The sequence below is a fragment of the Salvelinus fontinalis genome, chromosome 32 (assembly GCF_029448725.1).
Source record: "Salvelinus fontinalis isolate EN_2023a chromosome 32, ASM2944872v1, whole genome shotgun sequence".
Lineage (NCBI taxonomy): Eukaryota > Metazoa > Chordata > Actinopteri > Salmoniformes > Salmonidae > Salvelinus > Salvelinus fontinalis.
In genome coordinates, this window is record NC_074696.1 from 37820328 (window position 1) to 38078638 (window position 258311).

The 258311-nt window shown below is 43.3% G+C and overlaps 6 protein-coding genes and 1 pseudogene across 16 annotated transcripts; all 7 read left to right on the plus strand.

Annotated features, from left to right (window-relative positions):
- The first annotated feature begins 6273 nt into the window (after nt 1–6273).
- LOC129831258 (protein capicua homolog) lies at nt 6274–42382 on the plus strand. 3 transcript variants are annotated; one of them, XM_055894464.1, is made up of 21 exons: nt 6274–6465; nt 9144–9322; nt 10103–14041; nt 21080–21211; nt 21717–21885; nt 23939–24038; nt 24324–24506; nt 26174–26306; nt 26863–27038; nt 27348–27486; nt 28416–28498; nt 28781–29678; nt 30040–30179; nt 30348–30508; nt 31899–32461; nt 33665–33888; nt 34067–34212; nt 37700–37851; nt 39000–39143; nt 39487–39612; nt 39780–42382. In XM_055894464.1, the coding sequence occupies exons 3-21, from the start codon at nt 10312–10314 to the stop codon at nt 40064–40066; spliced, it is 7686 nt and encodes a 2561-aa protein (XP_055750439.1). In that variant the 5' UTR covers nt 6274–6465; nt 9144–9322; nt 10103–10311; the 3' UTR covers nt 40067–42382. The 3 variants fall into 3 exon arrangements, with proteins under 3 accessions (XP_055750439.1, XP_055750438.1, XP_055750440.1); XM_055894463.1 differs by lacking the exon at nt 9144–9322; XM_055894465.1 differs by lacking the exon at nt 9144–9322 and having other exon boundaries at nt 6275–6465; nt 28781–29240.
- Nucleotides 42383–46732: 4350 nt separating this feature from the next.
- LOC129831259 (glycogen synthase kinase-3 beta-like) lies at nt 46733–68953 on the plus strand. Its single transcript, XM_055894466.1, has 10 exons — nt 46733–47150; nt 59398–59585; nt 60072–60155; nt 60352–60462; nt 60689–60819; nt 63805–64009; nt 64422–64517; nt 64642–64828; nt 65131–65202; nt 65651–68953. Exons 1-10 carry the CDS (start codon nt 46976–46978, stop codon nt 65716–65718), a joined length of 1317 nt encoding a protein of 438 aa, XP_055750441.1. The 5' UTR covers nt 46733–46975; the 3' UTR covers nt 65719–68953.
- An 11160-nt stretch (nt 68954–80113) lies between these two features.
- LOC129831260 (zinc finger protein 572-like) lies at nt 80114–98150 on the plus strand. Of its 4 annotated transcripts, none has more exons than XM_055894468.1 (7): nt 80114–80399; nt 84141–84289; nt 85037–85667; nt 85874–86390; nt 88325–88440; nt 91223–91611; nt 97278–98150. In XM_055894468.1, exons 2-7 carry the CDS (start codon nt 84149–84151, stop codon nt 97806–97808), a joined length of 2325 nt encoding a protein of 774 aa, XP_055750443.1. In that variant the 5' UTR covers nt 80114–80399; nt 84141–84148; the 3' UTR covers nt 97809–98150. The 4 variants fall into 4 exon arrangements, with proteins under 4 accessions (XP_055750443.1, XP_055750445.1, XP_055750444.1 ...); XM_055894470.1 differs by having other exon boundaries at nt 88325–88422; XM_055894469.1 differs by having other exon boundaries at nt 84147–84289.
- Nucleotides 98151–102279: 4129 nt separating this feature from the next.
- LOC129831261 (glutamate receptor ionotropic, kainate 5-like) lies at nt 102280–178477 on the plus strand. 6 transcript variants are annotated; one of them, XM_055894472.1, is made up of 21 exons: nt 102280–103175; nt 105760–106107; nt 150303–150464; nt 151353–151517; nt 152918–153015; nt 154533–154698; nt 156187–156365; nt 157823–157876; nt 158695–158856; nt 161061–161213; nt 162797–162901; nt 163133–163240; nt 163938–164141; nt 166104–166217; nt 168074–168183; nt 168475–168648; nt 170008–170173; nt 170480–170705; nt 172197–172325; nt 174891–175057; nt 175715–178477. In XM_055894472.1, the coding sequence occupies exons 3-21, from the start codon at nt 150356–150358 to the stop codon at nt 176360–176362; spliced, it is 3237 nt and encodes a 1078-aa protein (XP_055750447.1). In that variant the 5' UTR covers nt 102280–103175; nt 105760–106107; nt 150303–150355; the 3' UTR covers nt 176363–178477. The 6 variants fall into 6 exon arrangements, with proteins under 6 accessions (XP_055750447.1, XP_055750448.1, XP_055750449.1 ...); XM_055894473.1 differs by having other exon boundaries at nt 150306–150464; XM_055894474.1 differs by having other exon boundaries at nt 105760–106090; nt 150306–150464.
- A 3080-nt stretch (nt 178478–181557) lies between these two features.
- Nucleotides 181558–206257, plus strand: LOC129831262 (carcinoembryonic antigen-related cell adhesion molecule 1-like). Its single transcript, XM_055894479.1, has 9 exons — nt 181558–181836; nt 182108–182446; nt 187383–187667; nt 188299–188565; nt 190288–190566; nt 190806–191060; nt 191271–191391; nt 202714–202754; nt 203330–206257. Exons 1-8 carry the CDS (start codon nt 181788–181790, stop codon nt 202730–202732), a joined length of 1614 nt encoding a protein of 537 aa, XP_055750454.1. The 5' UTR covers nt 181558–181787; the 3' UTR covers nt 202733–202754; nt 203330–206257.
- Nucleotides 206258–222893: 16636 nt separating this feature from the next.
- Nucleotides 222894–238238, plus strand: LOC129830598 (C-type lectin domain family 4 member M-like; annotated as a pseudogene).
- Nucleotides 238239–252203: 13965 nt separating this feature from the next.
- On the plus strand, nt 252204–255223 carry LOC129831263 (guanine nucleotide-binding protein G(I)/G(S)/G(T) subunit beta-3-like). Its single transcript, XM_055894480.1, has 7 exons — nt 252204–252301; nt 252695–252840; nt 253089–253152; nt 253463–253619; nt 253842–254110; nt 254426–254642; nt 255084–255223. Exons 1-7 carry the CDS (start codon nt 252245–252247, stop codon nt 255188–255190), a joined length of 1017 nt encoding a protein of 338 aa, XP_055750455.1. The 5' UTR covers nt 252204–252244; the 3' UTR covers nt 255191–255223.
- The last annotated feature ends 3088 nt before the right edge of the window (nt 255224–258311 follow it).

Here is a 258311-nt window from a genome sequence, read left to right on the forward strand (position 1 = left end):
CAGAGCCGTCCAGCCAGGACCAGCCAGAGCCGTCCAGCCAGGACCAGCCAGAGCCGTCCAGCCAGAGCCGTCCAGCCAGGATCCGCCAGAGCCGTCCAGCCAGGATCCGCCAGAGCCAGCCAGCCAGGATCCGCCAGAGCCAGCCAGCCAGGATCCGCCAGAGCCAGCCAGCCAGGATCCGCCCCTCAGTCCGGTGCTGCCCCTCATTCTGGTGCTGCCCCTTAATCTAATGGGGGTTATATGGAGGGTGGTCATTGGGAGGAGGCCAAGGAAGCGGGGTTTGACTATGGTGGGGTGGGGACCACGACCAGTGCCGCCACCGTGGACAGACGCCCACCCAGACCCTCCCCTAGACTTTATGCTGGTGCGCCCGGAGTTCGCACCTTAACCCCCCCCTTATGTCACGTTCCTGACATGTTTTTCCTTTTTCTTGTATTTATTTAGTTGGTCAGGGCGTGAGTTGGGGTGGGTTGTCTATGTGTTATTTTCTATGTTGGGATGTTTGTGTTCGGCCGGGTATGATTCTCAATCAGAGACAGCTGTCAATCGTTGTCCCTGATTTAGAATCATACTTAGGCAGCCTGGGTTTCACGTGTGTTTTGTGGGTGTTTGTATCTCGTGTCTGTATTCGTGCCACACGGGACTGTTTTCGGTTTGGTCACGTTTGTTGTTTTTGTATGTGTAAGTGTTCAGTTTTACGCTCATTAAATAATGACTACTTTCCACTCTGGCTGTTATTACTATCTGACAGATAACTAAAGGCTAGAGCTGACCTGGCTGTGGTAGCTACTAGCTAGCGTAGCTTATTCATTCACCTCAATCGAGAGGGGATGAAGCATTAGCTAACGTCCCATGTCAGTTACAATACTAGCTCAGCACTGCGAATAAACACTTGTTTCGTTTTTGCCAGCTACATCAGTCAACTAAAGATTAGACCGTTTCTGTTCTGCTACCTTTTACAACTCGGTGAAAGAGTGCAACACGAACACACTGAACCATGCTGGTCTCCCGTGCTGGTCCAGCCAGTCTTCCAGAAGCTTTGCCTTCACACAGCCTGTCAGCCCGCTCTGTGGTGTCAGCGCAGTCCTAAATCCAGTCGGATAAACACTCCAAACAGCCTACCCGACCTATCGGCAGCGGCTGTATGGTCCTAAAGCGCACCGCTGTCCTGTTTTGTATCACATTCCAATGCTAAAACTGGGGGGGACAAAAATGCAATTTCAGAATGTGCCCCCCCCATCCCCAGTGAGAGTTGCGCCCCTGCGTAGACGTATCTCTTCTTTCCTCTGACTGTCACCTCTCATTACAGCGGGGGGCTGGGGGTTGCTTCCCACAAAGGTTGATTGACAGGGCGCTTTAAGCCACCCACTGGGAGGGTTTGTTGCCTGGCCCTGGGGCGAGGGCTGAGGTCAACGTCTTGAGAAGAGATGGAGGCTGGGCCCCAAAGAACAGGGCTAATTATCCTTCATTGTGTGTGTCGCCGTAGTACCGACTCTTTTATACTCTCACTAACTCAACACAGAGAATGTTGTGTGTCAGCTAGTGGGGATAGCAAATACATTAATGTTGCTTTTGTGCAAACAAATATTTGAATTGTGAAAATTTGATTTATTTGACAGAACTTCTCTGTGATTGAGGGAACTACAATGAACATAAATATAAACGCAACATTTAAAGTGTTGTTCCCATGTTTCATGAGCTGAAAAAAAAGAACCCAGAAATGTTCCATACGCACAAAAAGCTTATTTTTCTCACATTTTGTGCACAAATTTGTTTACATCCCTGTTAGTGAACATTTCTCCTTCTCCAAGATAATACGCCTGACAGATGTGGCATATCAAGAAGCTGATTAAACAGCATGAGCATTACACAGGTGCACCTTGTGCTGGGGATGATAAAAGGCCACTCTAAAATCTGCAGTTTTGTCACACAACACAATGCCACAGATGTCTCAAGTTTTGAGGGAGCATGCAATTGGCATGCAGACTGCAGGAATGTCCACTAGAACTGTTGCCAGAGAATTTAATGTTTGTTTCTCTACCATAATCTACCAATGTTGTTTTAGATCATTTGGCAGTACGTCCTACTGGCCTCAGAACCGTAGACCACGTGTAACCACGCCAGCCCAGGCCCTCCACATCTGGCTTCTTCACCTGCGGGATGGTCTGAGATGAGACACCCGGACAGCTGATGAAACTGTGGGTTTTCACAACCAAAGAATGTCTCCACAAACTGTCAGAAACCGTCTCAGGGAAAGCTCAACTGCGTGCTCGTCGTCCTCACCAGGGTCCTGACCTGACTGCAGTTCGGCATCGAAACCGGCTTTAGTGGGCAAATGCTCACCTTCGATGGCCACTGGCACGCTGGAGAAGTGTGCTCTTCACAGATGAATCCTGGTTTCAACTGTACTGGGCAGATGGAAGAGTGTATGGTGTTGTGTGGGTTAGCGGTTTGCTGATGTCAATGTTGTGAACAGAGTTCCCCATGGTGGCGGTGGGGTTATGTTATGGGCAGGCATAAGCTACAGCCCATGAACACAATTGCATGCACAGAGATACCATGACGAGATCCCGAGGCCCATTGTCGTGTCATTCATCTGCAGCCATCACCTCATGTTTCAGCATAATAATGCACGGGCCCATGTCGCAAGGATCTGTACACAATTCCTGGAAGCTGAAAATGTCCCAATTCTTCCATGGCCTGCATACTCACCAGACATGTCACCCATTGAGCAAGTTTGGGATGCTCTGGATTGACGTGTACGACAGCGTGTTCCAGTTCCCGCCAATATCCAGCAACTTCACACAGTCATTGAAGAGGAGGGACAACATCCCACAGACGACAATCAACAAGTCAAATGTATTTATATAGCCCTTCTTACATCAGCTGTGCTGTACAGAAACCCAGCCGAAAACCCAAAACAGCAAGCAATGCAGGTGTAGAAGCACAGTGGCTAGGAAAAACTCCCTAGAAAGGCCAAAACCTAGGAAGAAACCTAGAGGGGAACCAGGCTGATTAACTCTATGCGAAGGAGATGTCTCGCTTCATGAAGCAAACGATGGTCCCACCAGATACTGACTGGTTTTCCGATCCACACCCCAAGCTTTTTTTGTGACCACCAGATGCATATCTGCATTCTCAGTCATGTGAAATCCATAGATTAGGGCCTAATTTATTTATTTAAATGAACTGATTTCCTTATAACTGTAACTCAGTAAAATCTTTGAGATTGTTGCATGTTGCATTTACATTTTTGTTTAGTTTTATTTCAGAACATTTATAAAACAATAGTTTTATTTTCAAAAACGTCAACACAATTAGTAACTACATAATGTAAACTACAGAATGTATTGATAAGTAGTAGAAACAAATAGTTATTCATAGGTTATTACAGTGCATTTAACATTTTGTAGTAAATATGCAACTTCATGTGCTGTAAAACAATCTACCAATAGAACTTTTGGCATTGTCTGCTTCATGCAGGTTAATAGGCTTCAGATGGTATCCATCTATAGAACTCCAGCCTATTGCATTATGGGTTACATAGTGTACATTTGTTCTTGCCTTTGTTTACATTGGTTGACATCACATATTGTTCTCTGCTATTTTCGAAGCTACCTCCATTATAATAATTTTCTGAACATTAAGTGCCTGGTTACATGGACCCAAGGTAAGCCAACTATTGGAGTACAAAGCATGTTCAATGTACTGTTTCCAGTTAAAGTCATTTTAATCCAGGGTCCCTGCAACCAATTAAAGACAGACTGCATCAGGCCCCTTTTGTAAACAGGAACTCAGCAGAAACTCAAAGCCCAAGAGTTACTTTGTGTGTGTGTTTGTGCGAGAATATGTGTGTGTGTGTGTGTTTAGGGAGAGAGATTGGCCTGGACAGCATGTGAGCCAGATCTCTGTAATTGGGATTCATTACCAATGTGTCATGAATGGGTGAGCTGTTTTTCTAGCCTGGTTAGACTCACCATTTGAACTCTGCTCATAGTAACAGCGTTGCATGTTAGTGCATGTTTACTGTATGGTATCTCTCTTCCCTGTCCGTGCAGATAACCTCAGTGAGGCAGGGTCACAGAGGGATTAAACTTTCCCACAAAGCCTTGCGTTTATGTAATGTGGATATAGGATTTCTGCTATCCTACATGAAGTATTTGTCATGCTCCTAAAAGGGCTCTGAGATTAAAACAGGATTGCAGGATTAGGTGTAATGGGTTATGATGCCGTTATAATGCATTGTAAGACTTGTCATGAGCACGTATAGCCCCCTTGTGATGTCTTATAATCATCCCATAATGATTTTGACTAAATACTAGCCATTTTGAATTAGTTGAAATGTTGATAGAGATATGAAATAATATACTCCTTATTGTAAGACATGAAAAATACTTTATACCGAGTTAAAAACCATTAGGTCACAGGTAGGCCAAAAAGAGCATGAAGGACATCAACCACCCGAGCCACGACCTGTTCACCCCTCTATCATCCAGAAGAAGACGTCAGTACAGGTGCATCAAAGCTGGGACCAAGAGACTGAAAAACAGCTTCTATCTCAAGGCCATCAAACTAGCCATTACTAGCCGGCTACCACCCAGTTACTCAACCCTGCACCTTAGTGGCTGCTGCCCTGTGTACATAGACATGGAATCACTGGTCACATTATGGTCACTTTAATAATGTTTACATACTGCTTTAGTCATTTCATATGTATATACTGTATTCTACTGTATTTTAGTCAATGCCAATCTGACATTTCTCGTCCTAATATTTATGTATTTCTTAATTCCAATGACTAAATATGTGTATGTGACTAATAACATTTGATTTTATTATACCTGCAGGCTTTAAATAAAATGTTACCGGATTATTCAACAAGCCCTTTCAAAAACGAGAAATTCTGTATGGTGTTTGCATCTCTCAAACGTTCTATGTCTATATCATTGGTTTACGAAATCATTTCCCTAAGTTACTTCTCTCATATTCTGTTGTCTTAGATTTCTGATGATGCATCGATGGGGTGAATGAATGCAGACTGCTGAGAGACTGCAGTGCTCTACCCAACAGGCTTGCATATCTGTGTGTGTGTCTGCATGCGTGTGTGTGTGTTTACTTCCACACACAAAGGTTCCGTAACGCCCTAGCATGTTATAACTACATGGTACATGCATGACAAACACACTACAATGCCACAGAAAGCAGAACTATAGTTGTTGACCAAGACCAGTCCGCTCACCATTTGTACATGCAGGCTGACAATGCAGTGTGGTGCACTGCTACAAACCAATCCATACAAACAGGATACATGTCAACATTGTGAAATGTTTAACTGAGGATTGCCTATAGAGGAATATATATGGGTAAATCCCTTAGGAACAGTAATCCTTAGGTTTAGTCAAATTTACTCTGGACCCTTCCTGTTTGGCTCAGCTGATGGCAACAAGCATGATGACCTCATCACAGTACTTGGTCATTGGCCTAGAGACCCTCTATCATTTGGCCAATCGTAGATTGATTTGGTGACGTTACTTTAAAGTCTATCAGGTTTGATAGGGAGGCGGGACAAAGCGCGGACTGACGTCAACGATAGTCTATATAGCGCAGTGGTTGGCTAGACTGGCTAATATACAGGGGAAGAAAGAAATATCAAAATTATACAACAACAAAAATAACAATAGATACAAAATTGTATATTCAAAATAAATAACAGAAATGGGCATTCATAATGTCTAGGTTTTCTATGTTACTTGGTTAAGCGCATCGATCAGCGCAAATAAACAGCTCTAAACTTTTTCTATCCCATTAACTTTCCCCTCCCCATTTAGTTGCTGGTTGAACTTCATTTGCCTCCTCTTTTATACTCGCCATGTACAGGTTAAACTACAGGTTAAATATAATTTTGCAGCAGATGTCCTTAGATTAACACAACTGCAAAAGCGAGCGTTTTAGAACATCAAATCCTAAATTACCATTTTTATAGGACTATTACCTTCGCTGTCAGTGCCGCTGCATGCGTTTGTAGATTGGTGAGGAGTTATTTTTCTTCCATTCGACCGCCTACTCCCTGTCAGCAGACCTCCCCTAAGGAGCTATTGGATGCCGCAGCCCTGTCCTAAACAGCTGTTAGTCTTTTCCAACAGCACGATTCGACTAAACACGGTGTCAATCAAATGTAGACACTGCCATGTAGCTCCTTGGATTCATGAAATCTACTGGCTACTGTACTCAAATGTGTCCTCTGATTGGCTACATGGACTAGTTGTCAAGGCTTTGGGCTTCATTCACCATTTTGCGACTGTAGTGTAGAATGTACCGAACAGTAGTTTTACCTCCTTTAAGTTGCTTTACAGACGAAAGATAATATGACAGTCCGTTAATTGTCAACCCTGGATTTCCGACTTTTGGCCAACTATCAATTTTGTTACTGACTCGATAAATATCTGCATTGAAAATAATTTTGTGGTGAGTAAAACCTACAAATCTTTCTTCTGCAGCACTGCAGTAGCCTGTATTGCTTTATCGAGATGCTAGGTTGTAGACGTTGTCTACAATAAGCACCCTTTGTAACTACTAATGAAATATAATTTACCTAGTTTATAATACACTGCGGAGAGAAGCAAAGAGAGGATTGGATGCCACACTTCATTGAAAAGGGAGCGGTACGGGTGGATTGTCAGCCTAAAACTTTTCTCCCAGAAAATATTCAACGCCATAACTGCCATTATAAGAGTTAGACTTCCTAGAAGTGTTTTTCTTCCGTTGCGATTGAAGGCGAAACATTGAAGTCATCTGAATCACCAACATAGAGTTTTTAGCATTATTATCCCTCCATGGGCTACTATTCGTCATACAAAATGTATATTTCCATCTGTCCTTCGTCTGGGCTTGTGGGCCTCGTTTCTACGTTGTGTCCACAAATATTACTTTTTATTGTAACTTAATTTACAATGTTGCAGTTTGCACTCGTCGGGAAATGTGTTACTAAGTTGCATCCAGTATCGTCAACATTTTACAGTAATTGTCACACGAATGAATTTACAACATAATTACTTTGGTTTCTGTCGCGCGATGTAATTACATATTGTTTGATTTAAGTAAGCCTACTTACTGTCTGTTTGTAACACCCCATTATAATTTGTTCCACAACACCATATATCAGAATAATGGGCCTTTACATTTTTTATTTCACGTGTAAATGTTGCAAGAAGATTTTTCTAAGCGGCCTTGTGTTGTTTGGCCTGCGTCACTGGACTTCACGGCCCTGTTGTGTAGTAAACTGATAGTAATCGCAAAGCACTATGACCAATAAGAGTGCTTCACACATATACAGCACGGTACTATTCAGTAAAACTAACAGTGACCACATTCTTGCAATCGTTTGCATTTTACCGTACTTCAGTTTAGGGTTGTAGTTTTTTATATTTTCTATATCTACATTCAGCCTAAGTCTACTTTAAGTACGTGACATTTGTACATTCGCCGGTAGTTGCACTATAGGTCTATATTATCCACCAGTTATCATAGTTTTATAGTTATATATTTATACATCGACGCTGTCGAAGCGTAAATTCATCCCATTGGGCACACACTGCTTGAATTAACGTTGCTTTCTTGTCATTTCAATGAAATTATGTTGAACCCAACGTGGAATAGACGTTGAATTGACGTCTGTGCACAATGGGATGTTATGCTAATATGGATTTTCATAATGCTCTAATAGGACATTACAACAAGTTCTCCAATGGTGACAAATGGCAATGCTAGGTTTATACAGCGTTGATATGGCAACATTTATTGAACATTGAATCAACACAAGATTGAACATGAGTGCAATATTGACAAATGGATAAGGCTCATACATTTAGAATGGAAATGTCGATGTGCCTTCTCTCGAAGTTGTTATCATTATGACACACCCACATACTTGCTGGCGTGCATAATGCACTATTGAGTAAACAATGTGCACACCTCCAGCTTGAAAAAGGGAAGGCAAATTATTTTACGATGACAGTAATTTGAATGCAATCTCAAGTCTCCTGAATATAATTTGCATGACACAGATCCTGGGTTGTAACTGTGTGTATTATCAAACAGCAGTTTACATGTTGTGTGTTCACAACAATACAGGTCTGTAGTTTCTTATTACAAGTAGAGTTCTGTAGAGCTGAACGTATTAAATGACTTGACGTACATGACATTGGAACAACCTAATATTCAATAAATATCATCATTTGTCCCAGACATGTTGTATATGTCTCAAACATACCATGACATGGAGCATGTCATGGTATGTCATGGCATGTGAATCCAATGTGATTGAAGCACAACTCATACTCTGCAAAATAATTTGGTCTAGACTTTGATGTTTGTATTTGGTCATGCTCTATAAGATGATTAGGCTTTTTGTTGAATCACTTTGTGGTGTTGTCTGAAACTGAGGCCGATGGGAACTGTGTACTGGGGAAAAAGAAAGAAAGATAGCCCTACAACACTTGACGCTGCCTGTTTCAATGGAAAACCCAAAGCAAAACGGTTGGTTCTCAGATAGTTTCTTTAATCCACGTAGGTCAGCATTCAACAACATGGATGTTTTCCCTGGCTGTGAAAAATGCCTCTAAATGAGTGGTTGGTATGAAATCTAAGGAGAACGAGAGGGCTAAAGAGACAGGGTAATAAAGTAGCAGGAAGTTAGGTAATGGTCCATGACAGGAAGTGTGGATTGTAGGGGCGGATTGGTTCGGCTACGAAATAGATAAAGGTCACCACCCAGAACGAGTGAGAGAGAGGGGAAAAGAACGCCTGAGTAAGAGAGAGAGAATGAGAGAACTGCGAGTGAACAAGAAGGAATTCCCCCACCTCCACTGCCTTAGCCAAGAAACCAGCGCGCGTGTGTGTGTGGGTGTAGACTTGTCTGGACGAGCACTTCCAAATGTGCCTGCCACTATTCTGCTATGCTATATTGTTATATTACTTCACACGTTATATAAGATTGCTTCATTATGCTTTACTTTGTATTCACACAGTGTTAGGTGTTAATTATAAGTAATATAGGCTACATTATGGAATGTACGCATTGTACACTGAGTATACAAAACAATAGGAACACCTTAATATTGAGTTGCACCCCCTTTTGCCCTCAGAACTGCCTCAATTCATCAGGGCATGGACTCTACAAAGTGTCAAAAGCGTTCCACCGGGATGCTGGCCCATGTTGACTCCAATAATTCCCACAGTTGGCTGGATGTCCTTTGGGCGGTGGACCATTCTTGATACACAAGGGAAACCCAGCAGCGTTGCAGTTCGTTACACACTCAAACCGGTGCGCCTGGCATGTACTACCATACCCTGTTCAAAGGCACTTATATTTTTTGTCTTGCCTGTTCACCCTCTGAATGGCACACATACACATCATTGTTTAAATTGTCTCAATGCTTTAAAATCATCCTTTAACCTGTCTGCTCCCCTTAATATACACAGATTATTTCTTTCTTTCTTTTATTTAACCTTTATTCAAATAGGCAAGTCAGTGAAGAACAAATTCTTATTTTACAATGATGGCCTACCCCGGCCAAACCCTCCTCTAACCTGGACAATGCAGGGCCAATTGTGCGCCGCTCTATGGGACTCCCAATGACGACCGGTTGTGATAGAGCCCGGGATCTAGCCAGGGTCTGTAGTGATGCCTCTAGCACTGAGATGCAGCGCCTTAGACCGCTGCGCCACTCGGGAGATCTGATTGAAGTGGATTTAACAAGTGACTTCCCTTAAGGGATCATAGCTTTCACCTGGATTCACCTGGTCAGTCTATGTCATGGAAAGAGCAGGTGTTCCTAATGTTTTGTAATAAAATAGTAATACCCATTACTTCTTGTGTTGGGGGATATATCATTCAATAATTCATGTATTACCAAGGACAAAAAATACATGGTTTTATAGAATAGGCCTATATTTGATTTCTTTTTTTTTTTTAAATGGGAATTTTACTTTGACAGCCACTTCACCCCACCTCAGCCATTGTCCGGTGAATGGGCTTTTATAATGTCACAATGCATTTACCACATGAATAATCCAGTCCTCTTTATGTTCTGCTGTGTTTCAGGGTCTGGAATAAGGTGGAAAGAGCTGGAGACACAGAAAGAGGAAAGGGCGGGATGAGAAAGAGAGGAGCTGGAAGAGCAGGGAAATAGAGGGAGGAGAGAGAGAGGGGTTGGAAGAGCAGGGAAATAGAGGAAGGGGAGAGAGGAACTGAGAATCTGGTCTCTGGAAAAATAAGCCACTATAAATCGTAAAGGAAACGCCAATGCAGAGATGAAGCCAATTAAAAAGCAAGGAAGGCGCTCGCCCCCGTCGACCCGGGCCAAAGGTGGGAAGAGACGGGGGGCGGTGGACAGTGGGGAGAAAAGAGACTCAGACGAGAACAGAGACCGGTCCCCCAAAAGTCAGACCTCACCCCAAACCTCATCTCACTCAGAGTCTTCTCAGGAAGAGTCGGTGACACTTACGGCTAGGGCTACGCCAGAGAGGGAGGTCCACAGAGAGGGGCCCCGGCTCCCAGAGACAGCGGCCGCAGCAGCAGGGTCCCTCCCTGGGAAGTCAGAGGACTCCCGCCCGGAGAGTGTCAAGTCGCTGAGCGCCCACAGCACAGACAGCAGCAGCAGTGCTGCCAGTGCTGCCAACAGCCCCAACCCCTCGTCCAACCGCAAGACGGCCACCTTCAAGGCCCGCGTCCCCAAGAAGAAGTACACCTCTGAGCACTGTGCTGCTGCAGCTGCTGCCGCCAACAACCACAGATACCATGGCAACCCCGGCACGCCCCCACTGAACAGCAGTAGTGCTCACTGTGACAGTAACACCGGTAGTCAGTCGTCGGGCTTATCTTCGGGGCCCGGGTCGACGGCAAGTGAGGGCGGTTCGCTTACTGACATCAACAGTCAGACCAGGAGACCAGTGGAGGACTACATTACCACTATAGCTCCACCACAGGACAGGGATAACACACCTGGACCCCTTCCCACAGGGGACAGAGTCAGGAGAGGCCCAGAGGGAGGCAGAGAAATCTCCCCCAGCCCTGTCCGCTGCTCCTCTACAGACACAGCCAGCGAACACGACCCTGACGTGAGCGAGCCACGCCGCGCCAACTTTCCCCACACCAACCCCAACACCGAAGCACACACACTGGACCTGGTGCAACGTAGCACCCCACGCACTCCGACCCCACAGAGCTTGTCGGACGCGCTAGCCGACGCCCTGGCCAAAGGTCTAAAGAACCAGCGGGTGCTAGCCAGGCAGGCTAGAAGGAGGACTGGAAATGGGGAAGAGGAGAACGGAAGGGGAGGGGGGAGGGAGAGCATGGACTCAGTGTTCCGAGCGGGCGTGGTGCGGCGGGTGAGCGGCGAGCACGGCAGCCTGGAGGTGCAGCTGAACGGTGAGAAGGAGCTGTACCGCTACCCGTTCCGCGAGGGCCCCCAGGGGCCCGTGGACATCATCATGGACGCCCCGCCGCCTGGCTCCCAGGCCGTGCCCATCGGCACCCCTGTGTGCGTGCCCTTCGGAGGCAACGAGGACGGCGGCACCACAGAGGCCCAGCGCCAGTGGTACCGAGAGGGCCTGGTCACCCAGGTGGACTCCCACCCGGCTGTGTCCTACCCCTATAGAGTGTTGTTAGAGGACAGAGCGCCCCCAGGGGATGAGGAGGGGGATGGCAGGGTGGGCACTCCGACCGCTGTGTGGGTGTCCCGTCAGAGCCTCCGCCTGCTGGTGCCTCCATGGGACCTGGACCTGGGACCCTCTGGAGGGGGGCGAGAGGATGCTGCCGCCGAGAGGGGGAGAGAGAGGGAGAGAGAGGACAGGGACGAAATAGAAGTGGAGCAGGAGCTGTGTTTCCTCAGCCATGGGATGGGGCTCAGCGCAGCTGTGGCTGGGTCCGTGTTGGGGAGGCTTTCATACCCTGGAACGGCCCCCGCCTCCTCATCTTCCTCCACTGTCAGCTCCCCCGTCACCCCCGCCTCGGTGCTGAGTCTGGTGGCCGGAAGAGACTGGGAGCGAGAGAAGGACCTGGTGGAGAGAGAGCGGGAGCTCCAGAGGAAACAAGAGAGAGATAACCGAGAGAGGGCCAAGCAGCATCACCACTTCATGCCCCTGACCCCCGAGGAGGACATAGAGGTGTCCCACTTCAGCATGGTGCCCATGGGGGTGGCGGGGGGGGCGGCCAAGGCCCTGGCGGTGTCCCAGCACAGGCACATACTCTCCAAGCCGCCCCCGGGCTACCTCAGCCCCCACCTGTCCGTGGTCCGGGGCCTCGGAGGCACCCCGCTGGTGGGCCCCCACTTGTCCCTCAACCCCCACCCCCCTGCCTCCCCCACGGTGCTAATGGGCCTGGAGTCGGGAGCCCTGGCAGCGGGGGCGGCCGTCATCGCCACCCCTCAGCTCCCTCCTCTGCTCTCCTCGTCCTCCCGCGGCTCCCTGGATAAGCCACCCTCGTCAAACGCCAACTCCCACGGTGCATCTGGAGGGGGTGGAGGTTCGGGTTCGGCGTCCTCGTCGCGCTCCCGCACCCCTCTCACGGCGGCCCAGCAGAAGTACAAGAAGGGCGACGTGGTGTGTACCCCCACGGGCATCCGCAAGAAGTTCAACGGCAAGCAGTGGAGGAGGCTGTGCTCCAGAGAGGGCTGCTCTAAGGAGTCCCAGAGAAGAGGCTACTGCTCGCGTCATCTCTCCATGAGAACTAAAGAGATGGAGGCCAGCGGAGGGGGCAGAGACCGTGGCGGGGCCAGCAGTACGGGCACCCTAACCCCGTCAGACCTGAGGCTGGGCGGCGGCCGGACCAGTTCGGAGTTCGACTGGGACAACACGTCGCGAGACAGCAGCGAAGCGAGCAGTAGGGGAGGGGATTCACGCCCTCGCATGGTCCTGCCCTCGTTCCTGCCCCAGGACCTATCACACTTCGACTTTGATGAGTGCGAGGCGGCCACCATGCTGGTGTCTCTGGGCAGCTCCCGCTCAGGCACCCCCTCCTTCTCTCCCATCTCCAACCAGTCGCCCTTTTCGCCCACACCGTCGCCCTCGCCATCCCCGCTCCTCAGCTTCCGCCCGGCCACCTTCAGCCCCATCACGGCCCCGCCTTCTCTCACCCCTCGCCGCCACCGCCATCTGAGCGGGACTAAGATGAGCACGCCGGGCTCGGAGCGCGAGCGCCACCTATCGGGCATCGTACCCACCTTCCAGACCAACCTCACCTTCACCGTGCCCATGAGCCCCAGCAAGCGGAAACTGGATGCCCTTCCTCCGCCCCTGCCCCTCCCCGATCAGCAGCTAGGGGAGACTGTAGGCCTCCGGCCAGCCGCCTTCAGGGTGCTCTCCCCTCAGAGCCAGCCCACCACCCCCTCCTCGCTCTCCTTCCCCCGGCCCCGGAGCGCCACCAGCCGCCCCCCGTCATCCGCCGCCTCCACCCCTCCGCCCATGCTGGTGTCCCCCACCCCTCCCTCCCCACTGCCCCAGGACCCGAGCCCCCGCCGCATTGTGCCCCTGCGAGACTCCCCCGTCATCGTGAGGAACCCCGACGTCCCCCTGGCCAAGTTTACCGAGGGCCCCTTAGGGAGGAGGGGAGGAGGGGGCTGCTCCTCCAGAGATCACAGCCAGCCCCTGCACCTTGCCACCGGCCTCCAAGCACCCGTGCCCATCAACGGAGCCGATACCAATGGAGCGGTCCTCATGCGAAACCCCGCCTCCACCCTGGTCCTTGTAACCTCCTCCCAGTCCCTGACCCCAGCCGTCACCGGACGCCCTGTCCACTCCAGCCCAGCCCTCAGTGGTGGCTCTGCCTCCATGTCCTCTACTGGCTCCGCCCTCTCCAGCTCTGGATCAGGCGGTAGGGAGTGGGAGAGGAAGTCCGGAGGGCATCAGGACGCCATTGGAGGGACACTGCCCCAGCCGGTAGCCTGCCACCCCTCGCCCACTGCCCTGCTGCCCCTCATCCTACCAGCCGAGTCCCCTCAACCTGCACCCCGCAAGGACATCATCATGGGACGGCCCGGGACAGGTAACACCACAATCATTATACCACGACTAAGGGCTGTGTCCATGCACTTTTATCGTGCGAAAGAACAGCCCTTATCCGTGGTATATTAGCCATATATCACACCCACTCGTGCCTTATTGCTTAAGTATAAGACTTAGTATATAGGGGTTAGTATAAAGGGGTTAGTATATATAGGGGTTAGTATTAGAGGTCGACCAATTATGATTTTTCAACGCCAATACCGATTTATTGAAGGACCAAAAAAAGCCGATACCGATTAATCGGACCATTTTTTTTTGAATTACAACAATACTGAATGAACAATGAACACTTTTATTTTATCTTAATATAATACATAAATAAAATCAATTTTGTCTCAAATAAATAATGAAACATGTTCCAATTTGGTTTAAATAATGCAAAAACACAGTGTTGGAGAAGAAAGTAAAAGTGCAATATGAGCCATGTAAAAAAGCTAACGTTTAAGTTCCTTACTCAGAACATGAGAACATATGAAAGCTGGTGGTTCCTTTTAACATGAGTCTTCAATATTCCCAGTTAAGAAGTTTTAGGTTGTAGTTATTATAGGAATTATGACGCGTCCACTATTTCTCTCTATACCGTTTGTATTTCATATACCTTTGACTATTGGATGTTCTTATAGGCACTATAGTATTGCTATCCTAATCTCGGGAGTTGATAGGCTTGAAGTCATAAACAGAGCTGTGCCTCAAGCATTGCTAAGAGCTGCTGGCAAACGCAGTAAAGTGCTGTTTGAATGAATGCTTACGAGCCTGCTGCTGCCTACCACCGCTCAGTCAGACTGCTCTATCAAATATCTAATCATAGACTTAATTATAATATAATAAACCCACGGAAATACAATCCTTAGGTCATTCATATGGTCAAATCCGGAAACTATCATTTCGAAAACAAAACGTTTATTCTTTCAGTGAAATACGGAACCGTTCTGTATTTTATCGAACGGGTGGCATCCATAAGTCTAAATATTGCTGTTACATTGCACAACTTTCAATGTTATGTCATAATTATGTAGAATTCTGGCAAATTAAATACAATCTTTGTTCGGAAGAAATGGTCTTCACACCGTTCGCAACGAGCCAGGCGGCCCAAACTGCTGCATATACCCTGACTCTGCTTGCACTGAACGCAAGAGAAGTGACACAATTTCCCTAGTTAATATTGCCTGCTAACATGAATTTCTATTACCTAAATATGCAGGTTTAAAAATATATACTTGTGTATTGATTTTAAGAAAGGCATTGATGTTTATGGTTAGGTACATTTGTGCAACGATTGTGCTTTTTTCGCAAATGCGCTTTTGTTAAATCATCACCCGTTTGGTAAAGTTGAAGTAGGCTGTGATTTGAAGATAAATTAACAGGCACCGCATTAACAGGCACCGCTAGTTAACCAAGTAATATCATCAACCATGTGTAGTTAACAAGTGATTATGTTAAGATTGATTGTTTTTTATAAGATAAGTTTACCTTGGCTCCTTGCAGCCACAAGGTCCTTTTGATACTGCACTCGCGTAACAGGTGGTCAGCCTGCCACGCAGCCTCCTCGTGGTTTGCAATGTAATCGGCCATAATCGGCATCCAAAAAAGGCAGATTACCAATTGTTATGGAAACTTGAAATCGGCCCCAATTAATCGGCCATGCCAATCGACCTCTAGTTAGTATATAGGGGTGTATAGGGGTCAGTATATAAGGGTGTATAGGGGTCAGCATTTAGGGGTTAGCATAAATGTGTTAGTATATAGGGGTGTATAGGGGTTAGTATAAAAGGGTTAGTATATAGGGGTTAGTATATAGGGGCGTATAGGGGTTAGTATATAGGGGTGTATAGGGGTTAGTATATAGGGGTGTATAGGGGTTAGTATATAGAGGTGTATAGGGGTTAGTATATAGAGGTGTATAGGGGTTAGTATATAGAGGTGTATAGGGGTTAGTGTATAGAGGTGTATAGGGGTTAGTACATAGGGGTGTATAGGGGTTAGTATATAGAGGTTAGTATATAGAGGTGTATAGGGGTTAGTATAAAGGGGTTAGTATATAGAGGTGTATAGGAGTTAGTATATAGAGGTGTATAGGGGTTAGTATATTTTATTTATTTATTTATTTCACCTTTATTTAACCAGGTAGGCAAGTTGAGAACACGTTCTCATTTACAATTGCGACCTGGCCAAGATAAAGCAAAGCAGTTCAACACATACAACAACACAGAGTTACACATGGAGTAAAACAAACATACAGTCAATAATACAGTAGAAAAATAAGTCTATATACAATGTGAGCAAATGAGGTGAGATAAGGGAGGTAAAGGCAAAAAAAAGGCTATGGTGGCGAAGTAAATCACTGGAATGGTTGATTTGCAGTGGAAGAATGTGCAAAGTAGAGATAGAAATAATGGGGTGCAAAGGAGCAAAATAAATAAATAAATACAGTAGGGAAAGAGGTAGTTGTTTGGGCTAAATTATAGATTGGCTATGTACAGGAAGGAGAGTTGTATGGCATTGAAGCTCGCCTGGAGGGTTGTTAACACAGTGTCCAAAGAAGGGCCAGAAGTATACAGAATGGTGTCGTCTGTGTAGAGGTGGATCAGAGACTCACCAGCAGCAAGAGCGACATCATTGATGTATACAGAGAAGAGAGTCGGTCCAAGAATTGAACCCTGTGGCACCCCCATAGAGACTGCCAGAGGCCCGGACAACAGACCCTCCGATTTGACACACTGAACTCTATCAGAGAAGTAGTTGGTGAACCAGGCGAGGCAATCATTTGAGAAACCAAGGCTGTCGAGTTTGCCGATGTAGGGGTTAGTATATAGAGGTGTATAGGGGTTAGTATAAAGGGGTTAGTATATAGAGGTGTATAGGGGTTAGTATATAGAGGTGTATAGGGGTTAGTATATAGAGGTTAGTATATAGAGGTGTATAGGGGTTAGTATACAGGGGTGTATAGGGGTTAGTATATAGAGGTGTATAGGGGTTAGTATATAGAGGTGTATAGGGGTTAGTATACAGTGGTGTATAGGGGTTAGTATATAGAGGTGTATAGAGGTTAGGGCTATATAGACGTCATAGTAACATACATCAGTAATAAGGGAAATAGGGAGAGTTATTATTGGAGGGATACGACACCATTCTTCTCTGAGAAATTCCATCATTTGGTGTTTTGTTGATGGTGGTGGAAAACGCCGTCTCAGACGCCGCTCCAGAATCTCCTCTGAGTGTTCCATTGGGTTGAGATGTGGTGACTGAGACGGCCATGGCATATGGTTTTCATGCTCATCAAACCATTCAGTGACCATTCATGCCCTGTGCATGGGGGCCTTGTAATCCTGGAAGAGTCCACTCCCGTCAGGGTAGAAATGATTCACCACAGGTTGAATGTGATCACTCAGAATGGCTGTGTATTTATTGCCGTTTACTTTGCCCTCTAAGGGGTTGTGTGGATCTAAACCATGCCAGGAAACTGCACCCACACATCGTAACAGAGCCGCCAAGAACCCTCATTTACTCAAGTGTTTCCTTTATTTTGGCAGTTACCTATGTGTAAAAATGAGTGACTTCAGTGACAAGAAATGTACACTTGTACTTTTGCAACATGGCCGCAAGAATGCATTATGTAGTAGGCAGCTAAATATAATGTTGGTCTGGTATGTCTTTCAGAATGTGTGTGGTGTGTGGTTTGGTGTAGGGGAGGGGGCGGGGGGGTGTCAACGAGTGTGTGATACAGGGTGTTGGTCTGTGTGCTTCAGTTTCAGTTAAACTTTCAAAAGGAATGTGTCTAGACATGCAAGGCTGCTGACAAATGCACACACAGTCACACACACACACACACACACACACACACACACACACACACACACACACACACACACACACACACACACACACACACACACACACACACACACACACAGGAACACACACACACACACAGGAACACACACAGACACACACACACACACACACACACACTAACACACACACACACACACAGTCACACACACACAGCGCTCAATATAGCAGACAATACACAACCTCAGGCAGAGCACCAAGGGCAAGTCCAGTATTTTTTTTTTATCCCACTGAACTGAAAGGAGTAATCATATTGCAGTGTTGTCATGGATACTTTGTCTCTCCATAGAATTAGTGCAGTTAAACTTAGAACTCTCTCTGCTTGTTGGATCGTGCTTCTCTCTGCTTTTCTATCACTTATTCTCTATGGGGGCGAATCCTAACTTCCACTTCAAATTTTCACTTCGTCCTATTGAAGTCAATGGGAGATTAAGTGAACATGTAGAATAAATGGAAGTTAGGATTCGCCCCTATGCTTCTGCTCCTAACTTTCTTCTAGAATCTAAAACCCCATAGACACCAGTTAGTATTTTCAATGTAACACTCTCTCAATGTAACATTCTCTAGACCAGTAGTCTCGACGTGTGTGTATGAAATGACATGCTCCCCCCCATGACCCTCCCGCGTGTCATGAGATTATCTGAGGAGGGCTTGCAAGTTAACCACTTCAAACACTTCTGAGAAGAAAACCCTCTCTCTTGTAAACACAACTCATTCATCCTTCCTCGTGTACAGTATCTCACCTGACCAACATCGAATCAAATGGAATGTTATTTGTCACATGCTTCATAAACAACAGGTGTGGACTAACGGTGAAATGTTTACTTACGGGTCCTTCCCAACAATGCAGAAAGAAAGAAAATAGAGAAATAATAGAAAAGTAAAACACGTAGTAATTAGCAGTAATAAATACTCAATGAGCAAGCGATAACTTGGTTTTATACAGTGGGTTTTATTTTATTTTAATTTACCTTTATTTAACTAGGCAAGTCAGTTAAGAACAAATTCTTATTTACAATGACGACCTACCAAAAGGCTAAAGGCCTCCTGCAGGGACGGGGAATGGAATAGAAAATATAGAAATATAGGATAAACACACATCACGACACGAGAGACAACACAACACTACATAAAAAGAGACCTAAGACGACAACATAGCAAGGCAGCTACACATGACAAATCAAATCAAATCAAATGTTATTTGTCACATACACATGGTTAGCAGATGTTAATGCGAGTGTAGCGAAATGCTTGTGCTTCTAGTTCTGACAATGCATTAATAACCCACCAGTAATCTAACCTAACAATTCCACAACTACTACCTTATACACACAAGTGTAAAGGGATAAAGAATATGTACATAAAGATATATGAGTGATGGTACAGAACGGCATAGGCAAGAGGCAGTAGATGCTATAGAGTACAGTATATACATATGAGATGAGTAATATAGGGTATGTAAACATAAAGTGGCATAGTTTAAAGTGGCTAGTGATACATGTATTACATAGAGATGGCAAGATGCAGTAGATGATATAGAGTACAGTATATACATATACATATGAGATGAGTAATGTAGGGTATGTAAACATAAAATTAAGTGGCATTGTTTAAAGTGGCTAGTGGTACATTTTTACATAATTTCCATCAATTCCCATTATTAAAGTGGCTGGAGTTGAGTCAGTATGACAACACAGCATGGTAGCAACACAACATAACAACAACATGGTAGCAACACAACATCGTAGCAGCATAAAACGTGGTACAAACATTATTGGGCACAGACAACAGCACACAGGGCAAGAAGGTAGAGACAACAATACATCATGCAAAGCAGCCACAACTGTCAGTAAGAGTGTCCATGACTGAGCCTTTGAATGAAGAGATGGGGATAAAACTGTCCAGTTTGAGTGTTTGCTGCAGCTCGTTCCAGTCGCTAGCTGCAGCGAACTGAAAAGAGGAGCGACCCAGGGATGTGTGTGCTTTGTGGACATTTAACTAGGGACCAGTACCTAGTCGATGTGCAGGGGTACGAGGTAATTGAGGTAGATACTGTATGTACATAGGACTAGGAATAAAGTGACAGATAATAATAGCAGCAACAGCATATGTGATGAGTCAGAAAAGTTTGTCCAAAAAAGTATGTTAATGCAGATAGTCCAGGTAGCTATTTGGTTAACTTTTTAACCAACTATTTAGCAGTCTTATGGCTTGGGGGTAGAAGCTCTTCGGGGTCCTGTTGGTTCCAGACTTGGTGCATTGGTACCGCTTGCCATGCAGTAGCAGAGAGAACAGTCTATGACTTGGGTGGCTGGAGTCTTTGATCATTTTCAGGGCCTTCCTCTGACACCACCTGGTATAGAGGTCCTTGATGGCAGGGAGCTCGGCCCCAGCGATGTACTGGGACGTACGCACTACCCTCTGTAGCACCTTGTGGTCGGATGCCAAGCAGTTGCCATACCAAGCGGTGATGCAGCCAGTCAAGATGCTCTCAATGGTGCAGCTGTAGAACATTTTGAGAATCTGATGGCCCGTACCAAATCTTTTCAGCCTCCTGAGGGGGAAGAGGCGTTGTCGTGCCATATTCAGGACTGTGTTGGTGTGTGTGGTGGACCATGGTAGATCCTTAGTGATGTGGACACTCAGGGGTCACTTGAAAATGTCAGGGGAACAATCTCAATGTGACTCAAAAATCGTAAAAGAAGTTGCAATGTGTGAGACCCCATATATACAGTATATGTTGTTCTTGACCAACTAGGTTGTCACTGTGAAATATAATTTGTTCTCTATGTACTTGGAGAAATATCTGAATCAATTGAAGCATATTATATAGTAACCAAGACCTATGTTCCTTTTCCAATAAGACCATGTATGTTAGTATTCCATTTGACTGTATGACCGTTAACCAGTGTGGATTCCAACATGGTGGGTCACTTCCCAATGGGGCTGAGATGGACATGACTAAAGACTGGGCTCTAACAGGAAATATTTTGTTTTTCTTAAGGGTCACAAGAGAATTCAAATGGCGGGGAATTCGGTGTGGACACGCCGTCATGGCGCAAAGACAATTTGGGAACCACTTCAGTTAACCCTCACTTTTTGAGATTTTTTTTGAAATCACCAGCTATTCATAATATTTTCCTTCCGAATCCGCCTTTTCCTCCCACAGTATGGACCAATGTGGAGCCCCGGTCAGTGCCAGTGTTTCCTTGGCATTCATTGGTCCCTTTCTTGGAGCCCAGCCAGTCGAGTGCGGCTGCCCAGCCCACTGATGGCCAACAGCTTGTCAATCAGAGCAACGGTGAGGATTTGATCAACACTCATGTGTTGAAATAAATAGGCCTATTCTGATCAGGTTGCATACACAACTCATTTGTGTTGTACTTACTTATATTGTGAAGATAGTTATGGGGAAAAGTGTACAGTATACCGTATTGCATCGTTCACTATTTGCTGCATCACTTCATTCATAAATAACTGAACTAAAATAAGTACAAATAACAGTACAAATTAAAAGAAAAATGATGTTGGTGACATTCAACCTGCCTGTTTTTACATTGAGATTTAATTACATGGTTTACATTGAGTTTGTTATCGAGTCCAAGAATCATCATTTCTCTATGAAACCATTTTAGCTACTTAATGTAAGGGATAATCAACAAGGGGCTATGCGTTCTCTGTAAATAATGCATGGTGCGGAAGGTAGGTGCCACGACACAGAGCAGAGTGATAATTACCAACCAGTCATAGATGAGGCATAAAAACCAACCAGGATCCACCAGCTAACTCCCCTCTCTCTTGGTCAGAGCCTCGTTGTGGGGTGGCCCTAGTGAGTGACGGACGGGTGGGCCCACCAGATGCAGGACGAGGGTCTCCATCCCGCCCACCGCCCTCCTCCAATGACAACAACCCCCAAGCTGAAAGAGCAGAAAGAGGCGGAGCCGACAGCGAGACGGAGAGCGATGCAGATGACCCGTACGTTTTTTTTCTAGGTTGTTTAATGGTTGTTCGAAAGTGTGTCATCTGTTGTATTGCAGGTGACACACTACAAGTGGGATGTAAAAGGAAATAATGTTGTCTGTAATATTTGAAAGCCCCTCTAGGGCTTTCTACAATAGTCTTTCACAAAGGCTTGCGTTGCTGTAGGAACCAGGAAAGACCGGTGCTCTTTCAATTGTAGCTTCATTGATTGTTGAATACATTTTGTTTGATGGAGAGACCTACATAGAGCAAATGTTATAGCTGTGTTTGTATACAGTTGAATGTACCACTTTAAACCCCCAAATGGGCTTAGAAATTAAATGATGAAGAAGGATAAAGCTTTTTGCCCCACTCAACAGTTCTTAATCGAGGTATGTTACTACGGGCATATTCTCTTGAAGAAATAGCTATTAGCACATCATTGAAAAAGATTGGAAAATCTGCCCTTTTTTCTGGTTCTACACATTAACACATTATTATGTTTTTCTGATTGGCAGGCCATATTCACATTACGTTTCTGATTGGCAGGCCATATTCACATTACATTTCTGATTGGCAGGCCATATTCACATTACATTTCTGATTGGCAGGCCATATTCACATTACATTTCTGATTGGCAGGCCATATTCACATTACGTTTCTGATTGGCAGGCCATATTCACATCAAGTTTCTGATTGGCAGGCCATATTCACATTACGTTTCTGATTGGCAGGCCATATTCACATCAAGTTTCTGATTGGCAGGCCATATTCACATTACGTTTCTGATTGGCAGGCCATATTCACATTACATTTCTGATTGGCAGGCCATATTCACATTACGTTTCTGATTGGCAGGCCATATTCACATTACGTTTCTGATTGGCAGGCCATATTCACATTACGTTTCTGATTGGCAGGCCATATTCACATTACGTTTCTGATTGGCAGGCCATATTCACATTACGTTTCTGATTGTCAGGCCATATTCACATTACGTTTCTGATTGGCAGGCCATATTCACATCAAGTTTCTGATTGGCAGGCCATATTCACATTACGTTTCTGATTGGCAGGCCATATTCACATTAAGTTTCTGATTGTCAGGCCATATTCACATTACGTTTCTGATTGGCAGGCCATATTCACATCAAGTTTCTGATTGGCAGGCCATATTCACATTACGTTTCTGATTGGCAGGCCATATTCACATTACGTTTCTGATTGGCAGGCCATATTCACATTACGTTTCTGATTGGCAGGCCATATTCACATCAAGTTTCTGATTGGCAGGCCATATTCACATCAAGTTTCTGATTGTCAGGCCATATTCACATTACGTTTCTGATTGGCAGGCCATATTCACATTACGTTTCTGATTGTCAGGCCATATTCACATTATGTTTCTGATTGGCAGGCCATATTCACATCAAGTTTCTGATTGGCAGGCCATATTCACATTACGTTTCTGATTGGCAGGCCATATTCACATCAAGTTTCTGATTGGCAGGCCATATTCACATTATGTTTCTGATTGGCAGGCCATATTCACATCAAGTTTCTGATTGGCAGGCCATATTCACATTACGTTTCTGATTGGCAGGCCATATTCACATTACGTTTCTGATTGTCAGGCCATATTCACATTACGTTTCTGATTGGCAGGCCATATTCACATCAAGTTTCTGATTGGCAGGCCATATTCACATTACGTTTCTGATTGGCAGGCCATATTCACATTACGTTTCTGATTGGCAGGCCATATTCACATTATGTTTCTGATTGGCAGGCCATATTCACATTACATTTCTGATTGGCAGGCCATATTCACATTACATTTCTGATTGGCAGGCCATATTCACATTACGTTTCTGATTGGCAGGCCATATTCACATCAAGTTTCTGATTGTCAGTCCATATTCACATTACGTTTCTGATTGGCAGGCCATATTCACATCAAGTTTCTGATTGGCAGGCCATATTCACATTAAGGTTCTGATTGGCAGGCCATATTCACATTGAGTTTCTGATTGGCAGGCCATATTCACATTATGTTTCTGATTGGCAGGTTCTTTCCGGGTGTAGCAAATGATAATGACCCGTCTACAGGCACTATGAAGAGGCGGACTCAGTCCCTCAGTGCTCTTCCAAAAGATGGAGACAGAAAGGTGAGCTCTCTGCTTGACTGTCTCTGGATTTTATTTTATTAGCTGTGTCTCTCAGTCCAATATCTCACACTCACATACAGTATGTGTCCCTCTCTCTGTGTGCCATTAGCTCAAACTTGAAATTGCCGTTATCTACAGATCAAGGATAGGATTACATGACCCCCAATGTCAATCTTACCATTAGGGGGATAAAGAATATCTAACCCTGGTTAGGGCCAAATTCGAACTACTCCTTGTGGCTCATGGCTTCCATGCACCCTCTTTACCTCTCTCTCTCTGTCTTAGAGGGAAAAGGACCACATTCGGCGTCCAATGAACGCGTTCATGATCTTTAGCAAGCGTCACCGGGCGCTGGTGCACCAGAGGCACCCCAACCAGGACAACCGCACGGTCAGCAAGATCCTGGGCGAGTGGTGGTACGCCCTGGGGCCACAAGAGAAGCAGAAGTACCACGACCTCGCCTTCCAGGTACATACCAATGATGTACAGTGCAGTCAGAAAGTATTCAGACCCCTTGACTTTTTCCACATTTTGTTACGTTACAGCCTTATTCAAAAAGATATATATCCTCATCAACACACAATACCCCATAATGACGAAGCAAAAACTGGTTTTTAGACATTTTTACAAATGTATTACAAATAAAAACGGATATATCACATTTACGTAAGTATTCAGACCCTTTACTCTGTACTTTGTTGAAGCACCTCTGGAAGCAATTACAGCCTTGAGTCTTCTTTGGTATGACGCTACAAGCTTGGCACACCTGTATTTGGGGAGTTTCTCCCATTCCTCTATGCAGATCCTCTCAAGCTCTGTCAGGTTGGATGGGGAGTGTCACTGTACAGCTATTTTCAGGTCTCTCCAGAGATGTTCGATCTGGTTCAAGTCCGGTCTCTGGCTGGGCCACTCAAGGACATTCAGAGACTTGTCCCAAAGCCACTCCTGCGTTGTCTTGGCTGTGTGCTTAATGGAAGTCACTGTGTTCCTGGGGACCTTCAATGCTGCTGAAATGTTTTGGTACCCTTCCCCAGATCTGTTCTTCGACACAATCCTGTCTCAGAGCTCTACGGACAATTCCTTCGACCTCATGGTTAGTTTTTTTCTCTGACATGCAATGTCAACTGTGGGACCTATTATAGACAGGTGTGTGCCTTTCCAAATCATGTCCAATCAATTGAATTTACCACAGATGGACTCCAATCAAGTTGTAGAAACATCTCAAGGATGATCAAAGGAAACAGGATGCACCTGAGCTCAATTTCGAGTCTTGTAGCAAAGGGTTGGAATTCTTATAAGTTATTTTTTATAAATTTGCAAACATTTCTAAAAACCTGTTTTCACTTTGTCGTTGTGGGGTATTGCTGAGGATTTTAATTTATTGAATACATTTTTGAACAAGGCTATAACATAACAAAATGTGGAAAAAGTCAAGGGGTCTGAATACTTTCCAAAGGCACTGTATATAAACCCTGGATGACCGACAGGGTATTGAAGCCAATGCACAGTCATCTTGGTTTCTCCTCCAGTGTAAAAAAGATTTTGTAAGCTATAGAAATTCATTTATTAATGTCTACATTCATTTTTTGCATGATTATTCTATTACAGACACCCTAATGCATACTTTTAAATTTTAGCTAAATATAAAAATGTAATTAAAAATATATATAAAAACATTTTCCTTCAAGTATTTTTTTAAGAGAGTTCTAATGTTACTGTCCCCACTACAGAAAAAAAATACTTAAATACATGTAGTTTTGTTCTTGAAACATTTATTTGAAATGCTGTATAATTCCATTCATTCCTGTGGAGGACTATTCCTACTGGGGGAGTGCCAATATGGCCGACCGGTGGCTTCAAAGCCTCTCAATGGCCAATACATAGCATCAGCAATCCAGGGTTTATACACATCATTGGTACATAGACCATACAGCACAAACAGATCTGGGACCAGGCAATAATGATTATGTTAATATCAAAAGATTGTGTTGTTTATTGTGCCTTTCAATATACCCAAGGACTCTGAACCGGAGAATAGGATATTCGGGTTTTTTTCTGTCCTTCCTTCTATCCTTTTCATGTTATGACTCCTTTTGACTGACTCCATTCTCCCTCCCTCCATTCCTCCCTCCCAGGTGAAGGAGGCTCACTTCAGGGCCCACCCAGACTGGAAGTGGTGCAACAAGGACAGGAGGAAGTCTATCTCTGAGGGCCGAGGGACCCTAGGGGCCAAAGAGGCACGCGAGAGGAGCATGTCGGAGAGCGCAGGTCAGAGTGTGTGTGTGTGTGTGTGTGTGTGTGTGTGTGTGTGTGTGTGTGTGTGTGTGTGTGTGTGTGTGTGTGTGTGTGTGTGTGTGTGTGTGTGTGTGTGTGTGTGTGTGTCTTTTCACCATAGGTGTGTTTGCATCTGTGTATGTTTATTTATCATCTTAAGGTCTTACACTTTACTTACAGGAACATGTACATCATAGTGAGAGGACTGTAATGAAAAGTGTTACCTACTTATTGGTATGTGTCTGTACTCCACTCCTCTGAGGGTGCGTGTGGGTGGGTTTGTTTTTCCCTGTGCTTGTACAAGCTATTTTGAATCATCTTGGTTGTGTGTAATTGTATGAGTGCGTTTACTATTTTTAAATGTCTTGCATGCAATATACGCAATTGGCCTGTTTCCCGGACACTGGACGAAATGGCAAACTCAATTGAGAATCTCCATTGAAAGTGCTTTTTAGTCCAGCACTACGCTTAATGTGTGTCTGGGAAACCAGCCTTGTTTAATGTGTATATGGTTTTACTAAGACTCTTTCTCCCCCCTCCTCCTCCATAGAGCCCGAGTCAGTGTCACAGGGCATGGAGGTGAAGGGTACGGCAGGCCCGGACTGGCCTGGGGGCTCTGAGCATCATGTGGGGGACTACAGTGGCCAGCTCCCTCGCCCCCGTGCCTTCTCCCAGAGTGCAGTACACAGCCTGGAGCGGAGGGAGCGGACCAGAGATGTGGAGAAGGTACAGGACTGATATAGTTAGTGGCATCCCTTTTTCTTCCGTTCTACCTGTTTTGTGCGCCATTTTCCACTGCTTATCCTTTTTTTTTCTTTTCTTTTTTTTTTTCTTTTTTTCCCCATCATTCTTCTCTCTCTGTTTAGCAATAGTTCCACAGTAACAGACTGCGTAACAGTATATCTCAAAGCACTTAGCATAGTAAGAAGGGAACTCACCCATTTTTACTTCCAATGTATGGCGCCCACACCCAGGTGATGCACGGCGGCCAATGGAGCCGTGGAGCTAACTTCTGGCTCTGCATTTCTCACCCAGTTGTGTCGAGAAGGGACCGGCTCGTTCCGCAGCCGCCCCCCTACTCTCTCCCTGGCACAGTGTGGGGCCAGCGAGGACGTGACCAGCGACGAGGAGCGCATGGTTATCTGTGAGGAAGAGGGGGACGATGATGTCATGGGTGAGGTCACAGTCATATTTAGGGGGTGTTGCTAAATTAACTCTGGAGTGCCAGAGTGTGCTCAGAGTGCGCTCTGGGCGTTCGTAAATTCAGAGCGTTTCGCTCTCGGAGCGTTCAGAGTGCACACTGGCCGACGAGTAGCGATGATCTGAGCATTCTGAACTCACAACGGCAGTCAAGCACCCACGCTAACTGGCTAACGTTGGCTAGCTTGCTAGCTACTTCCAGACACAAATGAGAGAACACCTCACTCTGTCCATTTTACTCTAGAGGGTTGGTGACTGTAACTGTGCTGCTCGCAACAATTGAATTACGACGTTTACTGACACCGTTCATATTCAGCGGGTGTTGCGCATTCGTAAGTTCATCAGTTATTCTGTACTCTGGCACACTAGGATGAGAGTGCTCTGAAATCGGAGTAGATAGCCAGAGTGAATTTACAAACGCACCCTTAGTGTGGCTACCATAGAATTAGGAATTAGAATTTTTTTTTAAAGAAATGCTGGAAATACATCACCTATGCCTCTACTGCCATTCATTCCAATTAGACTGGTTTGGATTTCTCCCTGACCAAAATGGCTGCCATTATCATCCCTTTCTGGAACTTTGAGGGTTAATGACATAGCTCCTCTAGTAATTTAATAGGATCTCTATGATGTCCACTGTCGCATTCATAGAAAAAGAATAGATGACCTATTCTGTTTCTATCGTTTTAATACTGTTCCTGCTCTATGGCTCCTCAATGTCTTGCACATGTAGTCTGTAGTGTTTTACGACAGGAATTATCTCACAGATGACTTATTTCCCCCTAGCTGGGATGTTGGTTGTCTGTCTTGTATTCGTCCATTTTTAATGGCACGTTCCCTATTGTTTCATTACTGTCTTTACTGTCCTATCATGTCTGATTGGACCTTTTGCTTTATGTCCAGAGGATTCGTGCCCTGAAGGATCCATAGACCTCAAGTGTAAAGAGAGAGTGACTGACAGTGACGAGGATGAGCCGGATGGACAGGTATTCTACACGTTTAGCCGTATAGCCTCTTTAGCCTTTTGGACTGTAGGTGCTATTAACTAGGTACAATTTAGATTTCATGAGTAATGGAGCTGCCAAATGAAGTAGCATTGTCCTACTGAATATTAACAGATATCTAGTAGATTCGATTCCTACTGTTTCTTTTCACCCGTGCTAAGGTGGTGTGAGTCTGATCCAGTTTAAATTCTACGTTGGTGCACTAAGATAGTTAATTCAGGAGGAACCTTAGTTAACATTTCTCTTTGATCTCTCCCCCTCCAGCAAGCCTTCCAGCCAGTGGTCCGTTCCTCTCTCCCCTCCTCCACCAACACCTCCCACGCCGACTCTCACTCCGACTCTACCAAGGGGGACATAAGGGGCAGCGCCGGAGAGAGCTCTGAGAGGAAGCGAAAACGAGGGATGGAGGGAGGAGAAGAGGGAAGTGGAGAATCCAAAAGAGGAAGGGGTGGAGGGGGGAACGTTCCCTCTAATTCCATCCCTGGATCGGCGCCCAACACCTCGGCCCCTGCTCTGGGTTATGGACTCACCCAGGTGCTCGGTGCAGTCCGGATGGCCCCCACCATGGTGACCAACATGGTATGCCCCATCACCAGCATGCCCATCCCCATCGCCAGCAAGCCAATGGAAGGCTCCATTGCCCTCAGTGCACTGCCTGGGGAGGAGAAAGCCACGCTTCTGATTGGAGGACCGGGAGCAGGAGGCGGGCCTTTCACAGCAGGGGGTGGGTACCTGTCCTCTCCAAATCCCGTGAGTGTGGGGCCGGGGGGGCTGCAGGTCACCAGTCTAGTGCTGGGAGGTGCTTTCCCCAACCAGTCTATACAGCTTATAGCCCCGCCTCAGTCTCTCTTAAGCTCCACCCACAGCACCCTACCACTCCCCCTCCCCCTGCTGCAGCCCCAGTTCCTTCCTGCCAGTTCTCTCACCCGCCCTGGCAGTGCCAAGCCTGGCCTCACCCAGGTGCAGTACATCCTGCCCACCCTGTCATCTGTCAGCGCCAACCCCAAGACCCCCTCCCCCCAACTAACCCAGCAGCCAACCGGCGTCCGCACGCTGCCCTCCACTCCGCCCACACATGTCTCCCTGGCCAATGGAATACATTCGGGGGCAGGAGTGGAAATAAGATATGCCACAGTGGGAGGGGTCAGCCCTGGAGAAAGAGGTGAGAGAGAGGAGAGATTGGCCGACAGGGATGGAAAAGGGGAGGACCTATGGAAAAGGGGAGGGTACTTTGTTATATACAAAGGGGATATGTTTACGACCATCCAAAATTCATAAGTCTAAGTTTTATTTTTTGAGGGGGTGAGTTAGTTGAATGCTCCTTCAAGCCCAGAATAAGTGTAACCCTCTGTTTAGTCTAACACTTTAATGTTACCTGTCAGTGAGAGATTCATCACCTTATGGTTGTCATTAGTTATCATGCCAACACAGTCTTACCTAAACCAACATCTCTCACTTTCTCTCTCGCTCTCTTGCTCTTGCTCTCGCTCTCTCTCTCACTCTCTGTCTCACACACACACCAGTCCAAGCCCAGTCTCCAGTCTTGCAGAGCAAGATGTTGGTTCCCATGGCAACAGTGAGAACCGGCTCTACTCCTCCTCAGCCCAGCTCCCTGGTGGCTCCTCCCCTTCCTGTGCAAAATGGTGCTCTACCAGGAAGCAAGGTAGCGATTATGACACACAAGCATTACATACAATATAACAGCAACTTTCCGAAAAAAATGTGTTGTTACTGCGGGAGTAATGACACACAACCCATGCTCCATGCAGCGGATGCATGGGGACCACTAGCCTCTTGGCTGACCTGTTGATGTGTGTGTTATCCTGCACAGATTATCCAGATCGCCCCCATGCCGAGGGTCCAGACAAATGTCCACTCTGCTGGAGCAGTGCATCCTGGGAGTTCCTTCCCTGTATCCATGGCAACAGCCACTGTGATGACTCCTGGCATCACACCCCCTCAGACCGTGTTGCTAACCTCGCCTCCAACAAGGTACTCACTTTAACCTACGAGAAACGTCTGATTATCCAGTATATATACTGAACAAAAATATACATAAGCGCAACATGTAAAGTGTTGGTCCCATGTTTCATGAGCTGTAATAAAAGATTCAATACATTTTCCATATGCACAAAAAGCTTATTTCTCTCACTTTTTGTGCACAAATTTGTTAACATCCCTGTTAGTGAGCATTTCTCTTTTGCCAAGATAATCGATCCAGCTGACAGGTGTGGCAAATCAAGAAGCTGATTAAACAGCATGCTCATTACACAGGTGCACCTTGTGCCGGGGACAATTAAAGGCCACTCTAAAATGTGCAGCTTTGTCACACAACACAATGCCACAGATGTCTCAAGTTTTGAGGGAGCATTCAGTCGGCATGCTGACTGCAGGAATGTTCACCAGAGCTGTTTCCAGAGATTTTAGTGTTCCTTTCTCTACCATAACCCGCCTCCAACGACGTTTTAGAGAATTTGGCTGTACGTCCAACCGGCCTCACAACCGCAGACCACGTGTATGGCGTCGTGTGGGTGAGTGGTTTGCTGATGGCAAAATTGTGAAGAGTTCCCAATGGTGGCAGTGGGGTTATGTTATGGACAGACATAAGCTACGGACAACGAACACAGTTTCATTTTATAGATGGCAATTTGAATGCACAGCGATACCGTGACGAGATCCTGAGGCCCATTGTTGTGCCATTCATCCGCCGCCATCACCTCATATTTCGCATGATAATGCACGGTCCCATTTCGCAAGGATCTGGGCACAATTCCTGGAAGCTGAAAATGTCCCAATTCTTCCATGGCCTGCATACTGAGAAGACAGCTCACCCATTGAGTATGTTTGGTATGCTCTGGATCCACGTAGAACACAGCGTGTTCCAGTTCCTTCCAGTATCCAGCAACTTCTCACAGCCATTGAAGAGGAGTGGCACAACATTCCACAGGCCACCGTCAACAGCATAATCAACTCTATGCAAAGGAGATGTGTTGCACTGCATGAGGCAAATGGTGGTCACACCAGATACTGACTGGTTTTCTGATCCATGTCCCTACCTTTTTTTTTACGTATCTGTGACCAACAGATGCATATCTGCATTCCCAGTAATGTGAAATCCACAGATCAGGGCGTAATGAATTTATTTCAATTGACTGATTTCTTCAAATGAACTGTAACTCAGTCAAATCTTTGAAATTGTTGCATGTTACGTTTATATTTTTGTTCAGTGTGTATGTCCCACTATTACTTTCACGTGGTTTTAATGACAAGAGAACCTCTGCAGACTTTGAGTTTATTGTGGCTGTGCCTTTGTCAATTGACCTTCATCAGAACAATGTGTACATAGCTGACCCTCCTGCATTTTGGTTCTCCTTTACTCTAGGATCACTTATGTCCAATCAGGCACCGGAGTGGTCTCCACGGCAACAGTCCAGGCCCCTCCCTCTTCAGGCCCCGCCTACCTGCCATCGTCCCTGACGACGCTGGGCTTCACCGCCATCGCCCCGGCCGGCCACGCCCTTGTGCACCCTCTCGTAGCGGGCCAACCACCCTGGCTAGCCCCAGCCCTTTCCCCTGGAGCCCCGGGGACCGGACGTCAACTCCTCACCACCATTTACCCGGCCCAGAACGTCACCCTGGCGCCAGATGTGGTTACCATAACCTCCGTGCCCCCCAATTTGGCTCAAGAAGTGTCCGGCCAATCATCACACTTGGCTGTCGGCGTCCAGGGTTCAAAGGACGTGACCCGGTCACATGAAGAGGGAATGCCACACCTGACTGCAGAGATGGAGCACAAGCCAAAGGTCGAGGGCCAGGCCCAAAGGAAGACCAAGACACAGACAAAGAAAGAGAGCATAAAGAAAGAAAAGATGACAGAGGATGTCGAGGCACATAGCAAACCCGGTGCTAACTCAATGGGTACGTCCAACAGCAACACACCAACAGGTACGTCAAAACTGTAGTCCGCCTGCCCTCACTCTCACTCTGTGCCCTTTCACCTCCTCTCTCACCTCCATCTCTCCTCTCCTCACCTCTCTGCTTATGACCTCTTCTGCTATAGTTGCCTCTTTTCTAACTAGCTGTGCTACTATATACACTATATATACAAAAGTATGTGGACACCCCTTCAAAATAGTGGATTTGGCTATTTCTGCCCTGCTAGAGTTGTCCCTGTCATCTGTAAATGCAGTTATTGTGAAGTGGAAATGTCTAGGAGCAACAACGGCTCAGCCGCGAAGTGATAGGCCACACAAGCTCACAGAACGTGTTGCACATAAAAATCTGAGTTTCAAACTGCCTCTGGAAGCAACGTAAGCACAAGAACTGTTTGTTGGGAGCTTCATGAAATGGGTTTCCATGGCTGAGCAGCCGCACACAAGCATAAGATCATCATGCGCAATGCTATGCGTCAGCTTGAGTGGTGTATAGCTCGCTGCCATTGAACTCTGGAGCAGTGGAAATGCGTTCTCTGGAGTGATGAATCACACTTCACCATCTGTCAGTCCGACGGACGAATCTGGGTTTGGCGGATGCCAGGAGAACGCTACTTGCCCCAATGCATAGTGCCAACTGTAAAGTTTGGTGGAAGAGGAATAATGGTCTGGGGCTGTTTTTCATGGTTCAGGTTAGGCCCCTTAGTTCCAGTGAAGGGAAATCTTAATACTACAGTATACAATGACATTCTAGATGATTCTGTGCTTCCAATTTAGTGGCAATCGTTTGGGGAAGGCCCTTTCCTGTTTCAGCATGATAATGCCCCCGTGTACAAAGAGAGGTCCACACAGAAATGGTTTGTCGAGATCGGTGTGGAAGAACTTGATTGGCCTGCACAGAGCCCTGACCTCAACCCCATCGAACACATTTGGAATGAATTGCGACGCCCACTGCGAGCCAGGCCTAATCACCCAACATCAGTGCCCGACCTCACTAATGCTCTTGTGGCTGAATGAAAGCAAGTCCCCGCAGCAATGTTCCAAAACTAGTGGAACCCTTCCCAGAGGAGTGGAGGCTGTTATAGCAGCAAAGCAGGAACCAACTCCATATTAATGCTCATGATTATGGAATGAGATGTTCAACTAGCTGGTGCTTTTGGTCATGTAGTGTAATTTTACTAGGAATCATGAGCCACTATCGTGTCTTTTCCTGCAGGGAGTGAAGAAAATGGTGGTCAAGCCAGCCACGTGAAAGAAGAGAACACGGACGATGCCAGAGATTATGCCAAAGAGAAACAGACAGACGTGGATGGAGAGAGGGAGAGGGGGATAAAGATGGAATGTGGGACACCTGAACCAGAGAGGTCCAGGGAGACAGATGATTGGCCCCATGAGGGCCACAACAAAGGGGACAGTGGCAACGGGGGCCACAGCAAAGGGGTAAGAGATGACTATAGATATTGCAAAAGCAATGCAATTAATTTGTTAATCGTCCTGCAAACGATTATTGCGACGCAAACAATTATCGCAAACACTGATCAAGGACGAGGCTGCTGGTATGGTTACTGATCCTTCCTTATTTTATTCTCTCTCTCTCTCTCTCTCTCTCTCTCTCCAGGCTGGACCGAGGGAACCTCCCCACCCTCCCACAGGACAGGACACTCCTCCGCCTGCCCCACAGACTGACAGGGACGCGCCCCCCTCAGCCAAGAAAACCAAATTCCGCCCTCCGCCACTCAGAAAGCCCTCCGACTTCATTGACAAGTGAGTGGCAGGGATTGGGGGAGGGGGCAATGGGAGGAAATTAAAATGTCACCATAGTTGACAGTAAACATGTATTGACAGTTGACAGTTATGACCAATTGGAGAAGATTTTGTAGCCAGGGAATTAGTTGGTTGGAGCTTGTTGCTTACATCAGTAATGTTGAGGGTTCGATCCAGACCCTGCGCCAGGATAAAGTGACTAAAGGGGCAGTTGTTATCGGCGAGAGGGCTACATTTCTGGGGGGGGGTTCTTGCATTGGAATTGTATTGAATTCGGTTTATATCACGCCACACCACAATAAACATAACGTTCACATGCAGAGACTCCGAGATCATTGAGTGCTTTTGAAGTGACAGGTTGGAAATCTACCCTCTCTCTGCTGCGCTGTATCAGCGTAAAATAGGGGCTTTCTAGTAGTCGTAAGGGCAAATATTCAGGAGGCAGGCAGGTAGAGGTGCAAATGAGTGTTGGATTTATTTACACAGCGCTGGTGTTTGAAAGATGGCAGTGGTATTTACAAATATATATACAAAGTTCAAAATAATCTCATCAGGCAAAACCTGTCTTAACCAATAATGCATTAGTGGGGTCTACCAGGCTCAAATACAACCTCCCGTTGAGTTAACCAAACATTAACTAACTAGAACATCCCAAAATGGGCACTTAAATACATTTGGCCAGTCCTATTCTCAGCACGCAGGCCAGGTATGTCCACCACAGGTCAAGTTGTAGAAACATCTTAAGGATGATCAATGGAAACAGGATGCATCTGAGCTCAATTTCAAGTCTCATTGCAAAGGTTCTGAATACTTATGTACGGTAAATAAGGTATATCTGTTTAAAAATGTTAAATACATTTGCAAACATTACTAAAAACCTGTTTTCGCTTCATCATTATGGGGGTATTGTGTGTAGATTGATGAGGACAGAACGTAATTTAATCCATTTTAGAATAAGGCTGTAATGTAACAAAATGTTGAAAAAGTCAAGAGTCTGAATACTTTCAGAATGCGCTGTATGCACGTTCACACGACATTAAACATGACGGAGAAACCAGACTTACGCTCTCCAAAACAAAGACAATGAAGAAATTGACAGGTAAATGCAATTAAATAAACCAAAAGTTCTTTATCACAAGTGTTGCGTAGTTTGTGAGCTCTCCAAACAACGTTTCCTTTTGGAGAATAAGAATGCTATGAATATATATTATATTGAATGAATTATCAACATTTCCGTAACCAAACATTCTAAATTAATGGGGGAATATGTAGACATTAATAGTAACTTCACTGATGAATATACAATGAGTGTACAAAACATTAAGAACACCTGCTCTTTTTGTGACATAGACTGACCAGGTGAAAGCTATGATCCCTTATTGATGTCACTTGTTAAATCCATGTGAATCAGTGTAGATGAAGGGGAGGAGGCTGGGTAAAGAAAGATTTTTAAGCCTTGAGACAATTGAGGCATGGATTGTGTATGTGTGCCATTCAGAGAGTGAACGGACAAGACAAACAATATAAGTTCCTTTGAACAAGGTATTTAAGTGCCTTTGAACGAGGTATGGTAGTAGGTGCCTGGCGCAACCCTGCTGGGTTTTTCACGCTCAACTGTCTCCCGTGTGTATCAATGGTTCACCACCCAAAGGACATCCAGCCAACTTGACACAACTGTGGGAAGCATTGGAGTCAACACGGGCCAGCATCCCCGTGGAAAGCTTTCGACACCTTGTATAGTCCATGCCCAGCCAAATTGAGGCTGCCCTGAGGGAGAAAGGAGTGGTGCAGCTCAATATCAGGAAGGTCTTCCTAAAATGTTGTACACTCTTGTGCATATTTCACAGGGCATTGATAAACATTGACACAATAAAACAAATAGTGGGGCAGAATTGGCGCGAGTCAGTGTGCAATAGTGGAGAGGGAAGTGGCTATAGCACCTCTTCGCCACACACCCCTCTCCTTAATCTGGTCTCAACATATTTAATGATGCTGGAGACACGTTCCTCATTCATAAGCAGTAACCTCATAAACATTGTCAGGACGTAACACTGGTCATTCTCCCTGCAACTGAAATCATTACCGTTCAGTATTTCTGTCAACCCACATTAAAGGCACACACTACCCAAACTAATGGACATGTGACAGCAAGGCAGAATGGCACATTCCAAACGAGCACTGGGTACATGATGCGTATTGACCAACATGTCGTGTCCATTTGGTGAATGTAGATTGGCAGAGCAAATAAAGGAACATCACAGCACAGCCATGAACTAGATGCCCAGGACCTAAACACTGTCCATGAACCTTTTGGCTAATCAGGGGCTTTGTTGAAGCAGTTAAGGAAGCATCCTCTCCCGACACGATGAACAGTGGACCCTGGGGTTGTCTCCAGAGCCCCCAGCAGTGATGCAACTTCCATGCCACACCCAGGAACATTTTGCGATGCAGTCATTTTTTTCTCCAAGCCCGGAGAATGGGTCAGAGAACTCCCTGTCCTCTCCGGGCTCTGGAGAGAGCTCGTCATAATCAATTCAGTGTCAGTCAGTGTCGGGATGAAAACCTCACACACCCCAATCATGGGAGACATTTCGGCATTCAATATGGCACCTGACCGGTAAACTTGACCCCGCCTTTTATAAATCAAAATCAAATATTACAGGCGGAGGCGTATCACGTTGTTCACTTAGCCTACAACAGAAATGAGAAGCGTTTTTTTCACTCTTTTTATGGAAACCCAGAGGAGTCACACCTAACCGTCTCAGTGGCTTTATATAGCCCCGCTACATACACCGTGGCGCGCTCTGTCCATTGTGCTGATGTAACAGTATAATTTTAAACCGTCCCCTCGCCCCGGGCGCGAACCAGGGACCCTCTGCACACATCAGCAACGGTTGCCCACGAAGCATCGTTACCCATCGCTCCACAAAGGCCGCGGCCCATGCAGAGCAAGGGGAAACCCTACTTAAGTCTCAGAGCAAGTGACGTAACTGATTGAAATGCTAGTAGCGCGTACCCGCTAACTAGCTAGCCATTTCACATCCGTTACACTCACCCCCCTTTCAACCTCCTCCTTTTCCGCAGCAACCAGTGATCCGGGTCAACAGCATCAATGTAACAGTATAACTTTACGTCGCCCCCTCGCCCCGACACGGGCGCGAACCAGGGAACCTCTGCACACATCAACAACGGTTGCCCACGAAGCAGCGTTACCCATCGCTCCACAAAGGCCGCGGCCCTTGCAGAGCAAGGGAAAACCCTACTTAAGTCTCAGAGCAAGTGACGTAACTGATTGAAATGCTAGTAGCGCGTACCCGCTAACTAGCTAGCCATTTCACATCCGTTACACTGATACCATTCAGAAAAACTGTGGAGGCACACCTTTGAAGTGAGGGGGCTAAGCCCTTTTTAGCTCCCTCGTGGAGTCGGGTACGGTTCGATCCCAACATGGGCCTCATAAAATCTAACTCTATTTCAACTGTACCAGGGTCCTGTCGGGGTCCTATTTTGAGGAGCGCTTTGCCGAGCTGCCAGAGTTCAGACCAGAAGAGGTGCTGCCCTCTCCCACCCTCCAGAGTCTGGCCACTTCTCCCCGAGCCATACTGGGCAGCTACCGGAAGAAAAGAAGGAACTCCACAGGTGAGAGAGAGACAGAGAGATAGCATTAAAAATGAAAAATGTGTTTACAAATTTAGCCTGTCCGCTATACAAATTGAATCTCTAACAATTTTGAAATTTGACTTGGACAATAGAGAGTGCAGCCTCTTCCACATTCATACAGAAATACATAGAATCAATTGAGAATAACACCCCGTCATACACCACCCTCCCCACCCACACAAAAAAAGTTAATAAGGCAAGGCTGTTCCACCTAGTCGCAGATACCCATAGACTTCCAGTCATTGCGCTAACGCTAACGAAAATGGTTTCCACGAGTTCATCTGACTCTGGGGAAGTAGATAAAGGGCCTCATTGCCAAAATTCCCAAAGTATCCCTTTAAGGCCTACAGGCCAGCTCCAGTCCGTCATTGCCATCTCCCACGTCTGCCTCGGGGACAAGTGAATATTTATATCTGTTCAGCCTGCATATAGGCACCATATAACGCCTCGTAGATGGCATCAGCTGGAACTCTGTTCGGTGCATGTGTGGGGTCCGATATGACCTTTCTGGCCTGTCTGATGATGGTCTCCTGGAAAATATCCTGGAGAGAGGAGGGAAGTGTCATACCAATAATCTTCCCTGCTGTCTTGGTCAGTCTCAAGATTTGGGATTGGAGGTTTAAGTTTAAGCCATATCTTGAAACAAGCATGACTAGGGAGAGATTTGTCCAACATATTCAAAAGAAATTGTAATATGAATCTAGCACAGCCACTCAAATGAATTTGAACGGATTTCTTTCCTCCGTCAAGACCAGAAATACATGATAATATTATTCCATGTTCTATTGGATTCTGGAGTTAAAAACGCCTTCTCTTCATTCTATATCTGCCTCCTCTTTCTTCACTCACTCACCACCACCACCTCCTTTTCCTCTGTATCTTCTTCCTCCCCTCTTTCTCTGTCTTCCTCCCCCTCCCCTTCTTCTGTATCATCCTCTCCCCTTCTCATCCTCTTCCTCTCCTTCTCTTTCTCTCCCCTTCTCTTCCCTTTCTTCTCTTTCTCTTCCTCTCCCCTTTTCTTCTTCTCTTCCTCTCCTCCCCTTCTCTTCCTCCTCCTCTTCTCCAATCCTCTTCTGTTCCTCCTCCTCTCCTCTTCCTCCTCTACTTCTCTTCCTCCTCCCCTTCAGACCTGGACTCGTCTGCAGAGGACCCCAGCTCTCCCAGGAGGAAGACTGCAGCTCGTAGCCGTCTCTCCAGCTGCAGCTCGGAGCCCAACACACCCAAGAGCGACGTCAAGTGTGAGGGGGACATCTTCACCTTTGACAGAGCTGGTAAATAGTGTGGAGTGTACGACAGTCTGTCATAGGTTATGTTTTGTGTCCTAAATGGCACCCTATTCCCTACATAGTGCACTACTTTTGGTAGACCCCAATAGCTTTTTCCTTAGTTACTCCCTTCCTCCTTGCATTCTTTTCTCACTCATTACTTTCGATTTTTTCGTTACCTCCTCTTTTCTCCATTCTTCCATTCTCTCACTTCTGTCAATCACCCTTCTCTCCTCTCACTCCCTCTTCATGTTACTCACTCCTCTCATCTCTCACTTCTCTCAATCACCATCTTTTCCCCGCTCTTCTCTCCTCTCATCTCTCTCGCATCTCATGTATCCCTCTCTAGTTGCTGAGTCTGAGGATGTCTTGGGGGAGATGGACAGAGTGCCGTACTCCTCTCTCCGGAGGACTCTGGACCAGCGCAGGGCTCTCGTCATGCAGCTCTTCCAGGAACACGGGTTCTTCCCTTCAGGTAGCCAACAGGCACCATCTGCTTCTCTCATTGACTAATGTAGCAGAATTGTTTACTCTCATTGGTCACTTTGTATACTGGCTTTGCGGTTGAGCAAGACCAGATTACAACCAACTAGTCTATTTTCTTCAGAGGGCTCATCTGCTTTCTCTCCTCTCCTCCTCTAGCCCAGGCCACTGCAGCCTTCCAGGCGCGCTACTCAGACACCTTTCCCTCCAAGGGGTGTCTGCAGCTGAAGATCAGGGAAGTGAGGCAGAAAATCATGCAGACAGCCACACCTGGAACCCCTGGAATCTCTGAGCCCGGTGGGTCAACAACAGGGGTCCCGGGGTCAACAGACTCCACCTCCGCTGCCAACGGCTCCTCAAATACTAACACTCGAGATGGTACAGGGACGGAGCCCGGAGAAAGAGGGAGGAGTCCCGAGGAGCCCAGGAGTTTGGGTAAATTGTAGGAATGGAAAGAAAGAGGGATGGAAAGAAGGAGAAAAACAAGAGAATGGAGTAGATGGAGAGAAAGTGACAAAAGAGAGAGAGAGTGTTGTTGTGACCCACTGCATGTCCTTGTACATGTAGTAACAGGACTTCAGTATCTCGTCGGCACAGTTCTGTACTGGCCGTACTCTCAGCACATTTGTAGTTTGTAGTTTGATACAGAACATTCTGTGGTACACACAATTCTTTCTGTCTCTCTCGCACATACACACACACCCCACCAACGCAGACTGTTACTCTTGGGTGGCAGTCACAAGCACTGTCACACGAAAGATGACCATACACAACGGCACGTTGTAACAATTTGTGCGGATGCAGTTTGCCATTGACTTGACTTCCCTCCCTCCACTCCTCAGCACAGTGGTTGGGATGTATCCAAATGTAACCTCCACTGAAATTCCACAGCCCCTCTATGCTGCAACAACAGACAGCACTGAAATGGACTCACACACAGTCTATCAGTCTACTCAACATTCGCCTGACCAAGCCATTGGCCTGCACAGTTTTTAGCGATTGTAGAAAGTGAGTCAAGCATGGATACCATTGGCTCCCGATAAAGGGAGGCGAGACTCAGTGTGACAATTGACCCAATCCCTGGCCCAATCAGTTATCACTGTCACAGACAGACTGAGTTCCTATTGGCTGGAGAGGATGTTGTATATTGGGGTTCCCCCCCTTGTGGACGCCATTATGAGATATGAAATATGTAAAGATTGAAGGGTGATGCGTGACAAAGCAACAAACTCAACAATGGTTGGCTGTAACAGAGCACAGAGAAAGGCTGAACGAGACAATGGTCCATTCATTGGTCAACTCGAGTGGAGGCTGCGGATTCCACCAAGGACACCGGAAGCAGATGATGTGACATGGCTCACTTGGCTACCAAGTGGCATCACAAGCAAAAGTAGATATTGAATCAACTTCTAGGAGTCACCCAGTGGATATGTTGTTTTATCTTGTATTGTTGCAGTGGAAATAACACGTTTTATGTGGCCTGTTTTCTCTCGTGGCTCTTATTGGTGTTTCTCCAGCATAAACTTATATAAAAGGGGTTTTGAAACAGCCCACGCGAGCCCTCTTCTAAATTTTACTTTGGGCCATTTCCCCTCTCCCATGACTTCTCAGTAGACACATAGAGGAGGGGGAAGGCAGTTTGTTTTTAAGCGTTGAAATCAGGTGTTTGCACAACGTGTGGTCTTGTGACTGCAACTTAAATCAGGAAAGTATTGTTTTTAGAGATTGTTTCGTAGAAATGACCTTGTTGTTATCAATCCCCCCTCTTCCATTTCTATCCCCTTTCCTTCCCCCCTTGCTTACTCTCCCTGCCCCTCTATCCAAGTGTTGTTAGAAAGTGCCCTTAAGCACTGGTCCAGGGTCAGTTCTGTTATGTAGCTCAGGATGGCTCTGGTTAGTTTAGTTCAGGGAAAGCAGATCCTAGACCAGCCCTGCAGGGCATTCTCTGGAGCCCTCTCTCTTCCCTCTCTGCCACTTTATTTTTCCCTTATTAAATGGTGCAATATGATATTTGGAATGGGTGGGTTATGTGGGTCTGTGCCATAGATATTTACAGTACAGTCAGAAGACCCATTCTAATAACAATGGCATAAGAAGAATGATCTGAGATTACTATATTTGAAGAGATAGAGCGTAGCTAACTAACTAAAGTCAAAGAAATTCAAATAGCACTTTTTGCCTCTTCACTTGTTTTGGGAAGAGTTGGGGTAGTTATGGATATACCTTTATTTCTCTGTATACAGTTGGATGTGTGAAAATATATATATTTCCATATGTGCATATAGATGATGTGTGTGTTTGCGCACATGCATGTATGGAATCAGCCACACCCAGATTCCTTCACATACAATACAATAAGACATTATCAATCTTATGTTCTTCACGTATTCTAGAGGCAGTATTTTTACAGTCGCAAGGACTATTATATGACATCTTGATTTGTTATATTAAAGAGATAGTCCAAGATCAAAGACATAGAATTTGTCAAAGATTTGTTGAATCTTGCAAAGGTGAGGCCTGAAATAATTCCATGAACATGCATGTGCGCACGCAACAAACAGACATACATACACACACACACATGTATGCGTGTACACTGTATGATTGTGCTTCAAATAAACTGTCCTTACCTTGGAGAAGGAATTTTAGAATGAGAGAGATGAGTGTTAGCTCATAAACAGGCATGTTGACCATGTGCAATATTTCTAAACAAAACACACAAAAAAACTAAATATTGAAAATATTAAAGACATAACACAATATCCTTTGTCTTTGTTCTGAGTCAGATTAGTGAATGTGAGTGTGCTGGTATAATGGAATCCATCTCTGTACAACTGACCCAAGATTCCAACGGAATAACCCCTGTAAGGTCTGTAATAACAAAGAACTACTTTATGCTATGTGGATGTAGACACCCCCATGTTTTGCCTAAAGTTGTGAGCCCGTACTGATAATTGAAAGGATGACTAGAAGAGAATCTGAATTCAGTGAACGTCAACCAGTGACTCCCCAACACAGTCGACTGGTTGCTTCCACAAAGTGAAATCACCAGTATTTTGAGATTCCCTTTGCCCTTTGTTAATTGATTTTCCATACACAAGTAGACATCTCACACCTGTGCCATCAGTCATAGGCGGAAATCCCAGGGGGGACGGGGGGGACACGACCCCCCCATCTTTGGAAAAATATGATTTGTCCCCCCCAATATATCACTGTAAACATAACTATGTAATTTCAATAATATTAATAATACGCATTGAAAGCATTTGTGCTGATTATAGACACTTAATACCGCATTTAAATTTCAAAAGATTGCGACCCCCCCCGCCCTTTGCCTCACAATGGTTTGATCCACTGCCAGTTCTTTAGCTGGCAAGGTAATAGAGAGTTCGTATCTACTGTCCGAAAGGGTCATGTACGTAACTGACGTGAGGTTAATCCAATCAATCCATAGCAGGTCCATAGCAATGTTATTTATTTATTTTTATGTTGGCAGGGTTCACACACTAGGGGAATTTGCAGAGCTAGCGCGCAAACTAAAGCAAACATTAACTATCAAGCTAGCTAGTACCTATTCCATTTATGTGGCGTCGTCAAAGATGGAATCTTTGCTATCGTCAGTTTATTCCAAGATCAGCATGCAGCTGTAGTGCTTCGACGTCCCTGTAATAAGGTTAGCAATAAACTGAAGTCCAAACTGAACAGAACAGAACTACACTCTCTTCTACTATTGTCTTAAATATATATAATGGTCTCGTTGCAAAAGATAAATTGTCGCTAGTGAACTTTTTTTATTTTATTTTATTTCACCTTTATTTAACCAGGTAGCAAAGATTATAGCAAACACACAGAAACGGAATTGGTGCTCGCTAGCTTTACAAATTCAGCTATTGTTGGAAGCCAGCCAATATGAAACAAACTATTTAAATTACAAAAGGTTGCAGCATGTGTTGTGTAAATGTGTGTGTGTGCAGCTAGGCCAGCCAGCCAGCCAGGTAGAAAAATGGCAGAAAAAAGTAAGAAGACGGACATCAGAGTATTTGTCAGTACACCAAAACGCATAGTAAGAACTCTAGTATCCTAATATCTCAAAGACTAGTTGATAAAATGTTCATAAGAAAGAAGTGAAATGCTAATGGAAATGTTTCACAATGATGTCATTAGGCAGAGCAGGCAACAGATGGCACACAGACAGCAGAGTTGGGGACAGATTGGCAGACAGGGAGTCTCAGGTAAGTTTGTTGAGTCTTTGTTTGGCAACATTATGAAAGGTTCTCAATTTTTTTGACTTGTAAAATAGGGACATAATTGGAAAATGCCATGGATACCCCCACTCTCAACTTAAACTGGTGACTAAACTAAGATTTGTTTACGGCAATGGTATTGCTGTTGTGATTAATTGTGTAGTTTTGGGTACCGGTAGTTAGGAGTACGGCAAACACCTTATTTATTTTCTAGGAGACAGACTGAGTCAGTTAGGGTGGTGAAAGGGAAAGAGCCAGGGAGAGAGACTTCAGAGGACAGTGTCACAGCCACGGCAGGACCAAGTGTCACCCTTGTTGCCAGCAGCACCAGTATAGGGGACAGTGGCACAGCATTGTCCAGTTACCACAGTGATGGCACAAAACCATATCAGCCACACCCACAATTTATAGAACCGCAAACTCTTGCCAACAGATGTTGACGTTTCAAGAGAGATGGTTTCGCGATTTCCCCTGGCTACATTATAATCCATCAATAAAAGGAGTGTTGTGTTTTCACTGTAGCCAAGGGTTTTCAAGCCAGCCATCTTTTGGCCAAAGAGCTGATGCTGCCTTCATTAGTGCAGGATTTAGGAACTGGAGAAAAGGCATTGAAAAATTCACAGCACATCAAAATTGCCAAACCCACCGCCACTTTGTAATTGTAACAGCACACCAGCTAAATCCAATCAGTGTCCAGTTATGTCCAGCGCGTGGGGTAAACAGCAGGATGACGCAAGGCATTGCTTGATGAAAATTGTTAGTTCGGTGCGGCATGTAGTAAGACAGGGACAAGCCTTTAGAGGCCACACGGATGACAGTGGGAATTTATACCAGATTTTGAAACTTAGGGCAGAAGAGGATGATCCCATTTTACTGAAGTGGTTAACAGAGCGTACCACAATGTACACAGGCCCCAAAGCACAGAATGAAATTCTGAACATCATGGCCAATAGTCATTCGAGGCATTGCAGCTGAGATTAGGTCTCTTCCGATTGTACAATTTTCATTAATTGTTGATGGTACTCAAGATGTCTCTGGTGCTGAACAGGAGAATGTCTGTCTGCGTTATGTTGACCATGACCTTGTCCCTCACAAGGAGTTTATTGGGCTATACAGGGTGTCGGAGACAACAGGCGAGGGAATTGCGAAAGTGCCAACTGATGTGTTGTTGAGGAAACCCGCAAACATATGCTCGGTTCTTTTGTTCAGTAGTGTGTATAGCAGTGGTTCTCAACCTTTTTGGGGTACTGGAACCCCTGCATATTTTGAGGCAAGGCAGGCAAGGTCCTCAGGGACCTCCACCCCCTCTATATTATATGTAAACTTACTGGAAACCTTGTGGTACTGACTACATTCATTACACTTTTTTATTTCACGGACTCCTTGCAATTAGTCCATGGACCCCTGTTTGAGAACCCATGGTGTAATTGATAGTTGTTCTTTTGTTTAGTAGTTTTCAGTACACTTACAAATGATTTATTTCATGTTATTTTATTTAAAATTGCATACTTTGTGCGACATACTTGTCCATAGCTGCTGTTTGAAGAGTTGAGACACTGACTGAAGGATATTTTGGTTGATTTATTTGGGTTTTTCATTGAAGTAGTTATTTTGCTTTTAGAACTGTACTTATTTTAAGCTTTTTGTTCTTGCAAAGATATTGTAATAGACTCAGGCCAGGTGGACATATTTAATGACTATATAAATGTATCAGAAAAAGTCAAATTAAAAGGTCAATTCAATACGGAGACCAACTTTGTGATGGTTCTCAATGGAGATTCTTTTAGATGTGATCACACCATGTTCATTGTATTTATGAAAACTACACCCATACAGTGTACAGTACCATTGTCACCTACTGACCTTTCTTGATATTGCTGGTTGTAAGTACGAATACCTGCATACATACTGGACTGGTAAGGAGCACTGCTATAACTATTATTAGTAGTAGAATTATAATGATTTAAACATTTGAACAAGTTGGGAAAACCATTCAGTTAACTACTGTACCTATCAATTATCCAGTTGTAGGAATTATGGTTCCTCAATATACATTTAACAACGTATGCTATGTGTTACAGCACTACTTTTGGTGTCCCCCTCAGGAATTGCTCTTGAGAAAATTTAATGTAATTGTCCCCTCCAAGGTTGATCTCAGATTTTCGCCCCTGCCATCAGTCATCTTAAAGTGGGATTACCTGGAATTACAATGTCAAGATCCTTCCTGACATGGCAGGTGGCGATATGAACTCATAATCTCACGATCGTTAATCCAAATCTACAGTTGGTGTACCAGACCATTCAGGTACCTGGGTGACACTTTTTGTATCATCCATTAATTGACATCAGGCACTACATTTGAGTCACTTGCCACCTCTGACAACATTGTTGTGAATTGTGTGCATTCCTCGGGAACCAGACACCCGGGTTCGAGGCCCGGTCAGGAACTGCCCTGGATTTGCTACAATGGTGTCAGAAGTGGGAGACAACTGCTGTGAGGCCACCAGAGGCATGTGAAGGGGCTTGAAAGAAAGTTTAAGGATTATTTGTAGGTGTGTGCTATACCAAACCCTTGGGACGTCCCTACATCATTAAAATGGTTACAGTTAGGTAAGGGTTAAGGTTAGGTTATGAGTTTGGGTCAGGGTGCGGACATCCCAAGGATTCCAGATTGCACTCGCCATTATTTTTATGTGGAATTCTTACTTTTTCTCTCCTCTAATCTAAAACATTATTGGATTTGTAGTTTTCATGTCTGTTCTCCCTTTTGGGTACAAATCATTATTACAGTCACGGTAGAAATCCCAGACGGAGCGCCACCTATGGTGAAACGCAACGTTATTTTAGCAGTGTAGTTCTATAGGCATTTTCAAAGACACGGGAAGCAGCAGCCACGTCGAACTTCATTTCCCAGGAGGAAATGTAATCTGTCAGTTTTATACGATCTACGAGCTCAGACAGGCAGTGCAAGGGAGGACTCGTCTGAACGGTGTCAATTCTGTCTGTCTTTCAATGATTATTGCATTTGCAGTCAAAACAGGCAACATTTAAACTCACTTGGCTATAAATTGTGAATCCCTAGCCCCCCGCCCGCTACCCTTGCACAGAGATATGAGCGGCAGCGGGCGGCCCAGAACTAGCTCGTTTGCTGAGCCACAAGGTGTTCCCGGAGCCACTGCAGCATCCACTGGATCAGCCGCTGCCGTGGGGAGCAGCACAGGAAAGACCGGGGTCCCGCAGGCCTCGGGGAGCAGTTCGTCTGGATGCTCGAATTTAAAGCTGTCCAGTAGGTTTATTATGTATTTTATGAAAAAGACTGTCTTGGATGATTAAAAGACACGCATTGCAGTCCAGTGTCCAATGTTGTAGCTAGTGTGGGCAGTTGTGCACGATTTCCACGGCGAACATTGTTGTAACGTTAGTTTGAAAAAGCACGTTAGTTAACTAGCTAGTTAGTTAACTAACTGCCTCGAGTAGCTATCGTTGGCTAAACGGCTAACGTGTCAGTTAGCAAACTAGTTAACTTGCTAACCAACGCCAAAAATCAAGACATTTCGCGTTAGTTAGCTAACCTTATTTAGCTTTTTTTAACTAGGCAGTTGTCTAGGTTAGTTATATTAGCATGTTAGCTAGTAAATGACATCGAGGTACCGTAACTAGCTAGTTAGCTAAATATAAAGAAAGCATAAGCAACGCAAACAACCTTAACTACGTGTGCTAAGACATGCTAGCTAACTTGTAACCAGTAGCTAGAGCAGATAACGTTAGCTAGCTAGCGTCTAATATAGGTTTTAGGTGACTAACGTTAGTTACCAGCTAGTTTACAAGGGGATTCGATCTAGTTTCGCTAGTTAGCTATTAAGCTACTGTAACTATGCTAACGTTACTTACACACCGTTTGTACATGTTACCAAGCAAACGAGTTAGCGATAGTTAAAGATAAATAGTTGTTTGAACTAGCTAACGCGTTAACTGGCACAACAAACTACAGGCTAGCGTTAGCTGTCAGTTGGTACTATACGCTAAGGCTAGGTAGCCTAATTTATTTGTTCATAACGGTTGACTAAGCTACTTGTAGCCAGATAACTAGCTTTGCGTTTCCAGCACAGATTTATGTTAAGAACACCCTTATCTATTGTTCAAATTAAGTCAATAGTGGATACTTATCTATCCAGTAGCCCAGACAAGCAACCAGCCTTGAAAGAGCCCTCTATACATTGACCGTTAATTAACAGGTGATAAAGAACTTGTTATAAAGTGACGAAACATGTAACCGAGCCAGCTGTATAATATGTTAGCTAGCTAATAATTCTCAAAGTGGACTAGTAGATGACAAGCTGAAATACTTGCTTACATAGCACATCAACATATTCCATGCATAGTTTGCAAATGTTTTTGTTTCAAAGAACATGGTTACAATTTCTCCCTTGTAATGCAAATTGGAATTGGATGGCTTTATCCACCATGATGGTCCATGTTAGTCATGTAGAGTATATTATGTGTGCCGACTTTTTCCGGACTTTTTTCCCCCATGACTAAAAGTCCCGAAGCTTCTGCGTATGTGCAGATCACGTCCTGCCCGTGTTTCTTTTACCTCTACTTCACAAACACATTTTTGTGGTCCCCTTCACATTTCTCACTGTCAATCGTAAATGGTGATTTTTCAGGTTTTACTGGTGAAACGTCAGTTTGATGGGGATATACAATTAGAAATTCTTGAGTTATAATGTTGCTTCGAAGTAGCCTACAGTGTTTTGAATGATTTGCAGTGAGTGAATTTTAGGCCAGATGGTGTTAAAGATGAGCTGAAACGCTAAAACAATATCTTGTTTTCATACAGTGCATTCAGAAGGTATTCAGACCCCTTTTCCACATCCTCATCAATCAACACACAATATCAGATAATGACAAAGCAAAAACAGGTTTTTAGAAATGTTTGCAAATGTAATAAAAATTAAACAAATACCTTATTTACATAAGTATTCAGACCCTTTGCTATGAGATTAGAAATTGAGCTCAGGTGCATCCTGTTTCCGTTGATCCTCCTTGACATGTTTCTGCAACTTGATTGATTGGACATGATTTGGAAAGGCACACACCTGTCTATTATAAGGTTCTACAGTTGACAGTGCATGTCAGAGAAAAAATAAAGCCATGAGGTCGAAGAAATTGTCTGTAGAGCTCTGAGACAGGATTGTGTCGAGGCACAGATCTGGGGAAGGGTACCAAAATATTTCTGCAGCATTGAAGATCCCCAAGAACACAGTGGCCTCCATAATTCTTAAATGTAAGAAGTTTGGAACCACCAAGACTTAAAGCTGGCCGCCCGGCCAAACTGAGCAATCGGGGGAGAAGGGCCTTGGTCAGGGAGGTGACTGCTGGCTACTGTATTGAAAGGTGCGTTTGACATTTTACAGCTTGCGATGCAACCCACTTTCAGTGCCTATTATTAGTAGGCTACCTTGCATCCATTCCAAGATTGCTCCACCACTCGGGAGCCCAAATGGTTAGAAACATTTGACGTGCTCATGCAGCCTACATTACATTTTCTTTACTGTAGTAATTTGTGTAATGAATAACACTGGCTTTTTGAATTTCTCCATGCAAAATGTCTTATGTAGCTTCAATTATTCCACCACCACCAATTTGTTCCCTATAGAGTGTGTATGAAAGGCTGCCTCTCTCAAGCTGTTCTCATTTTATGTATGACATCTCTCCCACACAGTACACACGTGTGTACCTTCTACTCACGTTCCTGGTGCGTGCCAGAACAAGTTCATAGTTATTGTAAAGAACTAATGGTGATTTGAAGACTACTGGGAACTCCTGGGGAGGGAATAAGGTGAAGGCATGACATCAGTGTTCTTCAAGTCAGAAAGATGCCTGAGTTTCCGTCTTAGAATTCTGAGTTGGATGACCGTTAAACGATTTTTCCAAGTCTGAGCTTTTTTCTTTTTTTCCCCTGGAGTTCCCAGTTGTTTTGAATGCTTGGAAGTCTGAGATTTCAGAGTTCCCAGTTGTTTTGAACATGGCATAAGTTATTGGCACTCCTGACTGTTAAATTAGTGGTTCCTTTCGTGTGCGTTATTGAACAGTAACTTGCGTTGCATGTCACTGTTTATTGTATTTTCCCCTGTATATTTCTTAGGGAGCACACCATATTTCCCCTCAGAGTTTAGATGTCTCTAATACCATTTGTCAGCAGTTAAGTGTGTTGAATTAGGTAAATAGCCATGTTGAAACCTACCTTAAACTAAATTGAGTATATTTAGTCCTGTTATTCTAGTTGATTGGAGTATTGTTATAACTGATTGAAAATGCAACTAAGTAAACATTGTTTATTTGTGGAACACTGAAATCTTATCACGTGATAGTTTTGTCATGTCAAACCAGCACATGACATGGTACAGGCCAACACCAGTGTTGAATGGTTTGAGGAATCCAAGGTCCAGTCTTGTTTTTTTTAAAGTCTAAAGATCTTTATTATGTATAGACCACAGAAAACACATGTTTCAGCGTAGAGCCTTGATCATTGTGTAAGTTATGGAAAAGAATTAAACACTTAGGTGTGGTCTCAAGGGTGAGGTTATCCCAGGTCACCACTTGGGGGTAGCTAATGGGTTACAATCACATCAATGGCGTAAAACAATCAAAGATGATCATTGTACAGAATAACTTCTGAACACATTTGAAATAAGGTGGCAGAAGGGCAGGACAAAGGACAGGCTACAAGCAAGGTAGGTGGGTGGGTGGGGGGGGGGGTCATACAGTCAGGTAGAGGGTCCCCTCAGGCAGTTGAGAGAGAAGATAAGAAATGTGGGGTTAGCTGCAATAGTGTAGGCTATAGCCTAGCTGGGGCTTAGTAGCTTCTAATGTACAAAACAATTGCATGGTGAGGATTATGAATCTTGAGGTCAAAGCATTTTGGTGAAATGAAATTTCAGTGGTGAAATCAACTCTGGGCTGATTGATCTAGACTATTTGAAATCCTACTACATTGCAGCAGGAGTTTTCACTGTAAACAAGACACACAGTGCAATTCATCCTCCACCGTGGCAGTCTTTTTTTATTTATTTTTTGAATAGTGTGTGCTATATGGACAGCTGGGCTATAGAATTGCAGTGACTAGCATCGACCCAGCTAATAATACTGCCGCGAGCTAGCTGCTATAAGAGCAAATCTTGCTCTTTCTGTTTGATAACTTGATTTGTAACGAATGTGAGCATGAAAACAGCATCAGTTATTTAGCTATAATCTTTCTTACATCTAGCGACAGGTGGGCTGTGGACCTTACATCTTTCCACTAACTGGCTAGTACGTCTTCACGCTCTCTTCCCACATCGAACAGAGTTGCTCGTTGCTGTATTGGCCTCTGGTGTGAAACTGCAGCCTGCAATTCGGGGCGTTGGTGCATGTGGGCATGTCTCTCAGAGCCAGTGTAGTAGGATTGGATATTAGTGCTGTATTGACACTTTGCCTGTTTGATGGTTCGTCTGAGGGTGTTGCAGGATTTCTTAAAACGTCCGGATTAGTGTCCCGCTCCTTGAAAGCATCAGCTCTCGCCTTTAGTTCAGTGCGGATGTTGCCTGTAATCCATGGCTTCTGGTTGAGATATGTACGTACGGTCACTGGGGACAACATCGTCGATGCACTTATTAATGAAGCTGGCCTCCCAAGTGGCGCAGTGGTCTAAGGCACTGCATTGCAGTTGCCTGCTGTGCCACTAGAGATCCTAGTTCGAGTCCAGGCTCTGTCGCAGCCGGCCACGACCGTAAGACCCATACGGCGGCGCACAATTGGCCCAGCGTCGTCGAGTTAGGGGAGTGTTTGGCCGGCATTGATGTCCTTGTCCCATTGCGCTCTAGTGACCCCTGTGGCGGGTCGGGCGCGCGCACGCTGACACGGTCGCCACATTTCCTCTGACACATTGGTGTGGCTGGCTTCCGGGTTAAGCGGGCATTGTGTCAAGAAGCAGTGGTTAGGTCGTGTTTTGGAGGACGCAAGGGCTCTCAAACTTCGCCTCTCCCGAGTCTGTATGGGATTTACAGGACTGTACCACGAAATTGTGGAGGATAAAAAAACAATGACGCCGATGACTGATGTGGTATACTCCTCAATGCCATGGGATGAAACCTGGAACATATTCCAGGCTGTGCTAGCGACAGTCCTGTAGCTTAGCATCCGCTTCATCAGATCACTGGTACTTCCTGTGAGTTTTGCTTGTAAGCAGGAATCGGGAGGATAGGTCAGACTTGGAGGGAGAGCTTTGTGCAAGTTGTGTGTTAAGGTGATCTAGAGTTAATTTTTTTGAGCACGTGACATGCTGGTAGAAATTTGGTAAAACGGATTTACCTTTTCCTACATTCAGTAGTGCTGCCTCTGGTTGACCATTTTCTTGTTTGCTTATGGCCTTATACAGCCTTATACAGGTCATCTACAGTCTTTGTGCCAGCATCGGTTTTTGGTGGTAAGTAGACAACTACAAAGAATATTGAAAAACTCTCTTGCTAATGTGGTCTACAGCATATCATGAGGCACTCTAACTTAGGCGAGCAAAACCTTCCTTAATATTAGAGATCGCACCAGCTGTTGACAGACACCCACCACACCCCGATCTTACCAGAGGCTGCTCTTCTGTCTTGCCGATGCACGGAAAACCCAGCTAAATGTATATTGTCCTTGTTCAGCCACGACTCTGTGAAACAGAATATTCGTTTTTAATATCCCGTTGATAGGATAGTCTCGAACGGAGCTCATCCAGTTTATTGTCCAGTGATTTCACTTTCGCCAGGAGAACGAAGGGTAAAGGCGGATTATCCACTCACCGGCGCTGTCTCGCCAGGCATCTGGCTCTTCGACTTCTGTAAAGGCTTCTCCTCTTCATACAAATGTCTGGAATTTGGCGCCGGAGGGGATGACCAGGCCCATTCTATCCCATTGATTCCCCCCCGCCTTCACCGTCGTTAAAGATATATTTCTCCTTAATGCAACCGCTGTGTCAGATTTCAAAAAAGCTTTACGGAAAAAGCACAATGCAATAATCTGAGTACAGCGCTCAGGCACCAAAACAAGCCATACAGATCCCCGCCATGTTGTGGAGTCAACAGAAGTCAGAAATAGCATTATAATTATTCACTTAACTTTGATGATACTCATCAGAATGCACTCCCAGGAATCCCAGTTCCACAATAAATGTTTGTTTTGCTTGATATCGTCCATCATTTATGTCCAAATACCTAATTTTTGTTCACGTTTAGTTCACAAATCCAAATTCACGAGGCGCAGGCACTTCGTCCAGACAAAGTCAAAAAAGTTATATTACAGTTCGTAGAAACATGTCAAACGATGTATAGAATCAATCTTTAGGATGTTTTCAACATAAATCTTCAATAATGTTTCAACCGGACAATTCCTTTGTCTTTAGAAATGAAAAGGAACGCAGCTCGCTCACAGCCGCGCGCATGATTTAGCTCAGGGAATTCTGACAGACCTCTTAGTCAAAAAGCTCTTATTTGCTCCCCCATCACAGTAGAAGCCTGAAACAAGGTTCTAAAGACTGTTGACATCAAGTGGAAGCCTTAGGAAGTGCAACCGGACCAAATTTACACTATCTTGGATAGGCAAAGACTTGAAAACCTACAAACCTCAGATTTCCCACTTCCTGGTAGGTTTTTTTCTCAGGTTTTTGCCTGCCATATGAGTTCTGTTATACTCACAGACATCATTCAAACAGTTTTAGAAACTTCAGTGTTTTCTATCAAATATACCAATAATATGCATATCTTAGCTTCTGGGCCTGAGTAGAAGGCAGTTTACTCTGGGCACCTTATTCATCCAAGCTACTCAATACTGCCCCCCATCCATAAGAAGTTAACAGAACTGCTGGAAAACAGTCCCCGACGGGACACTGTTTACCGGTGCACGGCTAGCTAGCTACCATTGTTGCCTCCCCCTTCTTCTGTGGGGTTTATCGGCGGCTGGTATCCGTTAATGCATTAACGCTACCTATTGTACTGGATCGCCCCAACTCGCGCCTGTCCTAGCTTAAAAATGGACCAATAGAAGTTTAGAGGGGTTCCTGCAGATGGAAGAATGCCCATATGCAGGAACACCCTGATTTGCATGCTGCAATTTGCACACCTTCTCGTATTGGTTGCCGGTCCATCAGTGTTTCAAACACTGTACCCTGAATAGTCGAAGATGGAGTGTACTGCATCTGGCTTCAGGTTATGTGTCTTCGATTAGCATCCCAGAGGTATTGAACTGTTTTTATACACATCTGAATATTTGAAGTGGGCACTGTTATTCCTGAATCTGGGGGCAACCGGTGCTTCATATTCACAAGCCATTGTCGCAACACTGATAATCTCTTGAGTGGTAGGTAGGGCTGACCCCATTTAGTCGATTGTTTGATCAATAGGCAGTTGGTCGACCAAGATTTCTTTTTTTTTGTCGAGCAGTGGCAAATGTATACAAAAAATGTATGGCACACGAGACACCTGTCTGAGTGGACTACTCCATTGCATAGGCACACCACTAGTACATTTAGCCTACCATTTAATTCCCATAATTTCTCATCTACAATGTTTGTTTACGGGAATTTCTGTTAATGCATTCAATATATTGTTAGTTACCGTTGTCATGGGAGTGGGCACGTTGTTTGCGGAGCGCACAACCTAGGCTACGCTTGAGACGTTTTGGTTTATTTTATTCCATTTACGACTTGTCAATTTATTCCTTGTCTTTTGTTTGAAGCGCTCCTGTCAGTCTTGAGGAAGAACACACACCTGATTACGCATAGAAGTAGGCCTTGGCTGCCTACCCGCTGTTGAGTTTTTGCCACATGAGAGAGGCTGTGTTTTTGTCTTGCAGTAACTTCTTACTCAGTGCTTGACTTGATGACAGAAGTGCAGAAGCAGTCTTTTTCCTAGTCTGTCCATTAGACTATGTTCACAAATTACGTTATGCTATAGACTTCCTGATTATTTACTGTTAAGGGTTCAAAAACATTTTCCATTACTTTTTTTAACCAAATTGTCATGACTATTATTATAGCCTACATGGGAAAAGTAAGCGTTGACACGAAGGCTGCTGTACCTGATCCCATGTAGGCCTACCATCTCCTGCCGTTGTGCCCTTGATCAAGGCACTTAACCCCCCACAAAGTAGAACTGCACTGTTAGTCACATGTTTTTAACATGTGGTCATACCTCCATTTGGAGAGCTCCTGGGTGTGCAGGCTTGGCTTTTGATCTGGCCCTGAAACACCCAGGTCTGCTTATCAAGGTCCTGTTGAGCTGTTGTTTAGGCTACAAAGTGAACAAAAAGGAGGATGTTTGCCCACCCTTGATATAAAAAAATTGCAACATTACAACCAAATACTTTTTGCCTTTATAAAAGTATTCCCTCATTCAATGAATCAGGGATCAAATGGATAAAGTAGGCTACTTCAAAGCAAGGTATCTAACTAGACATGTTTTATATATAAGGCTAAAATATGAATGTATCACGGGATATCTATGCACAGCAAGTTATGTCATTTAGGATATTCTTAGAATATTTTGAAAGTTGTTGCAATTACATGGATGCTGTTTAATAGAGGAGAATTTCAGCATTCCAACGTTGCAGATTTATTTAGGCTATTGCCCGTGGAAAGGCGACAACGACATTAATGCTTAGTTAGCTATAGTTAACTAGCGAGAAATGCTACAAGTTTTGAATTGGCTGTCTAGTTAGTCTGTCATTATTTTTATACCTGCTGCTGAAATGTCACGCTCTCTCTCCTCTGGCAACAGCCCACTGGCACACACACATTTACGGGTCATTCCGATGATTGCTGATTATTTAGATTAAGTGATTGATAACATGTATGTGTGCCTTCATTAATTAAATGAATTACATACAAATTATGAAACAAACTTTCATGACCTTAAACCCTAATAAAACCCCTAATTTGACCATTTGGAACAGCGCATCACGCGCCTTCAGCCTGGCACATTTTCAATCTGCGCAATCTCGAACTGCCTACTGTTACGCAGATTCAGACTAGTGGCAAATAAACATGAACAAAGCGGAATCAGGAAATATATGCCCTCATTCGATTGCTATTCAATGCAGATCCCGCCGCATTTCCGCTTTGATCAACCGTTTCTGACTGTATTAACTTGGGCCAGAATAGATGGGCTACTTTGTTTTCCCCAAATTCCGCAAAAATTCGAGGTGCCAGTACAGCGCTCCAAAAAGCTCTGGCCCAAGTAAAGCACTGGTCATACGATACTTATATGAAGTTCTGTTATGTAGAATACTGTCATTGTGATCTTGCGGACATTGATTCAGCTTTGATTTATCTTTGTTAAATGACCATTCGCCAGAGTAGCCTGTTCGCTACGAATAGAGCAGAGACTGTTCGTAAAGTAGAGAATACACGCATGCGCAGAAGCTTCGAAATCTTTAGTACAAGGGAAAAAGGATGTGCAGCCATTCCGTATTATGTTTGATATAAATTTGACCTCAAACCTCATGGTATAAGTCAATCTTGGTGAAACATTGAGCAAAAATGTGGACAGCAGCTTGCTATTGCTAGCTCATTTAACCTGGGATATGAACATTAAGTTAATTTACCTGAAATGCATGAAGTCCTTTTCTTTATCTTTGTAGAATTTTGACCCATTTTGAGTCACTGTCGTGTGTTCTCTTCTCCGACATTTAATCCACCGATAAAAGGGGAAACTAATAGTTTCTAGTAGTCCTGAGGAATTTTACATGTCGGTTGGCAACCAACTTTAAGGTGCATTACCACCACCAAATGGACAAGTGTTCGTCTTTCAATCACCCACATGGGTATATGCTCCTAAAAAGCAATTAGGAGAGGCGAGACTTGTAGATCATCAAGCATCAAAGGTAGAACCAAGTTCTATTTTAGCGCCTGGCTACACAGACGCAAGGAGTTTAGATAAGTATGTGTACATTTATTTTGCAACGCAAGCGGTGTGGTCAGCATGTTAGAGCAGGGTCATTCTCAGTGCAAAGATCTCCAGTTCAATTCCAGCCATCTGGCCCTGTTCTGTCCTCCATACAGGGAATGAACCTCACATGAAGGTATGCCTGCCTCGGAGAACTCTCTGATCCAGGCCACCAAACACTTGTTTGCGTTCAAGTGTGATAGATGAGCCCGAGGATGGGCCTATTGGATAATCGCAAGTCTTGTGTTCCTTAGGTCAAATGATGTTCAAAGGAGCACAAATAGCTCTGGAATAGTGATATTGGATTTTACAGTAAAGCATGTGTTTGTCTCGTCTTCCGACAAGGCAGGCGGTTACTATAGTGGTTAAACAACCACGAGGCAGTTAATAACTCGAGCCCTGGATTCTGTTCAGTAGGACATTGGCGCAACAATTTTTGCAACACCAAACAATCTTATTGGACAAGTCTAGATAGTATTTCACTCAGTTTAAAACATGTTCTCCTTAACATGACCCTGTAGGGCTATTTTCTATGCTGAGCAATTATTTTCTCTGCCTGCTGCCTGTTTTGGAAATGTAAAGGCCTATTATCACTTGAGCCCTTGTTTACGTCACAATGTTAAACGAGGTCACTAATGTTATCCACAATAGCCATATATTCATTCAAAAGACCACCTTTCATGATACAGTAACTATAGGAATGAACCATATACAGTGCATTCAGGAACTATTCAGACCCCTTGCACATTTTGTTACGTTAAAGCTTTATTCTAAAATGTATTCAATTATAATTCTCAAACGCACAATACTCCATAATGACAAAGCAAAACTGTTTTTATAAATGTTTGCACGTTTATAAAAAAAAGTATTCAGACCCATAACTTTTTCCACATTTTGTAATGGCCTTATTCTAAAATGGATGAAATAGTTCTCCCCCCCCCCCCTCATCAATCTACACACAATACCCCGATAATGGCAAAGCAAAAACAGGCTAGCAGAAGTTCTTGCATATTTAAATAAAAAACGGAAATATCACATTTACATAAGTATTCAGACCCTTTACTCAGTACTTTGTTGACGCACCTTTGGCAGCGATTACAGCCTTGTCTTTTTGGGTATGACGATACAAGATTGGCACCTGTATTTGGTGACCTTTTCTGCAGATCCTCTCAAGCTCTGTCAGGTTGGATGGGGAGTGTCGCTGCGCAGTTATTCTCAGGTCTCTCCAGAGATGTTTGGGCTCTGGTTGGGCCACTCAAGGACATTCAGAGACTTGTCCTGAAGCCACTTCTGTCTTGTCTTGGCTGTGTGCGTAGTGTTGTTGTTCTGTTGGAAGGTGAACCTTTGCTCAAGTCTGAGGTCCCGAGCACTCTGGAGCAGGGTTTCATCAAGGATGTCTATGTACTTTACTCTGTTCATCTTTCCCTCGATCCTGACAAGTTTTCCAGTCCCTGCCACTGAAAAACATTCCCCACAGCTTGATGCTGCAACCAACATGCTTCACCGTATGGATGGTGCCAGGTTTCCTCCAGACATTACTCTTGGCATTCAGGCCAAAGAGTTCAATCTTGGTTTCATCAGACCAGAGAATCTTGTTTTTCATGGTCTTAGAGTCCTTTAGTTGTCTTTTGGCAACTCCAAGTGGGCTGTCATATGTCTTTTACTGAGGAGTGGTTTCCGTCTGGACACGCTTCCATAAAGGCCTGATTGGTGAAATGCTGCAGAGATGGTTGTCCTTCTGGAAGATTCTCCCATCTCCAGAGGAACTCTGAAGCTCTGTCAGAGTGACCATTGGGTTCTTGGTCACCTCCCTGACCAAGGCCCTTCTCCCCCGATTGCTCAGTTTGGTCGGGTGGCCAGCTCTAGGAAGTCTTGGTGGTTACAAACTTCTTCCATTTAGAATGGAGACCACTGTGTTCTTGGACCTTCAATGCTGCAGACATTTTGTTTGGTACCCTTCCCCAGATCTGTGCCTTGACACAATCCTATCTCGGAGCTCTACAGACAATTCCTTCGATCTTATGATTTGGATTTTGCTCTGATATGCACTGTCAACTCTGGGACCTTCTATAGACAGGTGTGTACCTTTCCAAATCATGTCCAATCAATTGAATTTACCACAGGTGGACTTCAATCAAGTTGTAGAAACATTTCATGGATGATCAATGGAAACAAGATGAGCCTGAACTTCATTTCGAGTCTCATGGCAAAGGGTCTGAATACTTATGTAAAGTTAAAGTTTTTATAAATTTGCCTACTTTTTTTTTTAACTGTTTTTGCTTTGTGTGTGTGTGTGTGTGAGGATACATTTATGTAATCAATTTCAGAACAAGGCTATAATATAACAATGTGGAAAAAGTCAAGGGGTTGAATACTTTCAGAAGGAGCTGTATTAAATGTCCTTGTTCATTGTCACACCATAGTAAAACAGCATTTCTTATTGTTCAGATAATAGGCCTACCTTCCCGTTTTCTTCAGTTTCGTACTTAATGAACACAACACTGATCACCTCTCCATTTCAAATCTGAAAAGACAACTATTTCGTTGACCCAACTTATCGTTGTTTCCCAGGGGACAGTGGGAAGGTGACTACGGTGGTGGCCACATCTGGGCAGGGTCCCGACCGTCCACAAGAGGTGTCCTACACGGACATCAAGGTGATCGGGAATGGCTCCTTTGGTGTGGTGTACCAGGCACGCCTCATCGACAGCCAGGAGATGGTGGCCATTAAGAAGGTGCTGCAGGATAAGAGGTTCAAGGTATGGAGGCCATTCTCTTGAAGACATACAGGCTTCGTGTCACCCAGAGTCATATTTGTTAGCACATAGCACATAATAATTTATAGAAAGCTGTTTTTTTAATGGACCGTAATGCTGAGTTTTCTTTGGGGGTTTTTGCCATCTAAAATTGTCTTGTTGTGACAACACTAATTTGTTTAACATAATAGTGATATGAATATCCATTTTTGGATTGGTCTTGTAAATTCCCACTGTTATGAGTAGCTACTTGTTTGTCTGAATACTGGGGACACTGTTTTGTAATTTTACAAGGAACATTTCCATATTAGTTTGTGGGAGAAAATTGGTATTGTAGCCTAAGTTTATTTTTATTTTTTAGGTGACAGAAATGTACACGTACTTGAACAAACACATATCACGCGCATACTAAAGATCAATGCGCTTACAGATCAATCAGAAACCCTTGACATTTCCCACTATTCTCTGTTTAATAACTTTGCTATGTAGAACCGAGAGCTACAGATCATGCGAAAGTTGGACCACTGCAATATCGTGAGGCTACGCTACTTCTTCTACTCTAGTGGTGAAAAGGTAGGTTGCCATCCATTGTTTTTGGCACACTGAGCACCTGAACTGTGTTTCCTCTTCAAATGAGTCATTCTTCCCACTACAAAGTTTGTTACATTTGTAAAGCGCTTTTTCATTGTACAAGAATAATCTGAGGACGTATGGCGTTATGATTTAGTGTAGTCATATAGTGATTTTCAGTTCTCTTCCCCCTATACAGAAGGATGAGGTGTATCTCAACCTGGTGCTGGACTTTGTCCCGGAGACCGTGTACAGGGTGGCCCGGCATTTCAACAAGGCCAAAAGCATCATTCCTATCATTTACGTCAAGGTAAACTCTCTCGCCCTCTTTCACTTGCTCTCTTTCATTGTCCCACTTTTGCTTGCCTCAGCGTCTGTTCATTGGACTTTGATTGTCCAGTATGTCATTCAATTATGAACTATCCTTTTTTTGTTTACTCTCGAAGACAGGCTTGGCATTGACACAGAATGACTCCATCTTATTGATTTGTTTATAGTTCTAATTGGTCTATGTCTGCCATTTTGTCTCTTCTCAGGTGTACATGTACCAGTTGTTTCGCAGCCTGGCCTATATCCATTCCCAGGGTGTCTGCCACCGAGACATCAAACCCCAGAACCTGTTGGTGGACCCTGAAACGGCCATCCTAAAGCTCTGTGACTTTGGGAGGTAAGCTGGTCAGATATTTCCCTCCACACAGTGTGTTAATGTGCTATTGAGCCAATATGACTGACTGGTACCTAGTATTGAAGTAAACTTGGGTCTTATGTGTTCTGACTGAATGGGTTGAATAAATGGGCTCAACCAGACAGAATGTGAAATGGATCTATGCCCTCCCTTGAATGGGGCTATGCAACACTGATCCAGTTGTCCTTAGTTACAGTTACTTACTCACACCCTTTTCATGTGTATTTTCCCCATAGTACATCCATTTCTGTTACTGTGCAGACAAATGCAGAGCTGCTTTCTATAAAAAGTATACACTGAGCTTCTTAATTGTAAATCAATAAGTAGAAATCGCACTGAGATATTTACTTCGGTATATATAAAAAATACACTGAGACGTGGGAGACCCACCCCTCGTTCATTGGTTTATCTAGGGCTGTATACCTTAGTTTCTGCTAAACATCAAAGGGTAGTGTGGTCAGGTGGTCTCAAGGAGGCACCAAAGAGCCGTGTATAATCCCATACCACATGGTTAGACCTGCATGGCTGAGTGTTTGCCTCTACTGCTAAGCATCTAATGCTTTTCTTACCAGTGACAACTGTTGCAGTGGTTAGAGATTGAAGTATTGTTAGAGAACACTGTCTTAGCATAACCTAGACTCAGCTTAGAAGACTGTATTAGCTTAAACTAGATTTATTTTAGAATACTCGGGTCGCCTGATATGAAAATTTCCGGGAGAATTTCCCAAATCCTTGTAAAAAAAAAAATATATATATATATCTCGTCTTTGTCTCAATCTTTGTGGTTAACCTTAAAAATCTAAATGAAAATTATTCAAATCTATAAGTAAAAATTCTACCAGAGCTCCCTTAGATTGTGGGAAAAGGCCACACTTGGTCGTTACACCTGAACCACTCCCATGGTGAATGGAGATATTACCGGCCGCAATTAATATGGTGAAAACAATGTGTGGGGAGGCACAAACTCACATCAATACCTTTGTCAGATAACACTGTGAAACTAAGAATTGATGATATAGCTAGCAATCAAGAGGAAACTGACTGAACGACTCAAACTCCCTACCTTATGCTCTCCAAATGGACGTTAGCTGTGAGGGCCGAGATGCATTGACATTTGTTCGCTACATGTCGGGGGGTGGTATTCACGAGGACATGTTTTGAGCATTGAACGGCACAGGGGCTGTTCAGTGTGCTGCGTGGCTATACTGACGAAAAACCAATTCCATGGGATCGAAGGTGGGCTTTTCCACAGATGGGGCTCCATCTATCACAGGACGGTGGGCAGGCCTCTGCACTCTAGTTATGAATGTCTCCCTCTGCCATATGGACGCATTGTATGATACACCGGTTGGGGTATGTTCCTTGTCAATCATTTGCTTATTGGTGCAATCAGACAATCTTTAAGTAAATCGATCAAATACATTTATTAATGCAATTGCAGACAGAAGTTGACAACGGGAACATAGCACGCATGTTCCCCAGTAAGTTCTACAAAATAGGAAAGGGTCCAAGTTGCTTTAATATGCTTGCAGTCAACCCCTAGTGATGTAACTGCCTATGTCAACACCTTCTACTCATGAGACCAAGCCCATGCATATACAGTTATACAAACTTGCAGGAGAGACAATAGTTTCAGTGTTTTCTAAAGGCTCCACAGTAATTTTCCACTCCCCAAGTTGCGTTATAGTGGTATGTCTGTCTTATCTCTTTCACTCCCCTGCAGGGTTCTGTGTCTATGAATCTCTTTTAGCCTTTCTTGGCGCTTTCTCACAGACGCCCTGTTTTGACTGCAGTAACTCACACATCTGTCAGACCGTTTCTTTATAAGAAGCAGAGACTAGAAAATAACTAGTAGGAACAATATTAAACCTTATAATGAATATTGCTAATCTATAGTCCAGGACCCTATACATGTAGTGGGAAGGGTCTTATAGCCCTTCCCCTTCTATTAATACAACATAAACATAATCAATTATTTTAATACATCAAACATTTGGTGCAGCCCCTATCATGACCCCAAGGTGACCCCCCCCCCCTCATCACACCCACTGAGCTATAATGGATACACGAGAGCAACTGGCGGCAAAAAAGCTGAGCGCAGGACCTGGAGATATTCAGCAGGTAACTTCAATTGTAAACTACATGGAGATACGGTTTCAGAGCATGACTGTTCTATTTCACTCTGAGGCTTGGTGGTTATCGAGGGAGAGTGTTGGGGGGAAAAATGTAGAGTTGCGAGAGGAACTGTTGTCATTCGCAATGGATGTAAAAACAGACTTTGTTGTCTCCTTGCCTATGTAACAGACATATTTGTGAAAAAGAACGAACTGAACGCAGGCAAAAATCTACAGACTAGTGTCCGAATCAGCGAAATCTGTTTGACTGTAATCCTGGCTCAGTTGACATGCCAGTAAGTGAAATCGAACAGCTGATCGAGCTGTCATGTGACCGAATGCTGCAGACAACGCATTCACGGGTCACTATGAAGGAGTTTTGGTTCCTGACTCAAAGGGAATACTGTACCGTCTCCCTCCGAGCATTAAAACTCATGGTACGCTGATTCAGTGCTCTCATCTGCATTAAAAACAAATATCGATCCAGGTTGGATGTGACAGGAGAGATGACGTACGCACTGTTGACCACGCCCTCTGACTTTGAGAAGCTCCGACGCGACATGCATCAAGCACACCAATCTCATTAGTGTAGTAGTAAATGTAGTGCCGGTGAGATAAGAGAAATTGTCAGACTCATTTGCAATTTATTGTCATAGCCCCACATTACAAGTATGTATGATGGTGAGTTGAGAATACAATCAGAAATACTGTTTGAATGTTTTGCAATTGACTGCCATAGCCCCAATTAATTGTTGGTCACAAAAGTTTTCAGATGTCAGTGGGATCGTGGGCCCAAAAAGTTTGGGCACCCCTGGTCTAACCTTTAACCTCTGCGGTTGACCCCTACCTGCAGTGCTAAGCAGCTGATTCGTGGGGAGCCCAACGTGTCGTACATCTGTTCGCGGTACTACCGCGCCCCAGAGCTCATCTTTGGCGCCACCGACTACACGGCCAACATCGACATCTGGTCGGCGGGCTGCGTGCTGGCCGAACTGCTGCTGGGACAGCCCATCTTCCCCGGGGACAGCGGAGTGGACCAGCTAGTAGAGATCATCAAGGTGAGTAAATAGGAAACGTTTGTGTTTATGGTTTACACTACAGCACAGGTGTCAAACTCATTCCACGGGGGGCCGAGTGTCTGCGGGTTTTCGCTCCTCCCTTATACTTGATTGATGAATTAACATCACTAATTAGTTAGGAACTCCCCACACCTGGTTGTCTAGGGCTTTATTGAAAGGAAAAACCAAAAACCTGCAGACACTAGGCCCTCCGTGGAATGAGTTTGACACCCCTGCACTACAGGGACAAAATACCTGACATTCTGATTACATATCAGCATTTGGAGGATATTTGGCTTATGAGGATGTGTGTGTGGGGGAGGAAAGTTGGATCATAATCAGTGATGTGGAGAGAAACCAAATGATACCCATTGTACACTACCAACTGTATACTTGTATGTCTGCTACTCAGGTTTTGGGAACTCCAACACGTGAACAGATCCGTGAAATGAACCCCAATTACACAGAGTTTAAATTCCCCCAGATCAAAGCGCATCCCTGGACTAAGGTAAATGGTTATGTATGCATGTATGTATTTTATTTATATATATATTCTATTTTTGGCTTTCAAGTAATGTCTTGTGTTTAATAACTGTTTCATGTTGTCTGTTACCTTGTACCACCTCTTACAGGTGTTTAAGCCTCGTTCCCCTCCGGAGGCCGTCGCCCTGTGCTCGCGCCTGCTGGAATACACCCCGATCACGCGCTTCTCGCCCCTGGAGGCCTGCGCACACGCCTTCTTCGACGAGTTGCGCGCGCCCAACGCCCGGCTGCCTAGCGGGCGAGAGCTGCCCCTGCTCTTCAACTTCAGCACCACGGGTCAGTACACCTTGTTGACCCCTGACTGTCTGTGACCTGAAAGGGGTTGACTCTATTTAAATTCAGGGAATCAATTGAAACTTCAATTCAAGAATGTAAATGGACCTGACCCCAACTTTGTTTTGTGACCTTTGCATCTATCCTACAAGTAGGTGCAGAATATCTACAATATGAAGTTTAGAATGTATTTGTTTCAATATGTATTGTAGTATAGCTATGCGTTGTAAGACTTTGTCCCAATTTTGAAACGCTATTACCTTGGTCTTATATAACTAATGCTATTTCCTCTTGTCTCCTTCCAGAGCTGTCAATCCAGCCCCAACTGAACTCCACCCTCATTCCTCCTCATGCCCGCGCACAGACAGCTTCCTCTGGTATGACCCCGTCCCCAAACATAGGCATTGGCTACACATGTCACTTCAGTAGATAGAGTTGCTGTCAATCACATTCCCATTTCTGCACCTAGTTTTATGAAGTAGTGATTGGCTTGCAGACATTCTAGGTTAGGTGGAGCTCTAAGCTACATCCACATGGATGGTAAGACTAATGCTGCTTTTACAAATGGCAAAAATAATGTCATGTTTCTGGTCATTGCATTGAGAACGTTTGTATTCTAAAGGAGGTCCTCTAACTGGAAACCTGGGAAATGTTTTCTGATCAGTTTTAGAGGAGGTCTTACTACACACATCCTCTTACTACAATTAGCTGTGTAATTGTTTCCAGTGTATTCCTGATAAGCAAAATCAATGTATTATATCCACTCAATATACCTAACACTATTTCTCTACCACTTCCCTTCCTCTTTCCCCTATCCCTTTGTAGATGGCTCTGGGTTAGCCGGCTCCTCTCAGCACAGCTCTGTACCCGGATCACTAAACAACAGCACCTGAAATGTCCCTGCAAACCCTCTGTCTACCAGCCCGACACACACACACACACACACAGACACACACACACCTCTGTCTGCCAGCCCGACACACACACACAGACACACAGACACACACACACCTCTGTCTGCCAGCCTAACACACACACACACACACCTCTGTCTGCCAGCCTAACACACACACACACACACACTGTATTGCTTCTATCTTCCCCGCTGCTTGTTATTTTCCCCCATTGATTACAAACATACCTTTTTTTGTACTGTACATACATTGAACAAACCATTCATAGCCGGAAGAGGATATCATTAGCTGACAAGGTAGTTTTGTTACATGAAATTGAAACTCGATCAGCACTACAGGCTAAGAGTTGTGGAGACACGAACACACTTTCTCATGTACCGACACCTTAAGTGTTATCCCACTCCCTCGCTGCATCTCCTTTGGCCCAGCTCTCTTTCTCTCCGGCTGTTTATAACACTCATGTTCCTGCTGTTGGGGGTGGCATTAAGCTCCAGTAGGTGGGACAGGCCCTCTGTATAATACTTTTTTTTTTAATCAAGTTTTTTTTTCTTTTTTTCTGTTTTATTTATTTGACTGAAAACTTAATGAAGAGTTCCTGCCACCACCACCACACACAAAGTAAACAGGAGTTTGTTTCTAGAAGCCAATTGAGGTGTTTCCCAGTTAGTCTACGATGCGACCAAATGATTCTAATGGGATAAAATGGTGCTGGTTGCAAGATGGAGAGATGAAGAGGCTGTGTTTTGTTTTATACTTTTAAATGATATTTAAAAAGAGATTAAATGACAGCTGCTTTTTTCTTTTACTTGTAAATGTATTTATTTTTTAATTTGCTTCGGAAAAGGCACTGTGAATTTTTACATTGAAACAGGAGTGCAAGTTATAATTGGTAGCCGTACTTGCTAGCAATTTCCCATGTTGTGTGTTGAGGACCTAAAGGAAACGTTTTGACAGAGCGTGAGGGTGGTGGCGTTTGTGTGGTGACAGAGATCCAGGATTCACATCTATGTAGCAGCATCTCTCCCACTGACAATCACAAACTGAGTCTACTTGTACTTTCCATGGGAAGACAATCAAGGTGCTATCGATGATTAAGACTGCTGCGGTAGTCAATTGTCACCTTCCTATTGGCTTCAATAAATGGCATAGCATCAATTATATTGTATGGTGAGGTTACATGTTTGATAAAAATAAATCTGGTTTTGGCTGATTTGGCGCTTGTTTTCCATTCATAGCATGAACTCTTCAGAACTCCTGATTTGAAAGAGGGAGCTTTCTGAAAGGATATACAAACCATGCTGTGTTTTTGAGATGTTCATTTCAAATTTGCAGTGAAGAAAGTGGACTTTTCGCAGCAAACTTGTAAGAATCTTTGTCAGTGTGGCACCCATCTAGATTTTAGAGGACGAAGGGATTATCAACTATGAGGGGTTCAGCCATATGGACATAAATATATCCTATATGGAGTAGTTGACTCCAGTTTGGACTTTGAAGCAGACCATGATCCCAGTTCCTTATAATAAATTCTCTGAAATGGGAGTCGAGGTGGGTCTGTGTGAAGACTTACTCTGTTGCTGGTGTAGAAGGGCGGATAGCTAGTTCATAGTAGTCCTACAAGGCTTGTACTTTGCTATGTGCTTGTGGGAGTTCATGAGAATAAGTGAGACATTTGAAGGGTGGGGGGATAGCGGCGTTTTTGTGTGTTCATGTGAATAATTGTACCTGCCGACTCAAACTGCACCATTTTCAAAAAGCCGGCGTTGTAGGTTTAGCTCAGTTCTCAGTAATGACCACTTGAATGCTTTCTAGTGCAGGTGCGTTATGCTATTGTACAACCTCTGCCACCCCCTTGTATGAACAACCCTCATGTGCTGACATTTGATTTAAATAACACATTTTCCCTCCCTTTTATCTCTGAAGCCATCTGCTTCTTAGCCCAGAGTCCCAACTGATTTGCTTGAAATGTAGCATATCGTTTTGGATTCCATTTGCTTCTCTCCCTAACCCATGCCCCCCTCATCTTATTGAACATCTGTAAATATCACCCACTTTTTTTTTTTTCTTTTTTTTTCTTTTTCCTCGTTATTTTTATTAGCGTTTATTTTCCATTACCTGTTGGAGCTGTCCGTAACTGACTGGTCTCATTTCCATTCAAAAGTCTGTAAATACAATTTGTTTTCGATGTCCTGATTTAAGATGTAAATACCCCCTAATTTTTTTTCTTCTCCCTATTGTCTCTCTCTCCATCTCTCTGGTTGTGCACCTCCATCAACATACGATTGTACTGTATCTCGCTGCTTTATTTATTGCTCACTTGGTGTTCTCTCATGTAGGGAGAGGTTGAGGCACCTAACTGTTTTGTAGGCATTATGTCAAATGTACTGTACTTGGCACCCACACATTGGTATTTCAAAGCAAGTTACTTTTTTGAATGGGGAAAGGTGTTTGATTGGACTTATCAAGATTGAATCACTCTCTGGTACGATTCCAACTAAATATTTTCCAGTTTCACATATGTACTGACCTATGACAGGGAAATTTGAGTGTGGGCTGTTTTGAGTTTACCAGACAACCATTCGGCCAATGACTTGCCCCCATTCATTACAATGGGTACCTAAAAAGATTTCAAGTGTGTGAAAGTGCCATGTTGGGATGCAGAGGAGCCATAATACCTTTTTTACCCAGTGTAATGTGAAGGGTAAACCTGAGGGCCATGATGGCGACAAGGTCGGTTGATGCAGCCAGCCTCCCGCCCTTGACAATGCCTGAGCCCATCACGGACAATTCTGACCTCTGCTGCTTTCAAAATGGCAGCCATGGACAAAATTCAGTGACTGCAGTACGACGAGCCAGTTACCAACCCCCTCCCCTTCTGTGTGTGCTTCCGTGAGCGTGTGTGTTTATGTACCTGCCTAGCTGCTGGTTTCATAACTAAATCTCAGCAGTATCAGGCTACTAGTGTTTATCCTATAAGTACCATGTTGTTTGTGTATCAACATGTGTATGTATAGCAACCAAGTGAGGTCACTTTTACTGTTCTGTGACGTGGATCAGTCATTTTTCATTCCAATCCTGTTTCAATTGCGTCATCCTGGCCAGGAGAACTGGTGTGTGTTTTTGGGATGAGGTAGGAGAGTGAAGGAGGGAGAGAACCAAACTGTCTGTATGAAATGGTCTCATTTAATAAAGTGAAAAATAGGTCTGAAAAATCTAATCTGACTTTCTGGTTTGTGTGTGGTATTTCTCTACATTTAACTTAATATACTTTTTAATGATTCAGAATTGATTTAAATGATAGGGAAAGCCTGTGGTGAAATGGAGAGCCGTTGTAATGTCAGCAGACTTGTTGTAGGGGGAATGGGGCTATCAGTTGAACATTGCTTTCTGAGGAATAATTAGATGACTCAGTCTTATCTGTTAATCAAGAGAACACATTGAGACTCAAAACAGCATTTTTGATGATACAGCAGTAGGATAACATTGTAACATTCTAGAAAATACAGGAATGTCTATGGGGAGTTGTTGCTGTATATATTCAGAGCCATCACTCAGAGGATCTCATGACAAATGAAGTAGTGCTGTGATTGCAGGTTCACCTGCTTCATCTGAAGCTTATTTTAGGGTGCTGCTATAGACCACCAAGCGCAAACTGTCAGTATCTGGAGAACGTGTGTGTGATGTTAGATAAGGTCTCTGATGCTAACAGACATGTATTTTCTCGGTGACCTGAACATTGACTGGTTGTACTCTCAAGATGAAGCTTCTTACTGTGTGTGAGATTCTAACATGACCCAGGTTATCACTCAACCAACTAGTGTATACCAATAGTGTTGGATCTGTGACATCCACTTGTATTGATCATATCTTCACAGCTACTGGCTATATCAGTGTTTCCCAACCCTGGTTCTCGAGAACCCCCAACAGTACACATTTTTATTGTAATCCTGGACAAACACACCTGATTCAACTAATCATCAAGCACTCAATGAGTTGAATGAGTTGTTTTTCAAATAAACTGTGTACTGTTAGGGGGACTCGAGGACCAGGGTTGGGAAACACTGATATAGCCAGTAATTTCAATGACTATTTCACAAACTGGACAAACTGAGAAGTGAAATGACAACATTACACAGTGAACCATCGTATTTGTGTATTAAAGATCTAATAATGAAATAAGGTTTGCCATTTTGAATTTGGTTAAGTTTGTATGGAAGAGATGGGAAAACAATTATTATCCATCAATAATAAGCTACCAGGTATAGATAGCCTAGATGGGAAACTGTTGAGAATGGTAGCTGACTGTATTGCCACCCCTATTTGCCATGTCTTTAACCAAAGCCTACAGGAGTGTGTCCACCGGTGTGGAAGGATACTAAAGGAATTCCACTTCCTAAAAATAGTGAAGCACCCTTTGCTGGCTCGAACAGCCACCCAATTAGTTTGCTGCCTGTTCTTACTAAACTGATGGAGAAAATGTTTGTCAAAGAACAAGTAAACTACTGACTTGCAAATACGGAAGGGGACTCAACTTGTATTGCACTGACTCAGATGACTGATGGTTGGCTAAAAGAAATGGATAATAGTTGGAGCTGTATTGTTAGATTTCAGTGCAGCCTTTGATGTTATATTATCAATTTGTTATTGAAAAAACTCACCATGTTATGGCTTTTCATCACCTACCATCACATGGTTGGAGAGTTACTTATCCAATAGAACTCAAGTATTATTCAACGGAAGCTTCTCTAACATATGTACAGTGTGGTATCCCTCAGGGCAGTTCTCTTGGGCTATTACTCTATTTTTACAAATAGAGAAAAAATGACTATGTATGCTGATTGCACACACTATACATCACGGATGGCGCCTCGCCTTGAGCTCCTACAAAACATTACAGGTTTCTACTTTTTGTAGTGTTTTTCCTAGAGATTTTCTCAAATATTCTTACTCAGTTTGTTTCACGCAAACTTCATACACCCGGGCAGAACTATTGGAATATGAATCAATCGCTGGGTACTCGCCATTCACACAACCTTCCCGAATTCCAGGAGATGGCTGAACAATGATCTGTCTATCTTAAGTGAGTCGCCCGGTTGCCTGGGAGTTCTCCCGGAGAGTAGGAAAGAAAGACGCTAATGGAGGGGGTGGGTCTTGATGGGATTGAGACGCCGGGCAAACCGGCCTCCATTACCGAACATACTACTTGCCAATGTTTAATCATTAGTGAATAAACTTGAACTCAGATCGAGGATCTCCTTCCAGAGGGACATCTGATTCTGTAACATACTCTCTTTTTCTGAGACCTGGCTTTCCTCCGACATCTTTCCTCCGAATGATATACAACCAGTGGGTTTTACACATCGAGCAGATAGGAAGAGGGCTCTCTCTGGCAAGAACAAAGGCGGAAAACTCTGTTTTATGACCAATAAGTGGTGCGATGGGGGAAATACACAGGAACTTGCGAGCTTCTGCTCTCCCGACTTGGAATACTTGGTCATCAAATGTCGCCACTTTTACCTTCCGAAAGAGTTGGCAGGGATTATCGCCATGTCTTTCTACATCCTGCCACAAGCAGACACCAAAAATGCTTAATTGGACCCTGAACAAACTAGAGACTGCGTACCCGGAGGCAGCATTCATTGTCACGTGGGACTTGTTTTGTGTTGGTCTACTTGTGTGTTATGTGTATGTGGACGCATGTAGTAAATGTGAATGTGTGTGGAGGTTCTTCCCTGCCCTCATTTATCATACATCTAAAACCAAAAGCATTTTATTTGGTTCAAAGCATTCTCTTAGACAAGCTGAACTCCTAGGAGTAACATTGGATGGTCAGTTAGCATAGTCAAGTCATATTGACAAAGTTGTTGAGAAGAAGGGGAGAGGTATGTCTGTTGTAAAATATGTTCTGCGTTTGACACAAAGATCAACTGTACTCGTTCAGGCTCTGATCTTTTTAAGAAACATTTGTGTGCTGAAAATGCCAAACCACTTGTATCATCTAGTTGCATGCACTTCAAACATACATACATAAATACCCCACCAGACACGCCATTATGGGTTTCTTCACTGTAGCCAAACCAAAAACAGATGTAATACATTGCTCAGTTATGTATAGAGTCATGTCATAGTGGAATGCTCTGCCACCAGAGATTACTCAGGCAAAAAGCAAGTTTAGCTTTATAAAACAGGTAATTTAACTGTACTGTATTTCTGAATACGTACAGTATATATGAATATTATGTAAACAGTATTTTAGTTGTCTCTTGTTTTTTCCCCCCAATATATGTTATTTATTTAGAATTGAACATAATAATCTTATGTTCTTGTCTACAACTGTTCCTTACTTTGTCATGTATTTGTATGTTTTATGTGGACCCCAGGAAGTGTAGTTGCTGCATGTGCAGTAAGTAATGGGGATCCTAATAAACTAAACAACGACTGACTGACGATGAGCTCATCAACTCATGGAAGCCAATGGTAAAGGCTTCTCTGAAGCTTTTAACAAGTTAAACCCAACACAATACTAGTTTGCATAGCAAATAATAATCACTCACAAAGGAAAGAATGATTCTTCTCGTGGTCTATTGACACATCATCAAGCACATAACACAATCTCTCCTCAAGACAGGGTGTGAGTTCCTGTCGCATGTTGTATATGGGACCAGCCTCAAGGCAAACAAGAAAATGGGAGTGTTTGTTCATTTTAATGAAGTGCCTTACCATTTAAGTTCAAATGTGTATTTACTCAGTAAGAAAAGTCCTTTTTTTTTTTTTTTTTTTTTTTACTATAGTCGGAAATTACCTTTACTCTGTCATAAAATTGGTTTGGAGAGGTGCTTATTAATTAAGGCACCTCACCTTCCACACAGGCAATAACATGAGGCAACAAAAAACAAATGTACCCACAAGTCATTCCAAGTGACTTAGTGCTGCTTTCTCATGCTGCTGTTCCATGACTCATATTATAGGAATCAGTGCGTGTCAGTGCCGTTTATGATGAGGGAGGACCATTTTTGTTTTCATTAGCATGGCCTTATTTCTATTACACCATGTTGGATGACTGTCATTCATATTCCATTCACCCAGTTCAATGTAAAATTGATGGGTTTAGGCTACTACATGATACTCAAATGTTCCCTATACCCATCAAGAGGTTGCTGCAACCTAGCCCATGAATGAACGTTTACAACGTAGGTGCACACAGGTCGAGAGAAAAAATTGAGATGACAGACAGTGACACATTCAATACTGCCTTGCACACTCTTGCCTGCATCTAGCTTATCTAGAGTGTAATCATTAGTCCAACAGTTGCAAACGAGAGTTTCTATTGGATAAATTCCGATATTTTTATCACCGTTTCATTTGCTTCCGTTTAAGAAACATTTTTCAACAGAATCGATGGAATGAATGCACCCCTGATCATAGCAGCCACGTTGTATTCATTCTAGCCTCTATGCACTCTCCTCCTCACCTTTTTCCTTCGTTTGTGGACTTCAATGAACAACACATCAGCTGTATGTGACCAGGAGAAAAAACCTTTCCAAACCAAACCACATCATAACTGCTACACACAGCCTACATCGTTGTCACCATATTAGCTAAAGTAACGTCATAGTCAACATAGCTAATAGAAGTAACGTGTTAGTAAACCCGCTACAATAATGGTGTAATATTAAAGTGTATAGTCAGTAAGCAGTTACACCGGTGGCCATAAATTAATAAAACCAAAAGCTTACCTTGACTTGAAATAGTTCCAGTGTTGTTGGATAATCATAGCCAGCTAGCTAACATAGCATCCCTCTGTTGGAGCAGGCTAAACTAGCAAGATTAAATTGCTAGCTAAGTAAGTGGAACTGAAAAGAAATGACAATCTCTCTCTTGCTTCTCCTTCATTTTTGAATAAATTAATTTGTTGAAAACTATTGTCTTTCTCTGAGTCAACTACTCACCGCATTGCAGTGCTAGCTAGCTGTAGCTTATGCCTTAAGTACTAGATTCATTCTCTGATCCTTTGATTGGGTGGACAACATGTCAGTTCATGCTGCAAGAGCTCTGATAGGTTGGAGGACGTCCTCCGGAAGTTGTCGTAATTACTGTGTAAGTCTATGGAAGGGGGTGAGAACCATGAGCCTCCTAGGTTTTGTATTGAAGTCAATGTACCCAGAGGAGGACGGAAGCTAGCTGTCCTTCGGCTACACCATGGTGCTACCCTACAGAGTGTTGTTGAGGCTACTGTAGACATTCATTGCAAACAGTGTGTTTTAATCAATTATTTGGTGACGTGAATATATTTAGTATAGTTTTTCAATGTTTTACATTTTTTATGAAATTCACTGAGGATGGTCCTCCCCTTCCTTCTTTGAGGAGCCTCCACTGATAGGAATAACTTGGCAACAAGTGCTACAGCAAGTGATTTAAATGATCCTTTCAATTAAATAGAGGGTGTCTTTTGTTAAAACTGACACTTGAATGTGCTATGAGATTTGATTACACAAAACCTTCAAAGGTAATAGGGTGTCATAATAGGGTGCCATAATACCTAGCTAGCTATTTACATGGGATGCTCTATCAACCGAATAAACCAATTTCAGATCCAATAAAGAAATAAGTACATATTTCAAGTGTGTAAATCGAGCTTATCAATTCAAATGGATTTCTCACCTAGTTTGCTGCGCTATTTTTGGAGAAGGGTCTATCTGCGGACGGCAGAATTTGGGTGTGTCATGCCGTTTTTTGTTGTTGTGTAATGACGATCGAGTGAGTGTGTCATTGTCACGACTTCCACCGAAGTCGTTTCCTCTCCTTGTTCGGGCGGTGTTCGGCGGTCGGCGTCACCGGTCTTCTAGCCATCGTCGATCCACTTTTCATTTTCCATTTGTTTTGTCTTGTTTTCCTACACACCTGGCTTCCATTTCTCTCATTAAGTGTTGTGTATTTAACCCTCTGTTCCCCCCCATGTCCTTGTGTGGAATTGTTTGTTTGTAAGTGCTTGTGCACTATGTTACTGGTGCGCGTCGGGTTTTGTACCCATGTAGGTTATTTTTGTATTGCCGTTGATTTGGAAATTAAACTCCTCCGGCTATTACCTATTTCTGCTCTCCTGCGTCTGACTTCACTGCCACCAGTTACGCAACCCTTACAGTCATGTAGTGACGTAATGCAACCGGTAAGTCCTCTACTCAGTAAATAATAAATTTACTTACTTTACTTAAATAATAAATTTACTGCTGTTATTTCATTTTTTCACTGAATTCTGATTGCTTCTGGCATTATTTTCCTCTGACTGTCTATCTAGTATTTAGGAGCCCATCATCCCCATGGCGATGTCAACCATTTCTCTTCTGCTCTCTGCTGCCTTTGGTCTGAGTGGTGCAGCAGGCAAGACGCATAGCAAACCAGGAATACAGACTTGATGATTACTTCACAATGTAAACAGTTATTGAATTTTTTGGGATGTTTACTTTATTTTTGTTAGGTCTTATTTCAAAGCCTTTGCTGTAGAAAACCACAACCCCTTGACTTGGTGTGTGCATTTACCAAGTGCGCACTTACCAAATATGCACCTGTTTTAGAATTTGGCCAATCCATAATTGTTGCTGGAACTGTGCTGGAAAAGACAATGTGAAAAGAAAATGTCAGAGCCACTACAGCTCGGATCGGCAAATGGTATAGAACTAACGGAATTGTCCCATGGACATTGCAAAAGCAGCTTTCATTTATTGTGTTTTCTTGTCTTTAACTGTATACTCCATAGTAGACTTTGAGCAGGCTTTGCACCTGGGTAAGTGTAACATATTATAAAATAGATGTCAGTAGATGAATCTGCAGTACTTCTAGGTAGACGCCCCTCATAGGAAGAGGCTTCACTTATCTAAATAAGAAGTGTGTGTGTCACGCCCTGGCTATAGAGAGGCTTTTTATTCTCTATTTTGGTTAGGCCAGGGTGTGACTAGGGTGGGCAGTCTATGTTCTTTTTTCTATGTTGTGTTTCTATGTGTTTGGCCTGGTGTGGTTCCCAATCAGAGGCAGCTGTCTATCGTTGTCTCTGATTGGGAGCCATACTTAGGTAGCCTGTTCCAACCAGTGTTTGTGGGTAGTTGTTTTTTTGTTTCGTATTCTGTACCAGACAGAACTGTTTCGGTTATTCTTTTTCGTCATTTTCGTGTTTAGTGTTCGGTTATTAAATTAAATATGAACACGCACTTCGCTGCACCTTGGTCCTCGTCTTCTTCTCTTGAATGCCGTGACAGTGTGTGGGGGAAGTTGATTGTGAACAACGTTGCTGCGACTGGTCCATTTGAATTCCTGTCTGTCTGTCCTTCCAGGAGCTAAGAGGGCAGAAAGCAGGAGCCAATACCTCACAGGCTGGTTCCAATTTGGTTCACGCTGCGTCATGCTTGTCGATAATACAAGGACATGGCTCCTAGCAGAGGTATCACGCTTATCCTCTATTATGAATTAAAGGGGAAGTTCAATTGAAATCAACTTACTTGGTTTGACGTTACCTTATAAGTGGTTGGCCTTTTAACAGGCACGGCATGCCTCATGTAAAATACTAAACCTCCACTTATTGTTTAATTTACATTTTCTATTAGCTTGGAATATTTCTTTCATGTGTGGAGTCAGGCTTCCAGTATATTGGAACCCACAGGATATGGTTTAAGACCAAGATAAACGAACATCTCTAAGTGCATGTTTCAAATAGCAGTGACTGACTCACTGGTGGGCGTCACAAGCAAAACAAAACAACTATAGACATGTTTCACTGGGGAAAATGTATATCTGCTAACGTACCCAGAGGCAATGTCTGCTCCAAGTCCATCATCTCAAGGGTTTCTACAGTGAAACACAAGGGGATGCATTCAATCAAAGCTGTCGTAGCAATATTTACACAGCGATTTTGTTTGATCGCTACTCCTCTTTTAACACAACACGTCTTACTGGAAGCATCTAGTGAAGGGAGTGTTCCTGGTAAAGACTTACCAAGAGGTGGGTTCTGTTTAAAGGTGTTTCCCTCATCATCCATATCCTCACTGAAATGGAAACACATGGACGGAAAGACATGGGAAGCTCATTATGTCCATTCTGCCACTACTAGGTATTCCCTGGTAAATAACACACTCACCTAGAGGAATCTGTTCAATATTCGTCTCCAGAAAGGGTTCCGTAAAAGGATAGGTATGAATAAACATGCCAGTTATGTAAAAGATGACTTTCAATAATGTCTGTAGGACAATCTAGACTTATGTACACACACTTACCAACAGGGGGGGTTTGCTCCATGTTTCCCTCCAATAAAAGGTTCTGAAACTGTCACACAATAAAAAGAATGAAGGTTGGGCCTCAACTCCTGGACCACATAAAACATCATCAATGGATCTGTCTGAGGTTAGAAAAGTGTCAATACTTTGTCAACTCAAGTGGAGTAAGCATGATATGTGTCTTACTGTGTGTCTTAGCTGCTGCGCTACTCAGAGCGACGGCAGCACAGAGCAGCAAAGACACGGTCAACCTTGCCATGCTGCTGAACAGAGCATCAGAGATACGGTCAACATTGCCATGCTGCTGATGATGATGATGGTGGGCTTCTGAAAACAAGACATCAAAATACATTTCTGAGAAAGAAGTCACTGGAAAGGAGATAAAAACAGCAACACAGAGGGTGAGAAGAGGACATACCCATTAGAGTGAGTCACAAGTTCTGCAGGTTCTGTTCAGATGGAGAAAGAAGAGCACTTTTATACTGTTGGCTCACATGGACACAAGGAAACGATCAGACGTTTTTTTTTTTGACTTGATATTGTATATTTTTGGCATGGTCTTTTCCCTGCACCATAGATTAAAACATGAGCCCTTGATGTTGTTATTTTGGAATTGTTCCTCGCCGTCTGCCAGATCAGGATGGAGTACCAATAAAGATAAAAACATTCACTTTATCTTTAGTCATCTCTTTAATCTTTGTGAAATTAGCTTGAATTGCAATATCCAATCGAGAGCTGCCTAAATCATGTTACACAGTGTCGTGTTTGGGAGGTCTAAAGGAAATTAATTCGCTTCAGGGATTAGATGTGGGTTGAATGGGAATGCATACACCGATGCATCTTGTGCACGGTTTGTGTTGTTCGATACAAGTCAGTTGAATGGAAATGTACACAGAATCATGTGCGTAGTTTATTGATGTGTATGTGTGGGTGTTTTCAGGACTCCTGTCACCTGACTAAAGATACAGTGCTTGTTTCTATCTCTGTCAAAACAAGCACTGTATCTTTAGCTACAATCTTTAATTACACCAATTATTGTAGATTTTATTTTCTTGCCGGCTGCCAGATTATGATTGAGTAGCAATAAAGATCACATACCGCATTGTCTAGTGGTTAGGATTCGGCGCTCTCACCGCTGCACTGAAATCTAACGACACAGCTCCAACTATCATCTTATTATCCATTTCTTCTAGCCAATCATCAGTCATCTGAGTCAGTGCAGTACAAGTTGAGTACCCTCCCTAAATGCATGCTGAAAGTCAGTAGGTAACTTGTTCTTTAAAAAAGAGCATTGTATTTGTTCAAACACAATTCTCTCCATCAGCTTACTACAGGCGAGGAAGTTAGTCATTCCACTACCTAAAATAGTAAATCCTTTGCTGGCTCTAACAGCCGCCCAATCAGTTTGCTGTCTATTCTGAACACACACCTTTAGGCTTCGGTTAAAACTTCTTCGGGATTGGTGTCCCATCCACGGGACGGTTGAGCTAACGTAGGCTAATGTGATTAACATGAGGTTGTAAGTAACAAGAACATTTCCCAGGACATAGACATATCTGATATTGGCAGAAAGCTTAAATTCTTGTTAATCTAACTGCAGTGTCCAATTTACAGTAGCTATTACAGTGAAATAATACAATGCTATTGTTTGAGGAGAGTGCACAATTTTGAACATGAAAAGTTATTAATAAACAAATTAGGCACATTTGGGCAGTCTTGACAAAAAGAAATTACAGAAATGCAATGGTTAATTGGATCAGTCTAAAACTTTGCACATCTGGTGCCAAAATCTAAATTGCACCTGGGATAGATTAATTCATTATGGCCTTTCTGTTGCATTTCAAAGATGATGGTACAAAGAAAATACACAGAACGATTTTTGTTTTCTTTGCATTATCTTTTACCAGATCTATTGTGTTATATTCTCCTACACTGCTTTCAGATTTCCACAAACTTCAAAGTGTTTCCTTTCAAATGGTACCAAGAATATGCATAGTCTTGCTTCAGGGCCTGAGCTACAGGCAGTTAGATTTGGGTATGTCATTTTAGGCAAAAAATTGGAAAAAGAGGCAGATCCTTAAGCGGTTTTAAGACATGATGAACATAGTGCTGTGTACTGACTGTGCAACACGACAGTGAAGCCTGTAGTGCTGTTTATACCGTGTCAATTTGTAGGGAATTAGATAAGGAAACTGACAGACCAATAAAGTTACATTGCTATACTGACTGATTGTGACCAAAATAACATCTAATATTAGCCAACTTTTGGTAACTCCAATGGTACATCAACGAAAATAAGCCAAGTTAATTTACTTCTGTTGAAACGGGACAAAATAAAGGCTACAAAACATTTCCATACAGACGTCAGATACTGCTACCTGACAGATAGCCAGAGGCTGGAGCTGAACTGGCTGTGGTAGCTAGTTAGTTCATTCACCTCAGACAGAACTTCATTCGAGAGGGGACGAAACATTTGCTAATGTTACATGTCAGTTGCACTACTAGCTCAGCACGTAATAAATATTTTTTTTTATTAAGTCAAACAGCAGTTACCTTGCCAGCTACATCAGTCAAATAAAGAGTAGCCTGTTTCTGCTCTGCTTGCTTTTACAACTCAGAGAAAAAGCATAACACACAGACAATAGCTGCCTCTGTTCGCACGCTCTGTGGTGTCCTTGCGGTCCAAATTCAGCTGGCTTAAACCACCAAACAGCCTACCAGACTGCTCTGAGCCGTCTGCATTGTCCTAAACTAGTGTACAAAACTGAAAGTAAAAGATGCAAAAACTAAATGTAAGAACGGGAAGCAAAGAATTTACACACACAGAACAGATATACCGCTCCTTAGACTTGCTTTCAACGAGAATAACATGTCTATGACACATTTCTATGTGCATTTGGTCGGGGTCCCCAAAAATGTACATATTGCAGCTTCAATATAAAACAGCACCAGTGTTACAATGTACTGTACCTACTCTTCAAATGCTACCACACTAGCCAGCCAGTGCCATTTGTTTGCTAATTTGTAGCGCAAGTTGAACATTCTCCAACGACATTGCGTGATTGGTTACTTTGGCGCGGAATATCGACCAATCAAATAGCGTTTTACTAGGGGTGCGTCATCGACTGTTTTGACAAACATTTTGTAAGCGTCGATTTGCAGTTAGTATCAATACATTTATGTCATTTTATGAAAGGCCGTTTACTTTTGAGTTTATTCGAGGAGCAGACTATCATTTTTAGCCAAGCAACCAAGTCTTCGTGGGAGGAAAATGTATTCTGAAAGAGGGAGTATATAGACGATCAACTTACAGAGGAGCGGCCATTGTACCATAGAAAGCACGCGCAATTGTGTTTCTCAGCTCGATGGGATAGCAACCCACGCCACTTGTCTGGCTTGCAGGTACAGTTAGCCCACTTTGATACAAGAACGCTAACAATGCAGCTACTAATAACACCTGCAAATGTTTTAGGACCATTTAAATATTGTAAATATATCTGCATAAAGAACAATGCTTGACAAGACAAAAACAATATAAATGTATGTCACTTTCATAAATATCTCAAACAAGATCGTGGTAACCATCTGCACAAAATAATATTTGAACATAAATATCTACCTACACTTAGGCCTGCAACTATTTCTTTACACACTCATCTTTCGACAAGTTGTGAGGTTGTATATAGCACGCCAGGGGGCGACATTGCATACGGTTTAAATCATAGACTAAAAAATATATACGCATCAATACTTAACTGAAATCCCGATTCTATATTGAACAGTACCGCTTGGATGGATTTCACAGTTAATTTATTTCTGTGAAGTTTATCAAAGGTTAGGCCACTGATTTTACAAGAGACTTTATGTACAATAGAATGCGGTGAAGTGTTTAGGCCTGTAATAGAGAATGGTTTATTGGTTCATTGTATTTAGTAGATTACTTCTTTATAGCTAGGGGCAGAATTGCCACATACAGTGTATTCGGAAAGTATTCAGACCCCTTGACCTTTTCCACATTTTGTTACGTTAGAGCCTTATTCTAAAATGGATTACATCGTTTTTCTCAATCTACACACAATAGCCCATAATGACAAAGCAAAAATAGGTTTAGAGATGTTTGCAAATGTATAGAAAAAGCCACTAAAATATAACATTTACATAAGTATTCAAACCCTTTACTCAGTGCTTTGTTGAAGCACTATTGGCAGTGATTACAGCCTCGAGTCTTGGTTATGATGCTACAAGCTTGGCACACCTGTATTTAGGGAGTTTCTTCCATTCTTTGCAGATCCTCTCACGCTCTGTCAGGTTGGATGGGGAGTGTCGCTGCACAGCTATTTTCAGGTCTCCAGAGATGTTTGATCGGGTTCAAGTCCAGGCTCTTGCTGGGCCATTCAAGAACAGTCAGAGACCTGTCCCGAAGCCACTCCTGCATTGTCTTGGTTGTGTGGTTAGGGTTGTTATCCTGTTGGAAAGTGAACCCTCACCCCAGTCTGAGCTGCTGAGGGTTCTGGAGCAGGTTTGCATCAAGGATCCCTCTGTACTTTGCTCCGTTCATATTTCCCTCGATCCTGACTAGTTTCCCTGCCACTGGAAAACACCCCCACAGCATGAGGCTGCCACCACCATGCTTCACCGTAGGGATGGTGCCAGGTTTCCTCCAGACGTGACGCTTGGCATTCAGTTCAAAGAGTTCAATCTTGGTTTCATCAGACCAGAGTCTTGTTTCTCATAGTCATAGTCCTTTATGTGCCTTTTGGCAAACTCCAAGCGGGTTGTCATGTGCCTTTTACTGAGGAGTGGCTTCTGTCTGGCCACTCTACCATGGAGTGCTGAAGAGATGGTTGTCCTTTTGGAAGGTTCTCCCATCTCCACAGAGGAACTCTGAGGAACCTCCCTGACCAAGCCCCTTCTCCCCTGATTGCTCAGTTTGGCCGAGCGGCCAGCTCTAGGAAGAGTCTTGGTGGTTACAAACTTCTTCCATTTAAGAATGATGGAGGCCACTGTGTTCTTGGGGACCTTCAATGCTACAGAATTGTTTTGGTACCCTTCCCCAGATCTGTGACTCGACACAATCCTGTCTCCGAGCTCTATGGACAATTCCTTCATCCTCATGGCTTGATCTTTGCTCTGAAATGAAAATATATAGGTAGTTGTGTGCCTTTCCAAATCATGTCCAATCAATTGATTTTACCACAGGTGAACTCCAATCAAGTTGTAGAAACATCTCAAGGATGATCAATGGAAACAGGATGCACCTGAGCTCAATTTCTAGTCTCATAGCAAATTTCAAAAATTTTTTTTTCGATTTGTCATTATGGGGTATTGTGTGTAGATTGATGAGGACATGTTTACATATTTTAAAAAAAATCAATTTTAGGCTGTACCGTAACAAAATGTAGAAAAAGGGCAAGGGTCTGAATACTTTCTGAATGCACTTGTAGGCCTACAGACAAACATAAGAAAACGTTGGAGGATCAAGGCTTGAATACGCCTATAGGCCTCGGTCAGAACATGGTCTGTAATGTTCTAACAGGCGTTTGCCTTTGTCATGCACACAGTAACACCATTCAAGAAGGCCCTAGAGGCTAGTTCTTTTTCAATGACTTTCGGATCCCTACAGTCCTGCAGGCCAGTTCAGTGTTTTTCCACTTAGTATGTAAAGATGTGTTGCCTGGTTATTACCTGTGCACGTGATTAACTGCCAATGTTTTCCTTTAAAAAAAATGTAATCATTTAAAGATCTAACCTCAAGTACAGTGTTAGAGAGGCAAGCTCGAGTGCCAAAGCTTTTAAAGGATTTAAAATAAAATGGTTTAGTCTCCTTGGAAATTCCTCGCCGTTTGCACATTATACGCTGTTAAGCCTGGGGGCTTCATTGCACAGTCCATCAGTATTTGCTTTGCACTGAAGGCTGCTGTCAGCAATGGTGCCAACTGTTTGGCATTCTATAACTATCAGCACAGCAGTGGTGGCCCAACAGTCTACAATATTTCAGTTTCTCTGTAGTTTTATATAACCTTCTACAAACACATTTTTGCAAAGATGCAAAATAAAATGGCTTATATTCACCAAAACCCACCGCCTCAGTTTACAAACAAGTGCATGGGCAGCACTTTTGACTGGAAATTGAAGATTAATACAGTGAGTAATGACTATTCACTGACTAAATAGATGAAACATTGTTGACAGACATGCTTTACTCTCACACTGCCACACCATATTATAATTCACCCAAAGGTAATCAGATATTTGATTGAGTCTTTTAGATGTTTAGAAGTCCACATCGTTAGAAGGGTGAAACCCCCTGGGATCAACACAGAGCTCCGAGGTTAAGGTGCCGTTGTCGGGATCGGCAGAGTCAAAGAGTTTTGAATTGGCAAACACATCTAAGATCTCCCCATATCTCAGAGTTGTGTTGGGTATTGCGCTCTCCTGTTACATCATGTCAACTCAGGAAATTACCCCTGTTCCACGCGTTTAAAAACATATTTAGCTCCAAGCGCCTATCGAGGTCAAAATCAAATTGCGATTGTTATTAACGGGCACCAGGCGCGGACAGACACTCGGTTGCGTGCGACAATCCAAGGGAAACCAAATGGTGCAGCATGTGTCTGTGTAATCTGCTCTGTTGCGAGGGTCATAGTGTGTGTGTGGTGTGTGTGCGTGTGCGTATACATAGAGGCTGAGGCAGAAAGGGTCCCTAGCCAAACAGTTGGTGAACAGCCATCTGTTTTACCCTCAGAAAGCTCACACACAGTCCAATGAAAGAGCGGGAGGAAGAGGAGGAGGAGAGAGAGACAATAGATAGAGAAATTCACACTGACTGTTTCACACCCATCGAACCCCCCCAGGGAACAGCTAATGTGCAGCCATATGTCAGCCGACCTGCATTATCCATCACTAAGCGTTCAATGTGATAGGGACGGCTGACAGCTGTATGTGAGCCATTGCAACTGTGTGTGTGTGTGTGTGTGTGTCTCTGTCTTGGTGTGTGTGTGATTTTAATTTGTGTTGTAGTCTTGTTGAGTATTTTTGTGTTTGCTTAAATCATGGGTTCATTGGGTTGCAATCGTGTGTGTGTGTGTGTGTGTGTGCACTTTTTCTGTATTTCTTTGTGTATAATGTGTGCATTCCTCTCAGCTGTAGGTATGGACTCCTCCCTCTACTTGTGCTCTACCTGCTACCAGATATTCAACTCTCTGGAGGTGGTGATCTCTCATCAGCTCACCTGCCAACCTGTCAACACAGAGGAGACGGTCCCTGCAGCGCCACCTACAGCACAGACCGAGGTACTGCAGCATTGGGCGAAGTCGCTAGATGGCCATGTTTGAAAGGACCAAAATGGCAATATTGACAAACTTTCTGATCGAGATGATGAACATGAGCTATTTGTTCTTTATGTTGGATTAGGAGTAAGGATAAGTTAGGGTTAAAGTCATGGAAAGTAGTCCAAATAGTTTTATGGTTAGAAAGTCTAACTTTGTCCTTTTCTAGCCTGGGCAGATAGTGATGACTAAGAAATCTTTACTAGGAAAAAGGTTTATCAACCACTTTTGAACCTCCAGACAGTCCTTGTGGGCTGCAGGTTGTCTGCCTCTATTCGTCATAGCCTCCTTTCATCCGATTGGAGACCTTGGATGCGTCCCAAATGAGAGACTATTCCCTATATTGAGCACTATTTAGACCCTCTGGGCCCCAGGGTGCAATTTGAGACATGTCAAACCAATCACATAAGTGTCAGGGAGGTAGAAACGTGAAAAGTAGACCCGGTGGCCCTTGAGGACCTTGGTGCCTGACACTCCCTGAGCTAATGCATTATGTTGCTATGAAAATTAGTCCCTAGCTACCTATTATCCTTACCAACAAACGAATCAGCTTGCAACAGGTTTGCACTCATGACAAGCATTCAGATGCCACCATAGCATCGAAAAATGAATTAAGTGATCAAAAATAACTATTGTTTTTGTATACCTCTTTCTTTTTATCTGTTTTTCAAGTATTTCCTTAATTTCTCTGTGTGTGTGGTGATGTCCTAGAGCTCCAGAGTGGTGCTTCAGTCTCAGAATGGACCATCCCAGCACCAAGAGAGAAACCAAAAGAGAACCTTCATGACGAACCCAAACCTGCCCTACCTGCACTCCCTCATAGAGAAGAGAGCGACTGGAAGTCCGACTGGTTCCAACAGCCCTCAGAACCAGACCCAAACGCAAAACCTGACTAGCCCGGCCCTGCTCATCCACTATCAGTGTAGGGAATGTGAGGCGTTGTTTGAGTCCCTGGAGCTGTGGCAGAAGCACAGCAAGATGGGTGACTGTTCTGCAACCACTGGGTCAGAACCAAAGGACCAGGAAATGGACACAGAGTGTCTGCCTGCTGCCTGTAGTTCCAATCCAACTGCTTCCTCCTCGAGCCAGACCTCCTTCTGTGCGGCCTGTGGCTCGGGCTTCAGCACCGAGTCGGCGCTAAAGCTGCACCGTGTGGCCATCCACGGCTTGCCGGGGGCGCTACATCACTGTGACGTGTGTGGAGAGAGCTTTATGAACACTACCAAGTACCTCTACCACCGCAGGCAGCATCGAGACAGAAGGGAAAAGGACTCGGAGGGCTCCACACCCCGGGTGGAGGGCATTTTACCTAAGCCTCTGTTCCAGTGGAAAAGCAACAGTGGTAGGTACTAGGTAGGCTTACTAAAGGAACATGGAAGACTGGGATGTGTTCAGTAGTGTACAATGTAGCAAAACATTTTGAAAAGGAGAATGCTCATCTGTTTTTTCATTGGGTAATATCCAGGGGCACCTCTTCCGTTTTCAAAACGTTTTCTCACATTTTGTGCCTACTTTAGTGTTCGTTATTGACTTCCGTAATTCTTTCAGCTGTGGTGAATGGCGGAGAAGAGACCCCGACCCATCCACCCCTCACTACCACCACCCTCCCTGACCCTTCCACCACCCTACTGGCCCTGGAAACAACACCCGGGGACCACTTCGGACCGTGTCCCCACTGCGGGCGTTTCTTCAAGAGCTGCAGCCGCATGCGCACCCACATCCAGGCCCACTCAGGCCTCAAGCCGTTTAAGTGTGACCTCTGCCCCAAGACGTTCGCCTACAACAGATGCGTGGCACGCCACCGTATCACCCACAGCGCCCGCAAGCCTTACACCTGCCTGCGCTGCGGCAAGAGCTACACACTGTTGGGCTCGCTCCAGACCCACCACCTACTACACGAACGCCAGGATGCCTTAAACAAAGATGGTGTTGTGGTCAAGGAGGAGGTTTGCGGTGTGGTCAATGATGCAGAGTCAAAGAACTCAAAGTACCCAACGTTTTTTCGATACAAATGCCCCGATTGTCCACGCTGCTTCCGAATGTCATCTCAAGTGCCGGTTCACAGGTATGTCTGGCCAGCAATTCAATTCAGTTTGGCCTGAATTCAATTCAACTTTATTTATCGCCTTAGGGGCAATTATGCCTCTCTCTATGCCTGCTTAGATGTGGCCTCTTAGTTGAGGTGTTTAATAAAACACTGGTAATTACATTGTGTAACAGCACAATACTAAGTTGATTACCGATTGCTCTTCATTCAGACCAGTACAATACTTTGGGGCAATTGAGAAGGCGTTATCATGGGAAGCACAAGAGCATAATTAAATGCAACCTGCTCATTGCTCATACAATACAATTGAACATATGAAGGCAAGGCCTGCGTTCGTACATACAGAACCATCAGCCTGTACATTTGACAACTTTCTGTATTAATTAATGTGCACAGAGATACAAAGAAGTTTATACCAATAAAAACAAATCAAATGTTCATTGTTACATGCCACGGAATACACCAGGTGTGGACTTTACCGTGAAATGCTTACTTACGAGCCCTTTCCCAACTTAAGGTAGAAAAAGTAGCTAATTTTAAAAAGTTAATAGTAACAATAAAATAACGAGGCTACATACAAGGAGTAGTTGAGGTAATATGTAGGTAGGGGTTAAAGTGACTAGGTAATAAACAAGAGTAGCAGCAGCATGTGTGAAGATTGTGTGTGGCATCAATATGTGTGTGTGTGTCTTATGTCTTGGGGGTGGAAGCTGTTCAGAAGCCTTTTGGTCTCAGACCTGGTGCTCCAGTAGCGCTTGCCGTGTGGTAGCAGAGAGAATAGTCTATGATTTGGGTGACTGGAGTTTTTGACCATTTGAAGCGGGAAAGTGTTCAGTCAATGATGGAATTATAATAGGCATATTCGTATTATTAATAGACGGATGCTTCAATAGTTACTCAACAATAGTTCCCGACCATCATGGACATAACAAATTCCAGTATAATAACACAAGTAAAAGGAATCGATTAATAAGTCGCTTGTGGTCAATCGTATTTCGTTAGTGATGGGTATACTCCATTGTAATTTTTTATTATTCTTGCCCGAGGATATGTATTGACAGTGTAATCACGTTGAGAGATCTGTCTGGTGGACCCACCGTTATGTGGCTACGCGAGACTCCCCCCACACACACACACGGACCTGCCATTATGTGACTAGCCCATTAGCAACATGGCTGAAGGCCGGAGTTCTCGTGCTCTTCACCACCCATCATAGACACCAGTATTCATTATGGCACACTGTAGCAAAATGTTTTTCATCGGAAAACTAAAAAAGTCTTAGTTCATATTAGACTACTTACTCCATGTAGTCCCTCCCTGTTTCAGCCTGTTTTCTTCCATTTGGTGCCTAATGAACACAATCCAGCACAGTGCCAACCAACCTGCTCTCACTCACAATTTACTGTTTGCGGGGGTGGAAGTAATGACACTGCGCCACGACTCATTAACTTTCATTCAGACGATTTCTGATTGCATAAACCACTAGGACAGTTTACCACACACACACAGACCACAACCCAGCTTTTATTATATGCGAGAGGGAATGTGATAAACACGGGGTCAGAAGTTTTATACGTGTCATGTCTATTGCAGAAGGGTTGTGTTGCTCAACGGTCATGACTTGTGCCGCAAAGCTTTAAACAATCTACAATATATTAGCACCACTCTGTTTGAATACACATAAGGCTGTCCTATGTTGAATTTGTATTAGGTTGTGTAGATGTTGTCTTATTGTGAATTGCATATAGGACCATGATTAGGGCCAGAAGTCTTTCCTGGACTGGTCACGTGGTAAGGAAATGGTCTGGTCACATGGTAAGGAAGGAAACCTGGCCTTATATGGTGAATGTTGGAAATAAGGGCTTTTCGCTTGAAATGTTATCTCTATATTTTCAGAAAAACATATCTAATTGTCTCTTTTTCCCTCTCTTTTCCCCTGAAATGGCCGTCAGATACTCTCACACAGGGAAGTATCCGTTCACCTGCTCCATCTGTGGAGAACACTTCTTCCACAAGAGCAGGCTGAAGCGCCATGCTCTCACACACGATGGTCAGAGTAATACTAATAGTATGTGCATGCGTTCGTGTGTGGATTTCTTTACCAGTCTGTGCCCTCAAATCTTTCATCTTTTATATGCATGGTTTAGATGGCCCTACGTGATGTCATTCTGTGGGTTTCTCTGTGTGTGTTTGAGTGTGTGGGTGGCTCTTCAAGCACCTGCGTGCCTGTATTACTACACTTGGCCGTCTGCCTGTTGCTTTGCATATGCACGCGTGTCTTCGCCAGTCTCTGTGCCATATGCTCTTCCTTACATCAAGTCTGCCCTCTGCTGCCTCGGCTAAGCGATGGATCGCGCCCGTACTCTGCGGTTGAGTGCGCCAGCGTAATATCGTTTAAATGACATTTAATAAAGTCAGCGAGCTTTCATATCCATATGAACCACTAACCGCTAACTAAACGTATAAGAGAAAAGACTTGGCGGAGAGGGAAATCCCCCGCTATCCCACAATGCCATACAACAACTGCCAGCCCTGCCGCCCCTGTCAGAACACATGATCTATTTTAATACGCTGCGTTGTGCGTTTCACAGGCCATTACCTGCTGATTTATGTTGTTGCTTTTGTTCTTTTGTTATCATTATTAAATCCCGCTGGCTCGGGGCCAGTTACCGAGGTCGTCAAGGGCAATGTTGCAACACAACTTACAAGGCCTCGCGCAGTCATATCAGTCTTGTGAATACTCCCCCTTTCACTTTGACTAATGAATTTCCCCCGCCACTTTATTTACCCCTTAATAATGTTAGTCTATCTGTTAGAAGTTGTTGCCTACAAAAGATGGAAGATGTTCTACACTACCATTCAAAAGTTTGGGGTCACTTAGAAATGTCCTTGTTTTTGAAAGAAAGCACATTTGTTGTCCATTTGAAATAACATCAAATTGAACATTTAACAATGTCTACACTGTATTTCTGATATCATCAAACGTCACTCCTGTGTTCCAATGGCACGATGTGTTAGATAATCCAAGTTTATCATTTTAAAAGGCTAATTGATCATTAGAAAACCCTTTTGCAATTATGTTAGCAGAACTGAAAACGGTTGTTCTGATTTAAAGAAGCAATACAACTGGCCTTCTTTAGAATAGTTGAATATCTAGAGCGTCAGCATTTGTGGTTTCGATTACAGGCTGAACAAATGTCTCACAAGTCCTCAACTGGCAGCTTCATTAAATTGTACCCCCTAAACACCAGTCTCAACGTCAACAGTGAAGAGGCGACTCCGTGATGCTGGCCTTCTAGGCAGAGTTCCTCTGTCCAGTGTCTGTGTTCTTTTGCCCGTCTTAATCTTTTTATTGGCCAGTCTGAGATATGGCTTTTTTTTTTGCAATTCTGTCTAGAAGGCCAGCATCCCGGAGTCGCCTCTTCACTGTTGACGTTGAGACTATTGTTTTTCAGGTACTATTTAATGAAGCTGCCAGTTGAGGACTTGTGAGGCATCTGTTTCTCAAACTAGACACTGTAATGTACTTGTCCTCTTGCTCAGTTGTGCACCGGGGCCTCCCACTCCTCTTTCTTTTCTGGTTAGGGCTAGTTTGCGTTATTCTGTGAAGGGAGTAGTGCACCGCTTGTACGAGGTTTTGAGCCTTTAATCGAACCCACAAATGCTGACGCTCCAGATACTCAACTAGTCTAAAGAAGGCCAGTTTTATTGCTTCTTTAATCAGAACAACAGTTTTCAGCTCTGCTAACATAATTGCAAAAGGGTTTTCTAATGATCAATTAGCCTTTTTAAAATTATAAACTTGGATTAGCTAGCCCAACATGCCATTGGAACACAGGAGTGATGGTTGCTGATAATGGGCCTCTGTACGCCTATATAGATATTCCATAAAAAAATCTGCCGTTTCCAGCTACAATAGTCATTTATAACATTAACAATGTCTACACTGTATTTCTGATCAATTTGATGTTATTTTAATGGTCAAAAAGAGGCCAGCATCCCGGAGTCGCCTCTTCACTGTTGACGTTGAGACTATTGTTTTTCAGGTACTATTTAATGAAGCTGCCAGTTGAGGACTTGTGAGGCATCTGTTTCTCAAACTAGACACTGTAATGTACTTGTCCTCTTGCTCAGTTGTGCACCGGGGCCTCCCACTCCTCTTTCTTTTCTGGTTAGGGCTAGTTTGCGTTATTCTGTGAAGGGAGTAGTGCACCGCTTGTACGAGGTTTTGAGCCTTTAATCGAACCCACAAATGCTGACGCTCCAGATACTCAACTAGTCTAAAGAAGGCCAGTTTTATTGCTTCTTTAATCAGAACAACAGTTTTCAGCTCTGCTAACATAATTGCAAAAGGGTTTTCTAATGATCAATTAGCCTTTTTAAAATTATAAACTTGGATTAGCTAGCCCAACATGCCATTGGAACACAGGAGTGATGGTTGCTGATAATGGGCCTCTGTACGCCTATATAGATATTCCATAAAAAAATCTGCCGTTTCCAGCTACAATAGTCATTTATAACATTAACAATGTCTACACTGTATTTCTGATCAATTTGATGTTATTTTAATGGTCAAAAAAATAGTTTATCTTTCAAAAACAAGGACATTTCTAAGTGACCCCAAACTTTTGAACGGTAGTGTATTTCAACTGAAGTATTTTCGTTTGGTTAAATTAGGACTTTGGTAATTTTCCTTGTTATCGTATGGTTCTTTTGATATTCTCACTGATATTATCAACCATGTAAAGTTCTACGTTTCTAAACTGGTTTCTAACCCTCTGCTTTTATGTATATGCTCACTTAACATGGCTGCTCCTGTGCCATGTAATCAGACTTTCTTCTCTGTACAGGAGTGGTGGACATAGGCCTGGTTAAGGGAACAGACCAGGGTAGAGGCCGTGGCCAAGGCGGAAGGCGGGACAAGACCACAGGGCTTCTGGACTGTGAGTTCTGCCGCCATCGCTGTGTCACCAAGGAAGGCCTGGACCTCCACAGATTGTCCCACGCCGGACAGACCCCCTTACGCTGCCCGATGACCCCCTGCAGACGGCGCTATGCAACGGCCGCCTCCCTGGAAGAGCACCTCCTTACCCACTGCCCGGCGCCCGGGGACACGGTGGCCGCCGCCGACCTCCCCAAGCCCCGTCCCTTCCACTGCCATCACTGTGGGAAGTACTTCACCACCGGCTCATCACTCAGCGTCCACCTTAGAGTCCACACGGGGGAGAAGCCCTTTCAGGTCAGAGGTGAAAGACGTCAATGCAGGGTTAGGGTTGCAAAATTTCAAAACTTTCCACAAATTCCCTGCTTTTTCAGATTTCCAAGTTAGAGGGTTCCCTCGCAGCTCATTCCCTGTGATTCCAGAAATCCTCTCTGAAAAACAAAGGAATGTGGGACACAGTTTCATGATTTTTGCAGCCCTACATAGACCAAAGGTTGTATTAGGGCAACCCTGTGTTAATTGTTACTCCAACTTGTCAACAGAAATAACAGTTCTAGATAACCAAATTGTCCGGCTTTAGTCCCCTTCAACAGGTTGTTGTATAGAGGGTTTTCAGTTGCGTCACAAATCACCTAGCAACCACACCAGGCGCCATGTTGGAAGACCAGAGTCAGTCTGGTGGAAACCAGACCATCACAGTAACTGTAGGAATGAACCATATACAGTGCATTCAAAAAGTATTCAGACCCCTTGACCTTTTCCGCTTTGTTACGTTACAGCCTCATTCTAAAATGGATTAAATATACTTTTTTTCTCATCAATCTACACACAATACCCCAGAATGACAAAGCAAACAGGTTTTTATAAATTTTAGCAAATTTTTCCAACAACGGATACCTTATTTACAAAAGTTTAGAGGTTTAGAAAGGCACACACCTGTCTATATTAGGTCCCACAGTTGACAGTGCATGTCAGAGCAAAAGCCTAGCCATGAGGTCGAAGGAATTGTCCGTAGAGCTCCGAGACAGTATTGTGCCGAGGCACAGATCTGGGGAAGAGTACCAAAAGTTGCGTTGAAGGTCCCCAAGAACACAGTGGCCTCCATCGTTCTTAAATGGAAGAAGTTTGGAACCACAAAGGCTCTTCTTAGAGCTGGTCAAACTGAGCAATCGGGGGAGAAGGGCTTTGGTCAAGGAGGTGACCAAGAACCCGATGGTCACTCTGACAGAGCTCCAGAGTTACTCTGTGGAGATGGGAGAACCTTCCAGAAAGACAACCATCTCTGCAGCACTCCACCAATCAGGCCTTTATGGTAGAGTGGCCAAACGGAAGCCCTAACAATGGGAGTTGTTGTCCACAAAGTGGCATGGTCGGCTTTCAAGCTCCCACCTATCCTTTCTTTTTGGATTGGTGGATACATCAAATTATTGTAATCCTTTTCTGAATATTCGATGCGCCTGTATTCAATGGAGAGCGATGCTATGCTACTAGCCTCTTATCATGAATATGCATAGCCATCTCAAGATCTAAAGTGTTTTTACTCAAAGTTGCCGGGATGTCACATCTCCTACTTAGATCAGTACACTCGTACAACTTAAGCATGACAAAAACTTATATTAGATGAAATAAACCTTACATTTTTTGTTGTTGACCAAATTTGACACTCATTGACCTCCATACAAAAACTCCTTGCTTGGTAGTCAAAACAACGAAGAAAGCCAACTGCTGGAGGGAAACAGATTTTCTGCCAAGTTTGGCCTCTCTCTACCTCTTCCTCTCTGTGGAAGTCCTCCAAACGTCCACATGGCTGGCTGCGTATTGCTACCACCGGAAACAGGAAGATTGCCCATTTATTCGGTTTTTTTGTAAGGACCCAGAAAACTAAGTGAACATTTTTCTTTGACTATGTCATGTTAGCAAGCTTACTACAGGAACTAATGTGCAGGCTAACTCAAATGAGCTGCTAACGTAATGACAGCTACTTTACATACTGTATAGCTAGCTAAGTGAATAAAATGTTACCAGCTAGCTAACTTCACATTAGATAGTTAGCTACCATGATGTATTTATCATTGTAAAATAAAACACAAAATCCATGCATTCATAGCCAGGTAGCTAGCAAACAGTCATGGAAGAGGGTGAAAGGATTCATGTTAGCAGCTCCAGCTGTCAGAGAAGGGAAGAGAGTAGGTTGGATAGGGCAGGTATCTTTTGTGGGAGGACATTGTGAAAATATTCTCCAGTTCCAGTACCTAGCGAGAGAAACTGAGGATAGAGATATTGCATAATATTCAGTGCTGTCTAATTTGAGTATAATGAAGCCTGTTTACGTCTTTGGTCCTCAGATACAGAGAGCTGTGGAACTCTGCAGATGAGGTCTCAGTGAATGTCCCGAGAGAATAAGGGTACATCCTTGTATACCATGGGTTATACGTGTACCTAATGTTAGCAAATGTTGTAAACAAAACAACAACAAAAATTAAGTCACACACAATGTATAAACCTATTACAACTTGAGCAGGTCAACCCTGCTGGGTGTGCAGGCTTCCAGCACTAACACACCTGATTCACCTTATCAAACCTAATTAGTTGATAACTAACGTGTGCTATTGCTGGGCTGGAATAGAAGTCTGCTCAGCAAGTAGAACAGTGATCAGTGGAGCGAGGTTGGCCGTCACTGGTGTCACTTTTTTTTTTCACCTGAAATTATGCTTTAGTAATAATAGCCTATGTCTTGACGGTTAGACATCTTATGAGTTAGCTTACTTGTACTCTTTGAAATTATATGAAATAAAGTGTTGGTTCTTTGACGTGAAGTGTTTTAATTGTTAACTATTATAGTAGAGATAGTTCAAATCATGACGTCAGTGATCTTCAGGGCGGAAAGTCAGCGCTCTAGAAAAATGGCTGAGTTTCCAACTTGGCATTCCGAGTTGGATGACCGTTCAAAACATTGTCTGAGATTTTGTACAATTTGTGTCTCCCCTTTTCGCCGGCCTAGATTAGATGGTTGCATTCAATACAAGGTTGTTTTATTGATCTGTTTGTCAGTCTCAGCAAGGAAGGCTACCCCGTGATTTGCCGTATTAAAAAAGATTGCTTATGTCTCCAGTCATATAAAGTGTAGTAGAATTGCATGAAATGTGTTTATCGGAAGCCAAATATTTCCTGTGCAAAGAAAAAAAAGTATCTGATATAGCCTTAAAGGCCTATTCCACTATGCGCTCAGCTATGCACAGTGATTTAGATTTGGATAGTCAATTTATTAGGCTATTAATATAACTCAATCTACTCACCACATTAGGAATAGTAGGTTTTCATTAGTCTGCAAATGCGATGATAGATGCATGCAGTGTTTTATTATAAAGGTGCATTTTTGTAGTGAAAAATTGCTTCCTCAAATTGAAACTCACGCACTGCCTATAAGAGATGCATGCTAATAGCTAGACTACAAGCTATTTAGCTAGCTAGCTAATGTTGGCTAACTTAGAATTGTTGTCAACGCCTGGTTAGCGTAACAGCTAAACTAAACTCGAAATTCATCAGACTTACCAGTGATGAAATGAGCGGAGCAAACCCTGTACTGACAGCTGTCTGGGTTCAGGTCTTTATGGGCAAAAAGGTTTCTTCGCTTTTCTGACAGTTCTTGAGTCAAGTCAAACTTTATTTGTCACATGCGCCGAATACAGCAAGTGTAGACCTTACCGTGAAATGCTTACTTCCATTATATAGGCCCCTTAATTGCAGGAAGCTTGGCCTCAGTGATGTACTGGGCCATACGCACTACCCTCTGTAGCGCCTTACGGTCAGTCATATCTCCTTTTGGTGTTTCATGATTGCGAGTAATCTGGAAAAACATGATTTCCTGCCTTAGAGCAGCAAATTACTGCACAAAAATTGACTGTGGTGATGAATCAACTAGTTTTTAGGCACTGTTATGACGTTTGGGGTTGTCGTCGCCAACCTGTCGTCGGCAACCAGCTGTTGTCATCGGGAAGAATTGATATGGTGGTCTTCCAACATGGCTGATAGGAGGCGTTGTACAGTGGCTTGCGAAAGTATTCACCCCCTTGGCATTTTTCCTATTTTGTTGCCTTACAACCTGGAATTAAAATGTATTTTTGGGGGGGTTTGTATCATTTGATTTACACAACATGCCTACCATTTTGAAGATGCAAAATATGTTTTATTGTGAAACAAACAAGAAATAAGACAAAATAACAGAACTTTAGCGTACATAACTATTCACCCCCAAAGTCAATACTTTGTAGAGCCACCATTTGCAGCAATTAGAGCTGCAAGTCTCTTGGGGTATGTCTCTATAAGCTTGGCATATCTAGCCACTGGGATTTTTGCGCATTCTTCAAGGCGAAACTGCTCCAGCTCAAGTTGGATGGGTTCTGCTGGTGCACAGCAATCTTTAAGTCATACCAATTGGATTGAGGTTTGGGCTTTGACTAGGCCATTCCAAGAAATGTAAATGTTTCCCCTTAAACCACTCGAGTATTGCTTTAGCAGTATGCTTAGGGTCATTGTCCTGCTGGAAGGTGAACCTCTGTCCCAGTCTCAAATCTGAAGACTGAAACAGGTTTCCCTCATTTTCCCTATATTTAGCACCATCCATCATTCCTTCAATTCTGACCAGTTTCCCAGTCCCTGCCAATAAAAAAAATACCCACAGCATGATGCTGCCACCACCATGCTTTACTGTGTGGCTGGTATTCTCGGGGTGATGAGAGGTGTTGGGTTTGTGCCAGACATAGCATTTTCCTTGATGTCCAAAAAGCTACATTTTAGTCTCTTCTGACCAGAGTACCTTCTTCCATATGTCTGGGGAGTCTCCCACATGCCTTTTGGCAAACACCAAACGTGTTTGCCTATTTCTTTCTTTAAGCAATGGCTTTTTTCTGGCCACTCTTCCGTAAAGCCCAGCTCTGGAGTGTACGGCTTAAAGTGGTCCTATGGACAGATACTCCAATCTCCGCTGTGGAGCTTTGCAGCTCCTTCATGTTTATCTTTGGTCTCTTTGTTGCCCCTCTGATTAATGCCCTCCTCCCTGGTCCGTGAGTTTTGGTGGGCGGCCCTCTCTTGGCAGATTTGTTGTGGTGCAATATTCTTTCCATTTTTTAATAATGGATTTAATGGTGCTCCATGGGATGTTCAAAGTTTAAGATATTTTTTTATAACCCAAGTCTGATCTGTACTTCTCCACAACTTTGTCCCTGACCTGTTTGCGAAGCTCCTTGGCCTTCATGGTGCCGCTTGCTTGGTGGTGTTGCAGACTCTGGAGCCTTTCAGAACAGGTGTGTGTATATATACTGAGATCATGTGACACTTATATTGCACACAGGTGGACTTTATTTAACTAATTATGTGACATCTGAAGGTAATTGGTTGCACCAAATCTTATTTAGGGGCTTCATAGCAAAGAGGGTGAATACATATGCATGCACCACTTTTCCTTTTTGTAATAATAAATTAAATAAAATTGGGAACAAGTTATTTTTGTCATTTCACTAAATCAATTTGGACAATTTTGTGTATGTCCATAACATGAACCCCCCCCCCCCCCCCCCCCCCCAAAATCTATTTAAATGACAGGTTCTAATGCACCAAAATAGGAAAAACACCAAGGGGATGAATACTTTTGCCAGGCACTGTACGTCACCTAGCAACCGTCTATTGGGTAACATTCCAGGCTCAGGGTGTTGAGTAAAAGCTCTTAGCAGCTCATTAGACCCCTATTAATCTTTGAGCACTCTGGGCCAGTATCTAAAGGCCATTTTAAGGTAGCTAAAGCCTTTTCAAAGTATTTTCACTTAAAATCTGTTTCCCCCTACCTGATAATGTTTTCGGGTGCTCACATTAGCAATAACTGTCTATCTGTATCTTTCCCTCCCTCTCTCCTACTCCAACCTTGCCTCCCTCTTCCTGCCCTACCCTCCTCCTTTTCCTCTCCGCAGTGCTCCCAATGTTGGAAGAGTTTCCGACAGATCCCTCACCTGCGCGACCACGAGCGCCTGCACAGCGGCGAGCGTCCCTTCGTCTGCGGTGTCTGTGGCAAGAGCTTCGTCCTGGCCGCCCGCCTCACTGAGCACGCCCGCACTCACAGTGGCGAGAAACCATTCTCCTGCCCTGTGTGCCACCGGGCCTTCCGCTCCCTCTCCAACCTGGGAAAGCACCGCAAGACCCACCGCTGCTGCCCCCCCACACAGCCACAAGAGGGCATCAGCGAGCAGATCGCTGTCCTAGGGGTCAAAATTCAGGGGAATATGGACAATATGGAGGGTCAGGCGGCCGTGCGTACGATCTTACTTGTTCAGCCCCAAGTGGTCTCTCAGGGAGGATCTTCTTCCATATCTGCTCCCCTCATCCTCCTGCACCCCTCAGTTGCTGTGGGCAACGGGCAGGCCGGGGCTGTGGGGGGCACCATTATGCGGCATGCCATCGAGGTCATCGTGGAGCAGGCTGGTGAGCAGCGGGTGAAAAGTTGATGTAACTTCACTGGTGAGACATTTCACAAGAGGCTGCCAAGGTCACCTGGATGAAAATCATTTCTGAGAAGAACTGTCACAATCTAAAAGGAGGATAAGAAGTGGGTGGAGAGCAGGGAGTGAGGGGAACGGAGTGAAGTGGGACGTGAATAAATAAAATGTGAAGGAATGGTGCGGTGTTAGGATTACGAGGATCAGTTTTCAATTTAAGTACAGATGTATAGAATGGTTTGAAGTAAGTTACTTCTAATAGAATGTTTTTGAGCCTGTGTTCAATCTCAATTTGACACAGAGTGCCTTCACAATCTGTTGTATTTCTTTGAATAAAATGCTCTCTTTCCATTTAATTTGCATCCTTTTGCAGATAGACAGCATGGGGGTTCTCTCAAACGATTCAATGGGTTTTATTGGCAAGACAATAAATGTAAGCCCTTCACTAAAGTACTTGCTTGACAAAATATTTGTTTCTAAATAGTTTTACTCACTATGTTACTAGTCAACAATGACCTGTTCTCCCTTGCTCAGAGTGAGAAGTAAGAACAAGGTGAACTGAAGGATCTGTGAATTACAATACCCACTTACGAAAAGGGTCCCCAAAGCTAGGTAAACTAGGCTTTGATTCAGATAGAGATTGTTTGGCGTGGGAAAGCTATTTAGTGGTATATTTGTGGTAACAAATCCCTTGACAGCAGTTGATGCGGTGGGGAGGGAGGTCTAAGGATGCAGACTGTTGGCAGCTGTCTGGGTTAGAGGCATCCAAGTGCTAATGGTGTCAGTCCCAGCCAGGCTTGTTTAGAATGCCAGCAGATTTTGACACCAGGTCAGCCTGGAACTGAAATTGATCTGTTTTTCCAGGAGCATGTCTGCAATGCGGGCAGATGGGCATGTAGGCAGTTAAGTCAATGAGACACTTGTACTGTCAAATGAAGCATCAAGCTTGGAGTGCCCTCACTTCCTATGGTGTGTATGCATCGCGGGGGGTGTCGTTAAAACAGAATGGCTGCACGTTGAACTGACATAAACCTTGAAATGAAGGACAAGTGTCGGTCATTTGCTTTGTCGTATTATCATTCCGATTTAGTCAGTGAGATCAAGAATGAATGAGGCTAATGTCTTAACATTTTAACCTGTTTCAGACTAAAGTTGCTGGCTTGGATATTCTCTTTTCACATTCTCCTTTTAAGCACAGTTCCAGCAACTACGGTAGATGCGTAACCAGGCCAGCTCAGTACAGCTTGGTTTGGCCTGGCTCGGTTTGGGTCAGTGGTGTGAAAAGCCCTAAAGAGCATTAAAAAATATATTTATTTTGCTGTGTCTGCATGCTCTGAAATCCAGCTAATGTCAAGAAGATCCAACAAATGTGAGCAATTCTTGGATACAAGCATTGGTGCCTGAGACGGGGCATGGTGCACTTGCCACTTGCTTCATGTGTCTACTACATTAAGCAGTGAAAGCCTCTAACAACTCTTGCCACTGATGTGATTCCTGTGCCAGACATTGGAGAGGCAGGAGCCCAACAAGTTCAAACTTGGTTTGTTTTCGAACACTCCTGAGGTAAGAATCTAGAGGGTGGTGAGACGGAGCGTTTAACCTTCCAACAGTTTGTGTAAAGTCTTGTCACACGTCACGTAACCACTTTGTCCATGTCAACTTCAATGGTGTAACTCCCTTTTGACATTTCGGAGCTTCATTGGAGCTCATTCAGAGTCTATTTCTGCTCAATCGTGATTTCAGAATTTATATTATGGCTATTCGTCATTGTTACTTCATTTTGTCTTCTTCGCACTTCAAATTTGGACGAGGCGCTAGAGTAGCCACGCAAACAAGATAGATCATCTCATCTAGGCATTACGGTAGTGAAATCTCAGCAATTCATTTTCTCTGCCAGATCATATTTCTCAATTTGCGTCATGCAAAATAAGCCAAATCATGACGCTTATGTCAGGTGTTGCCTGTCTGAAATGGGGGAGGCTTTAACATGTAACACTGATTAGGCCCCCTACTACCTAGCAGCCACAGCTGAGACCTAAAATGGCAGCTGTATGATGGGTGACTAGCCCATCCACATAAACAATGACAGAAATGTGTCCGCTGCTGGAAAAGGGCAAGCGTGGAAACAGCTAGTCCCTTTTATCAGTGAATGTGTCCCTTTAGTGTTGTGTGGGGAACCTGGTTTAAGAGCATATGTCCTTCCTGTTTTGAGAGGATGTATTCTTCCTAGTTTGAGGGGGCATTCTCTTCCTGTTTATCTTTTCTCTGTAGTTTTAGTCCAGAATCATATCCTCACATTTACAGTCATACAGTGTTATTTTCTGTACATAATTCAAGTCCTGTGCACCATCTTTTTGACCTATGATTATCCTTGCCAAGCCCCCTCCCCACAGCATCGCTCATACACGTGGCATCTGGCATTGCTGAGAATGGGTACTACCTGCAGTGATTTGCTGAGTGTGTGCATGTGTGTGAGTCAGATTAAGAAATCATAGGCCCCGGGGCTCTTTTTTAAAAATGTTATAGCCCCCATCCGCTCTAATCCTCCTTTCACTCCACCCGCTCATTCCCCCTTTCACTCCACCCGCTCTCTTATTCACCTTGTTTCTCCCCCAATGCATTCCTTCTCCCGCTCTTCCCTCCTCTCTCTTGCTCACTCACTCATTGATAGTGACTGGCATGCTGAGAGCATAATCATTATTCCACAGGCGAGGTATGGCGCCGGGGCTGAATGTCAGTTCTCTGCTCCCCCCCCCCCCCCCGCTCTCCCTCACCCTCTAACGCTCTCTGGCTTTCCCCTTCATAATCTTCCTAGCACACCTCTCTGACACTCTCTCACTCTCTCTGGCTTTCCCCTCCATAGTGTTCTCAGGCTGTGGTGAACAGTGGGACCACACAGACGGGCCCTGAAAGGAGAGGACCGGAAGAGTGAACGAGGACGATAAAACACCACAGTTTTTACATGCAGATAAAGATACGTGGGGACCACACTGCCCTTAATCAGGGGACACTAAAGTCAAGGTGTGCTTGTGTGTGAATGCATTAGCGTGTCCTGGTATGTTACTGTGTGTGTGTGTGTGTGTGTGTGTGTGTGTAGATGTGCGTTCATTTTTAGTATGTGTGACTTGCAGGCCGTAGAATGTAGCTTGACATGTGCATGTGGCTCATGTACTTGTTTTCCAATACATCTAGGCTGGTTCTGATTTTAGTTTTATAGTTTCAATTCTGACGTACTAGACATTCCCGGTCATGTTTCATCCTTCTGAATATCTAGGCAGTATTGATTTCGCGATCAGTCGTGACTCAATTTGCATCACCTCGCATTTGATTTTCCCCCATTTTATTTTCTCAGTCTTTCAGTTTTTCTTGCTTTATCTCTCCCTGTCATTTGTCCTAATCTCATATAAAGATTTGGAGCTAGCCATGTTCTTTATGTCAATAACGTCCCAGTGAGTGCTTCTCATTTCCTGCTGTGTCTTAAGAACCCAGTGGCAGTCACACGCCTTGACTAGTTCCCGACAAAATAAAAATGGATATCGAGATTGTGTGTACCATTGATTTAGGGAGCTTTCCATAGCAAATGCTTTATTGTGAGTCCTATAGCCTATGTGACTGTGTAGTGTAGGCTGTGTGTGTGTGTGGGAGTGGGGGGTGTAAGAGGATGACGGGGAGGGGAGTACCTATACACCATGGCCCAGGGGGCTCTGCATTGAGAGGACAAAAAAGGAAAAGTCTAATTTATTATGAGGGACGACGGTACGTAACCCTCCAGTGGGGCAGAAGGTTTATGAGCCCTGTCTCCCCCTGTGATCAGGCATTCCTTTTCACTCTATTCTACCCTCACTGGGTGCTACTACTGCTGAACACACACACACGTGTCCTCAGCGATGAATTCTCTCCCGTAGCCATTCATCTGCCTTATGTTGTTTAACCACATAGCTTGTGTGTTTTGTGTGTTCATGTGTGTACAGTATGTGTGTGTTTGTTCCTGTGACTCATAAACAGAATATGGTGTGCTTTGTAGTGTGTGGATAGACATTGATATGCCTGTGTGTTTGTTTGTGCATGGATTTCAGTGTAGTTCTACAGATGTAGGATCTTAATTTGAGCCAGTTTGATACGGCAGGAAAATATTCCTGCCGCAACAGGAAATGTGAATTATTATGTGGATTATAATGAATGTACATTTTTGTAGGGGTCGATACAATTTTTTTAAGGGAAAATCAAGTCAGAAATGTTAAACCTTTTTAAACCTCAAATACACAACAAGTTTTACATTTCCTGCGTTGCAGGAATGTTCTCCTGCTACAGGATGATCCAATTAAGATCCTACATCTGTATGTCAGTGTGTTACTGTGTGAGTATGTTACAATATGCCTGCCTGTGTGTGTGTGTGTGTGTGTGTGTGTGTGTGTGTGTGTGTGTGTGTGTGTGTGTGTGTGTGTGTGACACAAACAAATGTGGTTAAACAACATAAGGAAGATGAATGGCCATGTGAGAGAATTCATCACGGGCACGTGTGTGAGCGCGAGCGAGGGAGAGAGACTGGCTGATGTTTATTTTATGTTTCCTTGATTGACAGAAGGGGATGAAAGGGTGGCAGCCAGTTGATATTTGACAGAGAGAGAGAGCTGATTGGATTGGAGAGAGAGCTGAAGAGGTATTGAGATACAATGAGCAGAGAGAGCAAGAGCTTGCTGGTGGTGATTGCAGTCGGTTCCTTCGCTAGCCACACACTGTGGAAATACAGCGTGCTCAATGCGGAGGAACAACAGGAAGAGAGGTGCTAGATAGAAAAGAGAGGAGTCAAAAAGGAAAAGGGGAACAGAGGAGCAATTACACGGCTTTCACGCATCTCTAAATGGACTGGTCTTTATGAACAAGAGGAGCACCACAGAGGCACAGAGAGGAGGGCAATTTCTCTCTTCTTGTGACAGCCTGGGGAGCCGTTTCAGGGTGTCATTGTGACAGCGTTTGCCCTGCATGTATTTGAGAGGGAGTGTGTGTATCTGTCTGCCTGTCAATAGACTCTGGAGCTGTGGTTGCCTCTTGGAAAGAAAGTGATCTATCATTCTGTTTGGAAAAGGGGATTTGGACGGGACGGATTTTGGAGAATTCAAGAAATGCTGAAGGGACACAGTCCTGATAGGGTCGTAGTGTTTCTCCTCTGCTCTTCTTCTCTCTGTTTTCTCTCTCTCTTTTCCCCTTTCCTCCTCCCCTTCTCCCCTTCTATCTCCTCTATTTCCCGGCGCTGGTGCACATGCTCATTATAGCTGTCCAGTTGGCATTTGGCTGAGGACTCCCTCACTAGCTCTCCGTGGCAACCGCTAATCTCGCAGGGGCAACCGTTCGCCCATGGAGAGGGGACTGGGATGGGTGAGTGTGGTGTTTTTCCCTCTTTTCTCCCCCTTTTCTTCTCCTCCCGTTCTGTCATTCCCTTTTTTTTCTGTCACGTCTTTATCTCGACCGTCGGTATTTGTCCATTGTTTCTCATCAATCACCCCTCATCCAAATCGACTACTGTCATCCATCAGCCATTTTATCACCTTACTCTCTTTCGCGCCCCTCTTTTCCTCTCCTTCTCTTTCTCGTTCCCTTGTTTCTCTCATCACTCATTCCCATCGAGGGTGCATACATATGAACGAAACTGGAAGTGAACTGACATGCAACCTAAACCATGGACTTTTGGGTCAAAAAACGTTTCTCACAGCAAACTCCCCCACCCCCGCCATCCCCATTTGTCCAGACAACCCCCCTCCCTTCTTCCCCCCGGTTATCTCACCCCTACTCCACCTCCATGACATCCCCGTACCATTCACCACTACCATCACCACAGTTCCATTGACCCCAACATATATTTTTGTCAGTGTCTGAAAAGCCATAAGGAATGTATGGCTGTATGCTGATGCTAGCCGTCACTCTGGGTGATTGAGGGTGGTAATAGCACAAGCAGTGTTCTGCTACTGATATCACCATCACTCCGTGTGATGGAGTGATGGTAGGTTTGGTTGTTGCATTGGTGTAAACACCGGAAGCAGGGTTGTGTTGTGCCATAGATAGCAAGCGACGTTCGGGGATAGAACACAGCAATGACAAACCAGTGTTTGTTCAATAACACTATAGCTACACCTCAGGGGATGTTGTGGGTTCTCGTGCACATACAAACACAGCCTGACATACACACACACACTCATTCTTAAACAACCAGGAAAACACAGTTGCACAAAGGGGTACAGACACAAGAACACAAACACACTGCTTTGCCATCTGGCCGTTCCACAGGTTTCTCCATTCTGAGACGTACAGTGCATGGTGCTTTAGCGTAGAAAGATGCAAAGACGGCCTGCGACTAAAACAACCTGAAGCCTAGCCTAGCGAATAATGAAAAAAAGGAGAGAACTGTGATTTTAAAAACAATAACTCATGGGTTTGGAAACAGAAGTTATAAATTACATTGAAATAGAGTCGAGATGATATCAGAGCAAACCAGCACTTCTTTTGTCTGGGCCTCAATTTATAACCCTGATGATGTAAACAGAGATAAATCAGACAATGCTTAGGGGACATTACTCATGTTTAAAAGGCTCAAACTGTGTGTATTCCACTGGAAAGCCATTTATACTCGTATTGCAGTTGCCCGTAAGCGCAGATCCAGGGCCAGTTTGTTTTTCCATCTCTGAATGGTTTACGGTAAGAGCAGGGGTGATGAAGAGCTGATCTGAGATCTGTTATAAGGGGCATCCTTTGCCTGTAGCTTTTCTCTGCATACAGCTAATTTGCCTGCCATCATCGTTCACCGTCACATGAATTCCCAACTCCCAACACCTACTCACCACACACACTTTCAGTTCTCACACACTCGAACATCTGTCGATCTGTCTCACAAGAGTTGAAAGCATCCACCTTCACAGTTAGAACTCGTACACAATTGGTACATTCGAGCTTGTTGTACTCTGAAGATGCACTTTCGGCTGGAGTGTTGTGGTGATGCCGGGTAGATCTAAGTGCTAAAGCGGAGTGTAGTCGCTAGTCGGTAGCTACATGTGGATCACAGAGGCCACTTGACCACCATCCCCCGCAATGGCAGGCAAGCTGCGGCTGTTCGGCTCCAGCTGCCACTGATGGCGTTATGTAAAGGGAACTAACGTTAGGCAAATGTTACTAAAACGTTGGTGGAATATTACGGAACATGCTGTTACGGATCATCTCCTATGTCCACCGCTGTGGCTGCACTTTCAAACACGTGTTACATTTTTTGTTACCCCCTGAACAGCCTCTGCGTTTTCTGAAACGAACGCCCTTGGTGGTCATGTTTCTGATATGACCGCGCTGGGAATGTAATAACAACAGTAAGGGAACATTTAGACAGTGTACGTTTGCAGCAGATGCATGTGTAAATGTCGATGTTGCAGGGAGATAACATACATACATGGATGTGCTGTACTGTAAAGAGACATTAGTGAGGTACTAAACACTGTAAAAAATTGCCTCCCACAACTTTAAACGATTATGTAACCGGTTCCACAGCTAGTAACCTTTTATCGTTTTAAGTTGGCAGGAAAGTTATCGTTCATTCCTGATTTGAGCAAGTGGTGTTTACATATGATTTGAAGTCCGCTGAACTATACATTATTTTAATTGGATGGACTGTCATAGTTTGCACATCTGCAAAGGTCATTTTTATGTTGACAGGTGACTGTGCCTGCTATGAAGTTCTAAGGAAATTGACGTTGTAGTTGAACATGGTCCCTTGATAATTAAATGGAATAAGATTAAATCAAATTTCTTAAATTTTTTTACATTGCAGTTTCTGGGAGACATACTGTAAAAAATGGCTGTGGATATATGATGTTGAAATGCAAGACATGTCAGTGTAATTACACACACACACACACACACTCTCACTCACTCTTTCGCTCTCTATTCTACCCTCTTAATCTCCCTTTCTCTTTCATTACAGATTCCAAATCACCCCTGGAGACTTTTCCACATGGGGTCCATTGCCTGCCCTGCCAAGGGCCACACTTCCCTCCATGGGGCCACTCTTCTGTGTGATAACCTCTAGAGTACCCAGCGTCCTTCACACCTAAAGACTTTGCATCAAGCTGGCTTTCTTTGGGGGTGCTATGGCAACCCGTTCCATTTGCTGCCACGTTGAATGAAGAGCGGATTTGGGGTCATTTTTCTGTATGATACAGCTTCACACAAGTGGATGTGAGAACTAAAAGACAGGAAAACCATCGGTTCCCAAGAATTTCCTGCCAAGGATTCTGTATGATGTCTCACACGAGGTGAATTATCGTTCCAGGTAATCTTGGTTCAACGTAAATACTTTTTGTATCATGCTGTGATCTACAAAGCAGTGGATTAACTCTCAGTACCCAGAACTGAGAGAGAATTTGAAATTGCAACTAGGTTATTGTCTGCCCATCTCTTCTCTCATATTTCCATCGTTTCAGTTTTGCTTTTGAGTAATTATTATTGGCTTAATCAGAGGCAGCATGAAATTCTTCTGGCCCTCCCGGTGCAAAAGACATCTGAAACAAAGAAATTAGTTTAAAAAAAATATAAAGTGTGGTTAAGAAAGAGAGTGTTACAAAGAAAGGGAGTCAAGAGGGGAACAGGTGTAGAGAATCTAAAAAGATCAAAGTGAGAGAGAGTGAGGCTAAGACTCTGCAGAAGCCCGGTTATAGAGGAGACAGGAGAGCAGAGAGACGGGAGAGAATCCGTAGGGAAGGTTGGGCAGGCGGATGGATAGAGTGGCGGTCTGGGTAAGGATAAGGGGGCCATTTCAGTCAGATAGTGGGGTGGTAGGATCCCAACCTTTAGACTGACACCCACCAGTGTCATTGGCATTCTCTGCACTACCTTCCTCGCTGTTCCTCAGGCAAGAGGGGGAAAAAAAGAGTGGGAGGGGGGAAAGAGAGAGAGAGAGAAAAAACTAGTGACTGAAAGATTGGACTGTCGCCACAATCGGGGCCAATTAAGATAATTGATAATTTATATGCCTTAATCTTGCCAGTCAGGTGGGAGAGATATACAGAGAGAGGACGAGTGAGAGGGAACCGAAATCGAGAAGGGAACAGGTGCCACAGATATACGTCATTATCGCCTTCCTCCTTAATTTAGTTAGTTTTTTTCTCCCCCTCTCTTTTTAATCCCGGGAACGAGATCCTTTTTGAGCGCAGTTCTGGTTGAAGCAAGGAAGGCCTTTGCCCTTTTGCCGAAAGGGAAGGCAGGAGAGAGAAACAGTTGTTTTTTTCCCAATTGAAACAGAATGGTCTTTCTCCTCCCCAGCTCTTATATTTGTTAGCAGCACACACTCTTTCATTCTGCCATCTCCTCATTGCTCCGTCGGGGCAGAAAGTGAGAGACTTCCCTTTCCGTTTGTCTGCATCCCTTTTTCCACTGCTGTTGGATATTTTTTTCTACCCTAGAAAATTCCTAATTTTCCACCCTAAGGGAATCTTTTCCTAGTAAAGGACATCCCTAGGGGTTGGACAGTACTCCTATATAGGTTTCCCCCATACTATATCTTATCACCATATCAAGAAGAAAACACCGCTTGGTGAAAGGAAATAGAAAATCCTTCCAAACCCCTACTTCAAACCCAGAGACCCAGTCCCGACCCCCCCCCCCCCCCCCCTTCTCTTCGCCCCTCCCTCCGCCTCTCCCTCCTCTCGGATCTTACTCCTCTTTCTCCATTCCTGTTATCCGTGGGGTATCCTACTCCCTGCCAGGACTAAGCCGGCTTGCATCCCTGGGAATCTTTTGATATCGGCTCCTGGTGTCGTGTGATTCATTCTGTGAGTATTCATCTCTCTCGCTCCCCTCTCTTTTGGTGTGTGAGTACGTTATTGTGTGTCTACAGGCACCTTGCCTCCTACTAAAGGAAAATTGAAGGCAGTCAATTTAGGAAGTAAACAGGAATTACAGTTCAGTAGTCGAAGAAAGGTTGTATATTTTGAATGAACTCAATCAACTGAAAAGTGGAAGCTATTCATTTTCAAAAGTTAACATTTTCTTAAAGCGCAGCATCATATTGGGATGATTTCTGTATTTTGAAAGTTGTATATCTTGAAAACTTGTGCTGACAAGCAAAACATTTTGGGACGATGTCAACAATGGACTAATAACAAAAGATGGTTATGGGGTGGGATTTTCTTTTAATTCTTCTCTCCCTTATTTTTGATTATAGTGGCGAGCTTGTGTTAATGCTCTCGATTAAAGGGTAGACGATTTAGTCGGTGTGTCTGTCTCTCTCTCTCTGTGTGTGTGTGTGTGTGTGTGTGTGTGTGTGTGTGTGTGTGTGTGTGTGTGTGTGTGTGAGAAAGATGTATTTACATGTGAGTGAGGCAGTAGTGTTGATCATGAATGATGCTCCTGAGGTACTTAGTGGATGATTGTAGAGAATTATACTGGTATGTTTGTGTCCTCAATGCGATGTGCTTATCTAATTATACTGAACCAAAATATAAACGCAATCCCAGAAATGTTCCATACGCACAAAAAAGCTTATTTCTCACAAATGATGTGCACAAATTTGTTTATATCCCTATTAGCGAGCATTTCCCCTTTGCCAAGATAATCCATCCATCTGACAGGTGTGCCATATCAAGAAGATGAATAAACAGCATGATCATTACACAGGTGCACCTTGTGCTAGGGTCAGTAAAAGGCCACTTAAAATGTGCAGTTTGGTCACACAACACAATGCAAAAGATGTCTTGTGTTTTCAGGGATCGTTCAATTAGCATGCTGACTGCAGGAATGTCCAGCATTCCCTGTACCAGAAAATTTGATGTTCATTTCTTTACCATAAGCTGCCTACAGGGCCTCCCAAGTGGCGTAGCGGTTTGAGGCACTGCATCGCAGTGCTAGAGGCGTGCCTACAGATCCGGGTTTGATCCCGGGCTGTGTCCGCACCCTGCCAGAACCGGGAGACCCATGGTTCGCATGGCTCTTGGCCTCTGCTGAGTCCGTATGGGACTTGCAGCGATGGGACAAGACTGTAACTACCAATTGGATATCACGAAATTTGGGAGTAAAAGGGTAAACATTTTTTTAAATAATAATATAAAAACCTGCCTCCAACGTTGTTTTAGAGAATTTGGCAGTACATCCAACTGGCCTCACAACACACCAGCCCAGGACATCCACATCCGGCTTCTTCACCTGCGGGATCGTTTTGGGGGGTGGAGGGGTTGGGGGAGGGGTATTGTTGATGAGTTTTTCTGTCTGTAATAAAGCCTTTTCGTTGGGAAAAAAACATTCTTGTTGGCTGGGCCTGGCTCCCCAGTGGGTGGGCTGCCAAGTGGGTGGGCCTATGCCCACCCATGGCTGCACCTTTGCCCAGTTATTTGAAATCCATAGACTAGGGTCTAATAAATATATTTCAATTCTGATTTCCTTACTTAAACTGTTACTCAGTAATATCTTTTCAATTGTTGGATGTTGCGTTTATATTTTTGTTGAGTATATGTGTGTGTTCCTTTTTTTTAGTAATGTGTTTGATGGAGTGTGTTGATGTACAAGCTCTCAAGCTGTGTGAGTGTGTATCAGGGTCTGGCTCAATTCGAAATTGAAGGCAGTCAATTCAGGAAGTGATTTGAATAAAAAAAATCTGAAAATCCTTTTGAAAACCTTTTGAAATGAATAGCTTCTACTTTTCATTTTACTCAGTTTATCAAGTCATGCAAAATAAACATCCTTTTTTCCATTATTGAATTGTAATTTGAGCAGATCCTGTGTGGCTCAGTTGGTAGAGCATGGTGATTTTAATGCCAGGGTTGGGGGTTCAATTGCCACGAATGGACGAGTATGAAAAATGTATCCACTCTCTACTGGAAGTCGCACTCGATGAGTGTCTGTTAAATGTTTGAAATGTAGATCCTCAACCCTGGTGTGTATGTGCCTTTTTTATGTACTGTGTGTGCCAAAGCAAGGCCTACACTTTACATTGATGGCCTACACTTTACATATATGGCCTACACTTTACATTGATGGCCTACACTTTACATATATGGCCTACGCTTTACATTGATGGCCTACACTTTACATTGATGGCCTACACTTTACATATATGGCCTACGCTTTACATTGATGGCCTACACTTTACATTGATGGCCTACACTTTACATTGATGGCCTACACTTTACATATATGGCCTACGCTTTACATTGATGGCCTACACTTTACATTGATGGCCTACACTTTATATTGATGGCCTACACTTTACATATATGGCCTACACTTTACATTGATGGCCTACACTTTACATTGATGGCCTACACTTTACATTGATGGCCTACACTTTACATTGATGGCCTACACTTTACATTGATGGCCTACACTTTACATTGATGGCCTACACTTTACATAGATGGCCTACACTTTACATTGATGGCCTACACTTTACATATATGGCCTACACTTTACATATATGGCCTACACTTTACATTGATGGCCTACACTTTACATATATGGCCTACACTTTACATTGATGGCCTACACTTTACATATATGGCCTACACTTTACATATATGGCCTACACTTTACATTGATGGCCTACACTTTACATATATGGCCTACACTTTACATATGTGGCCTACACTTTGCATATGTGGCCTACACTTTGCATATGTGGCCTACACTTTACATTGATGGCCTACTCTTTACTTATATGGCCTACACTTTACATTGATGGCCTACACTTTACATATATATGGCCTACACTTTACATATATATGGCCTACACTTTACATTGATGGCCTACGCTTTACATTCATGGCCTACGCTTTACATTCATGGCCTACGCGTCCCGTGTGGCTCAGTTGGTAGAGCATGGCGCTTGCAACGCCAGGGTTGTGGGTTCAATTTCCACGGGGGGACCAGGGTTCAATTCCCACGGGGGGACCAGGATGAATATGTATGAACTTTCCAATTTGTAAGTCGCTCTGGATAAGAGCGTCTGCTAAATGACTTAAATGTAATGTAAATGTAAATTGATGGCCCACGCTTTACATTGATGGCCTACGCTTTACATTGATGGCCTACGCTTTACATTGATGGCCCACGCTTTACATTGATGGCCCACGCTTTACATTGATGGCCCACGCTTTACATTGATGGCCCACGCTTTACATTGATGGCCCACGCTTTACATTGATGGCCCACGCTTTACATTGATGGCCCACGCTTTACATTGATGTTGCATACGCTTTACATTGATGTTGCCTACGCTTTACATTGACGGCCTACGCTTTACATTCATGGTCTACACTTGACATACATGTGTATTGAGTACTTACCACTTCACTAGGCTAACATAGGAAAACACAGCAGCATGTTTTCATACAGAGTGTACGTAACATCCAACTGTAAAGAGAATATGCTAAATAGTCCACATTGCAGTAGGACTATGCTCATACAATTTACAGGTACAGTATACTATTAACCCTGGGATAGTAATTGATGGGCCCACAGAATTAAATTCCCCAAGTTCTATCGATAGATGGTCAATCTACACCGACTGAATTTCAAGGAAGCACCAAGAAGGCTATTTCCGGCAATAAGTAACCGTGGTGTATGATACGATTAAGATCATTTGTCTCTGTGCTCTTTCATCCCAACTCCACTGACACCTCCTAGCTCTGCAGAGCTCTCGATATTGTGGTGCTGAGACCTCTATCACTTTCCAGGGAACACACACAGGGCCTGGTCGATAATTAGAAAGCCATATTCATATTCTGCTTGAGCTAGATGGAGGAAAATCACCACTATTTACAGTAAATCACTTGGTGGGACGTTATCTATTTTTTCCCCCCCTCTAGACAAAACTCTTGCCCAGGAAATGTCAGGAGGTTTGTACAATAGCTTAAGAATTTAATATGGTTTGTCAATCTATTGCCCCTTTATTCTGGTTTCAGAGTTGACGTTTCGGATGTTGATGTTTAGGATGTTGACGTTATTTCAGTTGACGCTACAGAATTGATGTTTTGAGGTCAGCTTCGGATCTGGATAGCATCAGAAATCGAATCGCTTTATGTTGATTAATGACAGTTATACGAGCTTGTACCTGTAATGATTCAGTTACGGTGACTCATGTTAGCGATCAGATTCTGTTTTGTTTATTGGGGAGGATTTCTGTCAGTCACACGGAACACCACTCTCTGTTGATTAAATCATAATGATACATGTCAATGAGATTTATGTTGATTCATCCACCCATAAATCAGTGCAAATCTGGGATGAACTACAATGCAACCTGCATTTACATTCTTATACAACAGCTCTGTGTTTTGAAATTGATACGAGGTGGATATAAGCCAAGTGTGTGCATGAATGGTTTAAAAAAATCCAGATTGTGTGCTGCTAGGAACTCATTTGGATGGGCATCAATTGTTTTCAAACAATTTCTCTGAACTCATCTATTCTGCTCAACCTTGGCAACACGTTCTAAGTACCGTCTCACGCTAAATAAAGAGGTCCAAATTCACAGCCAGAAAGAAATTATACATCACTGAAACTTCTGCCAGGGCGCTGATAGCTAATATCAGTCATGGTAAAGTGATAGTAGGTTAAGATTAGTTGGAGTGATTATAGGCGTGGTGGCCTTAGCTCAGCTGATGAGCACCTTAGCTGGAGTGTGTGCAGCGTTGAAACCTTAGGCAAAGCTGCTCACTGGAGCAGGAAGCGGCTTTTACTGCTGCACGTCGCTGGCTCTCCAGGCTCTGCAGCACACACAGGGGTCAGCACACGTTGCGGACACACTGCCACTAAACAAACACGCAGGCAGGCAGACAGACAGGGCGTGCGAGCACACACACACACACACACACACCAAGAAGCACTAACGGCTGTGTGGAAGGCGGAGGACAGTGGAGCAGGACAGGCGTTTGGGTCAAAGCATGTCCTCGTGGGACAGCCTCAGCTGGGTTTTGTCACCCTGCTATTGGTGGATTGGATCGCACCATTTTGTTAGCAATTTGTCAAATAGTCGATGACAGCAGAAAGGATGTCCCAGTCGGCCAGTGGCAGAGGTTACAAATATAGAGTTCTAGAGCCTTCCTAGGTGCTGGAATGTCAGCATTGCAGTCAAATCGAGAGAGTGGGGACAGGAAACGCAGGTGCTAGCATTCCCATGGTGTCCTCTTCTATTGCAGTTCATCTTTGTTGACACCCTTTGGAATTTTTAAATCCTCTGTTAGATAGTGAGGTGAAACAACCTTTTTCATGTACAGTTTACATCAGAAATGTACATACATCTTAGCCAAATACATTTAAACTCAGTTTTTCACAATTCCTGACATTTAATCCCAGTAGAAATTCCCTGTTTTAGGTCAGTTAGGACCAGTTAGGACCACCACTTTTTATTTTAAGAATGTGAAATGTCAGAATAATAGTAGAGAGAAGTTTTCATCACATTCCCAGTGAGTCAGAAGTTTACATACACTCAATCAGTATTTGGTAGCATTGCCTTTAAATTGTTTAACTTGGGTCAAACGTTTTTGGTAGCCTTCCACAAGCTTCCCACAATAAGTTGGGTGAATTTTGGCCCATTCCTCCTGACAGAGCTGGTGTAACTGAGTCAGGTTTGTAGGCCTCCTTGCTCGCACATGCTTTTTCAGTTCTGCCCACATATTTTCTATAGAATTGAGTTCAGGGCTTTGTGATGGCCACTCCAATACCTTGACTTTGTCCTTAAGCCATTTTGCCACAGCTTTGAAAGTATGCTTGGGGTCATTGTTCATTTGGAAGACCCATTTGCGACCAAGCTTTAACTTCCTGACTGATGTCTTGAGATGTTGCTTCAATATGTCTACATCAGTTTCCCCCCTCATGATGCCATCTATTTTGTGAAGTGCACCAGTCCCTCCTGCAGAAAAGCACCCCCACAACATGATGCTGCCACCCCCGGGCTTCACGGTTGGGATGGTGTTCTTCGGCTTGCAAGCCTCCCCCTTTTTCCTCCAAACATAACGATGGTCATTATGGCCAAACAGTACTATTTTTGTTTCATCAGACCAGAGGATATTTCTCAAAAAAGTATGATCTTTGTCCCCATGTGTGCAGTTGCAAACTGTAGTCTGGCTTTTTTATGGTGGTTTTGGAGCAGTGGCTTTTTCCTTGCTGAGCGGCCTTTCAGGTTATGTCGTTATATGACTCGTTTTACTGTGGATATAGATACCTTTGTACCTGTTTCCTCCAGCATCTTCACAAGGTCCTTTTCTGTTGTTCTGGGATTGATTTGCACTTTTTGCATCAAAGTACGTTCATCTTTAGGAGACAGAACACGTCTCCTTCCTGAGCTGCATGACGGCTGCGTGGTCCCATGGTGTTTATACTTGCGTACTATTGTTTGTACAGATGAACGTGGTACCTTCAGGCGTTTAAAAATTGCTCCCAAGCATGAACGAGACTTGTGGAGGTCTACAAAATTTTTTCTGAGGTCTTGGCTGATTTCTTTTGATTTTCCTATGATGTCAAGCAAAGAGGCACTGAGTTTGAAGGTAGGCCCTGAAATGCATCCACAGGTACACCTCCAATTGACTCAAATTATGTCAATTAGCCTATCAGAAGCTTCTAAAGCCATGACATAATTTTCTGTAATTTTCCAAGCTGTTTAAAGGCACAGTCAACTTAGTGTATGTAAACTTCTGACCCACTGGAATTGTGATACAATGAATTATAAGTGAAATAATCTGTCTGTAAACAATTGTTGGAAAAATGACTTGTGTCGTGCACAAAGTAGATGTCCTAACCGACTTGCCAAAACTATAGTTTGTTAACAAGAAATTTGTGGAGTGGTTGAAAAAATGAGTTTTAATGACTCCAACCTAAGTGTATGTAAACTTCTGACTTCAACTGTATATAGAACAACAATATGATCGCTACATTCAACAATTTCTCCCACTTTGGAGCCAGGCCCACCCAATCAGAATAAGTTTTTCCCCACAAAAGGGCTTTATTACAGACAGGAATACTCCTGCACATTTTAGTGGTCTTTTATTGTCACCAGCACAAGGTACACCTGTGATATGATCATGCAGTTTTTTGACATGTCACACCTTTTAGGTGGATCTTGGCAAAGGCGAAATGCTCATTAACAGGGATGTAAAAAGAAATGTGTACAAAATTTGAGAGAAATATGCTTTTTGTGCATATGAAACATTTCTTGGATCTTTTATTTCAGCTCATGAAACATGGGACCAACACTTTACATGTTGCGTTTATATTTTTGTTCAGTATAATAATTTACGCATCAAAGATGATCCTTTGGCATTTTCTTCAGAATGGGCTAGCAACAAAAAGCTTAAAAGCCCAATGCAGCGGTTTTTATCTCAATATCAAATAATTTCTAGGTAACAATTAAGTACCTTACTGTGATTGTTTTCAATTAAAATAAAAAATGCATTCTTCTTAGCAAAGATCAATTTCTCAAGCAATAATTTTTCTGGGATTATCTGGGAGTGGGCTGAGTGGGGAGGGTAAAATGGAAAACTAGCTGTTATTGGCAGAGAGGTTTGGAACTCTTTCTTATTGGCCTATCAACTCATTTATCATGTCAGAAGGCAGGCCAAAACTCCATCCCACCAAAACAGGCCTTCTTTTCAAACAGCTCTTACACTAAAAGGGTATTATCATCATGTTTACAATTTCACAGTATTGTTCCTTTCTCATAGTGTGGAAATATACACTCACTGGACAGTTTTTTTGATATACCACCCCGTTCACGAAAATGGGTCACTCCTACAGACAGTGATACACGTGGTCGTGGCTTGCTATATAAAGCATGCAGACAGACTTCGAGGCATTCAGTTACTGTTCGATTGAATGTTAGAACGTGCAAAACGAGTGACCTAAGCAACTTTGAGCGGGGTATGATTGTCGGTGCCAGGCGCACCGGATCCAGTATCTCAGAAACAGCCACCCTCCTGGGCTTTTCACACACAACGCTGTCTAGGGTTTACCGAGAATGATGCAACAAACAAAAAACATCCAGTCAGCAGCAGTCCTGTGGGTGAAAACAGCTCGTTGATGAGAGAGGTCAAAGGGCAATGGCAAGAATCGTGCAAGCAAACAGGCGGGCCACAAACAGACAAATAACGGCGCATTACAACGGTGGTGTGCAGAACTGCATCTTGGAACACACAACTCGATGATCCTTATAACGAATGGACTATTGCAGTAAACGACCACACCGGGTTTCACTCCTATCAGCTAAAAACAAGAAGAAGCAGTTCCAGTGGGCATGTTATCACCAACACTGGACAATTGAGGAGTGGAAAAACATGGCCTGGAACATGACAGTAAGTTCAGTTTACTTGAGTGGCCTGGTCAGTCCCTGGACCTTAACCCAATAGAGCATCTTTCAGACGAGATGGAACGGGCTGTTCGCAGCATGAATGTACCGACATCTTGTAGAATGCCCTAAAGAATTCAGGCTGTTCTGGAGGCAAAGGGCGGTCTGACCTAGTACTAGCTGGGTGTACCTATTTCCACCCCTTGACCTCTTCCACAATTTGTGTTACAGCCTGAATTTAAAATGGATTAAATTAAAATATATATATGTTTTCCAATGCCTCAAAAAGAAGGGCACCTATAGATAGATGGGTACAAATAAAAAAGCAGACATTGAAAATGCCTTTGAGCATGGTGAATTTTTTATTACACTTTGGATGGTGTATCAATACACCCAGTCACTACAAAGATACAGGCTTCCTTCCTAACTCAGTTGCCGGAAAGGAAGGAAAACACTCAGGGATTTCACTAGGGTGAACATGGTGACTTTAAAACAGTTACAGAGTTTAGTGACTGTGATAGGAGAAATCTAAGGATGGATCAACAACATTGTACTCACTCCACAATACTAACCCTGACCTGATATATCTCTGTTTTCTTTATATTTTGATTAGGTCAGGGTGTGACTAGGGTGGGTACGTTAGTTTTGTATTGTCTAGTTTTTTTTGTATGTCTAGGGTTTTTGTAGGTCTAGGTGATTTGTATGTCTATGGTGGCCTGATATGGTTCCCAATCAGAGGCAGCTGTTTATCGTTGTCTCTGATTGGGGATCATATTTAGGTAGCCAATTTCCCTTTGGTGTTCGTGGGTTCTTGTTCTATGTTTAGTTGCCTGTCTGCACTATTCATATTAGCTTCATGGTTTGTTTTGTTATTTTGGTTAGTTTGTTCAGTGTTCATTCTTATTAAAATAAGAAGACACTGGGAGACGAATTCACCTTTCAGCAGGACAATAACCTAAAACATAAATCTACACTGGAGTTGCTTACCAAGAAGACAGTGAATATTTCTGAGTGGCCGAGTTAGTTTTATAAGCAGATTTAAGTTAACACTATGGCAAGACCTAAAAATGGTTGTCTAGCAATGATCAACAACCAATTTGTCAGATCTTGAAGAATTTTGAGAAGAATAATGGGCAAATGTTGCACAATCCATGTGCAGAAAGATCTTAGACTTACCCAGACAGAATGACAGCTGTAATCACTGCCAAAGGTGATTCTATCATGTATTGACTTAGGGGTTTAAATAGTTATCTAATCAAGATATATTAGTGTTTTATTTTTCATAAATGTTTTACAAATGTTTTTGACATTAAAGAGTATTTTGTGTAGATCATTGACAAAAAATGACAAATCAATTTTAATGTGGAAAAACTGTGTGAGAATACTTTCTGAAGGCACTATATAAAGCACAGGGAAATCACATTTTTGACTGCGCTGGGCCTTTAAGAGATGGATTTGAAAAGACTGAGTCAGTAAGGGGTGTAAATGTGTATTCAAATGAGTCATTCCTCACATTTAAATTGTTTTGCCTCTAGCAGCTGACAATAAACCAGCATATTCGTATTTTGAGCTTTGTCAAGGACACCTGCAGTGAGGCAAAATACTCGCAGTTAATAGATCCCCTTCCAGGATGTTATCTCGAGATCTCTGGCAAAACCAATTGAATCCAGCACAGGGCTGTTGGATTCTTTCACATTTCTGTTCACATTCCTCTCAAAGGCTCTTGTTAGTTCAAGCATCATAAAGCTAGTGTCAGGGGTCTTGGTCAGTGATCACCCTTGAGCATTAAAGCCCAAGCCTAAGGGTGATTGACCTTGTTATTCAGGCCAATGTTTGTCCACTATTACAAACGATCAATGCTATAGGATCCCAACCACTGTCAAGTGCAAAGGTCTTCTTGAAGTCTTTGTTTGGGATGGTTGCTTTTCACTCAGTGCCTTGTGACGTGGTTGGTTACAATTCAAAAGCTTACTGATCTGCAACTGTCAGATCTTTGTGGAAAATATCCATATTTTGCTTAGTTTACCTGTGTGTTGGGTGCTCTAGAGTGGAATAAATCAACCACACAGTGGTAGAGTAAAGAAACCACATCTAGATTTGAACAGTTGTCATAGTTACCTTTTGTGGGTATAGAAAAATGTCAAGCTTTATTAGGGAATCATACAAAAAACAGCTATTCGCCGACCTCTGATTCCCTTAATACTCAGTGACAACAAAAGCCTAATCTTGATTGTGCAAAAGTGGTGCAGTTAGCAGGGTCTTTCCATCAGCATTCGCCAAGCATCAATGTCTCAGCTTGGTAGCACAGCCATTACTCAGTAAATGGCTCTGTCCAACTAACATTCACCAACAAGGGCACAGTTCACACATGGTAGCTAATCGCTAACAAGCTAGTTATTGAGGTCAGTGTTCACCAAAGAGATGTCTGTTCGTCCACTACCTCTGTTCCCCAACCGAGGTCAGTATCCACTGACAAGGTATCTACTAACTAACAAGGATTGCAATTTGGCGGCTACAGACCAGCAATGACATTGCCACCCAATAACAGCTGGAGGGGTCTTGGACTCTTTAATTACGGCCTGATTTCCCAAGGCTCTACCGGGCCATCCCACACTCATCGTTACTGGCCTTGGGAAGGCATTCATCTCTATAGGCCGAAGGTACTGGGGGAAAATCAATGGCCATTTCCCAATACATTTAATGATTACCTTTACTTGTCGGCTTTACTTCAGGACCAATGATTGGTGAAGGTAATGGACCGGCTTCATCCACCATATTGCTCTCATGCACTTTAAGACCTGAGTTCATGAAGGAAGATGATGAGGAAAAAGAGCTGTTTTAAATAATTGGAGCACAGCCAATGCCTTCTGGCGAATGTATGTCTGTCCGGCAAACTTGTCCAGCCAATCCCCCTGCCGTATGAAAGAGAGAGATGAGCTATGAATCAAATAAAGGGATCATCTATAAGGACCAGAACTGGGTTCAAATACATGTGTATTTGAGTATTTGTTATTTAAATACTTATTTTATGTGTATTTGAATATTTTCAAATAGTGTGGCCCGAATCAACTACTTCTGTTGGAAGTATTTGAAAGTATTTTCAAATAATTTCCTGTACATTGCATTCGGAAAGTATTCAGACCCCTTGACTTTTTCCACATTTTGTTACGTTACTGCCTTATTCGAAAGCCCTATTTCCTCAATCTACACACAATAACCCATAATGAAAAGCAGAAAAAGTTTTTTTTTTAAATGTTTGAAAATGTTTCAAAAAATAAATAAATGAAATATCACATTTACATAAGTTTTCAGACCCTCAAGCTCTGTCAGGTTGGATGGGGAGCATCACTGCACAACTATTTTCAGGTTTCTCCAGAGATGTTTGATTGGGTTCAAGTCTGGGCTCTGGCTGGGCCACTCAAGGACATTCAGAGACTTGTCCCGAAACCACTCCTGCGTTGTCTTAGCTGTGTGCTTAGAGTCCTGTTAAAGGTGAACCGTCTTGAGGTCTTGAGCACTCTGGAGGAGGTTTTCATCAATCTTTCTGTACTTTGTTCGTCTTTCCCTCCACCCTGACAAGTCTCCCAGTCACTGCCGCTGAAAAACATCCCCACAGCATGATACTGCCACCCCCATGCTTCATCATAGGGATGGTGCCAGGTTTCCTCCAGATGTGACGCTTGGCATTCAGTTCAAAGAGTTCAATCTTGGTTTCATCAGACCAGAGAATCTTGTTTCTCATGGTCTGAGAGTCCTTTAGGTGCGTTTTGGCAAACTCCAAGCAGGCTGTCATGTGCCTTTTACTGAGGAGTGGCTTCCGTCTGGCCACTCTGCCATAAATGCCTGATTGGTGGAGTGCTGCAGAGATGGTTGTTCTTCTGGAAGATTCTCCCATTTCCACAGAGGAACTCTGGAGCTCTGTCAGAGTGACCATCGGGATCTTGGTCACCTCCCTGACCAAGGCCCTTCTCCCCCTATTGCTCAGTTTGGCCGGGCGGCCAGCTCTTGGAAGAGTCTTGGTGGTTCCAAACTTCTTCCATTTAAGAATGATGGAGGCCACAGTGCTCTTGGGGACCTTCAATGCTGCATACATTTTTTGGTACCCTTCCCCAGATCTGTGCCTCAACACAATCCTGTCTCAGAGCTCTACAGATAATTCCTTCGACCTCATGGCTTGGTTTTTGCTCTGACATGCACTGTCAACTGTGCGACCTTATATAGACAGATGTGTGCCTTTCCAAATCATGTCCAATCAATTGAATTTACCACAGGTGGACTCTAATCAAGTTGTAGAAACATGTCAAGGATGATCAATGGAAATAGGATGTAATTTCAAGTTGACTAGCAACTCAATACTCAATACTTATGTAAATAAAGTATTTCTGTTTTTTATTTGTAATAAATGTGCAACATTTCCTAAAAACTTGTTTTTGCTTTGTCGTTATGGGGTATTGTGTGTAGATTGACACTTAACAAAATATGGGAAAAGTCAAGGTAAATAGCTTACTATTTGAAAGTATTTTCGAATATTTATTTCAAATACTATTTTAAAACACCTGGGTTAAATGCATGGGAGTGTATTTGAGTTAGAAAGTATTTGAAAATACTACAATACACTAAGTGTATTACAAAATACATTTCAATATTCAACTACTTGTCTTCTCAGAAAAGAAATGTTGTAATACTTTCAAATGTCTTTGAAAGTATTGAAATACACGTTTGAGCCCAGGTCTGATAAGGACAAACATGCTTCTTTGCAAACCCCTTTTCTCATCTCTAAAGGTTGTTTTGGGCTAGTGAAAAACATAACCCAGAAAAGAGCCTTAATTATCTATCACCACGCACCATTTGTCAAGGAACATGGATGTATAATCTGCTTGTCCAATCAAAACACTCTCTGAAGAATATAACAAAGAAAGTGTTGCCCCATTTTTCGTCGCAGTGAACAGGTTTGCATCCAACATTTTTATGTGAGTAAAGTACATGTCACGACAGGCCTGATGGAAACAGCAAATTTGTCGGTAAACTTTCCAAATGTTGACAAAACAAAATATTCTGAACAAGGTGGGATCTTTTTGTGTCTGTAAAATTGATTATGCGCGAAATCGCACTGGAAATGCTTTTATGCGCAAATATTAGTATAATAGCCATCATGTCGAAGTAAACTTGGAGTCACGTAATGATATGTTGTGTGGTTCTCCCACTACGACTCAGGAAACCATGCAGTTTATGAGGCTACAGATGAAATAAATTATGAACTTCACAGGGTGGTGAAAGTGCACGGTGATGAGCTTTATGCTCATTTCCAATAAATATCGAGGGTCTTATTCTGGTGACATGATGATTGATGCTCGGCTACATTTGAACAAATAAAAATAATCTTGCTCTTTTGTCCAAAATAATCTCATCATGTAAGTAGCCTGCCCGCATTGTATCTGCAAACTTTTGGCTAGTTCACACGTGCCAAGACCAGAGTGGGCACATCGCTATACATTGTAACTCAATTTGTGACAAAACCATCAGTTTAGTTGAAAATGTGATGGAAACCCATTTAACTTATATTTTTTATTCGGTACATGGGAATTGAACTACAAAAATATTTTTTCATGTGCACTACATCATCACCCACAGCCTTTTATCGCAAAAAGTCAGTTTGATGGAAACATCTCTGGTGGGATAATGCGCATATTGTTTTTATGCCGATTTTTGAATATTTGCATAAAAATGTGTCGCCAATTAGGTGGAAACCTAGCTTATGTTGTTGACACCTCTAACACTACACCACATGTACCTACTCCGACACTTTGATATGTGTGAAAGCATTTAACAAGGCCTACATATTTGGACATGATCTCACACCTTTAGCACACAATATTCGACACCTATAAAACGATGTTTGTGAGTCCCCTCTAGTACGTCTCCTCTACAAAAACATTGTGGGGATCAGACTCCCGTAATGGACCTAAAGAGTGATTTTCTAAGGACATTAATGGAGAAGAGCGTAAATCAGTAGTGGGTTGAAAGGTGGATATTTGACTGCAACCTATTTCCTGTGTCCAGGGACCCTTTTATGCCTAGTCTGTGACGACCACTCTGGCAGCTGCGATAGGGACCAATCAAAAGCCATTGATTAGCTGTCAGAGAAAGGTGTGTTACGGTCCAATATTATTTTTTTTGGGGGGGGGGCGAAATTTGACCTTCCAAGAAGAGTGGGACAATCATTTACATTTCGAGAGTATTTTAAGAGTAACCTATTATTATTATTTTACATTGAGGTGCTGTCCATTTAAAAAGCATACAAAACATCTAGAAATGAATAGTTGAACCTGCGCGAACATTGCATGACTCATCTCCTAAGTCATGTGCTATTATAAACAGAGAGAAATGTTATCACTGTACGTCACTTTTTATGTGCTCAGCGATGGTACTAAGAAAGCACAAGGACTCGACTCCAGGCACTTTCAATATTGCAATAGAGGTCCTTGCAGGAGAATCTGATTCCCAGAGAAAGGGTTGTTACGAGGATATTCAGTCATCTACGTGAGAAATGTATTAAAATGTGTTCACCGCCCCTGAAACCCATCCCTCTCCCCATTAGCAATGTGACAGAGTGAGGATATAGTTGTGGCTTGACATCGAAATGCATATATCTGGATTATAGAGGAATATTATAGAGGAATAAAAACATGCAGTCATCTCATGGAATGGCTGCATCATTGCATATTGCGGTGTACCTTTATAGGCATTAATATGCTAATAAAGGAATACAGCATAACAGTAGCCATGCATCAGAAGAAAAACACTATTTGGCATGCACTGAACCACGGTAACCATTTAAAGAATCACACTATTTGGCAAGCACTGAAATGATTAGATCACAACATTTCACCCATTCATTGATCATATTGAAAGTACTAAATAGTTGATGAAATACATATACATCCTTCATAAATCCTTTATTAACTTCCATCTCATTTACTTCTCGTTAATCATTTACTAGCTACTTAATATCCAGAGTACTAGCTACTTATAAACCGCTTATGAGCTGTTATCTACTTACAAATCTGCTTGTTAACTACATACAGCCCCTTTAACAGTTACCAGTAGCTAACTACTTAGAAACCATTTTATAGCTATTTGTGGTACCTTCATGTATAGTGCAACCAACAAAAATATATGTATTTTTTTGTGGTGGTGTTCCCTCAGAGTGTGGCAGACTCTTTACAAGCTATCGTTAAACCAGCTTATTAAACTACTTAGAAATCCTTCATACATGGTTCATTAATGTAAAGTGCTACCAACCAAAGGACATCGTTGTGGGTTTGGTGGTTGTACTCTCTCTGGTGCAGTGGCAGACCCTGTCTGGTTGGTTTGGACGGTGCATCGGTTCTCCAGAATTATGGGTCTAATTTACAGACGCTGTGAGAACACCTCTGAGATTTTTCAGGCCGGACAATTCTTTGAAGTGCTCCTTATTGGCATATCATAAATAAACATGAGCTATGTTTGCTTTGGAGTAGGGGAGGCTAAGCCTGGGAACACACGGGATGAGGAATAGTCATTTGCTCCGGGAAGTTTTAGCCAATGTTTTGCACGTTTTGTGTGTGTGTGTTGGCGTGGACGTGCGAGTGTGGGCGTCTATGTGTTTGTGTGTGTTTGTGTGTGAGCAAGTGTCTTGGTAACTGTGTGTGTGTACGTGCATGCGTGTCTATGAGTGTGAATGGAGGTTATGGATATTTGGATCTCGTTTTGATGTTTAATCTTCATCTAAAACTATGAAATCGAGCTGTAACAGAACATAGAGTTAGTGGAGCCAATCTTTTTCCTTTGATCTAGTTTAATTCATAAAAAAAAAGAAAAAAATTAATTTGATGTTGTAAGGGGTTACAAAATACTCAGAACGGTTCATTGAAAAATTAATTGCATACAGTTTCCACATAATGGAATGATCAGGTAAAATGAAGAGGTAATCAAGCATGGAATCAACTGGAATTTTGCAGAATATAAAAAGGTTTAAAGATTCATTGATAAGAGGATAACAGGAGACTATCTAATATCTGTCAGCTTCAACTGATCAGTTCTGCAAATAGAATCAATATATCTGTGCAAACGTAGTGTAATATACACGTCTCATTTTATACTATGACATTTTGTATGTCTCCTTTAATCATCCACGTGATTCCCATATATTCTGACTGTCACATGCCTTTACTTCTCGGCACCAATTCGGTGTATGTGACAATTAAACATCTTACGTTATTTCCACAATAAATATAGATAGGAAAGTCATTAAAAATATACAGTACTTGTAAAATGATGTATCATCTCCTCATGGGATGTCAGTAGCCTATGAAAACCCCCTGGCTAAGGTTAGTTGATGGTATGCTATATGTATATAATATCTAGACTGAGGTCTGTGGTTAGCAGCATCAAGGTCATTCAGGGCACCATACCATATCTAGATAAGTATATGGCTGTCACGATCGTCTTGACTTGGTAGAGAGGACCAAAACGCAGTGTGTGAAAAATACATTCTCTTTTATTAGAGAGACGAACAACGAACGAAACAACACAACAAACTGATGACCGTGAAGCTATATAAACAAATGGTGCTGACACTGACCACTACAGAATGACAGAGACAATTACCCACAAACGCATAATGCCTATGGCTGCCTTAAATATGGCTCCCAATCAGAGACAATTGAAAGACAGCTGTGTCTGATTGAGAACCACTCAGGCAACCATAGACATACCTAGACACATTCACTAAACACAAACCCATACACTAAACAAAACACCCCCTTTACCATATAACCACCCAAGACGAGACAAAACACAAACATTCCCCATGTCACACCCTGACCTAACTAAAATAATAAAGAAAACAAAGAATACTAAGGCCAGGGCGTGACAATGGCGTAACTCCAAGTGCTTTCTAGGAGCAGCAATAGAAGCCATTTACCTCTCTTCATTTTTTGGAAATTTCACGTAATCTAAAAAGTCACAGGAGTCTAATCGTATAATCCTTGCATACGCCAATCAATTCTTTACAAGACACGGACGTGCTAAGGTCATACGCCACACATGAGATCAGATCATTCGTGCGATGTGAAGATCAGTGGATCTGTATAAGTGCTGCTCAGAATTGATCTTGTAAATGGGAAAATCTTTGCTTTGGTTTGCTGTAATGATCTCGACTGAGGTCCCCGTTCTGGGTTGTGGCGCATCTTGGCTCAAAATTAGGCCATTTATGCTAAGCGATGTTAAGAGAACCCCCCCGCATTACATCCGTCAACAAAACGAGGCGGACATAATACACACATTACCCCGGCCTGAGCGACATTTATCTATATTCAGCCACGACTCTATTACGTAGCCTTGTAATGGCTAGAAGGAAAAGGTCACAACAGCATGAGTTATACCATGGCGCTTTATGTTACAGCCCGGTTTAAGCTAGTACTTACCTGGTATGGATTAACTAAGAAACTGTGGTAAAAGGGATAATTTCTGATACTTACCTGAAAGAATTCAACACAATTGGTCATTAACCTGTACCAAACGGTAGTGATCCTTGAGTCAGTTAATCCTAAATTAACTGACATGTTACTATGGAATGAAGTAATTACTGTTATACTATAGAAAGTCGTTGAATATATAAGAATAGCAATTTCGAAGTATCCACCTGGTAAACCTGTTAGGTAAGCAGTGGTCTATAAAGAAAAGCGATAGCAAGTATACTTTCATCCGTCCTTTAGATGAGATGAAGCTGTTTTAGTGAGGCAAAGCCGCTTCCCGTCTGCCCGTATAATTGCAGTTGTTACATGACAAAAGGTGATGCTGTTGGGGTTTTTTTTTTGCCAGAGAGAGAGCTCAAAGTTGAAGCACTTCCGTGATGGAAATGTCTCAGCGGCTCTACAGCTTTGTAAATAAAGTAACCCGTTCCCATTCACTGAGATGATCCTTGACAACAGGCGTATACCGTATATGAATTTGGTTTCAGTGTTTTTCTTGGCGCCTCAAAAAATCAATGGTGTCATCCTCTCTCTGAGTATTTTGGTGCGTAGGTGCATGCGTTATGTGAGTGAGAGAGTGTGTGTATGTGCCCATAAGTTGAGAGTTCAGGCCTATTAGTTTAGAGTAGGCTATACATGTGTGTGGTTACAGCACATGCAATATTTATGTCTCCGCCTCCGGATGTTGGTGCTTAAGAGACTGGGAGAGTCTGTATTATGTGCCTACATGTTGAGAATACATGTGCAGATACCTATGAGTTAAGAGTATGTGTCACGCCCTGACCTTAGAGATCCTTTTAATTCTCCATTTGGTTAGGTCAGGGTGTGACGAGGGTGTTTTCTATTTCTTTGTTGGCCTGGTATGGTTCCCAATCAGAGGCAGCTGTCTATCGTTGTCTCTGATTGGGGATCATATTTAGGCAGCCTTTTTTCCCACCTGTTGTTTGTGGGACCTTGTCCTTGTATAGTTGCCTGCGAGCACTACATCAGCTTCACGTATCGTTTATCCTTTATTGTTTTTGTGAGTTTCATTATTAAAGATGTGGAACTCTACGCACGCTGCGCCTTGGTCCACTCATTATAACGATCGTGACAGTATGCAACATGTGTGTATGCTTAATGCAATATGAATGTGTGTGTGTGTCCGTGTTTTGACTTTTGTGTGCTTCAGAGAGAGAAATGTGTGAATGTATGGGGGTATGTTTGTTTCAGTGTGTGTTGATGTCTTATCATCATGGTACTGTATGTGTAATGTCCTCTTGAGCTGCAAAATTCTTTCCCCCAGTCTCCTAAGATGACTTTGCTGCAGATTGGACAGTGAGAGAAGAGAGATACTGACAAACTCTATTTGAATCCACTCGCCCCGAAGCTCAACAGGTTACACGCACTGAGAAATGACCAGAATTTCCACACAGTATAAAAGCCACCAGCACAGAGCTATGTGTTCAAGGACACTTCGCTACACACACAATCCACTGTGCAGTGTTTTATGTAGCTCTGCCATTGTTTCTGAAGACACAAATGCCAGAGTTTACAATTAGTACACTATAAGTTAATGAAAATTAGAGATGAAAACTTACTGTGAAAGTGCAAGAAAAGCCAAGGAAGGGAACAGTGTTCTGCAATGCTTTGAAGGCCATATTCTTGTCATGTACTTTAATGTGTTTTCTGACTGATTGCACTGTAAGTGCTGCATATGAAAAGCACGATAGACAATTTGATCATTTGTAATAATGGATGACAAATGCTTTAATGAATAGCTAGGAGGAGAGAGAGGTAAAGGAGGAAGCCTATTGTGATTGACAATGGCTGACTTGCTGTAGCAGGCTTGTTTTACTGTCAGTATGATTGATTGACAGGCTTGGTTGGGAGATTAAATGAATGCGATTTTAGGTTTTTGGGTACTAGGTGAAGTGACATGAAAAAAACACAAGGTCTTTGGAGCCAGGGACAAAGGCACATCCTGTGTGTGTGAGGGTGTGTGTGTCTCTGTGTGTGTCTTTGCGTGCGTGTGTGTCATGTTTGTTTATTCTATATTGACCCAGAATCACCCTGAATTGGATACAACTTTACATGAGATACTCATGCTTTATAGATGTGTGTGTGTGTGTGCGTGCGTCCGTGTGTGTGTAGGTATGCATGTGTGCGAGCATTTGTATTCTATTCACAATATGAGGATCTGCCAGGTTTCAACCGAGACTTGGCATGGCACTCGCTGCCTCTGGAGCTATCCATTGTGAGCGAGAAAACCATAAAAGCTGTGATCTTAATTACCTACGGTGAAACACGGAGAGGCAGGAGGACAAAGAGGAATGCCTAGCTTTGTTCCAATAATCTAAACCTCTCATCCATTAACCATTCCTTGCACCCTCTTCATCACCCCTTAGAACACCTCAAAGCCATGAGGAATATCCCAAATATCGAACCAGTCCTAGCCATAAAGATGTACAGTTCTAGACATTGTTTTATCTACATTTACATTTCAGTCATTTAGCAGACGCTCTTATCCAGAGCGACTTACAGTTAGTGCATTCATCTTCAGATAGCTAGGTAGGACAACCACATACAGTGCATTCGGAAAGTATTCAGACCCCTTGACTTTTTCCACATTTTGTTACGCTACAGCCTTATTCTAAAATGTATTAAATAGTTTTTTCCCCCTCATCAATCGACACACAATACCCCATAATGACAAAGCAAAAACAGGTTAGTAGAAATTTTGTAAATGTATTAAAAATAAACATTTAAAAGTTTTACATAGGTATTCAGACCCTTTATTCAGTACTTTGTTGAAGCACCTTTGGCAGTGATTACAGCCTGAAGTCTTCTTGGGTATGACACTACAACTTTGGCACACATTTGGGAAGTTTCTCCAATTCTTCTCTGCAGATCCTCTGAAGCTCTGTCAAGTTGGATGGGGAGCGCCGCTGCACAGCTATTTCGAGGTCTCTCCAGAGATGTTTGATCAGGTTCATGTCCGGGTTCTGGCTGGGCCACTCAAGAACATTCAAAGTCTTTTCCCGAAGCCACTCCTGCGTTGTCTTGGCTGTGCGTTTAGGGTCGTTATCCTGTTGGAAGGTGATCCTTCACCCCAGTCTGAGGTCCTGAGCGCTCTGGAGAAGGTTTTCATCAAGGACCTCTCTGTACTTTGCTTCGTTCATCTTTCCCTCGATCCTGACTAGTCTCCCAGTCCCTGCTGCTGAAAAACATCCCCACAGCATGATGCTGCCACCACCATGCTTCATCGTAGGGTTGGTGCCAGGTTTCCTCCAGATGTGACGCTTGGCATTCAGGTCAAATTGTTCAATCTTGGTTTCATCAGACCATAGAATCTTGTTTCTCATGGTCTGAGAGTCCTTTAGGTTGTCATGTGCCTTTTACTGAGGAGTGGCTTCCATCTGGCCACTCTACCATAAAGGCCTGATTGGTGGAGTGCTGCAGAGATGGTTCTCCTTCTGGAAGGTTCTCCTATGTCCACAGAGGAACTATGGAGCTCTGTCAGAGTGACCATTGGATTCTTGGTCACCTCCCTGACCAAGGACTTCCCCCCCTATTGCTCAGTTTGGCCGGCCGGCTAGCTCTAGGAAGTGTTGGTTCCAAACTTCTTCCATTTAAGAATGATGGAGGCCACTGTGTTCTTGAGGACCTTCACTGCATACATTTTTTGGTACCTTTCCCCAGTGCTGTCTCGGAGCTCTACGGACAATTCCTTCGACCTCCTCGCTTGGTTTTTGCTCTGACATGCACTGTCAACTGTGGGACTATATATAGAGAGCTGTGTGCCATTCCAAAACAGGATGTACCTGAGCTCAATTCCGAGTCTCATAGCAAAGAGTTTTATGTACTTATGTACCTTATGTACTTATGTAAATAAGGTATTTCTGTTTTTAATTTTTAATAAATTAGCAAACATTTCTAAAAACCTGTTTCCGCTTTGTCGTTATGGGGTATTGTGTGTAGATTGATGAGGGAAACAAATAATTTAATCCATTTTAGAACAAGTCTGTAACGTAACAAAATGTGGAAAAGTCAAGGGGTCTGAATACTTTCTGAATGCATTGTATCTCTATGGTCCTAGCTATCTGTCAGTTGGTTTGAGTGAAAACGTAGACAGAGATAGAAAGGTAGAAATGTGAAGTGCAGTGGTAGACTGAGTAAAGAGAAAGACAGGAGGGTGAAGTCAAGAAAAAAAGAGAATACACAGAGTCTGACACCTCAAAGGCCCATTGTAGTCACCGCTAAATACCGAAGCGAGTGCAACAGAGGACGCATAAAAGGGAAAGCAACATATGCGTCGGTAACAGAGAATCAAACATGCACAGGGGGAGGTAGGTGGGCGGGGAAGAGGAGAGGCGGGTGTTTCATACGATTTTGTTTGCTTTTAAGGTGGAAAGCGTATCTGACAGTAATAACAATAGGAGCATGAATCCGCGTCATTTTTGAAGGTGAGTCTTGGAACGGTGCGCTCTATGCGCTTCACATTAGTCCAATGTGGTGCAGTCAATGTCAGCCTTTTGTGCGCCAGGATTCTCCTCGCCGGCCATCGTTAATAGCTATTGTTTACCTAAGCGATCGCTCTTGCCCGGGCATGATGTCACACATTGGCCAGAGAGAAGAGAGAGAGGAGACTCGGAAGTATAGAGCGAGGTTATGGAGAGGGGTAACACTCACAGAAACATAAAGCTAGTAACTGACACACACACACACACAAACAAGCAATATCCCGGATGGACACCTATCAAGTATACTGTAGTTGAAACATGTTAGCGTGGACACATAGCTATATACAGTACAAATCGATGCCAACACTGATACAAACAGATCAATACAGTAATGGATATCCCCCCTCGAAAGTTGCTGTAAATCAGCATCCAGGTAACGCACAAACTGCTAGACACACTCAAGTATTGCAGGTTCCTTTTCTGGTATCTAGGCTGGACAACTGACTGTCTCCTTTGTGTGAGATCATTACAGTGAAGATTTTTGCTCTCTGAATTGGCATTTTCAGCTAGTCAATAGTGAGCGAGGATCATGCGACCCTGGGACCTCTAAGAAAAAACTGCCCGCAGTGTAGTTCCAAAGTTTGACAAGGGTGTGACCATGCTTCACAACACACCATTGATCCACAACAGACACACTCTTTTTGTGGCACAGAAACTTCCAACATGCCACCACAAATGATTCAACTTTTCCCATTAGTGTGTTGTTTTGAGTTACTCGCCCAAACTAACTAGTAGCCTTGTACAGCTAGTTCCTAGCGGATTATGACTCACTCACTCAACCTCAATCACTCACTAAGGCTGTCTATCTGTCATTCCGGTAGTCACTCATCCACTCACTAACAAGCTCACCATCTCTATCTCTTACTAAAGCTTTATTACAGATTCTCTCTCTAACACATGCACGTCCGCGCAAACACGTCCACACAGGCGCACAATCACACGTACACACAACCACAGGCAGGCTGCCTATCAAAATGACCAAGATGGCATTTTATGTCTCACTCTCCTCCTCCCTCTCTTTCTCCTTTCTTCCTCTGTCCCTCCCTCGCTCCCTCTTTTTCACACTGCTGCCGTGGCAACAGAGGACCAGGAGGGAGATGGAGAGGAAGGGAGGGGAGGTGGTGGGAAAAGGAGAGAAATAAGGAGAGAGGATTGGTAAACATTTTATTGGTGTCATGGTCCAGCAATGGTGTGAAGCAGAGAGGGGGGGGTGAGATGTGGGGGTCTCAGTTTGCACAGTGTCAATTGCGTAATTCCCCCCACCCGTCGACCAGAGCTAAAAATTGCCTGGCAAGCAATCACTCTGTTTGAAAAACACTGAACAAAAAAGCACCCATATACAAGTGGCTGCAGTGAAGGACAGCGGGTGGAGGCATTATACAATGAAGGCTTACAACAGCGATTTGCATGTGTGCAGCTCGTGTGGAGTGTGTGCAGTGTGTGTGTCTGTGTGTGTGTGTATGTGTGCGCATTTGCACATGTGTGATGATGCAGGTCCTTGTGTGTTTATGCCTGAGCAAGCAGGTAATTATCAGTGTGCAAATATGAGTGAGAGCATGCATTTAATTTAGTTTGTGTGTGTGTTAAGAGCTTGAGGGTATCTGTGTGTGTGTCTGTGTGTCTTGTGTGTGTGTGTGTGTGTGTGTGTGTGTGTGTGTGTGTGTGTGTGTGTGTGTACTGTATCAATGCAGGTCTTTTTGTGCGAGACGAGAGACTGCAGGTCTCTCTGTCTTTGTAATTAAATGTGAAATTTACTCAGTGCGGCAGGGCTACATAATGCTCCCTCGTCGTGTTCATTACACAAAAAGATGTCCACCAATCGGGCTATGAATCGGCAGCTGTGTACAAATACGAGTGTGTATCCCCGAATACAAAAGGTCTCCTGGAGGCCAACAGAGACTACAACCTCATTAACAGGAAGCAAAATCTCACTCCGGCGCCAGAATCCATGAATAAAGTCCATATTTACCTCCCTTATATAACAGGATATCAATTTGCTTCAGAGTATTAGCTCTAAATAGATCTTTATGCACTAGTACTTTGCCAGGAAGTCAAGGTGGCTTCTTAGCAGGTAAACCTATGTTTGCCTAATTATCTGGTTATATACAGTACGTAGGTGTGTTTAAGTGAGTATCTGCTTGGATTTGTGATCTGTTCCAAACGTAAGTTCATACACTAGCGAAGCAGAAATAGTACACTGAATGACTGACTGGTTGAGTATTATGCAGGGACAGTGTCTATTGGCGAAGCGTACTTGCCCTTACACTGCGCTGCATGTTCTCCCCAGGGGGTAATTATTAGGCAGGTCCCTCTCTACACTGCTCTCCATTCAGTGAGTCGAGTAGCGTTGCTGAAGAAAGGGCCCGTTTCAGGATCAGCCTATTGATTTGCTTAGCAAATCCACCACCGCAGGCTAGTCCCATGTGTGTCTTTCTGACTGCTCTGTAGTTATACGCCTGAGTCGGTGTGTATGTATTGTAGACAATGCCCTACTTTACGCCTGGTTTGACAATAGCTGGTGGATGGAGGGGGACAGTGCAGAATCTCAATGAACAATCGCATGTTGCCCGTGTCTATGATTCAGCATTTCAGCCCCCTCCTCATCCTTCTCATCCCCCTGTCCTGCCTCCCAACAGGCAGGCTCCCTGGGGACATGATCCGAGGACCCCCCCCCCCCCCTTCACCCTGTTTGATCAGAGGTGGCTAGCGCTCTCTGCCTGTCAGACCGGTGGTTTAGCATTACACTACACAGGGCCATATGCTCACATGAAAGAGGGAGACAGAAAGGGAGGAGGCAGAGAAAGAATAGGAGGGGAGGAGAAGGTAGCCTTAGGGAGAATGGGGAGTGAATGAAAGAACTGGAAAAAGACTGCGAAAAGAGGGAGATAAGAGATAAGCAAGTGAAAACACTTGTTCAGAAGGATTGCTCTGAAATTGCTACCTGTTGTGGCCAGTTATTGTGAACCATATATCACCCGTTGGTTGTTTTGTCTACGGCCTCTTTTTGAAAGGCCATGTTTTTCAAATGAGCTAATGACATCTGAAAGACAGGTGTGAAGGATAGTGGAGACTCGAGAGAGGTTGAAGACGTGAATTCTTTGGAATCAAATCAAAATGCGACCTCAAAACGACTTGAGAAAAGACTTCAAAGAAAGCTTTCAGTTAACGCTATAGTTCTTTTCACAATGATGTGTAGTTTCTCATTACTCCGAACAATGAAATGGAATGATGGTCGGTGACTTTCTACCTCACTCCTGGTTTCTATGGCAACGTCGGTGGCTCCTGCTGCATAAAAAAAAACAAGACTGAAGTCAAAAAGTAGATTATCCCGTTTTCGTAGTTTAATGAGAAAGACATATTTAATCAAATGTATGTTTAAAACCTAACTGTATGTCTTTGTACAGCCTGTTTACATTTGTAAGGCGTAATCTAATGAAGTAGAGCGGTTTCATGGCCTTTGATCTCTTAGTTAATGGCTGTCGAAGATAAGTCAGAAGAAAGTCAAGTAACAACAGCGGTGGTGTTCCATATATTTTCACCGAATAATATTGTCAAATTTTTCAGATAAGCAACACAACATACTCAAATGCAATGCCATGAAACCCAAAATATCTGTATTAATACAGTACTTTGATATAGACGCTAAAATCATACTGCACAGCACACTTCGTTCGCGTCATTCTACTGCACACGCTCAGTGTGATCCTAGCGCACAGTGTGACTTCATCATGTGCACATGCTCAGTATGATTGGTCTGATGACGGGTAACTACCGGTAACGCAGGGACGGCGGAACAATATTTTAACAGGTAGTGCGGGACCTCCTATGCGCCTGAACACATTTCTCTACGGGCATAAAGGCAAAGACATGTACTGTAAAAATGTATTACCTTTTAATGTGGCATGAACACAACCAGACATGATGTTTTCATCTGATTGTCAAACAAATCACTTCAAAAAGTTGGCTACCTGCACGTTTCGATCCACTCTATAATGATTCAGGCATCTGAAACAATGCACTGTACACCTGCAATTTGATGAATGGAAAGTGTAATGACATTCAGTGATTGTCATTAGAGACACTTCTAGCCTGAATTCATTGATGTGTCCAATGTTTTCTGCATGTGTCACGGTCCCGGTCATTCATCTCTGCCTACTTAGGCTACTTTCACTCCTATTCTAGATGTTTTTCAACATACAAAAAAAAAAAAAAATTGGTAAGCTATTTGTTAGCCATTATGTCTGTAATTAGATAGGCCTGCAGCTTATCTTCTGTCATTACTTGTTGCCCAAGAAGAAAAAACATCCAGAACATTGGACTAAATTGAATCAATAATAAGCCAAATCTAGTTGACTAAGTTTTCTCTGTAACACTTTATTTGGATTGTCCTTCTGTAGATGCTCTACTGACTATCTACAGTAACATTTCAACGAATTATCTACTAACCCTAAACCTAAACCTAACCTTAAACTTAACCCATTCTTTTTATTTTATTTCACCTTTATTTAACCAGGTAGGCCAGTTGAGAACAAGTTCTCATTTACAACTGCGACCCGACCAAGATAAAGCAAAGCAGTGCGACAAAAAGAACACAGTTACACATGGGATAAAAAAACGTACAGTCAATAACACAATAGAGAAATCTATATACAGTGTGTGCAAATTTAGTAAGATTAGGGGGGTAAGGCAATAAATAGGCTGTAGTGGCAAAATAATTACAATTTGGCATTAACACCCATACCCTAACCCTAACCTTAACCCTAACCTTAACCCTTACCCTAAAACAGCAAAAAAACTGGAAATCTCCAAATTATATCAGTTTGACCGTTTTCAAAGAAATGAAAATCTATGAAAACGATCCCAAATGAATCTGATAAGATTTCAGTTAATCTTGGATGGATATTTTCTGTGGTTGAAATAGCCAACTGTCAGCTTTTATGTTGCAGACAAAGACGGCACGTTTGCACGGTCACTAACTGTGCATGCATTCTCTCAAGACGCTGAAATAAATAAATCATGTTTTTCCACTCCTATTCCAGAGACAAAATGAACATTTGTTGTATAATTTTACTGCAAGAAATGCTATGATATTAGGCTACATGTGAGCGGTATAGGCCTACAGCCAGTGTCCATATTTCAGTTACTACGTTAGGCTAAAACTTCAGTGTCCAAATATGTATTTTTTGTTCAGAGAGGCTTCCATACCCCCTGTCTTGGGGGGACCCTTTAATGTGACGAGTCATTATGGATTATCTATAATATAGGTCACCCAGGAGACACTGTGGCAGACGGTCGCCATGTCAGGGGAATCACTAAATAAAGAGTTTAGTTTTGCTTCAATTTGATATTGCTATGGCTGACGCCACAGTAATTAACCCTTTGCATGAATCAACTAGTTATAAATTAATGTATATTCTTGTACATGTATGTACAGGTAACTGCCAAAATAAAGGAAACACAAGCATAGCGTCTTAATAGGGCGTTGGGCCACCACGAGCCGCCAGAACAGCTTCAATGCTCCTTAACATTGATTCTACAAGTGTCTGGAACTCTATTGGAGGGATGTCAATCACATTTTATTTGTCACATGTGCCGAATACAACCTTACAGTGAAATGCTTCGGTGACACCATTCTTCCACGAGAAATTCCATCTTTTGATGTTTTGTTGATAGTGGTGGAAAATGCTGTCTCAGGTGCCACTCCAGAATCTCCCATGTGTTCAACTGGGTTGAGATCTAGTGACACACACACGCGCAAACACACACACACACACACACACACACACACACACACACACACACACACACACACACACACACACACATGACCCACAGCATGATGGTATGTTAACTGCTTAATTAACTCGGGTACCACACCTGTGTGGAAGCACCTGCTTTCAATACACTTTGTAAGCCTCATCTGTCAAGTGTTTCCATTCAAGACTCCTATGAATCACTGGTTGTAATTTCCATTTTGCCTGCGCTCATTTTATAAACCATCTTGTCGGTTAGACTGGCATGTGTAAACAGTCAGTGGAGATTTAGCTAACCACTGAGGATTACATTGGATATAAGGCGTCTTGTTCTTCAGCACAGGTGGTGGTTAGACCAATTACATGAACAAGACGAGCCGGGGAGGAGGTCATTGCCAAAAAGTGTGTTCAAATATTGATCATAGAGCTACCTCTGCCTTAATGTCAACGGGTTATATCTGCCTTCCAGCTAGTGTCTTCTACTTCAAACAAAACAACAAAAAAGATCCTAAACCGTATGTTTCTTCTCCTGACCTCTAGTTGAGGGAAGGCTGCGAAAGACATCCCTTTTTAGAGCACCAAATATTACTCATCCCATCTCTCTGTCGACTCGAAAGATCTCGATGTTACTCATCGTTGTGTTCCGTTCGATTGAAATGTGGATAACTGTCAATTTGGGGGAAAAAATGGGATGCTAGGCCTTCAGCCTTTTCTTTTGCAGCCTGTGGGCGTCTCGGAGAGCAGCCGTGGTGCGACTGAATGCACAGTTGGCTATAGACAGCATCTGGAGATGGCTGGGTTGAGGGCTGGATGCGAGCGACGGGCTGGTGTTAGGATGGTCTCCAATGGCCCGTGTCGCTCCAGCTGTCACTCAGTGCCCCCAGGACTCTCCGCTCACACCTTGTCATCTCCTCCGTTACTCAGGGACTGTCGAGAGAGAGAGGTGGCAAAAGACAGGCAGAAAGAGAGAAAGATTGAGGGAAAGGCTGATGGAGGAGAAGGGAGAGGGAGCCCATAGGCCTACACAGTCATTGCGAGAGAGGGTTTGAAAGAGAGAAAGAGAGACAGACGAGGGCTAAGAGAGACAGAGGGTAAGAGAAAGAGACAGTCTTTCTTGACTCAGAAGACAACAGCGTTTGCAGCCGTCCTTTGATATAGAATAGATATTCTCAGAATGGAGGAGAATAAGGGGAACTCGAAACCTGCCAAAGATGATTAACCAAAGCCCCACCTATCATAAAATAATAATGTACTGGATCAAATAGAGGGGCTATTATCAACACAATTTACAGTATTTCCTAATTGGTGAATAGGATTGTCTGATTCGGAAATACAGTAGTTACAGTGTAGTAATAGTGCTTGTTGTAGTGAAGTAGTAATATTACTTGTTGTAGTGTAGTAGTAATAGCAGTTGTTGGAGTGCAGTAGTAGTAGTAGGATTATTATTAGTAGTAGTCTACTGGATCGGCCATTCCATACAGTGTGCAGAGTCCAACAATAGCATTAAGCACTTATATTTGGCTGTATTTTGCGAAAGCTCTGCATGTCCTTTGCTTTACACAGTGTGCTACAAAGGGACATGCCTCAATCGCATTACAGGCAAAAATCGAGAAACCAAGATTGAAGAGAAAAGCTAGGGATAAGAGAGGATGACATGAGAGATTTAATAGCCTATAATACAATTTATACCAAGACGGATCTGGAATGTAGAGAAGTCAGGCTGTTGGTCTGTGGATCTCAGCTGGGGCCTGTGTTACTGTACTAGCGATATGCCTGAAATTGCGTCTGTATCCACGCTGCTTTACACCTGTAATCCGGCTTTGTATTTGGCAACTGGCTTTGTACCTGTCATCTGCAGGCATTTTGGTGGTAATCTATCTCAAATGCCTCTTATCTGCTTTTTCTCCCTGTAACCTGGCTGGAATGGATATAGTCAGGTCCAAAATTATTGGCCCAAAATATATTTTAAGGATTGTACACAATAAATAATACAAATACTGTGCTATATTCTATGCAAATTATTTTTTCAAATATTATTTCAGACTCAATTGCTCAGAGAAATTGTTTGAATTTGTTTAACAAGTAATTTATTTTGTTTTCACAAATATAATGGTCAAAATGATTTCAATATCTCACCTTGTGAGGATAATGGCACTGAGCCTTTATCTAAAATGTTTTATGAGATTGGAGAACACATTGGAATGTATCTTAGACCATACCTCCATGCAGAATATTTCCAGATCCTTGATATCCTTCGTCTGTGTTTATGGACTGCCCTCTTCAATTCAAACCACATTTTTTTTATAGGGTTCATGTCCGGAGACTGAGATGGCCATTGCAAAATCTTGATTTTGTGGTAAATTATATATTTATGACTTTATTTACATGTGTGCTTGGGATTATTGTTTTTCTAGAAGATCCACTTGTGGCCAAATTTCAACCAGCTTTTTGGCTAAAAGTTCCTGGTTCTGGGTAAAGGTCATGATGCCGTTGACCTTAACAAGGGCTCCAGGACCAGTGGAAGCAAAATAGCCCCATAACATCAAATATCCACCACCATATTTTCCAATTGGTAGGGGGATCTTTTCTGCATTTCCATATTTCTTTTGATGTTAAACCGACCACTGGTGTGCATGGCCAAAGAGCTCTATTTTCATGTCATTCAACAAAAGGAAACGCTTGGCATTGGCACTTGGATTGGAGCCGGTGCTATGGTCAGCTTGAATAATATATTTTTTGCAGATGTTTTATTTTTTTTGGGGGGGGTGTGTAACAGCTTCGTACAAATCTACACATTTTGCCATGGGGCAAAGAGACATATGTGCAGTTTTATAGTAAATCTCATACTATTTTACACATTTCGCAATGAGGCTGAGAGAATGTAGCATTTGTAAAGCTAATTTCCTGCTCTTCTATACATTTTGCCACGATGCTCAGAGAAATTGTTGCAGGAAAAGCAAATTTCCTGCCATATTGCCATGTGGCAGAGAGAAGAATTAGCACTTTTATAGATAATCTCATTCTATTCTACACATGTTGTAATGAGTCTGAGAGAAAATGTTGCTCATTTCCAATTATTTATAGATATTCTTGCTATGGCATATGAGGTGTTCATGTACTATCTGAGCAATTATATTAGTTTAAAATAATATAATTTCTCAATTTTTGTAAGCATACAATAGCTCAGTATTTTAATGATGTATTCTACACAGTCTTTTTTGCTCATCTTTATGAAGGTTGTCAATGATTACCGACCCCACAGTAGTAGTTCAAGTTGTATGCATATGGATTACAGCAAGAGGGAGGCTGATTCATACCAACGCTATTTGAATTTGATAAATCTTTCTTGTCCATTACAGAACAAAATCCCCAAATGCAAACCAATGCAAACAAAATTTGCATCGCCTCTTACCAACCGATTACAGTAGTCTTATAAATGTAGATGGCAAGACATGCCTCAACATTCTGGTTTTAATGATCTTATAAATGTAGATGGCAAGATATGCCTCAACATTCTGGTTTTAATGATCTTATAAATGTAGATGGCAAGACATGCCTCAACATTCTGGTTTTAATGATCTTATAAATGTAGATGGCAAGACATGCCTCAACATTCTGGTTTTAATGATCTTATAAATGTAGATGGCAAGATATGCCTCAACATTCTGGTTTTAATGATCTTATAAATGTAGATGGCAAGATATGCCTCAACATTCTGGTTTTAATGATCTTATAAATGTAGATGGCAAGACATGCCTCAACATTCTGGTTTTAATGATCTTATAAATGTAGATGGCAAGACATGCCTCAACATTCTGGTTTTAATGATCTTATAAATGTAGATGGCAAGATATGCCTCAACATTCTGGTTTTAATGATCTTTTTGAGCAAAGTATAGAATGATGTTGATAGAAACCAATGAGGGCTGATGATGAGGCTATTGACGAATGTAAAATGCAAGTGTTATTCATTTAGGGATTGAACACTGTTTTCTCGTTACTTCAGTATGTCATACTGTAGCAGAGAAAAACTTGTTATAAGGATGACGAATCACCACTGGGCGCAAATAAATCTCCCCCTTCTCTAAAACTCTCTTGCTCCCTCTCACCCCTCTTCTCGCCCATTTCACCCTCCCTCGTTCTCTGTTCGCTCTATGTTAATCTACCGCTTTGTTTTGATGAATCTCTCTTTCATTACAAATCCCGGCCACCTCTTCCCGCCCGCTCTGTATAACGTTACACGAGGAACCATATGTCTACATTTCCTGTTTACAGTAAACATGAAATATTGATATCAGATCGGCTCAAACAGACAGTGATTTCCTCTAATGGGCCATTTAAAAAATAACCAAAGCACTGACGGAGAAGGGAGAGGGGAGAGAGAGGAAAAGCGATCCAGGGATTTTTCACTCAGTACTCGCTACCCAGCACCTCGACCGTTGTTTCCCCTCCACTATCCGCCAAGCGCAATTCCAGGGAAGGTGTGTGTCATAATCAAATACTGTGATTAATGGCAGACTTGGAATTTAGCGCCCAGATCTGACCATTTTGGAAAATTACATTCTGACAGAAAGCAAAAGGAGGACATTATTGCTATGCGGGAGGCAGAATGCTCTTTAAACTATTTCATTTACCTCCCATAAATCAAGCCTACTCCCGCCTTTTTCTTTGGATGCGGAGAAGAGAGGAGAGAGGAGAGGGTGGTAAGGGAGGGGGGGGGGGGGGGGGGGGGGGGGGTTGACATTGGGTAGATTTCTATTAAACACTAGCCAGCCTGTAATGAATCTGAATTGACACATGTTGAGAGAATTAATACAGATAACAAAGCTTGAGGGAAATGTTTTCCTCTTGCTCAGCCTCTCAGAGGATATATAAATTACTGAGGCAGCTTGTTCGAAATTGTAAATGTTTTAGTTTTTGTACAGTTGTTATACCAATTGACAAGTCTGAACATTCAGACTCAGTAAAAAATTAAAAAAATAAAAATTGGTCTTTTGACCAATACGATCAGCTTGGTAAAAGATCTGATGTGAAAATATCTTCTGTCAGTGGTCAAAAGACCAATTAGTGGATTAAAAGATCAAAGTTATGCCTGCCTGTGTAAACTCAGCCATACTGGAAGACATGATGATATAAGCCTATAGTATGAAGTAACGGACATGCTATGCATACTAAGTAGTGAGTAAGTATGTATACTGATACATATGGTAGGTTTCAATTACACCTGGCTGCCTGGCACATCAAACTGAAAACATTCCCTCTATGTATATGTTGAACAGCTTTGTGATGGCATGGCAAAGCTGCAGTCGCTGGCTGCAGAAGCTACTGGTATATCGAGTGACTCGGTCGCTATAGGGACAGCCCGGCGTTCCCTGTGTTTGGAGCAATGGAGGTAATTAAGAGGAAGTCTGTCCTAAGCGACTCCAGAGGAGTCGTTCCCAGCGCCGCTAATTAACTCTCAGCGTAAATATTTAATGTAGAACAGCTTTCATAAAGCATGCAGAAAGGAAAACAACAACAGTGCTTCTACCTGACCGGAAGCCCACTGCTAGCTATGTGTTCCCTGCTTTCGCCAAAACGGTCTCAATCCCACTTCCTTTAACATCAACCAATTCCAAGAACTGTGTCCTCGGTCAAGTCACGAGAGAGATAAGGAGAGGGAGTCTCTGTCACATACTGTAGAGCATAACTCCATAGAGCAGAAGAACCTGTCATAGCTCGGGGGCCATTTTGTTTAATTTTAGCAGCACTCTGATTAACTCATATTTGACTTAGCATGGCTCTACTTTTTATAGGAGCAGTGGATGTGGTGAAGGCCCTAGGGGTGTTAGACTGTCATTTGGCTCGCTGCTGACAGTGAAAGACTGGCAGAGAGCCTACAGGGATGCTGCTATTGCATGGTGTAGGTTAACCTAACATTAGATCAGAATTTATAGGGGGGGTATTAATGGTTGAATTTGCAATTGCAAAACTGTGGTCAGCATTTGAATGCACCCCAAATAGCATCCACATGTTATGACTAGATCCGTTAGTGGTATTTTAATGTTCTATAAGGCTTAGAGTCTACTTACTATTTTTATTTTTTTAACTAGGCAAGTCAGTTAAGAACAAATTCTTATTTTCAATGACGGCCTAGGAACAGTGGGTTAACTGCCTGTTCAGGGGCAGAACGACAGATTTGTACCTTGTCAGCTCGGGGATTTGAACTTGCAACCTTCCGGTTACTAGTCCAACGCTCTAACCACTAGGCTACGCTGCCGCCCCACGTTCTATGTGCATCTCTTGCAGTTAGCTATCTTTATTCTTTTGCCAAGCCTCTGTTAAATGTACCTTTCATTTAATGTGTCTCTGTGTAAGGTATTTTCTTGTTGTAGATAGTACCGTATAATTTTTTTTTACCAGGCTTAGAATCTGTTTGCTATGCACATCCCTTGTAGCTAGCTAGCTCTCTGTGTTCTTTAGCTCGTAGAACGTGAGAACGTGTTCTCGGGACCAGTCAAGGTTGTGCAACAGTATATTCCAGCCTTAGGACCTTGTTGTACATGTGTAAGCTTGGTCAAGTTGGACAGCAAATTTGGTCTTTTTCTCAAACTTGACAAATTTGTATGGATTTCTGTACTCTCTACACGCAAATGTTATATTGCAGTTACCCTGCTGCCAATATGTAACATAAATCCACCCCGCCTCTCCTTCCCATCTACCTCTCCCCCATCTCTCCTTCCCATCTACCTTTCTCCCCCATCTCTCCTTCCCATCTACCTCTCCCCCATCTCTCCTTCCCATCTACCTTTCTCCCCCCTCTCTCCTTCCCATTTACCTCTCCCCCTCTCTCCTTCCCATCTACCTTTCTCCCCCCTCTCTCCTTCCCATCTACCTCTCCCCCCTCTCTCCTTCCCATCTACCTCTCCCCCATCTCTCCTTCCCATCTACCTTTCTCCCCCCTCTCTCCTTCCCATCTACCTCTCCCCCATCTCTCCTTCCCATCTACCTTTCTCCCCCCTCTCTCCTTCCCATCTACCTTTCCCCCATCTCTCCTTCCCATCTACCTTTCTCCCCCCTCTCTCCTTCCCATCTACCTCTCCCCCATCTCTCCTTCCCATCTACCTCTCCCCCATCTCACCTTCCCATCTAAATTTCTCCCCATCTCTCCGTCCCATCTACCTTTCTCCCCATCTCTCCTTCCCATCTACCTTTCTCCCCCATCTCTCCTTCCCATCTACCTTTCTCCCCCATCTCTCCTTCCCATCTACCTTTCTCCCCCCTCTCTCCTTCCCATCTACCTCTCCCCCTCTCTCCTTCCCATCTACCTTTCTCCCCCCTCTCTCCTTCCCATCTACCACTCCCCCATCTCTCCTTCCCATCTACCTCTCCCCATCTCTCCTTCCCATCTACCTTTCCCCCATCTCTCCTTCCCATCTACCTTTCTCCCCCCTCTCTCCTTCCCATCTACCTCTCCCCCTCTCTCCTTCCCATCTACCTTTCTCCCCCATCTCTCCTTCCCATCTACTTTTCTCCCCATCTCTCCTTCCCATCTACCTCTCCCCCATCTCTCCTTCCCATCTAAATTTCTCCCCCATCTCTCCTTCCATCTACCTTTCTCCCCCCTCTCTCCTTCCCATCTACCTTTCTCCCCCATCTCTCCTTCCCATCTACCTTTCTCCCCCCTCTCTCCTTCCCATCTACCTTTCTCCCCCATCTCTCCTTCCCATCTACCTGTCCCCCATCTCTCCTTCCATCTAAATTTCTCCCCCATCTCTCCTTCCATCTACCTTTCTCCCCCCTCTCTCCTTCCCATCTACCTTTCGCCCCCATCTCTCCTTCCCATCTACCTCTCCCGACTCTCTCCTTCCCATCTACCTTTCCCCCCCCCTCTCCTTCCCATCTACCTCTCCCCTCTCTCTCCTTCCCATCTACCTCTCCCCCATCTCTCCTTCCCATCTACCTTTCTCCCCCATCTCTCCTTCCCATCTACCTCTCCCCCATCTTTCCTTCCCATCTACCTCTCCCCCCTCTCTCCTTCCCATCTACCTCTCCCCCCTCTCTCCTTCCCATCTACCTTTCTCCCCCATCTCTCCTTCCCATCTACCTTTCTCCCCCATCTCTCCTTCCCATCTACCTCTCCCCCCTCTCTCCTTCCCATCTACCTTTCTCCCCCATCTCTCCTTCCCATCTACCTCTCCCCCATCTCACCTTCCCATCTAAATTTCTCCCCCATCTCTCCTTCCCATCTACCTTTCTCCCCCATCTCTCCTTCCCATCTACCTTTCTCCCCCCTCTCTCCTTCCCATCTACCTCTCCCCCATCTCTCCTTCCCATCTACCTTTCTCCCCCATCTCTCCTTCCCATCTACCTTTCTCCCCCCTCTCTCCTTCCCATCCACCTCTCCCCCATCTCTCCTTCCCATCTACCTTTCTCCCCCATCTCTCCTACCCATCTACCTTTCTCCCCCCTCTCTCCTTCCCATCTACCTTTCTCCCCCATCTCTCCTTCCCATCTACCTCTCCCCCATCTCTCCTTCCCATCTACCTCTCCCCCATCTGTCGTTCCCATCAACCTTTCTCCCCCCTCTCTCCTTCCCATCTACCTTTCTCCCCCATCTCTCCTTCCCATCTACCTTTCTCCCCCCTCTCTCCTTCCCATCTACTTCTCCCCCCTCTCTCCTTCCCATCTACCTCTCCCCCATCTCTCCTTCCCATCTAAATTTCTCCCCCATCTCTCCTTCCCATCTACCTTTCTCCCCCATCTCTCCTTCCCATCTACCTTTCTCCCCCATCTCTCCTTCCCATCTACCTTTCTCCCCATCTCTCCTTCCCATCTACCTTTCTCCCCCCTCTCTCCTTCCCATCTACCTCTCCCCCATCTCTCCTTCCCATCTACCTTTCTCCCCCATCTCTCCTTCCCATCTACCTCTCCCCCTCTCTCCTTCCCATCTACCTTTCTCCCCCATCTGTCCTTCCCATCTACCTTTCTCCCCCATCTTTCCTTCCCATCTACCTTTCTCCCATCTCTCCTTCCCATCTACCTTTCTCCCCCCTCTCTCCTTCCCATCTACCTCTCCCCCATCTCTCCTTCCCATCTACCTTTCTCCCCCATCTCTCCTTCCCATCTACTTTTCTCCCCCATCTCTCCTTCCCATCTACTTTTCTCCCCCATCTCACCTTCCCATCTACCTTCCTCCCCCCTCTCTCCTTCCCATCTACCTTTCTCCCCCATCTCTCCTTCCCATCTACCTCTCCCCCTCTCTCCTTCCCATCTACCTTTCTCCCCCCTCTCTCCTTCCCATCTACCTTTCCCCCCCATCTCTCCTTCCCATCTACCTCTCCCCCTCTCTCCTTCCCATCTACCTTTCTCCCCCCTCTCTCCTTCCCATCTACCTTTCTCCCCCATCTCTCCTTCCCATCTACCTCTCCCCCTCTCTCCTTCCCATCTACCTTTCTCCCCCATCTGTCCTTCCCATCTACCTTTCTCCCCCATCTTTCCTTCCCATCTACCTTTCTCCCATCTCTCCTTCCCATCTACCTTTCTCCCCCCTCTCTCCTTCCCATCTACCTCTCCCCATCTCTCCTTCCCATCTACCTTTCTCCCCCATCTCTCCTTCCCATCTACTTTTCTCCCCCATCTCTCCTTCCCATCTACTTTTCTCCCCCATCTCACCTTCCCATCTACCTTCCTCCCCCCTCTCTCCTTCCCATCTACCTTTCTCCCCCATCTCTCCTTCCCATCTACCTCTCCCCCTCTCTCCTTCCCATCTACCTTTCTCCCCCCTCTCTCCTTCCCATCTACCTTTCTCCCCCCTCTCTCCTTCCCATCTACCTCTCCCCCTCTCTCCTTCCCATCTACCTTTCTCCCCCCTCTCTCCTTCCCATCTACCTCTCCCCCCTCTCTCCTTCCCATCTACCTTTCTCCCCCATCTCTCCTTCCCATCTACCTTTCTCCCCCCTCTCTCCTTCCCATCTACCTCTCCCCCCTCTCTCCTTCCCATCTACCTTTCTCCCCCATCTCTCCTTCCCATCTACCTTTCTCCCCCATCTCTCCTTCCCATCTACCTTTCTCCCCCATCTCTCCTTCCCATCTACTTTTCTCCCCCATCTCTCCTTCCCATCTACCTTTCCCCCCTCTCTCCTTCCCATCTACCTCTCCCCCATCTCTCCTTCCCATCTACCTCTCCCCCATCTCTCCTTCCCATCTACCTTTCTCCCCCTCTCTCCTTCCCATCTACCTTTCTCCCCATCTCTCCTTCCCATCTACTTTTCTCCCCCATCTCTCCTTCCCATCTACCTTTCTCCCCCCTCTCTCCTTCCCATCTACCTCTCCCCCATCTCTCCTTCCCATCTAAATTTCTCCCCCCATCTCTCCTTCCCATCTACCTCTCCCCCATCTCTCCTTCCCATCTAAATTTCTCCCCCATCTCTCCTTCTGTCTTTGCTGATGCTGTACTCTCACTCGTTACCCGCTGGTGTGATGTGTCTCATGTGCTCATTTGCAGTCAGGCCACAGAGGTCAGCCCTCACCTTCACACTGTAGTAGCAGTGCCTTCTCCTCTGCCTATCTATCCCTCCCTCCCTCCCTCCCTCCCTTTCTCCATGTTTGTGATCGAGTGCTTTGACAAGGATTGGAGTAGAGAAACACACCTACCACAGAGTAAACCTGGAATGAACAGCTGAAGCAACATGGGAAAACATGCACAGTGCATGTCTTTGATACATGTATTCATGAACTCTATATATACAGCACAGCGTACAGTGCAGACAGCTGTACATATACACAGCTGGTACCAATAGTAGAACAACCATTTGTCGGAATGTGCAATGCATTAACTAAACAATTTAGTGTCTAGGGTGTTTTCCCTAACCATTTGTATTAGACAATGGACCACAGTTTACATTCAAGAAGACACAGAGACATCAAAACCACAATTAGTGTCGTCAATGTAAACAATATAGCTAGTTGCCACCGTTCACCGTCCACTAGCCATTCCAAATCAATTTGGCTCACTCTGTCATTCCTGTTTGTGCCGCATGCGATGATGGTAGCCTACAGTGGCCTGCTAGCTGTCGGGAAGAAAGCGCAGCGGAAGCGTGTGTACCTGTGTTGAACCCATCCTTCTGTTCGGAGGGAGAAATGTGTTGTGTGTCTGGGGCTATTTGAAAGGATTACCATCTCATTATAGTGTTTGAGTCAGCAAGACGGCTCCGTGATGCCGGCAAAGCAAAACAATACAGTCTTATCCCCCAGGAACATACCTAATATCCTATATTTAGGGAAGGTATTAAGTCTCATTACCCAAAAGACTAACAGTTTATCCGGATCTTTCCTTTGTGACGTTGAGTATTTGTGGGCGCTGTCTTCCTCACATCAGAGTAGCTTATGGCAACTTAAACTGCCTTTTACTTGAAAGACGAAGCGGAGCTAATGTTGAATCAAGCGTTCGTTGAAATTGTCATTTCAGTTTTTAAACCTCTTCAAACTGGACCAAAAACACGTTCAAAGCAGCGGAAATAATGTGAGGTGTATTTTTTATCAGGACCATATTGTTTAACACGGTAAAAAGCTATCAGATAAGATTTAATAAGGATAAGAAAACTCCATGTTGATATTTACCATTTTATTTGAAGGAAAATAACTATTGTTTGTAATCCCCTCTTGGGCAATCTGAAGTTCAAACAATAACAAAGAAAAAACCCACATCTGTTTTTGGTAAACAGCTGAGGGACGTGTCTGGAGAAATGTAACCACTCTCAAATTCATAGACAGAGCTATGGATGTAAGTACTCACCATCGATGAGATCAACATCATAGTTTTCCTCATGTTCTGTCAAACAAGCATATATTTTGGGTTCTGATGGGGTACAACAGTTGAACTAAGCTCATGAGGATTTTAGAAAGTATATTCTTTAAGAATCAATGTGCGCATATGTAAACTCAGCAAAAAAAGAAACGTCCTCACTGTCAACTACGTTTATTTTTAGCAAACTTAACATGTGTAAATATTTGTATGAACATAATAAGATTCAAAAACTGAGACATAAATTGAACAATTTCCACAGACATGTGACTAATAGAAATGTAATAATGTGTCCCTGAATAAAGGGGGGGTCAAAATCAAAGGTAACAGTCAGTATCTGTTACTTTTGTGTGGCCACCAGCTGCATTAAGTACTGCAGTGCATCTCCTCCTCGTGGAATGCACCAGATTTTCCAGTTCTTGCTGTGAGATGTTACCCCACTCTTCCACCAAGGCACCTGCAAGTTCCCGGATATTTCTGGGGGGAATGGCCCTAGCCCTCACCCTCCGATCCAACAGGTCCCAGACGTGCTCAACGGGATTGAGATCCAGGCTCTTCACTGGCCATGGCAGAACACTGACATTCCTGTCTTGCAGGAAATCACGCACAGAACGAGCAGTATGGCTGGTGGCATTGTCATGCTGGAGGGTCATGTCAGGATGAGCCTGGAGGAAGGGTACCACATGAGGGAGGAGGAGGATGTCTTCCCTGTAACGCACAGCATTGAGATTGCCTGGAATGACAACAAGCTCGGTCCAATGATACTGTGACACACCGCCCCAGACCATGACGGACCCTACAAATCGATCCTGCTCCAGAGTACAGGCCTTGGTGTAACGCTCATTCCTTCAACGATAAACATGAATCCGACCATCACCCCTGGTTAGACAAAACCGCGACTCGTCAGTGAAGAGCACTTATTGCCAGTCCTGTGTGGTCCAGCGACGGTGGGTTTGTGCCCATAGGCGACGTTGTTGCCTGTGATGTCTGGTGAGGACCTGCCTTACAACAGGCCTACAAGCCCTCAGTCCAGCCTCTCTCAGCCTATTGCAGACAGTCTGAGCACTGATGGAGGGATTGTGCGTTCCTGGTGTAACTCGGGCAGTTGTTGTTGCCATCCTGTACCTGTCCCGCAGGTGTGATGTTCGGATGTACCGATCCTGTGCAGGCGTTGTTACACGTGGTCTGCCACGTAATTGCAATGTATTGCCCTGGCCACATCTACAGTCCTCATGCCTTCTTGCCTCATGCCTAAGGCACGTTCACGCAGATGAGCAGGGACCATGGGCATCTTTCTTTTGGTGTTTTTAGTGTCCTAAGTTTCATAACTGTGACCTTAATTGCCTACCGTCTGTAAAGCTGTTAGTGTCTTAATGACCGTTCCACAGGTGCATGTTCATGAATTGTTTATGGTTCATTGAACAAGCATGGGAAACGGTGTTTAAACCCTTTACAATTAAGATCTGTGAAGTTATTTGGATTTTTACTAATTGTCTTTGAAAGACAGGGTCCTGAAAAAGGGATGTTTCTTTATTTGCTGAGTTTATAATTCATTTAAAAGTTGAAAGAATGTATGTAGTATTCGCAGATTGGCTCTTTAAGCTAATGCACCCAGAGGTGCAGTGTTTTGTAACAGCAGGCTTGCTACATGACACCGCTTACAGCCTACTGGAAGCTCCTAATTAATTAGGATCATTATTTTGTTTATTTCTACCAGGCTCCATTTCCCATTTGCTCCTACAGTCTGCACCGTGTCTCTTCCTACTAAATTTTCTGTCACTCAGTACAGCTCTCTCATGCTCGCTCTGTCTGTCTCTCTCTCTCTCTTTCTATAATATCAACTCAATTCTTCTTCTTTATCTTTTACCGCTCATCTCGCACTGTCTTGCACTCCTCAGTCTCTTGCCTTGTCAGCCTGTCCTACTCAACTCTTTCCATTTAAATTACATTTGTCATTGGCAGGAAAGATAAACATTTAGCAGGGGTAACAAATCAGACAGTTGACAAAATAACTGACTGTCCAGAGTACAGAGAAAGTTATGGGATGTGAAGGAACTATATTCGATTTGTTTTACCCCATGGCGACTTCCTGTGTTCAGTTATACCGGCCCTCCCTAAATCTCACTACTGTAGCTTTAATCTACTTTGAAGATTTTGACTCATTTTGTCATGCCTCCTCAGCCAATTACATTATTTTCTATACCTGAAGCTCTCTCTCTCTCTTTCCATTTTTTATCTCTCCATCTCTCTCTCTCTCTCTCTCTATCGCTCTCTCATTGCTTCCCCTATTTAGTCACTTTGTGCTCTAGAAGTTTTCCTTGAGTGACTAATTCTGGTAGCCATGTGAGTTTCGATGTGAGTGTGAACTATGTGAATGTGTGCTGCCTCCTTACCTCTGAAATACATGAATAATCTCAATTGCGTACTCTCTCCTCACCTCCTTAAAATCCATTGGAGGAGAAGGTCAGAGGGGAGGGACCTCTGGCTTTCTCATCCAATGGGTTTTAAGACTAAGGCGAGGAGAGAGGACGCAAGGAGTATGCAATTGAGATTCTCCCCTAGTCAGGTGGGTATTATGTAATTTAGCTGTTTATTATGTCATGTAGTTGTATATTATGTGTGTTTTAATGAGTCATCCCGTCCAGCAGGTGGTGGACCAGGCAGCCAGAAGACCATTCTCCATGAGGAGCAGTGGAAGATGCCGGCTCTGCCAGCGCTGCTGCTGTCGATTTACTTCCTCTTCCTGTTGCTGACCATGGCCCCGCTCTCTCTCACCCAGGCTCCCGCCCTCTCCTCCGTCAGAATGGGTGGGTTTCCACTAGTTACCACAACCACAGAGTCAAAATTGTCTATATCGTAAAAATGTAAGAAAACTAAGGTTATGGTTAGGCATACGGTTAGCAGTGTGGTTAGGGTTAGGTTTAAAATCACATTTTAAGAAGATAAATTGTTAAAAATAAGCACGGTTTATTACTTTGTGGCTGTGGTAACTAGTGACGGCCGAATGGGTGAGATGGGGATCCCACTGTTATGGCTGACAAGAACAAATACTCCTCATTGTCTTTACCCACTTTAAAAAAAAATCATATGTCTTGCCGGTTTGATGAATGGGGTTTTAGTTCACCATATGTACCATGAGAGTACACAAAACAATACAGCACAGTAACCTGCAGTACAGTACATTTTACAGTACAATAGTCTCTAAATGTCTCCATGGATACTGTAGGCTAATTGAAGATCAGGAAGATAAGGCTTGGATCAGAGAATGCATCATTCCTCTGTAATTGTAATGTAAACAAGAGTCGTTACCATAAAGATGACGCGATAATTGGCTCTGTCAATGGGTTCCTCAACTAATTGGTTAAACCATTTGCATATGTACATTTTGCTGACTTCACCGATGTGATCATCCTAAATGTCAGGTGACAGGTCGTCCAATTTTCTCCCTGAATAATCTTTCCTTGAAAATGTCTCTAGTCTGTGTGATTCTCTGTGACGCACCCCCGGTGTCCATTTCACAGATGGGTTGAATGTTAGTCAAAAGGCCAGCCTTATTGGAACATAGATCAGATAGACTTGTTTTGAAAGGAAGGACAAAACACAACAGTGGATTTGAATCCATCCGTCCCCGGGTCTGTTTTCTCATGCTCCTTTATCTTCTCGTCTGTCCTTCTATCGTTCTATTTATCCCCCAGCGGCTATTTTGGACGACCAGTCGGTGTGTGGTCGAGGGGAGAGGCTGGCGCTGGCTCTGGCCAGGGAGAATATCAACAGTGTGTTTGAGGGCCCGTCCAGAGCCAGGGTGGAGGTGGACATCTTCGAGCTGCAGAAGGACTCCCAGTACGAGACCACCGATACCAGTAAGTAGGATCAGTACGAACCAGTATTGTCAAATAGAGCTGGATAGACATTTTATTCACACAAATGTGACCGACGGGTTTCAAACCCAGGTCGAGTAATGTGTACCGCAAGAATGTGTTAGCCCGCTAAGCTAATGTGAATGCTACAAATGCTACAAATCCCGCTGGGCACACACTGGTTGAATCAACGTGGTTTCCAAGTCATGTCAACGAAATTGCGTTGAACCAACGTGGAATAGAAGTTGAATAGACTTCTGTGCCCAATGGGATATTCCTGGATAGACGCTCATACAAATTTGATGGACTGGGTTTGAAACCCAGGTCTTCTGAGTGACACAAGACTGTGTCAGCCCTCTGAGCTAAAGACTAGGCATTATCTCAGAGGAACTAACACACTCATCAAACGAGTTACACCCACATACACCTACACAGTGCAGTGTACCACTGACAGAAGTTATTGTCTCGGAAAAGGACGACTCGATCGAGCTAAGTGTGTATGCGAGATCATAAATTTTTCAGAAGGGATAGCTTTTTGTACTCTCACCATCACAAAGGGAGGCAATATGCTTTTACTGCAGTGGGCTAAATCAGGGTCACAGAGTGTTTCTTGGTAGTCTTAATTAAACAAATCTACATTGAAACAAAAGTATACACTTCACATACGTTGTTAAGGGCTTACGAAGACACCTGTACCATGTCAGATATACAGTTGAAATGTATTCCATTTTGCGTTTGCATCCCAATATTGCACTTTATATACATCACAGAAGACTGAAATATAACAAAACTGTTTGACATAGAAACACTGGATTTTTTTTTTTTTTTTTTACAATGTTTATTAATTATGAAAAAGATTAACATTCCACCCATGAGGCCACAAGCTCATTTGACTGCAGGAAAGGGGCTATGGCAGTCGGTCTTAACAGTTGCTCTTTAAGTAGTGAGTGATCTGCAAGCATGAACGTGCATACACACACACACACATTGCTTATCTGTCTCGGATCTAGAAGAGCCGCACAGGTTTTTCTGGACAGAATTAGAACACTAATCTCCACTAGACAGAGCGTGGACTCAGATTGCTGTTATGGCTTCAATTAATCAAAAGTGTCTGGCATTGACTCTTAATTTGATATATCATCCAAGAACAGGACACAGACAGAACTGGACCTCATCCAAGACGTTGACTCTTCCATCTTGCTGGAAAATTCTCCCTCTTTACTAATTCCCCCATCTCTCTCTCCCTCCTTCCTGTCTGTCTCTCTCTCTTGTTTACCCTTTTCTTTCTCTCACCATATATATCCCACACCATCTCGCTCTCTCTTTCTCTCGCTCCTACTCTCTCCTTCTCTCTCTCTCTCTCCTGTCTCTCTTTCCTCTCTATCTCCCCCCTCTCTCTCCAGTGTGTCAGATATTGCCGAAGGGGGTGGTCTCTGTGATTGGCCCCGCGTCCAGTCCCGCCTCAGGCTCAACTGTCAGTCACATCTGTGGGGAGAAGGAGGTGAGCTAGCTATGACCTCTAAACCACCTTCACACTGCTACTCCTACTGTATCCCCATACTCCCATAAACCACTACTCCACTACTTGTCTGCTTACTGGATGATTACCGATCATTGAAAGGACTGGATAGGTTTCGGTCATTTTGTTTATAACAATCCTGCTGGGGTCACCAATATGAAAATGTATGCATTGCTTTGGATAAAAGCCTCTGCTGAATGGCATATATTCTAAGTCCTTTCAGGTCAGTGCATGTGAGGGAGAGGAGACGTGGAAACAGTTCATGTTGGAACACAGCCATCGTCGCTCGAGGAAATGTCCTCTCTGATCTCTCTCCCTCGGTCATAATTCAGTGAACTCTGTAATGAGTTAACTGTGGTTCATTCAGTTTGAACCTGCATGGTCACACTTCGGTCATGCAGAGAATTGACCTGGTTAATACTCCTTCTTTCACTAGCTACGATAATGAACCACAATCGCATTCCATGGTTAGATTACGATCTCTATACATCTCTTCGTCGTCTGAATCTGCAACAGGACTGATTATAATAATATAATACGGATGCTGTCAATCATCCGCCATTGTAAATCTCTGTAGGCATTTTCACATTAGACTTTATTTCAGTACGGGGTGAACAGTATTTCATCCCAGGGGTGAAGCATTTCAGACCTAGCCCTTAGCCAGGTTGAGTCAAACAGGGTTTAAAATCTCACCCTAGGGAGAAAATGCAAATGTGAAAAACTTCAACTGTTTGCCTTGGAGTATAAACCAGTATAAAAACACATTTTGTTTTGTTGCCCTTCAATTGGGTTGAAAATGTAAATGTGATGGACAGAGCATGATAATACTGTCCCGGGTAAAAGCTTGAATGCTTAAAGGCCCAATGTAGCTGTTTTTATTTGAATATCAAATCGTTTCTGGGTAACAATTAACTACCTTACTGTAATAGTTTTCCATTAAAATAGTCAAAAAGAACCAAAAATTGATTTTTAACAAAAAACATTTTCTCAAGCAAGAATTGCTAGGACTGTCTGGGAGTGGTCTGAATGGGGAGGGGAAGGGTTATGTAATAGGAAAAGTAGCTGTTATTGTCAGAGGTTTGAAACTCTCTTTGCTATATGAATGTATACTGTCACCAGGCAAGCCTATACTCCACCCATGCAAAACCTGCTGATTAGAAGGTCCTGTGTAGATTGTATTTTCAACCAGCAACTATCAGGAAATAACACTGATCAAATGTTTTCACACTTTTACGGTGTTAGTTTCATCAGCTGGTGTACAAAATTATACAAAACACAGGAAAAACATAATTTTGACTGCACTGGGCCTTTAATATACCACCCGGCCTGTTATCGCCCTTCCTTTACTCTTTTGCTAATTATAATATATTATAATATATTATGTATGATAATAATAATCCTTTATAACACACACACATAAAAAATGATGAGCACTTCCATGACCAATTCATAATGCCTAAAAGAGCATTTGTAATGCCTTATGTTGCCTGCTGTCTCAGATTCCTCATGTGAAGATAGGCCCGGAGGAGACGCCTAAACTCCCATACCTCCGCTTCGCCTCGGTCAGCCTCTACCCCAGCAACGAGGACCTGAGTCTGGCTATAGGGGCCATCCTCCGCTCCTTCAGCTACCCCACCGCCAGCCTCATCTGCGCCAAGGCAGAGTGTGAGTGTACACCTAAGGGTGTCTGATGCTACATGCATGCTCCTATACTTCCCTACAGGTATATTTCTGTACTACAATTCTTCCCTATGTCGCTCTTAGAAAAAAGGTGCTATCTAGAACCTAAACGGGTTCTTCGGGCTGTCCCCATAGGAGAACCCTTTTTGGTTCCAAGTAGAACCCTTTCCACAGAGGATTCTACCTGGAACTAAAAAGGGTTCTACCTGGAACCAAAAAGGGTTATCCTATGGGAACAGCCGAAAGAACCCTTTTGGAACCCTTTTTTCGAAGAGTGTACATTCTCATTTATGCCAAGGCAGAGCGTGGGTGTTGAGCTCGACTGCATTCATGTCCTCCTGTATTTCCTTTACCTCCGTATTTCCATACACAAACTCTCCACGGTTACAGTTTGATCTACGCAAAGGTTGAGCGTGAGTGCAGGGTTTTCTTCAAGGTGTCTGCTCACGTAATCCTTCATTTAGCCAAGAAGGTTATAGCAGTACATAGCTACCCGTTGAGGTTTATGTACTGTGTATATGTTTTGACGCTTTAGGCTTGTCAACGTACAGCCGATGCCCCTGAAACTTCAGCAGAGTGTATCCTCGGGTCCCCCTGCACACAGAGTGCAGCCGCCGGGCCGGTCCACGCGGTGGATTAGCCCAGTTCCCCTCTAGATTGGATTATGCTTTCCACTTATGAGCTGCCTCTCCACTTGACTGCTCAGGTCTGGGGCCAAGGTCAGGTGTGATCATACACTGAATGCATCTTTCTACAGGCCGCACCGCCCTCTCTCTTTATCGACCCCACTGTTTTCCACTTGGTTGGACTGGTATGCGGTCTGTGTAATGTGCCCTCGTAAAATATATATTTTTTTCTTCTTCTCTCTTCTGTTTAAAATTGTTTTTACAGTCAGCTACATTGCCAATGTATTGGTTTCCCTGTTCACGGTTCCGTTAAATTACAGCCACCCTATGGAGAGTTTATTGTTTCAATTATCAAGGTCATGCATGTGATTTTACTAGTCCTGGATACGTTTACTCAGTGATCACGGAATGTTATAAAAACAGGCAGGAAGCAAAGGTGTACTTGTCATTCATTTAAGAAAAAAGTGAAACAACTTAAAATATTCAAAAACCCTCCTTTGTTACACACCTCACCAAAATATCAGATTTAACATAGTGGTTTACAGAGAATGTGAACGTTAACAGCATCCTCTAGGCATTTAGTTACCATCTGATTACCTGTTAAATTCTGATATATTTACCAAAGTAGTTTTAGAGTTACTACGCGGTATAATATAAAGGGGGAGGGGGACAGAGAAATAGGGCAAAATATAAGTAATCATAATGGTAGCAGTCATCAAAATGAGTTTTGAAACAGCAATACAGTGCTGTAGTTCTCTGAAATGTTTGGTTGAGGTATCACAACATTTGCGGTTCATCAACACATTCCCAGCCTCTAATTTTGACGCCCCCTGACTCCACCCTTTAGGCCTGCTGCGATTGGAGGAGCTGGTGCGACGCTTCCTGATCTCCCGGGAAACGTTGTCCGTCAGGATGCTAGACGAAAGCCTGGACCCCACCCCCTTGCTGAAGGAGATCAGAGACGACAAAGTCGCCACTATCATCATCGACGCCAATGCCTCCATCTCCTACCTCATCCTCCAGAAGGTCAGGACACTCACCGGGCTACAGTTACAAAGACAACTGACAACAGTGTGGTCATCTGTAGCTCAGGTGGTAGAGCGAGGCATAGTGGGTTTGATTCTCAGGGCCGCCCGTACGTAAAATGTATGCCATATGACTAAGTTGCTTTGGATAAAGGGCCTGCTAAATGGCATGTATTATTCTTATATATTATTATTTAAAGTCCTTAAAAAAAAAAAACTTTATTTGAAGGCTACCTCGATCTACATAAGGACGTCATAACACATGTATAACTCATATATATATATATATATATAAAACACATGTATAACTCATATATATATATAAAACACATGTATAACTCATATATATATATATATAACACATGTATAAATCATATATATATAAAACACATGTATAACTCATATATATATATATATATATATAACACATGTATAACTCATATATATATATATATAAAACACATGTATAACTGATATATATATATATAACACATGTATAACTCATATATATATATATAAAACACATGTATAACTCATATATATATATATATATTTATAACACATGTATAACTCATATATATATATATATATATATATATATATATATAAAACACATGTATAACTCATATATAACACATTTGTAAGCGTACATATCTACTTATGAATCTGTGTGAATTATTAATGTGCTATGAAATCTTTATGTAGGTTTACCTTGCCCAGCTCAACGTCATTCTCTGCAGTATAACACATAGTGCCATGTATTCTACTCTGTATTGCAGCCAGAAGGCGCATTATGTATGCATGCTTTTAAATGATGTATTATTCTGTTCTGTATTCTATTAGTGGCACTACCAGTGGCACAACTACTGTAAGCTATGTAAATGCTACAAGTAGTCTTCATGTAAGTTATGTAAATGCTACAAGTAATCTTCATGTAAGCTATGTAAATGCTACAAGTAGTCTTCATGTAAGCTATGTAAATGCTACAAGTAGTCTTCATGTAAGCTATGTAAATGCTACAAGTAGTCTTCATGTAAGCTATGTAAATGCTACAAGTAGTCTTCATGTAAGCTATGTAAATGCTACAAGTAGTCTTCATGTAAGCTATGTAAATGCTACAAGTAGTCTTCATGTAAGCTATGTAAATGCTACAAGTAGTCTTCATGTAAGCTATGTAAATGCTACAAGTAGTCTTCATGTAAGCTATGTAAATGCTACAAGTAGTCTTCATGTAAGCTATGTAAATGCACGTCAAAATAGCAGATATGCGCTGTTAGCTTTACATTATGTCTCAATAGCAGAGAGGTCACAGTTGTACATGTTATACACCGGCTGATGTGTATAAAGCGAACCAATTTGTTATCTGAATGCCATATGATCAAGTTGTTGCATCACCCACAATGCAGTACAGTTTAGCACTGTTACCAATGACCCCCTCTCTCCTTTTCCACCCCTCAGGCATCGGAGCTGGGGATGACGTCAGCATTTTACAAGTACATCCTCACCACCATGGTAAGAGCATACCAATCAAAATCCTCCTCCCCTCCCTCTCCGTACCCTACCCACTACCCTCTCTGCTCATGCCCTGGCCGCCCGGCCTATGGATGGCTATCACGGCGGATCTCATCTGAAATGCATGATGGGAGTGCGCAGTTTGTCATCATTATTTCCCTGCCCGGCGCATGCCCTTGCGCGAGGTGACTTACATAGCTAATAATATTTCCGACATCATATCCCGTCCCGTCTACAGTGCAGGACATTTTTACCGTGGTACTTACAAGGGCGTGCGCCTCACACCCCTAAGGGCAAAACGGCAGTTCCCCGAAACTTTGGAGAGGGGCCAGAAATCTCTAAATCATCACCCTTTCATTTTCATACAGTGGCTGAATGGCATGCCACTCTATTGTCTGGACCTGGCTCCCTGTCCTGCCTCGCGGTACCAAAACGCTGTCCTTGTATTGTACCACGGTCCGATATATCGTACTGATACACTGTGGCCTTACAGTATAAAGTATCACTCTGCTATTGTGAGATGCTGTGGTACACTGTTACCACTGCGGTCCAACTGCAATGATCTTTTTCAGAGCCGCATTTCAAAAATATTTCAAAAGTTTAAAAATAAGAAAAATTTACTTACTTACCCTCTTCTACCCCTATTCCACACTGTTATCTCATACGTCACTATCGAACAATCATTTCATATAATATACATCACTGGCGAGGGTGACACACATGAAATATAAACAAACTTTTTATCCACCTGTGTCGTTTAGCTAGCTCTCTCTAGAATGTGCACTCCCAAGCCCCTCCCTCTCTCTTACGTCAATCAGGACTTTCCCCTGCTGCGATTGGACGACGTGGTGGATGACCAGTCCAACATCGTGGGTTTCTCCATGTTCAACAGCAGCCATCCCTTCTACCTGGAGTTCATCAGGAGTCTCAACCTGTCGTGGAGGGAGAGCTGTGAACTCAGCCCCTACCCCGGCCCAGCGGTGAGAACAGGACACCTTGTATGTGGCTGTACTCATACACTGTTACTGTTACTCAATCTTTCTCATATACTGTACTCATATACTTTCATATACTGTAATACTCTCCCTCCTTTTTTACATTCACTGTAATGCATACCTTCTTCAAACACTGTTATATTCTCTTTCAATAGTCGTACTGTCACTTGTATACTGATTACTTACTAATACTCAGATACTTATTACTCAAATCATTTTGCTCATACACTGGCACATACTGTTACTCTTATACTCTAACTCATATACTGCTACAGTAACTTACTCATATACTGTTACAGTAACTTACTCATATACTGTTACAGTAACTTACTCATATACTGTTACAGTAACTTACTCATATACTGTTACAGTAACTTACTCATATACTGTTACAGTAACTTACTCATATACTGCTACAGTAACTTACTCATATACTGCTACAGTAACTTACTCATATACTGCTACAGTAACTTACTCATATACTGTTACAGTAACTTACTCATATACTGCTACAGTAACTTACTCATATACTGCTACAGTAACTTACTCATATACTGCTACAGTAACTTACTCATATACTGCTACAGTAACTTACTCATATACTGCTACAGTAACTTACTCATATACTGTTACAGTAACTTACTCATATACTGCTACAGTAACTTACTCATATTATAAGGGCACAAGGCGAGACCCAAATGCAGACACAGGAGGCAGATGGTTGAGCTCCGATATTTATTATAACAAAAGGGGCAGGCAAAAGTCATGTTGGGTACAGGCGAGAGTTCATAAACCAGGTCAGAGTCCAAACAGTACCAGGCGATAGGCAGGCACGAGGTCACGGGCAGGCAGAGTGGTCAGGCAGGCGGGCTCAGAGTCAGGACAGGCAAGGGTCAAAACCAAGAGGGCGAGAAAAGAGACTGGGAAAAGCAGGAGCTGAGACACAAAAACGTCGGTTGACTTGACAAACAAGACGAACTGGCACAGGGAGACAGGAAACACAGGGATAATTACACCGGGGATAATAAGCAACACCTGGAGGGGGTGGAGACAAGCACAAGTACAGGTAACTCAGATCAGGGCGTGACACATATACTACTACAGAAACTTACTCATATACTGCTACAGTAACTTACTCATATCGTGTCAGCCAAGTATTTTTCTTGTGTACTCACTACTGCTAAGTTACCCTCCTGGTGTTACCCGTACATATTTTGACGACTACCCGTATACTCTCGATACTAACTTATACTGCTCTAGCATTATATATTTTATACTATAACAGTATAATGACATCCAATTTCACATTCCCTCATACATTCTCACTCATACACTTACTCGTACGTGCAATGCCACACATTTACTCGTACATTTCTAGGTCATACACAGCAGAGGAGGCTGGTGGTAATGGCTGGAATGGGAGAAACGGAACGGTATCAAACATATGGAAACCCCGTTTGACTCCGTTCCATTAATGCCAATCCAGCCATTACGATGAGCCCGTTCTCCTATAGCCCCTCCCACCAGCCTCATACACAGACTTTATCACTATTCCTTTTGACACAATCAAACTGACAGTCGAGGTACACAGATTGCCATGCTGTCACTCACAATCTGTGTGATTCACACTCTGTCCGGTTGACTGATGCCTAACCAGATGTCATTAATGTTCAAGGGATAGTTCGGGATTTTGGCATTGAGGCCCTTTATCTACTTCCCCAGAGTCAGATGGAGGTTGCTAACTAGCGCTAGCACAATTGCTAACTAACATGCTTCCAGTCATTGCGCTAATGCTAGTTAGCATTGGTTCACAAAACTACCCCTAACAGCCTTCATACTGGACACAGAGACATAAAGATGGTATCCACGAGTTCAACTGACTCTGGGGAAGTAGATAAAGGGCTTCATTGCCAAAATCCCAATGTATCCCTTTAAGGTTTGATTGAATCACATCGCTTTGGCACAGACCACAGTGCTACCTTGTTGACTGAGAAATGTTACATCTATCTCAATGTTTCTGTCTTTCTTTCTCCATCTTTCTCTCTATCCTTATGCCTGCCTCCCTCATCTTTCTCTCTCTTTCTGCCATTGTGCCTCTCTCCGTCTCTCTTTCCTTCCCCCCCTCCCTATGTCTTTCTTACTCTCTCTCTCTGAGAACATTAGTATCAACTATTCTCTCTCTCCCACAGCTGTCGCCGGCTCTCATGTTTGATGCGGTGCATGTGGTGGTGGGGGCGGTGCGTGAGCTCAACCGGAGTCAGGAGATTGGAGTGAAGCCGCTCAGCTGCACCACTCCTCAGATCTGGCAGCATGGCACCAGCCTGATGAACTACCTGCGCATGGTACCCACACCTGCTCTCTCTTTACTCAATACTGTCCCAATACTGTCCCGATGCTGTCCCGATGCTGTCCCAACACTGTCCCGATGCTGTCCCAATACTGTCCCAACACTGTCCCGATACTGTCCCGATGCTGTCCCAATACTGTCTCAACACTGTCCCAATGCTGTCCCAACTATCCCATTGTAATGTTGTTGTAAGTTTTGTTGACTACAGAAAACTTTAGTTCACCAGTGTGGTTTTTCTTTACTGCATGTTGTCCAAACTAGCCAATTGTGCCACCTGCATATAAGCCAACTCATTGTTGTCTTGCCCAGGCAACAATGTAACATCGTCCCAATAGGTCCAGTGCTTAGTGGAAATATGCAACATAGCATGGTACATCCACCTGTTACTGAACATTGTCCCAACTAGAGTGGCTAGCTATTTATGCATTTGTCCACGTAGCCAACTCGTTCTCCTGCCAAGGCAACAATGTGATGTTGTTGAATACAGACCAGTCAGGTTCTAATAGATTCCATGCTTAGCCAAAACATGGCTACCTTTGGTCATGCACTACAGAAGTAACAAGGGTTGTGGGGCAAATCCATTTAAAATCAGTACCTTTGCGGGATGAATGGCATTTCAGCTCATAAAATAAAAGTGATTTAACTTTGCAATTCATGAAGTGACTCCGGAATCATTGAGCAATTGACTGAGTTGGTTTGGAATTGTCCCCAACTCTACCAGTAGGTTGACTAGTGAATAGCACATCTCCACCTAGCAAAACGTTAGTGCTTGAAGCACTATCTTATAACCTTCGTGTCGCCTTTGGGGCATTCGTATGTTGTCACGCATACTACTGCTCTTGTTTTGTGGTTGTTGTAGGTTGTGGTGTTGATGGTATTCTTCCGATCTTCATTGTAGTGCTCTGCTGGGCAGCACATTTTCTCTCCATCCTCCTTCATTCCACCTCCTATCGGAGTCTGCCACTTCGTATCTTCCACCATCTGTTTCTCCACTCATCTCTCTTCAGTCTCAGACAATGTTTTCTCGCTCTCCGTGCATCATTCCATCATTCGTACACTCTCTTTGGCAGTGGTTCCTCTCCTCTCCCCCCTCTTTCCCCCGCTCTGTTGTTCCTCGTTTGGGCATCTCTCATTCTACCTCTCTTTCAGGGTATAATTCATCCCGAGTCTCTCTCTCCACGCGGCACCCTCCGTCTCTCTGCTTGCCTTTTGTTTTGGCCATACATCTCTCTGTCTCTCTCGCCACTCTCAGCCATCTAATATACCGCCGCCAAGCCTAGCTATCGCCTGGTTTGTTTGTCTGGGTTGAATCTCTCCCTCTCTCTTTCGCTCTGTTTCTCTGTCCCTCCCCTCTCTTTCTGTCCAACATAATTTTTCTCTCTATTTGCCACTCTCTTTCTCTGGCTACTTGAAAGAATACATTTTGTTTTTCACTCTCTTGTTTCCCCCCTCTCTCTCTCTCTCTCTCCCTCACTCCGTCTCTGTCTCTCTCTCTGTGTCTCTTCCTCACTCCCTTTCTCTTTCTCTCTCTTTCTCTTTCTCTCTCTTTCTCTTTCTCTCTCTTTCTCTTTCTCTCAGGTGGAGTATGATGGGTTGACCGGCAGGGTGGAGTTCAACAGCAAAGGCCAGAGGACAAACTATACCCTGAGGATCCTGGAGAAGCACCATGGGGGTCATAAAGAGGTCAGGGGGTCAAGGGGTAATGGGCTCAAATGTGACTGGGTCACGGTGGGGTCGGGTTTGAATGGCTCTATTTATGAGTTGATTTGACAAGCACTGGAGTTAGATGCACCATACGTATTGACGAATGCATACACATTGATCACGGGTTTACCCCTATTGTCTATCTCTTTCTCTTCGTCCCCCCTCCCCCTCTCCCAATCCTTTTCTTTCCTTCGTCATCCCCGTGTATAGATCGGAATCTGGTACTCTAACAACACGTTGGCGATGAACTCGACGTCTCTGGACATCAACATGTCGGAGACGTTGGCTAACAAGACGCTCATCGTCACCACCATCTTGGTAAAGACATTGTGGTTTCGCAAAATTGCATTGGTAGAATGTGAAACTGTTGGTTTTCTGTTGGCCATTTCGGGTTAAAACAAGATGAAGTTTAATTTAGCAAGAAGAAAAAGAAAAAATAGTCAGTCAGAGGTACACTAATCATTTTATTGTACGGTAACTTGTAATATCTGTTCTTTACACCTGATCAAGTAAGTGCTAAGTAGATGTTAATGTCATTCGTGTCTAATAGGTCGCTTATTGCCGCTTAGTGACAAATCATTTTGCCAGTGACCTATATATGCGAGAAATTACAATATATGTAAATGAGGGTGTGTGCACACATTCCAAGTGAAGATTCAGCCCTTACTAAATGCTTCAAGACACTGTTCCTTCTTTGAATTATGATGAAGAGATATTCAGCAGCTGTTGGTAGGACGTTTACTTAAAAAATCCATATTACATATAGATTTACATTTTAGTCACTTAGCAGACGTTCTTATTCCAGAGATAGTTAGTTAGTGCATTCATCTGAGGATTGCTAGGTGAGACAAACACATCTCACAGTCATAGTGATCAAATGTTTTCCTTAATAAGTGGCTATCAACCAAGTCAGTGCTAGTAACAAAAGACAAGAGCGAGTGTATAGATATATATATATATACTTTTTTTAATCAACACGTTTCGGTAAATGCCGTTTGATTTCCTGCTATTGCAGGAGAACCCGTATGTGATGCATAAGTCCAACTACCAGGAGCTGCAGGGAAACGACCGGTACCAGGGCTTCTGTGTGGACATGTTAAGAGAGCTGTCGGACATGTTGAAGTTCTCCTTCAGGATCAAGCTGGTGGATGACGGTCTGTACGGTGCGCCTGAACCAAATGGTTCCTGGACAGGCATGGTGGGAGAGCTCATCAATAGGGTAAGCGCACACGCACGCACACACACTCTCACACACACATGCACACACTCTCACACACAAACACACACACACACACACGCGTGCGCACACACTCTCAGACACACACACTCTCACTCACTCACTCACTCACTCATTCACTCACTCACTCACTCACTCACTCACTCACTCTCTCACTCACTCTCACACACACACAAACACCATCTAGACGACTGGCTGTAATGGTGGGTCAATAGGGTGGGTCTTCAATCAGTCAAAGTAAGTCTTAAATATTCGGCATGGTAACTAACAAGAAGCCTGGATAAAATCCTTGGTCTTGGAGAGCTATAGGGATGTCTGGCTTTGGCCAGCTCTGCACTACAATACCTGATACAATTCATCTAAGTTGTGATGATTAGTTGATTTCTTTAATCAGGTTTTAGTGCAGGGATGGAACAAAAACCTGCTAAGCTCTCTAGTACCGTGGTTGGTGACCACTAAGTCTGCTAATCGTCGTGCTAACCTGTAGCTGTTAGTGGTATAGAACTTAGTGGTATAGAACTTTCCCCAAATTCCCTTTTTCCAGAAATCCTGGTAAGAGGATTCTCAGATTTCTTGCTTATTAATTGCAGGAATCTTCCAACCAGGATTTCTGTAAAACTGGGGAATTTGGGGAAAGTAACCAGAATGTTGCATCCCTTGTCACAGCTTTTACAACATACTGTTTGTATGTGTTTGTTTACATTGAGCCAACTCAAGTTTGTGACTGCGAGGGATATTTTGGCCACAACGCCACAGACCCACCCATTATTTTACCACACTTGCTGTTGCCATAACATCGTTTTGAGCTAATGTTGCCACCACTCAAAACGACAACTGCAATTACTGATGCTATCTGTGTGGCCCTATCTCGACTCCCGATAGTGTCTAATAACGTTGTTACTGATAATGGTAATGATAATGATGATGACGTCTGTGATGACCTTACCTTCCCCTTGTGTGAGTGGGGCTGGTGGGGTAGTGGAGCCATGCGTGACCCAACCAACTCCTTAAGAGGCTAATGTCTCTGTCGCACACACGCGCGCGCACACACACCACACACATGAGTGAACACACTCTTGGTGGCACACACGGAGAGACACACACTAATGGAGCCCCCCCCCCCCCCCCCCCCCCCCTCCCCCCACACACACAAGGTTATGTAAATTCCATGAAAACACACACACTCTCACTTAATTTTTAAATAAGCATCGTTATGCAATAACCACACACAAAAACTAACATTCCCTAAACACTTCATTGAATAACACACTTACCCACCCCCCTCTCTCCCGCTCTTCTCTCCTGCTACTGCCTGATGAAAGTGGGTGAAACTCGTTAATGAGTATGTCCTCATTAATCAATTAATATGTAGTTAAGGAACAGAGAGGTGTCTGGGGTCTTGTTTTTGTTGGATCAGCCATGCACTCTATGATGACTCTGTCCTCTATGGTGTTTCCTTCCCCTCTCCTTCCTCTCTACCTTGCTCTTGAAGAATCTTCCCCTCCTCCTCTTACACTACGGAGTCTACACTCACCCCTGCAGGGCTCCTATATGTCAAGACTGCTTTCAAGTTCTCCTCGATAACCCCAATTGACCCCTTTTTTCATCTGTATCTCTCCATCTCTCTGCTCTCACTTCCTCTTTCTTCGACTCCCCTCTGTCTTATATCTGTCTCTGTATTTTCTCTCTCCCTCCCTTTCGCTGTCTTTCTTTCTCATTCTTTCTCTCTCTATCTCTCTCCCCCTTCTTTCTCTCCATCTCTCTCTCCTTTCTCTCGCTCTCGCTCTCTCTCTCCGTTCGCTCTCTCTCTCTCCCTTCTCTCACTTTCTCTCTCTCCCCCTTCTCACTCTCTTTCTCTCTCTATTGCTCTCTCTCTCTCTATCTCTCCTGTCTCTCTGTCGCGCTCTCTACCCCCCTATCCATCTCCATCCCTCTCTCCCACAGAAAGCAGACTTGGCGGTAGCTGGGTTCACCATCACCTCAGAGAGGGAGAAGGTCATAGATTTCTCCAAACCCTTCATGTCTCTGGGCATCAGCATCCTGTACAGAGTCCATTTGGTAAGATGACCACAGAGACAAATCCATTAAGTTATGATTTATCACTATGGGTAAGGCACTGCCATTGACTACAGATTATGTGTGCTGTACTATGTTGGTGCTTTTCCACTGTGGCAGTTGGTACTCTTCCCATGTCCTTAGTGTCAGTTCTAGCTATGAAAATGCAATTTCCCCAGTATAACATTTGGTCTGATTTGATAATACCAGAAGGTTTTAGAAAGCCTCAGGCTGGACCAGGGCTGCAGTGGAAAATGCTCCGTTTTGTACATTGTTCCCTATATGGCTTAGTTGTTACTACCTCGGGTAACACTTCATCTGTTTATAGACCATTATAAAATGGCTTGGTTGTAAACTGTCTATCAGCTGTGGATGTATTTAGTAACATTGGCGAGTACAGTGCATATAAATCATTTATTATGAGGACACGTAATCATATACAAGTCAATACAATGAATAGGCATGTATTCAAACAATAGCTTGATGATTATAAGCAGTTCATAAGCAGACCTTAAACTGAAGTGTCACCCAACCGTATTCATCCAAAAAGGAATTATCATATATGGACAGCAAACAAGCCACATTACTCTGTAGCAGGGTATCCTTATGAAAATGTGGCACCGGGCATTTGACTGGTAACATTGTAATTTACCGAAAATTTGAGAAATTTACCTGACCCATATGCATTGTGTGCGTAACCTAATTAGGGCGTCCCACCCATGGTGCTCAGAATGACAGAAATCACATTTAGATGATGGTCATTCCTATTTAACAGAACGTGTAAGTCGAGGATGCAACGTGCGGTTCCTTCTTACCAAATTCTGATGGACACTGAAGATGTCCTCAGCCAACAACACGAGTAATGAACAGCAAAACCACTAGCCTATGCAGATGTACTATCCCCCATACTAGAAGTTGATATATTCTATTTGTCAGTTGGTCAGAGAGAGAAATAGCCTGTTCCAAACAGACTCTGGGACGAAACATCCCAAATTCATACAACCAGTAAAAAAAATACAAATAAACGTCAAAAAAGCAATGAGTCTGATGCAACAGATCAGAACGTTTAGCTTCAAATGTTGACAAACGATTATTTATTCACATTATAAGCGCAGCAATGCGCACGTGGCCTACGTGCCCATGTTCGTTCCAAAATGTGTGTTGCGCTGATGAAGCAAGCCTGCCTTCCGTTGCATTTAAACTAGCAGCTCTCGCCGTTGTCCTGACCGATTCTCAGCTCATTGGCTCTGTATACGTTTGCTATAAGCAAGCGTGTGATTAATACGATGCATAACGGATATAATGTACACACGAGCCAATTTCATTTCACAAAAGTATGCAAATGAACCTATAGACCGATAAGCATGCCCAGTCAAATGCATTTCCATCGACTGGTATATCCATCAATGAATAGGCTAAAAAGGATCATTTTGCGATGTTTTATTTATTTATACGCTTTTTTTATAGGCCAAAAGCCGGCTATTACCAGCTAACGGAAACCCAGCTCTGTAGTCGAGTATATTCAATCCCCCAAGGGTTTACAGAGCATGCAGGAAAACCATTATCAATGTAATTACTCAAGCTGTCCTGAGTCGTATTCATTATGCACCAAATGGAATGAAAACGGGCTGAAACAGTGAGGGACTACCTGAACTTGTCCAATAAGAAACACTTGTTTTCATCTTCTATTGCAAAACCTTTTGCTACATTGTGCAATGGTGGATATGGTCCTGTACTCACATTGCCCAGTCTGTAATGAAATCAATGCCAATACTTTGTCCCCTTGTGTTTGAAATCTGAACTGCACCATCTGGTATTGATCTCCGTTAACACCATCTTTGTCTTCATCCTCCAATCAGGGACGGAAGCCAGGTTATTTCTCCTTCCTGGACCCGTTCTCTCCAGCCGTGTGGCTCTTCATGCTGCTGGCCTACCTGGCTGTCAGTTGTGTGCTCTTCCTAGCCGCCAGGTAACTAACTACGCCACCTAGTGGGCTGGGGGACACCTCAACCTGCATACACTCTAGATAGAGGAGCCTGGTGGCTATGCAGCACGAACAGATCAGGGACCAGGTTATACAGAAGTCGCATCTTATATCTAATGTGCCCCAAATCTCCTTTCCCTCATCTACTTATCTAATAGAGAGGTTATGAAATGCAATTTTGGGGATCCTTTTTCACTCATTTTGACATGATGCTATTATGTATAAATCACATGTTGAAGACTAAATAGTCCACGCTTCTCTCTGTCCACCTCCCAGGTTGAGTCCCTATGAGTGGTACAACCCTCACCCGTGTCTGATGGGGCGCAAGGACATGCTGGAGAACCAGTACACCCTGGGCAACAGCCTGTGGTTCCCCGTGGGAGGCTTCATGCAGCAGGGCTCTGAAATTATGCCCCGCGCCCTGTCCACACGCTGCGTCTCCGGGGTCTGGTGAGTGTGTATGGGTTGTGTGGGAGGGAGGTTGGGGGTGGTGTGTGGGTGTGGGTGCGCGTGTGTGGCTAGCTACAGTATCAACCTCTGTATTACTTCCTCCTCCGCTTTACTCTTCTCCCAAAGCTACTGTTCATCAGATCAACCAGATGGCAGTCATATACTAATGGGAATTATATTATACCACATTATACAACGGGTGGGTCTAATCCTGGATGCTGATTGGTTAAAACTTCATTCCAGCCGGTGTCTATTCCACAAGTTACCCCCGGCTAAATCTATGACGTTAAAATTCCTATTTACTCTGTTCCATCTGGCTGCGGAATCGACTGTCTCATCAGCCCAGCCAGGCAATTTATACACTAGATCTACACTGTAAAATGCATCTAGACATTATCTCCCATTGGTAATGACCTTGTTGTTATAACCTAATTGCGCCAATAAATCCTCCAAACAATTTCTTTTCACTGAAGTATAATCTTAGAAAAAAGGGTTCCAAATGGGTTATTCGGCTGTCCCCATAGGAGAACCATTTTTGGTTCCAGGTAGAACCTTTTGGGGTTCCAGGTAGAACCCTTTTGGGTTCCAGGTAGAACCCTCTGTGGAAAGGGTTCAACATGGAACCCAAAAGAGTTCTATCTGGAACCAAAAGATTTCTACCTGGAACCAAAAAGTGTTCTTCAAAGGGTTCTTCTATAGAGACAGCCAAAGAACCCTTTTAGGTTAAAGATAGCATATATTTTTCTAAGAGTGTATTTCACCAAACCTCCCCACTTTTTACTCTCGTTAGTTAGCTCCATTAACTCTGAATTGTCCTGATACTGCAATGCACCGTTCAGAATAAAACGGTGTTCAACCTAAAGGGTAAAGTAGTCGTTGTTTTGATAATTATGTAGATGCTCAGACAATCAACAAACGTTCCATTAGATCAGTACAACTGTAACTGTTGACATGAAAACTGTTGACAGCACTCTGTGAATGGAAAGATTTCAACAATTTGTCCTTTGACCTTTACAAAGGTTCAGAACAAGAGCAACACTTTAAGGTGTAATATAATGCGGTAGTGGACTGGACACATATGAAGCCAGTTTCTGGACTAGGGTTGCAAAATTCTGCTAATTTACCCAAATTACCCAGGTTTTCCAGAAATCCTGGGTGGAAGACTCCAAGAATCAGTCAGGAATAAGGAGTGAATAAGCAGGAAATACAACCATGATTTTTCGAAAAACTGCACATTTTGGGAAAGCTACCGTAATTCTGCAACACTATTCTGGACTAACAACTGAGCCTAGGAGTAGGCTTAACTTTGCCATAGCGTAACTTGTGATAATATGCCTGTCCCGTGTCCCTCCCTCCCAGGTGGGCGTTCACTCTAATCATCATCTCCTCCTACACGGCCAACCTGGCAGCTTTCCTTACAGTTCAGAGGATGGAGGTGCCCATCGAGTCTCCTGACGACCTGGCTGACCAGACCAACATCCAGTATGGTACCATCCAAGGAGGCTCTACCATGACCTTCTTCATGGTATGGATTGTGTCTGTGTGGGCGCCCCAGGTGTATTTGGTGGGGGGTCCTGTGTATTTGGTGGGGGTTCCTGGGTATTTGATGGAGGTTCCTGTGTATTTGATGGGGGGGTCCTGTGTATTTGATGGGGGTTCCTATGTATTTGAATGGGGGTCCTGTGTGTTTGATGGGGGTTCCTGTGTATTTTATAGGGGGTTCTGTGTATTTGGTGGGGGTACGTGTGTATGAGACACAATGTATCACAAAAAGTTGGCACTTTCCCCTTTCTTTTCTTGCCATGACAACCTTCAACACACCTATAATCAGAACTCGCGCTACCAGACGTACCAGCGCATGTGGAACTACATGCATTCCAAGCAGCCCAGTGTGTTTGTGAAGAGCACAGAGGAGGGCATCGCCCGCGTGGTCAACTCTAAATACGCCTTCCTGCTGGAGAGCACCATGAACGAGTACCACCGCCGCCTCAACTGTAACCTCACCCAAATAGGAGGTCTGCTCGACACCAAGGGCTATGGCATTGGCATGCCCCTGGGTGAGTGGAGGGGGGGGGGGGGGTAGATCTGGGAGAGAGAGAGAGTACTTCACCCAGATAGAAGGCCTGCTTGACACCAAGGGCTACGGTTTTAGACCCTAACCACCAGGAGCTCTCTTCTTATTTGATGCAATTCCATCTAATTTACCATGTTATTACACCTTGACTTTATCACCCTCCCCCTCGCTGTCTCATTTCATTTTGATGATCAAAATAAATGTAACCTTACATGTTCTTGCTGGAGGTCCACTTTAATATTAAACCCACATGGTTCAGATTGATTCCTGGCTACATATCACAGCCTTGGGGCAAATGACCATATAGGTCACTCTGTTTTAGCCTCCCATCATATCTGCCATCTCTTTCATCTGTTAAGCCCTCGAATCTATCATCAAACAATTCCATTCCATAGAAAAGCATTTTTCCCCCCAAGAATTCCCAGAATTTCCAAACATCAAAGTCGGCCTCAGAGCTATCCGATATCCCTCAAGGACTTACCAGGGATAACATTTTTCCTCTTTCTTTCATCAACATGCCTTTAAGTTGCCCTCCAGCCCAAAGGTCAGAAATAACACACATCTCATCATCCACTTTTTTTTTAAAGCCAGTCGCCATGGCTACAGTTGCTTTTTACTCTGCAGCCTTGATATTACACAAGCAGGTGGTTCTCAACGAAAGACTCAAGGACAGACTTGGATCCTTGTTTAATTTATTTTTTTAAATTATATATATGTCTTTACTCCAGCTATGTGTGAGCTCTTTCACCTTCCCTATTAGCCGGGGGTGGAACTGGGGTGGAACGCTTGGGAACAGAGGTCCCAAAGTCAAAATCTCAGAGGGAACATTTTGACATTTAACATTTTAGTTAGCTTTGTTAGCGGAGATCCATCTGTGGAGTTCCCAGAGTGATTTCCCCAGGTTCCGCCCCAGCTAACTAGCCTATTACAGCATATTAACAGTATGTCTGGCTGGCCCACCTTACAACCTCTGACTTGTATGTATAATTGGTATTTGTTGCGTTGACACAACAGCACGGATGTCAACTTCTAAGGTTACAGTTGGCTCACATGTAGTGCAGAGTTCCAATTATACATGTTTCTCCCTCTCTCTCACTCACTCACTCACCCCCTCCCTCTCTTTCTTTCTCCATCACCCTGTTCTCTACTCCTTTGTTCAGCCCTCTTTACTCCCAATCCTGTCTTGCTTCCTCGTTCCGTCTTGATTCGATTCAATTCAATGAACTTTATTGGCACGATAAGTCACTATCTTGTATTGCCAAGCAAGGACACAGGAAGTTAAATCAATAAGAGGTCATGGCGATACACAATGAATAGTAAATACAATTAACAATACAGTACTATTGTTCTCTCTCTCTTTCTCTCCTTCTCTACCTTGTCTGTCTGCTTCTTTCTCTCCCTCTCTCCGTTCCTCCCTCTCTCTGTAACTCTCTCCCTCCCTCCCGCCCTCTACCCCTCTCCACCTCTTCCCCAGGCTCACCGTTTAAGGAGGAGATCACTCTGGGGGTGTTGCAGCTGGCAGAGAACAACAGACTGGAGATCCTGAAGAGGAGGTGGTGGGAGGGGGGGCAGTGCCCCAAGGAGGAGGACCACCGAGCCAAGGGTTGGTACAGCACCACCTGTGCCAGTAGTTTTTATTTTATTTAACCTTTATTTAACCAGGAAGTCCCATTGAGGTCAGAATACTTTTTTATCGCAAAGGGAGACTTGTCAAAGTACCAGCGCTAATGATCAGGGGCCCTATGACTGCTCATCTAGGATCAGTTTTTATTTTTTTATCATAATCAATAAGACTACATGGACAGGGAGCACCTGATCCTAGATCAGCACTCCTACTCTGAGACGCTTGATACATGTGACTAGTGGTCTCCAATGAAACACTCGGTAGGACACTAACCCTCACACACCGTCACAACCCAGCATATACCTTGAATGAGGCTAGTACATACGCAACATTTCCGTCCAGAGTGGATCTCCGTCAGGTCCTAGTCTTGGAGGTGCTCTGAAACGCTTATACGGACACCCGCATTCATCTTTTTAACGAGCGCCCAGAACTCCCATTTTTAACGAGCTCCCAGCACTCCCATTTTTAACGAGCTCCCAGCACTCCCATTTTTAACGAGCTCCCAGCACTCCCAGCAACCGTCATTTGAACTTTGCCATTAGAATCTATACTTATTGCTGAGATAATGTTCATTTGTTCCAAACCAGCTGCAATGCAGTCACATTAGAATTGCACACTACTAATGCACAAAATACAATTTGTACACAGTACAATGTGAACATTTCCTCAAGTAGTATTAAGCACTTGTTTCTTAGATACTTATAAAGTCAATGTTTTTTGGTGTCACAGAAGAGTGGGCACAAGTGAATTGGTAAATGTAGCCCATTCTATTCCCATCACGATGTCTCACAGCTGGAAATTCCATTTGCTTTTAGATATGTGTGTACTTGATCTAATTGTGATTATGTGTGTGTGAATATTGTCGGGTTTATTTTGCCTCAACTTTAAAGATGGAATCTGCAGTAGGGGGAAACGGCGCCACTGTCTGCCCCAGCAGAGGTGAAGAGTCTAGCGCAACGTGGGAAATATATTTTTTTTGCACTACATATTCGGCTGTTTTATCGGACATGCAATGATGTCTGAAGAGAAAAATAAGCTGTGTTCGTTGTTTGCGATAACTTCTTGGCTGTTGTAATATCGCACACAGACCTGGCAGTTTCACCATGAAGGGTTCCAGCATTAAGAACAAACCACATTTGGAAGATGTCTTTAATTACTGCTATGATTACCGCATTTTTGTAATGGGTGCGTGTTGGTGGCAGGGAAGTCAGGCGCAGGAGAAGGAACTCGGTATAAACGGAGTCGTTTAATAAGTGCTCACAACACTCCGAAAACCAACATATACTAAAAATAATGAAAGTGGGTACAAAACCCGGCGCACACCAGAACATAATAGCACCAATACATACAACAAACAATCACCGACAAGGACATGAGGGGAAACAGAGGGTTAAATACACAACATGTAATTGATGGGATTGGAACCAGGTGTGATGGAAGACAAGACAAAAACCAATGGAAATTAAAAATGGATCAGTGATGGCTAGAACAACCACCGAACAAGGAGAGGGACCGACTTCGGCAGAAGTCGTGACAATTATACCAGGGGGAAATAAGTGTCTACATTGTGTGTGTGTGTGTGTGTGTGTGTGTGTGTGTGTGTGTGTGTGTGTGTGTGTGTGTGTGTGTGTGTGTGTGTGTGTGTGTGTGTGTGTGTGTGTGTGTGTGTGTGTGTGTGTGTGTGTGTGTGTGTGTGTGTGTGTGTGTGTGAGCATATTTTCCTTGCCTGTGTGGTAGACATTTCCCCTTTTCTAAAATATTTCTTATTTTCATTTCTGCTTCTGTTTCATTTTGACATCTGCTACCCCTTCTCCCATTCAAAATGCTTAGATAGCTACAAGCAACAGACTGGACGATACAGAAGAAGACAGAGGACGCTAGATGTTGTTTGTGTGTTGCACCTTAGGCAGCCCACACTAAGACATAGAGTAGGTCCCAAATGGTGCCCTATTCCCTATATAGTGCACTACTTTCAACCAGAGGCCTATGTGTCAAAAGTAGTGCACTATATAGTGAATGGGGAACCATTTGAGATGCGGCCACAGTGGTACGAGTTTTGATCGAGTCATCCATGGGATAAATAAGTGCCCTCAGGTTAAAGCAGGGAGACTTGAGCCTTTGCCTGAAACACTCGACATAACAAGGGTACTTGCACAGAGCATCATTACGAGACATTTTGAAGATAAGAAACGTATGAAACCTTCATGTCGAATATTCTGGCTGAAAAATAGAACGGGAAAAGCCAAAGGTGACTCGTGTGGTCGATGGACTTATTAAGTCAATGAATGCAGACTTGTTGAATTGCACACAGACACACACACCACACTCTCTGTGGGGACGTTGTGCTGCAGGGTTCATCAAGCTTTTCTCCCCCTTAGGCTTCGTGTAGAGAGTATTAGAGGGCTCTGATGATCCTGTTACGGTTATTTCTGTGTGCACATTTGCCTATGTTTCCCATATGTGTATGGGTCAACACACAGCCCTACCGTTACCCCTCTATCCGTGTGTTAGAACTGCGTGTATAATGCATCGTTTCCTCCCCAGGTCTGGGCATGGAGAACATCGGGGGCATCTTCGTGGTGTTGATCTGTGGCCTCATCATCGCCGTGTTCGTGGCCATCATGGAGTTTGTCTGGTCCACCCGCCGCTCGGCAGAGACAGACGAGGTATGCCCTCACTGCTGCCCCGGCCAAAACCACAGACACCCTCCAGTAGGTTACTATGGCAACACACCTCCCGGTGTGCAGTGCAGTGCAGTGAGTGTTGTGCTTTGGTGTCGTCGTGTTGATGTGTACATGGCTGCAAGCAGACAGAGGGTGATGGTCGATGTCTGCGTTTCCTTTCTTCTCTTTTTTCCCGCTCTCTAGGCTGTCTGTGATTCAGTACTCTCTCCCCCTCTCTTTCGCTCTCTATCCCTCACTCTTCTGTCTCTCTCGCTCTCTGTGTTTGCCATTGTTATTCCGCCTGCTAGTCCTTTGTGTCGTTTTATTTCATTGGCGTCTGGGTACAACACTGTTTGTGACTTTCATTTGCTCCTGCTTTATCTCCGCCTGCTGCTCTGTTTGTTTTTGTGATTCCGGTTTCAGTTGTCTCCCTCTCTCCGTCTCTATCTTCATTCTCTATTTGAGATCTTTTTGAATATGTGTCAGTGGCACTGGAGGTAGCTACTCATGAGTCGTATTTCCATTGTCCGGAGGTCACACTGCATTTGTACAGTGCAACAGGTTTAGTTAACCTCAGACGATTTCTCTCGCTCTTTCTCTCCCTCTCACATTCACATTCATCTCCCTATCCCTCCTCTCTGTCTCGCTGTCGTTCTCTCTCTCTCTCTCTCTCTTCCCTCACTCTAACACTTCTCTCTCACCTAGATGTCAGTGTGTCATGAGATGCTGACCGAGTTCCGCAACGCCATCTCCTGTAAGAAGACCTCACGCTCTCGGCGGCGGCGGCCCTTGGCCAGCACTGGCGGTGTCCTGCGCCACCCCACCCGCCTCCAGCTGGGTGTCCCAAGACCCATCCGCCTAGTCCGCGAGATGCGTCTCAGCAACGGAAAGCTCTACAGTGGCTCGGGCCCCCTGACAGGCGGAGGGGCAGCAGCGGGGGGGGCGTGCGGGGCCGTAGGAGGGGGGCCCTCAGACATGGGCCCGGGGCCCCAGCGCCTCCTGGAGGACCATCTGGGCGCCAACACTACGCCTTCCCCTCCCCTGCCCGCCGCTGCCACGGCGCCACCCTCCCGGAGCTGTGCCCACGTGCGGATCTGCCAGGAGTGCCGGCGCATCCAGAACCTGAGGTCGGCATCGTCCTTCTCACGCATCCCGCCCCACCTCGGCCCACACTCTTCCCTGTCCCTGCCCCGCCTCCCGCCACCCCCGCCCCCCTCCTCCACTGACAGCGATGGGGGTGTCTGTGGCACAGTGAGCCCCAGGCGGCCCAAATCTAAGCCCACGCCCCCTCCGCGGCCCTTACCCCCGGCCAAGACGCCCACCACAGACCTGCTGCTCGGGAAACAAGACTGAGGAATGGAGGGGTCAGACGTGATAAGAGTCGAGGGTTAAAAGTCGAACGTCAGGGTATTTGCAGAGAAACGCGTAGGAATGAGGAGCGGAGGGGGCTGTGAGCTTGTAGCACATTGACACGGCAGAATCAAACCACTCTGACACGTTTGAGGGGGTGGCGAAGGGTTCATTCTCCAGATACCAGCCCAGTCCTCTTAAACCAGGAGTCGTGCTAAAACAGGAGACTGGTTCAAACTGGACTAGATGGTATATTCAGACACTGAGAGACATCAGGAGAGGCCTTCATGTTACTCCCTCGCTAGTCTATGCTCTTCTGCCACAGCTCCAAGTCTGTAGTGAGACGGGCATGTTAAACCAACCCATGGCCTCCACTTTGATCTGCTATGCCACAGGCTGTCTATGGAGTGGGAAATGACTTTTGACCACACACGACCGTTAGCTGCCTACGGTGCATTGAGAGACCATGTGGTGCCCGTTCCACAGTATGCATAGACGTGTTCAAGCTGCCTGGTTTGGCTTTTGACCCCTCACTCTTTCACTTGGATCTGGTGGGAGGACCTATCCCACAAGCGCTGGAGAGGTTCAGGGGACCATAGAGACTTCACACACGGACACACGTACACAGAAACTCTTGCGCTTAGAGAAGTTGGTTCTCACAAAAAGATGCATATTTTTCCCCAGAGCTGCTGCAAGAGCTTGAACTTTGGAATTCTGGGACATGTAAAACCAGACGATGAAGAAAAAAAAGAAGCTTTCTCTGAGTCTAACTCGCCTAATTTATTTTCTATCTTTCTTTCGTTATATATTTGTATTGTCGTCATTGGTTTCTTGGTCAATGTGTAGTTATTGACTCATGTTTTTGGTTTGTCATTAAAGATCCTTGAGAAGCCAATGTGGAGATCATGACCAAATGAGGTCGCTTTCCCACCAATCACAAGCCCGGGAACAAAGTTCAAAGGTCAACATCTGAAACATATATTGACAGTACGCCCCAGATCAAATGATTAAATATTACAGTCCATGTTGGCTTGTTACAGTAGCAGTGTGTGACTTTGCTTTTCCACTGCTTTCCAACAAGCCCGTTTTGCCACAGAGTTTTAACGACAGAGTTTGTGTATCGGAGCCCCATCCAATTACAGAGCCACAGAGCCACAGAGCACAGTTTAACAGCACGATATGTTGTGAATCCTTCAAACAGATCAGAATTTAAGAAACTGGATATAAAGAGCAAAGTAAAAGGAATGACAAAAGAGACAAATTTATGATTATATATAGTTATACGAAGCAGAATAGGAGAAATGTAATGCACAGTCCTGTCCGGTCAATGGTAAGAGGAAACCTGTGTTAATGTGTGTTCTGTGTGATTCATATGGGGGTCATAAGTTTGTATGAGTGCGTACATACAGAGGAAAAGAATGGGTCAGAGTGCAATTAGTCATATTTTATGCTTCTTTTTTTCATTTTTTGTGCTAAATATATTATTTAAGCAATAAGGCCCGAGAGGGTGTGGTATGTGGCCAATATACCACGGCTAAGGGCTGTTCTTTCGCACGACGCAATGAGGAGTGCCTGTATACAGCCCTTAGCCGTGGTATATTGGCCGTATACCACAAACCCCTGAGGTGCCTTATTGCGATCATAAACTGGTTACCAACGTAATTAGAGCAGTAAAAATAAACGTTTTGTTATACCCATGATTTAATATATATATTTTTTTTATTGTCATTTAACTCGGCAAGCCAGTTAAGAGCAAATTATTATTTACAATGACGGCCTAGGAACAGTGGGTTAACTGCCTTGTTCAGGGGCAGAACGACAGATTTGTATCTTGTCAGCTCGGGGATTCGATCTAGCACCCTTACTGGCCCAACGCTCTAACCACTAGGCTACCTGCCGCCCCAATGATATTTGGCTGTCAGCCAATCAGAATTCAGGGCTCGAACCTCACAGTTTATAATAAGAGAATGACGACAAATGTACATTATTATGATTATATTGTTATTATTATTACTATTGAAGTGTGGGGTACTGTAGGAGGGTCACAGTCCTCTTATGTTAAATATATATAGACACACAAAGTTATTTGGAATAAAAAACTGTATACAAACTTCTGAATCTGGTGTCTTTGCATATGTCCGTGCCTGTGTGCGCATGAACATGGAGTGATTTCAAATCGCTAGCTCTAGTTGTCGTTGTTGGTCTGTCACACAGGATGTTGGGCACTGCACTGACACAGCCATACAAGTCTTGAGAGTCTGTAAAATCGACAAGTAGCATGGCATTTTCCCTGTCACTAGAAGGGTTTCAGACATCCTGGATAGATTTGTTTCGTTTGAGGTCACTTGTCCTTTTGATGACAGCCGTTGTATTAAATAAGGGAGCTGAGAAAACAAACGTTCTTCACGTATAGGGTGGATTTGATCTATCTTGCCACTCCATATTAAGACCTTGAAGAAGGCGCAGTGATGCCGAAACGTTGGTAAATACCCAATAAATGGGAGTTTATATATGGAGTGTGCGACTCTCTTTATTTTGATAGTTTATAGTTTAATCGACGTTAGTCAGCACCTCCGCACAAAATACTTTTTCTGGCTATCCGCCAGCTCCTGTTTTTTTTATTTCACTCTATATTAATGCCCATGAATTTGGAATGAGATGTTCTGACGACCAGGTGTCGACATACTTTTGGTCATGTGGTGTAGTTTAGGCTTATTGTTTATTTGTTGTTCTCCATGACACACTTGTATACTAAAGTAAAACTGGTTTCTCTCAGGATGCTGCAATGGAGAGCGAGTACTGCCAGCTGGCCCTGTGTTTGCAGTACTGGGAAAGAACGTCGCGTTCATACCGCCCTAAAACCCTCAGATGTAGTCAACTTTATCACTGCAGCATGGAATTTCAACGGTGGCAGTGTACAAGGTTGTCACGCTCAGACGAGAGAAAGTTGGCGCTGGCTACGCAGGAAGAGTGTCACTGAATTTATCTACCTGCGCCCGACACTTGGACCTTTGATGACAACGAATAGCGAGGATTATTCAGTGACCATTGACACTGAATTTGGTGTATGCCTAACCTGTAAAACCAGCCTCAGAGTTATTGCCTTGTGGTCCTAAAAACGGAAATGAGTTACCCCTGGTTTGTTCAGCCATTCCTATGGGGAAAGAATAAGGTTTTGGGATAAACACCAAAAATAAGGTCTGAGGTTTATTATATAAATGCTTTAAAAAATCACAAAAAGTGACTTCAGCTGATGAAAATGATCTCACAGAACAAAACGTATAAGATCTCCTAAGCCTGTGTTTTAACACAGACCTTATTTTCGTATTTTTCCAAAAATGCCATTCCTTCCCACATAGGCTTTGTCTAACAAACCGTGGCGGAGTTGGTGCCTACCAGAAGATGCCGTTACTATTTCAATATGTATGTCCTCATCAACGTCTTGCCCTCCTCATCACTTCTTCTCCCATTCACCATGTTCTACCTCTTCTCTCCCCTCCCATCAGAACCCTTCTCCAACCAGGTGGTGTGTTCAAGTTGCCCAGTTTAGCTTTCAACCTTCTCTTTCTCTCTTTCTCTTTCACTTGGATCTGATGGGAGGACTTGACATATCCCACAAGCCCCTGAGAGTTTCAGTGGACACACATACACACACACACACACACACACACACACACACGCATACACAAACAAACAGAAAGACTGTAACAGAACTATTGTACTACATTACTACAGTGCTTACTAAAAGTATTTTCTATGTACTAACTGTATTATGAAGTATTTAGAACATAGACACAAAGGTATTTAGAATACATATTAACTATAGACAAACTACTATGTCTGGCTTTATGTCTGTTTTTGTGTGCAAACATATTTTTATTTGGCATAGAAAGATTTGATAGATTTTCAATGCATAACATCCCCTTGCCAACCTACAGCTTATTTTACCACAGTCACAACCTCACACAGTATGAGGTCCTCACTAATCTGACACAGGATCAGCTAACAGTGTAATACAGCCACTCCACACTGGAGTATGTTATGCTAACCTCTGCTACTGTGTGTCAGTAAAGTCAAGGCATAGAGGCAAATAAGGAAAATGCAAATGTGCTCTTTATTCATCTGACTCCTTAAAGGGGCAACCTACAGTTGAAACAATAACAAAGTGTACTGTTTCAGTAAAAAGCTGAGGGATGGGGCTGGAGAAATATAACCATTCTCAAATTCATAGACAGGGATACGGATGCAAGGACTGACCATCCATGATATCTAAAGTATAGTTTTAATCATGCCTTGAGGCTATACAGTGTTTGTTTACACTTACTTTGTTTACAAACATTGGAGTGAAACAAGCTTATATTAGGAGTCCTGATGCGGTAGGACAGTTGAGGTAAGCTCATGAGACATTTAAACGTTCTATTCTTCAAGAATAAATGGGGACACATAATTAATTTAGTCCAAACATGGACGTAGCAACTGCAGATCGCACCTTTAAGTCACATGAGACATTTCCCAAAGTTGAATAACTTTAATGAGACATTTCTTCAATGAGACATTTCCCAGATTGTCAGGTTAGTGTAACGCAACTCATATGAATCTAAAAGTGACTTCAAATGTACATTGAAGATTCCAGTTCCTGCTGTCTCGAGCTGTGGTGTTGGTGGTCTGTTACATAGGATGAAGTGCACTGTACTGGCACATCTATACAGGTCATGACCTCAACGATGTACCGTGTACAGTCGAATAGAATAGATACTTTATTGTACAGAATTTATTTCTTTATTTCTGTCTGATATTCTGCCTCCAAGACCTAGTCTCGGGAAATTCCAGACCTAGACATTTTGCCGAGTGTACAACTGAACAATCAAGCTGAAACCTTGTCTGGTATATTCCACTGGGTGTCAGCACTGTCAAGGCAGATGGCAAAATCAACATTTACCTAAAACAATTGCAGTAGACTAGCCTACAATGCTTTTTAGGGTTTGGGGTGAATATATTTTGAAATAATACATGTATTTTTTGTTTTCGTTTGCCACATGGAAAGCTATAGTAATTCCTACTTTTCAAGCAATACATTGTATTTAGATTTCCTTGATGGTTGAATTGCTAAACCTACAGTAATAGTAGCCTCTATGAGCGTATATGATGTCTTGGCATAAATTGTTCGGCTATTTGAAATATTTGGGGCATACAACTAGACATTATAATTTATTTGATTCGTTCATTCTTAGTGGTGATAATAGTTTGTAGTACGTCAAAATAGAGTGTGGTATGTGAAGGGTATAAATCCATTCAAAGAGGCGGGTTTTCTGATGTTGACACCTTTACTGGGTGTGTACCCGTAAGGAAGTGAGTACTCATTCAGTTCGTAAAAGCGACAGGTAGCCCGCATTATTCTCTGTCGCAAGAAGGGTTCCCGACATCTGGGATGGATTTGTTTAATTTGAGGTCGCTTGTCATTTTGCTGTCAGCTGTTGGTAAGATTAATGAATATATTCATTATTGTTAGGCCTACATTTAATAGTGAATAGAAAATACTTTGAGATGTGTTGGCTGGGTTTGTTTTTGTAGGCGCATCAGGAGGTGCATTGCCGTTGCTCTAGTATAATGCCTTTTTCAGACCAATAATAGGCAAGCATTATTTCTAACTGTTCGCTAGTCCATTGCATATAGCTTGCTCCTGTCTTGATGTATATCACACACTTGTATGTTGAAGTGAACACTTGCATTCAAACCGGTTTCTCTCAGGATGCTGCAACGGGCAGAGCGTACTGCCAGCCGGCCCCTTGGAGGGAGTACAGGGAAAGAACGTCACGTTCAAAACCATTATCATCCCCACAGATGTAGGCAACTTTATCACAGTATCTTGGAATTTCAACGGTGGTAGTGGACTTGTACCTGTTGTCACTTCTGCGCCCAACGGAGAGACAGTTGGCGCTGGTTACGCAGGAAGAGTATCACTGAATTCATCCACCGGCGTATTAAACCTGGGATCCTTGACGGCAAAGGATGGCGGAGACTATGCAGTGACTATGGTCACCAATGCTGCAGTACAGCGCACAGGTGCAACGTTGCTCAGAGTTCTAGGTGAGTACAGAAAGTTGTTGATTGCAAGCATGCGTAAAACGTTCATTGAATGCGTAAATTACCCGAAGTAGCCTACGCATTTTGGCATATGTTTGCCAAAATCAACTTTATTGTTATTTACAACGAACTGTTTTCGTCTATTCTATTTATTCCCAAGTAGGGCCTACCTGTATGATAGGTATGCCCCTCCCCACAAATAAATGTTGATGTATAATTGCCCCCAAAATATTTTAAACGAGTTTAAAAAATGGTTCATGTCAAAAGGCAAAAACTATCAACGTGAGAAATAACCTGAAAAGATGCTTAAGGCTCAGGGTTTTATATCCATCTTAAGGGCGTGGCCCTTTAGCTTGGAAAAGAGGGTTGTTCTTAACCACGACGGTGCGTCTGCACACAGCCCTTAGCCGTGGTATATTGACCGAGGTGGCTTATTGCTATTATAAACTGGTTACCAAAGTGATTAGATAAGTAAAAATACATGTTTTGTCATACCCATGGTATAATGGGTATTTTTTTATTTAAAGAAAAAAACTTTATTTAACTAGGCAAGTCAGTTAAGAACAAATTCTTATTTTTAATGACAGTCTAGGAACAGTGGGTTAACTGCCTTGTTCAGGGGCAGAACGACAGATTTTTACCTTCGATCTTGCAACCTTGCAACTCTTCGGCTGACATACCACGGCTGTCAGCCATTCAGCATTCAGAGCTCGAACCGCCCACTTTGTAATTTACATTTTAGTAATTTAGCAAACGCTCTTATCCAGAGCAACTTACAGGAGCAATTAGAGTTAAGTGCTTTGCTCAAGGGCACATCAAAATATTTTTCACCCTAGTCAGCATTCAAACCAGCAACCTTTCAGTTATTGGCCCAACACTCTTACAACTAGGCTACCTGCTACAGAGCTAGGAAACTGTGTGTGTGTGTGTGTGTGTGTGTGTGTGTGTGTGTGTGTGTGTGTGTGTGTGTGTGTGTGTGTGTGTGTGTGTCACAAGACATTTCCTGGATTGATGCTTATCCATGCCAGGATCACAAATTAGTTTTGCCATATCTCAGCTAGACACATAGCCTATGTGATGCAATTTCTCTTTGGGGGCTTACAGTGCATTCGGAAAGTATTCAGACCCCTTGACCTTTTCAACATTTTGTACGTTACAGCTTTATTCTAAAATAGATTAAATTAAAAAATGTCCTCGGCAATCTACACACAATATCCCATAATGACAAAGCAAAAACAGGTTTAAAAAACAAACAGAAATACCTTATTTACATAAGTATTCAGACCCTTTGCTATGAGACTCGAAATTGAGCTCAGTTGCATCTTGTCTCCATTGATCATCCTTGAGATGTTTCTACAACTTGATTGTAGTCCACCTGTGGTGATTTCAATTGCTTGGACATGATTAGTAAAGGCACACACCTATCTATATAAGGTTCCACAGTTGACAGTGCATGTCAGAGCAAAATTTAAGCCATGAGGTCGAAGGAATTGTGCATAGAGCTCCGGGACAGGATTGTGTCGAGGCACGTATTTGGGGAAGGGTACCAAAAAATGTCTGCAACATTGAAGGTCCTCAAGAACATAGTGGCCTCCATCATTCTTAAATGGAAGAAGTTTGGAACCACCGAGACACTTCCTTGAGCTGGCCACCCAGCCAAATCGAGCAATCGGGGGAGAAGGGCCTTGGTCAGGGAGGTGACCAAGAATCCGATGGTCACTCTGACAGAGCTCCAGAGTTCTTCTGTGGAGATGCGAGAACCTTCCAGAAGGACAACCAGACCTGGCACCATCCCTACCGTGAAGCATGGTGGTGGTAGCATCATGCTGTGGGATGTTTTTAGCGGCAGGGACTGGGAGAATATTCAGGATCGAGGGAAAGATGAACGTAGCAAAGTCTTTAATGAAAACCTGCTCCAGAGCGCTCTGGACCTCAGACTGGGTTCACCTTCCAACAGGACAACGACCCTAAGCACACAGTCAAGACAATGCAGGAGTGGATTCTGGACAAGTCTCTGAATGTCCTTGAGTTGCCCGGCCACAGCCCGGACTTGAACCGATCGAACATCTCTGGAGAGACCTGAAAATAGCCTTGCAGCGACGCTCCCCATCCAACATGATAGAGCTTGAGAGGAACTGCAGAGAAGAATGGGAGAAACTCCCCAAATACAGATGTGCCAAGCTTGTAGCGTCATACCTAAGAAGACTCAAGGCTGTAATCGCTGCCAAAGGTGCTTCAACAAAGTACTGAGTAAAGGGTCTGAATACTTATGCACGTAAATGTGATATTTCAGTTCATGTTTTTAAATTTGCAAAAAAAAAATTTTTTTAACTGTTTTTGCTTTGTCATTATGGGATATTGTCTGTAGATTGATGTGGGAAAAACATGTTTTTAATCCATTTTGTAATAAGGCTGTAATGTAACAAAATGTGGAAAAAGTCAAGTGGTCTGAATACTTTCTGAATGCACTGTATGTCAAATTAAATGGGCAATCAGTACATTTTTGGATAAATTAATGATATTAGGATTCAAGAACATGGGATTCTTGAAGAAAACAACTTTACTCCACTTACACTACTTGTGCTGTTCTGTGAAGGGAGTAGTACACAGAGATCTTCAGTTCAGGCAATTTCTCGCATGGAATAGCCTTTATTTTTCAGAACAAGAATAGACTGACAAGTTTCAGAAGAAAGGTCTTTGTTTTTGGACATTTTGAGCCTGTAATCGAACCCAAAAATGTTGATGCTCCAGATGCTCAACTAGTCTAAAGAAGGCCAGTTTTATTGTTTATTTAATCAGAACAACAGTTTTCAGCTATACTTACATAATTGCAAAAGGGTTTTCTAATGATCAATTAGTCTTTTAAAATGAGAAACTTGGATTAGCTAACACAACGTACCGTTGGAACACAGGAGATATGGTTACTGATAATGGGCCTCTGTACACCTATGTAGATATTCCATAAATAATCTGCCATTTCCAGCTACAATAGTCATTTACAACATTAACAATGTCTACACTGTATTTCTGATCAATTTGATGTTATTTTAATGGACAAAAAATTAGCTTTTCTTTCAAAAACAAGGACATTTCTAAGTGACCCCAAACTTTTGAACGGTAGTGTAGTTTAACTATCGTTCCCCATCAGAATCGAAAATATAAACTTGTTGTACTACAATGTTTGTAAACAAAGTTAATGTCAAACACTATATAGGCGCAGAACATTGCTGAAATTTTCATTTTGATATCATGGATGGTCAGTCCTTGCATCCATAGCTATGTCTGTGAATTTGAGAGTGGTTACATTTCTCCGGCCCCATCCCTCAGATTTGTACCGAAACAGAAACGCTTATTGTTATTGATTTCCGTTTTTTTATTTTTTATATTGCATAAAAGAAAAGCTTCGTAAATGTATAGCATAAACTACAGTTGAAGAAAGCTATTGGAAAGCTATGCTGCTTTAAAAGTTGATAATCAGGTATTCCCAGTTTTGAGGAAAAGCCTTTCAAAGTTTTCACAGTTGTTAGAGAGCTGTGCTTTGTTTACTCCCATTCGGCATTGTTCACACCCTCTTAAGCCTTAGCCCCACCGTTATCTTTAAAGCTGCACTATTTCCTGGTTGCAAAAATTCTAATAGTTCACCTAATTTCAGTTTATGTGAGAAAACAAGCATGTTTAGTGTAGAGAATCATTGTACCATCTAAACCACTGCGAAATATATTTTCCATGAGCAAAAATATAGCATTTTCAGCTGTTTGAAGCTGGTGTACAAAACTGAATATAAAAGATTCAAAAACTAAACTTAACGGGAAGAGAGAAATAGCGCACATGGAATAGATCTACCGCTTTATAGGCTTGCTTTCAATGAGAATGACAGATCTATGACTCACATTTCTATGTGAATTGGGTCAGATCTCCCAAAAAGTTACATATTGCAGCATTACGAATTCACATAGGGACAGCTGTCCGTCTACAGACGGTTGGCTGACAACGTCACAAAAATTATGATGTGATTCTGAATGGTCAGATAGCTCGCAACAATGACAAGAAGCTGCCATGTGGGGAACCGTAGGTGTCTCATTTCAGATCTCGTTCTTGATACCATGTCTTGTTTTGAGTAAAAAAAAAAAACTGATTTCATGATACACTCGTTGGTTCTATTGCAGCCTGTGACATGGCAGACCAATCAGAAGTCATCCCTCTCCATGTCCAGCCCCTCTATTATTTCAACCAATCACGGCTAGTGGGAAAGTTCATGTCTTTTTTCATGCCTTACCAACTAGGCTCGTAATTTAACATTGTTATTAGTATACTGGTTTGTTATTAAGGCGTATGAAAGTTCACATGTTCAAGAAGGCATTTCTGCCCTAAAAAATGCATTTTGATGCAAAACCTTTTTTTTTCTTCTTTGAAATGCCTCTCCTGTAAAGTAGTAATGTCCTTCATTTGCCCCCGTTCACGTGCTGCGCCACATATTCAAAGCTTTGAAGGATGGCAATGAAGAGTCAGAACTAGAGAAAATGGCTTTCTGGTTATTGCAAAGTGTAAAACCACTAAAAGGTTATATACTATTTTATTAGGTCAGATTAAAATGACCCCTTTGTATTTCTGGTCAGTAAAATGCAGTTTAGTCTATGACATCACAACCATTGAATGAGCACTTGTCCGGTTCACAACATATTCAGAAAGTCTTTGCTGACAACCGGTTATTTACTATTCAGGAGTTTAATGCTTTCGCTCCCTCCCCCTGGTCTTCTACTACCAAATGACATTGCTTAGCCTTAGAGTACAGCTTCATTAATCCGCCACTCTCCCCTCCCTCTGCCACAAAACGGAAGTACTGACTTAACAGTTACCCTGACGCCCCTTGACCTATTTGTCCATCACGTCACCTCACCCTCCCATTCACCTTCCTCTACCTCCGGCCTCCCCTCTTCAGAACCGGTCTCCGACGTGACCATCACGTCCAACCTGAACGAAGCGGTCGAGTTCAACAGCACTGTGGTCTTGACCTGTTCGGCCAAAGGCTCCTCCCTCACGTACAAGTGGCTCAACGGCACCACCCCGCTGGTCACCGACGGGAAGCATGTGACCTTGAGTGCAAACTCCACAGTGCTGACCGTGGCTGGAGTGTTCAGGAAGGATCTGGTCGGACCCATCTACTGCACGGCCTTCAACAATCTAGAGAGCAAGAACAGTGCCCCCTTCAACCTCACTGTCACCTGTAAGTACATATGTTCTTATAGCCTGGTCTGACATCTGTTTGTGCTCTTTCGTCATTGTTATAAAGACAGCACAAACGGATCTGGGACCAGGCTAATATTCTTATCCATTGATTCCACTCACGTCTCTGCCAGGCTATCTGAAAGGTTCAGGAAGAGTTTAGTTGAGAGTCTTAGGAGGCTTTGTGTGACTTGGTACACTCCCAGTAGGCGTTTCTACACTCGAACCCCTCTTCTGTTTACACCATCCCTGTGGACTGACGCTTATGCTGAAATCACACCAACATTCCGAGCTCTAGTTTTATCAACACTATGATATTGAGCAGTAGATCAATTATTTTGTGTGCTGGATTTAGAATGAGTCAAGCCAGCCGTCTTCTATATTGTAACAGTGAGCGGCGGCTGATCTAAGTCAACCATCCAGATCAGGCTATTACAATGCGGGCGACAGGAACATGCAGTTCAGATAAGATCTACATTTCGTCATAGCCCCTCTGAATAGAGCACCTGGGAGGGGATCGACCTCTCGTCGCTTGTTTTTGTTAAGATTTTATGAGCTGCTAACTTGTGCTTTGCAGCCTTAGGCCTCCATTAAAAACAGCCGAACTGAACTACTTTCCAATATATTTGCAGATGGGCCAGAAAACATCGCCATGACAGTCACCCCCACCGATGAGGTCCAAAAGAAGGGTTCCAACATTACATTGACCTGCTCAGCCCAGTCTAGCCCTGCGGCTGTGCTTCAGTGGATCCACAATGGAGTCCCGCTCAATGTGATGAGCCCCAAGCTGGTACTGGACAACATTGCCGTGGCACAGAGTGGAAACTACTCCTGCATGGCCAGCAACGCCAAAACCTTGCGATACCTGGAATCCACCACAGCCAAGTTCACTGTAGTAGGTGAGTAGGAGTGGAACCACAAGAGCCAATGAGATATCAAGGTTTTATACATGGATAGGAAGGGTGCTTTAGTGAATACAAAGGGGAATCATGGACAGTATACTGTTAGAGACCTAGAGAGGCAAATCTTCCTCTAGTGGAAAGCAAAGTAGGGAAACTGGTTATTGCATTCAGTTGAGCTACAGTATTCTACAGGTTCTTGTCAGTAACATGTTTTTCAGATGTTACTCATTACATTTTATTAGACTGACGTGTTCTCGTTGAACTGTTATACTAATTACCAGGAAGTTGTTAAAACCCTTTCTACATTTGAATGTTAGTTACAGCCACTTTTAACACGGTTTCTTTTGAATTTGCCGTTTGTCCTCCAACCATGTCTCAAAGAGATGGCATCAACCGTATTAAGGTGATGCCACGAACAGACAGACTGAAACCTGTTTCCTGGCTCGGTGCCCCTGAAGGCATGACACCAAACACTGAATGGATTCCATATGATTTTGAAGCATGCTGTACAAGTTTCAAACACAGTGACCTCATATCATGGCAACTTTGTACGTTCCCTCATAGGTTTTTAAAGCTTGTGAAATATGTGCTGCATGCCATGCAGTACAAAGAGTGCATGGCCCTTGTGTGTAGTGAAACTGTTCACAACGGCAGACAGACAGTCTACCATTTTGGCAGTGACTAAAACCTGCTCGGTTGGGGGATGGTCTTTCAAAATGCCTTGAGTCCTTGAGTCGGGTGTTGTTTTCTAGAAGGAAGAGGGATTGGGGGATGGGGAATGGGGGGGAGGGGTGATTGTTGCCCGTTTAGCAGTCCTTTCAGTTATTCTATGAGTGTTCCCCTGTACTTGGTAAACAGTAGTGACTTTAAGTCCAATTATTCCATCATGAATCATAGAGTTACACATTTTACTTTTAATGCCTGACTAAAGCTGAGGAAATGGGAATTTGCCTCTGAAAATGTTTGCCATCAAGCCTGACTCGACACTTATTGACCAATGTATTGGTTAGGCAGTTGTGAGTCACCATTGAGGGCCATGAACTTTGTGTTTAAAATATATTGCCTTGGCATTAGTTTTCCAACACTCATTAGTCTGGAAAGGAGAGATCGAGATCAACAAGACAGTGGTTTCACATGTTTTCCAAAACAAAAAGGCAAGGTTGGCTTTAGTTCCACTTAAAAGTGGTCTAACATGACAGTGAGCATGTTAATTGCATTATCTATTCATGTAGGTCATTTGGTTTTGCTTGGTTGACAAGTATTTGGTACATCAGCCCATTCAGAAACTCATTGTAAAATAATAACAGTTTATTTGATGTCACATTTTATGGAAACATGGCCTGATATAAGCTGGACAGTGATATAGTAGCTTCCCATTGGCCACAGACGTCAATTCAACGTCTATTCCACGTTAGTTCAACGTCATTTCATTGAAATGATGTGGAAACAACGTTAATTCAACCAGTGTGTGCCCAGTGGTTAGTTAGATGTCATGTCATTAAGGTATAATGAAAGTACAATGTTTTTATTTATTTAGTAGACATCGTCCAATCCATTCAACTGAAATCTAATGATTAGTTCATCAAGCTTCATGTGGTGTTTACGTTGTAAATACTTTAGTACTCTGAAATCTGGTAGTTGTAAGTGAAACCAGCTGTCTTTCAGAGTTATCATCTGGTCTGTGTAAACCCTAACTCAATTTGTCCTCTGTGTTTGTAGAGGCCATATCCGGCGCTAAGATCACAGGCCCCAATGGAACGCTTGTTGCAGGTAACAGCACGGCCAACCTGAGCTGCCAGGCAACCGCCGGCACCGCCGACGCCCGAGTGTGGCTGAAGAATGGCGCGGCCCTGTCTCCTAGCAACAGGGTCGTGTTATCGGCAGACAAGAGCTCGGTCACGATCAAGCCAGTGCAGAAGGAGGACAGTGGGGAGTACCAGTGCAAGCTGACCAATGCTGTGAGCACAGACTCTGCCAGCCTCAAGATAGTGATCAGCTGTGAGTATAAGGGCCCTCTGACCTCTTCCCTGACCCATCAAGGTTAAACAAAGTTAACGTTATATTCTACTGTTACTTTGTTCATAAATGTTACAGTATCCAAAAAGAAAAGCTTTGTATTTCACCTAAATCCATGATAAATTGTCTGTATGCTACAGTGTAGTATTATTTAGGTCAGAATGGCCAAACCCAGGGGAATTTCAAGCATAAAGCTAAAGCTTCTCCTTTCCATGTCACAGTTGGTCCTGAGACTGTGTCCGTGAAGGGGGTAAGTTCCGTAAAGGTGACAGAGCCTGTCATACTGAAGTGTGCCGCGGTCTCTCTCCCTGCTGCCACCTACACCTGGAAGTTCAATGGGACGCTGACCGGCGTGATGACAGCCGAGTACATCATCGAAGCCGCTGTGGACACCAACAGTGGAATTTACACCTGTGAAGCCAGCAACGCCGTCACCGGGCTGAGCACCTCCATGGCCCACAAGCTGTCCGTCAAAGGTTTGATTGTGGAGGCTGTAGTAGTATTCAACCATTTAGCACCATGGCTCTTAGGATGTCTTCTCACCCTAACTGTTATAAGGATATTCTACGTACAAATCATGTGGCACTGTTCACGTTTATCTCGTATGAAGCCGTTGCAGTACTTTGAGATGTTCTGATGATGATGATGATGATGTTAAATGGCTGATTGTTCTTGGGATTCCGCAGAGGAAGGAACACTGGATGATGGTCTGACTGGCGGGCAGATCGCTGGGATCGTCATCGGCGTGCTTATCGCCCTAGTGCTCATCATCGTAGGAGTCCGCTACATGAGACGGAAAAAACCACCGTGAGTTCCCTTGGTTCTACTTTTGATCCACTTATGCTATTCCATAGAAGCCAGTACGGCTCTATTTGCAGACACAGCTGTTGTGTGTATTGATACACAATCTGTCATCGTCTCTAAATACCCTTCCTGTGAATCTACAGTCCTCGCTTTCACTTCTCTCATTCTTTGGCATCCTAGAACTTGTACGCCTGATTGTTACCAAGTACAGTATCTTCACTCTGCTCATAGCATCCAAACTCTCTGCACTCCCAAAGCCCTGTTTCAGGAAAACTCTTTGTAGCTTTTCATATGTGTCCACACAGATAAAGGTACTGATTTTATTGGACAGAGCAAAGAGAGTTAAAGCAGACACGGGCTGACACGCCTCGCACATTCCAGCGTTTGGCAACCGAAATCAATAAAAAAACACCCCTTTCGGGTCATGGGCGTTCTGAACAAGCCAGAGAAGGAGAAATATACCACAGATGTCCTTGCTCAAAACCCTCTTTGTCATTGGATCTCCAGCTTGTTGGAGTACATGTTCACGTTCTCATTCCTCGCCCCTTCCTCACTAATAAGAGTGTTGTCAGCAGAGCAGTAGTGCTGAGCAATTTGCGCTTTTTGGGATCGGTTCGGTTTCGGTCCAATATTTAAAAATATTCCCGGTTTTCAAAAAAATTTTTTAACATTAAATACACTATGCATTACGTGAGTTGAATGCTGTAACAACACAGAATTAAACAATGAAGAAAAGTCCCATGATGGTAGTGACTGCCCATTACTGCTTATCAACCAACATTTATCACTTTACTTTAATAAAATATTTCACTTGTCGTGTGTATTACATTTGTTTTATTTAATTACTTTATTATTTCATTCCAAGTCATCATCTGATCTCTATAGAGCTGCTGCCTATGCCGTCTGACAAAATCACTATATTAGTCAAATCAAATTGTATTGGTCAAATACACATGATTAGCAGATGTTATTGCGGGTGTAGTGAAATGCTTGTGCTTCTAGCTCCGACAGTGCAGTAATATCTAACAAGTAATATCTAACAAATTACACAACATACCCAATACACACAAATCTTAGTAGGAATGAATTAAGACTATATACATATTGATGAGAGATGCCAGAGTGGAACGGACTAAGATACAGTAGAATAGTATAGAATACAGTATATACATTTGAAGTCGGAAGTTTACATACACCTTAGCCAAATACATTTAAACTCAGTTTTTCACAATTCCTGACATTTAATCCTAGTAAAAATTCCGTCTTAGGTCAGTTAGGATCACCACTTTATTTTAAGAATGTGAAATGTCAGAATAATAGTAGAGAATATTTATTTCAGCTTTTATTTATTTCATCACATTCCCAGTGGGTCAGAAGTTTACATACACTCAATTAGTATTTGGTAGCATTGCCTTTAAATAGTTTAACTTGGGTCAATCGTCTCAGGTAGCCTAATACCTTGACTTTGTTGTCCTTAAGCCATTTTTCCACTACTTTAGAAGTATGCTTGGGGTCATTGTCCATTTGGAAGACCCATTTGCGACCAAGCTTTAACTTCCTGACTGATGTCTTGAGATGTTGCTTCAATATATCCACATAATTTTCCTCCCTCATGATGCCATCTATTTTGTGAAGTGCACTAGTCCCTCCTGCAGCAAAGCACCCCCACAACATGATGCTGCCACCCCCATGCTTCATGGTTGGGATGGTGTTCTTCGGCTTGCAAGACTCCCCCTTTTTCCTCCAAACATAACGATGGTCATTATGGCCAAACAGTTCTATTTTTGTTTCATCAGACCAGAGGACATTTCTCCAAAAAGTACGATCTTTGTCCCCATGTGCAGTTGCAAACCGTAGTGTGGCTTTTTCATGGCGGTTTTGGAGCAGTGGCTTCTTCCTTGCAGAGCAGCCTTTCAGGTTATGTCGATATAGGACTCGTTTTACTGTGGATATAGATACTTATGTACCTGTTTCCTCCAGCATCTTCACAAGGTCCTTTGCTGTTGTTCTGGGATTGATTTGCACTTTTCGCCCCAAAGTACGTTCATCTCTAGGAGACAGAACGCGTCTCCTTCCTGAGCTGTATGACGGCTGCGTGGTCCCATGGTTTTTATACTTGCGTACTATTGATTGTACAGATGAACGTGGTACCTTCAGGCGTTTGGAAATTGCTCCCAAGGATGAACCAGACTTGTGGAGGTCTACCATTTTTTTATGAGGTCTTTGCTGATTTCTTTAGATTTTCATATGATGTCAAGCAAAGAGGCACTGAGTTTGAAGGTAGGCCTTGAAATACATCCACAGGTACACCTCCAATTGACTCAAATGATGTCAATTAGCCTATCAGATTCTAAAGCCATGACATCATTTTCTGGAATTTTCCAAGCTGTTTAAAGGCACAGTCAACTTAGTGTATGTAAACTTCTGAGCCACTGGAATTGTGATACAGTGAATTATAAGTGAAATAATCTGTCTGTAAACAATTGTTGGAAAAATGACTTGTGTCATGCACAAAGTAGATGTCCTAACCGACTTGCCAGAACTATAGTTTGTTAACAAGATATTTGTGGAGTGATTGAAAAACAAGTTTTAATGACTCCAACCTAAGTGTATGTAAACTTCCGACTTCAACTGTACATATGAGATGAGTAATGCAAGATATGTAGACATTAAGTGACTAAAATACCGTAGAATAGTATAGAATACAATGCCTATAGGCAGCAGCCTCTAATGTGCTAGTGATGGCTATTTAACAGTCTGATGGCCTTGAGATAGAAGCTGTTTTTCAGTCTCTCGGTCCCAGCTTTGATGCACCTGTACTGACCTCACCTTCTGGATGATAGTGGGGTGAACAGGCAGTAGCGCGGGCGGTTGATGTCCTTGATTATCTTTTTGGCCTTCCTGTGACTTATTTCCTTCTTCAAAGTCAATAAGGCATACTTTTATGACTGCTGAATACAAACTATCAATCACTTATATCATGTGTTTTCAGGTACCTCGCTAACCAACTGCTTTCTATCCCTCTCGATCGTGCGTGCATTCTTCTCTCCTCTCCGTGTCTGCCTGACAGAACATACAGGCGCGCAGTGGATTATGGACATTGTAGTTGATTACCACGTTTGCTGCCCTAAACTATGTCGAATTTTGTCTTCTTGGGAACTACAGCTCCTTACTACACCGCACAGTTCGGGCTTGATCTGATTGATCTCTAGAGAAACTACGCAATGTGCGCACAGAAAAAACCCCCGAAGGAGATGGAACTCAAATAATTGAACCTTGAACATCAATAGACAAGAAAAGCTCAAGGACAGAACTACCTACATTTAAAAAAAGGCACACGTAGCCTGCATATCAATGCATACACACAAACTATCTAGGTCAAATAGGGGAGAGGTGTTGTGCCACGAGGTCTTGCTTTATCTGTATTTTGAAACCAGGTTTGCTGTTTATTTTAACAATATGAGATGGACGGAAGTTTCATGCAATAAGGGCTCTATATAATACTGTACGCTTTCTTGAATTTGTTCTGGATTTGGGGACTGTGAAAAGACCCCTGGGGCATGTCTGGTAGGATAAGTGTGTGTGTCAGGGCTGTGTTTAGGTTGACTATGCAAACAATTAGGAATTTTCAACACATTAATGTTTCTTATAAAAAGAAGAAGTGATGCAGTCAGTCTCTCCTCAACTCTCAGCCAAGAGAGACTGGCATGCATAGTATTAATATCAGCCCTCTGATTACAATTAAGAGCGATACATGCCACTATTCTGGGCCAGCTGCAGTTTAACAAGGTCTTTCCTTGCAGCACTGGACCACACGACTGGACAATAATCAAGATTAGACAAAACTAGGGCCTGCAAAACTTTCTTTTTGGAGTGTGGTGCCAAGAAATCAGAGCATCTCTTTAATACGGCCAGTCCTCTCCCCATATGTACAACCATTGAATCTATATGTTTTAACCATGACAGTTTACAATCTAAGGTAACGCCAAGTAATTTAGTCCCTCAACTTGTTCAAGAGCGTCTGCTAAATGACTTAAATGTAAATGTAACAGCCACACCATTCATTACCAGATTCAGCTGAGGTCTAGAACTTAAGGTATTTTTACCAAATACAATGCTCTTAGTTTTAGAGATGTTCAGTACCAGTTTATTACTGGTCACCTATTCCAAACCAACTGCAACTCTTTGTTAAGGATTTCAGTGACTTCATTAACTGTGGTTGCTGATGTGTATATGGTTGAATCATCAGCATACAGTACATGGACACACGTGCTTTGTTTAATGCCAGTGGCAGGTCATTGGTAAAAAAATAAAAATAGAGGACATAGGGAGCTGCCCTGTGGTACACCACACTTTACATGTTTGACATTAGGGAAGCTTCCATTAAAGAAAACCCTCCGAGTTCTATTAGATACTGTAGCTCTGAATCCACAATATGGCAGAGGTTGAAAAGCCATAACACATACGTTTTTTTCAACAACAGGTTATGGTCAATAATATCAAAAACTGCACTGAAATCTAACAGTACAGCTCCCACAATCTTCTTATTATCAATCTTCTTATCTTCTTAATCTTCTTATTATCAATTTCTTTCAACCAATCATCAGTCAGTTGTGTCAGTGCAGTACATGTTGAGTGCCCTTCTCTATAAGCATGCTGAAAGTCTGTTGTTAATTTGTTTATAAAGAAATATCATTGTATTTGGTCAAACACTATTTTTTCCAACAGTTTGCTAAGAGCTGGCAGCAAGCTTATAGGTCTGCTGTTAGAACCAGTAAAGGCCACTTTACCACTCTTGGGTAGCGGAATTACTTTGTCTTCCCTCCAGGCCTGAGGACAAAAACTTTCCTCTAGGCTCAGATAAAACATTTGACAGATAGGAGTCGCTATAGAGTCAACTACCATCCTCAGTAGCTTTCCATCTAAATTGTCAATGCCAGGAGGTTTGTCGTTATTGATCGATAACATACATTTTTGCACCTCTTCCACACTAACTTTCCAAAATTCAAACTTGCAATGATTTTCTTTCATTATTAGTTTTTTTATGCATGAATACAATCGCTCACTGTTCGTTGTTGGCATTTTCTGCCTAAGTTTGCCCACTTTGCCAATGAAATAATAATTAAAATAATTTAATTTGTCTTTTGTCTTTTTTCTTTTTTTAATCTTTTTTTTACCTCGTTTTCTCCCTAATTTTCTGGTATCCAATTGGTAGTTACCGTCTTGTCTCATTGCTGCAACTCCCGTACGGACACGGGAGAGGTAAAGATCGAGAGCTGTGCGTTCTCCGAAACACAACCCAACCAAGCCACACTGCTTCTTGACACAATGTCCACTTAACCCGGAAGCCAGTCGCTCCAATGTGTCGGAGGAAACACCATGCACCTGGCGACCGTGTCAGCGTGCACTGCCCCCGGGTCGCCTCAAGAGTCGCTAGTGTACGATGGGACAAGGACATCCCTGCCGGCCAAACCCTCCCCTAACCCGGACAACGCTGAGCCATTTGTGTGCCGTCCCATGGGTGTCCCGGTCGCGGCCGGCTTGACAAAAGCCTGGACTCTAACCCAGAATCTCTAGTGGCACAGCTAGCACTGCAATGCAGTGCCTTAGACCACTGCGCCACTCGGGAGGCTGAATTTGTCTCTCTGCCCATAATTTAATTTAAAGTACTCCAAAGTTTTATTCCATCATTCTTTATATCAATGATATTGGCTTCTTGATACAGTTTCTTCTTCTTTTTGTTGAGTTTAGTCACATCATTTCTCAATTTGCAGTATGTAAGCCAGTCAGATGTGCAGCCAGACTTATTAGCCACTCCTTTTGCCCCATCTCTTTCGTCCATACAGTTTTGCAATTCCTCATCGATCCATGGAGCCTTAACAGTTCTAACAGTCAGTTTCTTAACAGGTGCATGTTTATCAATAATTGGTAGAAGCAATTTCATAAATTCATCAAGTGCAGCGTCTGGATGCTCCTCATTAATCACTTCAGACCGACAAATATTTCATCCACATAAGAGTCACAGCAAAATATCTTGTATGATCTCTTATACACTATTTTAGGCCCAGCTGTTGGAACTTTGGCCTTCCTGGATATAGCCACTATATTGTGATCACTGAATCCAATGGGTACGGATACAGCTTCAGAACAAAGTTCTACAGTATTGTTAAAAATGTGATCGATACATGTGGATGATCTTGTCCCTGTAGTGTTTGTAAACACCTTGATAAATTGATTAATAACCTGAACCAGATTACAGGCACTGGTTACAGTTAGAAGCTTCCTCTTGAGCGGACAGCTTGATGAAAACCAGTCAATATTCATGCCCCCAAGAAAGTAGACCTCTCTGTTTACATCACATACACTATCAAGCATTTCACACACATTATTTAGATACTGACTGTTAGCACTTGGTGGCCTATAGCAACACACCAAAAGAATAGGCTTTAGATGTGCCAAGTGAATCTGCAACCACAACACTTCAATAACACTTGACATAAGATCTGCTCTTAGCATTACAGGGATATGGCTCTGAATATATACAGCAACACCTCCCCCATAAGCATTTCTGTCTCTTCTATAGATGTTATATCCTTGTTATGTTACTGATGTATCATCAAATGAACTATCTAAGTGAATCTCAGAAATGGCTAATATATGAATGTAATCTGATGTTAGCAAGTTATTGATATCATTAACCTTATTTCTAAGGCTATATATATTAATATGGGCTATTTTCAGCCCTTTCCTGGGTAGCTTATCAGAGATAGACATAATATTGAAAAGAGCAAACAAAGCAAGAGATAAAATATATACATTCAGCAGTCCATTAATCAGTTGGTGTGTGTGTACTGCGGGGTTGAAGCTACGAACCCATAGGCTTGGCTCTCTCATCCCTTCCAGGCTTCTGGGAGGGAGGGTGGACAATGAGCCTGTCATAACGGATCTAAGCAATGTCCCCACGTGCTCTGGCAGCTTTCATGGCTGGGATCAGTTCTTTCCACTTCTGGCACACAGCTTCAGGATAGTCCTCGTTGAGGAAGATCTACGTTCCTCTCAAGTTCTTGGCTCTTTCCAGAACAGCTTCCTTGTCCTTGAACCTCAGGAACTTGACCACTATTGGCCTGGGCCTATCACCTGGGCCGGTGGTGGGTTTTCCAGTCTTGTGGGCAAGCTCCACCTCAATCTTCCTGTGATCCATCTTCAATGTCTTAGAGATAATTTCCCTCACTTTGTCCTCAGACTCCGTCCAGGTCTCATGTGGAGATTCTGCAATTCCATCCACAACCATGTTGTTCCGCCTTGATTGTCCCTCGAGATAGTCTGATTTATCTGTCATTGTTACCATGGGTTCACACACAGAACTGATGTCCTCTCTCAGTGACTTACAGATTGTTGTCATCTTGCCGTTCTCCTGTTTCAACTCATCGTGCTGGCCCTGGGAGAACTGCAAACTGTTCTTCAGGTCCTGGGCCTCTCTGGTCAGGTCGTCCATTCTTTTATTAGTAGAAACCACGAGTATTTGGACAAAACACTGGAAGCTATTTTGTTGTTGTTGTAATAACTGCTTGTAGGTATTTTTTTGTTCGTTTTAAAGAACCTTCACGTGTGATAGAGAGACACCACTGTCCTCAACGGTACTCCCGCCGGCTTTGGTCTTTGTCGTGGTCGCTAGCAACGTAGGTTACGCTGTTACTCCTCACAGTTCCAGACAGAGCAGGTCACAGGGAAGATTGAAAACAACAAAAAGCAGGGATCTAGACAGCCAAAAATCCCAGGCACAATGAGTAACCGCGTTGCGGGCTGCGTTCAAGGCAAACCCGCTAGCTAGCAGCTAGGCTAGCAGCGACGCCAAAAGCTCCTCAGACCCGTCCTTGGTCGGCAGGGTCACTGGAAAGAGACAAGCTGTCCCAGCACCTGATCCCAACTGCGTCGCGGGATTCAAACTAAGAAGCTAGCTACCAAGAACTTTCCAATACACTTTCAAACAAACTTTTCAGACAAACAAAACCGAGCTCTGCCTCGTTCCACATTCAACAGGAAGTGACGCTATGTTAAAACAAGGGAAGGGAAATAAAGTTACATGGATTTCTGATGCAAATGTGAACCCAACCACCTTCATCCAGACAGGAAGATGAGCCCCCAGATAACCAACCAGCATGATACGCATTTCTAACCGCTTGCTCTGTTTCACCGAAAGTGCAGACTTCCTACCAGAGAACTAACAAGCTGACAGCCAGTGAACAAGGGGAATGCAGTATGTTGTTGAAAGCAGATGCCTGGTTGGTCAGGTTTAGACCGCCCTGTGTGCACAACTGGCTTCACACACAGCTGCACACTTGTTTAATTGGGAGAGTGACTGGCGGGTGCAAAGGCAGATACTGTTTCCTGATTAGTGTGATAAGTGGCTGCACAGCAGGCCAGGCCCCTATGTAAAATGGGGATTAGCGATTTACAGATGCTGACATTGTAGGTTTCTGGTAAAGGTCACTCTTTAAAGTGAGCAGATTTTTTTCCCCACCGGTTGAGCATATAAATGTCTGTCTCAGGTATACACTGAATCTGTTTAACCATGTTCTGATATACGTTACTGGACACTTTTACAGAGTATCCAAGTGATTTAAGCAACTAAGATATGATTCTGTTGATATTGGCTAGATCAATACCATGACGACATGTATACAGTAGATAAGTGTTGGAAAGATCTGCGTGTGTTTATCCTGGCTCTTTCTACTCCTGGCCTTGTCAGCCTGGATCAACGCTGTGGGTTTCAGTATTTTGAAACACAGTCGGAGCACATTCCAACACTCTCTCTAGCCTCACACTCAGGAGCGGAAGATACCATCTCAACACGCGGGGTCCGCCACTTTTCGCCCCTCTCTGAATCCTCTAAAGATAACAAGCTGTCTGGGCGTGGTGCCCCTGAGCAGTGGAACGGACCCTTCCAGCCGAGCTTAAGCCTCTCTCCTCATTTCTGACGGACTAGAGAGGTGGACATAGAGTCAGCGGAACAATGATTAGATAAGGGGAAGATATGCTCTTCTGTAACGTCCACAATTGTAAATTGTTCTTCCCAGGATAGTCAATGGGGATAGGGGAGATGCTGAGTTGAGAGTATGATTGGAATGTCACCGTCGTGTCTGCACAGGTCTCTCTCTCTCTTTCTGTCCATCTCCCTCTTCTTCTCGCCTCATCTGTCTTTTTGCTGTCTGTCACTCTTTCTAATGTTCTTACTCTACAATCCTCTCTTCCACTTGGTTTCCTCTTTAAGTCACAGTGGCAGGTAAGAGAGGACAATTTCCTCCATACGGTTTGTCCTGAGGGCCATTCCACACGGACACATTCATATTTCTGTGAAGGCATGCCGTAATTCAGCCGTAGTACTGGTACACGGGCACATCTGCAGGATCAAAGCGAAGACCGCCAAGTACCCGTAGTTGATATTGTAGTTATTGAGTCGTCCTCTTCCTGTGTTGTCTACTGCTCTTATCAATGGCGTACAACTAGGCTAAATGCTCAGATGCCTTCTGAGATGAGATCCCAGCATTAAAAAAGGTTACAGTATCTACCAACACTGCTCGGGTTCGTCGGGGCATTAGGGTCTGTTCATTAACCCTTTACACTCGTGGGAATTGGCCTATATGGATAGAGGTAAATAGAAATGTCGATTTTATGTGCATTTTACATTAACTGTACTTTTCTCCTCATTTGTTGTTATCTAAATCTATAAATACTCTGGATATATTCAGTAACATGATAAGAATATTAATGGAAAAAAATGTTGTGTAGGTGCAACATAAGATACAAAGAAAATGAAAATTGTTTGAGGTCTAACTGGTGTCTCCAAGTGGCTACACACCTCTCCAAAGTGTGCACAGTTCCTAAGCAATGTCAATGCACTTTTATGACTCAAAGAAGAGTCTTCAACTATACTGCCCTACCAAGCAAAATAGCAGTAACTGCTCATAGGGTGAAACTGAGAAAAATTACTTCAAAGTTGTTTTATTGTCCAGCCAAATGAACTGTAGGCAGATCATTGGATGTGTGGTTATCTGTCTTACTATGAGTTTATTTTTTATTAATATTGGACCCTGACCTCTGACATGACCTTTGACCCTAGACGGCATTTACTGCCTTGTTTGGAACAACCCTCTGGAATACGTTTCCATTTGTGTTAACATATTTATTTGTATTTATTTTGTGGCTGTCAGTGTCATATAGTTTGATACTTGTGTCACCAAAGCACAATAAATAATACCAAGGTAAACTGTACACACTGCAGCAAAAAGCTCAGTGAAACCAAGGTTAAAGGCAATAACTGATGTGAGTGATGGCAGTTTGTCTTTTTCCAGTTACTGCAAACATGAACCCCCATTTTCTCCATAACACAACACAATGGAGGCAGGATATGATATGTGTCTACATGATAAAGCATATATTTAATGTATAACAAATGTAAATAACACATTTTTGACCAAATGTGCAGTTACGGCTCTTTTGCTTGGTACGGCAGTATAAGGTGCTATTTTGAACTCTCCTAGCTGTACTGTTGAGGAACTAGAGCAAGCAGACTTGTTTTGTTTGGAACACTGCCCTGCATCCCCGCCATCACACAATTACTGTTGGTGTTTACACATTCCAAAAACAGTCCATTATAAATCGCAATCTGGTCAGGTAGGCATCATTTGAAAGCGTGTTCTGTTGCCACCATGGCTAGCTAAGTTACAAAATACGATGTTATAGCGTTAGGCTTCCACAAGGCAATTCAGAGAAGCAGATCGTAATGTTGGTAGGCATAGAATAGAGCCACGAGGGCATTCAGATGCGTGTTCCCCGACAAATTTCTTCACAATACGACAAACAGGCCCATTCTCTTCAGAACAGCCAGCGTATGATGCCATGTCATCTTGTAACTGTACACTTTAAGCATTGTGATCATAAACGTTGACAATTAAGAAAGGCTTCCCGAGTGGCGCAGCGGTCTAAGGCACTGAATCGCAGTTACTGTACAGCCACTGCATTCCAATTTAGGCGGTTATCAGTGTCAAAATCTGCCATTTTCAACCCGTATATGGGGTAAAAGTGTAAAAGAGCTACCTATGGGCATTCCATCAAAGAAATGAGGCGACACAATTCCTCTGAAAGGATAGCTGCCTGTCTATTTGTTGCTGTCATGTGGGTATATGACCTAAAATCAAGTCATTCAGGATGTCAAAGCAAAATTATCATCCCCAGAACAGTGAGGCGTCTTGTTTCCTCAAATCCCTTCAAAGAGAATTCATCGTTCCACTAATCGCCACTATTTTCTTTCACGTTCTGTTTCAGGATCGAGTCGCCATACTAGAAGAGAGCCCCGAGGAAAGCTGGTAAGTCGCTCTGTGATAACTTCATACTATCCTCACGTTGTTTGCGTTCCCTTGTCAGGCGATGCAAGCTAGCATTATCCTCTGTTGTAACAGCCGTTATCAAGGCTGTCTCCAGAGCCTGGGACAAACATATTCTTGTTGATGACATTCTTATTGCATTGTGTCCGAAGTTATACCTACCATTCTATGGTGCCACTCCCTATCACACAAGTCTGACCTGAAAGGCCTCTGCCTTTCAGATAAGAATGTTGACTTTACACATACTGTAGGGAGTGGGCACCAAGTCCGATTCTGGCATAGCTACAGAGAATCTGTGTGCTTCTTTCATCTGAATGAACAAGTAAGGCAAAGATCCTCATTTGGGCTATTAGCATTTTGTGAGTTGAAGTAGAACAAAAGCCAGTAGATACTGTATAGCCTAACTATTGCCAATGTTCACCTGAGAGGTGAAAGACTTTCAGATGAGGGATGATGGAGAAAAAAAAAGTCATTTAACTTCAGAAGTTGTTCTTTTTTACTGCAGTGTTCTTAGTGATAAACTATAAGTCATGTGACCCCTTTCTTCTTGCTCACAGGAGCTATCAGCCCAAAGATTCAGCCAATTATTCCCCTCAAGATCCATCTCTGCAGTCGGGAAGACCAATCAGGTGGAAACCTCCCCCAGGTCGGTCCAGCGATACAAACTTTTCATCACAAAGCCCACATAACCACAGGGGTCACAACATCCCTCTCTAGGAGCTGGTCATCTCCTTTGAAAATGGTGGTGTGTCTGGGACTCTGGGTGCTTGGATTGGACCGGAAAGCTCCAACGCATCTATTCCGTCTAACATCTCTCTGTCTGTATGGACTTATTTTCCTTCACACACCTTCCCTCCTCTCCATCCAGCCCATTGGCTAAGGTGAGCAGCTTCCACCACTCCCTGGGATGCTGACCTCCTTCGCAAAACAGAGGAATGTCATCGCTTACATCAATTTCTCCACATATTCCTTAGGAAACTAAATGCATAGACTTGAGCGATGGTGATGCCCTGTCCGTAACGAATGATCCTTTCAGCTTTGAGAAACTGGAGGAGGATTTAGTGGGGGCAATATAATGTAGAAGATTGTAAGGCTTAGTCACTTGGTCACTCCTCACTGATCACAACATCAAGGCGAATGGGCAAATATCGTTTGAAACTTTCAAACACCTGACGGACACAGGTTCATAAATCTGACGTTACCACCACCGTGTCTCTGCTTGATCCAAAAGGCAGCTTCTTTTTTTTTTTCATCTGCAAGATCTGCTCGTAAGAGCTTCATGTCAAAACAGCAAAGACAAGATTCAACACGCAGCAAATGTTAGGGGGAGAAAAAAAAAGGTAAGAATGTTTTTGTGGGCAAAGACATTCTTTGGTTTTGGAGGGAAAATGTGTGTGAGTCAGGGCTGTACTAATGAGTTTCGTTATTTGTTGCATTCCACTTTTCAAATGGATCCATCGTTGAAATTTGAATATTCCTTGTATTATTTTGGCTTTTGTAGTATAATCCCCCAAAAATACAAAAAGTATGTTTTTAGGACCATAAATTAACAACTGCCATTTTATGTTAACTGTAACACAACCTCTTTTTACCTACTTCTTAGCTTTGTGAAAAATGACATCCCTTGTTTTCAGTCACTAGTATTTATTTTTTTGAAACCTTAGTTGAATACATTGAGCTGATGGTGTGTTTTTTTAAATCCAATGAATGATAATGAGTAGTTTGACAGCACACATGGTTGTGTGTGACGCCCAGTCACACACACCTTCAGTTAGAACACACAGTACTATGGGTTGAGTCCATTATCTGTTGTGTTTTCTCCCACACTTTAAAGTCAATGGGGGGGGGGGGGGGGTTTAATGGCATGAACAGTACAAGGTTGTTACTCTTGTAGGCCTGGTAATGTTAATGCCACTTGACCGCGGAATGGGTTTATTTTGTGGCTCGACCTACTCTGTTAAACCATGCAATTATATACAGCATTCAGTCTAATGAAACAGAAACACACACACATAAAGACAGATACACAGACACCAGAACTTGAACACAGTAACCAAATAGATCCATTGGTCTAACCACTGCATTTGATATAGTCATATGGCTCATTTAGTTCATTACGGAGTACAAATGAGATTGTTGCGTTTTTGTCTAGTTGGTGTAATTCTTGAAGATGACCAGGGAGAAATCGACAACTTTACCTGAACAGTTTTTTTTACTGTTAAAGGGATAGACCAGCTCAAATGAAAAATGGCACATCATTAAACTGCTCCCTTTTGTAAATATGATTTACTTCATGTAAATGTGAACTGTAATGAACATTGTATTTTTTAGGCTTGACATTCTGTCATCTATTTGGGGTTTCTTGCTCAATCTTAATTTGAATATTTCGAAATGTCATACATTTTCTCAGGTTGTTTACAATAATGCGTATTATTCTTTAACGACTGAACTGCCTATATTCATGAATCATTTTCTCTTTGTATAGACACGCCTCTGAGATGTTTGTTTTAGTTTATTTATTCTTCTGTTGCTACTGCCATTTGCTTTTGTTACAGTCTGGTTTATTTCCAAATTGAACTTTACTTCCTGTGTCTAGCTAGCCAACCCCAGTCTCTCTCTCTCTCTCTCTCTCTCTCGCTCTCCCCCCCCCGCGCTCTCTATCTCTCCTATTTGTTCCTGGGATTTGGAATGACACAACATAAAGGCGGACCAACGGTTCATTTTTTAAATCCTCTTTACTGGTGAGATAATCAAGAGGATTTCTGTCTCACTGCAGTTGGTGTGTGTGTGTGTGTGTGTGTGTGTGTGTGTGTGTGTGTGTGTGTGTGTGTGTGTGTGTGTGTGTGTGTGTGTGTGTGTGTGTGTGTGTGTGTGTGTGTGTGTGTGTGTGTGTGTGTGTGTGTGTGTGTGTGTGTGTGTGTGTGTGTGTGTATGCAATGGCGTTCTCCTCTCCTGCCCCACCAGTCTCCCTGTTTCTTCACAGGTATACCTCAGAAAGAAAGAAAGAATGTAAAGACCTGCTTTAACAACACAGAGACAAGGAATCCCTGTGGTGGGCAGGTTGTGTGCTCAGGGTGGGAAACCGACACCCTGAGCACAGGGGTGGGTTAATTAAAGCATCCATATTTTATCCGAACCACATTTACATTTGAACTGGATTAGAAACCACACATTTACATTTGACCTGGATTTGATCCTCTTGTAAACACATTCATATAAAATGAGCTAACCTGTCTGAATTAGGTCTACTGTTGAGTGCAGTTAGAATGGGAATATGAATGCGCAGATGAACAAACACTACAAGGTGCAGGAGGTGCTTGGTAGTGACCAGGCTATCAAGTTCATTTTCCTTGAGTCAACAATGGCTTTTTTTTCCTTTTTTTTTTTACTGTTGGTCTGGTTGGGTGTTAAAACAATGGGACAATTGTGTAACACTGTACTTGAATGTAAAAGAAAACTCAATAAAATGTACATGTACAAAAATATCCCTGGTTCCCTTTTATGTCGTAAGATTTCGGCACATCTAGGATCTCAAGCTTTTTGTTGTTAGTGTATTAGGTTTCTTGGGTTAAACGTGCTGTGCATTTATAACAACAGTGTGTCATAAGGCATGGCATCAAATCTACTGAATGTAGAATGTTTCTGAGCAATTATCTTGAAAATGAAAGTCAAAAGGAGTTTGTATGCTTCCTTAATAACTTGATTGTAACATTGAGTTGGGTTTTAAATGTACTTTCAAAAACGCTGTCACTGTCAGGAAGGTGTGCCTGCACAGGAGATATTAGCTCATGAATAAGTCTGCTTGGCAGATCGAGTGAATGTTTGTCTCACCCATGTACAGTGTAGGCGAAAGAATAGTCCACAGTTACAAATGAGGACTTTCAGGTTTTTCTCATTATGCCACTGGGACATGGCAGCCTTGAGAGAGGAAGGTGGGGAGGTTTCGGTACTATGACTGTAACTCACCAACCTGGCTTACTGCAGATCAGGGCTGTAATTACCATACCCTGTAATCATGCTCAGACTGGCCAATCTGTGTCTCCGTTTTTTTTTTTTTTTTTGTAGTCGGCACATTAATATGGTTGCAACCTGAGTCCAAATGTATGCAACTTCACATTGTTCCTTGTGAAAATGTTCTCTTTTTTTTTTTTTTTTTTACAAAGTAGCTTTTAAGTATCCTTGTTTGTGTGCTTGTTTTCACTGACCAAATAATTGAGAAACAGCGAAGAAATCAATTTTGAACTAAATGATAGTGTAATATGTGGAAATAACTTGCATGTTCAATTATATTTTGTGATGGAATGTGTGAGTCATCATGAACTTTAACTGTGTGTATATCTGTCATAGCTATGAGTGAACCGCCAACCGTCTGTTATATGCGCACAGGAAAATAGATTGTGAGCGTAGAGAAGAAAAAAATACATGTTTATAACTGATAATTGATCGCATGGTGCAAGAATGACAGCAATTAATTGACTATTGAATGTTTTGATGGACACAGCTTTGTAGAACCAAAACATACATTGCCTATGCTCAACAAACGCGAACTCGAGAACAAATCGTTGTAGGGGCTGCAGTTCGCGAACGACTGTGCTTAACACCTTGCCTGGCTACCCAGACTTGTTCCGACCAAACACTACGCCATGCTCACGGATGTTAGTTTCTTCTCCGGAATGAGAAGTATGTAGCAAACGACAGAGCAGCGGAAGAGTCGTCAGGCTACTCATTACCCTCACGGCAGTCAAGCAATGCATTCCGCCAAAAGTCATAAACAATCTAGTCCAGTTGCAGCCACAACAAGACCTTGTTTCAGATGTATCAATAAATGATCTTATACACTGAACAAAAATATAAACGCAATGTGTTAAGTTTTGGTCCCATGTTTCATGAGCTGAAATAAAAGATCCCAGAAATGTTTCATATGCACAAAAAACGTATTTCTCTCAAACTATGTTCACAAATTAGTTTACATCCCTGTTAGTGAGCATTTCTCCTTTGCCAAGATAATCCACCCACCTGACAGGTGTGTGATATCAAGAAGCTGATTAAACAGCATGATCATTACACAGGTGCACCTTGTGCTGGGGGTGATAAAAGACTGCTCTAAAATGTGCAGTTTTGTCACACAATACAATGCCACAGATGTCTCAAGTTTTGAAGGAGTATGCAACTGGCATGCTGACTGCAGGAATGTCCACCAGAGCTGTTGCCAGATCATTTTATGTTCAATTCTCTCCCATAAGCCGCCTCCAACGTGGTTTTAGAGAATTTGACAGTACGTCCAACCGGCCTCACAACCGCAGACCACGCGTAACCATAACAGCCCAGGACCTCCACATCCGGTTTCTTCACCTGCGGGATCGTCTGAGACCAGCCACCCGGACAGCTGATGAAACTTGGGAGTATTTCTGTCTGTAAAAAAGCCTTTTTTTGTGGAAAACTCTATTCTGATTGGCTGGGCCTGGCTTCCCAGTGGGTGAGCCTGGCTCCCAAGTGGGTGGTCCTGTTATGTGAAATCCATAGATTAGCGCCTAATGAATTTATTTGAATTGACTGATTTCCTTACATGAACTGTAACTCAGTAAAATCGTTGAAATTGTTGCATGTTGCATTTATATTTTTGTTCAGTATATTTGCATGCCTAGCAATCAACAAATCTACATTGTTTAAAGCACACATTTACAAGTCTCAGTCACAAATTACAGCTCCAACAAGCTTCCTATGGTGCACACCATATTAACGAGAAGCTTGTGGAGTCATGACTCTTTCGAGTTTTCAGTTCATTGTTCGCCGGTAGTGGGTCCTGCGTGCTCTGGGCATTACTGACTCAAGTGAAACTAAATGAGTCAAAAGATTAATTCTTCTGAGTGAACGAGTTGAAAGATCTGAGTCATTAAAAAAAGACGAAATTCCCATCACTAGAGAAAAGCACAGCCTTTTTGAGGAAGGTATAGTGTACAGGATGGGACATGCCCAGAGCAATTACACTGGAATGTACCCACAATGACTATGAGCTCGCTCAGAGTCACAATACCCCTAGCAGATTGAGTAGCCTAGCCTACACCCAGGGACAGGGTCCATTTCCACGGAAACAAGTAGAGGAGCGGTGAAACTTGAAGCAGTGAGATTGTACAACTCCTGCAGTATCCCTTCTTCCCCTTATCACGTGTTTTGGGGGTTCGTCCATCTGAAAATACTAATGGAATGTACGTTGTGTGTGTTCATTTGACTTGGTGTGTGTATCTGTGTCTACCACCATGTCATGTATATTGGTTGACATGTCCGTTTGCTTTGTGCTAGTGTTAGTGTCATTGTCATTCTACGTGATTTGTGTACAGTAGGTGTGGTGTGTGCTTGTGTATGACATAAAAGTAGTACAACAACCAAACTCTGACTAACTCTCTCGCTATCTCTCTCAGAATGACCTTCTTGACCCTAACCAGTCAGGCTCCAAGACGGATCACTCAACCGAGACTGCTCTTCCCTGGATAGAGTGTCTGGTAAATTACTCCTATGTAATGATATGTAGTATTTGTGCAGTATAATATTGTGTAATCTATAAATGACTGTATATCTTATACAGACAGTGTGTGCGCGCAAAATAGACAAACACAGAAAGCTTTTTTTAAATGTAATTGATACACTTGGTCCAATACTTTAACAAACTTAGAAAATATACAGCAGTTGACAGGTTTCAAACAAAGAAGAAAAGCATGACCACAACCAATAATTCATGGAGGCTCTCCGCACTGCCAAAGCTGACTCTCTCTCCTCTGTTCTCATCCTCCTAGATCTATCCAATGCCTTCAACACAATGAACCATCAGATCCTCCTCTCCACCCTCTCACGGCTAGTTGTCTCAGGCTCTGCACACTCTTGAATTGCATCCTACCTGGCAGGCCGCTCCTACCAGGTGACGTGGAGAGGATCTGTGTCTGCAGCACATACTCTCACTACTGATGTCCCCCAGGGTTCGGTTCTAGGCCCTCTCCTCTTCCTTCTATACACCAAGTCAGTCTGCTCCGTCATATCCTCACATGGTCTCTCCTATCATTGCTATGAGGATGATACTCAACTACTTTTCTCCTTAACCCCCTTCTGACACCCAGGTGGCGACACGCATCTCTGCCTGCCTGGCAGATATCTCAGTTTGGATGTCGGCCCACCACCTCAAGCGCAACCTTGACAAGACGGAGCTGCTCTTCCTCCCCGGGAAGGCCTGCCCGCTCCAAGACCTCTCCATCACGGTTGTCAACTCCACGGTGTCGTTGTCCACAGAATGAAAATACCCTTAGCGCGACCCTGGACAACACACTGTCGTTCTCTGCAAACATCAAAGCGTTGACTTGCTACTGCAGGTTCATTCTCTACAACATTCGTAGAGTGTGACCCTAACTCACACAGGAAGCGGCGCAGGTCCTAATCCAAGCACTTGTCCTCTCCCGTCTGGACTACTGCAACTCTCTGTTGGCTGGGCTTCCCGCTTGTGCCATCAAACCCCTGCAACTTATCCAGAATGCTGCTGCCCACCTTCCCAAATTCTCCCATGTCACCCTGCTCCTCCACACACTCCACTGGCTTCCAGTCGAAGCTCACATCCACTACAAGACCGTGGTACTTGCCTACGGAGCAGCAAGAGGAACTGTCTACCTTCAGGCTCTGCTAAAACCCTACACCCCTACCCAAGTATTCGGTTGTACCACCTCTGGTCTCCTGGCCCTCCCACCCCTGCCCTATGGGAGGTCTGCTAAATGACTAAAATGTCAAATGTTAAAAAAAGGGGAGAGAATATACAGCTAATCTCTGTCTTAACGCCCTGTATGTCCTGAGGCCACCCCCGAGCCTAACTGATGGGACTACTCCCAGTGTCCAAGACTGACTGACACCCCAAACTGGCACTGGGCAGACCTTGCCACTGGCACTGCCACACAATTAATGGATGAACTGTGCACAGTAACATTAGGGAAACCAGTTCCATAGCGTATGGCTCGCACATTTAATGACATCATATTTCAAGGTGCCTGGTAAATTAGTATGAACAAAATAAACTGCACTGAACCCATAAACTGTTGAAATGTCGCCAAAAGCAGATATTTATTCTGACCTAAGGAAAAATCTAACCCTGATAACAGAGTAATTGCCGTAAAAGACAGGGAATCCAAGTTGCGAAAATTCTAACTTGTTCTTTGAAGCCCTGCTGCTATTGACCATGCAAGAATAGGTCAGATAAGTCTGTGTCAACGTCATCATTTCTATTGGGCTTACTCCACCTTAGCCTCACAGCTTCAGAACTGCATATCTGGTATATTTTTCCCATCGATATTTGGACATTCGTATTAACTCTTGAAATGCGGGGCTCTATTTTCGGCTGATGCTAAGGAGGCGCAAGTGTCAAACAATGATGGGGCGGCAGCGTAGCCTAGTGGTTAGAGTGTTGGACTAGTAACCGGAAGGTTGCAAGTTCAAATCCCCGAGCTGACAAGGTACAAATCTGTCGTTCTGCCCCTGAACAGGCAGTTAACCCACTGTTCCTAGGCCGTCATTGAAAATAAGAATTTGTTCTTAACTGACTTGCCTAGTTAAAAAAATGTAAACTGGCGCACTGGCATTTTCCAGCCTTAACAATTTACTTGTCTAACATCCACTCGCTTGCGTTGAGGTGGGAGCGGTGGCAATATTTGAGGTGTGTCCAGAAAAACAAGTGCAAAAGGGACAATTTCAAGCAGCGCTAATGGAAAGTTTTAAGACCCACAAGAAGCAGGTCTTAACGGCAACGCAGTTGATAATGTCATGGATTTTGAGAGTGGAAGCGCAGACTATCCAGCCATGACACACAGTGCCCATGGAAAGAGAGATGTGCCATTTGTGCCAGTGAATCTCTTATTTATAAACATAAATACCCCCCTTCCCCTCATTTCGTTGAATTTGATTAAAAGTCAAACATAGCCTACCCTCCCCTTAATCAAGGCTGGTTTATCCTGGCCACTAGCCAAAAGTAGCCTACGAATAAAGGGGTTTTAAATAGTCTACTGAGAGTGCTTTTCGCTTGTTCAAGTAGGTTGTCCATCCCCACTTACAAAAAAACGCCCCTTGTCGGATTACAAAAGACACGCTCCTCCAAACTATTCAATCTGTCTCGAACACAATGCAATTTCGTCTGCTATTTCTGGAGAAGTGCAAATATGATCTGTAAGATGGTTCCATGATGTTTATAAAACATTACATTTGTGAGCAGTATTATGGTGATTCCCCCTTCCTCTTTAGTTTGGATCTTTATCCAGCTCCTGTGAAAAGTTTGGTTGTGCTAAAACCATCCATAGTCTAAGTTGCTTTATCTGTATTATACGCCCACAGATAGCAATTAGGGTGCCTTTAACTGTATTTAGGCCTATTTAAAACAAGTTGTTATTCCATTTTTGAATATGATTTGACTAAGAAATAATACATGAGAGGCCTCGTGTCTATCATCACATCACAAGCATGACAAAAATGTCATAACACATGGACTCGAGTGTATTATTGCTTTAAAACAATGGGTTACTAGCATTAAAAAGCTAGATTCTTTCCCAACAAAAAGGGATGCTAGAGTTCACTAACACTGGTTGTCAAGTGCAATTTTAGGCATTCTCTGGTCGTTAGAGGGATAGAGAAGCAACTGCTCTCTCCCTCGCAATCGCGTATTCTTCTGTCTCTTCTCTCGTTCTCCGTGTCTGCCCCACGCTAACCTAATGTAGCAGGCATGAACGAAACACACAGAACAGACAAGTAGGCACGCAATGGATTATGGTCATTGTAGTTAATTACCACATTTTCTGCGCTTAACTATCTAGCACTACTGAGCATGTGTGCAACATTTCCTCACGCTGAGTCAAACAGATCAAGAGATATAAACATGTGTCTGTTATAGTGCCACCGTGTGGTCGATCTGAATGTACTTAGATATGTTGAGCCTTGACAGTGTTTGGGACATGTACCAAGTTTTGTTACAATACAAATATTAGTGTCGGAGTTAAATGCATTTATGTGCCAGACCACGCCCACATTAATGTTTATTGGTCAGTAGCGGCCATGTTGTTTGAGATGCTATCCTGTAAGAGCTTGGTCCATAGATGCAATATATCAAGATTCGTGCAGATCGGTCATTTGGTGCCAGAGGAGTAGCGTTTTAAGTGTTTTTAATAAACTTCTAAATGGCGGAAAATCCATCATGGAGGACCTTATGGGTCCTTGAGGCATATTTGTTCCTTGAGACGAACCTATGTAGATTGGGCAGATTTGTTGCCACTCAAGACCGTTTGACCTGGCTGATTGGGCTGCACTACGACATAAGCCAGCGACCAGTATCGACATGCCTAACAAAAAAACCCCGGACACAGTGCCCTTCGCTCCCGCTTGACAAGCACTACTGTCCTGCAAGGGAATGGGAAGTAGGTATACCTAGTAGCCAATAGCAGGGTGACAGTCACAGTAAGCACATGCAAACAACGCATGAAGCAACAGTACACCCATCGTCAATACATTTAATCAAAAACAAACAATGGTCAGTTTTATAACTGAAAATGTACAATTATTTGTGTAAAACTAACAGTGAAATATGACCCAGACTCATCCTGTCACGGCCGTCGTCGGAAGGAGACCAAGGCGCAGCGTGGTTCGCGTACATTTTAGTTTATTATTGTAAATGTCGCCAACAAAACAAGAAACAAAGAAACGACTGTGAAGCTTAACAGGGCTATAGTGCCACTAACAAAGATAACTACCCACAAACACCAAAGGAAAAAAGGCTGCCTAAGTATGATTCCCAATCAGAGACAACGATAGACAGCTGTCCCTGATTGAGAACCATACCCGGGCCAAAACATAGAATCACAAAACCTAGAAATAAAGAACATAGAATGCCCACCCAAATCACACCCTGACCAAACCAAATATAGACATAAAAAGGCTCTCTAAGGTCAGGGCGTGACACATCCTCTGTCTTAAAAACAGAAGTCCAAACTCGGTATGGTAGCTCAATGCACGGTAGTTGCCTGGTAAGAAATGGAAGACAAACACAGCTCATTCAAAACCATCTAACGTATAGCAGAGTGCTTTTGACACACCCACTACTTTCCTTCCGACACACCCACTCCTTTCCACACCCCCACTACTTTCCTTCCGACACACCCACTCCTTTCCACACCCCCACTACTTTACTTCCGACACACCCACTCCTTTCCACACACCCACTACTTTCCTTCCGACACACCCACTCCTTTCCACACCCCCACTACTTTACTTCTGACACACCCACTCCTTTCCACACACCCACTACTTTCCTTCCGACACACCCACTCCTTTCCACACCCCCACTACTTTCCTTCCGACACACCCACTCCTTTCCACACACCCACTACTTTCCTTCCGACACACCCACTACTTTCCACACCCCCACTACTTTCCTTCCGACACACCCACTACTTTCCACACCCCCACTACTTTCCTTCCGACACACCCACTCCTTTCCACACACCCACTACTTTCCTTCCGACACACCCACTCCTTTCCACACCCCCACTACTTTCCTTCCGACACACCCACTCCTTTCCACACCCCCACTACTTTCCTTCCGACACACCCACTCCTTTCCACACACTACTACCCCCACTACTTTACTTCCGACACATGCACTCCTTTTCACATCCCCACTACTTGGCTTCTGACACACACTTCTTTCCACACTGTCTACTACTTTACTTTCGATAAACACACTCGCCCTTACTCTGGTCGCCATATTGGGATGTAGCTAACCCTGTCTCCCTTAGGCCTCACCATTTCACGGGAATTAGCATTTTAATTTGGTCTTACTGAAGAAGATGCATAATAATAAATATAGCTGCAAGCAACAAATGCCGGGGTTCAGCTATGGGCCCACTGTGCCACCATCAGGAAAATTGGAAACATTGGCCTAGAACAAGTTACTTCTGTACTGTTTACAATTCTTGCCAAATATCAGATCTCCAAATCAAACTGATCATGCAATATAATATGCTTTTGATATTTTGGAAAATGTTCACTGATGTTTACTACTTTAAAACGCATTCTTCTACAGAGCTGATGGACCGATTGGCACCAAATTTGGTATATAGCATCTATAGATGCACATCTTCAAACACAACATTTTCTAAGACTCCTGCACAAACAGTATGGCCACTATGTCCAAAAGCACCACCATGCGGCCAAACTAAACCATACTATACAGGTTAGCTAGATTCATATCCCTGAGCATGTGTGCTAAATTTCATCACTCTGAGTCAACCAGATCAAGAGATATAAACATGCACCCATTATAGAGCCACCGTATGGTCGATCTGAATGTGCTTGACAGTTTTTGGAACATGTGTACCAAGTTTTATTACACTATGAATATCTGTGTTGGAGGTATATGTATTAATGTGCCAGACCACGCCCACATTAATGCTTATTGGTCAGTAGTGGCCATGTTGTTTGAGACGCTTTCCTGGATGAACATCAGTTGTGAGAGCTTGGTCCATAGATACCATATATTACGTTTTGTGGAGATCGGTCAATCGGTGCCAGAAGAGTAGAGTTTTTCACAAAATTCAAAATGGCTGAAAATCCATAATGGCGGACCTTTATGGGTCCTTGAGGCATATTTGTTCCTTTAAAAAATATGGACGTACAGTGGGACAAAAAAGTATTTAGTCAGCCACCAATTGTGCAAGTGTAAGGCCTGGGTGTCGGAGTGTGAAGTCAAGCGCAGGAAACAGCAGGTGCAATAACAAATGTTCTTTAATGAACACGGAGAAACTAGGCCACCCCACTAACCCACTGGGTGTACTCCATAAACAACCCCAGACACAGGGGGAAACGAACACAGTCCAGCAAACACGATGCACGAAACAAACACCACTACTTACTAACAAACAATCCCGCACAAAGAAACGTGCAGGCCGGCTGACTAATAAGCCCCACTAATGAACCCTAATACAAAACAGGTGAACCCAATAACCACATAGGGAGGGGGAGAAAAGGATCAGTGGCAGCTAGTAGGCCGGTGACGACGACCTCCGAACGCCACCCGAACGGGAAGGAGAGCCTGCCTCGGTCGAAGTCGTGACAGCAAGTTCTCCCACTTAAAAAGATGAGAGAGGCCTGTAATTTTCATCATAGGTACACTTCAACTATGACAGACAAAATGAGGAAAAAAAATCCAGATAATCACATTGTAGGATTTTTAATTAATTTATTTGCAAATTATGGTGGAAAATAAGTATAATATGGCGATTTAACGAACTAGGCCATAACGGACTAACATTCAAATTGGATTTGATGACAAGGCAATACATAAAAGACCATAAATACCCAACTTAAAGCAACCACATATTTAGCCATGGAGCATGTTCTGATTGGCCAGTGAGGAGCCAAGCCTCGACACACCCACAACTTGTTTATTCATCAAAACCCAGCCCTTTCGCGCCACCGTCAGCTACGGCTCCCATAATTCCGGTTATGAAAATAGCTAAAATATTTCGGACACACCCCCAAACCTAGAAAACACAAGCTAACGCCAGTGCTAAGATTTGCCATTGCATTAGGTTTGTTAAAATAGAGCCCAGACTGTATCTTGGTTGTGGGTTCATGGTCTGTTACAAACAAAATACATAATATAAAAGAATTTGCATTCACCATTTACATAGTGTACTGGCGGCAGAAGGAAATCCTGATGAACCGGACCTACAGAAATAAGAGGGATGTTTACACCTACTATTGCCATCATAGTAGACTGGGCTAGGTGTCGGTGACAACCTTTGTCAACTGCTGAGGCACAGCCAAAACTAGTAGCAGTCTTTGCAGCTTCATTGGAATCTAATGTCACTGTTTGCCAAGGGGAAATTCATAACTGTAACTTCTTGTTCAAGTAAAACATGTCTGTGTACTACAAACTTAAATATATCTCTATTTACATTATTCCCCTCCCCCTTTTACAAAATACTGAATTACAACAGCATTTAGTGATTATCATGTGATAATGCAAAACTCATTGACATTATGCTTGACTAAGATGTTACAATTCATAACTGTAATGATCTTATGGAGAAATATACATAGTGTACAAAACATTAGGAACACCTGCTCTTTCCATTACATAGATTGACCATGTGAATCCAGGTGAAAGCTATGTTCACTTATTGATGTCACCTGTTAAATCCACCTCAATCAGTGTAGTTGAATGGGAGGTGACAGGTTAAAGAGGGATTTTTAAGCCTTGAGACAACTGAGACATGGATTGTGTATGTGTGCCATTCAGAGAGTGAATGGGCAAAACTAAATATTTAACTGCTTTGAACAGGGTACGGTAGTAGGTGCCAGGTGCACCGGTTTGTGTGTCAAGAACTGCAACACTGCTGGGTTTTTCACGCTCAGCAGTTTTCTGTGTGTATCAAGAATGGTCCACTTCTCAAAGGACATCCAGCCAACTTGATACAACTCAAGGAAGCATTGGAGTCAACATGGGCCAGCATCCCTGTGAAACACTTTCGACACCTTGTAGAGTCCATGCCCTGACAAATGGCGACTGTTCTGAGGTAAAAAGGGGATGCAACTCAATATTAGGATGGTGTTCATAATGTTTTGTACACTCAGTGTATGTGACAGACTTGGCCTGAAAATCGGGCATTCGAAGTGTCACACACAACAAAAGCAGTCTGCAGAAGCCATAAACATGTAAAACTGTCATTCACATTGTCTGTTCTCCATAGCAGCGGAAAGCAGCGACGAGGTATGCTCGTCAATTTTAAAACAGCTGGGTTGGGCAGTGACTTTGTGCCAAGCGGCTCGGCATGGAGGCACAGGTTCGTCTGGCAGGCTTTTACCTGGTACGCCTGAGTTCAAAGGTTTGAGCAGAAAAACAACAAGACTAAACACTGAGGGAGTTCTTATTTAATCATGTCCAGATCTCTCTTCTTAACAAAAGAAAGTGAAATGACATCTTAGCAGCTGTTTTTATCCAGAGCGATTTACAGTAGAGAGTGCATACATTTTCATACTGGTTCCCCCCATGTGAATCAAACCATCATCCCTGGCATTGCACGCGTCATGCTCTATCAACTGAGCTTACACAGGACCATTCATCCGGTGTCCCACATGTTTGAGATGCTCTATGCCATCAGAACTTTTCATTGACCCTAAAAGGTATTTACTACAAATAGATTTTATGATGAGTGTCGAGGCTCAAGAGAAGACCCAGATGCAGACAGTTTCGAAGTAACAAACGTTTATTACAAAAACAGGGGGGCGGGCAAACGACAGGTCAAGGGCAGGCAGAGGTCAGTAGTCCAGAGCAGAGTCTGAAAAGGTACAGAACGACAGGTCAAGGGCAGGCAGAGGTCAGTAGTCCAGAGCAGAGTACGAAAAGGTACAGAACGACAGGCAGGGTCAGGGCAGGCAGAGGTCGGTAATCCAGGATGGTATAACAAGGTACAGAATGACAGGCAGGCTCAGGGTCAAGGCAGGTAGAAGGGTCAAAACCCGGGAAAGCTAGAAAACAGGAACTAGAGACAGACAGGAGCACGGGGAAAAAACACTGGTAGGCTTGGCGAAACAAAACGAACTGGCAGCAGAAACAGAGAACACAGGTACACCGTGGATAATGGGGAAGATGGGCGACACCTGGAGGGGGCTGAAGACTAGCACAAAGACAGGTGACACAGATCAGGGTGTGACAGATGAGTATGATGTTCATTTAAATGAAATACGAGTTTTGGTTTAAATTGTTTTATACATTAATCCTACATTGCTATTAGTGTCACTCAAAAATCTACAGATTGTCGAATGATTTCCTATCGAACGATTTGTTTCCAAAAGAGACTCCTAATTGTACAAGTTGGGGGTCAGGTCTGAATGACTTATTGAGTTTGGGACAGTGTTGCAATAACATTGACCAATAAATGATAACTGTACACTATGTAAGCCACAGAGACACATGTTGGGTCACATCTGTTCAAGTGACGCATACATTCCTGTGAGGCATCAATGACCACATCATTTCCTCTCTCGTAGATGAAATAGAACCAGCGTGGTACTTTGGTCACCTTGTCTGCGCGGAACTGAAAGTAGTTTGAGGATTCAAACTTAGATTGACCATTTCACTCGCTCAAGATATGTACATTTTTAAGTCCATTGCTCTTTGTCCTGGTAGTGTTTGTAAACCGTAACATCAGCCTACTGTAATAATGCATCAGATTATGACATTTGGGAATGAATATTCATATGCAATGTACCTTATTATTCATGCAGAAACCAATGACAAGTGATAAGTGTACGGTAAGCTTTCTGTCCTTACTGGAAGTGATTAGTGTGCTGTGTGTGTGGTTTGTGACAGGGTGTGTGTTACATGGAATGTGATCCATTCAGGGAGGGAAGTTAACCGTATTGGCCTCAACTCAGGTATCACATGACCAGACTCAGACACAGGTCAGGTGCATGATGGGATAGGGCTGTCTGATCTGTCTGACATCCATCACGTCACCTCTGTTCTGCCTCACCTGGAGGCGTTGGGGTTGAGTAATGCCCCCCCCCCCCTCCCAGCTTTGTCCCTCTGACTAAAACGCCATGCCCTGAATGGTGCTGAGCGCACGCACGCACGCACGCTCACACACACACACACACACACACACACACACACACACACACACACACACACACACACACACACACACACACACACACACACACACACACACACACACACACACACAGACTTACACTACAGAAACTCAAAAAGAAACAGAACTCAGACAGAAATGCAAAAAGCAGATTTGCACACACACAGACACACACACGTACACATGTACACACAAGTGCACATACACAAAACAAAATGCATTAACACACACTTGCATACGTGCAAACATGAACAGTCATGTCTGTGTACCATACATAGGAGTAAGTAAGAAATGAATGGGCAAAATGTAAGGGTGTACCTTTCAGCCTGGCCGTCACAATGACTGTAGTGCCATCTGCTGGTCCTTAGTCCTTCTTATATATTCCTCACATTTTTGTGAGCTGATCGAATTATCCTCACTTTTTACCAGGGTAGTAATGCCATTAACATTTCAGTCAATTCAGAAAGTTAACCAAATTCCAATGAAAAAGGTGTCTGACTGGAATTGAAATGGAATTGACCCCAAAACCTGTTTCTACAAGATTGCTGAATGTTACTCTGTCTTTGTCTTGGCACTACAGAATGAGTGGCATATCTGTCTATCTATCCCTGCCCAATCATAACATCCTTACCAAAAACAAACTCAGATTTCGATGCTGGTAGTTAGGTTTGCTAGGCCTTAGTCTTGCTTGGCTAGACTCACAGCACCGTGCTAGAAAATAAAGACTAGCTAGCAAGGCCCTAAAGTTGTGTAGACAGTCAGGGTTGGGCAGTAACTGATTAATCTGATTACAAAAAAGTTACCAGCAGAAATATTGTAATAGGATTACAGATACTTTTGAAAAACTAGATTACTTTTTGGATTACTTTTAAATTGGAAAAAAGGTGCAAGTTTATTTTTGTTCCACCTGAGCGAGTCTGACCATAAGTGAGAGACCACTATGATGGCACACCAAATCCTTTTGATGGAACCTTTTTGTCCTCTTCTCATGCCGCTTAAGGTGAAAGTAATCCATAAGTAACTGAAAGTAATCAGATCACATTACTGAGTTTGGATAATCCAAAAGTTACATTACTGATTACAATTTTGGACAGGTAACTAGTAACTGCAACGGTTTACATTTAGAAAGTAACCTACCCAACCACGTGTTGCCTAATGGTAATTACTTTTTCCCGTGTCACAGTAGTCCTCCTGCATTGTAGCAGTTACTTCAAAGCAGCAGTAGTAGGACCACACACATTCTGGCAGGCTTGTAATGGTTGATAACAGTAGCCAGAACACACTGACATTTCCCAATCCCTTCCCCACCCCCAAACACAAATAGCATTACTCAACATCCTAAAGTAAGCAGTTTCAGCCTTCCCTTGAAAGGAGTCATCCACTTCCTATATCTATTTCGATCAATTAGGGAGCGAGCACACATGGCTGACTCCCATATAGTGAATGAATCCAGGGGAGTATCACAGAGCATTCTGGGTTGGGGAGATTTACTGAAAGTGATGCAGTAACAGATACAGGAAAGGGAGTTACCCTTTTGATACTGTCTGACTCAACGTGACAAAGGAGCCTAGTACGCCTTCACAATGTGAGTTAAAGGTACACGAGCACACACACAAGTGCGCATGCGCAGCACACACACAAAGGGAACCTAAGGACATGGAATGTATGTCATCTATCCCCACCGGTCATTAGTAGGTGATAGGATGTTGTGATGTGGGTCAGTGAGATGCTTTATGTGAGCTAAACATTCATTATTACCACCCTTCCCTTCCCTATTATTACCATTACCACCCACCCTTCCCTATCGTCGGTTGCCTAATATCTATGGTGATTCTTGAGACAGGATGTGCTGGAACGTAACCGTCCAACGTCACACTAGTAGAAAAACACACTGCTCTGAAAATCGTATTGTGCTGTCTCTTAATCATCATGGTTAAACACTGTGTTCCCTTGATGACCTAACTATTAGTGACAGTGACAATGGAATATCACTCACTGGATTTCACATATGGGGATTTCACAATAAGGCACTGGAGTTTATGTAGCGTTATGGATTAATGACACAATTACAACAGGAATGTTTCACGTGGAAAATCATCAGGTGACCCAGTCATGATTTATCAATGTCGTTTTTCTATGCAACTTATACAACTCCCATATCCACACTTGTCAGTCACCCAAAAGTCAATACGGGCTAACTGTACTCACCTTTCCGTTCACATACAGTAAGTTCAGCAGCAGTACAATGTTTATAGCCTACTGTACAGTACACACTATACATGAAAGCATTTTAAAGGCGTGTGGGGCACTCTAGTGGCTGATCAAAGGTAAATAACCGCAGAAATGTATAGCAGAGGAGGAAGAGGAAGCGAGACATTCCACTCCTTCATATAAAGACAATGAATGAAGCAGACCAGACCCAGCTGCTAATGCATCGGTGCCTATGGGAGAGCCACCCTGTTAAGCAGACCAGAACATACCTTTTTTTTAATGATGAACGGCCTGAGTGGGAAATCATTATTTATCCTTCAGCTTTTTGTATAGTAGCCCACATGCAACCATTTTAAAGCATTTTGAAGGCTAGTGATGAAATCTAATGGCCTAACATAATCTACGTTGATTGCACTGTATCTAAATGATTAAAGACCCCACAAAACATGTCATAAAACACACCATGAAACATGCATATGCTAATACTATATTCTGCTTATAAATAGTTCATTAACGGCATTTTAATTTGAAAAGTTAGCCTATTACAAGTTGTTCAATCCAGATAGTTAGCCCAAAACCATAAAATAATTTCCAGACGTTTCCACTCAGGCTCCTGAGTGGCGCAGTGGTCTAAGGCCCTGCCTCTCAGTGCAAGAGGCATCATTGCATACCCTGGTTTGAATCCAGGCTGCATCACATCTGGCTGTGATTGGGAGTCCCATAGGGCTGCGCACAATTGTCTGGGTTTGGCCGGGGCAGGCCGTCATTTTAAATAAGAATGTGTTCTTAACTGACTTGCCTAGGTAAATAAAGGTTTAAATATATATATATAATAAATGGACCCATTTTTTACATTTTGTTAAACAAATATTCTCTGAATGGGAAGTGACACATACATTCGCAAAAACTGCCTTTGCATGCCAATGCTAAAGTTCAATACTGGTCCAACAAATTGGCACAGGCCCTACCCACTGGGCAAACATGACTAGCTCAATGAAATGACGTTGAATCAACGTGGATCGGACGTTGAATTGACGCCTATGCCTAGTGAGTAGCCTCATCACTCCGTGGTCTCACGGAGCAAAAAGGCTAGCCTAGGCCCAGGCAATGTTGAACAGACACGAGTTTAATCAGAAACGTCCTTTTTCTTCTTGCCCAACGTCCAAGTATAAAGGCTACATTCCAAAACAGTCAACCCTCCGCTTGCTGAATTATTTTGACCTCACTTCACACGAGTTGGGGTAGAATCACAATAGTCTAGTTCTAGCTGCTGAATCAGTTTCTTATTGACGAGGATCAAAGCGGTCCAGTGCGAGAAGCGCGATGGTTGATATAGGATCAACAGCATGCGATGGGATGTATTCTAAACGTATCAACAACGACAGTCAATATTTTGAAGACGCAGAGGTGCGCAGTCCAAAAGCGCACACTGGTATGAAGACAAAATACGTGTTTCCTATAAAAAGTAATGTATTTATGGAAATTATACAAATTATCTAAAATGTTTCAGTAATGAAAGGAGACAGGGATTGGAAATTAAACTGGTCTCAGAGCATGTCGTATTATTCTGTATTTAAATCCCAAACACCACATTTAGTATGATATGTTACGTTACTTATGTTTTGTATTAATTTGTGGATGTCCATCATCCATTTCGTATATGTTACAAATTACAATTCGTACTATATATTACGAATTTGCAAAACCTATTGAAATGTATGGCATTTGGGACAAGAACACACTTCAAATCTAGGTGACCACCATTTGACAAAAACAATATTTGCATAATTTCCGGCAAAGAGAGCCTAATGACTGATTTACATGGTAAAGTTTGGGATATACTGGTTGAATCAACATTGTGTCCACGTCATTTCAACAACAAAAACATCAATTTGAGGACGTTTAATCAACATGGAAAACTGATTTGGATTTGGAAAAAGTAATCAAAGGGAATTTTAACCTAAATCCAATGACATGGTGACAGTTTTTGTTGATTTCATGTTGAATTCAAGTAAGTTGACAACTCAACCGAATGTAAATCAGAACTAGATGTTGAACTGACGTCTGTGCCCAGTGGGTTTGGTCATGCAGTGTTCACTCAGGCATGATGTGTATTGCATTCAAAATACAGTTCTCTCAGGGTTTCCATATCTGCCTTTCATCATTACCTTCCTCAATAGAATAGACACGACTTCTAATTCGTATTCAGTATGCTTCCTCCCACATATCTGACACCATGGCTAATGGTATAATACTACAGAACTGTCACAAGTTCTGAAGAACAAGCGTTCTTTATTAAGGAATGTCATTAGTTAAATCAAATCTTGCATCTAATGTGAAAAAAGATATTTGCATGCATGTCTGACTCCTAATACTGTAAAGTGAAAATATTATACATTTCAAAATGTGTCAATCTGTTCCTCTGGGACACCCCCCCCCCCCCCCCCCCCCCCCCCCCCCTTCCCGAATGCTCCTACTACTCTGTGGTGCAGTCAGGACAGACTTGCCCAAACATGCTCATGACATTTAACAGCAACATATGCATGGTGTCACGTTCCTGACCTTATTTTCCTTTGTTTAGCTTTGTTTAGTTGGTCAGGACGTGAGCTGGGTGGGCAGTCTATGTTATTTTTTTCTTGTGTAGGTTCATTTGTTAATTAGCCTTATATGGTTCTCAATCAGGGGCAGGTGTTTGACGTTTCCTCTGATTGAGAACCATATTAAGGTAGGCTGTTCACACCGTTTGTTTGTGGGTGATTGTCTTCCGTGTCAGTGTTGCTACCACACGGGACTGTTTCATTTGTTTAGTCGGTTCCTGTTCGTGCGTTCTTTGTGCTCTATAAGTTCTCATGTTCAGGTCTGTCTACGTTGTTTTGTAGTTATTCAAGTGTGCTTCGTGTTCGTCTTGTTTAATAGATCAACATGTATTCATCACCAGCTGCGTTTTGGTCCAATCCATGCTCCTCCTCAGACGAGGAGGAGAACAATCGTTACACATGGACATGTTTCATTTCCTGACCTAGAATATCAACAACCATAATCCTGCCGGACAAACATTATGTGAAGTAGGGTTCAACAACAGGCATTTTGTGAATCATCGGGAGCAAGAGGTGGCCTACTGACAATGCATGGTTGTTTTTAAGAGCAGTCACATGGTTATTCTTCTTCACATGACTTTTGTTCCCCTTTTAATGGTTGGCTCAATCAAATATCGAATCAACATTTATTTATTCAACAACTCTCTAAGTACTGATCGATGGGGTATAAACAGTATACCTAATAATTAGCAGCCATTAGCCTGTTTCCTTCTCAAAAACCCACAATAACAATTGTGTTTTGCAATAATTTCATTAAGGCTTATATTTCAATGATTCCAAAATTGTTTTCTTATTTGAATCCTTTTTTCTTTGTGTATACCACATAAAACATGTAATTATTGAAAGATAATTTAATCACACAGCTCTCTTTCAATTATACTTACAAGTTTTTGATTTCATATTTATCTTCCATGCTTTTTATAATGATTCATGAAATCTATCTATTTTTCTACCAAGCACACATATATGGGTTTTTGTCAGCAGGATTAAATGTTGTTGAAATTCAGAAAATATTTCATTGTAGGCATGTTGTGCATCCTCAGCCTGCAGACAGTAGGCTGTAGTATAGTATCTGACTGTGCTATCAAGTGTTTCCTTTGCACAAACCCCCCCTAAAACCACATACAGAGGAATTAGCACCAACATTTTCAACTGAAATAGAGCTCTATACACTGGTGTCATGTACTTCTCTGTGTCCTGCATAACAGTGTCTGTCCCCTCACTGAGAGCGGGCCCCAGGCCCTACAGGTTAGCCACGGCCTGCCTGGCCACACTGTGTGCTGTCCTTCTGCTATCCATCATCGCTGTGAACACCCACAGCAAACACACAGCGTGGTTTAAATATTGTCTCCCTAAACCACTTCCTGATTTAACCGAGTGTCCCAATGTGACACAACATTTAAATAAAGGCCTCTGCTACTGTTTTTTCCCCTCCGTTTGGTGACTTTTGTAATCTGACTTGTGTAACCAAATCTTGCTCGAGCCAAAAGGCTAGAGCCGGCCCTGCATCCCAGTAAATGACTAATATGAAACTCTACTTGCAACCTAATAAAGTCTGAGAGCTGAAAAAGCGGTGTGGAGTCAGTGATTGTTGCAGTGCCGCCAACTCTTATCCTGAACAAACCTTGATGATGTCATACTCAGCACATATAAAAGACAATGAAAAGACATTTGCTTGTTCTGTTCTATTTTCTTTTAAATTATTATTATTTTTTAATTATTTAACCTTTATTTAACCAGGTAGGCCAGTTGAGAACAAGTTCTCATTTGCAACTGCGACCTGGCCAAGATAAAGCAAAGCAGTGTGCCACAGACAACAACACAGAGTTACACATGGAGTAAACAATAAACAAGCCAATAACACAATAAACAAGTCAATGACACAGTAGAAAAAAGAAAGTCTATATACAGTGTGTGCAAAAGGCATGAGGAGGTAGGCAATAAATAGGCCATAGGAGCGAATAATTACAATTTAGCAGATTAACACTGGAGTGATAAATGAGCCGATGATGATGTGCAAGTAGAGATACTGGTGTGCAAAAGAGCAGAAAAGTAAATAAAATAAAAACAGTATGGGGATGAGGTAGGTAGATTGGGTGGGCTATTTACAGATGGACTATGTACAGCTGCAGCAATCGGTTAGCTGCTCAGATAGTTGATATTTAAAGTTGGTGAGGGAAATAAAAGTCTCCAACTTCAGCGATTTTTGCAATTCGTTCCAGTCACTTCCAGTCAGCAGAGAACTGGAAGGAAAGGCGGCCAAATGGGGTGTTGGCTTTGAGGATGGTCAGTGAGACATACCTGCTGGAACGTGTGCTACGGGTGGTTGTTGTTATCGTGACCAGTGAACTGAGATAAGGCGGAGCTTTACCTAGCATAGACTTATAGATGACCTGGAGCCAGTGGATCTGGCGACGAATATGTAGCGAGGGCCAGCCGACTAGAGCATACATGTCGCAGTGGTTGCTGGTATAAGGGGATTTGGTAACAAATCGGATGGCACTGTGATAGACTGCATCCAGTTTGCTGAGTAGTGTTGGAAGCTATTTTGTAGATGACATCGCCAAAGTCGAGGATCGGTAGGATAGTCAGTTTTACGAGGGTAAGTTTGGTGGCATGAGTGAAGGAGGCTTTGTTGCGAAATAGAAAGCCGATTCTAGATTTGATTTTGGATTGGAGATGTTTAATACGAGTTTGGAAGGAGAGTTTACAGTCTAGCCAGACACCTAGGTTTTTATAGTTGTCCACATATTCTAGGTCGGAATCGTCCAGGGTGGTGATGCTAGTCGGGCGGGCGGGTGCGGGCAGCGAATGGTTGAAAAGCATGCATTTGGTTTTACTAGCGTTTAAGAGGAGTTGGAGGCCACAGAAGGAGTGTTGTATGGCATTGAAGCTTGTTTGGAGGTTAGTTAGCACAGTGTCCAAGGAAGGGCCAGAAGTATACAGAATGGTGTCGTCTGCGTAGAGGTGGATCAGGGAATCGCCCGCAGCAAGAGCAACATCATTGATATATACAGAGAAAAGAGTCGGCCCGAGAATTGAACCCTGTGCTACCCCCATAAAGACTGCCAGAGGTCCGGATAACATGCCCTCCGATTTGACACACTGAACTCTGTCTGCAAAGTAGTTGGTGAACCAGGCGAGGCAGTCATTAGAAAAACCAAGGCTGTTGAGTCTGCCGATAAGAATACGGTGATTGACAGAGTCAAAAGCCTTGGCCAGGTCGATGAAGATGGCTGCACAGTACTGTCTTTTATCGATGGCGGTTATGATATCGTTTAGTACCTTGAGTGTGGCTGAGGTGCACCCGTGACCGGCTCGGAAGCCTGATTGCACAGCGGAGAAGGTACGGTGGGATTCTAAATGGTCGGTGATCTGTTTGTTAACTTGGCTTTCGAAGACTTTAGAAAGGCAGGGCAGGATGGATATAGGTCTGTAACAGTTTTGGTCTAGGGTGTCACCCCCTTTGAAGAGGGGGATGACCGCGGCAACTTTCCAATCTTTAGGGATCTCGGACGATACGAAGGAGAGGTTGAACAGGCTGGTAATAGGGGTTGCAACAATGGCGGCGGATAGTTTTAGAAAGAGAGGGTCCAGATTGTCTAGCCCAACTGATTTGTATGGGTCCAGGTTTTGCAGCTCTTTCAGAACATCTGCTGTCTGGATTTGGGTGAAGGAGAAGCTGGGGAGGCTTGGGCGAGTAGCTGTGGGGGAGGCGGAGCTGTTGGCCGGGGTTGGAGTAGCCAGGAGGAAGGCATGGCCAGCCGTTGAGAAATGCTTATTGAAATTTTAGATTATCATGGATTTATCAGTGGTTACCGTGTTACCTAGCCTCAGTGCAGTGTGCAGCTGGGAGGAGGTGCTCTTGTTCTCTGTGGACTTTACAGTGTCCCTAAACGTTTTTGGAGTTAGAGCTACAGGATGCAAATTTTTGCTTGAAAAGGCTAGCCTTTGCTTTCCTGACTGACTGTGTATTGGTTCCTGACTTCCCTGAAAAGTTGCATATCGTGGCATATCGATGCTATTGCAGTCCGCCACAGGATATTTTTGTGCTGGTCAAGGGCAGTCAGGTTGGAGTGAACCAAGGGCTATATCTGTTCTTAGTACTGCATTTTTTGAACGGGGCATGCTTATCTAAGATGGTGAAGAAATTACTTTTAAAGAATGACCAGGCATCCTCGACTGACGGGATGAGGTCAATATCCTTCCAGGATACCCTGGCCAGGTCGATTAGAAAGGCCTGCTCGCAGAAGTGTGAGGCTTCTTATTATGGCTACCACATTCAACTAGCCTATTCAAAGGTGCCTCATCACCTCTGCCCTACGCTCACCGCGTTCTTTGTCTTTGCCTTCCCTTCTTCCCTCCCGGGTGGCGCAGTGGTCTAGGGCACTGCATCGCAGTGCTAGCTGCGCCACCAGAGTCTCTGGGTTCGCGCCCAGGCTGGGCTGGGTTCGCGCCCAGGCTCTGTCGCAGCCGGCCGCAACCGGGAGGTCCGTGGGGCGACGCACAATTGGCATAGCGTCGTCCGGGTTAGGGAGGGTTTGGCCGGTAGGGATATCCTTGTCTCAGTATGTAAAATGTAATAAAATGTATGTACTCTACTGTAAGTCGCTCTGGATAAGAGCGTCTGCTAAATGACTAAAATGTAATGTAAAAATGTTTAAAGACTTTCTGTTTTTTTCCTGGGTACTTTGGACTGAAGTCCCCTGCTTCTCGTCTTCCTCTCAGATAAGAATCTCTATATCTGGGCTTGCGCAATGAGCATCAGGCTCCTCCACCTCAGAACGAGTCTGGTGGTCAGATACAGATACAGAGAGAGACCGTCAACGTAACGGCCCCGATTGCAGCCCTGAGAGAACTGCAGACGGAGAAAGAAGACCTTGTGAAGGAGAGAGACGAGCTTCTGGCCAGGTTGGCCAAATCAGGTCGGCTGTGTGTGTTTGTGCGTGTGTGTGTGTGTGTGTGTGTGTGTGTGTGTGTGTGTGTGTGTGTGTGTGTGTGTGTGTGTGTGTGTGTGTGTGTGTGTGTGTGTGTGTGTGTGTGTGTGTGTGTGTCATGACGCTGAAGTAAAACATTTATATCTAAATAATTTTTTCTGCTGTGTATGACAGAACCAGAGCCCACATCACCACTGTCACCTACGTCAACCCCGTTGGCCCTTTCACCGCCGGTAACCTGTCCTCGGGACTGGCTGGTGTTTAACAGCAGCTGCTACTACATCTCCTCCAGGAGTATGACCTGGCACATCCAGGACTCGTTCATGGAGATAGGAGGACACCTGGCCATCGTACACACTGCTGAGGAACAGGTGAGACGGAGTGGGGAGGGAGGGAGATGGGGAAGAAAGATAGAAGGAGAGGAGGGGGTGGAGTTAAAGGGGAAAGAGAGCTAGGGTGGGTGGGAAAAAGAGGGAGGTTGTGGATTAGACACTGTTGATTTTCTCAATTATCTGGCCAGGCTGGAAATAGCTGATCAATAGGGAAGATAAAGTCCAATGTCAAAAAGATAGCATTGACACACAAATTTTCTTTCCTTTCTGCCAGGGTTCTGTAGGGTTCATGATAAATGCATTGAGTTAATTTTCTTTTCCCCCTGTGAATCCGTCTCCATCAGTTTGTACGTTCCTATGAAAGACACACAGGCAGCCTTGGCCCGATATTGACAAAACTTGGGTGAATGATGCTTCTTGCTGTAGAGATTGGCCAGATGGTGGCGCTATGCATGCCCTGTTCAAAGGCACTTAAATATTTTGTCTTGCCCATTCACTCTCTGAATGGCACACATACACAATCCATGTCTCAATTGAGTTTGAGTTTGAGTTTATTTTATTTTTACAGTGACAGTGCACATTAATCAACGTTTCAGGTAAAGTGCCGGTTTTAGCCAGCCGGCTAATTTTCAACCGCAGTCCCTGGGCAGGTTATTAAAAACAATTACAATACAGACAATCAATGAGCAGTGAACACACGCAGAGCAACATAGGACAAGCAAGACGTAGCATACAGACAGAGCAACATAGAACAAAAAGTAACAAGACAAAATCCATAAAAACAACAAAGTCTTTCCACACCTCACAAGCTACAGACAACAGACAATATGGAATGCGGCAATACACAGCTAGGGATTATGTTCACAAATCTGATTGGCCTTTAACCATGTCTTCATGTTTTTTTGTGAAAGTGTGATAGGTGGTGCAGTTATGTGTGTCTGATGGCAGTGTATTCCGGACATGGGAAGCTCTCACAGAGAAAGCGGATTTACTAAAGGTGCTTTTCCTTAAGGTAACTATATAGTCACCTCTCATGGCAGACCTTGTGGATCTGCTGCCATATGTTTGGGTTTTCTGTTTAACAAAAATACTGAGTGGAGGGGGAGCCAGGCCATTTAGGATCTTGAATACAAGACATGCGTCAGTGTATTGCACAAGATTTTCCCAACTCAGGAGCTCATGCTTTCTGAGGATGTAACAGTGATGATGGCTATTGGGCTTCCTATCAAGCACTTTGAGAGCCTGTTTGTAGACAGACTGAATAGGTTTTAATGTTGTACAGCAAGCTTGGGCCCAACTAGTCAAGCAGTATGTTAAGTGGGGGAGTATCATAGATTTGAAGTACAGTTTTGCTACCTCTGTAGTCAAACAATTTCGTATAAATCGGAAATTAGCTAGGTTGAATTTGGTTATTTGAATGACCTTTTTTTAAAAGAGAGGTTGGAATCAAGTATTCTCCCAGATCAATTTAGAATTTCCCTTTGCTTCACCAATTATGTTTGTCTCATATACTCAGGGATATGAGTCTAGCTAACCCATACAATATCTCAGACACCACTGGCCCGATTTTGACGAAACTTTGGTGAATGATGAGTCTTGCCATAGAGATCTGGCATTTACAAAATGACACTAAATGGCCCAAGGTGGGCGCTATAGTAATCAACTCTACGTCTGTTAGGCACATGCAATATCTCAGACACCACAGGCCCGATTTGAATCATGTGTCATTCACCCAAATGTATAATAATGTATCCTGTTATATTCGTCATTCACATCCCAATGTAATCATGTCTCCTGTTATAGACATTGTTATAGACATTGTCAAATTCCAATGTAATCATGTCTCCTGTTATAGACATTGTTATAGACATTGTCACATTCCAATGTAATAATGTCTCCTGTTATAGACATTGTCACATCCTAATGTAATCATGTCTCTTGTTATAGACATTGTTATAGACATTGTCACATTCCAATGTAATAATGTCTCCGGTTATAGACATTGTCACATCCCAATGTAATCATGTCTCCTGTTATAGACATTGTTATAGACATTGTCACATTCCAATGTAATAATGTCTCCGGTTATAGACATTGTCACATCCTAATGTAATCATGTCTCCTGTTATAGACATTGTTATAGACATTGTCACATTCCAATGTAATAATGTCTCCTGTTATAGACATTGTCACATTCCAATGTAATCATGTCTCCTGTTATAGACATTGTCACATTCCAATGTAATAATGTCTCCTGTTATAGACATTGTCACATTCCAATGTAATAATGTCTCCTGTTATAGACATTGTCACATCCCAATGTAATCATGTCTCCTGTTATAGACATTGTTATAGACATTGTCACATTCCAATGTAATAATGTCTCCTGTTATAGACATTGTCACATCCCCATGTAATCATGTCTCCTGTTATAGACATTGTTATAGACATTGTCACATCCCAATGTAATCATGTCTCCTGTTATAGACATTGTCACATCCCAATGTAATCATGTCTCCTGTTATAGACATTGTCACATCCCAATGTAATCATGTCTCCTGTTATAGACATTGTTATAGACATTGTCACATTCCAATGTAATCATGTCTCCTGTTATAGACATTGTTATAGACATTGTCACATTCCAATGTAATCATGTCTCCTGTTATAGACATTGTCACATCCCAATGTAATCATGTCTCCTGTTATAGACATTGTTATAGACATTGTCACATCCCAATGTAATCATGTCTCCTGTTATAGACATTGTCACATCCCAATGTAATCATGTCTCCTGTTATAGACATTGTCACATCCCAATGTAATCATGTCTCCTGTTATAGACATTGTTATAGACATTGTCACATCCCAATGTAATCATGTCTCTTGTTATAGACATTGTCACATCCTAATGTAATCATGTCTCCTGTTATAGACATTGTCACATCCCAATGTAATAATGTCTCCTGTTATAGACATGGTCACATCCCAATGTATATTTAATGTTATAGACATTGTCACATCTTAATATAATCATGTCTCCTGCTGTAGACGTTTCTCTGGGACCAGTTACCTCTGAGCCACTGGAATGCCTACTGGTTTGGAATCAGCGACGAGACGGCCGAGGCAGACTGGCTTTAGGTCGATGGAACCAAACTGGTGGGGGGGGTAGGTTTTTGGCTTTGCCGGGCTACAACAAAAATGTGGTCGTGTTTACGTGGACGCAGATTAAGTCAGTCTACCCCAGGCCTATATGATTCAATCAACACTAAAATGATTGGCTTCATACACATTGGCCTAAATTATCCCCGGACTGTGGTGGTGCATTTTTTAAATATTGAATCTGACTAACCATTTAAAACAAGGTTAAATTCCTGTTTGATATACCAGAATTCAACTACACCTGGGATTGTTTAAATCTGGGTCTGAGTCCCATCATTTAATGTGAGAAACGGCTTTCTATTTTACAAATGAGTATATTAATTTTGTTTTTCAAATTGTTTGGTTTACTTGTGTTCTCAGTTGGTACATGTGATGCAAACAGGTTATGGTTAATTTGACTGTGTTTTTCATACCCCAAGCCAGGCGTGTGCGACACTGTAGGCCCTACCCATTTGTTGTTCCATCTTTAAACTTCTTCAGTTGAGCACCTGCCCATTTTGCATTGATGGACAGGATCAAGATTGATTACACAGATTTTTTGTATGCTGTAAATGAGACTTTTCACTGTTATAGCATTCTAACAAATTCATGTTTTGCCTTCTGTATGCTCTGAGTCATCCAGAAGATTACTAGAGAGTCTGTATGTCTGAGTCTGTTATGAGATCATCAACATGCTGCCTAAGGATCACAGCCTTAGAAATGTAGTTGGGATGAACCTATGGAACCCCCTGCACCACTTTCATTCAAGATGAAAGCTGCCGTTTTAGTGGGTTTGTCAAACACTTGCAGCCCAACCCCTCCACCACCACCACCACCCCACCCAATGTTGTCAACGTTCTATATTTGCATTATCTCGTTATTGGCTTATGTAATTTGCTAGCTCATTAGGCCCTAGTTTCCACATGTTGAATGCAAATGCCTGCATTTGAGCTTCTAGAGATTGAGAGACAAGGTATCACTGCAAGCATAAACCTTGTCTCATCAGAACTGCAGGAGCAGTACTTTGGATGGACAAGCTGGCATTTATCAGCGTCAATGTGCCTTTCATTGCAATCAGCATCTTTGCAAACCTGTTTTTTGCCTTCTGCCTGTTCTGTCCTCTGCCAGGCCGAGAGCAACTCAAACAGCCTGTGAAGATACTACTGGGCTTGTTAGTTTGCTGCACAACTGTTTTCCTGGTCTCTCTCATTGCAATGAAATACTTCCTCTTCACGGAACATCTGGAGCTCTGGCTTGCTGCTAATCTGATAGTGGGGTACACTTTCCCCACTAGTATGACAACCTCTGTTTGGCTGAATTTCTTCTACTACACTCAGATCGTCCCTGCTCAGCGAGCTCTCTTCACCTGGGTGAAGAGGAACATCAAAATCATTATTTACTGGATTCTGTTGATTGACCGAGTCTTGTTTTTGATTGACATTTCTCTTCGTCTTCCCGCAATAGTTGATTTCCTCAACGACGTGTCTGGAAATGCGAATGGCACTTACATGTCAATGAACACCACCGTGTCTGCCTCTCCAAATGCCCTGTGTTACACTGAGATGGCACGTGTTGTTTTGAAAATAACCTACGTCTTTTTTGGACTCTGCGTGGTAGTTTGGTCGAGCTGTGCCATTGTGAGCTACCTGCACAGACACATGAAGAGCATGAAAGAGAGCGGCAGCCCCTTCTCCTCGCCCCGTCTGCACAGTCAGATGAGGGTCACCATTACTGGGATCCTGCAGGGGATTCTCTACATCATTTGCTTTTTGTGGCTCATCTTTTATATCTTCAAAGATTCTTTCTCTACAGATTTTGACAATAATGGAAATATCTTCTACACAGTCATCTCTCTGTACATGTTTGGCACCACTGTAAACCTGGGAATTGGTCAGTCTGTTTTCCGACAGAGGGCAGCTGATGTTTGGCATAAAGCTCAACAGGGTGTAAGGTTGTCGAAGTTGTGTGGATGAATCAATCAGGTGTATGGCATTGAACCTTATGCTTTGTTTTATTTAAACGTGTAATGCTGTGTTGAGTTATAGTCTACCCCGGGACTATATCTACCCCGGGACTATATCTACCCCGGGACTATATCTACCCCGGGACTATATCTACCCCGGGACTATATCTACCCCGGGACTATATCTACCCCGGGACTATATCTACCCCGGGACTATATCTACCCCGGGACGATATTGATACATAGATGTAATCCATGCTCCTAATAATTTGGCTTCATAGACATAGCCTAAATGATTTAAGATTCAATAGTTTACCAACAAAGTTCTTGTTTTATAAACCAGAATTAAGCCTTCACCTGGATTTATTTAAACTGGGTCTGTGAAACTGGCCCATAATGTAGTAGGCTATAATATTTAACAAATGAGTCACTATACTCTATTTACTTTTAATGTTTTTATCATGTGTTCCTCTGTAGTTCATTTGGTAGAGAAGGGCTCTTGCAACGCTAGGATAGTGGGTTTGATTCCTGCAACCACCCGTACATAAAATGTATGCACGCATTACTAAGTTGTTTTGGATGAAGGTGTCTGCTAAATGGCATATATTATTATATTTCTACATATATTTTCCAACTGTATCTGACATGCAATTACGTTATGATACATTTGACTGCGTTTTTCATACTCCAGACGTGTGATATTCCGATTTTGTTTTTCCATCCTTTAACTTTTTCGGTGGACTATAATAATAGACGACATATAATGTGTTTAGTACATTATGAAGATGACTAAAATGCTGTAAATTGACCATCTGTATTGTGCTTTCGGTTACTCTGTGACAAATCTTTAACTTGTTAAAAGCAACTTGTGAAATGTGTGACTTTGCTTTGTGTACGCAATAAAAAAAGAACAAAAATGTGTACCCCAATCGATTTCCATGCAGGATAAGTAGGCTATTACAAACTACTGATCGGACCATAGAAATACAATTACTTCCTGTTTTAAACCTATGGGTACACTCAATATGGCCACCAGTCCATCCATTTACATGAATGGCAATGACCATTCTAGTCATTCTATTTCTATGGGTCCATGTAACTACCTATAGCCCAGGTAAAGAAAGGCCTGTGGCTCTGGATCCGTAGGTAACCACCCCGCATCTGCACTGCCCCCTGGATCCCCTGGAAAGATCCGCTTTACGTTCCGTGCATGTGTTTCTTTACCTCTACTTTAAGCACACATTTTTGTGGTCACCTCTCCCTTCACATTTCTCACTGTCCAATCGTGAATGATGATAATTCTTCAGGTTTTGCCAGTGAAACGTCCATGCAGCATCTGCATGCCAACCATTTGATCAAAATCAGTTTCATGGGAATATGCCTAACTTTATTAAACAAACACCATTTGTGTGTTTGCTACCAGAGTAGCCTGTTCTCTATGGGCCCGACTCAAACTTAGGAAATGTACTCCTTTCCTATGCACGCCTTTCCTACTACTTCTCAGTAGTTGGTATTCAGACTTACCTTATGCAGGTGCATAATGGGCTTCGCAGGCGTGGTTCCCTTGTGGGTGTTGAATAAATACACCTTTATTTATACAGGTTTGTCTCACTGAGATAAAGAAAAATATACACTGCTCAAAAAAATAAAGGGAACACTTAAACAACACAATGTAACTCCAAGTCAATCACACTTCTGTGAAATCAAACTGTCCACTTAGGAAGCAACACTGATTGACAATAAATTTCACATGCTGTTGTGCAAATGGAATAGACAACAGGTGGAAATTATAGGCAACTAGCAAGACACCCCCAATAAAGGAGTGGTTCTGCAGGTGGTAACCACAGACCACTTCACAGTTCCTATGCTTCCTGGCTGATGTGTTGGTCACTTTTGAATGCTGGCGGTGCTCTCACTCTAGTGGTAGCATGAGACGGAGTCTACAACCCACACAAGTGGCTCAGGTAGTCCAGCTCATCCAGGATGGCACATCAATGCGAGCTGTGGCAAGAAGGTTTGCTGTGTCTGTCAGCGTAGTGTCCAGAGGATGGAGGCGCTACCAGGAGACAGGCCAGTACATCAGGAGATGTGGAGGAGGCCGTAGGAGGGCAACAACCCAGCAGCAGGACCGCTACCTCCGCCTTTGTGCAAGGAGGAGCACTGCCAGAGCCCTGCAAAATGACCTCCAGCAGACCACAAATGTGCATGTGTCTGCTCAAACGGTCAGAAACAGACTCCATGAGGGTGGTATGAGGGCCCGATGTCCACAGGTGGGGGTTGTGCTTACAGCCCAAACCGTGCAGGACGTTTGGCATTTGCCAGAGAACACCAAGATTGGCAAATTCGCCACTGGCGCCCTGTGCTCTTCACAGGTGAAAGCAGGTTCACACTGAGCACGTGACAGACGTGACAGAGTCTGGAGACGCCGTGGAGAACGTTCTGCTGCCTGCAACATCCTCCAGCATGACCGTTTTGGCGGTGGGTCAGTCATGGTGTGGGGTGGCATTTCTTTGTGGGGCCGCACAGCCCTCCATGTGCTCGCCAGAGGTAGCCTGACTGCCATTAGGTACCGAGATGAGATCCTCAGACCCCTTGTGAGACCATATGCTGGTGCGGTTGGCCCTGGGTTCCTCCTAATGCAAGACAATGCTAGACCTCATGTGGCTGGAGTGTGTCAGCAGTTCCTGCAAAAGGAAGGCATTGATGCTATGAACTGGCCCGCCCGTTCCCCAGACCTGAATCCAATTGAGCACATCTGGGACATCATGTCTCGCTCCATCCACCAAAGCCACGTTGCACCACAGACTGTCCAGGAGTTGGCGGATGCTTTAGTCAAGGTCTGGGAGGAGATCCCTCAGGAGACCATCAGCCACCTCATCAGGAGCATGCCCAGGCGTTGTAGGGAGGTCATACAGGCACGTGGAGGCCACACACACTACTGAGCCTTATTTTGACTTGTTTTAAGGACATTACATCAAAGTTGGATCAGCCTGTAGTGTGGTTTTCCACTTTAATTTTGAGTGTGACTCCAAATCCAGACCTCCATGGGTTGGTCAATTTGATTTCCATTGATAATTTTTGTGTGATTTTATTGTCAGCACATTCAACTATGTAAAGAAAAAAGTATTTAATAAGAATATTTCATTCATTCAGATCTAGGATGTGTTATTTTAGTGTTCCCTTTATTTTTTTGAGCAGTGTGTATTTTGCAAGAGAGACCTGTAGAGGAACTGTAGGTAACACAGTTCATTAGTGCACACCAATGGCCAACAGCTATTCTACTAAAACAATATATTATATATGTTTTATTTATATTATGTACTGTGCATTATACCAAGAGATGTTTGTTTGACTTTTTCGGGTTTTCTAAGGAAACCACGTGTCTCCTTGTGTAGCTTTTGCGAGGAGGGCGAGCCCAACAACCACATTGACGAAGACTGTGGCTACATCGTGAAGACACGCAAGCTGGAGCGCAAAGCGGTGACCAGCTGGTACGACACCCCATGCACCATGTACTGGCCCGTCATCTGTGAGATAGAGATAGCAGTCCTCTGTTCCTGCTACTTAGCAATAAGCACTTACCAGGCTCATGTTGGATCAGAAATACTTCCTCTTTGAGCTGGAATTGTCATTGTTCATCATGATAGACCAGTGATGACCAACCCTTCACCTGGGTGCACTGGTTTTTGCTCGAACCCTGCTCTAACTTATCTGATTCAGCTAATCAAGGTTCGGATGAGCAGCTGATTAGTAGAATAAGGTGTGTTAGAGCAGGGCAAGAGCAAAACCTTGCAAGCCCTGTAGCTCTTCAGGAGGATGTTTAGCCACCCCTGTAGTACACTTTGGTAGACTTTTGCAGCATTGTCAGCCTGAAGGGGAACGCTTTACTTTACTAGTCTACTGTATTTTGCATTTTTAAACTCAAAATGTACTCAAGGAACATGTTAGTTACTGTTGTGTCATTGAAGTGGTCGCCCAAGTTCTAAATCCTTCTAAAGCACTATCTGTCAATCAATAGTCATGTCATTTAGATTTATAGAAGAAGAACAAATATTTAGTAAAATAAATGTTATTCCTGAAACAGATTATCAAATGATGTATTAGTAACAATGCAAATACATTTTATTCTGAATATGTTGATTTTGTAAATAAAAATGATTAAAATGGAAAAATAGTCATTAACCTATTTACTATTATAAATGATGTTCTACAAACACTTTTACTTCTAGTGGTTACGGTTAGTATTGGGAAAGGGTCATATGGTTCTAGGTCATCTGCCTAGACCAGCACAGCTATATATATCCTGTTCCAGTGTCATTCTCTAGGCGGCAGTGATTATGGGTGTTTGGGACTGTCACTCACCAAAGGAAATAATCACATATATGCCTACAGTAGACCTAGAGTATAAGTAACTTGTTTGCTAAATCATTGCCTCACCTATTTAGATGTGTGGTGTTGTGCTATTTGAATACTGTGCAGGAGCATGACTATAGATTTATGAAAATCTAGCAAGATTTTGAAGCATGGTTGAGTTTAGTTGATTGGTTTTTCAGCATTATTACAGGTTCTTCAAAAACGGATTTACTTTGCTGTTACGATTAAAAACATTGATGTGGAACAAATAATACAATTTCCAAATGCTGTGAAAGCTTTTGCTAAAATCACATTGCAAAGTGTTGGACTGATCGACAAAGTGTGTATTGCCACTGTAAATAAATTCAACACCGCAGACATAATGCTCAACTAAGCCTACTACATAACGCTGTCATCATGACTTTGCCTCACTTTTCCCGTAACCTAGCAATACATGAGCTAAGTTGCAGGTTCATTCAAAGTTCAGTATATGTCAATCCGTGCCAGTAACTGCTTCTGTCCCTGTTCTGCTCCAATCCAGCCTGTGTGTGCGTGGTGTGACAGTAGGATGTCTACTGCAACAGCAAAATACACCTTTCTTGGACTAATTAAAGCACGCATGCAGTATTTTTTTATTACATTTTTAAATCATCCCTATATGTGTAATAAATCACTGTGTGTTTATTTCATGAATATAACTCAAAATATATGAATAGCGAAAAGGTTCGTCCCCACTCAAGAGCCTACCAATTTACCCCTTCAAAGTAGGAGGATACATATGCAAATAAAAGATTACTATTGGTCAGAATAGGTCGTTATCAATAAAACTTCATAATACGGTGCAGAACGTTTGAGACCCCAGCTCCGCTAAAACCATTGACAACTACATGCCGTTTTCAAGGGATTGTTCAATAAATCTTAGAACTATTTGCTTTTAATATCATCACCTCTTGAAGACCATAGTAGGAACTACACATTTCCGATTATTACACATTTATCAAATCAAGTTTTTTTTTAATATATAGCCCTTCGTACATCAGCTAATATCTTGAAGTGCTGTACAGAAACCCAGCCTAAAACCCCAAACAGCAAGCAATGCAGGTGTAGAAGCACGGTGGCTAGGAAAAACTCCCTAGAAAGGCCAAAACCAACCAGATTTGCCAGTTCTTGCTGTGAGATGTTACCCCACTTTTCCACCAAGGCACCTGCAAGTTCCCGAACATTTCTGGGGGGAATGGCCCTAGCCCTCACCCTCTGATCCAACAGGTCCCAGACATGGTCAATGGGATTGAGATCCGGGCTCTTCGCTGGCCATGGCAGAACACTGACACTGCTGTCTTGCAGGAAATCACGCACAGAACGAGCAGTAAGGGTACCACTTCCCTGTAACGCACAGCGTTGAGATTGCCTGCAATGACAACAAGCTCAGTCCGATGATGCTGTGACACACCGCCCCAGACCATGATGGACCCATCACCTCCAAATCGATTCCGCTTCAGAGTACAGGCCTCGGTGTAACGCTCTTTCCTTCGACGATAAACACGAATCCGACCATCTCCCCTGGTGAGACAAAACCGCGACTCGTCAGTGAAGAGCACTTTTGCCAGTCCTGTCTGGTCCAGCGATGGTGGGTTTGTGCCCATAGGCGACGTTGTTGCCGGTGATGTCTGGTGAGGACCTGCCTTACAACAGGCCTACAAGCCCTCAGTCCAGCCTCTCTCAGCCTACTGCAGACAGTCTGAGCACTGATGGAGGGATTGTGCGTTCCTGGTATAACTTGGGCAGTTGTTGTTGCCATCCTGTACCTGTCCCGCAGGTGTAATGTTCGGATGTACCGATCCTGTGCAGGTGTTGTAACACGTGGTCTGCCACTGCGAGGACGATCAGCTGTCCGTCCTGTCTCCATGTAGCGCTTTGCGTCTCCCAGTAAGGACATTGCAATGTATTGCCCTGGCCACATCTGCAGTCCTCATGCCTCCTTGCAGCATGCCTAAGGCATGTTCACGCAGATGAGCAGGGACACTGGGCATCTTGCTTTTCATGTTTTTCAGAGTCAGTAGAAAGGCCTCTTTAGTGTCCTAAGTTTTCATAACTGTGACCTTAATTGCCTACCTACTGTAAGCTGTTAGTGTCTTAACGACCGTTCCACAGGTGCATGTTCATTAATTGTTTATGGTTCATTGAACAAGCATGGGAAACAGTGTTTAAACCCTTTACAATGAAGATCTGTGAAGTTATTTGGATTTTTACTAATTATCTTTTTTTGCTGAGTTTAGTTAACATTTATTCAACAATCTCTTGAAATCACCACGCAGTTGTCAATGGTTTTAGTGGAGCAGATTATGATGTCATGATCTGGACCAAAAATTCCATGCATTCTTTTCAAACAGCTTTTACACAAACAGGGGATTATCAAAATGTTCACAATTTCAGAGTGTAATTTCAACGAGTTTGGACGAAGGAATTATACATCGTGTCCCGAAACAGGATTGTGTCGAGGCACAGATCTGGGGAAGGGTGCAAAAAAAAATCTGCAGCATTGAAGGTCCCCAAGAACACAGTGGCCTCCATCATTCTTGAATGGAAAAAGTTTGCAACCACCAAAACTCTTCCTAGAGCTGGCCGCCCGGCCAAACTGAGCAATCAGGGGAGAAGGGCCTTGGTCAGAGAGGTAACCAAGAACCCGATGGTCACTCTGACAGAGCTCCAGAGTTCCTCTGTGGAGATGGGAGAACATTCCAGAAGGTTATGGTAGAGACCTTTATGGTAGAGCGGCCACACAGAAGCCACTCCTCAGTAAAAGGCACATGACAGCCTGCTTGGAGTTTGCCAAAAGACTCTCAGACCATGAGAAACAAGATTCTCTGGTCTGATGAAGCCAAGATTGAACTATTTGGCCTGAATACCAAGTGTCACGTGTGAAGGAAACCTGACACCATACCTACGGTGAAGCATTGTGGTAGCATCATCATGCTGTGGGGATGTTTTTCAGCGGCAAGGACTGGGAGACTAGTCAGGATCGAGGGAAAGATGAACGGAGCAAAGTACAGAGAGATCCTTGATGAAAACCTGCTCCAGAGTGCTCTGAACCTCAGACTGGGGCAAAGGTTCACCTTCCAACAGGACAACGACCCTAAGCACACAGCCAAGACAACGCAGTAGTGGCTTCGGGACAAGTCTCTGAATGTCCTTGAGTGGCCCAGCCAGAGCCCGGACTTGAACCCGATCGAACATCTCTGGAGAGACCTGAAAATAGCTGTGCAGTGACGCTCCCCGTCCAACCTGACAGAGCTTGAGAGGATCTGCAGAGAAGAATGGGAGAAACTCTCCAAATACATGTGTGCCAAGCGTGTAGCGTCATACCCAAGAAGACTCAAGGCTGTAATCGCTGCCAAAGTTGCTTCAACAAAGTACTAAGTAAATGGTCTGAATATTTTTGTAAATGTGATATTTCCATTTTTTTTATTATTATACATTTGTAAAAAAAAAATCTAACAACCTGTTTTGGCTTCGTCATTATGGTGTATTGATGAGGGTGGAAAACAATTTAATCCACTTCAGAATAAGGCTGTAACGTAACAAAATGTGGAAAAAGTCAAGGGGTCTGAATACTTTCCGAATGCACTGTACGTCTGACTTTATAGTAAGTACAGAGTCATATGATACAAAAGCATTTATGTATGTGTTATAAATGACCAAAAGAGTCTGACTTTAAAGTAAGTACAGCGTGATGCGATATAGAGTCTTTATGAATGTGTTATGAATGACCGAAGGTGTCTCACTTCAAACAAAATATTACAGGACGCTACATAAAGTGTCAATAAATAGGTCATGATCCACAGTTTACTGTAGGATGTGAAAGGTATTTAAATGGGTTGATGGACCTGCAAAGCTTGTGTTTGTGTATGTTTCAGAGCCAAGATGATTTGGAGTAGTCCAACCTGAGACTACCACACCAGGTACTTCTCTTCTGTTCCCATGCTGGAGACCAGGGCTTGATTGCAACCTGTTACAATGGTGCCAACATGTTGTGGCTGATCCTTCAGCGGGGGAGTGGGCGAATGTGTCAAAGACCTGACTGGGTCCAGCACCGCGCGGAATGGCTCGTTGTATTGTTGCGTGCATATTTGTGTACTGAGGAACATGTAACTTGGTTCCAGAAGAAAGACACCTTCAATTTCCTTATGTTCAGGGGCTTTCATCAAGATAAGTGTTTCTTGTTGTAATGTCGCCCCCCCCCCCTGGGTTTTGTGCACACAGCACATCAAAGTTGGCCTTAGTGGGAGTGACGATATAAATCTATTGGCGTGACCTTACTGAGTAAAATATTTGTCATCAGGCTATGTCCTTTGCCAGCAAAAATATTCCCCCTGGTCATCACCAGTTAACACAGCCACAAAGTCATAATTATGGCTAAATCCAATTTCACTATTTCTCTTCTTAAAATTGGATTTGAAACCTAACTAACTAATGGAGGCCAAGTTTGATTCGTTGGTCCACCAGACCTTCCGCGCATTTGGGTGGAAGTGTCTGGGAACGAGATATACTGTGACGAACATGACTTCACTTTGGAGCGTATGCCGTCCTTCAGCACAACATGTCACCCTTTGTAAAGCACATGTTTATATCATATTCGTCATAGTGGGTTATTTCACATTTGACATTGTTGATTGTCACACTGTTATTCCACATTTATTAACCCTTTATAAAGCATGACATATGGTTATAGATAATTTAATGCATGTATTTAGTGCTTATGAAGGCATTATGAAGGCTTTATGAAGCCTTTATAAGCTGAATGTAATTTAAAGCGGGTCATAAAAAAAAAATGGAAATTCATGTTTTTAGCTGCACTGCCCCTTTAAGTAGTATTCTATACTATCCCTTCTACATTATTAATGTTAATATGACATCAAATGACAGGTATTTGGATCGTTATTCAGGAGTTTTTAAAGTTTTGTCAGTCAAAGGTGTGAAAGGGCCCATTATAAAGACCAAAAGGTAAGACATCAGCTCGTGGTTTTCTCGCTCCTCCCTTGTACTCGATTGATTAATTCAGGTCACTAATTAGTAAGGAACTCCCCTCACCTGGTTGTCTAGGGCTTAATTGAAAGGGAAAACCCAGAACCCGTAGACACTAGGCACTCCATGTAATGAGTTTGACACCCCTGGTACAGCATCAAACCTGTTTGCACTCACAACCTTGACTTTCTCAGCTTATTCAGGAAAAAGGGCGTAACAGGTGTCAGTCGGGTCCGCCAAGGTGAATAAATAACCAGCCAGGAAAATGGTGAAAGCTATGTCTTCCATGGAAACAGGTCTAGTCATTTACTATGTCCACCATGCATGTTTCTCCATTCTAAACCTTCTGTGAAATATCATTTTCACATTGACACATTTTGTTGACATCTGGAACACGTGACACCAAAAAAAGGTGACAATTTGAACATTTCAAATATTTTACAACAATAATAGATTTAATACTAGTAAATGTTTGTGCTGACTACTCAATGTTGGACTGCTCTGCATTAAGTGCTGGCCTGAAAACATGATCCCGTCCTCCTACAGCTCCTCCCACCAGCCTCTCAATAGTCATGATAGCTTAAGACAGACAGTTGGAGTAAAGTGTTACCACACACAATATATGAACATACACCACATATCAACTGTTGACGATGCACACAAGAAAACCATGGCGTGCTCAATCTGATTTAGAACGTTTAAAGTTAAACCATGCCCATTTAGGGTGTATGGGCAAAATAAATGCAAGACTGACTATTCTTCCAGGGTTTTTTACTTTACTTTATTCAATGTATCTGATAGATACAATGCACATGAATCAACAACGTGCCAGAATTAGCCAATTATACAAAAGGCTAATTAGTTTGGTCGTGGTGTTATAGCCATTGTATGCCGGGCCCGACGATACATTAGATACATCCACAATAATCTCTTACACTGACCGTCATGTGACCATGTTCTTGTGGGTCTGGTGTCAAAGGTGACAGGGGTTTGTGTGCTGTACTCTAACTTCCTATCTACCTCCTGAGCGTGTTACTAACAGAGGACGTTTGCTAGCCCATTTCTGTCATAGTTGGTTAGGGGTTAGCTAGGATTACAGCAGGGGAGGGAGGGAGTCGGAGAGAGACATGTAGACTGACAAAGAGGCACAAAAACATATACCCCTTTCATACAAAGACCTAAATCCCACTCATTTACATTTATTTCATGATTCCTGCATTTTCACAGATAATGTAACCAAAATACAGGTATCCAGGCTCTGAATGGTTCTCTGCTTTTTTGCAGATAAATTCATTAACACTTCCATTGTTTAACACCTGCTTATTTGAACTGCAAACAGCCCCCATGGTTTAACAGAGAGAGAGAGAGCGAAGGGATAGAATGAGCGAGGGAGAGAGAAATAGAGAGAGAGAGGGAGAGTGAAAGAAGGAAAGAGAGAGAGAGAGAGAGAGAGAAAGAGAGAGAGAGAGAGAGAGAGAGAGAGAGAGAGAGAGAGAGAGAGAGAGAGTAATACTAAGCGTCCTACTGGTGCCTGATTGGTCTTAACTTACAGCCCTGCACTAATACTGAGAAAAAGAGGAATGAGAAGATGGCTAGGTTTCACAGAACCATAGTAACTAACAATATTACTGGAAAGCATCAGTTGGCTTCACTCTTGCACTGCTTTGAAGGGGCTTTGCAGAGCTTTTCAGTGCTGACTGTAGAATAAAATCAACACAGAACATCAATCTGTGTCATACGGTGTTATAATGTTATAAAATGTATTTTAAAGACTTGGATCAAATACCAAATACTTAACTTGTCAAATACTTTACCTGCGTTCGATTGAGTTTGCCTGGTACAATGGAACAAATAGAATAATCGCCGTGACAAGTGCAAACTCCAAGCTAAATAAAGCACACGCACACATTTACACAGGTCTGTAAGGTATCACAGCTCGTTCCCATATATTCAGACAACATATTACATAGTATTGTTATGAGATGTATAATGTGCTATTAGGGGGGCCATGGTGCAAGTGTTTCATGCCTGTTGAAACTTTTATCGACTTGTATGCATTACAAGAAAAGATAAAGGAGCTAATCTTTTATGCAGAGGTTATTCAAAGATATTACATTTGTCAATCAGTGCCACTTCCCTGTCATGTAACTAGTTGCATGCAACTTTATCACATATCTATTGGCATCTCATGGTCCACAGCCCCTTGTTGGTAGCCAGGTAGTGGTGGATAAACGGTGATATCAGTGGGTTACAAATCAAGGCCTTTTGACTGGTGAAGAGGGGAATCCAATGTGGCTGTTTAAAATACGGGTGTTTAAAACCGACAATCACCTCAACCCTTAACTATTTCTGACCCCATGACACATGCCACAGTGCAGGGCGATTGGTAGATCGCCCTGACAGGGAACCTGATCGTTTAGGTTTTCACTTGTAATCCCTCTTGACTAGGAGATCAAGGTGCATTGTCTTGTTAATACCAGAGATTGCATTGCAGAGAATAGACGTGTTTGCACAAGATTTCTCCACACATAGAGTCTAATACAACCTATAAAGTAATCATTGCATGGGACCCATCTAGAATATCAATAATGGGCCATAGCTGAGTGTGTATCAAGGTACAAGGTTTGTTTGTTAAATGGCGATGGCATTGCTTGCCGCGAATTGGCATTCTCAAGCAACAAAGCTTGTGTTACTTCATCGAGCGGTCATTTTCGTATCAAGGCACCAAAGACTCAGACAAATCTTGCTGCGAGTACTTCTGAATCTATATAATGCTGTAATACAGGAATTACTACAGTAGCACACCCCCAAAGTTCTTGTTCCCATTCATTCCAATCTTTAAGCCCACCTCGATCTTGTGGGATCTGTGAAATCTCTCCTTCGGAGCCACAAGTGAGCTAATTCCCGGTGGCTGAGAAAAGATGATCAACTCTCAAGGTACAGTAGAATTCTCCCTTTATCTACCACAACTATCAAGGCTTGCCATTTATACCCAAATGCATTCACCAACTCCACTGGCATCTTGACATCCAAATCTCTATTTTAACCATCAATCGATCCCTCGATTTCTTGATCCATTTTCTTCTTGTCTTTTCTGTGTCACTTGTGACGCACGTTCTGGTTGGACTGCTCTAATTCCTTAACGAGATTTCAGATTCCCCGGATATCCAATTGGATCCTGATTAACTGGGCTCAACTCATTAGCGCTGATAAATAAATTCAACTCCCCTCAACCTCAACCCCTGCCAATCTCTCAGAAAACCCGACAAAATTCAACCGCTCCACCAATACAGTCAGACAATAATACTCTGATGTCTGGTCATTTCTGACTGCTGCATCAGATTATTATTGATAGTGAAACCTGCCATTGATAGACTTGATAAGAATCCAAACACCACTCTTTAGTGATGTGTATTTGTATTTGTAGTTGTATTTATTATGGATCCCCATTAGCTGCTGCCAAAGCCGCAGCTACTCTTCCTGGGATCCTGCAAAATTAAGGCAGTTCATACAATTTTAAAAACATTACAATACATTCACGGATTTCACAACACACTGTGTGCCTTCAGGCACCTACTCCACCACTACCACATATCTACAGTACTAAATCCATGTGTATGTATAGTGCGTATGTTATCGTGTGTGTGTGTGTGTGTGTGTGTGTGTGTGTGTGTGTGTGTGTGTGTGTGTGTGTGTGTGTGTGTGTGTGTTTGTGTTGCTTCACAGTCCCCGCTGTTCCATAAGGTGTTTTTTAATCTGTTTTTGAATCAAATTTTACTGCTTGCGTCAGTTACTTGATGTGGAATAGAGTTCCATATAGTCATGGCTCTATGTAGTACTGTGTGCCTCCCATAGTCTGTTCTGGACTTGGGGACTGTGAAGAGACCTCTTGTGGCATGTCTTGTGGGGTATGCATGGGTGTCCGAGATGTGTGCCAGTAGCTAAGACAGATAGCTTGGTGCAATAAACATGTCACTACCTCTCATAAATAAAAGTAGTGATTAAGTAAATCTCTCCTCCACTTTCAGCCAGGAGAGATTGACATGCATATCATTTATATTAGCTTTATGTGTACATCCAAGGGCCAGCCGTGCTGCCCTGTTCTGAGCCAATTGCAATTTTCCTAAGTTCTTTTTTGTGGCACCTGACCACAAGACTGAACAGTAGTCAAGGTGTGACAAAACTAGGGCCTGTAGGACATTGATAGTGTTGTTAAGAAGACAGAGCATCGCTTTATTATAGACAGACTGCTCCCCATCTTAGCTACTACTGCATCAATATGTTTTGACCATGACAGTTTACAATCTAGGGTTACTCCAAGCAGTTTAGTCACCTCAACTTACTCAATTTCCACATGATTTATTCCAAGTTTTAGTTAAGGTTTAGGGTTTAGTGATTGTTTCGTTCCAAATACAATTATTTTAGTTTTAGATATATTTAGGGCTAACTTATTCCTTGCCACCCACTCTGAAAATAAATGCAGCTCTTTGTTGAGTGTTGCAGTCATTTCAGTCGCTGTAGTAGCTGATGTGTATAGTGTTGAGTCATCCGCATACATATACACTCTGTGTAACGGAATTCGTCCTCCTCATCTGACGAGTAAGAAATGTCGGACCAATACGCAGCGTGGTGAGTATTCATATTTATTCGAATACTTTAAATAAAGAACAAAACAATAAACATACGAAATAGACGAAGACGCAACAGTCCTGAAATAGTGAACACTAAAACACACCAACAGGAACAATCACCCACAACCCACAATAGAAAACAGGGTACCTAAATATGGCTCCCAATCAGAGACAACGACTGACACCTGCCTCTGATTGAGAACCATTATATGGTTATATTTGAGAGGCTTCCATTAAAGAACACCCTCTGTGTTCTGTTAGACAAGTAACTCTTTATCCACATTATAGCAGAGGGTGTAAAGCCATAACACATACGTTTTTCCAGCAGCAGACTATTATTGATAATGTCAAAAGCTGCACTGAAGTCTAACAAGACAGCCCCCCACAATAATTTTATCATCAATTTCTCTCAGCCAATCATCAGTCGTTTGTGTAAGTGCTGTGCTTGTTGAGTGTCCTTCCCTATAAGCATGCTGAAATTCTGTTGTCAATTTGTTTACTGGTTGGACTGCTCTAGTTGGAAGGCCTACCATGCAATTGGCTGGAAGAGTTTTCTGAGCCACTCCAGGTCAGCAAAATCAAATACCCTCTCTTCGTAGACATTAACACTATTATACTATCGAATGATGTGGAACTGAATGTGGAAGACATCAAATGTGTTTCTCTACCAGCTTTATGTCATAGCCATTGATGTGATGTAACAAATGATGTGTTCTCACTGGCAATGCCGCTCTTCACCCCTCCGCATCTCTCTACTCCATCTTATTCTCACATTTACATCTACACCTGTACCTCTCTCCCTTCATCCCTCCTTCTCTCTTTACCTGCTCTTGTCTTTTGACCTCATAACCTGATTTTCTCCTCCAATCGGTTTACCCATCTCCTCTTGCCATGCTCCATGCTCTCTCTCTCTCCTTCCCTCTCTCTATTTCCATCTTCGGGCTTATCCCTTCATCCCTGATCTCCTTCATCCCCTTCAATCCTCATCTGTTCCTCACAGGGCGACGGGAGAGAGAAAGAGAGAGTTTTCACAGGTTGCCTGCAGCCAGTCTGTGGGTGAAAGCGTAAGAGGAAAGAGAGAGCGAGAGAAGGATAGCAGGGCTGACTTGAGTATTGTGGAACATAAAAAGCTGCTACAAAGGGCTACTGAGGCAGAAAAGCCCCAAAAGAGGAAGGACCGCGTTTTGTTTGGAAAGGTGAGTGATTTTGGGTCACTTTGGTAGCACATACGTGGAACTACATGGAACTACATTGACAACTCTGATGATTACGAACACGGACCCACATCATCATGGACACTATCCCGTTACCTAGCTCAGTATTCTCATCCATGATAAGATTTCACAGTTGAAAGACTGGAACTTCATCTGATTTGCAGTAAGGTCCAATGGATTGAATATGAGCGAAATAAACTACTCAATGGTCGGTCAATGACAAGAAGTAATAAATGGAGTTCTCAGCGGTGCTCATTTCCACCAGAGGATAAATTCTAATGGCATGCAACAAGTGCACTGTTGACTGCTGTCTTTGCAAGTGAGAGAGAGAGAGAGAGAGAGAGAGCGAGAGAGAGAGAGAGAGAGAGAGAGAGAGAGAGAGAGAGAGAGAGAGAGAGAGAGAGAGAGAGAGAGAGCGAGAGCGAGAGCGAGAGAGAGAGAGAGAACTGGTAGGTCGCGTGAAATGGCTGTCACCAGTAGGTAGTGACAGTGACATCATTGAGTGCTTTTCGTCTCAGAATCCGTTTCATTTATTAGGTAACAACAGCAGGCAAAGACATTATCAGCATTATCATGAAGGTTTCAAATCCTCCCTCATTGATTCTAAAGATCCAGTAAAAGAGGAACAACACCCCAAAAAATCCCAGAGTGAAAGCAGCAAACTGCAGAGCTTGTGCATAACTTTCTATCTCATTTTTCCCACATGTATTGTCTCACATGTATTGATTTTATGCATTGAAGTCTTGCTGAAATCTGCAGCCATGCTGGTAGAATGGCGCACGTCTAGAGTACTTCTATCTAGACAAACAGGAATAGAGGCCATTCTGTGCATTTGTGCAAAGATCATTTCAAAGGAAATAACCAAACAGGAAACTGAAGAAGACTCCATTAAAAAAACTCACATTTCTACCTGATAGGCCCATATCCTTGCCTATTCTTGTCCCCTCTATCCACTCTTTCTCTCTTCTCCCCTCTCTTGCTCCCTCTTTCTGATCCAGTGGTAAAGGGCAGTCAGTAATCGGATGACAGGAGATTTGACTGGAAAAGCCTCCTTTAAGATTTCCTGATGGGGCTTTAAAGCTCTGTTCCCACTCGGCACAGACGTCATTTCGTCTAGTTTTGATTTACATTTGATTGAGTTGTCAACTAATGTGAATTCAACATGAAATCAACAAGAATTTGAACCGTGTCATTGGATTTGGGTTCAAAGTTGGGTGAAAAAACAAAAATTCCTTTACGTTGATGACTTTTCCCACATTGATTCAACGTCATCGCATTGAAATGACATGCAAACAACGTTGATTCAACCAGTTTGTGCCCAGTAAGTTGTGCCCACCCCTCCTCGCCCTCTGTCCCTCTGGCTCTCATCATAGGTCAAACCACCTACTGAACATGCCTAGCCAATGCTTTGTTTAATCTGTGAACAATTATTTATGTGAAAGTAATACCTTTTGTTAATACTGTATTTGCAGGGATGTGTGCTGTAGTAGTTGGATTCGTTTTCGAGATTTGTTGTTAACCTTTAAACGGTTTACAAAAGTGGTGTGTGTTGGTAATTGGCCTCCAATTATGAAAACGTCAGCATCCAATTAAAGAGTATTAGGGCCACACACAGCTAACCACTAATTACCTCTTGATCATGAAATATTCTCTCTTAAAAGGCATTGAAAGTCAGAGTGAGGGGGGAGAAAAGAAGGTTCATGCTAAATCGTGTCTTAAACTTGTTTTAATTGTAACACAAAATAATAAGAATTTAAGTAATAAATAGGAAAAAATAAAAAAGTTGTAAAGTTAAATGAGGCCTTCTAAGTAAAAATGGCAAGTATTCTCGAAAGACAGACAACACTTCCGTAATGAACTATAAAAAACGAAATGTCTGTCTGTGTTACAGCTAAAACAGCCAGTAATTTGCCTTATTCTTCAGATACATGAAGGTAGATCTTAGATATGTCACTAATTCTACATATTAGACTTCTAGCACAGTGGATGTGGGATTATACCTCGTACCGTACTCAAGAAGGCCAATCTAGGCTCTTGCACCATACTAAATGACGAAAGCACCTGATTGGTTTAGTTTAGGGGGTCAGAGGCCATGGGGGGTTACTGGAGCAATAAGTCCAGTTACGTTCTCCTCAAACAGATGGCCACCGTATACAGTATATCTACTGCACATATTTGAGAACGTGAATTCTCAGTTCTATTTAATTAAGATCTTCGTTATATGATTGAGTTCTACATTGCATCCATTTTACAATGAGGACAGCATTTTTGCCAAGCCTGGATCTGTATCTGTATGTAATCAAATAAGTTCGAAACATGAAACTATTTTCCTTTTCTCTTTCTCCCTTTCTTCTAGTCTGCCATTTTTTCTCTCCAGCGGTAACAGCCCCTATCAACCGTTGCCATGGGTGAAATGGACACGTTGAAAAAGGAGGCCGATGGTCTGAAGGCGCAGATTGAAGTGAGTCTCGCTATCACAGCATGTCAATGGTTGCCACAAGACAATTTTTGGTTTGTTTGTTACGATCTTCAATATCACCCCAGTCAAAAAAAGACATCATCAGATAAATAACTTGGAATCATAGTACCAATAATGCACAATAATTCATGTACAGTACCTACAGAGTTGATAACATATAGCCTACATTTAGTTTCCTCCACATACCAGAACTGGCATTGAGATAAAGTTATACTAAGATATTGTAAGCAGTGTCTGGTTCCTGAAAAATGTAAATACGACAGAAGTATGGAAAACATTCTGCTCCAAACAATTTATGCTTATTTTTTCTACAACTATTTGACTCTTCACTTAACTTATTCCTCTCCTACCTGTGAATCCCTTTCTCGCCACTAGGCAGGCCGCAAGGCGGTCAATGACACCACCATGGCCACTCTAGCATCTGGTGTGGCGGCTGCGCCTCGTGTCCAGCTGAAAAACAGAAAGACATTGAAGGGCCACTTGGCCAAAATCTACGGCTTGCACTGGTCCGCTGACAACAGGTGAGAAGGTGTTCTTGTCCAGATAGCTGATATCAAAAGGTCCCATTGTTTAAATGTGTCCACGATGACATGCAGGTGTTAATGCATTAAAGGCATTAAAATGCCTTTGAAAGGCCTTCATTGTTTCAAATGTTGCATTGTCAAAGTATTAAGCCAGATTCATACCGGACCTCGTGCCTAAACCCTGTTCACACAGAATTTGATACACTGACTAACCACTTGTTGAACTTTATTTTTCTCTCCAACAGGCACATGGTCAGTGCCTCACAGGATGGCAAGCTTCTTATTTGGGACACCTACACCGGAAACAAGGTAAGGAGTGATCACTGATCAGTCATCATCTTCACATCTCTAACTATTTTCCTCTTAATGCATAGGATTTATATAGAGAGCTTTCTACTTGGTTTGCAAATGTATGGAGTAAATCCCTACTTCAACCACCGACGTGTCGAAGCAGTACCCACTTTTCTTTTAGATTGTCTTGACTTTGACTACGCACTACACACTCTACGAATGTATTTATACGGTAAAAGCCAGCTAGTTGGGTATCTTAAGTCTTCTAATCTCGAGACAAAGCGAACTGGAAAGTGAGGGGTCTAGCGTTCTTCTCCCTGCCTTCCAGGTATATGCCGTCCCCCTCAAGTCCTCCTGGGTAATGAGTTGCTCCATGGCCCCTTCTGGCAATCTGGTGGCCAGCGGAGGTCTGGATAACATGTGCACCATCGCCAATATCAAGGGTGCCAGCCCAAAGACCCTCAGGGAGCTGGACGCACATGAAGGTGGGTATCGTAGTACAATGTCTGCTTCATCCGAGTTATCGTCAACTCCAATACCAACTGGGATTACGGTCAACTCCGTGACCAACTGAGTTATGGTCAACTTCGTGACCAACTACAAGAGAATTCATTAAAAGCGGGTTCATAAATTGGATGAGATCCAAATACGTAGGATATAAGTAGTACAATAACAATAACATCTCTATCTTTCTCCTTCCATCTCAGGCTACCTTTCTCATAGCCGCTTCCTGAGCGACAGCGAGATCCTCACTGCATCCGGTGACACCACTTGTTGCCTGTGGGATCTGGAGACTGGCAAGCAGAAGGTGATCTACAAGAGCCACGTGGGTGATTGTATGTGCCTGGCCGTGTCACCAGACCAGAACATTTTCATCTCAGGGGCGTGTGACTCCAGCGCCAAGCTGTGGGACATAAGAGATGGTGGCTGCAAGCAGACCTTCATCGGCCACACGAGTGACATTAACGCCATTGCGGTGAGCACATAAGACACGCTCCAGGGTTTTTCCTGGTCAGAATGACTCTGAATGATTTATATATTGTAGTGACCTTAACCCAACAACTATCGACTTTGTCAAGATGTTGGGTTGCAGGTACAAGATTCTGGGTTCGGGCTCCGGTTGAGACTACCCCGTGACTTCAGTAGTCAGGGGGTAATGCGATCCAAAATTGAAACATAATTTAGTCTGTACTTTGCTAACTCAGTCAACTCACCGGGCAAACTAACCTTCAAGTTCAATACATGTCAAAACAAAACAATACATACTGAAATGGCCTTCTTTATACCCCAGTTCTACCCTAGTGGCACTGCAGTTATCACAGGTTCCGATGACTGCACCCTCAAGATGTACGACCTCCGTGCTGACCAAGAGGTCAATGGCTACCAGGACGCTGCATTGAATGCTGGCGTCACGTCAGTCTCCCTCTCCAGCTCAGGACGCCTCATCTTCGCCGGCTACGACAACTTCAACTGCAACATCTGGGATTCTCTGAAGGCCGAGAAAGTTGGTGAGTAAAAGTGTGAGGGAAACCAGTGAGAGAGAAGGGAGAGGACTGAGGGGATGGGTGAAAAGGAGTGAGTAGAGACAGAGACAAACAAAGAGAGAACAGTCAATGTAAAGAGAGGTAGGCAGAAGAGGAGACAGATGGCATGAGTAAAAAATCTGCCGATGTGCCCTTGAGCAAGGCACGTAACCCTAATTGCTCCTGTAAGTTGCTCTTGATAGGAGCATCTGCTAAATGACTCAAATGTAAATGTAAATAAGTGGGTGGTTTAAACACAGGTAATGAAAGGGAGAAAGCGTATAGTCAAAGAAGTCTGGATGAGAGGCAGTCAATCAAAGAAACACGGGTAAAAAAGGGAATAGAAACTAGAACTGCATCATTTGAATCAGTGTGGATGACTATCTTCTTCTTCTTCTCTCATCTCTCTCTCGCTCTCTCTCTCAGGTGTTCTGTCTGGCCATGACAACAGAGTGAGCTGCATTGGGGTGCCAGACGATGGATTGGGTGTCTGCACAGGATCCTGGGATAGCTTCCTAAAGATCTGGAACTGAGCTGGTCCTCCAGAGGCGACATTGGGAAAGAGAGAGGGGAAGACAGGGGGGGGGGGGGGCTAGAGGAGGAGCGGAGAAGGGGTTAAACACAAGCCTGAGAAAAAAGGATGCTCATTTTGGGATTGGGGAGATATCAGGCGGAGGATCTTTGTCGTACCAGTTCACATAATTTCTTCCCTTCTCTCTCTCCCTCCTTTTCATCTATGTATGCAATGTGAGAGGTGGTGAATGGGACTTCATAGAACATACTGTATAAATGACATCGACAGCAGAACAAGATGCAGCCACACTACGTGTACACGTGAGAGTTTTAAAGTTATTGTTCAGACTATCAATATCGAGACGATGACAAACATTAAAAAAAAAAATGATTATTTGAAATAATAAATTAATTAATGAAGAAAATATGCTCTACTTGTATCTAAGGTGAGAGTGACAATTGCACATATAGATTTTTGACAATAAAAATGTGAAATAAATACAGAACTATAATGAACATAAATAAAGATTTAGTATTACAGATCTATTTTTATTGTTTTGAGATCTTTGATGTATAAAGCCCACACTTATTAGCTGAAAGTTGATATGTACATTTATTTACATTTAGGTCATGTATTATTTATTGGAGTGCAGAGTTGATGTACAGTGCCGTTTGGTCACACAAATTCAATGTATGTGTGCCACAGGATTTGGCTGTTGACATTTTGGCATTTTGGGCCTACGATGATACATGCTTACCAACAGCACCCTCTGTCTTTGCCCCAAAATGGCTGCCATCACCTATCACCAACAAAATTAAACCATGTTCAATCACATACATCCAAGTTTGTTTATCCCTCTACTTTGAGTGTCCAGCATTCCTGAATCCTACTTCAGGAAAAAGGTTCTTGAGGTGTTACATATCAGATAACAATATATTCCCTCCCAACTGCATTTTGTAGCACTTTTACACATCGGCAGTATCTCTGTAAACATGCTATGTTTGTTGAAAAACCTTTCTAATAAACCTAGAATTCTGCATTAACACCATGTCTGTGTATTTGCGCTTTGACAGTCAACCATTTAGAACAAAGTTTGACCAGGCTAATGTATACAGTTGTATTTCATATACAGACCTCTTTCTGGAGGACATTATTAAATGTTTTAGTTATGTGTCTTTACGTCAGTTTTTTTTCTTTTCCTTTTTGTGAGGTTTTTGTTTTGCTTATTTATCTTGTGTTTGTCGTCTTATGTTAAAAAGAAGCTCACATGCTGTACTCCAATGCTTCATAATAAAACATGATTTAAACAGAATGCAAACATAACTACTCAACCTGTGGAAACATTGATAAGCGACCACGTTTTGGTTTAGTGGGGCTGTGAAAATGTAACCACCTTTCTAGATATAAGGACTGACAACTCATGACAACCACAAGATAACGTTAAACATATTTTGAAGCTATTACCAGATTGGATCCCAGTCCAATATTTTGTAGATTAAGACCACATTGTGGGGGGGTTCGATTAATCTCGCCTGGGCGCCTGTGTAGGCGTGTTTTGCACTGTCTGAATGTTGATTTGGAACTAAGTTTCCTACGCGGTGTGAGCCAGACGCCCCCGCTCTGGCCAATGTTGAAGTCGGCTCAAAAGATATAAGGACTGACAACTCATGACATCCACAAGATAATTTTGTTTGACGTAGGTTCAGCACATTGAGTAATGAGTAGGATTCTGTGTTTTGACGTGCAAAAGTGATCGCTTTTGATAAAAACGCTTTATCTGAGTTCCCAATGAAAACTAGTTTAAAAATTAGAACGTACACTACCGTTCAAAAGTTTGGGGTCACTTAGAAATGTCCTTGTTTTTGAAAGAGAAGCAATTTTTTTTGTCCATTAAAATAACATCAAATTGATCAGAAATACAGTGGAGACATTGTTAATGTTGTAAATGACTATTGTAGCTGGAAACGGCAGATTTTTAATGGAATATCTACCTAGGCATACAGAGGCCCATTATCAGCAACCATCACTCCTGTGTTCCAAAGGCACATTGTGTTAGCTACTCCAAGTGTATCATTTTAAAAGGCTAATTGATCATTAGAAAACCATTTTGCAATTATGTTAGCAGAGCTGAAAACTGTTGTTCTGATTAAAGAAGCAATAAAACTGTCCTTTAGACTAGTTAAGTATCTGGAGCATGAACATTTGTGGGTTCGATTACAGGCTGAAAATGGCCAGAAACAAAGACCTTTCTTCTGAAACTCATCAGTCTATTCTTGTTCTGAGAAATTAAGGCTATTCCATGCGAGAAATTGCCAAGAAACTGAAGATCTCGCATAACGCTGTGTACTACTCCCTTCACAGAAAAGCGCAAACTGGCTCTAACCAGAATATAAATAGGAGTGGGAGGCCCCGGTGCACAACTGAGCAAGAGGACAAGTACATTAGTGTCTAGTTTGAGAAACAGACGCCTCACAAGTCCTCAACTGGCAGCTTCATTAAATAGTACCTGCAAAACACCGGTCTCAACGTCAACAGTGAAGAGGCGACTCCGGGATGCTGAGTTGCAAAGAAAAAGCCATTTCTCAGAATGGGCAATAAAAAGAAAAGATTAAGATGGGCAAAAGAACAGACACTGGACAGAGGAACTTTCTGTTTCTGAATGATTCACACCGTGCTGCATTTTTGGCAAGATGACCAGGGGATGCAGATTACCGGTTGATTTGAGCATGGCACACCTCCCTCACTGGCTTCGCCCGGTCACATAATGGGCCATAGTCCGGTTCAACCCGGGGCAGCTTAATTGAATCCCCTCACTAGAGTCAAATGGGAAGGGGAAAGTTGTACAACTGAATGGCTTCAACTGAAATTTGTCTTCCGCATTTAACCCAACCCCTCTGAATCAGAGAGGTGCAGGGGGCTGCCTTAATCGACATCCACGTCTTCAGTGCCCGAACAGTGGATTAACTGTCTTGCTCAGGGGAAGAACGACAGATGTTTACCTTCGCAGCTCTGGGATTCAATCCAGCAACCTTTTTGGTTACTGGCCTAATGCTCTAACCACTAGGCTATCTAGAGGGAGATGGGTCAATGGTGAGGGATCATAAAAGGCTCCCGGTGAGTTGCAGAATTTTGCCAGTACA

Excerpts from the sequence above, each read along its gene's own strand:
- LOC129831261 (XM_055894472.1), top strand. The coding sequence starts at position 150,356 with ATGCCGGCTCTGCCAGCGCTGCTGCTGTCGATTTACTTCCTCTTCCTG. Across the intron at positions 157,877-158,694 it reads AGTACATCCTCACCACCATG|GACTTTCCCCTGCTGCGATT; the intron begins GTAAGAGCATAC and ends TACGTCAATCAG. Across the intron at positions 168,184-168,474 it reads GTGCTCTTCCTAGCCGCCAG|GTTGAGTCCCTATGAGTGGT; the intron begins GTAACTAACTAC and ends TCCACCTCCCAG.
- LOC129831259 (XM_055894466.1), top strand. The coding sequence starts at position 46,976 with ATGAGCGGCAGCGGGCGGCCCAGAACTAGCTCGTTTGCTGAGCCACAA. Across the intron at positions 64,010-64,421 it reads AGCTAGTAGAGATCATCAAG|GTTTTGGGAACTCCAACACG; the intron begins GTGAGTAAATAG and ends TCTGCTACTCAG. Across the intron at positions 64,518-64,641 it reads AAGCGCATCCCTGGACTAAG|GTGTTTAAGCCTCGTTCCCC; the intron begins GTAAATGGTTAT and ends CACCTCTTACAG.
- LOC129831262 (XM_055894479.1), top strand. The coding sequence starts at position 181,788 with ATGGATTTGTTTAATTTGAGGTCGCTTGTCATTTTGCTGTCAGCTGTT. Across the intron at positions 187,668-188,298 it reads CTTCAACCTCACTGTCACCT|ATGGGCCAGAAAACATCGCC; the intron begins GTAAGTACATAT and ends ATATATTTGCAG. Across the intron at positions 190,567-190,805 it reads CCTCAAGATAGTGATCAGCT|TTGGTCCTGAGACTGTGTCC; the intron begins GTGAGTATAAGG and ends TCCATGTCACAG.
- LOC129831258 (XM_055894464.1), top strand. The coding sequence starts at position 10,312 with ATGAAGCCAATTAAAAAGCAAGGAAGGCGCTCGCCCCCGTCGACCCGG. Across the intron at positions 14,042-21,079 it reads CATGGGACGGCCCGGGACAG|TATGGACCAATGTGGAGCCC; the intron begins GTAACACCACAA and ends TTCCTCCCACAG. Across the intron at positions 21,886-23,938 it reads GAGAGCGATGCAGATGACCC|GTTCTTTCCGGGTGTAGCAA; the intron begins GTACGTTTTTTT and ends TCTGATTGGCAG.
- LOC129831260 (XM_055894468.1), top strand. The coding sequence starts at position 84,149 with ATGGACTCCTCCCTCTACTTGTGCTCTACCTGCTACCAGATATTCAAC. Across the intron at positions 84,290-85,036 it reads CACCTACAGCACAGACCGAG|AGCTCCAGAGTGGTGCTTCA; the intron begins GTACTGCAGCAT and ends GTGATGTCCTAG. Across the intron at positions 91,612-97,277 it reads CGGGGGAGAAGCCCTTTCAG|TGCTCCCAATGTTGGAAGAG; the intron begins GTCAGAGGTGAA and ends TCCTCTCCGCAG.
- LOC129831263 (XM_055894480.1), top strand. The coding sequence starts at position 252,245 with ATGGGTGAAATGGACACGTTGAAAAAGGAGGCCGATGGTCTGAAGGCG. Across the intron at positions 252,841-253,088 it reads CACTGGTCCGCTGACAACAG|GCACATGGTCAGTGCCTCAC; the intron begins GTGAGAAGGTGT and ends TCTCTCCAACAG. Across the intron at positions 253,620-253,841 it reads GGAGCTGGACGCACATGAAG|GCTACCTTTCTCATAGCCGC; the intron begins GTGGGTATCGTA and ends CTTCCATCTCAG.